The sequence below is a fragment of the Anomaloglossus baeobatrachus genome, chromosome 1 (assembly GCF_048569485.1).
Source record: "Anomaloglossus baeobatrachus isolate aAnoBae1 chromosome 1, aAnoBae1.hap1, whole genome shotgun sequence".
In the NCBI taxonomy this organism is placed as follows: domain Eukaryota; kingdom Metazoa; phylum Chordata; class Amphibia; order Anura; family Aromobatidae; genus Anomaloglossus; species Anomaloglossus baeobatrachus.
The window spans coordinates 219150717-219367172 of NC_134353.1; the positions used below are offsets into that span (position 1 = coordinate 219150717).

The window sequence follows — 216456 nt, forward strand, 5'->3', positions numbered from 1 at the left end:
GCGCTAGAGCCACCGACACACACGATCGCAGCCGAGGCCATGGGGCGGTACAGTAACATAGGTGCAGAATATTGATGAGACAACCACTCACAGCATACTATGTCATGGAGGGGTAGTTGCTAGTATTAAACATCCACACTAATGAGGTTTTACATAGGGCACCAGTAACACAGGAACATGCAGTGCACAGTGTCCAGCTTACAGCCTATTGATGACGCCCATACTATTAGATCAGGTGGGCTGCCAAGCACTATTATAAGTGCATTGATGCACAGGACAGACACTCCAATGTTTAATAACAGCAACCACCCCCTCTATGAGTTGGTAGGCTGTGAGTGGTTGTCTCATCGATATTCTGCACCTGTGTTATCTTCACTGTTATCACAGGGGGCCGGCTGCATCCTGCGAGTGCATTTGCCATTTTGACCTGTGTTGGCTAGTGACTTTTTTTCTGGTGATTTTCTTTTTTTTACTATCATAGTATGGTACGCAACTAGAGCTTATTTTTGCAGTGTGGCTTATATTATAAGCATACTGAAAAAAAGCCTAAAAATCCTAATAAGGTTTATTTTCAGGATAGGTCTTATTTTCGGAGAAACAGGGTAGATACTTATAGGTATGGGTTGTTGAATTTTTTTGTATTTGAACTATGTGGTGGTACTTTTTGATTTAACCATATACATCTATAGAAATATATTATATAGTTTAAAGGGAACCTGTCACCTAGAATATGAGTTCTAACCTATTAGCAGACGCATGTGTGCCCTAATTACACCTCCCTACCCATCCTTGTGTTGTAAAATTGTATAATATGAAAGTAATAAAAAACGTTTTATTACCTTCATATTTCCTATGTAAATTAGAGAGCCGCTGGCCACATGGGCGGCGCCTTGCCCTATGGACGTCTGAATACTTTCCGTGGTATCACGCCCCTGTGGGCGTGATACCATGGAGTCACATGAACGACGTCAATTCTATCCTGCGCAGCACACGTTTATACTTACCATTGCGGCAGGCTTCTCTTCCGGGTTCTCCTTGTCAGTTTCAGACGCGCACTGCGCATGCGCAGTGCACGCCTGAAGCCGGCAAGTGAACACCCGGAAAAGAAGCCTGCCACAATGCGCACAGGATAGAATGAGTGATGGGGACGTGCTCATGTGACTCCATGGTATCATAGAATCAGACACTTATCACTAGAGATATGCATATCAATTTGCGGAGGATCAAGTTTGAGTCGAATTTGCTGAAGTTCATGGTTTAATGTGAATTCAAACACTTTGAGATTTGATTCACTGTTCACCAAAAATAAAGAACTTGCCTGCACCATTTTCCACACTGTGAAAGCATCAGAGAGCAGGCTAGTGTCATTGTGTGGCCATGCGAGCTTTAGGATAAAGCCCTGCAGCTATGACGTCCAACTGATTATCATATCTTGTAAAGGATTAGTTTTCAGCCCCCAACTTCTGTAGAGGATGTCAAAATTACTAATACTTTCATGCACGATTGACAGATATCAAAAGGTATCACTCACTTGTCTCAAATACATGGGACAGATATGCAAATATATAGGTAAAAATTTGTACTTTTATTCAGCTATCTGATGTGATGTCACCTGCACCGCTTACTTTTCAAAGTGGGCAGAGCCGGACTAACTAACCGTTTAACAGTTTTACCTGACATTTTTAATTTTTAGTAATATCAATGTGATAAACTAGACACATGGGAGTTTGTGATAATATATGCATAACTAGACATACACTGAAGAGCAAAAAAGTAACCATGTTTTGAATTTTTGACTTTCAGACTCCAAACCTCACCATCCACTACAGATTTAAATATGAGATTACCATCATTTTATAGACAATCATCTTAGCTATCTCATACATAAAGTCAAGTGAAAGGTCCCTATTCTAGGTAGACGTGTGCAGGGGCGGACTGGCCCACCAGGAGGTCGAGAGAACCCCCGGTGGGCCCCTGCTATTGATGGCCACGCCCCCTAGGCCCCGCCCCTCTACCCCCCCTGGGCCCCTATGGATATGTCTGAGAGGCCCTCCTGGTCGGTAATTTCACTAATCATATCGGCACATTGCCGATATGATTAGTGACAATCCCATTCCCTCTGTAGCGGCAATCAGGGAGAGCGATCTCCCTGCTGTCGCTGTCAGTGCCAGCACCCCGCAAACCCGGTCAAATGCCGGGGCCCTGAGCTGCCGGGGGGGCCCATTCGCGGTGGCAGGAGTGGCGCACCGCTACTCAGGGGGGCCCGGTGCCCGCGCTGTCACCGCCCCCCCCCCCCCCCGCCGAGGATCGCGATTTCAATTATATCGGCATCCCAGTTGCCGATAAAATTGAGAGCAATGATGAGAGAGTGAGCGGCGCGCTCCCTCTCTTATCATTCTCCCCGCTGTAACTGTCGGCGCTCTGACAGCTCTGCAGCAGAGCGCGGTGACGTCATCACTGTGCGCCTGCTGAGAGGTCAGAGCGAGCAACAGCAATGGACGCGCCGAGGAGATCGGATCAGCGGGGGAACGAGGAGAAGTGAGTATTAATCACTGTATGCTGCATGAGGGTGCCTACTGCTATCCAGCTCTGCGCTATGCTGTATACAGGCTGTGCTATATTATATAGCACAGCCTGTATATAGCACAGTGCAGAGCCAGATAGCAATAGGCAGCCTCATGTAGCATACAGCTTGAATATAGCCTATATACAAGCTGTATGCTACATGAGGGTGCCTATTGTTATCTGGCTCTGCACTGTGCTATATACAGGCTGTGCTATATACAAGCTGTATACTACATGAGGATACCTAATGCTATTGGCTCTGCACAGTGCTATATACAGGCTGTGCTATATACAAGCTGTATGCTACATGAGGGTGCCTATTGCTATCTGGCTCTGCAGTGTGCTATATACAGGCTGTGCTATATACGAGCTGTATGCTACATGAGGGTGCCTATTGCTATCTGGCTCTGCACTGTGCTATATACAGGCTGTGCTATATACAAGCTGTATACTACATGAGGATACCTAATGCTATTGGCTCTGCACAGTGCTATATAGGGGCTCTGCACTACATGAGGGTGCTTAATGCTATCTAGCTCTGCACTGCGGTATATAGGGGCTATATACTACATGAGGGTGCCTAATGCTATCTGGCTCTACACTGTGATATATAGGGGCTGTATACTACATGAGGGTGCCTAATGCTATCTGGGTCTGTATTGTGCTATATGTGGGCTGTATACTACATGAAGGTGCCTAATGATATATGGGTCTGCATTGTGCTATATGGGGGCTGCTTAATGTTATATGGGGGCTGCGTAGTGCATATGGGGGCTACATAATACTATATGGAGTACAATGGGGGCTTCATAACACAATATGGGGGCTGCATACTACTATACCCCCAGAGCTGTATGTCCCCTCCACCCAGGTGCTGTATTCCCCCTTAGAGCTGTATGTCCCCCCCACCTCAGAGTCACTGCCCTCCTCTAGAGCTGTATGCCCCCCATTGCTGTATACTCCCTTCATCAGTAATATGTATGCCCCCAGTAATGTGTATGTCCCCAGCCTCTCTTGTGATGCATATATAGCAGTGTTAGTGTGCTCTATGTGCGGCCATGTCTGTTAGACAAGCCGGGAGGTGAATGAGGCTGTTGCCGGCTTTCCAATATTAGAAATATATATACAGGATAAATATATAAAAATAATGTGTGTGTGTGTGTGTGTGTGTGTGTGTGTGTGCGCATGTATGATGTGTATCTATGCATGTCAGTGTATATGACTGTGTCTAGATTTATGTCTATTTATGTGGTTTTGTGAATTTCTCTTTAATTAACTATGTGTACGTATGCCTGTATGTGTATGTATCTGTGCATGTCTATGTGTGGATGGGGCCCACTGAGACTATTTCGCCCAGGGCCCACAAAAACCTGGAGCCGGCCCTGCCTGCACCGACCGCGCCGGTATTCAGATGTATGCATGTCTTTCAGGCGCGCATACATTTGTACAGTGCGGCCGGTGACAGGAGGCAGAGCAGCGCTGCTCAGCCCCACACCGCGAAGTACCGTCATCACCGGGGCTGCAGAGGAGCGCGCCTCAGTCCTGCACCGACTTCATCATCATCGGGCCGCAGCTGCAGGGATGAAGAGGAGGACGCGCAGGCACAGGTAAGCGCTCCAGAGGAGCCGAAGATGTACTTTTATATGAGCGGCTGCAGGTGGGGGAGGAGCAGTGCTATTTTACAAGTGGCATTAAGAAGAGGTGGGGGACTTTATGGAGCATATTATGGGTCAGTGGGAGACATAATAGGGCAGTGGGGGACATTATAATGCAGTGGGGGACATTATAATGCAGTGGGGAACATAATAGGGCAGTGGGGAACATAATAGGGCAGTGGGGGACATAATAGGGTAGTGGGGGACATTATAATGCAGTGGGGAACATAATAGGGCAGTGGGGAACATAATAGGGAGGTGGGGAACATAATAGGGAGGTGGGGAACATAATAGGGCAGTGGGGTACATAATAGGGCAGTGGGGAACATAATAGGGAGGTGGGGAACATAATAGGGAGGTGGGGAACATAATAGGGCAGTGGGGTACATAATAGGGCAGTGGGGAACATAATAGGGCAGTGGGGGACACTATAGGGCAGTGGTGGACACTATAGGGCAGTGGGGGGACACTATAGGGCAGTGGGGGGACACTATAGGGCAGTGAGGGACATTATGAAGCAAATTGGGGCATTATAGGTCAGTGGGGGACGTTATGAAAGAAATTGGGACCTTATAGGGCATTGGGGGACATTATGAGGCATCAAAGATTGTGGAAGGCAGCATAGTATAATGAGGAGGGGGGGAATTTATACAGGGAAGTAGTTGGGGGAGATATTATAAAATGCAAATTTTTGGGGGACATTATGGAAAGGGGCACTTTGTGGGGCTATTTTGGAGAGGAGCAGTGTGGGGGGCTATTTTGTGCATGAAGCAATTAAGAACCCCTTCTGATTCCACTTGTTTCCCCAGACATTATTATATAAAAGGGGCCAGGATGAGCGACATAATTACTATATGGGGCCAGAATGAGGGACATACATTATTAGTTTATGGTGGCACTTGGGGCATAATTACTGTAGGGGCAAATTAGGGGACATTATTACTGATGAAATATAAATTAATTTTGAGGATACTGACTCCAATGGGGGAACAAGAGTCTGATGTGGTGTAGAAATTGGGGAAATAGTGAGGAATGTGCTCTGGGAGTGATCAGCTATAGGTGACTGTTATTTTCTGCAGAGTCGCGTCATGCAGGAAGAAGTGATGACGGTCAGCACCGGATGAAGAGAAAAAGCGAAGATGAATAAAGTCAGCTAGAGACGTCACTGGTAAGTCAGTGTGTTACATGAACACACACACTGTACTGTACACTGTATACAGAGCTCCTGTGTATAATGTCACTGGTGAGCACTGTATTACCTATACACTATATACAGAGCTCTTGTGTATTATGGCACTGATGGCAATATTAGTGTTATTAGTGTTGTAGTTTTTATTCATGATCATTATTATAGTATTATATGTCCTTGTGTGGTAGTAATATGTCGTCTGGTCATGTTGTACTGATATTTGTCTCGTGTGTGGTATTATTGGTCATTATGTGGTGTGGTAATAGTGTCACGGTATTTCTCCCTTGTATGTGGTTGTATTCGGTCACTATGTGATCTGATTATGGTGTGGCGGTATTACTTTCTTGTATGTTGTTATAGTCGGTCATTATGTGGTGTGGTTATAATGTTGCGGTATTTCTCCCTTGTATGTGGTAATATTCGGTCACTGTGTGGTCTAATTATGATGTGGTGGTATTACTCTCTGGTATGTGGTTGCTTTTGATCACTATGTGTTGGTAGTATGTTATCTGGTCATAGTGTCGCGGTATTTCTCCCTTGTATGTGGCTGTATTTGGTCACTGGTGGTAATATGTTGTCTGATCACTGTGTGGCGGTATTTATCCCTTGTATGGGTTGTACTTGGTCACTATGTGGTGGTCATATGTTGTCTGGTCACGGTGTGGCGGTATTTCCCCCTTGTATATGGTATTATTGATTTTGGTATAGTGGATTGTGTTGTGTATGGAGATCACTTTTTCTCTCTATAAGGGGGAGATTATTTCCAGTAGAAATTAAATACTTAAACATTTAACCCCTCCCTGTCCTGTGACTATTACACTGCAGTAAATATGCACTTACAGAGGTTCTCCAGTGAAAACAAGTAATCACCTTTACTAAGGCCACGTGCACACACTGAGTATTCAGTGTGTTTTTTACCTCAGTATTAGAAGCCTAAACCAGGAGCGGTAAAATCAGAGAAAAAGTGTAATAGAAACACGGGCACCCCTTCTGTATTTATCACCCACTCCTGGATTTGGCTACAAATACTGATGTAAGACACTGACCAAATACTGAACGTGGCCTAAGGATAAGTGATCATTTATTCATCAGTGGGGTCTGATTGCTGGGACCTGCACCGATCGTGCAACTTTTATCCCCCATTACACTGGACCTCGTGTCCGACTCAACCCCTGATCCATTCAATCCCTCAGTGGCTGTGAGCGCTGCGCTTGTTATTATCTGGCAGCTCCACAGAGGATGAATGGAGCTGCGGCCACACATCCCACCCCACAGAGGATGAATGGAGCTGCGGTCACACATCCCACCCCACAGAGGATGAATGGAGCTGCGGTCACACATCCCACCCCACAGAGGATAAATGGAGCTGCGGTCACACATCCCACCCCACAGAGGATGAATGGAGCTGCGGTCACACATCCCACCCCACAGAGGATGAATGGAGCTGCGGTCACACATCCCACCTGCCGCTGTAAAACGTTCCCCAATCTTCCGATCGGTGCGGTTTCCACTGGTCTGGTTCCACCGATCAATAAGTTATCACCAACCTACCCTGTGGATCGGTGATAACTTGTTTTCACCAAAGACCCCATTACTGCAAACTACTATTAATTGTACATCCCAGTTATGGTGCACAATATAGATGTGCAGGAGCCGCCTGTGTATACAGTCAAAGCAACACAATAATGGGGACAACACTAATGGGTGTTTATATTTATCTGTAGGGTGGGCCCCTGGAGTCAATTCCCCTGGTGGGCCCCAGACACCCCAGTCCGCCCCTGGACGTGTGCACAGTTTTTGAAGGAACTTGGCAAGAAAATTGTTCTAAACATTTTGGGGAACTAACCACAGATCTGTACATGATGGCTTAAACAAATCCTTCTGTCTCTTCACGTAATCTCACATAGCCTTCATGATGTTGAGATCAAGGCTCTGCGGTGGTGAGGTGGGGGGATATATCAGCATATCATCACCTCTAGGACTCCTTGTTTTTCTTTATCCTGAAGATAGTTCTCCATGACATTGACTACGTGTTTGGAGGATGTTATTATCCTGCTGCAGAATAAATTTGGAGCCAAATGGCTCCCTGTTGGTATTATATGATCTGACTGTATTACTCAGCATTGAGGATGTAGTTATGGTTTCTTTGCTTTGTCTTGCACCTGGTTCACTGATAATCATGGCCCAATTACCGACAACAAACAATCAAAACAGAGTGCTATTACATAATTCATAGCTATCGTATTTAGTCATGGCGGCCTAATTTGAACAAGAATTTTAAAAAAAAGTTTCGGATCCTTGAGCTACTCAGTCAACAGCATCAGGGCTGTGTGCAAAAGCAAACGGGATGGAACCGTGAGTAGCAAGGCTACCTGGCGGACTACCAGCTCAATCCAAGCTTTTTAACTGTAACTCCTATACTGTATGCAACAAGAGCAGAAGTAGGGAAACTTCGAAAACAGGCTCTTTAGGAGCCTTTTTTATGTTTTTTGGTCTGTGAGGGTACAATTTCAAACTTGTCTGTAATAATCAAATGTGAAAACAAGTTATGTAAGAGACTTTTGTTAAAATTGTTGCTCTGTGGGGGAATGTTTTCAATCTTAACTGTGTGGGTGAACTGGGAATACAGGCTATATATGGGCGATTTTTTAAACCTGTTGCTGTGTGGAAGAAGTCTGCCAATTTTGGCTGTGTGGGTGTACTCTGAAAACAGGGTACATAGGGGCCTTTTGTTAAACTTGTTGCTCCGTGGGGGAACTCTGTCAATCTTGGCCGTGTGAGAAAACTGGAAACACAGGCTATATAGGGGCCTTTTGTTAAACCTGTTGCTCTGTGGGAGAACTCTACCAATCTTGGTTATATGGATGAACTCGGAATAAAGGCTCTGTAAGGGAATTTGTTAAACTTGTTGTTCTATTGGAGAATTCTGAAAATATTGGCTGTGTGGGTGAGCTACGAATATATGCTATATAGGGACCTTTTGTTAAACTTGCTGCTCTGCAAGGGAACTCTGACAATCTTGACTGTGTTGATTACTGGGAATACAGGATATATAGGGGCCTTTTGTTAAACTCGTTACTCTGTGAGAGAACTCTGCCAATCTTGTCCATGTGTGTGAACTGGGAATACAGGGTCTGTAGGGGCCTTTTGTTAAACTTGTAAACTTGTTGCTATATGGGGGAACTCTGCCAATCTTGGCTGTGTGAGTGAATTGGAATACAGGCTATATAGGGGCCTTTTGTTAAACTTGTTGCTTTGTGTGGGAACTCTGCCAATCTTGACTGGGTGGGTGCAACTGGGAATACAGGCTATATAAGGACCTTTTGTTAAACTTGTTGCTGTGTAGGAGAACTCTACCAATCTTGACTGTGAATTGGCAATACATGCTCTATAGGAGATTTTTCATAAATGTGTTGCTCTGCTGGGGAAGTCTGCCAATCTTGGCTGCATGGGTGAACTTGGAACACAGGCTCTGTAGGGGATGTTTATTAAATGTATTGCTTTTTGGGTGAACTGGAACTCGGAATTCAGGCTATATTGGGGTTTTTTGTTAAATTTGTTTCTCTATGGGGGAATGCTGACAATCTTGACTGTGTGGGTGAACTCTAAAAACAAACAATGTAGAGGCCATTTGTTATACTTGTTGCTCTGTGCGGGATGTCTGCCAAACTTGGCTGTGTGTGGGTGAACTGAGAATACAGATTATATAAGGGTCTTATGTTAAACTTATTGCTCTGTAGGAGAACTCTGCCAATCTTGACTGTTTGTAAACTGGCAATACATGCTCTATAGTGTACATTTTCTAAATGTTTTGCTCTGTGAGAGAAGTCTGCCAATCTTGGCTGTGTAGGTTAATTGGGAATATATGCTATGTTGGGGCAATTTGTTATACATGTTGCTCTATGGGAAAACTCTGCCAATCTTGACTTTGTGGGGGAACTGGAAATACAGGCTCTGTAGGGGCCTTTTGTTAAAATTGTTGCTTTGTGGAGGAATTCTGGCAATCTAGGCAGTGTAGGTCAATTAAGAAAACAGGCTCTACAGGGGCCTTTTTATAAATATTTGCTCTGTGGGTGAACTCTGACAATCTTGGCTGTGTGGTTCAAATGTGTAAACAGGCTTTGTAAGGGCCTTTTTAAAATTGTTGGTCTGTGGAGAAACTCTGAAATCCGTCTCTGTGAGGTCACTGTGAAATTTTTAGTTTTTTCATTTACTTGCTATGGTGACAGAACCCCTTTAAGTTGTTTACCTATCTAAATTTGTTTGCAGTCCAATTGGCATGCTCTTACCCCCATTTTACTTACTTCTGCAGCCCCACAGCCCTTACTATGACCATTTTACAGCCATTTATCAGCACAGACGTTCGGGTCTCTATTGACATAAGTCATATAAATGGGATTCAGCATCCAGGGTCAAGTTCGAATCAAGTCCGATTGCCAAATCAAACTTTTCTAACACCTTCACCCCCGGGGCAATTTACCATTTTTCATTTTTGTCTTTTTCCCCCCTTTCTCCGAGAGCCATAACTTTTTTATTTTTCCGTCAATATTGCCAAATGAAGGCTTCTTTTTTGAGGAACAAGTTGTACTTTTGAATGACATCATTCATTTTACCATATAATTTACTGAAAAATGGGGAAAAAAATCCAAATGGGGAGAAATTGTGAAAAAAGTGAAATTCCACAATGGTTTTTGGGTTTTTTTTATTCACCATGTTAACTATATGGTAAAACTGATGTGTCAGTATGATGCCTCAGATCCATATGTGTTTGTAGATACCAAACATGTACACTTTTACTTTTATCTAAGTGGTGAAAAAAAATTCAGTAGTAAATATAAAATATACAAAAGTTGCTGTGCATCTATAATACAATCCCTTAGTGCAGAGTTGGACACTGACAGCAGAGTGTGCATGGGCCTGTGGCTCTTTAATGCCAAAGAAACTGAATCATTGACAACAGTACCAATTCTGCAAATATATTACTCATGCTTTGGATGCATGTTCCACCCACACCGCTCGCAATCTAGACACAAGTGCCAGTGAGATACCGATCTCAAAGTGCAAATGTCCCACCCACTCACTGAACTCATGAGGAAATGCACAAGTATTAGACCAATGACACTGAGAGTGCCCTCCAATCCGTTGCGATCCCTGTGTAGTTGTGCCTCCACGAAAATCAACAAGTCTGCCTCTGTTGTAGGGACTTCATGTCCCGATGTAACTGATCCTTGCTCATAGCTCCAACGTGTGCATGAATCTTTATTCTTTCAACACTTTAAATCTGAAATTAAGCATGTTACTCTCTGTGTACCCTTGACAGAAAGAATAAAGCTATAAGTCCATCTTCTAAGTAGAATTATGTAGTGAGAGCTCTGGTATGAATTTGACATTCTAAAGTCTGACTGTCATCTCATTCATCCTTTCATCCCTTTTTCTAGTAATTGCTATATATTTCATCACTTACCCACTTCCTGGTAATTTCTTTATTTTTCCCAGTGTCTCTGCTATTTTTCAGGAGTTCTCCTCTCATTTTTCTTTCACCAAACACATCACATTTGTTAATATGAGTCTCATAAGTACAGAGACATCTGAGAAAAATCTAAAGAAGAAACTGATGAGTTTTAATGACAGCTAAACGCTAAATTTGCGATAAACATTAAACTATCTAAAAATGATAACAAACCTACATTTTTACTAAAAAAAGTCTGTGCTTACATATTGAAAGTGTTTTGTATAGTTACAGCATATAAAGGTTTCCACTTCCTGTACTTTCCTCGACATGGAATTCGGCTTCTTAGAAAAGAGGTGTTGGTAATTGGCATTATGACAAAATGCATGGATAAAAAGCAACTTCATGTACCAAAATTATAACAAAGGTTTGGTTCAAATTCTAGGGAAAATAAGCCAATAATAGATAATGTAATATTAGACAAAAATGTCTAAAGTTACGCTAAATTTATCAAACAGCATGAACCACTGTACTAAATTAGCTATATTTTCAGGTGTCTAGTCTAAGGGGTACTTTGCACGCTGTGACATCGCAAGCCGATGCTGCGATGCCGAGGGCGATAGTCCCCGCCCCTGTCGCAGCTGCGATATCCTTGTGATAGCTGCCGTAGCAAACATTGTCGCTACGGTAGCTTCACATGGACTCACCTGTCCTGGGACGTCTTATTAAGGGGGCAGGTCATGCGGCGTCACAGCGACGTCACATGGCAGGCGGCCAATAGGAGCGGAGGGGCGGAGATGAGCGGGATGTAAACATCCCGCCCACCTCCTTCCTTCCGCATATCCTACGGAAGCCGCGGTGACGCCGGTAGGAGATGTTCCTCGCTCCTGCGACTTCACACACAGCGATGTGAGGAACAACATCGGACCGTCGCGTCAGCGTAATTATGGATTACGCCGACGCTGCACCGATGATACGATTACGATGCTTTTGCGCTCGTTAATCGTATCATCGAACCTTTACACACTACGATGTCGCATGCGATACCGGAAGTACGTCATTTTCAATTTGACCCCACCGACATCGCACCTGCGATGTCGTAGTGTACAAAGCCCGCCTAAGTTTACACTTTCTACACAACTTTAAAAACCCGAACCAGTGTTTAAGCCATTTGTTAGATAGAATGTGTGATGTGTGTTGATGTAGAAGATATTTAGTGTTTTATGACCTGGAGTAATATAAATGATTTCTGGTAACACCTTACTAAGGATGATGTGAAAAAGCAATTGTTTAAGAGGCTAAAATATAACTTTTAATTTATTCACAATAAAAGCTTAGATTAAGAAACAAGAGTAACCCAAAGCTCTCTGGATTATTGAAAAGACGGCCAACAGACCCAAATCCAGGGAGCCAATGATATATAACAAAATTAACAAAAAATCACAACATACATAACAAGAAATTGAGTATGATAATTATTACTCCAAGGGGGACAGTGGTCCCATATATAAGCACCTAAACAAATTATCATAAATAACTCAATATAACAAAACATATAGTGCACAGTGATCCTCAAAGAGGAAATCACTCAATTCAGGATTCTAGAATGAGTTAGAAACGATCTCACCCATTCCTTGAAGCTTGGGGTATACACGGTTTCCTCCACACGGGTCCACACAGCATCCAGCTGGCCCTACAGTGCCCCTAAGGAAACTTAATAACACCTGATGCCCCAATAGCTCCTGCCCTTACAAGGGCAGACCACATCTAACCCTCTCTTAGTGCCCCTATAATGTTCCTGGCCCTCGTCCCGACGCGTTTCATCACTTTAGAATCATCAGGGGACTCCGGTAACACATTAGAGGTCAGAGGTCCTATACCCAAGCTCACATAGATACACTAAGGACCCAAGCTCACATAGATACACTAAGGAGACTTACTAAGGATGAAAAACAATTTCAGGTCAATTTTTTTTTCTAAACCAAAATGTGCTATCTTTCTCTAGTAGAACCTGTTTGAGATGATCACCCAAAAATGTGAATAATGGTTTTCTGGAGGGAATGAATCTCAAAAAAATTGGCTGGTATTTTGGAAGACCTGTTATAAGATGAAATGCAAGATGTGTTATGGAAAAAGTCACTAATAAAGCAGTCTTCTGAAAGAGAACCCCCACTTATCTGCAGAATGTTTGGAGACATTTAGTTATATTTATTAAACTATAACTATAAAATGGAAACTGTAGGTAAAGTTTAAAGGTCATGTAAAAATATTAGGGGTGACAATCTAATGTTGTGGGACTGGATTGAATGTTTAAAGAGCATATTGCAGATGCACGCTACAACACTTAGCAAAAATTATGGACCTACCTGGCTCTGAGGATGTTCATTCAGTTGTTTATTTTTGTTTAATAAAAGCAGATCACAGACATGGCACAAAACTAAAGTAATTTCAAATGGCAACTTTCTGGCTTTAAGGAACACTAAAAAAAATCATGAAAACATAATGTGCTAGCCAGTAACGGTTACTTTCAAGACCAAACAGGGGGAAAAATTATGGAATCACTCAATTCTGAGGTAAAAATGGAATCACCCTGTAAATTTTCCTTCCCAAAACTAACACCTGCATCAAATAAGATCTGCTCGTTAATCTGCATCTAAAAAGGAGTGATCACACCCTGGAGAGCTGTTGCTCCAAGTGGACTGAAATGAATCATGGCTCCAACAGGAGAGATGTCAATTGAAACAAAGGAGAGGATTATCAAACTCTTAAAAGAGGGTAAATCATCACGCAATGTTGCAAAAGATGTTGGTTGTTCACAGTCATCTGTGTCTAAAATATGGACCAAATACAAACAACATGGGAAGGTTGTTAAAGGCAAACATACTGGTAGACCAAGGAAGACATCAGAGTGTCAAGACAGGAAACTTAAAGCAATATGTTTCCAAAATAGGAATTGCAAAACAATTGAGGAATGAATGGGAGGAAACTGAAGTCAATGTCTGTGAACAAACTGTAAGAAATGGCCTAAAGGAAATGGGATTTACATACAGAAAATCTAAACAAAAGCCATTAACACCTAAACAAAAAACAAGGTTACAATGGGCTAAGGAAAAGCAATCCTGGACTGTGGATGACTGGATGAAAGTCATATTCAATGATGAATCGCAAATCTGCATTTGTCAAGGGGATGATGCTGGAACTTTTGTTTGGTGTTGTTACTTTTGTTTGGTGTCGTTCCAATGAGATTTATAAAGATGACTGCCTGAAGAGAACTTGTAAATTTCCACAGTCATTGACGATATGGGGCTGCATGTCAGGTAAAGGCACTGTGGAGATGGCTGTCATTACATCTTCAATAAATGCCCAAGTTTACATTGAAATTTTGGACACTTTTCTTATCCCATCAATTGAAAGGATATTTGGGGATGATGAAATCATTAATCAAGATGATAGTGCATCCTGCCATAGAGCAAAAACTGTGAAAAAATTCCTTGAAAGAAGACACATTAGGTCAATGTCATGGCCTGCAAATAGTCCGGATCTCAATCCAATTGAAAATCTTTGGTGGAAGTTGAAGAAAATGGTCCATGACAAGGCTCCAACTTGCAAAGCTGATCTGGTAACAGCAATAAGAAAAAGTTGGAGCCAGATTGATGAGGAGTACTGTTTGTCACTCATTAAGTCCATGCCTCAGAGACTGCAAGATGTTATTAAAGCCAGAGGTGGTGCAACAAAATACTAGTAATGTATTGGAGTGTTATTTTGTTTGTTTGTTTTTCATGATTCCATAATTTTTACCTCATAATTGAGTGATTCCATAATTTTTCCCCTGTTTGGTTTTGGAAAGTAACCGTTACTGGCTAGCACATTATGTTTTCATGATTTATTTTTTTTAGTGTTTCTTAAAGTCAGAAAGTTGCCATTTGAAATTACTTTAGTTTTGTGCCATGTCTGTGATCTGCTTTTTTTAAACAAAAGTAAACAACTGAATGAACATCCTCAGAGCCAGGTGAGTCCATAATTTTTGCCAGGGGTTGTATAACACCTGCGTTAAAGGCCCGAGATAGCTTTGTTGACTATAGTTGGAGAGGTCCGTCAGACTGTCATGTTCAGGCAACACCGAGACCCCTTGATACTGTAGATAAACTGATCAAGATTCTAGAGAAAATGTATGGTGACATAACCAATTTAAGTAATTTGTGAATTTATCTTCTTTCCCAGGTTAAAAAAAGGGGGAGACCAATATCCAGCACATTTGAGGAGCATCTTGCAAGACTTGAACAGGTGTTAGAGCGGATTCTAGCTCTAACACAGCTGACAGATACAGCTGACAGATCAGCTGGGACTCAGGCGCGGGAGCGCCCCTGCCACAACATAATAGAGCGACATTTTGAAAAAGACATAACAGGTCGAAACGTCCTTATGTGGCTATTTCCTATGCCTTCAACTGTCCACTATCTGTCCATATAAATAAACTTACACCATTGCATGAAATGCCTGGAGAGTGCAGTGAACTTTATATTTATATACTACGAGGGATCTCACATCCCATCTACCAGCACCTACCAACATATCTGGCTGTGTGCACACTAATCATTCCTAAAAAGAGCGGATTTAGAGGCATGAATTAAAGATAAAGCCTCAAAAGTGCCCTCTATGCTAGAAGGAAATAGAATACCTTAGATATACCATCTCCAGTGAAGGTGTGTACCAGATGAAGGAGAAAGTAGCAGCTGTGCAGAGATGGCCTACACCCAAGAAACGGAAAGAGCTATGAGCATTTCTGGGCCTATTGGAGTATTATCAAAGATTCATCAGGGATTTTGCAAAGACTGCAGCACCTCTCCATGATATGTTAAGGGGGACTGCCAGAGGTCCCAATAGTTGGCCAATCCAGTGGGGCAGAGGTAGGATTAAGCCTTCCAAGCACTAACACAAGTATTGACAAATACTCCAATTCTGGACTACGCAGATTTCTCTTAACTGTTTCAGTTATACACCAATGGAGGTCTCTATGGTCTAGGAGCAATGTTAACTCAGATCCAGGGAGGAAAAGAATAGCTGTTTGCCTACACAAATCGGTCCCTATGGGACACGGAGAGGAATCCCAAAAACTACAGCTTATTCAAGCACACCTAGAAAATGTGAAACTGGAGGCAGTGAAACAACAGTGGGTCACAATGATGCCAAAGTATCGGTATAAGATAGTCTATTGGGCAAAAGCTGAAAACGCACTGTCCAGAGTAATCCATGAACAACTGATCCAGGATGTGGACAAAGACTTGGAGAGAGATGAGACTAGAGATGATTGATCCTGCCAAGGATCGGATCAGTTCAGGATCACTGATTCCGCCTGAGATCGAGATCGGATTGACGTTCCTAGCTGATGCAATCGTCGATCCTAGTCAAACCCATTAAATTCCATGGGAAGCAAAAGTGATGCGTTGTAAAATGGTGTAGGACGGTTGTAAAAGGCAGAAAATGTAAAAGGGTTAAAGCAGTACATACTTACCGAGTCCCTGCAGCTGCAGCACTACTTGCGGATCTGGCAATTATCACTAATACCTATTCACTGCTTTCCCCTTACACTAGCATCTCTGATTGGCCCCCGTTGGACCATGCCTCTACCGAGACAGCGTCTGTGATTGGTTGGAATCTACACGCTGTCTGTCCTTATACTGGTGATAAATAAATAAAACAATTGGCATAGAGTCCCCCTGTATTGATACCAACACAGATAAAGCCCACGGCTGCAGGCTGCAGCCTTCAGCTGTGCGCTTATCTTGACTGTGCATTAAAATAAGAGGAACCAAATGCGTTTTTATTATTATTATTATTATTATTTAATAAATACATAATTAACAAAAACAGAGTGCAGTTCCCCACAGTTTTGATACCCAGCCAAGATAAAGCCTGACAGCTGAGGGCTGGTATTCTAAGGCTGGAAAGACCCATGCTTATTGAGAAAACCCAGCCTAGAAATATCAGCCTGCAGCCGCCCGAAATTGCCGCATCCATTAAATGCAACAAGACCAGAGCTTTACCCGGCTCTTCCCGATTGCCCTGGTGCAGTGGCAATTGGAGTAATAAGGGGTTAATGTCAGCTCTATCTGCCACTAAGCCCTGTATTAGTAATGGGAGGCATCTATGAGACCCTCATTATTAATCTGTAAGTGAAAGTATATAAACTCAAACACTGAAAAAATCATTTATTTGAAATAAAAGACAAAAAAACACCCCTTCAGCACTTTATTAACCCCCAAAATACCCAGGTCCGACGTAATCCACACAAGGTCCCATGATGATTCCAGCTCTGCTACATAACTGAAGGAACAGTGAGTGATCATGGAACATGACTGCCTGTTGTGAGTTTCAGGCAGAGACTGAGCCAAAGCGATGAGCGGTGATATTTGCGGTCACAGCTGGAGGTTCCCACAGCCCTCCATCTGTGATTATTGTGTTTAAATGCTGCTGACTGCAATTGACATTGGCATTTCATAGGTTAACAGCAGGTATCAGTGAACTTAATGATCTCTGTTATTAATGGCAAATATCAGCTATATAATAACGTGGGCATTCACTCTCTGAAGCACGGTCAGCAGCAGAGCCTGCTCCACAAAGTCCATGACACGCTCCTTGATACGGGGGTTAATTTAAAGGTTATTTCCAGTTATCCCCAATTAGTAGGATATGTGGTAATTTGCTGATTACTGATGGGTCACTGGGGGTCTGACCATTGAGGGTTGTGATCCACAGCAATCCTGAGGACGGGATGCTGTAGCACCTTCCTTAAAGCACCACCCCAGCGTTTTTTTTTCACGCTGGGGTGGTAATTTTAATCTAAGGTCCCTGCCCCAGGTCTTATACTCACCCTCCAACATTTTCCCTTTTTATCAACACTGCTCCTGTCATTCACAGGCAGTTTGTGACCTGACAGATCCCTGTAGTGTATGCTGAATCATACCTAATTTCAAGTCTGAGAGTCTTGTTCTGGCTGTCATAGACTTGCATTGAGGGCGTGTGATGTAATTTCTGACTTATGACCAGTCAGAAGTTGCGGTCATAAGATGGTGCCGATAACAGGTGAAAACACTTCAGGGTGAGTTTGAGACTTAAGGGTGCTTTACACGCTGTGACATCGCTAACGATTGCTAGCGATGTCGAGCGCGATAACACCTGCCCCCGTCGTTCGTGCGTTATTTGGTGCTCGCTGCCGTAGCGAACATTATCACTATGGCAGCGTCACACGAACATACCTTGTCAGCGACGTCGCTGTGACCGCCAAACAATCCCTCCCTCAAGGGGGAGGTGCGTTCGACGTTATAGCGACGTCACTGCGGCATCACTAAGCGGCCTGCCAATAGAAGCGGAGGGGCGGAGATGAGCGGGTCGTAACATCCCGCCCACCTCCTTCCTTCCTCATTGCCGGTGGACGCAGGTAAGGAAATGTTCATCATTCCTGTGGTGTCACACATAGCGATGTGTGATGCCGCAGGAACAACAAACAACATCGTACCTGTGGCAGCAGCGATATTAAGGAAAGGAGTGACTTGTCAACGATCACCGTTTTTGAACGATTTTGGGATCGTTGAACGTCGCTCCTTGGTGTCACACGCTGCGATGTCGCTACCGGTGCTGGATGTGCGTTACTAATGACGTGACCTCGACGATATATCGGTAGCGATGTCGCAGCGTGTAAAGCACCCTTAAGAGCAAGAACCTTAGATTAGAAGCACCATTCCACCAATGGAAATAAAAAGCTGGAGTGGTGCTTTAATGAAGTGGAGGTGTGCATGCTCAGCCTCCACTTAAGTCTTTGTCTAGGAGACTTGCCAAGTAAAGCATGGGTAATTATACCAAAGACAATGAATGGAGCAGAGGTCGAGCTTGCATACTTTCACTGTATTAAAGACAAGGATGAGGAGGTCCATTCTTTGGGTTTTGGGGTTCAAAAGTCCTGATATGAGGATTGCCAGCTGACACTGCTATACTAAGTCTTGTCAGTCATGAATGTGTATGGGTGGTCGGGAGCGATGGTTGATGGCAAAAGTAATGTACAGTCAACAGTTTTCTGCAGTATATGGTCATCTCTACATGGCCATATAGTCATCAGTCTTGTTAGTAAGCATTAATAGCTTTGGACAATCTTTTCAAATAAACATTTATGAGAACAGCTTCTGAAGTTTGTAGATTTAGCCACATTTTTGGATAAAATATATTTAACAATAGTATAAATAAACGAATGCTAAATATTGAGCAGACTAAATATTACCACTTGGCATTCTCCAAAAGGAGAAATATTCCACCTTAGACTCTCAGCCTCTCACCTAGCCAAATGAGATCTCATGCTTTTCACAGAGGAGGGGCAAATAACCTAAAACACGTGTCTGCAAATGGAGTTTCTGATTTGGCTTCATGTAGCAAGGCTCGTTAAAGGGTCGATATTGACTTTTAAGCTTGTACATCCCTTAGGTGGAGCCAGAGTTCAAGTCCCTTTCCTCTCTGAAGAGGCTATGGCAAAGATTACTTATAGTCCTATAGTCCATAAATCTAAGACATAAACATTTATTTCTTTACGTCTAACAACTGTTACCTGGGTAATGACAACTAGTTCTTTAACTTTCATGTACATCAAAGTGCCCCAGTGGCTCCCAGTACCTAAGCTTCTTGTTAAATGGTAATTACTAAGTTGTAACTGTTTATTGTGTATAATGTCTCCTTTCTGAACTGAACATATAAACGTCATTCAAAATCTAATGAGGACAAATAAAGTAGTAATTATAAAAAATAGCAGTTGCACTCAAGAAGAAAGATGGGGAAAAACCAAAGTGATATATATCGTGAACATTGGAATGGGAATATTCATTACTGCAAAGAAAACATGAAAAAAATTTAGGGAAAAAAAGGAGTTATTTGCAAATAAAATTGGCCAAATTTACTTGAGCCCAGTTACCACGCCAAGATATAAAGGGTGCTTTACACGCTGCGACATCACTAGCGATTGCTGGCGATGTCGTGCGCAATAGCACCCGCCCCCGTCGTTCGTGCGACATTTGTTGATCGCTGCCATAGCGAACATTATCGCTACAGCAGCGTCACATGCACATACCTTTTCAGCGACGTTGCTGTGACCGCCGAACAATCCCTCCTTCAAGGGGGAGGTGTGTTTGGTGTCACAGCGACGTCACTGCGGCGTCACTAAGCGGCTGCCCAAAAGCAGAGGAGGGGCGGAGATGAGCTGCCGGAACATCCCGCCACCTCCTTCCTTCCTCATTGCCGGTGGACGCAGGTAAGGAGATGTTTGTCATTCCTGCGGCATCACACACAGTGATGTGTGGGTCCGCAGGAATGACGAACAACCTGCGTCATGCACCACCAACGATATTATGAAAAGGATCGACATGTCAACGATCAACGCTATTTGCCGTTTTTGCGATCGTTGATCGTCGCTCCTTGGTGTCACACACTGCAATGTCGCTAACGGCGCTGGATGTGCATCACTAACGACGTGACCCCGACGATATATCGTTAGCGATGTCGCAGTGTGTAAAGCACCCTTAACTCTCAACTGGGTCCCAATCTAAATTTCTGCCTCTTTTCGTGTCATTCCTGACATATATATAGATATATATATATCTATATATATATATATATATATATATATATAGATATATATATATCTATATGTATATATATATAAATATATATATATATATATATATATATACATCTCTTTGTTTTTTCCCCCCTTCCCTCTACTTGAGTGTAACTGCTATTTTTGATAATGTATGTTATGTTCAGTTTGCACCAATTCAGACTATAAGATTAGGAAGTGCCAGCGATTCTTCTATTTTGTATTACGGAGTCATGTCCTTTGTCTGCGCACTCCTGCCAGTGACCTCAGATGTTTTAATTTTTATTTTGCAGGTTCTTCTCTAGCCCTTACAGTATATAGAGGTCAGGAATGACACGAGAAGAGGCAGAAATTTAGATTAGGACCCAGTTGAGAGTTATACCTTAGCGTGTTAACTGGGCACAAGTGAATTTGGCCAATTTTATTTGCAAAACAACTCATTTTTCCCTACAAATTATTTTTCATGTTTTCTTTGCAGTAATGCATATTCACATTCCAATGTTCACCATAAACATATCTCTTTGTTTTTTCCCCTTCCCTCTACTTGAGTGCAACTGCTATTTTTGATAATGTATGTTATGCTCAGTTTGCACCAGTTCAGACTATAAGATTAGGAACTGCCGGCAATTCTACTATTTTAAATAAAGCAGTAATGTGACACAAATCAAAGTTAAAAAACAATAGATGAGATAAGACATACTTTATGCAGAGGAAAGTAACTATGAAAGGAAACTAAGCAATAACTTGGAATGGCAAGTAAAGGACAATTGTTATTAGAGCTAATGATGGACAAAGGAAAGAATGAAGGGTGTAATTACCTTTATGAAATGTATGATATTTTTTCAACCATTTCTACAAGGTTATTCTTGCCCCTTTTAATGAATCATAATGTATAAAACAGCAATTGTAAGATAGAAGACTTTACAGTTCTACAGTCCCCCCCCTTAGGCCTCTATTCCATGCTCTGTGGAGGCCATATTAACCCCTTCACCACTTCATTCGTAGCGCTCTCATTTTTTAGGGATAAAGGGCTCAATGATGGCTTATTTTTTGTGTTTCAAGCAGATGTTTTCAATGGTTCAATTTTGTGCAGGTGCTAAATTTTACACAAAATTTGTGACAACCAAAAACTTAGTTTCGGTGTTTAGAAGTTTTTTTGCTGCTAAGTTGTTTACCGATCAGATTAATTGATTTTATGTTTTCATAGATCAGGCATTTCTGAACTCAGCAATACCAAATATGTGTATATGTTTTAACTTTTAATGGGGCGAATAGGGGGTGATTTGAACTTTTAGGCTTTTTTATTTTTTTAATTTTTTTTATTTATTTTTTTAACTTTTTTTTATTTTACTAGTGCCACTAGGGGGCTATAACGATCAACAGTCTGGTCGCTGATTCATTTCTCCTGATCAGAGCAGCATGACTCTGATCAAGAGAAATGCTGCGTTCTGGTTACAGCTGCTGGTCTGTCATCTGTAACAGGAACTACATTATGATAGAGACACCAGTCATCATATGACCCTGTGCTACCATGGCAACCATCGGCTCCCTGTGATTGCATCATGGGGCCTCCAATGACGGCAGGGAAAGGTGCGTTCCCTGCTGTGGCGCTTTAAATCACTCTGTCACATTTTGATAGCACAATGTAAGGGGTTAACAGGCACAGGTGGATCGCGGATCAACCTACACCTGTGAGACAGATGTCTGCTGTTCAAATCAGCAGATGTGCGGGAATCACCACCGTCTCACCGTAGCAAATGGATGGGATCACCCCGTTACGTTCTAGGTCGTGGAAGGGTTAAAGAAGTATCCCTTTAGAAGCATTGCTTCTTAATAAGACCATGTGCACACGTTGTGTATTTGGAGTGATTTTACCTCAGTATTTGCAAGGCAAAACTAAGAGTAGAGCAAATCAAAGAAAAGTATAATAGAAACCCGAGCACCACTTCTGCATTTTTTCCCCACTCCTGGTTTTGGCTTACAAATCTGTGACCAGATTTTTGCTTCCCCATCTGAGACCAGCATAATGTAGGAAGAGAGACCATCATTACAGGAATGTGTTACTTACTAAGCTGTAATTTTGATTTAATCACTGTTTTGTCTGATTCAGGTCTAGCACATATCTGAATGTTGAGATGTGTATATTCCTGCCTATATCACTGACAGACAGTTTTCTGCTCCACATAGTCTGCCAAATTTTATGATGACCCCAACATATCCCTCCAAACAGTAATGTGGCCCCCACAAAGCCCTCCAAACAGTGTATTGGTCCCCACATAGCCCTCCAAACAGTATGGTGGCCACAACACAGCCTTCCAAATTGTATAATGGCCCCCAATTCAACCTTCCAAACAGCTTAATGATCCCTATATAGCCCTGAAAATGGTATAATGACTCCCACACAGCTCTCCAAACAGCATGATGACCCCACACAGTTCTCCAAACCGTATATTGGCCATCACATAACCTTCTAAACAGACTACTGGCCCACCCACAGGCCTCAAAAAGCATAATGGCCCTCACACAGCCATGTAAACAGCATAATCGACCCACTATAGTATAATGGCTCCCACGTTGCCCACCACACACAATATGATCAGCAAAATGTGTACAATGCACTCATTGCTTTAAGACCTTAGTGACCACCAGTATGACTTCAAACTGACCTGAGATATAAGTGGATAGTTTCCCCTGATGGGTGACCATGCAGCAGCTGTCAGCCGTACACTAGAGCTGAATCAGTCGTGATTAATATTGGCACTAACCAAGACCGTTCAACAACTTAGGCTAGGTTCACATTTCCATTGTTTATGATCAGTCACAATCCGCCGCTCTGATAACCAATGCAATCCGTTTGGCGGATTCCGTTGTTTCCCATAGACTTGTATGAGCGGCGGAATCCTTATGTTTTCACTGCGCATGCTCAAATCTTGTGTTTAATCATTCAAATGTCTCTCTCTCGGCGGCCAAACAATCAGCTGATTGCCCGGCGGCTGGCTTCTGTGAGCGATCAGCTGTTCTCCCGGCCCCCGGCTTTTGAGAGTGATCAGCTGATCGTTCTCTCTCTCTCATTTTACAACGGAATCCACTTTATCATGACAATGAATTCCAATTCTTATCATCCGTTGTACAACGCATCAGTCACAAGCATCAAATGTGGCGCCCCTGACCCGGTCAGGCACCACTGAGTACTGCACCCATACTGGGGCAGTACTTCCAAGTAATCCTAAGGCCTAGAACGAGGTGTGTACGCACAGACACATAGCAACCAGTTCTCCCACACCATTAGATGGCACCCTTGGTCAGTTTCCGGAGGGGGCTGGTTTTCAAATCTTGTCAAGGGGTGAAGCGGAGGGGATGGGAGCTAGAGAGTGCAGAGGTTGTCAGGATAGGGAGGAGAGACAGTCTGGTAGTGGTGAGTCGCGGTCGCGAGGTGATACGCGCGCGGCCACTAGTCAGACCCTACACGGGGTAGTAACCGTTAGAAGGGGAGAACAGTCACCTGGTAGTAAGAGTATGGAGCTCCTGGTGACTAGGCACGTACGGGGTACAGGTCCCTAGAGCAGACTCCAGTTTAACGACCTGCTAAACCTGCCAGTGAGGGGAACTACAGGTACTTCACCAACCTTACAGAGTCTGAGCCTCAGCAGCAACGCAGGGACCCATAAGGGGACAGAGCCTGGAGCCATCTCACTTGGTCCACGCTGCCGGCAAACGGGCTGAACACAGGGGAGAAAAGGCAATAGCGACTCCCTGGATAGACCCCCATGGTACTCCACGTCAGGGTGTTATCCGAACACAGTGTGCTAGGAAGGCGAGCTAACAGGTTACCCTCAGACTGGCCCAAAGGAACCCTGGTCTTACCTGGTTAATCACAGCAATGCCCGGGTCAGCTCACCGCAAGATCTGAGTGAGTAAAAACCAGTTAAAAGACTTTTGGACTCAACCTGTGTTATTCCAGGACCCGCTATCCAACTCACCCGAGCCCCTGGGGCCTGCCTCACTCACAGGAGGCTACATCATCTGGCTGCAGACCCATTCAGGCCCAGACACTCGTAAAACCTGCAGCGGCGGTCATTTACATCTCTGACCGCAAGCCGTGAGTGGCGTCACGACATATAAAATAAAAACTGACGTTACCTGTTTGCCATATCGAACAAGCCCTGTGGAGTCCCTGAACAGGATCATCACCCCTGGGGCGTCACAACTCTTTTTGGCATCACAAACAGGATTGTGGACTAGACCCGTTCAGATGGGTGACAGTGTGCCTCGGTGGTCCAATTGAAAAATTTGAACTGCCGCCATTTTTGCCATCATTGAAAGTGCGCCATCAAAAAGGCTGCAGCCTGCGCAGACGAAGTAACCGCCCACGGAGAGGAGTGACTGTCCCAGAATTCCCAGAGTGCTCTGACCCCGCAAGAGGAGGAGATGGGGGCTGATCTGTCCCCGGACTGCTGGGACGCCCCAGCCCTGTGGGAGGAGAAACAAAACTGAGGCCAAAGCCTGAGGAGTAGCTGATGCACGAGGGAAAGAGCAAGATGGCGTCGGCAGAGGGTGATCAGAGGGAGCAAGGCTGGTCAAGGCCCATGATGGCGGAGGAGCTAGAGGCAGAGGTTGAGAGGATTGCTGACCGCATGGAGGAGCAGCGGAAACGGGAAGTAGCCGCCTGGAGAAACAGAATGCTGGTGGCGATCCAAAGTCTGCGGTTGTCCGTGCAGCGGGGCCCGCCTGGAGGTGCCGCCCATGCTCAGCCTAAACTACCGCCAGCAACAGAGACCCCGCCACTGGTTGTCTCCAGCCAGACTCTGGGTGAGTCCAATGCTACCCCTTCCTTACCTGGTGTGCTGATCCCGCCGGTGCTACCATCGGAAGCCGGTGCGACGCCCACGCCATCCCGACCTGAAGCGGCCGCAGCACCCTCTCCTCTGGAGAAGGGTCCGGGTGCCCTGTCCTCGGCTCACCTGGTTGCAAAAGACCAAGTCATCGAGCTGCCGCTTACCAGACCTGAAGCGGTCGCAGCACCCTCTCCGCTGGAGAGGGATCCTGAAGTCCTGCCACCGCCCTGCCCGGCTGCCGAAGGCTCGACCCCAGAGCTGCCACGTACCTGAACGGAGGAGGTTACAGCACCCTCTGTGAGAGAGGGAGACCATGTTGGTTTACCTAAAGCCAAGGCCGCGCTGCTGTTCCCCCACCGACCGGAAGAGGTCGCAGCACCCTCCGCAAGGGATGGAGAACAGGTCCTGCAGCCAGTCGCAACCGCCATTCCATCACCTATCCGACTTAACCAGGTCGCAGCAAACCTCATCAGGGAGGATGAGATACGGAGCACTTCCCTCACCTGGTGGCCCGCAGATGACCACGTGATGTCGCTGTGGAGGGAGGCCCACCACAGGGCCATCTCAACGTCGCAAGCCCGCAAAGAGCGAAGACGGGTGAGAGCCGGTCGCCCTCGCCCCCTTGTGGAGCCCATCCTGGGGAGTGAGCAGCTGGAGGCCCGGGACCTGCAAGAAAAGCAGTCCATGCAGTGGGCCGGATCCCGATCTCGAGGTCCCCTCCACCTGGGAGTAGTGGAGGAGTTTAATTGCCGTAAGGGGTGGGGTTTTATTGTGGAAGCAGGAGTAAAAGAGGGGATTTTTGTGTCCCGGCAGGACGTGCAATCCCATTGCAGCGGGGTCACCCTGGCCGTGACCTGTACATGGGGGATGTGGTGGAGTTTACACGGCATATGGGGGAGAGAGGCTGTTTTGCTTTGGATGTGGTGCCATGTCCAAGGGGAACCTCAGTGAGCCGAGGCTCCACCCCCACCGCTTCAACAAAGTCCCCATTGTCACCACTGCCAGGGGACGCCCATGTCACGACCTCCAAGGGTCAGTGTACTGAAATACCAAGCACTAACCTTGAAAGGCGGAAGTCAATATAGTCACTATAGTTTAGTCAATATAAAAAGTATAGTTTAAAATGTTTTTATGAAAAAGTTAAAGTAACGTTTAAGTAAAATGTGCCCGCAAGAACTTTTGTGTGAACTCTTTAAGTATTCTTAACACCAGGTTATGTGCACTTTATATGGACCATAGGTTATGAACTGGCTATAACCACAAACTCTCGCAGTGTACGTAGTTACCCCAGTAGTACCAACCCCAGAGTGTGCCTGTTTATGGGGCATGGCTCTGCACCACCAAGGGGGTACGCCTGTTTATGGGGCCTGCTCTCCAACACAAAGAAACAAAGGAGGTAGGCCTGTTTATGGGGCCTACCCTACGCCACCAGGACAAGAAGGACTGTCGCCAGAATGGTTTACGGCGGACCAGGCCGAGACCAGGTCACCAAAAGGATTGGTGGTCACTCCGTATTTGGGTCTTGGGTTAAAGACTCGTGGGTGGTGGTGGTATGGTACCTGGTATGTTTACATGTAAATATCTCCCCTGTGTGGGAAAATTTGTATATTGTTTCTTATCTTTGCAGCCCGAGGATGTGCTGTCGATAACGAAGGGGGAATGTGGCGCCCCTGACCCGGGCAGGCACCATTGAGTACTGCACCCATGCTGGGGCAGTACTTCCAAGTAATCCTAAGGGCCAGAACGAGGTGTGTACGCACAGACATATAGCAACCAGTTCTCCCACACCATTAGATGGGACCCTTGGGCAGTCTCCGCAGGGGGCTGGCTTTAAACCTTGTCAAGGGGTGAAGCGGAGGGGATGGGAGCTAGGGAGTGCAGAGGTTGTCAGGATAGGGAAGAGAGCCAGTCTGGTAGTGGTGAGTGGCGGTCGCGAGGGGATACGCGCGCGGCCACTAGTCAGACCCTACACGGGGTAGTAACCGTTAGCGGGGGAGGACGGTCACCTGGTGGTAAGAGTACAGAGCTCCTGGTGACTAGGCTAGTACGGGGTACAGGTCCCTAGAGCAGACTCCAGTTTAACGACCTGCTAAACATGCCGGTAAGGGGAACTACAGGTACCTCACCAACCTTACAGAGTCCGAGCCTCAGCAGCAACGCAGGGACCCATAAGGGGACAGAGCCTGGAGCCATCTCACTTGGTCCACGCTGCCGGCAAACGGGCTGAACACAGGGGAGAAAAGGCAATAGCGACTCCCTGGATAGACCCCCATGGTACTCCACGTCAGGGTGTTATCCGAACACAGTGTGCTAGGAAGGCGAGCTAACAGGTTACCCTCAGACTGGCCCGAAGGAACCCTGGTCTTACCTGGTTAATCACAGCAATGCCCGGGTCAGCTCACCGCAACATCTGAGTGAGTAAAAACCAGTTAAAAGACTTTTGGACTCAACCTGTGTTATTCCAGGACCCGCTATCCAACTCACCCGAGCCCCTGGGGCCTGCCTCACTCACAGGAGGCTACATCATCTGGCTGCAGACCCATTCAGGCCCAGACACTCGTAAAACCTGCAGCGGCGGTCATTTACATCTCTGACCGCAAGCCGTGAGTGGCGTCACGACATATAAAATAAAAACTGACGTTACCTGTTTGCCATATCGAACAAGCCCTGTGGAGTCCCTGAACAGGATCATCACCCCTGGGGCGTCACAACTCTTTTTGGCATCACAAACAGGATTGCGGACTAGACCCGTTCAGATGGGTGACAGTGTGCCTCGGTGGTCCAATTGAAAAATTTGAACTGCCGCCATTTTTGCCATCATTGAAAGTGCGCCATCAAAAAGGCTGCAGCCTGCGCAGACGAAGTAACCGCCCACGGAGAGGAGTGACTGTCCCAGAATCCCCAGAGTGCTCTGACCCCGCAAGAGGAGGAGATGGGGGCTGATCTGTCCCCGGACTGCTGGGACGCCCCAGCCCTGTGGGAGGAGAAACAAAACTGAGGCCAAAGCCTGAGGAGTAGCTGATGCGCGAGGGAAAGAGCAAGATGGCGTCGGCAGAGGGTGATCAGAGGGAGCAAGGCTGGTCAAGGCCCATGATGGCGGAGGAGCTAGAGGCAGAGGTTGAGAGGATTGCTGACCGCATAAAGGAGCAGCGGAAACGGGAAGTAGCCGCCTGGAGAAACAGAATGCTGGTGGCGATCCAAAGTCTGCGGTTGTCCGTGCAGCGGGGCCCGCCTGGAGGTGCCGCCCATGCTCAGCCTAAACTACCGCCAGCAACAGAGACCCCGCCACTGGTTGTCTCCAGCCAGACTCTGGGTGAGTCCAATGCTACCCCTTCCTTACCTGGTGTGCTGATCCCGCCGGTGCTACCATCGGAAGCCGGTGCGACGCCCACGCCATCCCGACCTGAAGCGGCCGCAGCACCCTCTCTGCTGGAGAAGGGTCCGGGTGCCCTGTCTTCGGCTCACCTGGTTGCAAAAGACCAAGTCATCGAGCTGCCGCTTACCAGACCTGAAGCGGTCGCAGCACCCTCTCCGCTGGAGAGGGATCCTGAAGTCCTGCCACCGCCCTGCCCGGCTGCCGAAGGCTCGACCCCAGAGCTGCCACGTACCTGACCGGAGGAGGTTACAGCACCCTCTGTGAGAGAGGGAGACCATGTTGGTTTACCTAAAGCCAAGGCCGCGCTGCTGTTCCCCCACCGACCGGAAGAGGTCGCAGCACCCTCCGCAAGGGATGGAGAACAGGTCCTGCAGCCAGTCGCACCCGCCATTCCATCACCTATCCGACTTAACCAGGTCGCAGCAAACCTCAGCAGGGAGGATGAGATACGGAGCACTTCCCTCACCTGGGGGCCCGCAGATGACCACGTGATGTCGCTGTGGAGGGAGGCCCACCCCAGGGCCATCTCAACGTCGCAAGCCCGCAAAGAGCGACGACGGGTGAGAGCCGGTCGCCCTCGCCCCCTTGTGGAGCCCATCCTGGGGAGTGAGCAGCTGGAGGCCCGGGACCTGCAAGAAAAGCAGTCCATGCAGTGGGCCGGATCCCGATCTCGAGGTCCCCTCCACCTGGGAGTAGTGGAGGAGTTTAATTGCCGTAAGGGGTGGGGTTTTATTGTGGAAGCAGGAGTAAAAGAGGGGATTTTTGTGTCCCGGCAGGACGTGCAATCCCATTGCAGCGGGGTCACCCTGGCCGTGACCTGTACATGGGGGATGTGGTGGAGTTTACACGGCATATGGGGGAGAGAGGCTGTTTTGCTTTGGATGTGGTGCCATGTCCAAGGGGAACCTCAGTGAGCCGAGGCTCCACCCCCACCGCTTCAACAAAGTCCCCATTGTCACCACTGCCAGGGGACGCCCATGTCACGACCTCCAAGGGTCAGTGTACTGAAATACCAAGCACTAACCTTGAAAGGTGGAAGTCAATATAGTCACTATAGTTTAGTCAATATAAAAAGTATAGTTTAAAATGTTTTTATGAAAAAGTTAAAGTAACGTTTAAGTAAAATGTGCCCGCAAGAACTTTTGTGTGAACTCTTTAAGTATTCTTAACACCAGGTTATGTGCACTTTATATGGACCATAGGTTATGAACTGGCTATAACCAGAAACTCTCGCAGTGTACGTAGTTACCCCAGTAGTACCAACCCCAGAGTGTGCCTGTTTATGGGGCATGGCTCTGCACCACCAAGGGGGTACGCCTGTTTATGGGGCCTGCTCTCCAACACAAAGAAACAAAGGAGGTAGGCCTGTTTATGGGGCCTACCCTACGCCACCAGGACAAGAAGGACTGTCGCCAGAATGGTTTACGGCGGACCAGGCCGAGACCAGGTCACCAAAAGGATTGGTGGTCACTCCGTATTTGGGTCTTGGGTTAAAGACTCGTGGGTGGTGGGTGGTGGTGGTATGGTACCTGGTATGTTTACATGTAAATATCTCCCCTGTGTGGGAAAATTTGTATTTTGTTGCTTATCTTTGCAGCCCGAGGATGTGCTGTCGATAACCAAGGGGGAATGTGGCACCCCTGACCCGGGCAGGCACCATTGAGTACTGCACCCATGCTGGGGCAGTACTTCCAAGTAATCCTAAGGGCCAGAACGAGGTGTGTACGCACAGACATATAGCAACCAGTTCTCCCACACCATTAGATGGGACCCTTGGGCAGTCTCCGCAGGGGGCTGGCTTTAAATCTTGTCAAGGGGTGAAGCGGAGGGGATGGGAGCTAGGGAGTGCAGAGGTTGTCAGGATAGGGAAGAGAGCCAGTCTGGTAGTGGTGAGTGGCGGTCGCGAGGGGATACGCGCGTGGCCACTAGTCAGACCCTACATGGGGTAGTAACCGTTAGCGGGGGAGGACGGTCACCTGGTAGTAAGAGTACAGAGCTCCTGGTGACTAGGCTAGTACGGGGTACAGGTCCCTAGAGCAGACTCCAGTTTAACGACCTGCTAAACATGCCGGTAAGGGGAACTACAGGTACCTCACCAACCTTACAGAGTCCGAGCCTCAGCAGCAACGCAGGGACCCATAAGGGGACAGAGCCTGGAGCCATCTCACTTGGTCCACGCTGCCGGCAAACGGGCTGAACACAGGGGAGAAAGGCAGTAGCGACTCCCTGGATAGACCCCCCTCCATGGTACTCCACGTCAGGGTGTTATCCGAACACAGTGTGCTAGGAAGGCGAGCTAACAGGTTACCCTCAGACTGGCCCGAAGGAACCCTGGTCTTACCTGGTTAATCACAGCAACGCCCGGGTCAGCTCACCGCAACATCTGAGTGAGTAAAAACCTGTTGAAAGACTTTTGGATTCAGCCTGTGTTATTCGGGGACTCGCTATCCTACTCACCCAAGCCCCTGGGGCCTGCCTCACTCACGGGAGGCTACATCATCTGGCTGCAGACCCCATCAGCCCCAGACACTCGTAAAACCTGCAGTAGCATTCATTTACATCTCTGACCGCAAGCCGTGAGTGGCGTCACGACATATAAAATAAAAACTGACATTACCTGTTTGCCATATCGAACAAGCCCTGTGGTGTCCCTGAAGAGGATCATCACCCCTGGGGCGTCACACAAGCAATGCAGGTGACTGATGCAAAACAACAGATATGTGAACCTAGCCTTAAGGGTACTTTACACGCTGCTATATCGGTACCGATATTGCTAGCGAGCGTACCCGCCCCCGTTGGTTGTGTGTCACAGGCAAATCGCTGCCCGTGGCGCACAACATCGATAACACCCGTCACATGGACTTACCTTCCCTGCGACGTCACTCTAGCCGGCGAACCGCCTCCTTTCTAAGGGGGCGGTTTGTGCGGCATCACAGCAACTTCACACGGCAGCCGTCCAATAGGAGAGGAGGGGCGGACATGAGCGGCCGGAACATGCCGCCCACCTCCTTCCTTCTTCATTGCCGGTGGATGCTGGTAAGGAGATGTTCGTCGTTCCTGAGGTGTCACACATAGCGATGTGTGCTGCCGCAGGAATGAGAAACAACATCGTACCTGCAGCAGCAACGATATTAAGGAAATGAACGACGTGTCAACGAGCAACGATTTTTCACGTTTTTGCGTTCGTTGATAGTCGCTCATTGGTGTCACACGCTGCGATGTCGCTAACAGCGCCAGATGTGCGTCACTAACAACGTGACCCCGACGATATATTGTTAGCGATGTCGCAGTGTGTAAAGCACCCTTAAGATGTGGCTGTCAATAGTGACTATGGCATCTAGAAGGTTAGCAGAGTATGGGGGCTCCTCTTTAACCCCACTGGCATCCTAAGATCATGATTGCGGGGTCCTGATAGTTGCCACGGCAATCAAGGAAATATAATAGTCTTATAGTCTGCCGTCTATAGTGACCTGTTCAAAAGTTTGCAACATGTAGGTGGTAAAAAAAAATTCTTTCCTGTCATGCCACATTGCTTAATTCCTGAAAAGCAGCTGAAGGGTTAATAAATTACCTAACAGCAGTTTTGAATATGTTGAGTGGGGCTGTTTTTAAAAAGGTATCACTTTGGGGGGTTTCCAATACATTGGTCCCCCAAAGTCATTTCAAAACTAAATATGTCCTTAAAAAAATAAGTTTTGTAAATCTCCTTGAAAAAAAATAAAAATAAATAATGCTACAATTTTAAAGCTTCTAACAGCGTAACAAAATAAAAGAACATTTTACAGATGGTGCTGATGTAAAGCAGACAATAGGTAAATGTTATTACTTTACTATTTTGTGTGGTGTGACTATCTTGATTAAAGGAATAATTATTCAAAGTTTGAAAATCGTTAATTTTCAGAAATGTCAAATTTTATATATAATTTTATATAAATTTTATAAATAAACGCAAAACATATCAACCTAAATGTACCATTAACAAAACATATGTGTCACGAAAAAAACTTTTCAAAATCACTGGGGTATATTGAAACATTGCAAAGTTATTGCTATACTGTATAAGGTGACCCGTCAAATTTAAAAAATTTGTCCTGTCACTAAGGGGTTAAAAAAACAAACTACTCAACCCTCCCCTTCTGCTGCTCTGATCTTTGTGTGGCGCCCCTGAGGTTTTGGTCGCCATAATTAAGGTGCGATATCTAGCTCAGCTAAGGGAGGGGTTAATCCCCGGTGTTCCACATTCACACACTAAATACAGCTAAGAAGCCTTCACACAGGATGGGATGGCTCAGGGTAGGCAGGGGGGTGGCCATCACGATCATGGGACTTCCCTGGTCACTGAAGCCAGCCACCTGGGGGACGGGTTCCACTTTGGGGTAGAAATAGGCGCAACACAAATCAAAAACAAATCCGTTGGGACCGTAGTTCTGACAAGACATCTCTGGAAAACTTGGACTTTCCTAGGCCCGGGGCTTAGAATGGGAGCTCAGCCAGGGTACCTAACTGCAGAGGGGGACTACCTAGAAATACAACTCTCTCTCCTTCTCTTTTCAAACACTGGTGGCGGCCCCCTTTTTTGCCTGGGATTGACTGGAGCACACGATGGCAGAGACCAGCATCTAGGTGCAACTTTAAATCAGTGAGTATAAAGAACCTGGAACCGCAGTTGCCGACTCAGACTCTGATTAGCAACGCCGTCACCCCGCACTCCAGCCCTCCCAAGGGACTGCCATTTTCCCGTTATCTTCCCAGGACCCGCACCGCCTGTGGGGAGTGACACCATCCCGGGTGCCTTAACACCTACCCTGGCGAGGAATCCTGCAGTGGCAGCTACTCCCTTGGCCGCATACCACAGGTGGCGTCACGATAAACTTTCCCAAACACCCCGCTTCCCCCACCATTTATTATACTCACTGTCCCTCCCTCAGACAGTGTCCTCCTCTTATGCTGTCATGCCGGCAACTGACCTCAGCATGTAAGCAGGACAGCACATGACGTCACTGTCATGTGCGCCCACTTATACCGCTGTCAGCTGCCACAATATTTGCAGCTCCACACTCCTGGGATTATGGGCATGGGGAGCAGTGAATATCCATATTCTTTAATAGTGGCACAAGTGACGACCACCCAGCCGCCTCAGGAAGCTTGCTGCTGGGTGGTCATGTCTGCTGCTATTAAAGAACATGAATATTCACTGCTCCCCATGTCCATAATCCCGCCCACCTCTCAGCATCAGCTTCAGTGCAAAGAAGTAGGTGGGATTATGGGCGTGGGGAGCAGTGAATATTCATATCCTTAAATCAGTAGCTGGCACAGTGCAAGGACCCGATGGATCGCTGTGCTGCAACGCATTTCAGCTGGATACACACCCTTGGACGAACATCCAGTTGAGTCAGCAGGCCCATTGTACCTCCAGGCCCAGTCGCAATCCCTGTAATCACGATCGTTACTCCCCTGGGTATGTCCCTACCAGCTTTCCACATCAAAAGGCTGAAATTTTTGTCCATTCTTCTATGCCAAATAGCTTTAGCTCAGTGAGATTGGATGGAGAGCATCTGCGAACAGCAATTTTCAAGTCTCAGATTCTCATGGGATTTAGGTCTGGCTTTTGATAGGGTCATTCATACACATGAATATACATTTGATATAAACCAATTATTATAACTCTGTCAGTATGTGTAGGGTCATAGCCCTGCTGGAAGTTGAACCTATGCCCCACTCTTAAGTCTTTTGTAGCCTCTAAGACCCTGTGCACATATCACGTTTTTGAAATGTTTTTTTAGAGCAGTTTGGTCACAAAGCTGAATGCAGATTCTTGAGCAAGGAAAGTCAATGAAGATTCTAACGTTTTTTGCACACGTTGCTTTTTCCCCTTACAGATTTAATAAAGAAATAATTCTGCACCATGTCAATTCTTTCAGAATTTTTCCACCCTAGAATGCATGGAAAACGCACACAAAAAACGCACCAAAAACACATTAAAAAGCGCATATTTTTTCTGTCAAGAGATGCAGATTTGGTGCAAAAATGTCTGTAACCAAATACTCTGCATGTGCACATAACCTAATTCTATGTGCGCACGTTGAGAATATGGTTTCAGAAATTTCTACACCATTTCTGTATCTCTCGGCACAGAAAACGCAATGCAAACACGCTTGTTTTTGCGGCATTTTTAATTTGTTTTTTTATGTGATTTGATGTTGTTTTTTATGCGTTTTTTTCTGTGGTTTTCATTGCTTTCACGGGTGAAAAACACAGGCAAAAATGCTGAAAGAATTGACATGCTGCAAATTGTTTTCTGCACCAAATCTACAAGGAAAAAACCTCAACATGTCCACTACACTTCAGATTGCTCATTGACTTTCCTGGCATAAGGATTTTCTTGCAGTTTTGTGACAAAACTGCACTAAAAAACCCCATAAAAAAATGAGATAAAAATGCACTGTGTGCACACAGCCTAAAGCCACGTGCACACATTGAGTATTTGGTGAGTTTTTTACCTCAGTATTTGTAGCCAAAACTAGGATTGGAACAGTCAGAAGAAAAGTATAATAGAAACACGTCACCACTTCTGTATTTATTACCCACTCCTGGTTTTGGCTGATCAATACGGAGCTAAACATCTCACCAAATAGTCAACGTGTGCATTTGGCCCAAACAGTTTTCCTCCAGGAATGCCCTGTTTTTTGATCCAGACATCTTCCCATCAACTCTGACTAGCTTCTCTGTCTCTGCTGAAGAAAAGCATCTCCACAGCATGATGCTGCCACCACCATGTTTGACGGTGGGGATGGTGAAATGCAGCAAAACATGGTGGTGCAAAATATTGACTCTGGGGGCTGAATTCAAATGCACTTCACAATTTTCAGATTTAAGTTTTTAAGATATTTAGAAAACAATGTATCATTTCCTTTACATTTCACAAATACTTGCTACTCTGTGTTGGCATATCACATAAAATCCCTATGAAATTCATTTAAGTTTGTGAGTATGATGTGAAAAAATAGGGAAACGTTCATGGGGTATGAATACTTTTTCAAGGCACTGTATATACAGTACCAACTACAGTGTACGCCTCCTTAAACATTGCATCCTATCCACAGAGTTCGCCCTAGTACTACATTGGTGGCAACCACAGTGTGCCTTAAATGAATTACGGTGCCAACCACAACGTCAAAGAAAGCAACAATGCCCAGCTCTCCATTGCCAGTCAGTCATTGCCTATCCAGCAGTAATGTATAGATAGTGTTATATATTTAATTACTGTTTGGTCTTATCTGATATTTCATATAAACTACATAAAAAATGATATGTAGTAAAATAAACATCTCTTAAAAAAATATTTTCTGGAGCCAATTGTTTTCTGGTCAATACCAGATAAGATAAGTAATGCCTTATTGTGTCACTCTTATTAGAACTCACTGCATAATACCGCTCCATGCTATTTGTGTAATACGTCTCCAGTTATAAAGTAATATTAATCAATTGTAATCAGTTAACAAATGACAAGAGTGGAAAGGGAGCTCAACAGGGACCTCTGGTGGCCAATGCTTTAACTGCAGGCGAAGTGTTCAAGACAATTTGGCATTTTCTTTTAGTTACTGATATTGTATTAAAGCAAACAATAATGAAAATAATTATACTCATTATTATTATCATTGAAAATAATGAAAATCTAAAGCGGAATTCATCAAACATCATTTCAAAACGTATTAAAAACTACAAACATTAAAGAAGTGTTTCACCCATATTCATTATTGGCCACAATGATATTATGTTGAGAAATAAGGTTTCTCTAAAATACCTTGTGTTGCCAATAGTGCCTGTGAGCGACGCTATTGCAGTCCGCTCTTCCCCATCGCCTGACCCCTGGGCTCCGTGACCTCGGGAACCGGTCATATCACGTCAACTTCCTGTTCACCTGACATCATCGCGGCCGGCCCCAGTCTCCATGAGTCACTGGGCTGTGTGCATAGTTTCACCGCTCATCACAGCACAGCGTCACAGCCCAGCATCCCTCCTGCTTGTGCGCTCTGCAGTGAAGGAGGAGGGAGCAGGGAGGTGCTGCGCCGTGACGCTGGGCCGTGACGAAACACCGCATACAGCCCAGTGACTCACAGAGACTGGGTCCAGTCGCAATGATGTCAGGTGAACAGGAAGTTGACTTGACATGACCGGATCCCCAAGGTCACGGAGCCAATAAAAAAAATTAAGTAATAAAAACAATATAAAACAAATAATAAACTTAATATGTCTTTCTGAACCGCACATTAAATTCCATAAAAATCCAAACCAAAAAATGATCTCCAAAATTCTGGATAGTTTAATTACATTATTCAGTTAAAAATACCACTCATAGTGCAAAAACCAAACCCTCAATAAAAAAAAAAGGTAAAAGTTATGGAATGAAGGAGAGAATAAAAAAATAAAAATGTCACTGCCAAGAAATGGCTAAGGGACCATGACAAAAGTGACAACAGATAAGGGGTGAAATGCAGACCCCCATAAGGACTGTCACTCAGTTCGGCACTCAGGGCTTTATATTGACTAGTACTATTTGGGGGGGTAGTTGCTATTCCTAGACGGGTAAGGGATGAAATCGAGTGTCTCCAATCCCCGCGGCTCCTTAGCAGCACATCCTCTTCTGGCTGCTCTGAGCACACACAGCCCAGACTGAATACAATAAAAGCTTTCAGGAGGCAGCTTTAAAAGTCCAAAGTATATATAATGGCTATGTAGCTGTGTGAAGATGCTGTTTGATCTGGAGAGCCATTATGCTTTCATAAGCAGGCTCCTGTTCTAATCTATCAGACAATCAAAGGAGCTTTTTCATATGTCAGCTTCATTGGACATTAAGGTAGTTATTTCATATTAATTATATGTATACCATTTTCTGTGCGAACTACTTGTAATAATGTCCAGCAGAATCGTTTACGTCTGATCATCCCTATATTCAGAGAAGCAAAATAATATTATGGTGTTTCACTTATATTCAAGCATATGTACATTCTGCACTCATTTTCAGTTTGTGATACAATGTATATATGTGTACAGATAACACTGATCTTAACTTAAAGGGAATCTGTCAGCATGATTTCATACCCCAAACTATTTATATGTGCATGTAGCTCATTCAAAGACTAGTCTAGCAATAGCTTTTTATGGCCAGTCCGTTCCTCCATTACGGAGAAACCAGCATTTCAACTGATATGCAAATGAGGCTGAAGATCTATTTGTGGCGCTAAAGCCTCTGTTACTCCAGCTCTATACCCAACCAAGCACTGCCTCCTCCTGTTTGACAGATTGTTCCTTTGCCTGAAGTTACACAGCTGTCAGTAAAAAAGGAGAAGGCAGCACTGGGTCACTAATAGAGCTGGAGTGACAAAGGCTTCAGTTCTACAAAGCGTTCTTAAACCTCATTTGCATATCAATTCAAAGACTGATTTTTCAGTTACAGACTGGTCATGACTCTGGGATAGTGGGGAACTCGGGTCCCTAAGCTGTCCCTCAAGCTAGGGAGGCCCTATGCTATCCCTAACTTCAGGGATACTCCTAATAGTGGAGAGGCCTGAGTCTCCTTCCTGGTCATGCACCTGCCTGGGACACCACACCCCAACATAGAAACTATAGATGGCATGCATGGGTAGAAGATTTTATTCAGCTTAAATAGAAGGGGAGCAGATGTGATTGGCCTCTCCACCACATGTGATCAAAGAACCTAACAAGTAGATTAGCAGAGATTAACTACCGCTAGCCTGCATATGAATCAGCACACAGCAGGTCGATGCTTGAATCTGCCTGTAGAAAAAACAAAAAGCCAGCACCAAATGTGCACTCCAGCACTACAAATTCCAAACTGTACTTATTATAAAATTTTGAGATTTTTGACAAAAAATTGCAATTTCTTGAGCTACCTCGCCACATCACGGCAAATCTCATTTGAGGCAGTCCTACACTAAAATATTTTTATAAAATGTGCCATACGGCCTCACATATGAATAGTAGAACTGCTCTTAGCAGCACTCACCTTGTCTATTTCAATCCCGTACCCATGACTGAGTCATGGCTGTGGGCGGGACAGGTCCAAGCAAATGCTGCATGAAGTAAATAGCCTGTGGACAAAGCCTGATGACTGAATGTGAACAGTCACCAACCGCCAAAATCTAGACAGGTGGAATACATCCCAAATTGGGGTGCATAGCATGGTGGGGTTTCAGCCACCGACCAATTCAATGAAGAAAAAACAAAAAGCCAGCACCAAATGTGCACTCCAGCACTAAAAATTCCAAACTGTACTTATTATAAAATTTTGAGATTTTTGGCAAAAAAATTGCAATTTCTTGAGCTACCTCGCCACGTCACGGCAAATCTCATTTGAGGCAGTCCTACACTAAAATATTTTTATAAAATGTGCCATACGGCTTTTTGTTTTTTCTTCATTGAATTGGTCGGTGGCTGACCTCCACCTTACTATGCACCTCAATTTGGGATGTATTCCATATGTGTAGATTTTGGCGGTTGGTGACTGTTCACATTAAGTCATCAGGCCTTGTCCACAGGCTATTTATTTCATGCAGCATTTGCTTGGACCTGTCCCGCCCACAGCCATGACTCAGTCATGGGTACGGGATTGAAATAGACCAGGTGAGTGCTGCTAAGAGCAGTTCTACTATTCATATGTGAGGCCGTATGGCACATTTTATAAAAATATTTTAGTGTAGGACTGCCTCTAATGAGATTTGCCGTGACGTGGCGAGGCAGCTCAAGAAATTGCAATTTTTTGCCAAAAATCTCAAATTTTTTTTAATAAGTACAGATTGGAATTTTTAGTGCTGAAGTGCACATTTAGTGCTGGCTTTTTGTTTTTTCTTCATTGAATCTGCCTGTGTTGATCCCAGACACCAGAGAAACCATCAGGCGGAATGTCAAAATATATAATATAAAGAGAACCTAAAGCCGCCATGACAGTTAGCGAAGATTGTGCAAGACTTCTTGTGACAGTATTGCTGGACTTATCGTTAAAAGAGCTACATGCACTTATAAACAGTTTAGGGTGTGAAATCATTCTGACAATACATTCGTATTAGTGCTGTAAACCCAAAATGGTGAGACATCTTTGGACACAGTTGTTTTATATTTATCTAACGTCTAAAGCCTGATTTACATCGCATACGATATCATATGCGATCGTAACCGCCCCCATTGTATGTGCGGCATGTTCAATTTGTTGAATGTGCCGCACAAATGATTAACCCCCCGTCACACGTACTTAGCCGTCCATACGACCTCTATGTGGGCGGCAAACGTCCATTTCCTGGAGTGGGAGGGACGTTCGGCGTCCCATTGACGTCACGCGGCAGTCGGCCAATAGAAGCGGAGGGGCGGAGATGCCGCCCACCTCCTTCCTTCCGCATTGCTGGCCGGTAGCCGCAGGACGCAGGTAAGATCTGTTCATCGTTCCCGGGGTGTCACACACAGCAATGTGTGCTACCCTGGGTACGATGAACAATCTGACGTTCAATTTTCAGGAATTGAACGACGTGCATGCGATGAACGTTTTAACATTCAATCGCAATCGCACGTACCTGTCACACACTACAATGAATGTACCTTACGATGCCAGATGTGCGTCACTTACGACGTGACCCCGGCGACACATCGTAAGATATATTGGAGCGTGTAAAGCGGGCTTAAGGGTCTGTATACACTGAAGATCAAAATTAGAGAACAATATACACAATTACCCAAATGTTAAGGTCATTGTGTAGTCCTATGTGATTATATCCTAACATGAGTAAACTAGCAGCAATTTAAGCTTATTTCATATATTGCATTTATTGTAAACCATATGATAAAAATGTAAATGAGATATATGAAAAAGAACACTGATCAAAATTAGAGAACACTTTCAGATACCTGCAAGTTATTGGTGTTAATCTGGCACCTGGTGCTAATTCCCTTAATTATCTATCTGACAAACTTTATGTAAGTGGCAGCCTAACTTTCCAGTATGCATTGACTTTGCAAAAATGGTGTGCCGTTCCAAAGTAACTGAAACCCTCCTCCGGCAGCAGGTTGTCCAGATGAAGGCCAAAGGGAAGACTCTTTCAGCCATAATAAGAGAAGTTGCTCATTTCAAGTCTGTGATTTCGAGTATATTGCATCTTTACAACGTCACAATCTCTTTCAAGTCCCTCAAGAAGGCTGGTCACCCTCATAGACAAATGCAAGAGAGAACAGGATAATGTGGAGAATCTCCATGGGTAATCATTTTAACAATGTAGCTGGAATTGCTTGGCAGTTCAGCACTGAACAGGGTAAGGATCTGTCTCATCATACAATATTACGAAATTTAAGAGCATTTGGACTGAAAGCCCACTGTGCAGTGACCAAACCTCTCATTAGCAGAAATAATTAAAAGGCTAGACTCACCTTTGTTGAGGAGCATGTTGTGTGGACAGAGGTGAAGTGGTCCATAGTTCATTTTAGTGATGGAAGCAAGTTTAATTTATTTGGGTCTGATGGGAAAAATTATGTTCGTCAACAAACTGGGGAAAGACTGAACCCAAAGTGTGTTAGGAAGTCAGTGAAAGGTGGTGGAGGAAGTGTTTGGAGAATGTTTTCTGCAGCAGGAGTTGGACCTCTTTTACAGCTACATGGCAGAGTGAATGCAAGTGTGGATCAGAACCTTCTTCAACAAGACGTGGTTCCTTACTTGCGTTCGTCACTCAATCAGCCAGCAATTTTCATGCAGGACAATGCCCCCTGTCACACAGCAAAACGGGGAAAGCAGTTCCTTGAAACAGAAAGCATTGAAACAATGAAATGGCCAATCCAGAGTCCTTATCTAAGTCCAATAGAAAACCTCTGGAAAATCCTTGGTGACAAAGTTATGGCCAAGAAACCCACAACAGTCAAAGAACTGTGGAAGAGACTTAAAGAAGAGTGGACCAAAATTACACCAGATCAATCAATGTGAGAGACTACTGATGTCCTGTGGCCACAGATGTGCTGAAGTCATTCAAAGTAAAGGCCTGTACACTTCCTACTGATTGGTGACTGTTGTTACCTTCAGAAAATTTACTTATAATTTTTCTCTGTGCTTCAGTCATTGTTGTTCTCTAACTATGATCATCACGTCTTGGGCAAAATAAGGGTTTTACGTTGATAAATTTTGGATCTTTTGTAAAACATTCTTCTAGTGGCATACTGTACCCCTTACTAAAAACCTTCAAATGTTGATAAATATAAATTATATTATTTCTGAAAAAAACAAGTGATCATACATTGTTCACTATTTTTGATCTCTAGTGTATATGTCCATTGAACAGACAAAGGGTGGCTTTACACGCTGCGACATCGCTAGCCGATGCTAGCGATGGCGAGCGTGATAGCATCCGCCCCTATCGTTATGCCGATATGTGAAGATCGCTGCCGTAGCGAACATTATCGCTATGGCAGCATCACACGAACTTCCCTGCTCGGCGACGTCGCTGTTGTGGCGCCCTGGACAAGCCAGGTCGTCACAGGTACTACACCAACACACCCCACACCCTGGTTAGGCACATCTAGGTCAAACATAAAATCCTTGTTGCCTTCCTCCAGGGGCTGATGTCCACACCAGGGGGTGGGCCAGGCGGTTGGTCCCGCCCACCGAGGAGTTCATAGTCCTGGAGGCGGGAAAAGCAGTGCAGTTAGTTGTGGAGAGTTTGAAGTGAAAGGAAGTGAAGTGGTAGAGGAGCAGACAGAAAGGAGTCCGGGTGTGTGGCCCGGACAGTACAGCAAGGTTGGCAGACGGTGGTGACCGTCTGCAGGAGAGGCCGATTAGAGTGAGCCGTAAGGACCGTGGACGGGCGGTGGCCTGGCGGTACCGGACCGGTGAACAAAGAGAAGCCAGCACCATCCGGCAGGGCTTACGGACCCCGACAAGGCTAGGAGTCGCCGTTGAATTTGTCAAATCCGTTAGCGAAGGGAACCTCCGGGGTTTCCCAGCAGCCAAGACCCGATTGAAGGCGACAGCTCAAACCGTGAAAGGGAAACACAGCCATCGCCAAGGCTACAGTTCCCAGGGCCAGAGCCTGCGGGCAAAAAGGGGCTCCTTCAGCACCCATTCAAGCTGGGGAGCGGGTTACCGGTGGGAACCCATTGGAACCGTACACACTACACAGGTGCAGGGAAAGGCAGTCACCATCAACCTGCCGGGAGGAGAAACACCGCAGCTGTCTGTGGGACCCGTCCATCCAGCTGTTTGTTTTACCGGAGACTGGACATCCAAGCTGCTCCCTGTCATCGCTCCCGGGATCCCCGTCCAGAGCAGCGGTGGTGTCACCAATATCACCACAACCGTGGGTGGCGTCACGGACAATCAATCCCCAAAACCGATCCCCTTTTCACTCACGGGCGAGGAACGCCGCTCGAGTCCCCGGGATTCGGCCCACCGCTCGAGCCACCACCGAGCAACAGCAGCAGCAGCCGGACCTGAGCAGTGGGTGAGCGCAGCGTCCCCTCCTCCGCCCGCGACACTGTGACCGGCGAACCGCCTCCTTTCTAAGGGGGCGGTTCGCTCGGCGTCACAGCGACATCACTAAGCGGCCACCCAATCAAAGCGGAGGGGCGGAGATGAGCAGGACGAACATCCCGCCCACCTTCTTCCTTCCTCCTTGCTGGCGTGTGGCAGGTAAGGAGAGGTTCCTCGTTCCTGCGGTGTCACACGTAGCGATGTGTGCTGCCGCAGGGACGAGGATCAACTTCGCCCAAGCGACAGCAGCTATAATTGGGAGAGGACCCCCATGTCAACGAGGAGCGATTTTGGACGTTTTTGCAACAATCCAAAATTGCTCCTAGGAGACACACACAACGAGATCGCTACAGCGGCAGGATGTGCATCACAAAATACGTGACCCCAATGAGATCGCTGTAGCGATCTCGTAGCGTGTAAAGCCCGCTAAACAGAAAGAGATCTGTTGCATTAGTTATACAAAAGTGGCAGATTATTGATTATTATGAGGTATGTTTGGTATCCATTTTTTAGAGCAGAAAGAAAATACTACATGCAGAACTTTTTCTTCCGTTGCAAATAACAGAACCTAAACGAACCCTATAGAAATTAACGCAGCCCTGCTGTGTCCATCTACACAACTAATTCAACAGAGAACGTATTCAGTTTCTTTATTCCTAAAATAGAAAAGACAATCAGAATGTCTGAACAGACGGGAACACTGCCTAAATTATAAACACATAGATCTAAAATATGTATCTATCGAAAGCTATTGTCTTGCACACAATTAGAGCATATGTGATATCTGTATAATATGCAATTATGTCTATAGAGAGACATTTATTTGTGATGCATATATTGGATATATTCATAGGTCGCAGATATTAGTTCTATTCATTTGTCACATAGATATTTCAAACACTTATGTATGACAACATCATATACCTGTGGGATGCATACATGTAATAGATTTGTCTGATACTGCTATTAGTTAGACTGGGGAGCTATGTATACATATATATGTATATCAATGCAACACGGACTAATAACGGGTCCTCCTTTTCAAATTCAACTGGACTGCTGCTTATGTTTCTCATTATATCTAACTGGACCTGTCCAAAAAACATTGCACCTGCTGCATAAGATCCTGGTGCTGCTTTGTTGCTCTTACCATATATATATATATATATATATATATATATATATATATATAATACATATATACTGTGTGTGTGTGCTTATATATATATATATATATATATATATATGTATATATGTATATATATATATATAATTTTTTAATCTATTAATTTGCAACAATACTATATATATATATGTATGTATATATATATATATACCTATATATATATATGTATATATATATATACACAGTACATATATTTTTTTATCTATATATATATAATATATATATATATATATGTGTGCGTGTGTGTGTGTGTGTGTGTGTGTATATATATATATATATAATATTATATATATATAATATTATATATATATATATATATATATATATATATATATATATATATATATATATATATATATATATATATATAAATATATATGGGGTTCATCCCCTCCTTCCTGTTACCTGTGCACTTGGCATTATCATTTATGTTTATTTGTGTGGGGCAATTGTTTTAAAGTATATCTAATAAACTATTTAGGTTTAAAAGGGTTTTTTTTCATGTCAGCATATTGAATATAGATACAGATATTTGCTTCTTCCATATGTGACACTGATGTTAGACATGGTAGATATGACACTGATATTAAGGATATTTTAGCAGGTATCTCTTTGTTGAACAGTTGTAGGACATTGTTTTAGAGGTACTGCTGATGTCACTGTGGCCAGCTGTATACAGACACCATATACAGCTGTATATAGACACAGGGCTATTGCTCTCACATTACAGCAGTCCAGGGAGCAGCGTTACTTAGCCTGAACCAGAGGAGAAGGTCACAGAGAGGGCTGCACTATGCACATTGTCTGTGGGCGAGAACTAAGGAGGGGGCAGAGGGGATCCATGTGCATGGCAGCCAGCCCCTCCCAGCTGAACACTACCTGCACATCAGTGTCCCACCTCACACTTCTTGCCATCTCCCAGCAGAGCAGTGCTGACCCCACCTGCAGCTCCCTCCACACCTCTGTACTCCTGCCCTGGAATATCGTGTTCTTCACAGAGGGATCTTAAGCACAGGGCAGAACCATGGCTTGCTGGCTGCACAACCATAACCCTCAGAGAAGACCCTTACATCTCATCTACTTCTTCATGGTGACCTTCCTCTCCTGTGGACGCTCTCAGCCTGATTCCCGATCATTGCATGCAGAGCACATTGTTGTAACCAACCGAGGAGTCCGGGTCCCGTTTGGCAGATCAGCATTTGTGGATCCGGTAGAAGACCTGGTCCTAGAAGTGCAGCCTGGAGACAAGTGTGTGGTGAACGTGCTGGACAATGACCCCCAGTCTCAGACCCCTGGATCCCTGACCCCTAAGAAGTTTCCTTGTGACTTTGGACAAGGAGAAGTGCGATACACTCACCTGGGCGCTCGCAGCCCGCAGCAGGACAGGGTAAGGCTGCAGCTTAGATACGATTCTCCTACAGAGACTCTGATTGTGCCATTTGTCCTGGAGGTGGAGGTGATATTCCAGCAACTTCAAATTGTTACCCGCAATTTACCTTTGGTGGTGGAGAAGATACATGGTCTCAGTGTCCCCATAGATAAGAAAGTTTTGGCTTTCACCTATGATTCTGCTAAGGATTCCTGCAGAATTATCCCACTTCTTGGCACAGGTGGGCTACCAAGGTATGGTCACTTAGTCGATATAAGCTCCAGCCGCCACCAGGAGGGCATTGACTGTCATACTTTTACTAGTTCTGGGTACCATTACTTGCACACAGCCCCTCATAATTCCCCAAACAGAGACTATTTGCCTATGCGAGTGGATCTGACCAGTGCAAATGGGGCAACAAGGCAAGAACACTTCCATCTGACTGTCAGAATTAAGGAAGGAGCTGAGAACACACCTCCTCGTCCCAGCTTTGTATCCATGCTCATGATGGAAGTCAGCCAGTTTGTGTTGACTGCCCTAACTCCAGAGATGCTGGCAGCGGAGGATTTAGAGTCTGATCCTGGGGATCTCATCTTTAACTTGACAAGCAACCTAGATGCAGAAATGTCTGGCTACCTGATAAGCACAGATGACCAGAACTTACCCATAACTTCCTTTTATCAAAGAGACTTAACTGAATTTAGGATTGCTTACCAGCCCCCATCCAGTGAGTCCTGGTTGGAAAGGATTCTGCAGCTGGAGATGCAGGTGATAGACACAGAGGGAGCCTCCTCTGAAACATTTGCCTTCATGATTGTGGTAAAGCCTATGAACACAATAGCACCCCTTGCTACTCGAAATGCAGGACTGTGGCTTCTAGAGGGACAGTCAAGACCTCTATCTGGTCCAGGGTCTGGAATGAACAATCTGGTGCTCAGTGATGAGGATAATCTAGAGGAAGTGAAAGTGAGTGTTATAGGTGGACTCAAACATGGACATCTAGTCTTGGCACATGGGACCTCTTCAGCTAATAGTGGTGGGAATGGATTCAACTTTTCACCAAAAGAGTTGCATTCTGGACTTGTCATTTACCAGCATGATGGTAGTGATACGTACAGTGATAATCTAATTCTTCGGTTAGATGATGGTAAACACCACGTGGAGCTACTTTACCCCATCACAGTGTCTCCTACTGATGATGAACCCCCAGTTCTCAATGCCAACACTGGACTTAGCCTGGCAGAGAGACATCTGGCTCTTATCTCACCTTTTATGCTCAGTGCTACCGATATTGATTCAGAAGATTCCACCATTCTCTTTGTATTGCAAGAACCCTTTAGTCTTCTGGGGGAATTAGTGCTCAGACAAAGTGAACCACCTGTTGAAGATGAAGAATGGAAACACCTTGTTGAGGAAGAGCTTTACGAAAAGGTGGTAAGTGAGTGGTACCAAAGAGACATTGTAGATGGAAAACTGTACTATAGACATGTAGGGCTACATAATGCTGAAACGGTGTTAGACCGGGTGCTGTTCATGGTGCTGGATGATAATGATCCACCTAATCAGTCTGGACTTCAGGTTTTCAGCGTGCGAATTGAACCTGTGGATGACATTCCTCCTGAATTATTTCAAGGGACAACTTTAGATATGACTGTTAAAGAATATGAGGTAACTGCTTTCAAAAGAAAGCACCTTCGTTATACAGATATGGACACAGATGACAGAAACCTTAAGTACACCATACATAGCCATCCAAGAGACACTGACCCCAACCACCCTATTCTGACTGGGCATATAGTATTTACAGACCTACCAGATGTTGAGGTGACTTCTTTTACCCAAGCCCAAATTAACCATCACAAGATTTCCTATAGGCCTCCGGAGAAAGAACTGGGCATTGTTGCAAAAGTATTGCAGTTTAACTTCACTGTAGAAGATGCTTCAGGTAATTCTATACCAGGCACATTTACTATATTTTTGCAACCTGTGGACAACAAACCTCCTGAAATTATCAATACAGGCTTTTCTGTCCAAGAGAGGGGTACTTTCAAGTTTACAAAAACTGAACTTGATGCAACAGATCAGGACACTGACATAAAGAACATAAAATTCAGCCTTTCTCAAGCTCCCATACATGGTCAGTTGCAATATCAAGGTGAGCTAATGTCATTGGGAGATTCATTCGGACTACTAAACATAGAACTAGGTCATCTGTCTTACATCCATAATGGAGATGAATCTAACAGCGATTCTGTTTCCTTGGTAGTTAGTGATGGTATTCATGAAGTCCCTGTAACAGTAAGGGTACTTGTTAAGCCAGTCGATGATGAGGCCCCAACTTTAATGCTTCCTGGTGGACTTTTAGGATCTTCCTTAGAAGTTCTGGAAAGGGGGGAAACTGAAATTACTACGAATGTTATCCAAGGAACTGATCCTGACACTGATGACCTAATGCTTACTTTTATTGTGGAGGACCCTCCTAGTAGAGGGGAGATCTTGGTAAATGGTGTCCCTGCTGAAAGATTCACTCAGCAAGATCTTCTTAATGGAGACGTCATGTATGCACATACTTCTGAAGAGATAGGGCTTCAAAAGCAGCAGGATTTCTTTAACTTAACAATATCAGATCTTTCTGATGAATGGGTGATAGGTGGAAACATAGTACAGGGTGTGAAAGTACATGTCACCATTTTGCCTGTGGACAGTGAGACCCCTATAGTAAAACTGGGAGATCAATTCTCTGTATTGGAAGGTGGTAAAAATGTTGTAATGTCAGAAAATCTTGACACAGACGATGTCGATACACCAAAAGATGAAATACTATGCACAATTATTGTCCAGCCTAAATCTGGATACCTTGAAAATATTTCCCCTGCCCCAGGCTCTGAACGGTCCAGATCTGGGATTCCCATTAGTGCATTCACTACAAGAGATATTCGTTTAGGTCATATATATTATGTTCAGAGTATTCACCAGGCAGTAGAGCCTATAGAAGATAGATTCACTTTCCGTTGCTCAGATGGTATCAGTTCTTCTCAGCCCCTCTTTTTTCCTATTGTCATAATCCCAACCAACGATGAGAAACCAGAAATTTTCACACGTGAGTTCGTTGTTATGGAGGGAATGAGTCTTGTGATTGACACTCCAATCCTCAATGCTGCAGATGCAGATCAACCTGCAAATGAGCTGCTCTTCATTATCACCAAGCCTCCACAACATGGCCAAGTAGTTTTACAGCAAAGCACCTCTATAGTCTCTAACTTTACCTTGGAAGACATAAAAGAGAGCTCTAGCATTGTATATGAGCATGATGACTCAGAAACAAAGGAGGACAGCTTTTCTATTATTCTAACTGATGGAGAACATAGTGTAGAAAAAAAAATTCTTGTGATGGTTATTCCAGTAGATGATGAGACTCCAAGAATGACAATTAATGATGGACTAGAAATCGAAATAGGAGAAACAAAACTCATTACAAACAAAGAGCTCAAAGCCACAGATCTAGATTCGGATGATAAGTCTCTAATGTATGTAGTTCAGTTTGGCCCAAACCAAGGGCTGCTCCAACGCCTAGATCTTGATGGAACACTCCTGGGGAACATCACGGTGGGAATGAATTTTACACAAGATGAAATTGACAAACAACTTATTCAATATACTCACATAGGCCAAGAAGGTATACGTGACCTTGTAAAATTTGATATCACTGATGGAATTAATCCATTCATTGACAGGTACTTTTACATTAGCATTGGTAGCATTGATATTGCTTTCCCAGATGTAATTAACAAAGGAGTCACACTAAAAGAGGGAGGAAAAGTCACACTCACTACAGACCTTCTAAGCACAAGTGACATCAACAGTCCAGATGAGAAATTAAAGTTTAGCATCACTAGAGCCCCAAGTCGTGGACATTTAGAAAGTACAGACCAGCCTGGGATTCCTATTACAACCTTCACTCAACTCCAACTGGCTGGAAATAAAGTCTATTACATTCATACCTCTGAAGATGAGATGAAGATGGACAGTTTTGAGTTTGAAGTTACAGATGGCTACAATCCTGTGTTTCGAACATTCAGGATTTCCATAACTGACGTGGACAATAAGAAACCGGTTCTTACAATCCATGACCTGGTGGCAAATGAAGGAGAAAACAAACTGATTACTCCCTTTGAACTGACTGCAGATGACATGGACACTCCTGACCACTTGTTACGATTTTCAATTACTCAAGTACCAGTGCATGGCAGCATCCTGTTTAACAACAGCCGTCCAGTCACTTCCTTCACCAAGCAAGATCTGAATGAAAATCTGATTAGCTATAGGCATGATGGCAGTGAATCTATTGATGACAGCTTCTCTTTCACTGTATCTGATGGGACACATACTGAATTTTATATTTTCCCTGATTCTACTTTTGAGACACGAAAATCTCAAATGTTGAAAATTAGAATAAATTCACTGGATAATGGGATACCTCAAATTATCGTCAATAAAGGAGCTGCAACGTTAAAGATCCTTCCTTCTGGACACCTTGGATTTCTTATCACTAGTAAATCACTGAGAGCAGAAGACCGAGACAGTCCTAATAAGATGCTCAAATACAGAATTACAGATGGTCCAAAGCATGGAGTTATTATCAACATGGCGCATGGCAACAGTACAGCAAGAACATTTACCCAGGGTGAGTTTGAGAAATTATTGTTACAAGCAAAACTAAGTATTTTCAATTTTTTTCAATTAATTGTTCTAAAGGAATTATAAAAATAGCAAAATTATTGGTGCACAGCATTTCTGTGTACACTGGGTCTGATTCATCAAGACTGATGTTTTGCAATGAGCAATGTGCTGGAGTAAGATGTGCTAAATTCATTAAAAGGGTTGTCCACTACTCGGACAACCCCTCCTCAATCACCATAACTGCCCCCAGGAAAATAACAAAAGTTATACTCACATCTAGTGCCTGCGCTGATCCTGTGGTGTTGTCACTCATTCTCCCAGGGTTCACATGACGTTATGTCATACGAACCCTGAAACCAATCAGCATTGGCTTCCCTCTCTTCAACTTTGGATGTATCAAACATCAGGAAAAAGTGAGCGGCCAGATACAGCTCTGACTTTCTCTTGAGGGTCAATTAGTCCAAAAGTGAAGATTGGGAAGCTAATGCTGATTAGGAGCAGGGCTCGAGTGACAATGTCACGTGAGCCCTGGGAGAGTGAGTGCCCACACTGCTGGAACAGCGTTGGCACCAGATGTGATTATAACCTTTGTTATTTAAATGGGGGCAAACATGGTGATTGAGAAGGGGTTGTTTGAGTAGTCTACAACCCCTTTAAGCCAAGACCTGAAATACATTTCTGTTGTAATTCATTCCACTTTTCTAACATACGTTACTAGGAGTTTGTCATCTGTGCTTGGACACTCCTTCTACTGTGAGCAGAACTAGTCAAAATTGTTTAAAAATTCCAGAAGTTAATAAAATTTCACAGTTTTACACCAGTATTCTGGAATGAACTGATGGATCGGGGCCATTGTGTTCTCTCAATCTACATAGACAACTACGTTTAGAATATGGAAAGAAAGAAGACGCATTAGTTAAAATAATTTACAGCAATGTAATTTAAATACTGCCATGGTTTTTTTTTTGCATTTTTCATTTATTCTTCCCTTTCTAATTTTATTAGCCGACATTGATGATATAAAAGTCTGCTATGTCTTGAAGGATGGTGAGAATGCTACAAGTGACATGTTTCGTTTCTCAATAGAAGATAATGGTAAGTTTTGTGATCTTTTATTTAATCACTTGTGATGCTAGAAATTCTTGGAAATCATTCTGAACCATTCTTTATGCATCTCATGATTCTCAGCTGTATCAAAAATACAACTCCCAGCATTTACATATATTTTTTGCTGGGAGTTGCAGTTCTCCAACAGTTGGAGAGCTTATCAGGATTTATAAAGCTAGGTATCATTTTTTGTGTCCCTTTCACTAGATTAGACCAGGATTGAGCAAATGCGGCCTGTGGCTGTTCCAGTCCAGCTCATAGACAGCTGAAGTACTGAAAACAATCAACCATGGGCTGCACTGTGCCTTCCACCGCCGCCACTCGCTTTCTGGTGTCCCCGCCATCTACATCCATAGGGTGCAGCCTTCGGTGAACACATTGGTGGAGGCACAGTAGATGCGATACCGTCACATCATCGTGTGTGCTATGCATAGCGCCAGTGCACTGGATACCTGAGCAGAGTTGCAAGGGAACAGGAGCGAGGGTAGTATGTGGTTTTTTTTTTAATGTTTACGGGATGTTTGCATCAGGCTGTGCGAGGACTAATAAATATACATATAAATATATATATATATATATATATATATATGCAACTATGTGGGGGTCATACTATATATATGGCAATGTGGGGGTTCAAATATATATATATAGGAGGCTATGTGGTGCTAATAAAGTATTTAAGAGGCTATGTGGGGCTCATAGAGTATATAGGAGCTATGTGGGGGCTCATAAAGTATATAAAAAGCTTTGGGGGGTCATAAAGTATGTAAGAGACTACTTGAGGGCTCCTACTGTGTATATATAGGGCTATGTGGGGGCTCATAAAGTATGTAAGAGGCTATTTGGGAGCTCCTACTGTGTGTATATATAGGGCTAGGTGGGGGCTCAAAGTATGTAAGAGGCTATTTGGGGGATCACACTGTATATAGGAGGCTATGTGGCACTCATAATGTATATAGGAGGGTATATGTGGCTCATAATGTATATAGGAAACTATGTGGGGGTCTTATCCTGTATATAGGAAGCTGTGAGGGGGGTTCATAATGTATATAGGAGGGTGTGAGGGGTTCAAAGTATAGAGGAGGCTATGTGCTGGTTTGTACTGTATATAGGAGGCTATGTAGTATATAGGAGGCTATGTTCCTCTCATAAGGTATATAGGAGGCTATGCGGGGGCTCAAAGTATATAGGAGGCTATATAGAGGCTCATAATGTATTTAGGAGGCTATGTTAGGGTTCATACTGTATATAGGAGGCATTGTGGGGTTCATAATTTATATAGGAGGCTTTGTGCAGCTCATCATGTGTTCAGGAGACTATGTTGGGCTCATAAAGTGTATAGGACGCTATGTGGGGCTCATACTGTATATAAGAGGCTATTTAGGGCTCATACTGTATATGGGAGGATGTGTGGGGCTTATAATGTATATAGGAGGATGTCTGGAACCTCATGCTATATATAGAGGGCTATGTGGGGGCTCATGCTGTTTATAGGAGGCTATATGGGGGACCATACAGTATAGTATATAGGAGGCTATGTGGGGGGGTTCATACAGTATTTTGGAGGCTACATGGGGGCTCAAACTGTATATAGGGGGCTATATAGGGGCTCATGCTGAATATAGGATGATGTGTGTGGACTTATACTGTACATAGTCGGGTCTGTGTGGAGGCTCATACTGTGTATAGGAGATGCTGTATTTGGGCTCATACAGTATATATCAGGTGTCAGCATACTTAATTCTGCTGAATATTAAGGAATACAATTAATATTAATATAAAATAATAATTAATATGTTAATATTAAGTCAATTTAGTTTTAGCCTTTGGTTCAGCCCCCCACATCAGTCATGGTCACATGTGGTCCCTCAGGAAAATTAATCACCTACTCCTGCTCTATTATGTATAGTGCTATGATATGTAAAGCGCTGTGTATAACGGGAAAAACATTGTGTCTTTCTTATTTTATGTCTGCAGAAATGCACCTGTGTGTTAATCACGTGACCTATCACATGATCTATTTAGGAGTTCGTGTCACATGATACATTGGGCTGTGTGGGGGCCCTCGCCTTCTAAACTGCCCGCGGCCCTGGATACTCTTAATCCACCCCTGGGCACACCATATCATTGTTGGGTGACTTTTGCACTTTTTGATAAATGTTAGCTAAGTAGATTATGTTTCTAACAGTTGCACCAATAGTGAGGTTCATATATTTATTAATTGCCGTGTGGTGACACGCTGTGAGGGTTTTCCACTGTCAGAGTCGGGAATGGCGGTCACGTGGCAGTGACTTTGCGCTATGCAGACTCCCTGGCAGAATCCAAGTCTAGAGGGCATACTTGTAAGGATTCAAACTAGACAACCCCTTTAATGGATTGAAAAATTCTGAGACTGCAGTTGTCAATAAAAGTGACATTTTGTTCTGACTTTGGAGACCCCAATAGTTGTGTTGAATTATATAAATTATCCTTGTGTTTATTAAAATCAGAAATTTGTAAATTTTCCTATGAAACCTAAGGGGCACTTTGCACACTACGACATCGCAAGCCGATGCTTGCGATGCCGAGCGTGATAGTCCCCGCCCTCGTCGCAGCTGCGATATCATGGTGATAGCTGGCGTAGCGAACATTATAGCTATGCCAGCTTCACATGCACTCACCTGCCCTGCAACATCGCTCTGGCCGGCGACCCGCCTCCTTATTAAGGGGGCGGGTCGTGCGGCGTCATAGCGACGTCACACGGCAGGCGGCCAATAGAAGCGAAGGGGCGGAGATGAGCGGGACGTAAACATCCCGCCCACCTCCTTCCTTCCACATAGCTGGCATTTGCCGCAGGACGCAAGTAGGAGATGTTGCTCGCTCCTGCGGCTTCACACATAGCGATGTGTGCTGCCGCAGGAACGAGGAACAACATCGTAACATCGGTCATTTCCAAATTATGGAAATGACCGATGCTACACCGATGATACGATTACGACGATTTTGCGCTCGTTAATCGTTTCATAAAGGCTTTACACACTACGATATCGCCTGCAACGCCGGATGTGCGTCACTTTCAATTTGACCCCACCGACATCGCACCTGCGATGTCATAGTGTGCAAAGTGCCCCTAAGTCACACTTTGGGTTGAATCATTTTGATTAGAATTATACATATATAAAGGCATAACTCCCAACCGTCCTGGATTCTGCGGGAGTCCCGATTTAAGGGCTCTCTCCCGCAGTCCCACAGCTCATGTCTGTCCTGGCTCTTCCTCTCAGTGCAGGGAATAAATTAAATTAAATTTTTATCTGCTCTGGTTTTCTGGGACTCAAACTCGTGAACTCATTGTCCATAGGCAGCAGCTCTACCAGTGAGCTACTGCCTCTATTGAAAAACATGGAAAGTTTTGGTAATCTTGACCTCTGTATTGCAGTAGAGAAACCAGAAGCAGATTATTCAGCTCCAAAGATGGACGGATGGAGACATGGATGGATGGATGGATGGATGGATGGATACATACATGGATGGATGGATAGATACATGGATGGATAGATAGATACATGGATGGATAGATACATGGATAGATCGATAAATAGATAGATAGATAGATACATGGATGGATGGATACATGGATACATGGATAGATAGATAGATAGATAGATAGATAGATAGATAGATACATGGATGATATATACATGGATACATGGATAGATATAGATAAATAGATAGATAAATAGATAGATAGATAGATAGATACATGGATGATATATACATGGATAGATATAGATAGATGGATAGATAGATAGATAGATACATGGATAGATGGATACATGAATAGATAGATGCATACATGGATAGATAGATATGTCGCGGGCGGGGAGGAGGGTGTCAGCACACTACGCTCACCCCCTACTGCTCGGGTCCGGCTGCTGCTGCTCAGTGGTGGCTCGAGCGGTGGGCCGGATCCCGGGGGTTTCTCGAGCGGCACTCCTCGCCCGTGAGTGAAAGGGGGTTTGTTGGGTGTGGGGATAGTTTATTGTCCGTGACGCCACCCACGGTTGTGGTGATTTCACCACCGCTGCTCAATATGGGGATCCCGGGGATGGTGATGCGGAGCAGCCAGGTGTTGTGTTGCCCCTCCGTGGGTAGGGGTTGGTGATCCCGGGGCCCGGTGATGGTTTGGGAGGTGCAGGGCCTGGTGGGCGCAGGGACGCGGGGGCAGCGCTGTGCCTTGCGGCACTGTGGTACTCACTCAGCCTGAGACGTTGACACAGTTTTTACGGTAAACCAAACGGCTGATAAGACGGTCCCACGGACAGCTGCACTTGCTCTCCCAGTAGGTGACGGTGATGTCCCTCTTCCTTGCACCTTTGTTTACTTGTTGGTTGCGATGGGTTCCCACCGGTAACCCGCTCCCCGGCTTCAAGCTGGACCGGGGAAGCTCTACTCTTTGCCCGCAGGCGCTGGCCTTGAGAAACTGGTGCCTTGGCGGTGGCGGTGTCTCTCCTACTCTGGTTGGGCTGTTGCCTTCAATCGGGACTTGGTTGTTGGGGGATCTACGTCCCCTTCACTGACGGATTTGGCAAATTCTGGCGACTCCTAGCCTTGCCGGGGTCCGAGAGGCCCCTGCCCTGGTGCTGACTGTCCTTCGGAACACTGCTCCAGACCGCCGGGCCACTACCCGTCCGCGGTCCTTCCAGGAACTTCCAAACGGTCCCCCTCCAGACAGTCACCGCCGTTGCTGACCTTGCTGACCTGTCCTGCACACAGCTGGACTACTTCAGGCTTTCTCTCTGTCACCACTCTTGCTTTCCTCCTTTACCACTTTACTTCCTTCTACTTTCACTTCCTTAACTCATCTTAGCTGTTTACTCCTTCACTCCCCTAGCTAGACTGCCTGGTCTTCCCGCCTCCAGAGCTGTGTTCTCCTCGGTGGGCGGAGCCAACCACCTGGCCCACCCCCTGGTGTGAATCATCAGCCTCTGGAGGAAGGCAACAAGGATTTTTGGTTAGCTTTGGTGTTCCTAACTGGGATGTAGGGTGTGGTGGTGTGTGACCTGTGTCCCCTGGCTTGCCCAGGGCGACACATTCCCCCTTAGCAAAATGCAGACCGTCCGCGGGCTGCCGTCCAACACCGGTTTTATTTTTCTGTAAAAGATAACATGGTAAAATAATAACATATGTACATTTTTAATAACTCTTCCCTTAACGGGAGGCACTTTTACTTTAACGTTGCATAACGGTTTACGCGGTTACGCTCTCTCCCACCCAAGCAACCTGGCCCTGATGCTGCCCCTAAAACCCAGGCAGCACCCCTTGACCCACAGTCCAGCACACGGTACCCGAGCGGGATTTGTCCTTCCCTCCAGAGGGTAGCCACCGGTTCCTTTGGTAGCTGGGCCCCAGCCTGCTCTGCTGAGGGCCCTCCCTCCAACCTGCCTCTCCGGAGGCGGCATTGCGGAAAACGGTAACGGCAAACAACATATTTACAAGCCACTTAACGTTTGTGGGTGCCCTGCAAGTTCACGGGCTTGTCCATGGATAGTTCCCATGCAAAACTTTTAACGGTCCCCACGGTGACAACGGTGCCGGCTCCAGCCGGTTGCAAATCACAAAGCAAATCAGGTAATGTACTCGGTATCATTTTCATCATTCTTTCAAACTTTTCAAACTTTTAAACAAACAAACAACCACTCTTTACATTCCCTGACCCCTTTTACTCATAGAACGGTCTCCCTGTACCTAAGTGGAGGTCTACCTAGGTTGGAACGGGTGGACCTTCGGGGACCGGTGTCAGTGGTGCTAGACAGTGGGGTAGAGGAAACAATCGGTTCCTCCTCCCTGCTATAGTGTGGAGCAGGCGGAGGTGTAGGGGAGCTGAGTACAGGTTCATCCCTGGGCACTGGCACTGGTTCTGGCTCACGGTTAACCGCTTCCACTACTTCTTCATCCACGGGTTGTGGGAACAGTATCACTGGAAGAATCACCGCGCCGTTCTGTGTAGCCCAGTTTGCTGGGAAGTCACCCATTACAGTGTGGATTACCTCTGCTGCTTTCTCTGCTGGTGGAGGAACCGGTACTTCAGCCTCTGCCTCCAACGCTGGGGGGCACCTTTTTAGATGGTCCCGGGAAACTGTGGCCAGGGTGCCCCCTTGGTCACGACTGATCTGGTAGGCCTTCCCATCTCCCCATTCTGTGGGTTGTATGACGTAAGGGACTTGCTCCCACTGATCATCCAGCTTGTGGGCCTTCCTCTTCCGTTTCAGCACTACATCTCCTGGCTGGAAAGGACCCGCGGACGCCTTCTGATTGAACCGGTGCTCCTGCTGTTCTCGACTTCGACTGAGTTTTTTCTCCACATACTCCTGGATTTGCCGGTATTGTGCTCTCCTCCGAATTTCCCACTCCGCCGTCAAAGGGAGTGCTTCTGGGGCCTCCAACCCCATCTCCTGATCCACCGGCAGGCGGCCAGGCCGAGCCCTCATCAGATACGCTGGGGTGCACTTCGTCGAGCTAGAGGGGATATTATTGTACATGTCGACCAAGTCGGGTAACTTTTCCGGCCACAGGTTCCGTTCTTCCAGCGGTAGCGTCTTGAGAAGCCCCAGGACCAAGTGATTCATTTTCTCGCACATGCCGTTGGTTTGGGCGTGGTACGGAGTGGTCCGGATTTTCTTGCAGCCGTACAACTGGCAGAATTCGTGGAACACCTCTGCTTCAAAGGCCGGGCCTTGGTCAGTCAGCACCTTTTTGGGGTACCCATGGGGTCGGCAAAAATAAGCCTGGAACGCTCGAGCAGCAGTTCGACCAGTCAGGTCCTTACGGGGACTACCACCATAAATCTTGAACAGTGGTCTACAATGGTCAATGCGTAGGTGTACCCACTTCGGCTAGGGGTGAGCTTGACATGGTCTAGGGCGACCAACTCCAGCGGCTGATGGGTGACTATTGGATGTAAGGGTGCCCTCTGGCTAGTCTCGTCCTTTCTCCTCAGCGTACAAGGACCGCACTCTCGGCACCAGGCTTCCACCGATTCACGCATCCCACTCCAATAGAACCGCTCCCTCAACAGCATCTCCAGCTTCTTCCACCCGAAGTGGCCAGCACCATCATGGTATGCCCGCAGGACAGTAGCGACGTCAGCTTGAGGAATGACCAACTGGCAGATTTTCTCATGGGTCTTCGGGTTGATCAGCTCACGGTACAGCCTCCCTTGGTGTAGGTAAAGCCGTTTCCGTTCTTTCCACAAGCGTTGGGCTTCGGCTGGAGCGGCAGGGTCTATTCCCGTAGCACCTTGTTCCACCAGAGTCTTGACAAGGCGAACAGCCGGCGCTTGGTCCTGAGCTTCCTGCCACTCTTGACTGGGCCGTGGGTCCAGATCCACTCGTTGGTGATGTACTTGTACCCTCTCGGTAGGCGGCTGGTGAAACGCAGGCAACTCGATCTCCTCGAGGTCGTCATCCTCGCACCCCTCTTCTGACAAATGGGGCATTCGGGAGAGTGCATCAGCATTTATGTTGACGCGACCGGCTCGGTACTTTATGGTGAAATCATAGTTGGCTAGCCGGGCTACCCACCGCTGCTCCAGCGCGCCCAACTTGGCCGTGTTCAGGTGAGTCAGCGGATTGTTGTCCGTAAACGCGGTGAACGTTGCTGCCGCCAAGTAGTGGCGGAACCGCTCCGTGATAGTCCACACCAACGCCAATAGCTCGAGCTTGAAAGAGCTGTAGTTCTCAGGGTTCCTTTCGGTCGGCCGGAGTTTTCGGCTAGCATAGGCAATCACCTTCTCCCTTCCATCCTGGACCTGGGATAGGACCGCTCCTAGCTCCACGTTACTGTCGTCCGTGTGGAGGATGAACGGGCGTCCATAATCAGGGTACGCCAGGACCTCTTCTCCGGTCAAGGCCGCCTTCAACTGGCAAAAGGACTCTTCATGCTTGTCCTCCCACGACAGTGGGGCTTCAATGGGTCTACCACCTTTGGTCTGTCCCACGAGGAGGTCTTGCATGGGGGCAGCCATCTTCGTGTACCCCTTTATAAAGCGCCGATAGTACCCCACCAGACCCAGAAACTGCCTTACTTCCCTCACTGTAGTTGGTCTCGGCCAGCTCTGGATGGCAGTAATCTTCTCAGGGTCGGGGGCGACACCATCCGCACTCACCACATGCCCTAGATACTGCACCCTGGGTTTCAGCAGGTGGCATTTAGCGGGCTTCAATTTCATCCCGTACCTGGCAAGGGACGCGAACACCTCGGCCAGGTGCTCCAGATGGGCCTCATACGTCTGGGAATAAACAATCACATCATCCAAGTACAACAGGACGGTCTCGAAGTTTAAATGTCCCAGACAGCACTCCATCAGCCGTTGGAAGGTTCCGGGGGCATTGCACAGCCCAAACGGCATGCTATTGAATTCGCAGAGCCCCATCGGGGTGGTGAAGGCGGTCTTCTCCCGGTCCTCTGGGGCCACGGCCACTTGCCAGTATCCGCTGGTAAGGTCAAGGGTCGAGAAGTAGTTTGCAGTTCTCAGTGCAGCCAAAGACTCTTCAATACGAGGTAATGGATAGGCATCTTTATGGGTTATCTGGTTGATCTTCCGGTAGTCCACACACATCCGCATGGTACCATCCTTCTTCTTGACCAGTACCAACGGAGCGGCCCAGGGACTACAGCTGTCCCGAATAACCCCTGCCTCCTTCATATTCCTCAACATATCTTTGGCACACTGGTAATGTGCAGGGGGAATAGGTCTATACCTCTCTTTGATAGGGGGATGTTCACCGGTGGGGATGTGGTGTTGGACCCCCTTGATCTGCCCAAAGTCTAGGGGGTGCTTACTGAAAACCTGTTCGTACTCCTGCACCACCCTGTATACCCCTGCCCTGTGATGTGTAGGGGTATCATCAGTGCCTACATGTAGCTGTTGATGCCACTCCTTTGTCTCCCCCTGGGGTGGGGAAGTGCTGGTGGTAGGTGGGAGTGTGGATGGACTGGCTTCATGGATAGTGTGAGGGTCCAGGGTGAGCAGCTTGGCAATGGTGGCATACCGGGGAAGCCTGACTTCTTCCTCCCCACAGTTCAGCACTCTCACAGGCACTCTCCCTTTCTTCACATCCACCACCCCTCGGGCGGCCATTACAGTGGGCCAGTGCTCGGAAGGCATGGGCTCCATCATCGCAGGGTAATCATGCCCCTGAGGCCCTACTGCTGCCCTACACCAGATCATCATCTCACTCCTAGGGGGCACAGTCAATGGAGCAACATCCATCACTCTCACTCCACCAATCTCCCCTCCTGTTGAGCTTACATGCTGGCGGTACATTAGGGCTCGGATCTCACGCTGCACAGCCCGCTGTGGCGGCCAGCTGTTGTAATAGGGTTAACACATCAGCCATGCAGTGCTCCATCACATTGGTTCCCAGCACTATTTTCGGGTTATGATCACTGGGTTCATTCATGATCACAATCATACCCTGGTGTTGCAGTTCAGCTTGCCCCACTGTCATAGCCACTTGTTTATACCCCACCTGGGTCAATGGAAGTCCATTAGCGGCAATCAACGTTATACTATTGTCTGGGGGCGCCAGCTCGTCTATGGCCCAATACCGCTGGTACAACGTGTACGGTATGGTAGTTACCTGTGATCCAGTGTCCAAGAGAGCCATCACTGGTATGCCGTCCACGGCCACGGGGATGATGGGGCGGGCCCCGATATATCGGTCCCGCCAGTCCGGGGGGCCACGATGTTCTACTCCTGGGGATTGGCCCGGGGCCCCAGGGGTTGCTCGTTTAACGGGCACTGTCGGAAGTAATGACCCGGCTTACGGCACTTGTAGCAGATTGGGGGTCTGCTCCGCGGGTGGTTAGCACTTTTCCGCTGCATCCAGGGAACATCCTCGGGACTGTCAGCAAGCTGTATCTGTGCTGGAGGCTGAGATCTGGTCAGAGGTTGTAGTGCAGCAAGGATTTTGGCAAGGTCTCCGTCCATGCGACGGACCTGGGCTGCCAGTTCTTCCACTGTGCTGCTCGGGGCTGCAGGTGTTGGAGAGGTTGGTTTGGCTGAGGCCGCCACAACGGGAGCCGTCTCGACGGGCCACGGGGCGGGTTCCAGAACTTCGGCAGCTGGGGGCTGTAGTGCTTTGATGGCCCGCTCCTTTAACACAGCAAAGTCCACATCAGGGTGTTCCAGGGCCCACAGCCGGAGTTGTTTACGATCCTCAGGGGACCTCATCCCCTGCGCAAATTGCTCCACTAACATCTTGTTGCTATCCGCCTCATTAATAGGGTTCGCCCGCTTCAGCGTGCGGAGGGCGGTCTGCAGACGTAGAGCATAGTCCCGAATGCTATCCCCAGCTCGTTGCCGGCACTGGTAAAACTGCATCCTCAGCTCAGCTTCAGTCCGGGTCTCGAAGGCAGTCTGTAGCTTCTCAAAGATGGTGGCTACAGAGAGCCGGTCCCCCTCGGCCCAGGTCTCCGCTTCCTGCTCCGCCGCACCGGTTAACTGGCCTAGCACTATCGCTGCACGTTGCTTATCAGTCAGGGGGTACAGCTCTAGCAACGGGTTAAGCTTTTTCCGGAAGGCCTGTAGGGCATCCGGTTTCCCGTCATACTGCGGTAGCCAGGCAGCTCCGGGCGCATAGGGCAAGGAGAACGGCATGACCTGAGCGAGCGCGGGGGCCGCGGCACCTCCCGCCGGTACGGCCGGGACCTGGGCAGGTCCATTCCCATCCGCGGGTGCCGCTGCGGCTGCGACCACCGCTCCTCCTTTCTCGGGGCGGGGTTTTGGCCTTCGCGCCTCTACTACTCGAGAAGACGCTCGAGCGGGAACTTTTCGCGCCAAAGATGGCGGCTTCTGAAATTTTCCTGCCAGATACCTCCGGCGGTAACAAGGCGCACCTCTACCAGACGGCAGAGCGGTAAGATCCTGTTCGTGACGCCAAGTTGTCGCGGGCGGGGAGGAGGGTGTCAGCACACTACGCTCACCCCCTACTGCTCGGGTCCGGCTGCTGCTGCTCAGTGGTGGCTCGAGCAGTGGGCCGGATCCCGGGGGTTTCTCGAGCGGCACTCCTCGCCCGTGAGTGAAAGGGGGTTTGTTGGGTGTGGGGATAGTTTATTGTCCGTGACGCCACCCACGGTTGTGGTGATTTCACCACCGCTGCTCAATATGGGGATCCCGGGGATGGTGATGCGGAGCAGCCAGGTGTTGTGTTGCCCCTCCGTGGGTAGGGGTTGGTGATCCCGGGGCCCGGTGATGGTTTGGGAGGTGCAGGGCCTGGTGGGCGCAGGGACGCGGGGGCAGCGCTATGCCTTGCGGCACTGTGGTACTCACTCAGCCTGAGACGTTGACACAGTTTTTACGGTAAACCAAACGGCTGATAAGACGGTCCCACGGACGGCTGCACTTGCTCTCCCAGTAGGTGACGGTGATGTCCCTCTTCCTTGCACCTTTGTTTACTTGTTGGTTGCGATGGGTCCCCACCGGTAACCCGCTCCCCGGCTTCAAGCTGGACCGGGGAAGCTCTACTCTTTGCCCGCAGGCGCTGGCCCTGAGAAACTGGTGCCTTGGCGGTGGCGGTGTCTCTCCTACTCTGGTTGGGCTGTTGCCTTCAATCGGGACTTGGTTGTTGGGGGATCTACGTCCCCTTCACTGACGGATTTGGCAAATTCTGGCGACTCCTAGCCTTGCCGGGGTCCGAGAGGCCCCTGCCCTGGTGCTGACTGTCCTTCGGAACACTGCTCCAGACCGCCGGGCCACTACCCGTCCGCGGTCCTTCCAGGAACTTCCAAACGGTCCCCCTCCAGACAGTCACCGCCGTTGCTGACCTTGCTGACCTGTCCTGCACACAGCTGGACTACTTCAGGCTTTCTCTCTGTCACCACTCTTGCTTTCCTCCTTTACCACTTTACTTCCTTCTACTTTCACTTCCTTAACTCATCTTAGCTGTTTACTCCTTCACTCCCCTAGCTAGACTGCCTGGTCTTCCCGCCTCCAGAGCTGTGTTCTCCTCGGTGGGCGGAGCCAACCGCCTGGCCCACCCCCTGGTGTGAATCATCAGCCTCTGGAGGAAGGCAACAAGGATTTTTGGTTAGCTTTGGTGTTCCTAACTGGGATGTAGGGTGTGGTGGTGTGTGACCTGTGTCCCCTGGGTTGCCCAGGGCGACACATTCCCCCTTAGCAAAATGCAGACCGTCCGCGGGCTGCCGTCCAACACCGGTTTTATTTTTCTGTAAAAGATAACATGGTAAAATAATAACATATGTACATTTTTAATAACTCTTCCCTTAACGGGAGGCACTTTTACTTTAACGTTGCATAACGGTTTACGGTTACGGTTTCCGCTCTCTCCCACCCAAGCAACCTGGCCCTGATGCTGCCCCTAAAACCCAGGCAGCACCCCTTGACCCACAGTCCAGCACACGGTACCCGAGCGGGATTTGTCCTTCCCTCCAGAGGGTAGCCACCGGTTCCTTTGGTAGCTGGGCCCCAGCCTGCTCTGCTGAGGGCCCTCCCTCCAACCTGCCTCTCCGGAGGCGGCATTGCGGAAAACGGTAACGGCAAACAACATATTTACAAGCCACTTAACGTTTGTGGGTGCCCTGCAAGTTCACGGGCTTGTCCATGGATAGTTCCCATGCAGAACTTTTAACGGTCCCCACGGCGACAACGGTGCCGGCTCCAGCCGGTTGCAAATCACAAACCAAATCAGGTAATGTACTCGGTATCATTTTCATCATTCTTTCAAACTTTTCAAACTTTTAAACAAACAAACAACCACTCTTTACATTCCCTGACCCCTTTTACTCATAGAACGGTCTCCCTGTACCTAAGTGGAGGTCTACCTAGGTTGGAACGGGTGGACCTTCGGGGACCGGTGTCAGTGGTGCTAGACAGTGGAGTAGAGGAAACAATCGGTTCCTCCTCCCTGCTATAGTGTGGAGCAGGCGGAGGTGTAGGGGAGCTGAGTACAGGTTCATCCCTGGGCACTGGCACTGGTTCTGGCTCACGGTTAACCGCTTCCACTACTTCTTCATCCACGGGTTGTGGGAACAGTATCACTGGAAGAATCACCGCGCCGTTCTGTGTAGCCCAGTTTGCTGGGAAGTCACCCATTACAGTGTGGATTACCTCTGCTGCTTTCTCTGCTGGTGGAGGAACCGGTACTTCAGCCTCTGCCTCCAATGCTGGGGGGCACCTTTTTAGATGGTCCCGGGAAACTGTGGCCAGGGTGCCCCCTTGGTCACGACTGATCTGGTAGGCCTTCCCATCTCCCCATTCTGTGGGTTGTATGACGTAAGGGACTTGCTCCCACTGATCATCCAGCTTGTGGGCCTTCCTCTTCCGTTTCAGCACTACATCTCCTGGCTGGAAAGGACCCGCGGACGCCTTCTGATTGAACCGGTGCTCCTGCTGTTCTCGACTTCGACTGAGGTTTTTCTCCACATACTCCTGGATTTGCCGGTATTGTGCTCTCCTCCGAATTTCCCACTCCGCCGTCAAAGGGAGTGCTTCTGGGGCCTCCAACCCCATCTCCTGATCCACCGGCAGGCGGCCAGGCCGAGCCCTCATCAGATACGCTGGGGTGCACTTCGTCGAGCTAGAGGGGATATTATTGTACATGTCGACCAAGTCGGGTAACTTTTCCGGCCACAGGTTCCGTTCTTCCAGCGGTAGCGTCTTGAGAAGCCCCAGGACCAAGTGATTCATTTTCTCGCACATGCCGTTGGTTTGGGCGTGGTACGGAGTGGTCCGGATTTTCTTGCAGCCGTACAACTGGCAGAATTCGTGGAACACCTCTGCTTCAAAGGCCGGGCCTTGGTCAGTCAGCACCTTTTCGGGGTACCCATGGGGTCGGCAAAAATAAGCCTGGAACACTCGAGCAGCAGTTCGACCAGTCAGGTCCTTACGGGGACTACCACCATAAATCTTGAACAGTGGTCTACAATGGTCAATGCGTAGGTGTACCCACTTCGGCTAGGGGTTAGCTTGACATGGTCTAGGGCGACCAACTCCAGCGGCTGATGGGTGACTATTGGATGTAAGGGTGCCCTCTGGCTAGTCTCGTCCTTTCTCCTCAGCGTACAAGGACCGCACTCTCGGCACCAGGCTTCCACCGATTCACGCATCCCACTCCAATAGAACCGCTCCCTCAACAGCATCTCCAGCTTCTTCCACCCGAAGTGGCCAGCACCATCATGGTATGCCCGCAGGACAGTAGCGACGTCAGCTTGAGGAATGACCAACTGGCAGATTTTCTCATGGGTCTTCGGGTTGATCAGCTCACGGTACAGCCTCCCTTGGTGTAGGTAAAGCCGTTTCCGTTCTTTCCACAAGCGTTGGGCTTCGGCTGGAGCGGCAGGGTCTATTCCCGTAGCACCTTGTTCCACCAGAGTCTTGACAAGGCGAACAGCCGGCGCTTGGTCCTGAGCTTCCTGCCACTCTTGACTGGGCCGTGGGTCCAGATCCACTCGTTGGTGATGTACTTGTACCCTCTCGGTAGGCGGCTGGTGAAACGCAGGCAACTCGATCTCCTCGAGGTCGTCATCCTCGCACCCCTCTTCTGACAAATGGGGCATTCGGGAGAGTGCATCAGCATTTATGTTGACGCGACCGGCTCGGTACTTTATGGTGAAATCATAGTTGGCTAGCCGGGCTACCCACCGCTGCTCCAGCGCGCCCAACTTGGCCGTGTTCAGGTGAGTCAGCGGATTGTTGTCCGTAAACGCGGTGAACGTTGCTGCCGCCAAGTAGTGGCGGAACCGCTCCGTGATAGCCCACACCAACGCCAATAGCTCGAGCTTGAAAGAGCTGTAGTTCTCAGGGTTCCTTTCGGTCGGCCGGAGTTTTCGGCTAGCATAGGCAATCACCTTCTCCCTTCCATCCTGGACCTGGGATAGGACCGCTCCTAGCTCCACGTTACTGTCGTCCGTGTGGAGGATGAACGGGCGTCCATAATCAGGGTACGCCAGGACCTCTTCTCCGGTCAAGGCCGCCTTCAACTGGCAAAAGGACTCTTCATGCTTGTCCTCCCACGACAGTGGGGCTTCAATGGGTCTACCACCTTTGGTCTGTCCCACGAGGAGGTCTTGCATGGGGGCAGCCATCTTCGTGTACCCCTTTATAAAGCGCCGATAGTACCCCACCAGACCCAGAAACTGCCTTACTTCCCTCACTGTAGTTGGTCTCGGCCAGCTCTGGATGGCAGTAATCTTCTCAGGGTCGGGGGCGACACCATCCGCACTCACCACATGCCCTAGATACTGCACCCTGGGTTTCAGCAGGTGGCATTTAGAGGGCTTCAATTTCATCCCGTACCTGGCAAGGGACGCGAACACCTCGGCCAGGTGCTCCAGATGGGCCTCATACGTCTGGGAATAAACAATCACATCATCCAAGTACAACAGGACGGTCTCGAAGTTTAAATGTCCCAGACAGCACTCCATCAGCCGTTGGAAGGTTCCGGGGGCATTGCACAGCCCAAACGGCATGCTATTGAATTCGCAGAGCCCCATCGGGGTGGTGAAGGCGGTCTTCTCCCGGTCCTCTGGGGCCACGGCCACTTGCCAGTATCCGCTGGTAAGGTCAAGGGTCGAGAAGTAGTTTGCAGTTCTCAGCGCAGCCAAAGACTCTTCAATACGAGGTAATGGATAGGCATCTTTATGGGTTATCTGGTTGATCTTCCGGTAGTCCACACACATCCGCATGGTACCATCCTTCTTCTTGACCAGTACCAACGGAGCGGCCCAGGGACTACAGCTGTCCCGAATAACCAATGGCCCCTTCATATTCCTCAACATATCTTTGGCACACTGGTAATGTGCAGGGGGAATAGGTCTATACCTCTCTTTGATAGGGGGATGTTCACCGGTGGGGATGTGGTGTTGGACCCCCTTGATCTGCCCAAAGTCTAGGGGGTGCTTACTGAAAACCTGTCCGTACTCCTGCACCACCCTGTATACCCCTGCTCTGTGATGTGTAGGGGTATCATCAGTGCCTACATGTAGCTGTTGATGCCACTCCTTTGTCTCCCCCTGGGGTGGGGAAGTGCTGGTGGTAGGTGGGAGTGTGGATGGACTGGCTTCATGGATAGTGTGAGGGTCCAGGGTGAGCAGCTTGGCAATGGTGGCATACCGGGGAAGCCTGACTTCTTCCTCCCCACAGTTCAGCACTCTCACAGGCACTCTCCCTTTCTTCACATCCACCACCCCTCGGGCGGCCATTACAGTGGGCCAGTGCTTGGAAGGCATGGGCTCCATCATCGCAGGGTAATCACGCCCCTGAGGCCCTACTGCTGCCCTACACCAGATCATCATCTCACTCCTAGGGGGCACAGTCAATGGAGCAACATCCATCACTCTCACTCCACCAATCTCCCCTCCTGTTGAGCTTACATGCTGGCGGTACATTAGGGCTCGGATCTCACGCTGCACAGCCCGCTGTGGCGGCCAGCTGTTGTAATAGGGTTAACACATCAGCCATGCAGTGCTCCATCACATTGGTTCCCAGCACTATTTTCGGGTTATGATCACTGGGTTCATTCATGATCACAATCATACCCTGGTGTTGCAGTTCAGCTTGCCCCACTGTCATAGCCACTTGTTTATACCCCACCTGGGTCAATGGAAGTCCATTAGCGGCAATCAACGTTATACTATTGTCTGGGGGCGCCAGCTCGTCTATGGCCCAATACCGCTGGTACAACGTGTACGGTATGGTAGTTACCTGTGATCCAGTGTCCAAGAGAGCCATCACTGGTATGCCGTCCACGGCCACAGGGATGATGGGGCGGGCCCCGATATATCGGTCCCGCCAGTCCGGGGGGCCACGATGTTCTACTCCTGAGGATTGGCCCGGGGCCCCAGGGGTTGCTCGTTTAACGGGCACTGTCGGAAGTAATGACCCGGCTTACGGCACTTGTAGCAGATTGGGGGTCTGCTCCGCGGGTGGTTAGCACTTTTCCGCTGCATCCAGGGAACATCCTCGGGACTGTCAGCAAGCTGTATCTGTGCTGGAGGCTGAGATCTGGTCAGAGGTTGTAGTGCAGCAAGGATTTTGGCAAGGTCTCCGTCCATGCGACGGACCTGGGCTGCCAGTTCTTCCACTGTGCTGCTCGGGGCTGCAGGTGTTGGAGAGGTTGGTTTGGCTGAGGCCGCCACAACGGGAGCCGTCTCGACGGGCCACGGGGCGGGTTCCAGAACTTCGGCAGCTGGGGGCTGTAGTGCTTTGATGGCCCGCTCCTTTAACACAGCAAAGTCCACATCAGGGTGTTCCAGGGCCCACAGCCGGAGTTGTTTACGATCCTCAGGGGACCTCATCCCCTGCGCAAATTGCTCCACTAACATCTTGTTGCTATCCGCCTCATTAATAGGGTTCGCCCGCTTCAGCGTGCGGAGGGCGGTCTGCAGACGTAGAGCATAGTCCCGAATGCTATCCCCAGCTCGTTGCCGGCACTGGTAAAACTGCATCCTCAGCTGAGCTTCAGTCCGGGTCTCGAAGGCAGTCTGTAGCTTCTCAAAGATGGTGGCTACAGAGAGCCGGTCCCCCTCGGCCCAGGTCTCTGCTTCCTGCTCCGCCGCACCGGTTAACTGGCCTAGCACTATCGCTGCACGTTGCTTATCAGTCAGGGGGTACAGCTCTAGCAACGGGTTAAGCTTTTTCCGGAAGGCCTGTAGGGCATCCGGTTTCCCGTCATACTGCGGTAGCCAGGCAGCTCCGGGCGCATAGGGCAAGGAGAACGGCATGACCTGAGCGAGCGCGGGGGCCGCGGCACCTCCCGCCGGTACGGCCGGGCCCTGGGCAGGTCCATTCCCATCCGCGGGTGCCGCTGCGGCTGCGACCACCGCTCCTCCCGCGGCTCCGTCGGGCGCAGACATCTTGTTTCCGTCCCCCTTAGCTCTTTCCGGCCCCTCCTTTCTCGGGGCGGGGTTTTGGCCTTCGCGCCTCTACTACTCGAGAAGACGCTCGAGCGGGAACTTTTCGCGCCAAAGATGGCGGCTTCTGAAATTTTCCTGCCGGATACCTCCGGCGGTAACAAGGCGCACCTCTACCAGACGGCAGAGCAGTAAGATCCTGTTCGTGACGCCAAGTTGTCGCGGGCGGGGAGGAGGGTGTCAGCACACTACGCTCACCCCCTACTGCTCGGATCCGGCTGCTGCTGCTCAGTGGTGGCTCGAGCAGTGGGCCGGATCCCGGGGGTTTCTCGAGCGGCACTCCTCGCCCGTGAGTGAAAGGGGGTTTGTTGGGTGTGGGGATAGTTTATTGTCCGTGACGCCACCCACGGTTGTGGTGATTTCACCACCGCTGCTCAATATGGGGATCCCGGGGATGGTGATGCGGAGCAGCCAGGTGTTGTGTTGCCCCTCCGTGGGTAGGGGTTGGTGATCCCGGGGCCCGGTGATGGTTTGGGAGGTGCAGGGCCTGGTGGGCGCATGGACGCGGGGGCAGCGCTGTGCCTTGCGGCACTGTGGTACTCACTCAGCCTGAGACGTTGACACAGTTTTTACGGTAAACCAAACGGCTGATAAGACGGTCCCACGGACGGCTGCACTTGCTCTCCCAGTAGGTGACGGTGATGTCCCTCTTCCTTGCACCTTTGTTTACTTGTTGGTTGCGATGGGTCCCCACCGGTAACCCGCTCCCCGGCTTCAAGCTGGACCGGGGAAGCTCTACTCTTTGCCCGCAGGCGCTGGCCCTGAGAAACTGGTGCCTTGGCGGTGGCGGTGTCTCTCCTACTCTGGTTGGGCTGTTGCCTTCAATCGGGACTTGGTTGTTGGGGGATCTACGTCCCCTTCACTGACGGATTTGGCAAATTCTGGCGACTCCTAGCCTTGCCGGGGTCCGAGAGGCCCCTGCCCTGGTGCTGACTGTCCTTCGGAACACTGCTCCAGACCGCCGGGCCACTACCCGTCCGCGGTCCTTCCAGGAACTTCCAAATGGTCCCCCTCCAGACAGTCACCGCCGTTGCTGACCTTGATGACCTGTCCTGCACACAGCTGGACTACTTCAGGCTTTCTCTCTGTCACCACTCTTGCTTTCCTCCTTTACCACTTTACTTCCTTCTACTTTCACTTCCTTAACTCATCTTAGCTGTTTACTCCTTCACTCCCCTAGCTAGACTGCCTGGTCTTCCCGCCTCCAGAGCTGTGTTCTCCTCGGTGGGCGGAGCCAACTGCCTGGCCCACCCCCTGGTGTGAATCATCAGCCTCTGGAGGAAGGCAACAAGGATTTTTGGTTAGCTTTGGTGTTCCTAACTGGGATGTAGGGTGTGGTGGTGTGTGACCTGTGTCCCCTGGCTTGCTCAGGGCGACACAGATAGATAGATAGATAGATAGATAGATAGATAGATGGATGGATACATGGATAGATAGATGGATAGATAGATAGATAGCTAGAGGGATAGATAGATAGATACATGATAGATAGATGCATGATAGATAAATATATGATAGATAGATAGATAGATAGATGATAGATGGATACAAGATAGATAGATAGAGGGATAGATAGATAGATAGATAGATAGATAGATAGATAGATAGAAAGATAGATAGATACTGCATCTCTTTGTAGGTGAAGGAAAGAGTCAGATTCATTTGTTCCCATAAAACTGCTATAAAGAAATGAGGAAAAAAAAATACAAATATATATATAAAAAAAAAATTTATTTTCACCATCTTAGAGTCAAACCAGCAATTTTCAAATGTGTCCAGCAGCACTTTTAGCTTTTCTAGCTGTTGAGCCACTAGGAATGACAATGTTAGAGGGAGGATTTTATATGGATGAACCTACAATCCAGCCTCTGATTACACAGCAGATTACACTGGGACATTGAGCTCCATTGTACAGAGTAGCATCTCTATCTCCTGTATTCTAGAGGGAGAGGAAAAGAGATTTTATTTCTTCTAATAAAATTACTAAAAATAATAAACAAATAGAATAACGTCATTTTATTACACTTTTATCTATATATATAATTGCCTTATTCTGTCTGTCTGTCTGTCTGTCATGCTCCAAAATTGTGTCACCGTGACAGTGTCACCGTGACATGTCCTTACGGTGACACAAAGCTGATTGGCCGCTGGGCTCGCCATGGCCCCGCCCCCCCACACCGATTGGCCGCTCGCCCAGGCTGCGCCCCCACACGGATTGGCCAGCCGCTCGCCCAGGCTCCGCCCCCCCCACAGATTGGCCTCTCGCCCCGACACCCTGCAGGCATTGGCAATTCCGCCACGCCCCGCCCCCCTCACGCAATGCACGTTAGCTCTGGCCCCACCCCCTCCCTCCTCCCGCGCATTTCTCGAACTGACACCGCTGTCACGGAGGTGAGTACGGTACTCCCTGCCCACCCCCCCCCCCCCCGCCCCCGCTCGCACAGGACTGGTGTGGATACGTTGCTAACCATGCTCGCATGGTTACAAGCGCTGTCACGGAGGTGAGTACTGTACTCCCTCCCCCCCCCCCCCCCCCCCCCCCCCGGCCCCCGCTCGCACGGCAGTGGTGGGAGTGGTGTGGATACGTTCGTATCAAGCCCATCAAGGTCCTGCTGCGCCAGAAGATCCACACACAAACATACACACACATCAGATCACACTCACACTCACTCTTACACACACCTCACACATACCTCACACACACCTCACATCGCATCCACATACTCACAACATCCTGGGATATCGCTTGCTTCTCGGCGGCGAAAATGTGCTGTTGTGATCTTCCAGGACCTGACGGAGGATCACATGGCCAGAAGCATGTGATATCCCCGGATGTTGTGAGTATGAGCGCGTAAGTGCGATATCGTCAGTGTCTGTGTGTGTGAGTGGATGCGATCCGGTGTGTGTGTGAGTGGATGCGATCAGGTGTGTGTGTGTGAGTGGATGCGATCGGGTGTGTGTGTGAGTGGATGCGATCGGGTGTGTGTGTGAGTGGATGCGATCGGGTGTGTGTGTGAGTGGATGCGATCGGGTGTGTGTGTGAGTGGATGCGATCGGGTGTGTGTGTGAGTGGATGCCATCGGGTGTGTGTGGGTGTGTGTGAGTGGATGCGATCGGGTGTGTGAGTGTCGGCAGAGGACCAGGCCGTGCTGGAAGAGACTGGGAGCAGAGAGGCTGATCATGGGGAAGAGGGGAATGCTGATGCTGAAGGAGGCTGGGATAGGAAGGCTGGGAGGAAGGAGGCTGGGACGAGAGAGGCTGATCCTGAGGAAGGCTGGGGACCGGAGGCTGATGCTGAGGGAGGCTGGAAAGACAGACGCTGAGCAAACGTGGTCCATCCGCCATACTGCGCACTCCCAAACGTGGTCCATCCGCCATGCTGCGCACTCCCAAACGTGCTCCATCCGCCATGCTGCGCACTCCCAAACGTGCTCCATCCGCCATGCTGCGCACTCCCAAACGTGCTCCATCCGCCATACTGCGCACTCCCAAACGTGCTCCATCCGCCATACTGCGCACTCCCCATCGTGCACCATCCGGCATGCTGCGCACTCCCAAGCGGATGGAGCATGATGGGGGGTGCGCAGCATGGCGGATGGAGCACGTTTCGGAGTGCGCAGCATGGCGGATGGAGCACGTTTGGGAGTGCGCAGCATGACGGATGGAGCACGTTTGGGAGTGCGCAGCATGACGGATGGAGCACGTTTGGGAGTGCGCAGCATGCCGGATGGTGCACGATGGGGAGTGCGCAGTATGGCGGATGGAGCACGTTTAGGAGTGCGCAGTATGGCGGATGGAGCACGTTTGGGAGTGCGCAGCATGGCGGATGGAGCACGTTTGGCAGTGCGCAGCATGGCGGATGGAGCACGTTTAGGAGTGCGCAGCATGGCGGATGGAGCACGTTTGAGAGTACGCAGCATGGCGGATGGAGCACGTTTGGGACTGCGCAGCATGGCGGATGGAGCACGTTTCGGAGTGCGCAGCATGGCGGATGGAGCATGTTTCGGAGTGCGCAGCATGCCGGATGGTGCACGATGGGGAGTGCGCAGCATGGCGGATGGAGCACGTTTGGGAGTGCGCAGCATGGCGGATGGAGCACGTTTGGGAGTGCGCAGCATGGCGGATGGACCACGTTTGAGAGTGCGCAGCATGGCGGATGGAGCACGTTTGAGAGTGCGCAGCATAGCGGATGGAGCACGTTTGGGAGTGCGCAGCATAGCGGGTGGAGCACGATAGGACGTGCACACCTCCCCCCAACACACACACACACGCGCACTGCACAACACACACACACTAGGAATCACAAACAACGCCCTACACAGACACCCACACACACAGACAACGCTGCACACACAAATATACGCACATACTGCACAACACACACATTGCTCAAAACATACCTCCCCCCAAAACACACCACACCCACACAAACCGCACAACACACACACACACACAACGCTACAGACACACAGCGCTCCACAAACAACGCAACACACGCAACACACATACAACACCGCTCTCACCCCCCACGACACTCAGAACATGTACAGCGCCCTACACAAACACTTGGTAACTACACACAACAACATCTATATATATATATAACAAAAATCATACATTAACTACACAATACGTAAATTCTAGAATACCCGATGCGTAGAATCGGGCCACCTTCTAGTAAAATAATAAACATCACAAATCAGGAAATTACATGGACATATTTGGTGTCCCTGTAATCGTAACAACCCAAACACAGCGATCAGATTATTTATGGGGATCGGTAAATGGCGTAAATAAAATGGCGCAATTTATTATTTTTCTTTATTAAAACCCAAAAAAAATGTATTGTTGAGACTGTGGTCACATGTAGCGTAAATGCTGCATTTTTTCTGCGCAATAACATTCTTGTCTGATTATTGCGTGTTTGCGGTATTTTTAATGCATTGTCCCCCTTATTTGATACATGTTTGGTGCAGATGTGAATCCTGAAGCTTATAAGGAAAAAAAACACCAAAACTGCACAGTTCAGAGGTGTCTTTAGACACAAAAGGGTCAGAAATTTCATGATGTGTCATCCACTTTGCTTGGATAAATTAGTCCATGTTCACATGTAGTGTAAATGCTGCATTTTTTTCTGCTGTTTTTTTGCACATATGTTCTGATGTGGTTAATTATCCAAGCAAAGTGGATGTGATGAAAAGACGTCACTGAACGGTTTTGAAGCTTTTTTTTCTCTAGAGGTTTCTATGTGGAGCTTAAAAAAACACAGGAAAAAAGCTTCTCTGTAAAATAAAAACACTTAAAAACGCTGATTCCCATCTGAACCAAAAACACATTAAATAATGGAGAAAAGGCATAAAAAATGCAGCAAAAATGGAGTAATCAGAGAAGATTATTGTGTAGTTTGCTCCAGACAGTGGCAGAAAGTAAAGAAACAGAATTTATGCAACATGTGAACACGGCCTTATAGGCATAAATAAGCAACATGTCATATAGTGACATATAAATATAAGTAAATTCTGACTTCTATGAATGAATAGCCCGAGGGATCTGCTGAATGACCCTTACTGCCAAATGGATGTGGCTAGGGGTGTGGCTAGGGGCATGGTCAAAATTTGCTGCAGACTTTGTCCCTCTTTTTTTTCTTCAAAAGTTGGGAGGTATGATAAAGGGGTTGTCTCATGAATTATTGTTCAGTAATAGTAGTGGGTGAAATATACATGTTTGAAAATCAATAAATAATATTTTTTTATATGTGTGTTGCATTTACTATGCTGTTTGTCCTGTAGTTGGTGTGTAGGTTAACCTTCAGTGGTGGACGCACATGCTCAGTAGCTTCCTCTTTCTGACCCTGCTCATGCTGCACAATGATCTGACAGTAAAAAGGCCATTAATATGTGGTAATGAGAGGAAAATTACACTATGTGCAGTAACAGTAACAAGCTGGGAATAATACACATATATGAGGTAGATGACAAATTTGAGGTAGATAATAGGCAGGACATACACTATTTATTGGTGGGATTGTTGAGGCTTTGTGAGGGACTATATTTCCTCACTAGGGGAGTAAGACAGTCAGAGGTTATCGGTTCGGCAGCTGCACCGCACTCCTGCAAAATTCCATTCATGTAGGAAGAGCTTTTGCCCAATTTCAGGAAGAGAACAGACCTAAATCGCAAGGGAAGTAATCAATATAGAGTGGCATGGAGCAGTAGTTGTGGGCGAGGATTGATTTCGGCCCCCCCAGGACACATTACATGAAAGAGTTGGTTCTGGCTGGGTGTGTGGATTTGTGTTGTTGTGGGATGTGAACTTACGCAAGCCGCATATTGCCATCGATGTTGACTGGCCATAGCCAGATGACGACTCATTTCCGAAAGGAGACCACCAATTCATTTTAAACAACAGTATTATACTCAACGGTTCATCTTCAGGAACAACTTTACACATTGGATAGTAAGTACATGTCTTCCAACACGTTTCAATTGTACAAGGCATATTCAGACATACTCTCATTTCCTACCAGGTTGTTTTTGATCTTACTGGTCGTGTGACTCCCAGCAAAGCTCAGGTTAATGCTACAGTTCAATTTGTGATGGTCCCTTTCCCTTCTAGCTGCTCCATGTCTAGTCTGCTAGTAGAGGAGATGTTTGAGGATTCTACCACTAGGGTCAAAGTAGAGCTTTGTTCTCCCAGATATTTCTGTATCCATGTTTCTTCTTTTTCTCATAAAGGAGAGGGGTAAGGGGTATCCACAAGTGTCAGAGCAGAATCTTGTGCTCTCGGATGCTTTAGGAGAATCCGCTAAGGTAGCCGACTTTGTTTACATGCCGGTTAACATTAACCCGTTACCTTGAAGGTTAGGGAACTGGACACTAGAGTCCCATCCTCCAGTTCCTAATGTCTGGCGCCGTTCCATTTGAGGGTCAATCTCTAGTCTCAAGGTTGTTTTCGCTCCATGTCTCAGTCAACACTCAGGGATCATGCTATCTCAGCTCCAGTCTCCTTTCTTCTTTTCCTGCCACAAGTTACTCACTGCTTGCGACCTTCACGACCTACAGACTATTCGTCACAAACTATTGCACACTAGAGCTTCACTAACTTTATAGAAGGAACTGTCTCTTATCCTATCAATTAACCCCTTCCATTATGGACTAGTCCCAAAACTTAATTGTCACTTACTCTATAAGTCTAAAGGGTGCTTTACACGCTGCAACATCGCTACCGATATATCGTCGGGGTTACGTTGTTAGTGACGCACATCCGGCGCCGGTAGCGACATCGCAGCGTGTGACACCAAGGAGCGACGATCAACAATCGCAAAATCGTTCAAAAACGGTGATTGTTGACATGTCGCTCCTTTCCTTAATATCGCTGCTGCCACAGGTACGATGTTGTTCGTTGTTCCTGCGGCAGCACACATCGCTATGTGTGACACCGCAGGAACGACAAACATCTCCTTAACTGCGTCTACCGGCAATGAGGAAGGAAGGAGGTGGGCGGGATGTTACGCCCCGCTCATCTCCGCTCCTACTCTTCTATTGGCCGGCCGCTTAGTGATGCCGCAGTGACATCACTATGACGCCGAACGCACCTCCCCCTTGAGGGAGGGATTGTTTGGCGGTCACAGCGACGTCGCTGACAAAGTATGTTCATGTGACGCTGTCGTAGCGATAATGTTCGCTACGGCAGCGATCAACAAATGTCGCACGAACGACAGGGGCGGGTGCTATCGCGCTCGACATCGCTAGCAATCGCTAACGATGTCGCAGCGTGTAAAGCACCCTTTAAGCCCCCGTCACACACAGCGAGATTGCTAGCAAGATCGCTGAAACGTCACAGTTTTTGTGACGTATCAGCACCCTCGCCAGCGATATCGCTGTGTGTGACAAGCAGCAGCGAGCGGGCCCCTGCTGCGAGGTCGCTGATCGTTACAAAACGACCAGGACCATTTTTTGCTCATTGGTCTCCCGCTGTGCAGCACGCATCAGCATGTTGGACGGCGGGAGACCAATGATCTGAATGTGCAGGGAGTCGGCGTCTAGCAGCCTGTAAGCGGCGGTACGCTGGTAACTATGGTACACATCGGGTAACTATGCAAAACGCTTTGCTTAGTTACCCGATGTTTACCATGGTTACCATCGTACGCCTGTTACAGGCTGCCAGACGCCGGCTCCCTGCACACATAGCCAGGGTACACATCGGGTAACTATGCAAAGCGCTTTGCATAGTTACCCGATGTGTACCCTGGCTACCAAGTACAGCGTCGTTAAACGGGTCACTGGTAGCTGCTCTCTGATCGCTGTGGAGATCTGCTTGATTGACAGCGCACCAGCGACCATGTACGACACACCAGCGATCCCTGCCAGGTCGGATTGCTGGTGGGATCGCTACGTGTGATGGGACCCTTAGTCTGGTAACTTCCTGTACAAGTACAAGTGGTATACATTACCAGATATTACCATACTGCACATTACGCCTTAAATTGCAATACAATCCACATTATCATCACTGTTCACATAATACATTATTTACAAAAGACGCATGACACAATTCACACTACACTACACGACACGACAATACAACAACACGATTGGTGTCTTCAAGGGAATGAACGCAACAGAACCCAGTTTACTTTACATAAGGATCCTAAAATTAGTGAATATCAGGCTATGTTCACATGCAGCATTTTTGTAGCTTTTTTATGCAAATTAAAAGCTGCTTTTAACAATACTCTGAAGCGCTGAGATTTCATTAATTCTATGCACACGCCTATTTTTTTTTCCATGACAGAATTTGAGATCTGCAGCGTTTTTAAATCTGTAGCATGTAAATTTTAGAATTTTCAGCATTTTTTCACTCATAGACAGCAATGGCAAATTGGAAAAAAACCACTGCAAAAAATACAATGTTTTATTAGGTGTTTTTGCTGCCTTTTTCGTGACTTTTTTTTTACATAAATCTAATTTTATTACATAAGTAATGTAGACAAAGCACACATGTAATCTGCGCCCAAAAAAACACTGCAAAAACCATGACAAAAATACAGCAAAAACACTGCAAAACGGGGGTTTTGAACACAATGTTTTTACGGCTAAGAGAGCAGGTTTTGGCTCAAGAAAAAACAAGTTGTGCGGGAGCATAGCCCTAACTCTGGGTAATAGTAGGTTTTGTTGCATTGATATGGTTAAATTAATGATGTTTATTACTTCAGAGATGTATTTACTTTTTCCATTTTTAGGATAACCACTTTAAAGGGAACCTGTCACCAGATTTGGTGACTATAAGCTGCGGCCAGCACCAGTGGGCTCTTATATACAGCATTCTAACATGCTGTATATAAGTGCCCAGGCCACTGTGTAGAATGTAAAATTCACTTTATAATACTCACCTAAGGGGTGTTGCGGTGCAGGATGGTCAGATGGGTGTTCAGTTCTCCGGTACCGGCGCCTCCTCTTTCTGCCATCTTTGTCCGCCTTCTTCTGAAACCTTGGTGGATGACGCATCCTACATCATCCACACTAGCAGACATTGAGGTCCCGCGCAGGCGCACTACAATACTTTGATCTGCCATGCTCAAGGCAGATCAAAGTGCTCCTTCACAAGACCTCAATGCCGGCTAGTGGGGATGACGTAGGACATATCATGCACCCAGACTTCAGAAGAAGGAGGACCAAGATGGCCGAAAGAGGAGGCGCTGGTACTAGAGAACGGGGACACCCATCCTACCAGTCTGTGTACCGCCCCAGCGTCAGCAGCCGGGCTGCTGCTCGGACCTGGATTAGCGGTGGCTCAAGTGGTCTCCGGACCTGGGAGGGGCCGCGCGGACACTCGAAATAAAAGGGGGGTATTTACAGGGGATTTTGTGTTTAGAGTTCGTGACTCCACCCACGGTGTGTGGTAAGGTGGAGTACCACCGCTGCTGTTAGGAGCGCCCGGTGGCGATGGGATGGCAGCCAGGTGTTTAACCCCTCCGTGAGTAGGGGGAATGCCCCGGGGCTCAGTGATGGTGAGAAGGAGACGCCGTTGGGGAGAAAAGGGTCACTGCATACTGACTCAGTCCAATAACGCTGACACCGACAACTTGTAAACCGAAATTCTGAGCACCGCTGTAACAGGGAGGGAGCACACTGGGGTCCCGTGCCCGATGGTGTTGCTTGTTAGCCTGTGACCTTTCCCTTGGCACTTTCTTTACTGGTTGGCCCTTGTAGTATAGAACTAGTAGGGCCCCGCTCACCCGTATGTCTAACGGAGTGAGCTTGCTCTCAGGGTTCACGCTTGGGATTTTCTGGACCATGTATTGAGAAAGTCCTATCCCCCTCGTTGCGCTAGTACCCCGATTTTAGAGCGGGTGGAGGACGAATCTTGAAGTCTTCGCCCTCGTCGGGTAAATTACCAGGACGCTTGAAGCTACTTCCCGGCCTAGGGTCCATGTACCCCGACGTACCCTGGCCCCTGCCCAGAGATGGCTCAAGGCCGCCGGTTGTCCTCCTTGGCAGTTCCGTGAACCTTGACACGATCCCCTGCAACCGGGGTTCCAGCTCCTACCAGGCCCAGACCAACGTCTGCCACCTAGTAACTGAGGAGCCCAGCTCCTAACCTCCTCCAACAGACTTTTGACCTCTCCTCACGAGAGTCACCACATAACTGACAGCTACTAACACTCCTGACCCTCCGTTACCAACCCCCCAAGTGGGCAGCCCTATTCCCTTCAGGCTACCCATTGGTGTGTCTGGTGGGTGTGGTGCAGAGTGTTTCTAGGATTTTTGATTGGCTTGTTCTTAGCAACACCAAAAGCCAGGGACCCGTAACCAAGGAGGAGATGGACATCATGCAGAAGGGCAGATTGCACAATGTCTTGTGACGACCTGATAGGCCAGGACGTCACATTTGCACTGCACCGGCACCTAGGGGAGTATTATAAAGTGATTTTTACATTCTACACAGCAGCCTGGGCTCTTATATACAGCATGTTAGAATGCTGTATATAAGAGCCCACTGGTGGTGGCCGCAGCTCATAGTCGCCAAATCTGATGACAGGTTCTCTTTAAATGCTGGTAAACACTTTTAAGTGCAAAAAATCTAAATATGTGTAAACTATTTTTCCCAACTTAAAGACATGTGAAAGTAACTCAGTACTTGTGATATATTTAATGTTCTCCATATTGAGCCTTAATGGGATTAAGATTTATCTGAAGGCACCTCACTTGCCCTGAGGTGCTTCGTCCTTAGACGGGTCTGTACAACTGTGAGGTCACAGATTCACAACACTCTACATTGATTTCTGTGAGGGGATGTCAAGTTACCCGATGACAAATACAGTTGAAAATTTAGAAAACTTTAATTATTTAAGCGGTTGTAGCTGCTTGGCAGATAACTCTCTCGTGATTACTGTAATCTTTAGTATTAGCTACTGTAGGTTAGAAAGCAAACTAATGGGACAAATGATCTGCAAAATGCATCCAAATGGGCCGGACAGGATCTGGAAAATGTGTGCAAAGACTTCACTACAACCACCACTTAAAGGGAGGGGTCCGAAAACCAGAGACATTTTCCTCCTACATATCTATTTATTTAGTGCCATAATTTAAACTATTTTCTGATATACTTGAATTAAAAATGCCCTCTCCTTCCCTAACTGCACTATCTAACTGCTTTTCTTTTTTGTTTTCTCCCTACTTCTAATTTGATGACGCTTGATTTGAGAATCCAGTACATGCTGGGCTACTTAAATGAAGCATTATCAGGGGGCAGAGGCTGTGGTCACTGCCACAGCCTGTGCCACCTCCCTAAAACAAAGTGACATCGGTGATAACTCGTTTTAGGGGCTGGAAAAATCCTTGCGTACTGTACACTGTGCAATGTGCACAATGACAGCGCCCTCTGCTGTCTGCTTGAATCAGCAGTAACGAACCGACAACAGAGCAGTGTCAAATACCTGGTGGGCAGAGAGAGAGACTAATGATATCACGGAGGGCAGAGCTGGTCCATGCACACCGGTATCCTGACAACGCGCACTTCTGCTGGCTCATTACTGCTGATCTGAGCTGACAACAAAACATGAGTTGTCATTGTGCTCTCTGCACTTGGACTAGCCCAGCTCCTGAAACAAGTGTCACTGATGACTTTTTGTTTCAGGGAGAGGCAGAAGGTTGAGGTAGTAACCACACCCTCTGCCAACTGATGATGCTTTGTTTCATAGATGGGCAGAAGCTGTGGCAGTAACAGCACCCTGTTCCCCTTGATGACGCTTTGTTTCAGGTAGGGGCAGAGTCTGCAACAATGACCGCACCCTCTGCTCTCTGATGACACTTTGTTTGAGTATAATGCAGTGGAGATTCTGAATCAAAGCATCATTTGAGAGAAAGTAGTCAAAAACAAATACAACAGTTAGTGTAGTTAGGGAAGGAAAGGGAATTTTAATGCAAGTGTATTAGAAAATAGTTTAGATTATGTTAGTAAATATAGAGTGATTTAGAATGAATATTACTTTGCCTTCGGACCACCCATTTAAGGGCTGACAAGGCTTGTCCCATCCATTACAATGTTAATTACAGACTGTACTGATGTCATCTCTGTGCTCTCCGTGATTTCAACAGCCCCATAGACTATTCTTAATGGTTGTATTATGCTAAACAAATGATAAAAAATACAAGAATTTCACAATCAGAATATTTTATATCTCCTTCATTTTTCACAAATTAACAATAATTGCCTGAGTTTAAAAAAAATGTTTACCCCTACAGGCAGTTATCTTCACTTTCTAAGCAGCAAGGAATTTCATTCATCAGAGAGAAGGTAGGAAGGATCTGATATGACATGTGAACGGAGGAATGTACTACACATACCTGGACGAGGGCACTGGCTTCCCAGGTCACAGGATAACTAGGGAAAGATTGCCTTATAAAAGCCAGTCATCAATCTGCAGATGCTGTTAGAAACCATTGATTGAAAGATTTTTTGGCTGAAAATAGAAAGTAGAAAAGAAACATAAGCTAGCTGGCCTGGAAAAGACTTATGTAAAACTTTTTTTTATACTTTACTAATTACGGTACAATAAAGCCAATTAAAGGGAACCTGTCAGCAGAAATTTTGCTTTAAACCTAAACGTTTCCCCTTCTGCAGCTCGTGGGATGCATTCTAGCAAGGTTCCTATAGTTTTTGTGCCCCCTTTTAGACCAAATTAAATACTTTATAAAGTGGTACCTTTTGGTATGCAAATCTTCTAAATTATCCATGGGGGTGGACTGTCTGGTGTCCGTTACTGTCCCTCCTGCCGATTTACGCTCCATTTCATACCTCAGGACGCCGCCCAGTGCGCCCGATGTCCCGCGCATGCGCCGTGCGACTGTACCGGGACTGTGCACTGTGTGCACAGTGTGACCGCTGGTGACGTGTTGCGCAGGCATGAGATTATGGGCGGCGCTGTGCTTGTCATCAGCAAGTGCCCGCCCATAATCTCGTGCACGCCCTTTCCCCTCTGCTTCCAGCGTTCTGCGCAAGCACTGGCCAGATGACCCAACGTCACCTCTCGTAACCGGTGGTCTCCTGCTCTGCTCCTCCCATCTATTTCCTGCTCCAGGCCAAGATGGGAAAGAGGTGACATCGGGTCATCTGGCTAGCGCTTGTGCAGAACACTGGAGGCAGAGGGGAAAGCGCAGGCACGAGATTATGGGCGGGCACTTGCTGATGACAAGCACAGAGCCGCCCATAATCTCTTGCATGCGCAACACGTAACCAGCGGTCACACTGTGCACACAGTGCACAGTCCCGGTACAGTCGTACGGCGCATGCGCGGAACCTCGGGCGCACTGGGCGGCGTCCTGAGGTATGAAATGGAGCTTTGGGGGACGGCGTAAATCGGCAGCAGGGACAGTAACGGACACCAGACAGCCCGCCCCCATGGATAATTTAGAAGATTTGCATATCAAAAGGTACTACTTTATAAAGTACCGATATTTAATTTGGTCTAAAAGGGGGCACAAAAACTATGGGAACCTTGCTAGAATGCAGCCCAGGAGCTGCAGAAGGGGAAACTTTTAGGTTTAAAGCAAAATTTCTGCTGACAGGTTCCCTTTAAGTCTAATTACAAAACGTATACTCACAATGTTATATTGAACATCGCAATAGTCTGGAATTTAAAGTATCTGTGTATACATGAAATCTAACAATGAGCAAAGAGAAGAAAAAAAAAAAACAGCTCACCCTTTCAGGAGATTAGAGCATCAGCCAAGAACGGTGCACGGACTTTTGGTAGTTAGACCTTACTATCACGAATTGCAGGGAGGAGGAGATAATCCAGCATCCAGTTCCAGAAATTTAAAACATCAGATTTTATTCAAAATTTCATTAAAATTCCATGTTCCATGGTTGCATTAAAAACGCATCATAGCAGGTGTAAAAAGGGAGGACGCGTTTCGGACGTATATGTCCTTAGTCTAGATAACCAGACTAAGGACATATACGTCCGAAACGCGTCCTCCCTTTTTACACCTGCTATGATGCGTTTTTAATGCAACCATGGAACATGGAATTTTAATGAAATTTTGAATAAAATCTGATGTTTTAAATTTCTGGAACTGGATGCTGGATTATCTCCTCCTCCATGAAATCTAACAAGTATAGACACCAGGATGATGCATAATAACATTAATAATAAAAATAATCTGCATTAAGAAGGAGCCAACATATTCCACAGCACTTTACGTATACACTGATGAGCAAAAGGGTAACAATGGTTTGACCTTTTGACTTTTAGGTTCATTATCTCACTGTGCACTACAGCTTCGAACGTGAGACTACATTAATTAATAGAAAATCATCTTGGCTATCTCATAAATAAGTTTGACTTACAACTATGTAGCATATAATTAGTTATGCAGATTCTTGTTATGTCACTGCATTGTTACTGTTTTGATCCTAAAATCTCAATTTTAATTTTTATTATTTTATTAGCATTTTGTAAATCCACCTTTGACTTTAAACACTGTCTGATAACTACTGGGCATGCTCCGATCAGATTCAAGCATGGCTTGACCGAAATCTGATTCCAGGTCTTTCCTACACATTCCCAATGTTGGTGCATACTGATCTATTCATTTGGGTATGTATACAGCTTTTTTTCAACTCTACCCACAATTGTTCGATCGGGTTGAGGTCTGGAGACTGTGGAGTCCAATCCAGCTCCTCTACTTCATTGTTATTGAACCATTTATTCGCCAATCTCAACTTATGCTCCACTTGTTGTCCTCCTGGAACACTATGTCATAATTTTCATATCCATAGTGCTCAAATGTATGAAGTAACTCATCTTGTAGGGTACCACATAGCATTGAGACCCCCATCGATCCTGGTCAAATATCCAACACCTTGGGCAGTGAAAAAAAACCCATATTATCAGGAATCCTCCACCGAACTTGACAGTTCCTTCAATTTCTCAATCTGTTAACCCCTTTCCCTTGTTTCTTCCAGACCTACAGTATTTGCCCCCAATTAAGGACCCAGTTTATTGAATTTTGTCTCCTCGCTCCAAATCACCCATTTCCAATCTTCGATTGTCCACTTTTTTGGCAAACTCAAGCCAACATTTCTTATATTGAAGCTGAGGCTTCCTCCCTTTTTTTCGGGCCACCATTCCAGACTTGTATAACTTGCTTCGCATGGTGCTTACATGGATGTCTATAATCTCACTACTACGATGCATATGAGCCACCTCCAATGCCATGTTTGTTGCACCAGAACTGATAAACCTTGTGATAAGCCACTTGTTGACTCTGATATTATGCCTGGATATCCATATGACTTAGGGGTACTTCACACACAGCGAGATCGCTACTGAGATCGCTGCTGAGTCACGTTTTTTGTGACCTCATTAGCGATCTCGCTGTGTGTGACATTGAGCAGCGATCTGGCCCCTGCTGTGAGATCGCTGCTCGTTATACACAGTGCTGGTTCGTTTTTTTATTGTTGCTCTCCCGCTGATAAGCACACATCTCTGTGTGTGACAGCGAGAGAGCAACAATCCTGAATGTGAAGGGAGCAGGAGCCGGCGTCTGACAGCCTGCGGTAAGCTGTAACCAAGGTAAACATCGGGTAACCAAGGTGGTTACCCGATATTTACCTTCGTTACCAGCCTCCGCAGCTCTCATGCTGCCAGTGCCGGCTCCTGCTCCCTGCACATGCTAAGTTAAGCGGTGTGAGCTGGTAACTAAGGTAAACATTGGGTAACCATACCCGATGTTTACCTTATTTACCAGTGTCCGCAGCTTCCAGACGCCGGCTCCGTGCAAGTGCAGCGTCGCTTGCACGTCGCTGCTGGCTGGGGGCTGGTCACTGGTCGCTGGTGAGATCTGCCTGTTTGACAGCTCACCAGCGACCATGTAGCGATGCAGCAGTGATCCTGACCAGGTCAGATCGCTGGTCGGATCGCTGCTACATCACTAAAGTGTGAAGGTACCCTTAGGCAAGGCTCATTAAAATGTCGATATTGACTTTTAGGATTGCAATTTTCAATAGTGGAACTAGAGTTCAAGTGTTCTTCCTCTCTGAAGAGACTGTTCCCATATTTAATTTCTCAGAGGAGCATTGCAGGTGTATAAGTCTCCTCATACTTATATGCCAGACCTGGTGTGTCACTCTCCACAAGACAAAACTTTACTCCTTAAATCATATTACAAAGCGACACATTATTCAACTATCCAAGCACTAGAAGTGAAGGCCCTGCTAGCAAAAACATACTTTCTGGGGAAATAGGCGTGACCCAAGACTATTTGTTTGTTTCTGTGCTTATCTAGAATGGGTACAATGGTAGAGAACTCGGGTTTCTGAAAAGTATTGGGCTTCAATGATCATCATTTCTGTAAGCATGAATGTATCATTTCATTGACTGCATGAAGAGCTTTTTAGGCAGTAAAACAAATATATGTAAAAAAACTTGCCAAACATCTAATTGCATTGGGATTAAATAGGTATTCCTATACAGTAATGTTATGGCACATTATTATGGACGAGGACCTTGCCTCAGTGCCCCTCAGCAATCTTGTGAATAAAGAGGCTGAGATCTGTTTGACTTTTTCTTGCATGGTGGCACTCCATACTGCATGTCGTGTAAGGAAATGGAAATATTGCCTCAGTCCTAGAGAGAGAGAGCCGAGACGGAGATAGTGAAAATCTGACTGAGTGGAAACAGAGAGACAGAGTCATCGGGTGGAGACAGTTCAGAGGAGTGACCAAATGACTAAGGGACGGAGTGAAGTTGGGTCCAAAGAGAGGATACCCAGCAGAGTCACCTGGAAGAGTTTACAACTCTCAGAGGTAACAGGCAGGCGAGAGCAAAACGTGAGACAAAGCGAGAGCTCTGGGCAGGAGTTCCCTAAGAGACAGGAAAGTGGAAGCAGAGGTCAGTCATATTGGAAAATTATCCCTTTAAGAGGGAGAATAAAACGCAAAACTGCAGGAGGAAAATATGACTTTCATGAACTGTACTGTGGTGCTAGGCTGGGTTGTAGTGGACAAGACTTGTGAAGGCTCTAACAGGCAAAGTGGCGGAAGTGAAGAGAGTGTGTATAGATATTCTCTGTGCTAATGAGATGTACGAGAAGACAAGTAAGTGCCCGCTATCTCACGTACATAATTGATATAAAGTTACTGTTGAGTAAAATCATGTTTTTAAAGCACTGGTGGTCTCTCTCGATGAACTGGTTAACATCTGGTCCTGGCATTTCCCACCATGCCTCCTGCATATGCATAGCGCCTCCTGCACACAAGTCCACAGAGCCAGCCATGATCGATTCTCTCTTTTATGTAGCGTGCCTGACCGCAGAAGATGCAGACCTTGCTATTAACTATCGCCCCGCGTCACGTTACAGCTTTGCGGGATTTACTGTTAAAAAGCTGTAGGAATAATTAAAGAGTACCTGCCACCAGGTCAAAAGGGGCCAGTGTTTGCACTTGTTTTTTACCTGCTGTTGCCCTCAGTATGCGGGATTTTTTTTCTTGTTTTATAAATCTAACATACGATTCCAAAGATATTAGCCTTTTTGTTTTTGCTCATATTTATGATCAGTACTAAGGATTCTAAGGGGGCATATCTTTTAGGCTGTTCTGTATCATTAACCTGTGAGCAGCACCCCCTGGTAAATACCATAAAAAGTCAATAAAAAGGCCCATATATATGGAATGGTATGTCAGATTTATAAAACAAAAAAATAGTCAAACGAGCAACAGGAATCAAATAACAGTAAGAGCTGAAGCACTTTCAACCTGGTGTAGGGTCAATCTTAGGCTATTCATTCCAAGTATAGTGGGATCCCAGCAGTCATATCCCCACTGACAAATAGTTGTATTTCCTAATCAGGAAAAACTCTTCAAGCATAACTTATATATGCTAAGTGAACATTAATATTGAACCTATTTACAACTATGCACCAAACCTCCATTGATATATAGTGTCTAAGACATTTGTGTTACACAGGGTTATGGGATACTCGGTCCCGGGCGGTGTATACCTGGGGAATGTCACTTTGGTGGCCATTGCCAGGTCCCGTGCTCTGGGTGCTTTTTTAAAAGGGGGAATATTTATAGGGGATTTTGAATAACGTTCACATGTGACGCCACTTGCGGTTTGCGGCTATGTGGATGGAGCCACCGCTGCACAGTTTTCACTACTGGGGCTGGTGTTAGTGGCAGCCTGGATGTTAGGCCCTCTGCAAGCAGGGCCAGGCCCCAGAGGGTAGGTGATGTAACGGGCGTTGAAAGAAGGTAGGCCACAACGGGAGTTTCAGTGTAACTGGTTCTTTTTACTCACTGCAAGCTGGTAACTGGGCACCCGAGGCTGGCTGGTCTTAACCGCAGGTCCCCGTAGTCCCAGTGCTGGTTTAGTGACCTGGTGGCTTCTTTCCCCTGCACCTGTCTTTGGTTGGTGGGTCCCCGTAGCATAGAGCGGCTTGGAATCCCCTCCTGGTTGTCTTCTTCAGCAGTCCGTATGATGGCAGCATGAACCCTGTGGTGTTGGAGTCTCTGGTCCTGTCCCTGGTTCTCCCTTTGCTACTACGTTCCGAACTTTAAGGTCAGTGAGGTCCTTGATGGTCCCCTCACTGCGCAGATTTTATCAGGTCTGCCTGTAGCTTTTGCCTGACCTACGATTCCGTACCTCGTTGATGCAGAATTCCGGGAGTACTCCACCATACTCCACCGGCAACTAACTGCCTGTGCCCTCACGTCACTGTTCACTCCTGTCAGTCAGTCTGCTCACTTTCACTGTCACCGACTCTCCACTGTCTGCCCCTCCCACCTGGTCGTCTAGTGAACTGGATTGGCTCCATCTCTAGGCGGCCATCCATTGGTCCAACCCTAGCCTGCTACCATCTATGGGGGATGTTGGGGAAAACAGGGATTATCTGGAGTGTTTGTGCGTTATTGGCACTAGTCTTCTGGGTCCCTAGGGGGTAGGCCCTGCATCCTGGTGGGGATGCAGTACCTTGTAGCTCCCTGATGGCTTCAGGGGCGTTACACATTTAGTTTAAATGAGATAAAAATGATTGTGTGTTATGACTGAGCCCTATAATTCACACAGTAATAGACAAACCAGAAGATGTGTGAACCCTGCAATCCACAGTTCCCTATTCAGACTAGGAGTAGCTGTAAATCTGGCCCTGATTTGGCCCTGTCCGACTGCAGAGGTTGGAACCCTAAGATTTTCAATGGCGTCCTCACTCAACGTCATCTGACCTGAGTGTCCTTAACTGCACCCTCAACTATAAAAAAAAGTGTTACACAAAGCAACAATAGCCATAAAGGAAGTGCACACAAGCAAAGGGTGAGGCACAATGCTAAGAACATGTTTACACTAATGCTGTAGTTCAATTCATGATGGTCACCTTCACTTCCATCAGCTCCACGTCCAGTCTCCTTGTAGAGGACGGGGTCATGAGTTATGTCACTATGGCCAGAGTAGAGCCTTGTGCTCCCAGATGTTTCCGTATCCACGTCTCTTCTCCTCATGGGGGAAGGGGGAATGGTAAGGTGGTAGCCACTAGTGCAAGATTAGAGTCTTGGACGCTTGGGGAGGCTGCTCGGGAAAGTCAACTCTGCTCATGTCTGTGTGTTCCAACCTGATACCTTTTAGGCTTGGGGCCTAGTCACTAAAGTCCGTTCTCTGGACTCTTCTATCGGGGGGGGGGTGTCACTCTGTATGGAGGCCCGTCTCCACTCTCAGCATTCTCTAGTGTTCTATGTGACTGTGACTTCGGCCTCCTTTCTTCTTTTGCTGCCACAAGACATACTGTATATGAACTTTTGACCTACAGACTATCTTTTCATATCTATCGCACACTAGGTTTTCACTAGATTTTCTAGAAAGAACCATCTTTTATCCTATCAGATAACCCCTCCCATTGTGGGATAATCCCAATATCTAACTACTTCTAAAGGGTGCTTTACACGCTGCGACATCGCTAGCGATAGCTATTGATGTTGTGCGCGATAGCACCCGCCCTCGTCGTTCGTGCGACATTTGGTGATCGCTGCCGTAGCGAACATTATCGCTCCGGCAGCGTCACACGCACATACCTTTCCCTCCTTCAAGGGGGGGTGCATTCGTCGTCATAGCGACATCACTGCGGCGTCACAAAACGGCCGCCCAATAGCAGAGGAGGGGCGGAGATGAGCGGCCGGAACATGCCGCCCACCTTCTTCCTTCCTCATTGCCGGTGGACGCAGGTAAGGAGATGTTCGTCGTTCCTGCGGTGTCACACATCGCAATGTGTGATGCCGCAGGAACGACGAACCACCATCGGCATGCACCACCAACGATATTATGAAAAGGAGTGACGTGTCAACGATCAACGATTTTTGACGCTTTTGCGATCGTTGATCGTTGCTCCTTGGTGTCACATGCTGCGATGTCGCTAACTGCGCCGGATGTGCGTCACTAACGACATGACCCCAACGATATATCGTTATCGATGTCGCAGCGTGTAAAGCACCCTTAACCCTGCTCACTGTCTATGGCTGAGCAGAACTCAACCTCCCAAGAGAACAGTGCACAATATCATACATAAAACCTTATAACATATTACCCTATTACAAATAGTCCTATAGTACATTACACATGAACACATTACAATATTTAAACAAAGTGCAAGACACAATTCACAGAACATTATATGACAATACAATAATGCTATTGGTGTCTTCAGGGAAAGGAACGCAACAGTCCACCTTCTTACACAGACATCTCGGAATTCCAAGTGCTTTCCTTTCCTCTTTGATATGATATTGGTAAACAAGCTCTGAACACCTGGAGGCCTCACCTATTATGTAGAGTTTAGAGAACCTTTGCCCCTTGACATTTGCAGGCGCTCTGCCCTGGAGAGCTCTTCTCTCTTCATTTAAAACACTTACAAGGTCGATCTTTTTAATTATTTAGGAAATGCTTCAGGTAACAAAATCCTAACATCAGTCTTATTACCCCCTACTATAAAATCAGTGCATGCATGTCTCTTGAACTGAGTTGCTAGACATTATATCAAACATCCAGCTTCCAGTTTGGCATTCTAGCTGTTAATTTGCTGAGGTAATCTGGAGATATATCACCCCATGCTTCCAGAAGCCTCTCCCACAAGTTGGATTGGCTTGATAGGCACTTTTTGCATACCATACGATCAAGCTGCTCCCACAACAGCTCAATAGGGTTGAGATCTGGTGACTGGGCTGGCCACTCCATTACAGATAGAATATCAGCTGCCTGCTTCTTCCCTAAATAATTCATGCATAATTTGGAGGTGTGCTTTGTGTAATTGTCCTGTTGTAGGATGAAATTGGCTCCAATAAAGTGCTGTCCACAGGGTATGGCATGGCGTTGCAAAATGGAGTGATAGCCTTCCTTATTCAATATCCCTTTTACCTTGTACAAATCTCCCACTTTACCAGCATTAAAGCAACCCCAGACCATCACATTACCTCCACCATGCTTGACAGATGGCGTGAGGCACTCTTCCAGTATCTTTTCAGTTGTTCTGCGTCTCACAAATGTTCTTCTGTGTGATTCAAACACCTCAAACTTCGATTCGTCTGTCCATAACACTTTTTTCCAATCTTTCTATGTCCAATGTATGTTTTCTTTTGCCCATATTAATCTTTTTCTTTTATTAGCCAGTCTCAGATATGGCTTTTTCTTTGCCACTCTGCCCTGAAGGCCAGCATCTTGGAGTCGCCTCTTCACTGTAGACGTTGAAACTGGTGTTTTGCGGGTACTATTTAATGAAGCTGCTAGTTGAGGACCAGTGAGGTGTCGATTTCTCAAACTAGAGACTCTAATGTACTTGTCTTGTTGCTCAGTTCAGTGCAGCGGGGACTCCCACTTCTCTTTCTACTCTGGTTAGAGCTTGTTTGGGCTCTCCTCTGAAGGGAGTAGTACACACCGTTGTAGAAAATTTTCAGTTTCTTGGCAATTTCTCGCATGGATATGCTTCATTTCTAAGATCAAGAATTGATTGTCGAGTTTCACATGAAAGTTCTCTTTTTCTGGCAATATTGCGAGTTTAATAGAACCAACAAATGTAATGCTCCAGATTCTCAACTAGCTCAAAGGAAGGTCAGTTTTATAGCTTCTCTAATCAGCAAAACTGTTTTTAGCTGTGCTAACATACTTGCACAAGGGTTTTCAAGGGATTTCTAAACATCCATTAGCCTTCTAACATAGTTAGCAAACACAATGTACCATTAGAACACTGGAGTGGTGATTGTTGGAAATGAGCCTTTATACATGTATGTAGATATTGGATTAAAAAACAAAAATTAAAAGATGTTTGAAGCTAGAATAGTCATTTACCACATTAACAATGTATAGAGTGTATTTCTGTTTAATTTAATGTTAGATTCATTGAAAAAAATGTGCTGTCCTTTCAAAAATAAGCAAATATCTAAGTGACTTTAAACTGTTGAACTGTAGTGTACATAGGTTGCCATTGTTCTCAGCAGCACAGGTCCTGTTTACACAGAATGTCCACTTGAAAGAAACAGGCAGGCACTCCCAATACTGCGGTGCACGTATCGTTGGATGGCCTCCACAATTCAAATAAATAACAAGGATCGGCACTCATAGATTTGTCTTTTCATCTTCTCTTCTTTATTTTAAATCATAGCTCAGCTGAGTTTGAGAAAGGTCATGTTATCCTTTTGACCAAAATACGTCACACTAATGGTGTTTTTTGCGCTATGATTTAAAGTAAAGAAGAGAAGATCAAAAGAGAAATCTACGAGTGCCAATCTTTGTTATTTATGGATGATGATATGTAAGAAAAATAATCTCTTGAGAAAAACAGATCATTTCACCTGACGAACAAGCATTTTGCTCATTCTTCAGGTGACCAGCATGACCCGCAGCCTGTTTAAACTTCATGATCATCGTGAAAGAATATTCCTAGGAGCACTTGTTCATGATATTCGTGCAACGCAAATGCGCCTTAAGTCACCCTTATTATATCAGTGTCAGACCCACACTAATATGCCCCAAACTTTCTAGAGATCATGTAGAAAATGTTTGGGTCCAATTTTGATAAATAAACAGATTGAGATTCGCTAAAAAAAAAAAAATTCATCAATGTGCTGATTTCATTTTTCAGTTATTTTTACTCCATGTTTATTAATGATTCATGTGCCATCCTATTTTCTATCAAGAAAAAAAAAAATACAGTCTTGCTAAGCTCCTCATAGCAACAAGATATTAAAAAGCAGACAGCACATGGATCCAACACAGATAGTAGATGTGTACTTTTTTTGGGTGGACCTATTCATTTCCATGGGGAAATTTGGTCTGCAAAAAAAAACAAAATGTGAAAATTGCCATAGACTATAATGTGTCCATTTTAAAAAGTCTCTAATGGTAAAATAAGACATGTGAATGGCGCGTAACTTTAAGGCCATGCGGTGAAGAATTTAACCATTGCTAATGTAAAAAATTCCGGAAATGTATAAGTAAAAATTGATATAGTGGTCACTTTGATCTAAATAATTGTTTCTTGGGAAACATTTTCTATTTATTTTATTTAAAGGGAACCAATCATCAGGATTTTCGTATATAAGCTAAAGCCAGTGCTATACTGGCACTATCAGGCTGATTCTCTACATACCACTAGAGGTCAGCTCGGATGTAAAGGTTTTCAAATCCAAGAAAGTGAAGTTTATAAAATCAGCAGCTTCTTGAGTGACAGTTGCATCTGAGCAGATAATCTCTGGGTGGGAATTCATATGGATTCCCGCCCCCTGCTGCCTGTTCCTCCCTCTATGGTAAGTATTATACAAACAATTCACTTTTTTAAAGGACCTGTGGTGAGGTCATACCCATGTGACCAGAAGGGGCAGGGCCTCACCCAAAAAAGCTGGATACCAGATCACATGGGTATGACCTCACACAGGTCCTTTAAAAAAGTGAATAGTTTGTATAATACTTACCATAGAGAACAGAGAGAGGGAGGAACAGGCGGCAGGGGGCAGGAATCCATATGAATACCAACCCAGAGATTATCTGCTCAGATGAAACTGTCACTCAAGAAGCTGCTGAATTTATAAACTTCACTTTCTTGGATTTGAAAGCCTCAACATACGAGCTGACCACTAATAGAATGTAGAGAATCAGCTTGATAGTGCCAGTACAGCACTGGCTTTAGGTTATATACGAAAATCCTGATGATTGGTTCCCTTTAACGGCCTTCAGCGCCATCTCAAGCTTTGGCGACTTTATGGATGAACGCTCTTCAGGAAGATCGATCTTGTGCAAACCTAAATAGGTCCACCAGGGTCTTCTCTGATGGTTTCCTGATAGTATCAAGCAATCGGGTTGCTGGTCTTCCTCTTCTCCTTATTCCTTCTATTCGTCCAACCATGATGTGCTTCTCCAGAGGTTGTATAAAAGCATTATTATAAGCTCATCAAAGTAATTTCTAGATCATTGCCAAATCTATTTATATGACCAGCTTTGGACTAAGCTTCAATAATTTTTTGCTCTAGAGACATTCATTGCCTATAAAAAAAATAAATCAAAAAAAGTATGTGTCAAGGGAAACAGGGGATAACAGAGGACTGGGCCTCTTAGACTGGCCCTGATGCTAGGGGCCCTAGCTGTCCCTACTTCCAGAGTTATGTCTAACGGTGATGATGTCTGGGCTGCCTTCGTTACCCTGCTTCTGGCCAGCTCTGATCTAATACCCGCTCTCCCCCACCCCAGGGGAGGACAGGGACAGGAGTGGTGAACCTACTCATATGGACAACCAAATCTCTATCACACAGCTAGTACACACAGAGATATAAGACAATACGTGATCAGGAGCAAATAAAGAGCAGGGAGGAAATAACAAGACGACAAGGGGATTTCCACACTACACCAAGCAGCACACAGTAAATGACCAAGAACACAAACAGCACATGTACCGAGTTAGCTCAAGCTATAGTCGGCATGGGAAGACAGATTCCTCCATCTTACGGGAAGTACCTGTGATAGGTCTCTCACAACATGTGATCCAAAAGGTAATCGGCAGGCTTGCAGGAATTAACTCCTAATGAGCACACAGCTGGGTGACTCCCGATCCTGCCTTTGGAACTCAGAAGCACCAGAGAAAGCATAGTGTGGTGTGTCGGAGTCAGTAGTCTAAACAGCACCTGATGCCGCCATAACATTCGGCATGTTTAGAGCCAAACACCGTGTGACAACAGGAGGCTGTAAGCTTTTAACCCCTTCACGACCAGCCGATTTTTCGCTTTCCGTTTTTTTTTCGCCATTCTTTTTCTGAGAGACGTAACTTTTTTATTTTTGAGTCAATATGGTCATGTGAGGCTCATTTTTTGTGGAACGACCTGTACTTTTAAATGAAACCATAAGTTTTACCATATAGTGTACTGGAAAACGGCAAAAAAATTCCAAATGCAGAAAAAGTACAAAAAAAGTGCGATAGCACTATTGTTTTTGAGATATTTTATTCACTGTGTTCACTATATGGTAAAACTGATGTGGAGGTGTGATGCCTCAGGTCGGTGCGAGTTCGTAGACACCAAACAGTATAGGTTTACTTTTATATAAGGGGTTAAAAAAAAATTGGAAGTTTGATCGAAAAAAGTGGCGCACGTTTTACGCCATATTCCGTGACCCGTAGCGTTCTCATTTTTCGGGATCTATTGCTCAGTGATGACTTATTTTTTGCGTCTCGAGCTGACGTTTTTAACGGTACCATTTTTGCGCAGATGCTACGTTTTGATCGCCTCTTATAGCATTTTGCGCAAAAATTGTGGCGACAAAAAAAACGTCGTTTTGGCGTTTGGAATTTTTTTGCCGCTACGCCATATACTGATCAGATTAATTGATTTTATATTTTGATAGATCGGGCGTTTCTGAACGCGGCGATACCAAATGTGTGTATATTTTTTATTTTTTTAACCCTTTAATTTTCAATGGGGCGAATGGGGGTGATTTGAACTTTTAGGTTTTTTGTTTTTTTTAAATTTTTTAAAACTTTTTTTTAACTTTTTTTTTTTATTTTACTAGTCCCCCTAGGGGGCTATTGCGATCAGCATTCCGATCGCTCCGCACTATCTGTTGATACAGCAGATACGCTCTCTTTCTCTTTTGCTGTGCCGCTGGCACAGCGAAAGTGAAAGCAATTCATGTGTAGTACAGGAGTCATCACATGACCCTGTGCTACCATGACAACTAACGGAAGTCACGTGATCTCGTCACGTGACTTCCGGTATCGGGCAGTAAGTAAAAGTTTACCGCGATCGCGCTTATAATAGCGCTGTCACATATTGACAGCGCCATTTAAGGGGTTAAACGGCACGAGCAGATAACGATTCTGCTCGTGCCTAGCAGGCACACATCTCAGCTGTGAAAATCAGCTGAGATGTGTGCCGATCGCGGCATGCTGCCGCCAACAGACCGCGGGCAGTAACATTATGACCGCTAGGACGTAATTTTATGGCCCGCGGTCGTTAAGGGGTTTTAAGGAGGGTTCACACATTGTGGTTGTGAGTCATTTTTTCTGCGGCTTCATTGCAGTTTGTGCGAAGCTGTAATATGGCCATGGACTGTACATGAAGACACAGCCAATAAATCCAAGTGTGATATGATTAGCTGTGTAGGAGTGTGCTTGTGTCTATACAGATATGTGTATTTTATAGCATAATCTCTATACAGCCTTTATTTTATCGTCATGAATAGGCATCAGAATAGTACACTTTTCTAGTTTACTCTTTCCTTTTGTATTAGCAAGACTTAACGTGCGGAGTGAAAAAAAAAGGGCTAATCAGTGCTGTGTGTGTACTCTGTGTCTCATGTAATCTCATTGTCAATCAGGATTTGTTATTCTGTCAGGAGAAACAAAAAATGAGATTTTAGCACTATCTGTGCCCATAATCTGTGTGGATGAAATGACAGGTAAATTGTAGTGGGGCGAGTAACTATATATGCTTTATTATGTTAGCAGGAAAATAGATCTTGTTTGTAAGAATCCAGTAATTCTTTATCAGTGCAAATTAATTGGTTAATATAAATTATTTAGTATGCTCTGATGTACAATGATGCAGACAGTAAGTTTATTATTGGCTAAATGTATGTAGAAAACGTTACCGATTCCAATTTGTTTGGCTGATATGTGCGTGAATACCTTTGCCTCAACGCTATTGAAAATTGTAGTTGACTGCTGCAGTTTGTTTTTTCCAACATGAATAAACATATCAGCCTTCAAAGGCATCCAGTGCATGAATCTGATACAAACATTCCAAAAACTCCCAGGAAATCTAATGGTTTCACCTGATATTAACCTACCCTAATGTAATACAGCAAGGCTGGGGCTACAAGATGACTGGTTACCATCCATTATTTACAATTGTGGATGGTCAAAGCTCATCTCCTCCCCCTAATGCACTGGTTTCTTTTGTAAATCGAATGACACTTGTCCATTCATGTCTATGGGTGCACAAAAAAAATGAATGCCATACTGTATGTATAGTATCTGATTTTTAGGCATACGTTATGATTCTGTGACATAAGTAACTATAACTGGACCTGTAAATCATTAAAAACTGCTGCTCTAAGAAAAGGAATTGCATACAAATTGCCCACGGATGACAAGTGATAAAACATATTACGACATTTCTGGATAAATCCCTGACGATTTTTTATATTGTGTGAAATTGGCCTCAGTCATGAAAATAAAAAGTATATAATTTTTTAATAATCAAAATCATTTTTTTAAGTGTATATTTCCATTTAAATAATCAATACAATGTATTAGGACTACTGGAGGACGTAAGGAGGTTGGTCATGACACAGGTATTGAAAGGACACCATAAGAAGATCCATGTGTCATGCTCCTACCCATGCAGCGCTAAGGATACAAAGACACCATTGTATTTTTCACTTTACTTGCTATTCCCCAGTAGAGATGTTTCATTATGAAGCTGGTCAAAAAACCTAATGGTCCTGAATTTATTGATGAATTAATGTGGTTTTTCAAGAGAGTGGACCCGAAATGCTGTAAGATACTTTAAAGAGGTGGTTTCACTAGTTCGTTTTCCAAGCCATATCGATATAATGTTGAGAAACAAGGCTTCTCTGAAATACCTTGTTGGCAATAGTTCCTGTGAGCGGCGCTATTGCGGTACGCTTATCCCCATCGCTTGACACACGGGCTCCCTGACCTCTGATGTCAGGTCAACTTCCAGTTGACCTGACATCACTGAGGCCAGCCCCCATCTCTGTGAGTGACTGGGCTGTGGGCGGCGTTTCACCACTCGTCACATCCCAGTATCGCTCCTGCATACAGCGCTCTGCAGTGAAGGAGAGAGCAGGGAGATGCTGGGCTGAGATGAGTGGTGAAACGCCGCCCAGAGCCCAGTCACTCACAGAGATTGGGGCCAGCCTCGGTAGTGTCAGGTCAACTGGAAGTTGACGTGACATCACCAAACATCAGAGGTCACGGAGCCCGGGCATCACATGATGGGGATGAGCGGACCGTAATAGCGCTGCTCACAGGCCCTATTGCCAACACAAGGTATTTGAGAGAAGCCTGGTTTCTCAATGCTATATTGATGTGGCCAGTAATGCTAACTAGTGAACCAACCCTTTAAATACACTCACCAGATCTGACTCTGGCTCCTCAGTGGTGTTCAGGTCTTGGTATTTTATCTTCATTGTCATGTGATCAGTGCGCATCACTATTGTAACCACTTAGCTCGGCAGCTCGTGCCATCACCCTTGGCACAGCCGCTGAGCTCAGTGACTGCCTAAAACAGCAATGTGTGCTGTCAATGGGATGTCACCACAGCAGCTAAATCTCCACAACTCCAGCAGTGGTGGGACTCAGGGAGGGTGAATATCTGCTCTGTTAGTTAGTATTGGTATTTTACAGCATTAGGGGTTCACTTTCCTGAAAGTGAAAACCCCCTTTAATGGTTTTTGTTTTGTTTTTTTCTCTTAAATCTTCCGAACTTTTAGAAAAATACATGGATGCTAATTAATAAATTACATCAAAAGGGGTTGTCCACTACTAGGGCAACCCCTTCTGATTCCACATGTTTTCCCCAGGTAAAAAAAATAAAGCCTATAGTCACCTCCCATACCGGCACTGTTCCAGCGGTGTCGGGGCTCACATGAAGTTGTGATGTCACGCGAGCCCTGCGTCCAATCAGCAGCGGCTTCCTTCTCCCTGCCTTCAGTGAAAATGAGTAATCAACAGGATGTGAGTGCTGAGACTGCACTCACTTCCTGTTGATTGCTCCTGTCTCCCAAGGCAGGGAGAAGGAAGCTTGAGCTAATTGGATGCAGGGATCGTATGACATGACAACCTCAAGCTGGAATGGTGCCGGTATGGGTGGAGAGTATAGGCTTTATTTTTTTCCTGGGGGAAATATGTGGAATCAGAAGGAGTTATACTAGTAGTGGACAACACCTTTAAAGCAGATTAGACATAGTGTAACTAGATAACCTTTTCCTAGACAGCTCAAAATGTAACATAAAAGAAGTCCTATTATTTCCGGTACATGTATGTATTTGATGTTTATATATACTGTCAGTGTTTAATTATTCTAACAAATTATGCTTATATAAAAATAGCCATCATGGGTTTCTTAACTGTGAAACCGACCTTACGCTCTGGAAAACTGGAGACTTAAGGAACTTTTGTTTCCTGTGGGGTTGATGACATTCCTATATGTGAGATCCAGAGATCACGGCTTTGTGTCAGCAGGCAGACTGGCTGTCTGGGGGGAAATATTTCTTGGTTTTAAATTTTTGCGATCATCACTTTTCTTTTGAAAATAAAACCTCTGTGAGGATGTCTAAAATCTCTTCAATGTAACACCCAGAGTAGATCAGTCAGTGGATATATCAGATATCAAAAACCTAAAAGTAGCAATGGTTGACATTTTTTAATAAAGAATGACATTTTAATGAGGCAATGCACTTGAAATATTCATCATTATATTGAATAAGAAAATACTTCAATGGCTAAAAAAAATCAGCAATAATGACAATATTGAGAAGAATAGGAAATATTTTACACAACTTCTTATGAAAGAAAATGCATATATTTCATCCAGTAGCAGATCCAAGAGTAAAAACAAAAAGATTGAATCCAGGAGTAAATACATGAGGATGAAACTCTTTTGGTAAAAAAAAAAAAAAGAAAAAGAAAACCTTAGGCTATTTTATTCTACACTGAGTGCACATTTATTAGGCAATTAGTATTTTTGGTGATTAATTTTACTAATAAAGAGTCAATTTAAAAGGTTAATAAGCCTTAATCCTGAATATTTAAGTGAGGTTTTTTTCTTGCTTTAGAGAGTATCTGTAAGCACATAATTATTGGACAACTAAAAGTGTATAGAATTATTACACAACTAAATGAAAATATACATTTACAAAAATATATCAGTGACCCTTATAGCCCCCCCTTCTTTTCATAAGTAGTGATAGGCAGACTGTAAAAGTCTAGATCCGCGCAGGTTCAAAAGAAGCCGGGCACCGACTTTGGGCTCGGAGTTCTTAGGGAACTCCGGGTAACAATCTGGATCCGGCCATCCAGGTAAAAGAAAAACAAAAAAATCTAAGAAAAAAGAAAGAAAATAAGAATAAAGCAAGCGCTTTATTCTTCCCGGTCTCTGCGCGGCTGTACAATGTTTCCAGGGCCGCACACTCCACTTCCAGTGCCACTCATTATTTTCATGCATATGCACTGTTTCCCATGCCCATCTCTAGTTGGTTGCAGTCAGACAGTGCCCCAACCCTGTGTGACAGCGTGTCTGACTGCTGTCAATCACACAAGCTGTCTGTGTCTAGATTGGTGTAAAAATAAATATATAATAAAAAAATTGATGTAAGGTCTCCCCATATTATGATACCCAGCACAGATAAAGCATATGGCTACAGGTTGCAACCCCCAGTTGCGTGCTTATCTTGGAAGTGTATCAAAATTAGAGGAACTGCATGGAGTTGTTTTATTTTTTATATTATTTAAATAAATAATTCAAAATTCGGCCTGTGTTCCCCCAATGTTGATACCCAGCCATGATAAAGCCAACAGCTGGGAGCTAGTTTTCTCAGACTGAGGACATCCAATTGAGTAATAAGGGGTTAATGACAGCTCAGAGCTGCTACAAAGCCCTAGATTAGTAATGGGAGGCATCTGAGACCTCCCCAATTACTGATCTGTAAGTGAAAAGAAATAAACACAAACACTGAAAAAATCCTTTATTTTACATCAAATACAAAAAAAACTCCTCTTTCGCCCTTTTATTAACCCCCAAAACACCTAACCTAGACACAGACAGCTTGTATGATTGAAAGCAGTCAGACACGCTGTCATACAAGCGGAAGGCGCTGTCTTACTGCAACCAGAGACGTGGTGACTGTTGGTGGGTGAGGGAAGCAGTGTGTATGCATGAAGATAATGAGCGGCCCCGGAAGTAAAATGAGAAGCCCAGGAAGCAGTATACAGCTGCCACCATTTTTATACACCTGCCTAAAAGACCGCCCACCAGCTCTCTTCTCAGGAGCATGTTAACTACATGAAAATACATGAAGCTGACACGCTCTTGTCAGGAGAGCAGGCAGCCAGTCTGGGTGATGTGATCCTCACGGGCGTCACATGCAATTGTGTCTCCAGTCTAAAAGCCTCCAGCCCTTGGTATTATACTCACCCTCCGCCATTTTCATGCTTTTTCAGCGCTACTCTGGTTCCACAGCACCATCCGGAAGTCAGAAGTTACATCACAATCTCTCAATACATCTGTATGAGAGCCAAAACCAGTCCAGAATGAGGCTCTCATAGAGATTTATTGAAACACTGGATATGCCCGCAGGTCACAAATCACCCTCACATGTGCAGCCACCTCTCAACTGACAGTGACCATGAGATTGTAGGTGGAACACCTTAATTCTCAAGATAAGGTGCATGTCACTTCCATGAGACTTATGTGGAGTAGCCTATTGGTATGCCATTAATGTTTGAGATGTGGCTACACCTCTCCTTTCCAAATAGTCATATTGCAAGATAGCAGATCATTTGCTGCTAGCAGCAGTACAGGAAAGAAAGTAAAGCTGCAGTCATCATCCAAATAAAATAGAGAGCTTCTTTCCAACATCTTAAAATAGTGATATTCTCAAGTATATCCAAAAAGATTTAATCATTTTTCCTATGATGTTTCAGACAACACCTATGGCCTTATTCATGGATAATAGCAATGAAAATACATTCCCCATTTAAAATAAAAACAGCTTCTGTCGGACAGGTGAAGCTCATAGTTAATTTAATTGCCAACGTGTGTTTCTATGTTGGGTGAATACCCAACAATATGGTACAACTCACCATACAAATGTAGCAAGATGCCAAGATTAACTTAAGTGTAAAATTATATATAACTAGCTGTAGTACCCGGTGTTGCCCAGGATAGTAACTGTCTTTCTGTCTCTCTCCCAATCTCTGTCTGTGTCTGTCTGCTTCTGTCTGTCTGTCTCTGTCTGTCTCTGTGTCTCTGTGTCTGTCTGTGTGTGTGTGTGTGTGTGTGTGTCTGTCTGTCTGTCTGTGTGTGTGTCTGTCTCTGTCTGTACCTTTCCCTATCTGTCTCGGTGTGTCTGTCTCTCTGTCTGTCTCTTTCCCTGTCTCTGTCTGTCTGTGTGTCTGTCTCTATCCATGTGTGTCTGTCTGACTGTGTCTATTTCTGTCTGTCTGTGTCTATCTCTCTGTCTGTCTCTGTATCAGTCTATCTGTCTCTATCTCTGTGTCTAGCTTTCTCTATCTCTGTGTCTGTCTGTCTCTCTCTATCTCTGTGTCTGTCTGTCAGTCTCTTTCCCCATCTCTCTCTTTCCCGGTCTGTCTCTTTCCCCGTCTTTCTCTGTGCCTTTTTCTGTCTCTGTCTCTTTTCCTGTCTCTGTCTCTTTGCCTGTCTGTGTCTTTTTGCCTGTCTCTGTCTCTTTCCCTGTCTCTTTTCTTGCCTCTGTCTCTTTCCCTGTCTCTTTCCCTGTCTCTGTCTCTTTCCCTGTCTGTTTCCCTGTCTGTCTGTCTCTTTCCCTGTCTGTCTCTGTCTTTCTGTCTATCTCTTTCACTCTGTGTCTGTCTGCCTCTGTCTGTCTCTTTGAATGTCTGTCTCTGTCTTTCTGTCTCTGTCTGTCTATCCCTTTCCCTGTCTGCCTCTTACTTTGTCTGTGCCTATGTCTGTTTGTCTCTTTCTGTCTCTCTCTATACGTCTCTCCACAGACATCTTATTATCTCACACCATAAGCTTCTTATACTAAACAATATATCTTGTTCCTATAGCAACCAATTACAGCTCCTATTAATAACCTGTAGCTCGCACCTTCATTGACTTTAATGGAGGCCGGATTTTTTTTAGAGAGTACGGAGTTAAATTTTCCCATCAAAACATAGTCTATGACGTAGGCTTCAAACATAAAGATAAAACATTTAAAACTTATGGTGAAGAGTCAACAACAAGTGGGACACAATTGTAAAGGGGAACGATGTTTATTGCTTATTTTAAATCTTTGTAAAAAATAAAAAACTGAAAATTGGGGTGTGCAATATTATTCTGCCCTTTACTTTCAGTGCAGCAAACTCACTCCAGAAGTTTATTGAGCATCTCTGAATGATCCAATGTTGTCCTAAATGACTGATGATGAAAAATACTGTATAAGCCACCTGTGTGCAATCAAATCTCTGTATAAATGCACCTGCTCTGTGATAGTCTCAGTGTTCTGTTTAAAGTGCAGAGAATATCATGAAGACCAAGGAACACAATAGGCAGGTTCGTGATACTGTTGTGCAGTTTAAAGCCGGATTTGGTTGCAAAAAGATTTCCAAAACTTTAAACATCCCAAGAAGCCCCTTGCAAGCGATCATATTGAAATGGAAGGAGTATCATACCACTGCAAATCTACCAAGACCCAGCCGTCCATCCAAACTTTCATCTCAAGCAAGGAGAAGACTGATCAGAGATGCAGCCGAGAGGCCCATGATCACTCTGGATGAACTGCAGAGATCTACAGCTGAGGTGGGAGAGTCTGTCCATAGGACAACAATCAGTCGTACACTGCACAAATCTGGCCTTTATGGAAGAGTGGCAAGAAGAAAGCCATTTCTCAAAGATATCCATAAAAAGTGTCATTTAAAGTTTGCCACAAGCCACCTGGGAGACACACCAAACATGTGGAAGAAGGTGCTCTGGTCAGATGAAACCACAATCAAACTATTTGGGCATAATGCCAAACGATATGCTTGGCATAAAAGCAACATAGCTCATTATCCTGAATATACCATCCCCACTGTCAAACATGGTGGTGGCAACATCATGGTTTTGGCCTGCTTTTCTTCAGCAAGGACAGGGAAGATGGTTAAAATTGATGGGAAGATGGATGGAGCCAAATACAGGACCATTCTTGAAGAAAACCTGTTGGAGTCTGCAAAAGACCTGAGACTGGGACGGAGATTTGTCTTTCAACAAGACAATGATCCCAAACATAAAGAAAAATCTACAATGGAATTGTTCACAAATAAACGTATCCAGGTGTTAGAATGGCCAAGTCAAAGTCCAGATCTGAATCCAAACGAGAATCTGGGGAAAGAGCTGAAAACTGTGGTTCACAAACGCTCTCCATCCAACCTCACTCAGCTCCAGCTGTTTGCAAAGGAAGAATGGGCAAGAATTTCAGTCTCTCGATGTGCAAACCTGATAGAGACATACCCCAAGCAACTTGCAGCTGCAATCACAGCAAAAGGTGGCACTGCAAAGTATTAACTTATAGTGGCTGAATAATATTGCACGTCCCAATTTTCAGTTTTGTTTTTTTTTACAAAAATTTAAAATAAGCAATAAATATAATTCAACTTCACAATTATGTCCCACTTGTTGTTGATTCTTCACCATAATGTTTAAATTTTTTATTGTTATGTTTGAAGTCTGAAATGTGGGAAAAGGTGTAAAAGTTCAAGGGGGCCGAATACTTTCACAAGGCGCTGTGTATACTGTGTATATATATATATATATATATATATATATATATATATACTGTATGTGTGTGTGTGTGTGTGTGTGTGTGTGTGAAAATTAATTTAGATTTAGGTAATTTGTAGCTTTACATAGCCCAGTTATTTAACAGGCAGACAAGATAACAAAAGAATATATCAGAAATACATATATCCTGGCATCACTGATTCAGATAAAGTGACACTGTGAATTTTGACCAACTAATGACACTCAATATATATACTATGGGTATGTGCCCATGATCAGGGTTCACAGTGTCTTCGACTCAGCATGTTTCAGCTGCGTCCAAAACACCGAGTTGCACAGTACAAGCAAAGTGGATAGGATTTCTAGAAATCCCATGCCCACTCTGCGTGTACTCCACGCAGCGTAAACTGACGTGTGGTGTGGCTTTCCGAGCTCCAAGCATGTCAATACTTTGCTGCTGAGTCGCAAGCATTCTTTGCAGGGAGAACACAGCGAAAGACCGCCCTGATCGTGGGCATGCACAGCTGCGGTCTGCTGCGGAGACTCGCGGCCCCGCAGATCAGGACCTGCCGTGTCCAGGGTGCAGCGGGTCCTGATCGTGGGCACGTAACCTAATACAGTTATAAAAACAACAAAAAAAAATGTTGTTAGCTCATCATTCCTTGTACACTAATGATAAGCAAGCATGCTCGGCACTGCTCGGTACTCAATCAAGTATCAGATGCTCGAGACGCCTGGTACTCAATCGAGTATCAGGGTGCTCGGCACTGTTCGGTATTCAATTGAGTATCAGAGTGCTCAAGACACAATCGAGTATCAGGGTGCTCGACACTACTCGATACTCAGTCGAGTATCAGGCTGCTCGACATTGCTCGCTACTCGATCGAGTATCAAGGTGCTGTGGACGCTCAGTACTTGATCAAGTATTAGGGTGCTCAGCACGGCTCGGTACTCAATTGAGAATCAGGGTGCTAGGCAGTGCTTTGTACTCGATCAAGAATCATGGTTCTTTGCACTGCTCAGTACTCGATCGAGTATCAGAGTGCTTAAGATGCTCAATACACAATCGAGTAGCAGGGTGCTCGGCACTACTCAGTTCTCAATCGAGTATTGTGCAGGTGCTTGATATACTTGATTTCCTGGTCGGCATATTCTTTCTTTTTCATTTTTCCTGGAGACCCAAACAGGAGAGCTGGGGATGAGAGAGAGAGATCTTCTCTGCCCCTCCTGTTAGGGGCTTCCAGAACAAGGCTCAACTTTCCCATTTACTTCCATTATGCTGGTTACTCGAGTCAAGCCCTTCTGAGCGTACAACCTGCTCTATTCAAGTACCGAGCACTCGAGCATTTTAGAGTTAGTGCTCGCTCATCACTAGTGTAAACCCTATTAGTAACTAGGGAGACTATGATATAATGGAGAAAATATATATATATATATATATATATATGTTCTTAAAAAATAACAACCTGGTAATAATGGAACATATCTCTTTTGGGATTAATGCCAGTGGGGTACCTGGTTTGTAAATTTAGTATCCATAACATTTCCCTAGTAAACAGCAGCAGTTCATCCTATGCACAACTTTTTTCAGGGCACAAAAAGAAATTATTGAAAATGGACAACCTTTTATGATATTAGTAATTTAAATTTTGCTACAACTATACTGAGAATAGAGAATTATTGAGTTTGAATGTTTAATAGTAAGAGCTCTAATTGAGAGACAAATCTAAGATTATACAATTAGATTATTATGTTGGTAATAGTTATGAGCGAGCACTACCATGATTGTGTGCTCGGTACTCGTAACAACCAGTTGGACGCTCAGACGGGCACAACTCATTTACCGAGTGTAGTTGAAATTAATGGGGAACTCGAGCATTTTTATGGAAGATATTCTGGAAAAATGCTCGAGTTCCCTATATTTGGTACACGAGTTGTGCCCATACGAGCGTCTAACTGCTCATTAGGAGTACCACACACCCGAGCATGGTAGTGCCCTCTCATCACTAGTTGGTAATCATTGTGTTTCTATACAGTCTCAAGGACAGATAAACCGTTGGTGCAATCTGTGTAGTTGTAAAGGGGTCTTGAGAAGTAAGGAGCCCAATTCCTTCTCCAAAGTAACAGGACAGAAAAGAGTCCATACCCCATCCTAGTACAGGAACCCTTTTCTTTCTATGTCCGCCCCTGTACATACTGATAATTACTGCCATATAACTCACCATTGTTGCTTTCGATTTACATAGAACAAAAATGTCACGTATCAGAGTAATTATTTAGAAAGGAATTAGGTTCCCGTCACTCCAATTAATCCATTACACTTGGCTGAAAACTCATTAGTATTTCAAATATCCCCCATCAAACTGAGGTAAAGTTTAAGCAGATTATTTCACTGCCGGCCACCCAGCTAAACCCACACAGCTGTAATTAGGCACACATACAATTATCGTGGGTCTGGTGTGCCAAGGTGACGGTATAAGCTTCTGCCAGCCATTGTGATAAAAAGAAAATTATAATTCCCATGTGAATTCTCTAGCAGTTTTTCTCACAGCCTCTTTTATACGGCAGCACAATGATGGTGTCATGGCAGTGGCAGTCATTGATCCCCCACTTCAGTATCATTGCAAAAGCAAATTTTGCCATTCCGGATTTCAGATAACCATTAGCAGCTTGCCAAAAAATTACCAAAAATTATCTTCCACTAATAAGTTATTCATTTTATTTATTTATGTAGCACTAACATTTTCGGAAACGATTTACAGAAATAGTCGTCACTCACATCAGTCCCAGCCCCATTAGAACTTACAATCTAAATTCTAAAGTATGTTTTTGGTCTGTGGGAAGAAATATGAACAGGGATGATAACTTGATTTATTTTTACTGGACAACTTATCTAAAAATCACAGACATACAGACAAATTAAAAATCCATAATGATGACTATATTAAGTTATATATGTGCACAGCCCATCATACTGATATAAACACATTAGTAGTGTCACCACTTACAAGTGTGATTTATCTGAGGAAGGAGATAATAATAATAATAATAATAATAATAATAATCTTTATTTCTATAGCGCCAACATATTCTGCAGCGCTTTACATTTCAGGAGGCTCATATACATATCATACAGTGCCTACAAGTAGTATTCAACCCCCTGCAGATTTAGCAGGTTTGATAAGATGCAAATAAGTTAGAGCCTGCAAACTTCAAACAAGAGCAGGATTTATTAACAAATGCATAAATCTTACAAACCAACAAGTTATGTTGCTCAGTTAAATTTTAATAAATTTTAAACATAAAAGTGTGGGTCAATTATTATTCAACCCCTAGGTTTATTTTTTGTGGAATAACCCTTGTTTGCAATTACAGCTAATAATCGTCTTTTATAAGACCTGATCAGGCCGGCACAGGTCTCTGTAGTTATCTTGGCCCACTCCTCCATGCAGATCTTCTCCAAGTTATCTAGGTTCTTTGGGTGTCTCATGTGGACTTTAATCTTGAGCTCCTTCCACAAGTTTTCAATTGGGTTAAGGTCAGGAGACTGACTAGGCCACTGCAACACCTTGATTTTTTCCCTCTTGAACCAGGCCTTGGTTTTCTTGGCTGTGTGCTTTGGGTCGTTGTCTTGTTGGAAGATGAAATGACGACCCATCTTAAGATCCTTGATGGAGGAGCGGAGGTTCTTGGCCAAAATCTCCAGGTAGGCCGTGCTATCCATCTTCCCATGGATGCGGACCAGATGGCCAGGCCCCTTGTCTGAGAAACAGCCCCACAGCATGATGCTGCCACCACCATGCTTGACTGTAGGGATGGTATTCTTGGGGTCGTATGCAGTGCCATCCAGTCTCCAAACGTCACGTGTGTGGTTGGCACCAAAGATCTCGATCTTGGTCTCATCAGACCAGAGAATCTTGAACCAGACTGTCTCAGAGTCCTCCAAGTGATCATGAGCAAACTGTAGACGAGCCTTGACATGACGCTTTGAAAGTAAAGGTACCTTACGGGCTCGTCTGGAACGGAGACCATTGCTGTGGAGTACGTTACTTATGGTATTGACTGAAACCAATGTCCCCACTGCCATGAGATCTTCCCGGAGCTCTTTCCTTGTTGTCCTTGGGTTAGCCTTGACTCTTCGGACAAGCCTGGCCTCGGCATGGGTGGAAACTTTCAAAGGCTGTCCAGGCCGTGGAAGACTAACAGTAGTTCCATAAGCCTTACACTTCCGGATGATGCTCCCAACAGTGGAGACAGGTAGGCCCAACTCCTTGGAAAGGGTTTTGTACCCCTTGCCAGCCTTGTGACCCTCCACGATCTTGTCTCTGATGGCCTTGGAATGCTCGTTTGTCTTTCCCATGTTGACCAAGTATGAGTGCTGTTCACAAGTTTGGGGAGGGTCTTAATTAGTTAGAAAAGGCTGGAAAAAGAGATTATTAATCCAAACATGTGAAGCTCATTGTTCTTTGTGCCTGAAATACTTCTTAATACTTTAGGGGAACCAAACAGAATTCTGGTGGTTTGAGGGGTTGAATAATAAATGACCCTCTGAATAAACTTTTCACCATTTAAAAAAAAAGAAATATCATTCTTTTTTTGCTGCAGTGCATTTCACACTTCCAGGCTGATCTACAGTCCAAATGTCACAATGCCAAGTTAATTCCGAATGTGTAAACCTGCTAAATCTGCAGGGGGTTGAATACTACTTGTAGGCACTGTATACATAAACATATACAAACAAGTAACAATTATAGAAGATACAATATTTAAAGGGAAAAAAGGCAACCCTGCTCATGAGAGCTTACAACAAGGAGATGTGATCTCTGAAACGCGCAATAAAATCATGTTTACCATTACTGCTGACCACCTTCTTATGACAGTGCGAGAGTCCACTTCTATTTAACCTACATTTTTTCAATAGCAGTTGTGACTAATTTCACAATTGTATCAGGTGAGCAGTGGCACATAAACGTTTATAACGTTAGTACCTTATTAGCGCCTTTTGTCTTTCAGTCTCCTTCACACAGCCCATTATACTGATATAAACACATTAGTAGTGTCACCAGTTACCTATAAAATCGCCATAAAGAAATATCCTGTGGAAACTCCTTCAACTTAAAAAAAAAAATCATCCACACTTCAATTTTTTTATGACTTATACAGACCGGGGTAAAAAAGTTTTTTATTCTTAACAGACTGCAAACATGGGGTAAACATACAAACTCAATGCATATGTTTGTTTATTGCTGGCGTGCCTGCATTGGTCCCCCCAGCAAGTATGCCATCTAACACAACCTGCCCGTGCCACACTGCCTTCTATCCTCACGGTCCCTCACGTGTGCGTCCTCTGTTTCCTCCTTCAGGGAGACAAAACAATCACTGATCTCAGGGAGACCAGCGAGAGAAAACACTGCCGGCAGCCAACAAAGGCGCTCAACACAGTGAAATCCTAGGTGCATTGCCCTCTGGGAAGTATGCAAATAAAAAAGGTCCGTGGAGCCTCTGTTAGGAGTCTCGACACAGAAAATAGCCAGATATCCCTCCGGGAAGGACCTAGCCAAGGAGTGGCTCTTTTTAGGAGACCACCACAGCCACCATATTAAGTGGCCCTTTTAGTCAATATCCAATTCTTGACGAGTTTAAAGATATGACAAGGGAAATACCAAGGCCAGGTATCAGCTGTTTTGGAGTATTGCCCCTCATAAGTGTGGAGTAGGATACTGGCTGTGTGGGAGCAATGCCTAGTAGACCAACAAGACAAAACAATCACTGATCTCGGGAGACGAGCTAGAGAAAACACTGTCAGCAGCCAACAAAAGCGCTCAACACAGTGAAATCCTAGGTGCATTGCCCCCTGGGAAGTATGCAAATCAAAAAGGTCTGTGGAGCCTCTGTTAGGAATCTCGACATGGAAAATAGCCAGATATTCCTCCAGGAAGGACCTAGCCAAGGAGTGGCTCTTTTTAGGAGACAACCATAACCACAATATTAAGTGGCCCTTTTAGTCAATATACAGCTCTTGACAAGCCCGGAGGGATATCTGGCTATTTTCTGTGTTGAGACTCCTAACAGAGGCTTCACAGACCTTTTTGATTTGGATCCTTCTCCAGGGGGCCTGTCTCCCGGGAATGCACCTAGGGTGCATGCCTGCACATCAGCCCGAGTCTTAAATTGCCGATGCACCATTACCTGGAAGTGCCTCTCAGCCTATCACTGGGAGGCACTGGGTACATAAGGTACTCTCCTACTAGGGGAGGTGCCTGAGCAATGTAGTTAGTTAATTAGTGGTCAGTTCCCTAGCTAGACAGTTGTCAGGTCCCCTTGTCCACTTTCCAAATCCTTACCAATGTACATTTTCTTATTTCTGTTTCCCAGCCCTGTCAATAACCTCAGTGCTTCTCCGTCCTGGCCATGCTATCAGCCTCAGCTGTCCTGGTGGTTCCTGTCTACACTAGTGAATTTGCCTGTCCATCCTGGCCGTGCTATCTACCTGAGCTGTCTCGGTGGTCCCTGTCTATACTTGAGACTCTGTCTGTCCTCACCTGTGTTTTTCCCCTTCCTTTGGGGTCAGCTGCTACAGTCCCGATCACTGCACTGGGAGTGGCACTTGGCGTCTTCCTAGTGGTGGGTGTTTAGTCAAGTTCCTCACACTATATGGTAACCCCGGGCTGCCCCTGTGGTCTAGTGGGTCCACATCAGCTCATTGCCTTACTATCACCAGCGGCGAGTGTTACAGGTTCCATGAGTGAACCGAAGCACTGCAGGGCCACAGTGCTAACCAATGAGCCACAATACTGTCCGGAGCCGATCTATCTATGCTTTTGTTAACCCTGAGTCATGGCGCAAAGGACTCGTATAGCAAAATCAATATATATGCACAGTATATATATACAGTATTTTACCAATAACAATATAATAATAGCATATGATCATCTTACTTTCTGGGGACTTCAAACCTGTATCTCTATGTTTCAAACTTGCTGCTAATAATACATTGAATATTACCAAATAAATAGACTGTGAACTCTCTTTCAACAAAAGATGCAACTACTATGTCCACTTTACTGACACATTATTACTACTCTTGGGTCAAAAGTAACTACACATTCAGAGTGGGCCACACTAAAATAGAAATGTCATCCTCAGTCAAGTCTGTACTCGGAAAATGATGTCTAAGAATTAACCCAGGTCTAGAGGGTCAGGTATCCAAAGTGTAACTTGATGACTCTATATTTGGTTACATGATTGCAATGTGTCTGAGATCTTGAGGAAGAAGTCAGTGGACTTTGAAACGCGTCGATCGATTAAAGACCATTATTCATCATCTGAACGTTTGTCAGCAGTGCAAGAGAAAAAACACTTTTATTCCTTTGGCAAAATCTGTGGTTGCCATAGTACCATTCTAGTTCCAGATGTCCAAAATCAGATGTATCTGCTTTGCTTCAATCCCACTGTGACAAGCCTGGTAATTTTATATTTTACTATTGCTACTTGGTGAATTTAATTATTGCATTTGCAAGAGTCAAGAATGGCAGAAACACTCTTCTCATGAATAGCAGGTGAATCAAAAATATCATTATTTATTAAAAATGTATGTACAGATGGTAATAAAATTTAGAAACTGTCAAGATGTTAGACGTGGAAGCCAGAAAGGCAATCTGTCATGTGATTTATGCTGCCCGAACCCCGGACAGGAGAGATGGCTGCATTATTGCAACCAGGTTATTTTTTTGTGAAACACAGGAGTATTTCAATGAAAATACAGTTTAAAGATTCTCCTGAGGACTGTAGATGGAAAATATACCTGTCCAGTGCCACCCATTGACAGATGATTGACAGGTCTCTCCCACAGCAAGAGACCTGTCAATCACTTGGTGCTGAGAAAAGTCGGCCGGTGGCAGCACTGGATTAGTCTTGTCTCAGGCTATGGTCTCTTGGTTAGGTCAGAGAAAACTAAGCCTGGTTTTAATAGTGCAGTCAGGATTTGATTCTTGCTGCCCGAGGTTTGGGTAGCATGAAGTATATGACAGGTTCCCTTTAATGCCTATGACATTTGCCACTCTATTCATCTTCATCTTGATCTTAAAAGGTCATATAATGCCATATTCCTGTTTTTTTAATCCCTTTGCATCCGAGAGGTCACACGTAGCGAATCACTCAGAGACCATTCAGCACCTCTATTAACTGTAACATCCTGATGAAGTATCCCTCATTAATCTTGTGTTGTATACCTGTCATCTACCCTAACACATCCTCGAAACCAACAAGACCATGCTTGCTGATTGTTTTATTTAGCATTGTGCTGAAATCTGGTATAACCACAAGAAGTGAAAAGCACATTGGGCTGTGACATGGCCTCTCATACTAAGAACACTTCCAAAGATCCTGTTTTCAGTGCCATTAATACAATATAATGTATCACTCAAGACGAGGTAAGCCACCATCAGTCAGCTCTCACATGGGTGGCCTCTAGTGAGGTAATGTGTAGACATACTGTAGACTCAGAGAGAGTGATGGAGTCGTCTTTATGGGTTGTATGATTTATAAATAGTTCTGTTTTATTCACGAAAGAATCCCAAATATGTATGTTGGCACTCGTAATACATGGTATATATTTAGACCTACATTTTTCAGCTGGTAGACAGTGCTGTATAAGATTACTTGGAAACAGGCCACTTTTACTTACAGTGGTTGTCCTATGAAAACTTGTACATCAGACACAGAATTAAAATTAAGAATGAGCTTGTCTTAATCGTCAAAGTAGATGATTTCACTCTGTACTGATGTGTAGGGGATTTATACAACTAATGGAGAACTGTAGCCTCACAAACAGGATTCATGAATTTGATACATCCCTATTAATGTTCTATTCATCACTTTCTTTTCTTATATTTCCTCACATTTTAGGTGGCAATAAACTAAGTAGTCAGCCTTTCCGTCTTAACTGGGCCTGGATTTCACTGGAGAGACATCAATATACTATAGATGAAGATGCCAAATTCTTAGAAGTTACTCTAAGGCGTAGAGGATATCTTGGAGAAACTTCATTTGTCAGTAAGTATCCAAATTAATTTGATTTTCTACATTTTTAGCCTCAGAGTAGTTGTAGTCTGTAGTCATTTACATTGGTTGCCTTAGGGCATGCAACTCTCATTTTTATTTGATACATGGAGACCATCTTGTTTTATCGAGGCCTAGTCATTCTGCTTTATTTACACCAGGTTCTCGAGAGGAACTTTTGTGATGTTTTTCCTTCTATACTATGTACCTATGTAGCACTTAACATATGACTTTATTTTAACATTTTGTTTTACTAACCATAATTTTTAATTTGTTTTTAATTAAAGCATTTTCTATTTTTGGTATAACACTGTCTGTTTTCCTATTGGAACTAAATATCAGAGACTTAGTATACTTTTATCTTAACTAGAGATGGGCAAATCCGCAGATATTCAGGATTGGCGGATCCAACTGGATTATAAAAAAAAACTTGGTTCAGGACCAGAATTAATTTATTATTTGCCTGGATGCCGATCCCCATAGAAGTCTATGGGGACCCAAATATTGTGCTTTAAAATGGTGGAAGAAAGGTCTAGGGGGATTAGAGTAGGAGCATTACCGAGTCTCTCACGGGGCTGTAACCCTACTTCTGGGGCTGCTCATTATTCTCATACATATTCACTGATTCCACCTGCCACTGGCAGTCCCGGCACTGCTCTGATTGATAGCAGTCAGCCCTCGCCCCCACCCTGTGTAACAGGATGTGTGACTGCTTGGAATCATGCATTACATTACTAATACTGTAAGTTAAAAGAAATGAACACAAAGACCCCCAAAAAAATATTTCAAATATAATAGAAAAAACTCCCTCTTTCTTCAATTTATTAACCCTAAACACCCAGTTCCGACTTAATCCACACAAGGTCCCATGACAATCCTGGCTCTGCTACATACTGAAGTCACAGTGCATGGGCACAGAACATGACATGCTCTGGCTTCAGGTAAACACTGAATAAGCCGCAGCTGTGAGTGGTAACGACACTCAGTTTATCTGTGGTCATAGCTGGAGGTTCTCACGGTACCCCACCTGTGTAAGGAGGTAAAATGACCTCAGGTGACCTCATTGAACTCAGTGACCTCACTTCAGGTAAACTGAGTTCACAGATCTTCATCTCCTGCAGAAAACCGTGATTTTTTGCCAAGTAAAGCAGATTTGGTGCTGAAATGTATACGCCATATACCTGCACCAAATCTGCATCTTCTGGCAAAAGAACCCGCATCAAAACGTGATGCCAATGTGCAGGAACATGGTGTATAAATTTCAGCACCAAATTTGCATCTCATGGCAAAAAAATCACACAAAAACTGTTTTTTACGCCATTTCAGTGTGCTTTTTTGCCAGGAGATGCAAAAATCTGGTGCAGACCAAATTTATAGGCAGATGATCAGCTCTCAATGTATTATCCAACATATCTATTAAAAAAAAGAAAGCTGAAATATGTGAACATTCATAGTAGAATAATATTTTTTTCTCTTGAAAAAAAACTTTGTATTTGAAGTAATATATTATAGTCAATATTACTACTTCTTCTTGCACTTGAATTTTGACTTATACAGTATTTGGATGGACACCACTCCTTAAACATCCAAGTATTACATTCTATCTCATGCTACCAAATTTAAACTTTTATAAGGCCACCTGGGAGACACACCAAACATGTGGAAGAAGGTGCTCTGGTCAGATTAAACCAAAATCCAACTATTTGGGCACAATGCCAAACGATATGTTTGGCGTAAAAGCAACACAGCTCATCACCCTGAACACACCATCCGCACTGTCAAACATGGTGGTGGCAGCATCATGGTTTGGGCCTGCTTTTCTTCAGCAGGGACAGGGAAGATGGTTAAAATTGATGGGAGGATGGATGGAGCCAAATACAGGACCATTCTTGAAGAAAACCTGTAGGAGTCTGCTTGAGACTGGGACGGAGATTTGTCTTCCAACAAGACAATAATCCCAAAAATAAAGCAAAATCTAAAATGGAAAGGTTCACAAATAAACGTATCCAGGTGTTAGAATGGCCAAGTCAAAGTCCAGACCTGAATCCAATCGAGAATCTGTAGAAAGAGCTGAAAACTGCTGTTCACAAACGCTCTCCGTCCAACCTCACTGAGCTCAAGCTATTTGTAAAGGAAGAATGGGCAAGAATTTCAGTCTCTCGATGTGCAAATCTGATAGACACATACCCCAAGCGACTTGCAGTTGTAATTGCAGAAAAAGATGGCGCTACAAAGTATTAACTTAAAGGGGCCGAATAATATTGCACGACCCAATTTTCAGTTATTTTTTTTTATTTAAAATAAGCAATAAATTTCGTTCAACTTCACAATTGTGTCCCACTTGTTGTTGATTCTTCACCATAACATTACAAATTTTATCTTTATGTTTGAAGCCTGAAATATGGGAAAAGGTTGAAAAATTCAAGGGAGCCAAATACTTTCGTAATGCACTGTATGTGCTTTCCTGAGCTCCTCACTTCTTAAAGGTCTTTTGAGGGATTGGTCTGATTCTCAGGGATTTATTTAGGTAGTGAGCCCCAATGGGGACAGTGATGATGATGTCTGTAAAGAACTGTGGAATGAATGGCGTTATATAAGCAAGTAAAACAAATAACAAACCGCCATTTTTCTGCAAAGCCAATATTTTTCAACATTCACTATGGCTTCGCTCACACCTGCGTTTCCAGATTCCAATTGTCCCATTTTTTAAAAACAGATTTAATGTCCAAAATGTATCTATTGATTAGTTGATGCAAAGAAACCCCATTGATCATTACTGGGTAAGTCTGAGTTTCTTTATGTTGCAGGTTTTAGAAAAAAGAAAGTTTTGCATTCTGCTCTTTTTTTCATACTAAAATTGGACACAAGAGAATCTAGGTAGAGTCTGTAATACTCAGATGGGTCCTTGCCCTCTCCTTCCGTTTGCATCAGATCCATTTTGGACATATACTCAGATGTAAGTCAGCTTTTAAGAGAGTCTGCAGGGTGGGTCATAAGTATGGATACACCCTGATAAAAAAAAGAGTAAAGTTGAATTCAAAATGGCGGTTCTGCAGATGGCCGCCATGGGCGTCGCCCGACCTCAAATCTTTTGCCCCTCCCTTGCACTAATTATATGCCACAAACGGTAGGGTATATCCATACTTATGGCCCACCCAGGGTGTATCCATACTTATGACCCACCCTGTAGACTACTTGGAATACTCTTCCTGTAAGATATCTGAAATATGTTTATTTTTAAAAAAATATACTTTAGGCTACATTCCCACAAATGAGTTTTTGATAAGTTTTGATGTAGTAGATTATCTGCAGCTTTTCTGCACCTACTAGTTAAGTAATTTTTTTCCATTGCTTTTTATTGCATTTTTGATTTGTCTCTTTTTGGTATGTCGCGCTTGAGGCTTAAGTGCATTCCTCGACCCCCTACCCCCATCCCCCCTTTTCCACTCCTTTTAGGATCCTGAAAATCTGTATGTCCACCCCTGAGTTTGACACTTCATGCATTACAAGCTGGTCAAAAGTCAGCAACATACTCCACCTGGCAGAAGCCATTGCATCAGTCAGTGCCTAAGCCCCCTGGACAGGTCTCCTGTGCTCTGGTTTACCAGTTTGGTACTGCTTTGGACTTTGTAATCTTCTTTCTAGTGGGGTCCTTCTTTTTAATTGAACATAAATATGGTTGTATCCTTCTAAATCCTGTGTTCTTGAGATTCAGATAGAAGGCCCTGACAAAGTCAGGAACAGGGAAAGATACACAATGTGAGTCCAGCCAGAAGAAGCCCCCTCTTCCCCAGTGATCAGTCATGAGTTGTTTTTGGTAAGTGATGAAATACCAATAGAACGTGCCATCACTTACTAACTATGGTTAGCCATCAGCCAGGATCTTCACTTATCCTTAGAATAAAGGGGTTACAGCCCTAATAAGCTTCCGTAGTTCCTTCTTGCTTCACTTTATTGTTTATTGGGGCTGTAAGGAAAAACCATGCACAATGTTGGCCAAGAATGTCATTGTGTAAGATCCTTGGACCTTTTGTTCTCTTGGTTCTCTTTTTTTCTCTTGGTTTTAAATCAAAGATATCAGATGCTCCCTGATTACAATGTTATAATTTATCCTAGAGGTATATCATAACTTTTGATGTGATTGATATAATATTATAGCATGATATATACATATTAGTACTGCTTAACGTCCTGATGAGTACCGTCAAGTACATCAGAGCATACTGTAACTTCCAATGAAGTGAAATGAAAAATCACAGAAAAATCAGTGAGGCTTTTGAAATGAACACAAGCCAATATGATCTTTGACTACATAAAATCTTCATTTGTAACAATGGCTCACTGGGATACTACTACGATAATGATCCCACCCTAACATATTATGATAGCAACAACTTGTATGAATCTCCTTAAGCTTGTCTTACATGCCTAAGAGTCTTCTGCTCAGGCCACACAGAAGGCTGTGCCTTGTACTTCATTACTTGTTTCTTTGAAGGGCCATCTCTTAACCCCTTGTGTTCATTTGCCTCATTAAGGTATTAGTACAAAGGATGGAGCGGCAATTACAGACAAAGACTTTAAAGGAAAAACACAGAAGCAAGTCCAGTTCAATCCAGGTCAAACAACAGCGACATGGAAAGTCAGGATAATAGCTGACGAGGAATACGAAGAATCAGAGACTTTCCAGATAATACTATCTGAACCTGTCATGGCTGCACTAGAGTTCCCCAATGAAGCAACTGTTGAGATTGTGGATCCTGGTGATGGTATGTTTAGCAGTAATGAATTTCAAAGTCTAAAGGGGGCTTTACACGCTGCGACATCGCTAATGCGGAGTCCTTGGGGTCACGGAATTTGTGACGCACATCCGGCCGCATTAGCGATGCCGTTGCGTGTGACACCAATGAGCGATTTTGCATCGTTGCAAAAACGTGCAAAATCGCTCATCGGTGACATGGGGGTCCATTCTCGATTATCGTTACTGCAGCAGCAACGATGTAGTTCGTCGCTCCTGCGGCAGCACACATCGGTATGTGTGACGCCGCAGGAACGAGGAAGCTCTCCTTACCTGCCTCCCGGCCGCTATGCGGAAGGAAGGAGGTGGGCAGGATGTTACGTCCCGCTCAGCTCCGCCCCTCCGCTGCTATTGGGCGGCCGCTCAGTGACGTCGCTGTGACGCCGCACGGACCGCCCCCTTAGAAAGGAGGCGGTTCGCCGGTCACAGTGACGTCGCCGGGCAGGTAAGTATGTGTGACGGGTCTGGGCGATGTTGTGCGGCACGGGCAGCGATTTGCCCGTGTCGCGCAACAGATGGGGGCGGCTACCCACACTAGCGATATCGGGACTGATATCGCAGTGTGTAAAGTAGCCTTAAGTCATTCATTGGCACAATACTAGAGAATACAGAAATAAGTTATCTAAAGTGTAGCTGAACTTTCAGGTGGTTTTCAGAATAAGCTGGAGTATATGTACATGAGGAACAGTCCTATTTCTGGCCATTTAATGACTTGTGTCCCGCTTCTTTACCAGTTTTTACCTCTGTTAGAAACCTTAGCATTTTCCCTTTGTATGCTTTGACTTTTTACTCCTCCAGCTTATCCCCAAGTCCCTTTCCATAGGCTTTTATAAGAAGTGCAGACAGATTATAGATAGACAATAATACGTAAGATGTCATTTTATTTATTTTTTTTTCAGAAATCAATAGTACACAAGAAAATAAAAAACTTTCAGCTAGTTCACAAGTCCTGTAGTCATCCATTAGATCTGTTGGGAAACTGATTTCTGCTGGAACCATTTTTTAACATTGGATTCTATGGACAACTGATCCATTAATAGATTGGTATTTAGCCATCCGTTGTTTTCTTAACAGATCCGTTACAAATGGACTATAAATAGCAATCTGTTAACGCATCCATTGTCTATAGACTACACATTTTAAAAACAAATCTAGTAGACATCCGCCATTTAACTACGGACAAAAAAGTTGTATTTGCAGACGTATCTCTAACGCATGGGTGGGGAACCTTTTTTCTGCCGGGGGCCATTTGAAAATTTCTACCAACCTTCGGGGACCGCACCAAATTATCAGCTTGAAAATTACCCTAATATATTTTGTCAAACAATTAATTCACCCCTACACCCCTATTGTGGTGGCTGGATCTGCTTCTCTTTATTGTGGCTGTGATGTTCGGCAATATTGATCATGTTACTTCTCACAGCTGCTTTTCCAGGTTTGCCTCGGTCTGGAGCGCAGTCATCAGATTGATAAATCATACACATCACATAGGAGATACTGGAAGCACATACATCACAGGAGGGGCTGGGGGCATATATACATTACAGGAGGGGTTGGGGGCATATATACACCACAGGAGGGGCTGGGGCATATGTACAGCACAGGAGGGGTTGGGGACATATATAAATCACAGGAGGGGCTGAGGGCATATATATATATATATATATATATATATATATATATATATATATATATATTTATATATATATATATATATTTGTAGTGAGTTTCTTTCTGACTGAGCACTCCACCCTATAAACCAGGCTGTGTTCATGATCCTTATACCAGGAGTCCTAGCTGCCCAAACATGGAGGTTAGTCCAGATAGTGGCATTTCAAGTTACATTTTTTAGTCTAGCTGCCCAGGCATGGATGTTTTTAACCTAGATAGTGGCATTTTAGTTAGGTACCTGGAATATTGAGATTTACCTTGCCGTTGGTTTCCGGGCTTACATGCATTGGCCAATTCATAAACTAAAAATCTCATTTTTTCATATAGCAGTAATGCAGTACCAGAGTTCCCTTATACATTGATGGCATTTAGTGTGCAGTTGTATCCATTTTGTATTGGCATATATATATATATATATCACAGGAGGGGCTGGGGCATATGTTATGATTTAGGGACCGAGGAGGATCAAAACATGCTGAAACTCAAAAAGTAACCAGAGTGGCTGCAACCTTAACAGACTGCAGACCTGATCCTGACATACAACTAGAAGTAGCCGTGGGACGAGCCTACGATGAACTAGTCGTCTCGACACAGCCGGAGAACTAAATATTCTTACAGATAGAAATATAAGAAAAGCTAATCTACCTCGAAGCAATCCCCAAAGATATAGATAGCCCCCCACATGTAAAGACTACGATGATATAGGAAAACACAATACAAGCTAGAAAACAGATTCAGAAAAATGATTCCCAAACTATCCTTATAGTAAAGGATAGGAAAGAGAACTGTCTGCAGCCGTAAAAACCCTAAAAATCTCAGCACGCCTGACATGGTAAAACCCTGAGACCACACGGCCTTTTCCCCACTATATCAGTACTCTGATGTTACTGGGATCCAAAAACACCAATATAGATGAGGGACTGAATTAAATACCAAGCATGACAAAACACAGCACCGCGAGAGGTAGGAGGCTCACTTCACTGTGGGAGGCAGGAGGCTGAGAGCACCGCGGGAAGGCAAGAGTCACACAGCAGATCAGGAGGCAGAAAGCTCACGAACCGCGGGAGGTAGGAGAGCTCACTTCACTGCGGCAAGCAGGAGGCTTACAGCAGTGGGAGGCATCTACAAAATGGAGGCTGGTAAACCTCATGCTTCTTCTTCTTCTGTGGCACAGGAGCGCAGTACATCTCATGCTTACCCCGACCTCAAAGTATGTCCTCAGCAGGATGGCACAGGCTAGCAGGCTGAGGACATCATAGTATGCGCACCACACATTGTGATTTAAAGGGCCAGTAACCGACAAGGCCGCGGCTGACGCCCGAAAACTGCGATCACCAGGAATGTGCTCGGGGGCCACATAAAAAGTAATCAGGGACCGCATACGGCCCGCGGGCCGGAGGTTCCCCACCCCTGCTCTAACGGAACCGTGATAATAAATCACTACAGGACATGTGAAGCCAACTTAACATGTATTATTAGAGACATCCCCTTCTTTCTCCTCCTGGACTGATTTATTAATTCTCAAAATCCTGAATTCATAGGTAAAATCTCTCTACAGTGAATGAAGTGTTTCATTTCCTGAGATATCAGATGATAGTTGGAACCTATAAAGTTCCATGGGGAACAGTGCCTGTGGTTTCAGGAGAACTTGCAGCAGGATGTCTGCCTCTCCATCCTCCTCCTTTTCCACTCACCAAAGAATTTTAAAAGCTCAATTGGTCAGCTCGTACTGTATCTCCCTAATGTGAAAATATACAGATTTTATAGATGTTGAGAGTGAAATATCAATCAAGGAGGAGATATTTAAGATGTATTATAACATTTCTTATTTTTATATGTACTATTCAATTATGAAAAAAATAAAAAAAATGACAGATACTCTTTAAGATATTTTTGAGAGTGAATGATCATCGTAGAAGACAAAATAATTTGAGGCAAAAAAGTATATTTCAATCATAAGGTATAACAATGTATTACAAAGTTTCTTATCTTCACTAGTATTATTGATTTATGAAAAACATAGTGTAGTTACTATATCGGTATATAAAGTGACCGGGTGCTATACTAGTCTAAATACTATACTATTATATGTTGTGCACAATAGGTATTTTAAGTATTTCTTGCTTCTTTCTAGAATCTATGGTATACATTCCCCAGTCAGAGTATAAAATTGAAGAAGACATTGGAGAACTACTAATTCCTGTTAGACGGTCGGGGGATAGAAGTCAAGAACTTATGGTAGTCTGCTCAACAAACCAAGGTAAGTTACTTAAGAATTCAGAATACCAGGACATTACATAGATTTACTGTGGAAGGAAATCTGGATATTTGTGTCATCTTTGCCATTTAGTCTAAATATAAAAATAAATGATCTCTACAGTAGGATGTAAAGTGTATCTACAGTGTAGCTGTGTATATACATGGACACAACTGTGAACACCAGTGGTAATTAACTTAATCTGTTTTCATAAATCTAGAGTACTCGGCTGGTAACTGAAGATTTGCAAGGTACTCATGTTTAGTTTGGTCCCATCCCCCTTCCCATTGAGTGGCTGGACTCTAATGCCTTCTTAAATGCACTCTATTTTAAGTAAGCCAGGGTCATGCAACCTTTCTTTCCTATAATGAATAAGATGAAAGCAGGGTGGACAAGTAAAATGCCCTCCTGTTCTCATCTAACTTTTTAAGAAAAACCTCCCATTAAGGCTAGGTTCACATTTCCGTTAAATTGTATCAGTCACAATCCATGGCTCTGGTAAACAACGGAATCCGTTTGGCGCATGCCGTTGTTTCCCATAGACTTGTCTTAGTGGCGGATTGCGACTGATGACCTTGCATTGCATCCGCTGCGCCGCGGTCAGTCGTTTTTGGACTGACCGCTGGGCGGAAACAATGCAGACTGTAACGTTTTTCAGGCCGTCAAAATTAACGCACCGTGCAGGAATCCGTCGCAATCCGTCACGCTTGTAATGTTTGTCTATGGTGCTGGATTCCGTCGTAATCCGTCTTACGACGGAATCCAGCGCTGGATTCCGTCATGCTCTACTGAGCATGCCCAGCACGTTTGGCACACCCACTGGGCTGTCCCAAACACAAACGGATCATGACTGATCCGTCAAAAAACGGATGCACAGTGGATGTAACGGACGTGACGGATCAGTTTTTTCACAGGATTCCTGTGAAAGGAATCCTGTGAAAAACACATCCGTTGCGTCAGTTGACATCTAAAAAAACAACTGATCCGTTGCTGACGGACCTGACGGATTTAAAACAACAGAAATGTGAACCTAGCCTAAGTTTTCTTTACTAAATCTGTGCATATGTTTATGTAGTATAATGTGTATGTCATACTATAATCACCTACCGCCGCTTTCTCTGGGATCCAGCACTCTTCTGCTCCTTTTCTCAATGACATCATCGCTCTTCAGACTCTCCGGATCACTCTATGCTGTATTTGTGAGCCGGAAGTCTCTTTTACAATGTAAGTCTATGGTGCCTCATTCTGTCGCTCTATAGACTTACAATGTAAGAGCTATTTTCAGGTTACACATAGCGCAGTGTGACCTCGAGTGTCTGAAGTGCGGTGATTGGTGATGTCACTGTGAAGGGGAGCAGAACGGTATTGGATACTGGTGAAAGCAGTGGTAGGTGAGTATAATAACACAAAGACACTACACTACATACACATATACACAAAATTAGTTTCTGCTTCTTTAAGTGTGAACTGTAATGTTGCATGTTAAGTAGATGCTAAAAGTGTCCCTATTTTAATTGTTATAGGCACAGCTACAGGAACTGTCCCGTCATCAGTTTTGTCTTATTCTGATTACATCACTCGTCCAGAGGACCACACTAGCATTATTCGTTTTGACAAAGATGAAACAGAGAAAAACTGTCGCATCATCATAATTGATGACTCTCTATATGAAAAAGAGGAGCTCTTCAATGTTACTCTTAGCATGCCAATGGGTGGACGAGTGGGGAATGAATTCTCTAGTGCTAAGGTGGTTATCCTGGCAGATACAGACGATGGTAAGAGGACTGTAAGCATGATATAAAATGCATGTAAAATACTGAACAATAAACACTTCAAAAGAACAATGAGATGCACGGCCACAAAGATGTGATACAGGATTCAGAAGGATGGCTGTATAAGTGGATCCTGTTGTCAGTCAATGCAGCTTAATTCACATAGACGTAAAAGGCTGCACTTTTCTGCCTTGTGAAAAGCAAATAGTATCTAGGTATACACTGTTCACAGTAATAGTGAATGGCAAAAGAATCCAAGTTTACATAGCATGTGTTACATTCTGTTGAAGTAGTACATGATTTTTGCAGAATGCGTGTAAAGTGGCAGGATGTTGTGAAGCGTATATATATTGTACACATTAGAGTAAGGCCGGCTTTGCACACTACGACATCGCAGGTGCGAAGTCGGTGGGGTCAAATCGAAAGTGACGCACATCGGCGTCACTTGCGATGTCGTAGTGTGTAAAACTTTTTTGATACGATGAATGAGCACAAAAGCGTTGTTATCGTATCATCGGTGTAGTCTCCGACATTTCCATAATGCCGCTGGTGCAGCGACAGGTACAATGTTGTTCCTCGTTCCTGCGGCAGCACACATCGCTGTGTGTAAAGCCGCAGGAGCGAGGAGCATCACCTTACCTGCGTCCTGGCTGCTATGAGAAGGAAGGAGGTGGGCGGGATGTTTACATCCTGCTCATCTCCGCCCCTCCGTTGCTATTGTCCGCCTGCCGTGTGACGTCGCTGTGACGCCGCACAGCTCGCCCCCTTAGGATGGAGGCGGATCGCCGGCCAGAGCGACGTCGCAGGACAGGTGAGTGCATGTGAAGCTGCCATAGCGATAATGTTCGCTACGGCAGCTATCACAAGATATCGCACGTACGACGGGGGCAGGGACTATCGCACTCGACATCGCAGCATCGGCATGCGATGTCATAATGTGCAAAGCCGGCCTAAGTAGTAGGGTGGAAACACAATCAAACTAGTACAAGTAGCGTTTTTCCTGCCAAGACAGCAGTTTTTGGTGCAGAAAATTTGCACATAAAGCTTCAACATGGGAACATGCCCTAAGACATACAGTAGGGAAAATAAGTATTTGATACACTGACAATTTTGCAAGGTTTCCCATTAATACACAATGGACAGGTCAGTAATTTTTATTGTAGGTACACTTCAACTGTGAAAGAATAAAAAAAAAAAAATCCAGAACATCACATTGTATGATTTTAAAATTATTAATTAGCATTTTATTGCATGAAATAAGTATTTGATACAGTAGAAAACAGAACTTAATATTTGGTACAGAAACCTTTGTTTGCAAAAACAGAGGTCAGACATTTCCTGTAGTTCTTGACCAAGTTTGCACACACTGCAGCAGGGATTTTGGCCCACTCCTACTTACAGATCTTCTCCAGATCTTTCAGGTTTCAGGGCTGTAACTGGGCAATATTGAGTTTCAGCTCAATCCAAAGATTTTCTATTGGGTTCAGGTGGGGAGACTGGATAAACGACTCCAGGACCTTGAAATGATTCTCACGGAGCCACTCCTTAGTCACCCTTGTTGTGTGTTTCAGTTCAATATCATGCTGCAAGATCCAGCTGCGACCCATCTTCAATTCTTTTACTGGAGGAAGGAGGTTGTTGTTCAAAATCTGGTGATACATGACCTCATCCATCCTTCCTTATATACGGTGCATTCGTCTTGTCCCCTTTGCAGAAAAGTACCCTCAAAGTATGATGTTTCCACCCCCATGTTTCACAGTTGGGACAGTGTTTTTAGGGCTATATTCTTCCTCCAAACATGGCGAGTGAGGTTAATACCAAAAAGTTCTATTTTTGTCTCATCTGACCACATGACTTTCTCCCATGCCTCCTCTGGATCATCCAGATGGTCATTGAACTTCAAACAGGTCTGGACATGTGCTGGAGGGAGAAAGGGGAGCCAGCACGATCTGAGAGAGGCATGCATCATATAAAAGTGAAAATTTACAGATTTATTCCAAATGTACTATAATACAAAATGAGATTTTTAGCAAATAATTGATCAATTCTTTGAGCCACCCCTGCCACTTCATGGCAAATCTCAATAGGGGGGTCCTACTCTATATTATGTATTTCATGTGCCATGCAGCCTCCTAGATAAAAAAAATAATTAAAAGCAGAACCATATTGAAGCACACATACCTGTAACCTATATATAACAGCTTCCATGAGGCAAAAAGAGGCAACTGTGGATATAAGGTCAGCCCAGGTCCCAGCTTGTGTAGCAAACGCCACACACACACCAGGACAATATCAGAACTGACCTTCACAGTGCCAGACCAGTAGCCATCAATAAAGGTGGACCTTTATTTGGACCTGTGCTGGAGGGAATAAGTAGATATTGCGTGCGATGCAGGATTTTAAACCATGACAGCGTGGTGTGTCACTAACAGTAATCTTTGGGACTGTGTTCCCAATTCTCTTAAAGTCATTGACCAAGTCCCCCATGTAGTTATGGGCTGATTCCTGACCTTTCTCAGAATCATCGTTACCACATGAAGCAAGATTTTGAGATGAGCCCCAGACTGTGTAAGGCTATGTGTGCACATGTGCGTATTAATTGCAGTTACGCTGCGATCTGCAGCGCAGCGTAACTGCATACGTCCTGCGTCCCCTGCACAGTCTATGGAGATTGTGCAGGAGCCGTGCGCACGTGGCATATTAGAACGCAGCGATTCGGCTGCTGCCCGAATCGCTGAATTCTAAGAAGTGACATGTCACTTCTTCCATGCGGTTTGCATACTGTCTCTATAGGGAGAGGCAGCATGCAGAGCGCACGTTCTCTGCCGGCACCATGCGCTTCAGAATGGAGCTTTTCAGCTGCGCTCTGAAGCGCACCTTTTAGGTGTGGTGCAGAGCGCACACGTGCGTACATAGCCTAAGATTGACAGATATCTGTATTTCTTCAATTTTCTAATAATTCTGCCAACAGTTGTTGCCTTCTCACCAAGCTGCTTGCCTATTATCCTGTAGCCCATCAAAGTCTTATGCATGTCTACAGTTTTGTCCCTGTTGTCCTTAGACAGCTCTTTGGTTTTGGCCATGGTGGAGAGGTTGGAATGTGATTGACTGAATGTGTAGACAGGAGTCTTATATACAGTGCTGGCCAAAAGTATTGGCACCCCTGCAATTCTGTCAGATAATACTCAGTTTCTTCTTGAAAATGAGTGCAATCACAAATTCTTTGGTATTATTATCTTCATTTATTTTGCTTGCAATGAAAAAACACAAAAGAGAATTAAACTAAAATCAAATCATTGATCATTTCACACAAAACTCCAAAAATGGGCCAGACAAAAGTATTGGCACCCTTAGCCTAATACTTGGTTGCACAACCTTTAGCCAAAATAACTGCGAACAACCGCTTCCGGTAACCATCAATGAGTTTCTTACAATGCTCTGCTGGAATTTTAGACCATTCTTCTTTGGCAAACTTCTCCAAACTACCATTTTGAGATCTCTCCACAGGTGTTCTATGGGATTCAGGTCTGGACTCATTGCTGGCCGCTTTAGTAGTCTCCAGTGCTTTCTATCAAACCATTTTCTAGTGCCTTTTGAAGTGTGTTTTGGGTCATTGTCCTGCTGGAAGACTCATGACCTCTGAGGAAGACCCAGCTTTCTCACACTGGGCCCTACATTATGCTGCAAAATTTGTTGGTAGTCTTCAGACTTCATAATGCCATGCACACGGTCAAGCAGTCCAGTGCCAGAGGCAGCAAAGCAACCCCAAAACATCAGGGAACCTCCGCCATGTTGGACTGTAGGGACCATGTTCTTTTCTTTGAATGCCTCTTTTTTTTCCCTATAAACTCTATGTTGATGGCTTTTCCCAAAAAGCTCTACTTTGGTTTCATCTGACCAGAGAAAATTATTCCAAAACGTTTTAGGCTTTCTCAGGTAAGTTTTGGCAAACTCCAGCCTGGATTTTTTATGTCTCGGGGTAAGAAGTGGGGTCTTCCATGGTATCCTACCATACAGTCCCTTTTCATTCAGACACCGACGGATAGTACGGGTTGACACTGTTGTACCCTCGGACTGCAGGGCAGCTTGAACTTGTTTGGATGTTAGTTGAGGTTCTTTATCCACCATCCGCACAATCTTGCGTTGAAATCTCTCGTCAATTTTTCTTTTCCTTCCACATCTAGGGAGGTTAGCCACAGTGCCATGGGTTTTAAATTTCTTGATGACACTGCGCACCGTAGACACAGGAACTTTCTGGTCTTTGGAGATGGATTTGTAGCCTTGAGATTGCTCATGCTTCCTCACAATTTGGATTCTCAAGTCCCCATACAGTTCTTTGGTCTTCTTTCTTTTCTCCATGCTCAATGTGGTACACACAAGGACACAGGACAGAGGTTGAGTCAACTTTAATCCATGTCAACTGGCTGCAAGTGTTATTTAGTTATTGCCAACACCTGTTAGGTGCCACAGGTAAGTTACAGGTGCTGTTAATTACACAAATTAGAGAAGCATCACATGATGTTTCAAACAGTGCCAATACGTTTGTCCACCCCCTTTTTTATGTTTGGTGTGGAATTATATCCAATTTGGCATTATGACATTTTTTTTTTTCATTGAAGACAAATTAAATGAAGAATACCAAAGAATTTGTGATTGCAATCATTTTCAAGAAGAAATTGAGTATTATCTGACAGAATTGCAGGGGTGCCATTACAATACTTTTGGCCAGCACTGTACAGGTAACAAGTTCAGACAGGTAGGTGCAATTAATACAGATAATAAGTGCAGAGTATTAGGGGTACTTTGCACGCTGCGATATCGCTAGCCGATGATAGCGATGCCGAGCGCTATAGTACCTGCCCCCGTCGCACATGCGATATCTTGTGATAGCTGCCGTAGCGAACATTATCGCTACGGCAGCTTCACACGCACTCACCTGCCCTGCAACGTCGCTCTGGCCGGCGACCCGCCTCCTTCCTAAGGGGGCGGGTCGTGCGGCGTCACAGCGACGTCACACGGCAGGCGGCCAATAGAAGAGGAGGGGCGGAGATGAGCGGGACGTAAACATCCCACCCACCTTCTCCCTTCCGCATTGCCGGTGGATGGCGGGCGCAGGTAAGGAGATGTTTGTCGGTCCTGCGGCTTCACACACAGCGATGTGTGGAGCTGCAGGAAGGACAAACAACATCGTACCTGCGGACGCACCAACATTATGAAAATGAACGACGTGAAACAGATCAGCGATTTTTGACTGTTTCACGCTCGTTTATCTTCTCTCCTAGGCTTTACACGTTGCGACGTCATTACCGGAGCCGGATGTGCGTCACTTTCAATTTGACCCTGACGATATCGCAGTAGCGATGTCGCAACATGCAAAGTACCTCTTAGAGCTTTTTAAAGAAAAAATAACAGGCCAGAATTCTTCTGTCTGTCACAGTTGAAGTGTAACTATGATAAACATTACAGACCTCTCCATTCTTTGTAGGTGGGAAAACGTGCAAAATCGGCAGTGTATCAAATACTTATTTTCCCCAACGTATGTTACAGATTCACTAAATCTAGAATAGCAGTTTAATTATACACATTATTTCTCATTCTGTAAATATTGACTTGTACACATTACACATTAGATATTATATATCTGTCTATCCATTTTTTGATCAATGTATTCTCATCATAATTTGTTTATTTACCAATAAGATATAATACAAAAAGGTAAATAGCCAGCTTACCCCAATCACTTGTCTGTTATGGTGATTTCAGACTCTGAAGGATCCGACAAGGAGAAAGTGGGTGGAAGCAGACTCAGTGAGATCAGGGAGCAAAAGAAGATTTTCATCCAGCTATGTTTTAAATATAAAGACGGTTCCTGGAGTGATATGCTGGTTGAAAATTTTCTTTTGTTCCCATTTACCAATAAGGTTATAGCTTAAAGGCCCCGTCACACACAGAGATAAATCTTTGGCAGATCTGTGGTTGCAGTGAAATCATGGACATATTGTTCCATTTGTACACAGCCACAAACCTGGCACTGATTGTCCACAATTTCACTTCAACCACAGATCTGCCGCAGATTTATCTCTGTGTGTGACAGGGCCTTAAGCCTGCTTTACACCTTTCAATTCTGTATACGATATCGTATGCGATGTGACACGCCCCCATCGTATGTGCGGCACGTTCAATTTGTTGACCGTGTCGCACAAATGATTAATTGCTATCACACGTACTTACCCTTCCATACGACCTCAATGTGGGTGGCGAACATCCACTTCCTGGAGTGGGAGGGACGTTCAGCGTCACAGCGACGTCACACGGCAGTCGGCCAATAAAAGCGGAGGGGCGGAGATGAGCGGGACGTAAACATCCCGCCCACCTCCTTCCTTCCGCATTGCCGGCGGGAGCCGCGGGACGCAGGTAAGATCTGTTCATCGTTCCCGGGGTGTCACACACTGCGATGTGTGGTACCTCGGGAACATTGAACAACCCGACATGCAATTTTATGGAAATGAACGACGTTTATGCGATGAACGGTTTTACGTTCAATCACAATCGCACGTAGCTGTCACACGCTACAACAACACTAACGATGCTGGATGTGCGTCACTTACGACGTGACCCCGCCGACACATTGTTAGATTTGTTGTAGTGTATAAAGCCCGCTTTAATTTTCTCCTAGGTTTATTGTGATAAATCAAAAAAGAATTCAATTGTATGTTACCCTTCTTTGAGTGGCCATAAGGGTAAGTGCCACAATCAGGGTTCACAGCATTTTGGACGTAGCATGTTTCAGCTATGTCCAAAATGCTGCAATGTACAGTACAAGCACAGTGGATGGGATTTTTAGAAATTCCATGCCCACTGTGCATGTACTGCCCACAGCATAAACTTACCTCTTATAAATGTTTGTTAGTTTTCTAATGCCTTATTTTGAGTGTTTTTTTGTTTTAAAGTGAATCTGTCAGGTGCAATATGCAGCCAGAACCACGAGCAGTTCTGGGTGCATATTGCTAATCCCTGCCTAACTGTCCCTGTATACACTAGCATAGATAAAGGGATCTTTAGAAAAAGTATTTCTAAAGATCTTTTACCGTATGCTAATGAGGCCAGGGACTAGTCCCCTGGGCGTTAGTTCCTGCTCTCATTCTACCCTCTTAGCATGTTAGTACGCCCAGACGCGACAGTCGACGGGCTGCTCGGATCCGGATCCACAGTGGCTCGAGGGGTCTCCGGATCTGAGGTGGGGACGTGCGGCCGCTCGAAATGAAAAAGGGGGAAAAATATTTACAAAAGAGGTGGAAAAATTGAGTAATGTTCGTGACGTCACCCACAGGTCGTGGTAAAAGTGGGATACTACCGCTGCTGCATTTGGGAGAGAGTGCCCGGGTGCGATGGGATGGCAGCTTGTGATGTTAACCCCTCCGTGGGCAGGGGGAAGGTGTCCGGGGCTCGGTGTTGGAAGGCTGGGGACCCGTCGGGAGTAAAGGGGTACAACGTACTCACACAGTCCAGAGATGCTGACACTGACAACGGATAAACCAAAGTCCTGAATTCCCTGTAGCCTTTGTTTGAACACGCTGAGTCCGTGCCCTTTTGGCGTTGCTGGTTGGTCTGAAGCCTTGTCCCTTGGCACTGTGTTTACTCTTTGTTGATCCCTTTCGCCTGAAACTACTCGGGTCCCGCTCACCTGCGTGGCTAGCGGAGTGAGCTTGCTCTCTTGCTCTCAGGGTTCATGCTTGGGATTTTCTGGACGGTTTTTGGGAAGTCCTATCCCCCTCATTGCGCTAGTACCCCGATTTTGAACCAGGTGAAGAATGGCTCATGAAGACTCCGTCCTCGTTAGGTGAATTACTGGGCTGCATAAAACTACTTCCCAGCCTAGGGTCCGTGTGACCCGTTGTGCCCTGGCCCCTGCCCGGTTGTAACACAAGGCAGCCGAACTGCCCTCCGTGGCAGTACCGTGCCCCCTGTCACTACCCTCTGCGACTGGGGTTCCAGCTCCTTCCAGGCCAGGCCAAGCCAACGTCTGGCACCTGGGATGGGTACAGGAGCCCAGCTCCACAGCGTGACCTTTTTCTGTCATGGCTTACTGACTACTCTTTGACTACTCCTTGACACTTCTGGCCCTCCTTCTAAAATCCCTCCATCTGGGCGGCCCTATTCCCCTCAGGCTGCCCAATGGGTGTCTGGTGGGTGTGGTGCAGAGTGTTCCTCAGGATTTGTGTATACCTGTTCTTAGCAACACCAAAGGAACAGGAGCCGTAACCAAGGAGGAGTGGGTACCATGCAGAAGGGCAGATTGCACGGAACCCTTGTGACGACTTGATAGGCCAGGGCGTCACACTAACATGTTATTCAATGCCCATTGCCTATCGTCATTAGCGGAGATGTGCGTTCCTGTGTCCATTGTCACCACATTAGACGCCAGACAGTGCGCATGATAAGCATACCCTGCACTTTCAGTCATGTGCACTATGATGCCCAGTGTATGCGCCATGGCTTCAGAGAGGTCTAGTGCGCATGACCAAAAGTGACGGTACTTCTGATCATGCGCACTGCCTGGCGTCTGATGCGGAGACAATAGACACAGGTACATGACCATGCTAAGAGGGCGGAATGAATGCAGGAAATAACTCCCTTGTGACTATTCCCTGTGCTTATTAGCATATCATAAAGGATCTTTAGAAATGCTTCCTCTAAAGATCTCTATCTATGCTACTTTATATTGGGACAGTTAGGCAGGGATTAGCAATATGCACCCAGAACTGCTCAGGGTTCTCAGTGCATATTGCGCCTGACAGGTTCCCTTTAATTCTCAGTAAGGTTTTCTAATTTTATTTGGAATCATCTTAAATTTAAATGTGATTTTAAGTGGATTAGGTCAAAGTAAAATAAAATCCCCCAAATCCCACCCATATTGCATTTAGTTCATATAGATGCCATGGGTGAATAGTTCTTTTCAAACTGCCAATTACATGGCGAAGGAAGCAGACTAGTGCCATTGTTCATCTATTTTACATTTTGGCTATCCAGGACCTAGACTTTTTCGTATCCTTTAAGACAGCTCAAGAAGCACCTGGGCATGGGAACACGATCTCATGAATTGTTGCTCTAATCATAAATTTCCTGCTCATGCTGTATCCTATGCACACAATCAATGTACAAAGCCTTGAAGGATGGGGGGGGGGAGAAAAGGTTTACTTCCCTTGTAGACACACAACAAAGGTAAGCTTTCTTAGGCTGCTTTCAGGGGCTCCTTTGAGGATTAGTGTAAATGGCCCTTTTTCAGAAACAACAAGGTAAAATGAGAACATGGGTAGATGGCTGATATCACTGAGACAGACGGATTAATCTGTGGAAGAGGGGCATCAGCCTTAGAACCATATAAATAGCATTTGGAGTCATAGTATGTGATTAACAAAATATCATCTGTAAAAATTAATGAAAATGACTAATACAGCATCTATGGGTAGAAAAGAACAGGTAGATCGATAAAAATTAGAAAACAAAAACATATTGGAGAAAAGCTATAAAAACCCATGAAAACAAGTAAAATTCCAGCTGTCATTCTTCAATTGTCCATTTGGGGGAAAAAAATGTGCTTTTTTTATACACCAGTTTTGTCCAATTAAAAAAAAAATGTTTAGAGAATTTTGCTTCCTTTACTAGCTGGGATTAGGAGGGTACCAACAAGGCAGAGTAAATCAGGGTAAATCAGTACCAAATAGCTCTACTTTTTAGGGGAGTATTCCAAGAATATCAGTGAGCCCTGGGTTATATTATCCAAGATAATCTTTATTATTTTCCTATTTCTCCTGGAATAAAGAAAATAAATTACCTTACTAAAGGAAATATCACCATAAATAAATTCATTAATAGTGTTAATTACCAAATCATAATTGTTTGGTCTAGGAAGGTAATCTCTCAAGTATTAAAATGGCCACCTCCTTGTTACATTGACAAAATCATGCCCAAGAACATCAGTAGGACCCGAGCCTCGGCCTTGTCTACATTATAGGACAGGTTTCTGTGTCACAATATGATGTCCATTGTTATTCTATAGTGATTACCTTACTAGATAAAATGAATGGGATTTGCTGTTTAACAAAATTTAGGAATTATTTTTAATGATGTTTTTTTAACTATAAGATGCACCGGACCATAAAATTCACCTAGGTTTTTGAGGAGGAAAATAGTATGTTGAAGCAAAAAAGCATGGTCATGACGCATGTAATGGGTGAGGTTTGCTGCTGACCCTGTTATGTGGGTAATGTCCCCCAATTCTGTACTAATGTCCCCTATCCTGTGTTCCTCATCATTGTGCGTATGTACTCCATCCTGGTATATATGTTCCCCATCTTTGCCCCATTCTGGTATATATGATCCCCATCCTGGGCCCTTTCTGGTATATATGGCCCTTATCCTGGTACATATGTCCCCATTCAGGTATATATGATCCCACCCTGGTATATATGGCCCTCATCCTAGGATATATGTCCCCGTCCTGGTACATATAGCCCTCATTCTGGGCCCATCCTTGTATATATGATCCCCATCCTAGTATATATGTTCCCCATTCTGGTATAAATGTCCCTCATCCTGGTATATATGATCCCAATCCTGGTATATATGTCCCCCTTCATGGGTTAATCCTGGTGGATATGCCTCCCATCACACAAGACACACATAAAAAATAAACAGTTATGCTCACCATCCCTCCACTCTACTGGTGCATGGTGTCCTCTTCTGATGCCAACAAGTGACTTCAATGTATAAGTGATGCAGCACATGACATCAATACCATGTGCCCCTAGTTACACCCTAATGTCAGGTGCCAGAATATTCACTTCTCCCCACGCCTAGTATTATGTGCATGGGGAGTAGTGAATATTAATCGACTTTAATAGCAGACATATGTGATCACCTAGCTCCTGGCTTCCTGCAGCAGCTGGACGATCAGTTGTGCTAGCTATTAAAGAGAATGAATATTCACTGCTCCCCACACTCACCTCTTGGCACCAGCTTCACTGCTGAGAGGAGTGCTGGATTATGAGCATGGGGAGCAGTATGAATATTCATTTATTTGCAGGCACACTATTAGACCCAGCACAGCTCCAGCCTCTTGTGACCCTGCTTCTGCCTTCTGTGACTGGCTACTGCATTGCATCGCCCTCCCCTCACAGCCACAGCTGGGTACATCTGCACTATTAGGCTATGTGTCCACGATAGAATGTACCTGCGGATTTTTCTGCATGAAAATCCGCGACTTTCGCGGCAAATCCGCTCCTTATTTTTGCCGCGGATTTGCCGCGGATTTGTTGCGGATTTACCGCGGATTACCGCGAAATTGCCGCGGATTTTGATGCAGATTTTTTTTTTTCCCCATTCTATACCCAAAATCCGCACAAAAATCCGCAACAATAATTGACATGCTGCAGATTTTTCCGGATCAAAATCTGCGGCAAATCCGCCGCGGAAAAATCCGCAGCATGGACACAGCATTTCCAAAATGCCATTGAAATGGCTTGGAAGTGCCGCTGCTGCAGATTTTCGGAAAATCCGCGGTAAATCCGCGGCAAATCCGCGGCAAAATCCGCGTTAAATCCGCAGCGTGGACACATAGCCTAAGGCTATGTGCCCACGCTGCGGATTTTGCGCGGATTTTGCCGCGGATTTGCCGCGGATTTACCGCGGATTTTGATCCGGAAAAATCTGCAGCATGTCAATTATTGTTGCGGATTTTGGGTATAGAATGGGGAAAAGAAAAAAAAAATAAACGCATCAAAATCCGCGGCAAATTCGCGGTAATCCGTGGTAAATCCGCGGCAAATCCGCAGCAAAAATAAGGTGCGGATTTGCCGCGAAAGTCGCGGATTTTCATGCAGAAAAATCCGCAGGTACATTCTACCGTGGACACATAGCCTAATACCCACGTTCCTCCAAATTTGAGGGGGGAAGTGCGCACTTGTTTATTCTCAGGTAACTTCTTTAAAATAAAGTATTTGCATCCAGTTCTCAGTTTTTTCACTATGTAAAATGAATGAAGTTTTTTTTACTATGCCTGTAAAAAGAACTTCATAATACCCAAAAAGTCCATCTCTGAGGTTAGTGAGCTGTGTCGGCCCTCATTGGTGGCAAGTGCAACTTCACAAGAAAGCACAGAGTGCTAATTGTTTAAGAAGAATCAGTCTAATTATCTGCACAAGCTAAACCTTGTAATGTGAAGCAAAATCCTTTTATCCTATGAAGGTATTTAGATAATTACAAGATATAATGCTGAGAGAAATACCAGGCAGGAAAAAAAAAGGGAAAAAGGTAGAATTCAATCTCATTTCCTATGTGCATGAGTTTATTGGATAGTTTAGCTATTAGATTGCCGTAACATATGACTGTCTTTCCTATTCAGTCCCATAGAAGTAAATAGAGTGGTGGTTGCTTATGGACACTACTGCTCCATGCACACAGGAGATTTTATGAACCCTGTTCTAGAGATCAGTGCTGATACCAGTGAACAGACCCTCATTGACCATACATGTTGCTTCTAAGATAACTTATATAGTCCTCACATCTTACTTTAACCCCATCCTGGCTGGGCGATTTTCCGTTTTCGCGCTTTCACTTTTTCCTCCCCTTATTCCAAAAGCCATAAAGTTTTTATTTTTCCATCAACATATCCGAGTAAAGTTTTTTGGGTTTTTTTACAGGATGAGTTGTACTTTTGAATGGCATCATTCAATTTATCATGTAATTTACTGGACAGCGGGAAAAAATGGCAAATATTACAAAGCAGCTATAAAAAAGCAATTCCACATTTTACTGTAAAAATGACCTTGCAATATGATTGTCCAGGTCACTACAATTAAGCAGACATGAACATGCATAGTTTATATTTTATTTTAGTGGTGAAAGAAACTTCTGAAAAAAAATGTTTGCTTTCGACACCATTTTCCAAGAGCCGTAATGATTTAAATTTTCGAGTTTATGGAGCTTGTTTTTTGTGCCCCCAGCCAATATTTTATTGATATCATTTTGGGGTAGATAGGATGTTATCTCCAGTTATTACACTTGTTTGTGTTGTTGCGGCAACCGAAAAAACGCAGTTCTGGTGTTTTGATTTTTTTGTCGTTATACTATTTACTGATTGGATTAATTTATTTTACATATTGATAGATTGTACTGTTATGAATACAGCAATACAAAATGTGTTTGTTTGTTTTTTATTAACTTTTAATGGGGCAAAAGGGGGTGATTTTTTTTAAGATTTTTTTTTTTTAAAACATTGGGGGGTTTTTTGCTTTTCACTGTAGGTGATAGCGCCATTAGGGACCTTGAACTTGCAATCATCTGATTGCTTGTGCAATATACAGCAATGCTACAGCATTGCTGTATATAGCAAAAATCATAATCTCCAGCCATGGGCAATCTTTCACAAGAGTATAATCATGGCAGGCATGAAGGTCTTCAGAAGACCCCAGGCTTAATGCATGCCAGCAAAGGGGTGTGTCATTCTATGTGCTCATCGGCGTGCTCCTGATCTGCTTGTGAGGCACTGATGAGAGCATACAATGAAGCAGTCTGTGACCGGCGCACATTAAATGCTGCAGACATTAACAGTGGCATTTTAGAGGTTGAGGATGGAGCTCTGCTGCGACTACGGCTGTTAGCGGCAGATGATGAATAATACAGCCATCATCTGACAGGAAAAATGAGGGCTCAGCTTGCGAGCCCCCATCAAAGACAGGGAGCTGACATATGACGTACCTGCACATCATATGCCGGTAAGGGGTTAAAAGAGAACGGTACTTTTAACCAACTATGCATAAATCAATAGTACATGCAAATATATGAAACTTTGTAAACTCAGCCAGCTTCCTGAATTTGTCATCCATTCTGTGCTGAGACCAACAGCTCAACTCCCTCTGGCTCAAGACAAGTGCTAATAGAATAAGGTGTCTTGCTACAGAGCTTACTATAATCTATGAAGAGTGGAGAGTAGGGAGTGGGGAGCAAAGTGAAAAAGCAGAAAGAGACACAGAAAGATTGTGCTGAGCTTTCTAAAAAGTCATTTACCTCATCCTAAAGCTGGACTGGTATTTCCTCCATACTGCTACATCTCTCTGTGTGCTTAATAAAGCATGAAGAGAGGGAATCATTCTCAGTGTGATGTGCTGTGTATGATAGACATCATAGCAGCTAGTCTCCTTCCACCAGTTCAGAGTCAATTGTAAATTAAGAGATAGATCCTGTAGAGGGAGAAACTGGTGAAAATGCAAAATACAAGTCATATAATAGCCAGGTATATTGTCATTCCTTTTGTACTCAGATAAGACAGCTTATTATAAAATGTTATTTCAAAGTGTGATGCCCTTTAATAATGAGCAATCGAAGTTATAGACGTCAATCATGAGACTAAATTTCTAAAAGATTTTTATGGCAACATGTTCCCTTCTTTTTTCTGTCTGGTGCTGCTTTATCATGGAAACCTTATATCAGTTTAATTCACCAAATGCAAATTAATAATTTCCACTATTTAGGCCTTATTATTATGCTTATATCAGGCATGAACTTGTCTTCTTTTTTAGCAATTACACTATTGCATTGATGTTAGCATATTATAATCCTATATAAATGAATTATGTCTTGGCACTTTTAATTACAATGCATATACATATAGGGGATGACATTAAATTACAATACATTGTATATCTTTTCTTTAGAGCCAGCCTTCTACTTTGCTGACAGTGATTATCTTGTTGATGAAAGTGCTGGATATGTGGAAGTTCGGGTGTGGAGAACAGGAACAGATCTATCCAAAGCAGCAACAGTTACTGTTCGCTCCAGGAAAACAGAGCCCCTGTCTGCAGATGGTAAGAACAAAAATATAGACCCATATCTACCAAAAATGGCATAATTTAAGCCAAATCTTTAGTGTACTCACATTTACTCTGCCACTCCATATTAAAATGCAACACCTTAAAGGGAACCTGTTAGGTTCCCTTTGCCCTGTATACCCAAATTCCCTCCCTAACCAGCCCTCTATAATGCTATTCATTAATATGAATGTTTAAAAAACGACTTAGAAACCTCGCTTTTCCTATGCTAAATTAGGGTCTTGACTAGTCAGAGGGGCGTTAGTTCCACAGACTAGTTGGCCTTCTTCTATGTTATCATTAGTTGAGCGCGGTTCGTGGTTCGCGGTTCTCCAGTTCGCGGTTCGAGTGATTTTGGGGAGTGTTCTGAATCGAACTAGAACTCGAGCTTTTTGGTAAAAGTTCGGCAGTTCGAGTTACGTTTGAGAACGGTTCTATCAGCAAAAGCAGGGCTTTTTACAGCTACAGTGTGCAGAGAGCCATCGCTGGCAGCCTGCGATAAGCTGGTAACCAAGATAAACATCGGGTATCCAAGCAAAGTGCTTTGGTTAGTAACCCGATATTTATCCTAGTTACGTGTGCAGGGAGCCGACACTAAGCGACTTAGAAACCTCGCTTTTCCTATGCTAAATTAGGGTCTTGACTAGTCAGAGAGGCGTTAGTTCCACAGACTAGTTGGCCTTCTTCTATGTTATCATTAGAGTTGAGCGCGGTTCGTGGTTCGCGGTTCTCCAGTTCGCGGTTCGAGTGATTTTGGGGAGTGTTCTGAATCGAACTAGAACTCGAGCTTTTTGGTAAAAGTTCGGCAGTTCGAGTTATGTTTGAGAACGGTTCTATCAGCAAAAGCAGGGCTTTTTACAGCTACAGTGTGCAGAGAGCCATCGCTGGCAGCCTGCGATAAGCTGGTAACCAAGATAAACATCGGGTATCCAAGCAAAGTGCTTTGGTTAGTAACCCGATATTTATCCTAGTTACGTGTGCAGGGAGCCGACACTTCCCCGCTGGGCTCCGCCCCCTCCTGCACTCGGCATGTACACACACACACACACTCACACTCACATTCACCTGTCCCCAGCCATGCAGTCCCCAACACTGGCGTCCTCAGCGCACATGGCCTCGCTAGGCTCCACCCACTTTGCACTCCGCCGCCCGCACATGTGGCCCCGCTAGGCTCCACCCACTTTGCACTCCGCCGCCCGCACACGTGGCCCCGCTAGGCTCCACCCACTTTGCACTCCGCCGCCCGCACACATGTCCCCGCTTGGCTCCGCCCACCTGGCACTCTGCACATATTACCCTGCTTGGCTCCACTCACCTGGGACTCTGCACACATTACCCCACTTGGCTCCGCCCACCTGGCAATCCGCACACTTGGCCCTGCTAGGCTCCACCCACTTGCACTCCGCACACATTACCCCACTTGGCTCCACCCACCTGGGACTCTGCACACCTTACCCTGCTTGGCTCCGCCCACCTGGCACTCTGCACACATTACCCCGCTTGGCTCCGCCCACCTTGCACTCTGCACACATGGCCCGCTTGGCTCTGCTCACCTGGCACTCTGCACACATGGCCCCGCTTGGCTCCGCCCACCTGGCACTCTACACACATTACCTCGCTTGGCTCCACCCACCTGGGACTCTGCACATTGCCCCGCTTGGCTCCGCCCACCTGGCACTCCACACACATGGCCCCGCTTGGCTCCGCCCACCTGGCACTCTGCACACATTACCCCGCTTGGCTCCGCCCACCTGGGACTCTGCACACATTACCCTGCTTGGCTGCACCCACCTGGGACTCTGCACACATTACCCCGCTTGGCTCCGCCCACCTGGCACTCTGCACACATGTCCCCGCTTGGCTCCGCCCACCTGGCACTCTGCACACATTACCCCGCTTGGCTCCACCCACCTGGGACTCTGCACACATTACCCTGCTTGGCTCCGCCCACCTGGCACTCCACACACATGGCCCCGCTTGGGTCCGCCTACCTGGCACTCCACACACATGGCCCCGCTTGGCTTACCTGCGGTGATGAAGTCCCACCCTCCCGACCTCAGCTGTCAATGTCCTCCATGGCCGCCGCTTGTCACATCTCCTCCTCTCGCTGCCGACCAGAGACTGTCACTAGCGGTAACGTCACAGGCTCTTGCGATACTTGGTTGTAAAGGTCATTGAAGTCAGTGACAGGTCTGCTATCAGCAGTGCAGGAGATCATCACCGCAGGTAATGTACCTCGCTCCTGACAGCAGCACTTGTCATGCCCTGCAGTGACCTTGGCTGACCTATTGATGTTAGCTCAGGTCACTGCATTGCTCTCCCAGCCAATGGGGAACATTCTGCTCTTCATTGACTGGGAAAGGGACTATGGTATGGATCATCATGGGAACCGCTTGGATTACACCAGACCTGGATTTGTTTTTCTTTCTAATAAATTGGTGAAAGAGGGAATGTTTTGGGCAGTGTTTTTTCAAATAAAAATGTGTTTGTCGTCTATTTTTTTTTTATTACTGACTGGGTTGGTGATGTCGGGTATCTTATAGACGCCTGACCTCACGAACCCCAGACCTGAGGGAGGCGGTCAGGACTTGTTGGCTGCTGGTGTCTCACTGGGGTGGGGGTGTGTGTGGTGTTGTGTGTTGTTACCTGTGACCCGTGGGGGTCCAGGGCGTCACAAATCCTGGGTAAATGTATGTATTTTCCCTCCTTCTGTTTTTTTGCAGTACGCAAACAAACGGAAGGCACACGGATGACATACGGACCGTATATGGAACAGAAACGGATGCCACACGGATGCACCCGTAAAAAAAACTAACCGTTTTTTGCGGACCGCAAAAACGGATCGGTTGTGTGAATGAAGCGTTATTCTGGTCTGCCGTTTATAAACAGCAGGCAGAAATATGTAAATAGCACCCCCCCAGCGTCAGAAAATCTCCGGGGTTTCAGGGGGTAGCTGAGACCCTGGAGATCATAATTTAGGCCGTTTTTTCCGATCCCTCGCTCACGTGATCATCGGTTTACACCGTATACCGATGATCACGTTACAGTAAATGAGAGCGTCGGTAAAAAATTATTTATCTCCCATCTGGCATGAACAAACATGTCAGATGGGAGATAAATCTCCTCCCCGGACCCCTCAGGTCCCCCGCTGTCTTCAAAGTGCCCCCCCTGACCCTCTCCCGGAAATCCAAGATGGCACAGCAGGCGCCGGCCGCATTCACCCTACTCCTCTGATTTCTGTCGCATGTGCCATGACACATGCGAGAGAAAACTCCTCCCCAGGCCCTGCTAGGTCATCCCCTATAACCCCACCGGTGTTCCCCGGTGTCCCATGGTACCTGTGCAGCGTTGATCCCCCGCGGCCCTCTCCTTCACAATAGACGCTGCCGCATGCACAGAGCGGCTGTCAGCTCAGCTTCCTGTGTTCAGACACAGTGAGTGGTGGTTATGCATCTGTAAGCTAAATGGGCGTCACGGTTGCTCAGTGGTTAGCACTGCAGTCTTGCTAGTGCTGAGGTCCTGGGTTCAATTCCTACCAAGGACACCATCTGCAAGGAGGAGTTTGTATCTTCTCCCCGTGTTTGCATGGGTTTCCTGCGGTTCTCCGGTTTCCTCCCACACTCCAAAGACATACAGATAGGGAATTTAGATTGTGAGTCCCAATGGGGACAGTGTCCCCAATGTATGTAAAGCGCTATGGAATTATTATTGTAATTATTACTGCAATGCCCTGCTCCTGAGGTAAGGAACATATTTGATCAGGAGAGCTATACTACATTTCCAAATGGAGGTATTTGATTTTATAGTTGCCCTGCTGAATGACTACCAAACATGAGAGTCCGTTATACGCCACAAGAAAACACATCTAGCCGCTCGAATCCAGGACATGTGCTACCGGGTCACCAGGGATGGATGCTACACCTCACCGGGCTGGCATGCCCGCCGTTCTCCACCATCTGTGAGGTAGCGTGGTCGGCTGCACGGCAGAAGACACGGGATCCAGGCACCAATGGTCACAGCACACGGTTTATTGCACAAACCAAAAGTCCAAAACAGTACACATGTGTTTCTCTGGCAGAAACTCAGGGAGTTGTGTTCACTCCCTCACACTAGGGACCCACGCCCATGTTCCTGTTTCCTTTTAACCCTCCTTTCAGCCTGCAGGGAAACAGCATTAACCCTGGAGTGGAGTTGCTTTCTATACATGGAGGGAGCACAACCGGGGCGAGACGTACCGGCCGTCATAGACAACCCCGGTCACAGTCTCACAGGGGACAGTGTTCCCAATGTATGCAAAGCGCTATGGAATTAATAGCGCTAAATAAATGAATAAATTATTATTATTACTGCAATGCCCTGCTCATGAGGTAAGGAACATAGTTGATCAGGAGAGCTATATACTACATTTCCAAATGGAGGCATTTGATTTTATAGTTGCCCTGCTGAACGACTACCAAACATGAGAGTCCATTATACGCCACAAGAAAACACATCTAAATAGCGAGCTCTGTTTAGTATTCATTCAGCTGGATAACTGGACTTAAAGGGGTATTCCATCTCCAAGATCCTATCCCCAATATATAGTAGGTGGAATAGCAATAATATCAGTAAATACCAATATTTGGAAATGTAGAATAGTTCTCCTGATTAGGCATGCCCTTACCTCATGAGCAGGGCATTGCAGCTTTTGTAGCAACTGTTACGACATGGACTCTGCTGCTGTGGACCCCCGGAGAGTGTGTGCAGATTCATTGCACCCTCACTCCTCACATGGAGGGTCTGCACTCCTAGAAAATGGGGGATACGTTCCCTGAGCGTGTCCCCCCATATTCTAGAAGGTCCAGAGTCATTGTGGGACCCCCTTATTTTTTTTCTTACAATAAATTAGTGAAAGAGGGAATGTTTTGGGGAGTGTTTTTTCAAATAAATTTTTTTTGTCTATTTTTTTGTTAGTACTGACAGCTTGTGATGTCGGGTATCTGACAGATGCCATTGTGACGCCCTGGGCAAGCCAGGGGTCACAGGTAATGATACCACCACACCCTACACCCCGGATAGGTACACCAAAGCTACACCAAAAATCCTTGTTGCCTTCCTCCAGGGGCTGATGTCCACACCAGGGGGTGGGCCAGGCGGTTGGCTCCACCCACCAAGGAGTTCACAGTCCTGGAGGCGGGAAAACCAGGCAGATTAGTTGGAGCTGAAGTTGAAGTTAGAGTGAAGTGGTAGAGGAGCAAGTGAGAGGAGTTGAGGTGAAGGAGAAAGTGACAGTTTGAAAGCCTGAAGTTGGTCCGGGTGTGTGCCCCGGACTGAGACAGCAAGGTTAGCAGACGGTGGTGATCGTCTGCTGGAGAGGCTGATCGGAGGTTGCCGAAAGGACCGTGGACGGGTGGTGGCCCGGCGGTACCGGACCGGTATACAAGGAGAAGCCAGCACCATTGGCAGGGGCCTTTCGGATCCCGGCAAGGCTAGGAGTCGCCGTGAATTTGCCAAATCCGTCAGTGAAGGGGACCTCCGGGTCTCCCAACAACTAAGTCCCGATTGAAGGCAACAGTCCAATCATAGGAGAGAGACACCGCCACCGCCAAGGCACCAGTTTCTTAGGGCCAGCGCCTGCGGACAAAGAGAGGCTCCTCCGGCCCATATCCAAGTCGGGGAGCGGGTTACCGGTGGGAACCCATCGCTACCAACATTACACTAGGTGCAGGGACAGAGACCGTCACCGCCAACTACCGGGGAAAAGCAACAGCAGCCGTCCGTGGGAACCGTCTTTCCAGCCGTGTGTTTTACCGAAAACTGTGTCAACGTCTCAGGCTGAGTGAGTACCACCGTGCCGTACGGCACAGCGCTGCCCCTGCGACCCTGCACCTCACCAGGCCCCGCACCCGGCCTGCCATCCATCCCTACCCCATCACCGGGCCCTGGGACAACCAACCCCCTACCCACGGAGGGGAAGAATAACAACTCTGCTGCTCCCTGTCACCGCTCCTGGGATCCCCATACAGAGCAGCGGTGGTGTCCACACAATCACCACAACCGTGGGTGGCGTCACGGACAATAAATCCCCAAAACCATACCCCTTTTCACTCACGGGCGAGGAGCGCCGCTCGAGTCCCCGGGATCCGGCACATCACTTGAGCCACCGAGCAGCAGAGGCCGCAGCAGCAGCGGCAGCCGGACCCGAGCAGTGGGAGAGCGCAGCGTCCCCTCTTCCGCCCGCGACAACTTGGCGTCACGAACAGGATCTTACCGCTCTGCCGTCTGGTAGAAGTGCGCCTTGTTACCGCCGGAGGTGTCCGGCCGGAAAATTTCAGAAGCCGCCATCTTTGGCGCAAAGAGTTCCCGCTCGAGCGTCTCCTCGAGTAGTGGAGGCGCGAAGGCCAAAACCCCGCCCCAATAAAGGAGTGGCCGGAAAGAGGCTAAGGGGGACGTCTGCGCCCGACGGAGCCGCTGGAGGAGCGGTGGTCGCAGCCGCAGTGGCACCCGTGGATGGGAATGGGCCTGCCCAGGTCCCGGCCGCGCTGGCGGGGGGTGCCGCGGTCCCAGCTCTCGCTCAGGTGATGCCGTTCTCCTTGCCCTATGTGCCCGGAGCTACCTGGCTACTGCAGTACGACGGGAAGCCTGATGCGTTACAGGTCTTCCGGAAAAAGCTTAACCCGCTCAGGAATTGTACCCCTTGACTGATAAGCAACGTGCAGCGGTAGTGCTGGGCCAGCTAACCGGCGCGGCTGAGCAGGAGGGGAATACCTGGGCCGAGGGGGACCGGTTCTCTGTAGCCACCATCTTTGAGAAACTACAGACTGCCTTTGAGACCCGTACCGAGGCTGAGCTGAGGATGCAATTTTACCAATGTCGGCAACGGTCTGTGGATAGCATTCGGGACTACGCTTTACGTCTGCAAACCGCCCTCCGCACACTGAAGCGGGTGGACACCATCAAAGAGGAGGACAGCAACAAAATGTTGGTAGAGCAATTTGTGCAGGGGATGACGTCCTCTGAGGATCGCAAACAACTCCGGCTGTGGGCCCTAGAACACCCTGATGTGGACTTTGCTGTATTAAAGGAACGGGCCATTAAAGTTCTGCAACCCCCAGCTTCGGAAGTCTTGGAACCAGCCCCGTGGCCAGTTGAGACGGCCCCCGTCGTGGTGGCCGCTGCCCTACCAACCTCTCCAGTACCTACAGCTCCAAGCAGCACGATGGAAGAACTGGCTGCCCAGGTCCGTCGCATGGATGGAGACCTCGCCAAGATTTTCGCCGCACTCCAACCTCTAACCAGATCCCAGCCTCCAACCGGGATACAGCTCGCCTACAGCCCTGAGGATGTTCCCTGGATACAGCGGAGAAGTGCTAACAACTCGCGCAACAGACCTCCAACTTGCTACCGGTGCAGCAAGCCTGGCCATTACTTCCGACCGTGCCCGTTAAACGAGCAACCCCTGGGGCCACGGGCCAATCCTCAGGAGTAGAACCCCGTGGCCCCCCAGACTGGCGTGACCGGTATATCGGGGCCCGGCCCATCATCCCCGTGGCTGTGGATGGCATACCGGTGATGGCTCTCTTGGACACTGGATCACAGGTAACCACCATACCATACACATTGTACCAACGGTATTGGGGGACAGACGAGCTGGCTCCCCCAGATACTAGTATAACACTGATTGCTGCTGATGGACTCCCACTGACCCAAGTGGGGTATAAACAAGTGGCTATGACGGTGGGGCGAGCTGAACTGCAACACCAGGGTATGATTGTGATCATGAATGAACCCAGTGATCATAACCCCAAGATAGTGCTGGGAACCAATGTGATGGAGCACTGTATGAGTGATGTGTTGGCCCTACTACAGCAGCTGGCCACCACGGCGGCGGGAAGCCGACAGAGAGCTGTGCAGCGTGAGATCCGAGCCTTGATGTACCGTCAGCATGTAAACTCAACAGGAGGAGAGATTGGTGGAGTGAGAGTGATGGATTCTGCTCCGTTGATTGTGCCCCCTAGGAGTGAGATGATGATTTGGTGTAGGGCAGCAGTAGGGCCTCAGGGGAGTGACTACCTTGCCATGATAGAGCCCATGCCCTCCGAGCACTGGCCCACAGTAATGGCCGCCCGAGGGGTGGTAGATGTAAAAAAAGGGAGAGTGCCCGTGAGGGTGCTGAACTGTGGGGAGGAAGAAGTCAGGCTTCCCCGGTATGCTACCCTTGCCAAGTTGCTCACCCTGGACCCCCACACCATCCACGGGGCAGCTCCTCCAGTTTCCCCACCTGCTACCAGCCCTCACCCGCCCCAAGGGGAGTTAGACGAGTGGCACCAACAGTTACACATGGGCACTGACGATACCCCTACACATCCCAAAGAATGGGTATACAGGGTGGTCCGGGAGTATGAGCAAGTTTTTAGCAAACATCCACTAGACTTTGGACAGATCAAAGGGGTCCAACACCACATCCCCACCTGTGAGCACCCCCCTATCAAAGAGAGGTACAGGCCTATTCCCCCTGCACACTACCAATGTGCCAAGGATATGTTGAGGAACATGAAAGAGGCAGGGGTTATTAGGGACAGCTGTAGTCCCTGGGCCGCCCCGTTGGTACTGGTCAAGAAGAAGGATGGCACCATGCGGATGTGTGTGGATTACCGGAAGATTAACCAGATAACGCATAAAGATGCTTACCCACTGCCCCGTATTGAAGAGTCTTTGGCCGCACTGAGAACTGCGAATTACTTCTCTACCCTTGACCTCACCAGTGGGTACTGGCAAGTAGCGGTGGCACCGGAGGACCGGGAGAAAACTGCCTTCACCACCCCAATGGGGCTCTGTGAATTCAATAGTATGCCGTTCGGGCTGTGCAAGGCCCCTGGAACCTTCCAACGGCTGATGGAGTGCTGTCTGGGGCATCTAAACTTCGAGACCGTCCTGTTATACCTGGATTGTGTACTCTCAGACGTATGAAGCCCATCTGGAGCACCTGGCCGAGGTGTTCGCGTCCCTTGCCAAATACGGGATGAAGTTGAAGCCCTCTAAGTGTCACCTGCTGAAACCCAGAGTGCAGTACCTGGGGTATGTAGTGAGTGCAGAAGGTGCCGCCCCCGACACCGAGAAGATCACTGCCATCCAAGACTGGCCAAGACCAACCACAGTGAGGGAAGTAAGGCAGTTTCTGGGTCTGGTGGGGTACTACCGACGCTTCATCAAGGGGTACACGAAGATGGCTGCCCCCATGCAAGACCTCCTCGTGGGACAGACCAAAGGTGGTAGGCCCATCGGAGCCCCACTGGTGTGGGAAGAAAGGCATGAGGAATCCTTTCGCCAGCTGAAAGCGGCCTTGACCGGAGAGGAGGTCCTAGCGTACCCTGATTACAGCCACCCATTCATCCTCTACACTGATGCCAGCAATGTGGGTTTGGGGGCAGTCCTATCCCAGGTCCAGGACGGGAAGGAAAAAGTGATTGCTTATGCTAGCCGAAAGCTCCGGCCGACTGAAAGGAACCCTGAGAACTACAGCTCCTTCAAGCTTGAACTCCTGGCGTTGGTATGGGCTATCACCGAGCGGTTCTGCCATTACTTGGCCGCAGCAAAATTCACCACTTTCACGGATAACAATCCGCTGACTCACCTGGACACGGCCAAGTTGGGTGCGTTGGAGCAGCGGTGGGTGGCCAGGCTAGCCAACTATGACTTCACAATCAAATACAGGGCCGGTCGTGTCAACGTTAATGCTTATGCACTCTCTCGGATGCCCCATTTGTCAGAAGAAGGGTGTGAAGATGACGACCTTGAAGAGATCGAGTTGCCTGCATTTCACCAGCCGCCAACTGAGAAGGTACATGTCCACCAACCACGGGTGAACCTGGACCCGCTGCCAAGTCAGGAGTGGCAGGAAGCTCAAAACCAGGCGCCCGCTGTCCGCCTAGTCAAGACCCTGGTGGAGCGAGGCGCTGCTGGGATAGACCCTGCCGCCCCAGCTGAAGCCCAACGCTTGTGGAAGGAACGGACCCGGCTGTATCTACACCAAGGGAAGTTGTACCGTGAGCTGATCAACCCGAAGACTCATGAGAAAATCCGCCAGTTGGTGATTCCCCAAGCTAATGTACCCACCATTCTGCAAGCATACCATGATGGTGCCGGACACTTCGGATGGAAGAAGCTGGAGATGCTGTTGAGAGAGCGGTTCTATTGGAGTGGGATGCGGGAGTCTGTAGAGGCCTGGTGTCGAGAGTGCGGTCCTTGCTGAGGAGGAAGGACGAGGCTAACCAGAAGGCGCCCCTACACCCGATCATTACACATCAGCCGCTGGAGCTGGTTGCCTTGGACCATGTAAATCTCACCCCCAGCCGAAGTGGCTACACCTACGCTCTGACCATAGTGGATCATTACTCAAGGTTCATGGTAGTTGTCCCGGTCAAAGACCTAACCGGCCGTACCGCCGCTAGAGCGTTCCAAGCTTACTTCTGCCGACCACATGGATACCCTGAGAAGGTGCTTACTGACCAAGGCCCAGCCTTTGAAGCGAAGGTGTTCCATGAGTTCTGTCAGCTGTACGGCTGCAAGAAGATCCGGACCACGCCTTACCATGCCCAAACCAACGGTATGTGTGAGAAGATGAACCATTTGGTCCTTGGCCTCCTCAAGACGTTGCCGCTAGAAGAGCGGAACCTGTGGCCGGAGAAGCTGCCTGACTTGGTCGATATGTACAATAATATCCCGTCCAGCTCAACGAAGTGCACCCCAGCCTATCTGATGAGGGCTCGCCCCGGCCGACTGCCGGTGGACCTGGAAATGGGACTGGAAGCCCCAGAAACACTCCCCTCGACGGCTGGATGGGACACTCGGCGGAGGGTTCAGTACCGACAGATTCAGGAATATGTGGAGAAGAATTTAAGTCGGAGTCGGGAACAACAGGAGCGGCACTTCAACCAGAAGGCGTCTGCTGGCCCTTTCCAGCCTGGAGATGTGGTGCTGAAGCGGAAAAGGAAGACCCACAAGCTGGATGATCAATGGGAACAAACCCCATACGTCATACAGCCCACAGGATGGGAAGATGGGAAGGCCTACCAGATTAGTCGTGACCAAGGGGGCACTTTGGCCACGGTTTCCCGGGACCATCTGAAAAGGTGCCCACCGGCATTGAGGGCAATGGCTGAAGTTCCGGTTCCTCCACCAGCGGAGAAGGCAAAAGAGGTAATCCACACCATGATGGGTGACTTCCCAGTGGACTGGCCTACACAGAACGGCGCGGTGATTCTTCCAGTGATAATATTCCCACAACCCGTGGATGAAGAAAGGATGGAGGTGGTCAACCGTGAGCCAGAGCCAGTGCCAGCGCCCAGGTATGAACCTGTGCCCAGTTCCCCTATGCCTCCGCCTGCCCCACATGATGACAGGGAAGGGGGACTGATTGTTCTCTCTCCCCCGCAGCCTGTCACCATTGACACTGGACCCCGCAGGTCCACTCGCCCCAACCTAGGTAGACCCCCACTTAGGTACAGGGAAACTACTATTTAGAGGGGGGGTGAATATGTGTGTTTAAAAGTTTTGAAAGTTATGAGAAAATGAAAATGATCACCGAAGTCTCATCTGATTGTCAGCAACCGTGATTGAACCGGCCGTTGCCGGCACCGTTGTCCCCGTGGGGACCGCTTAAAGTTGCGTAAGGGACTCCTTACGGACAAGCCCGTGAACTTGCAGGGCAACCACAAACGTTAGTGGCATGTAAATATGTTGTGTTGTTGCAGCTTACCGTTACCGCCTCCGGAGAGGCAGGTTGGAGGGAGGGCCCGCAGTGGAGCAGGCTGGGGCCCAGCCACCACAGGAACCGGTGGCTACCCTCTGGAGGGGAAGGACAGATCCCGCTCGGGTGACTTGGTTCAGGACTGGGGTCAAGGGGTGCTGCCTGTTTCTTACGGGCAGCATCAGGGCCAGGTTACTTGGGTGGGAGAGAGCGGCAGCCGCAACCGTTACCGTAACGTTTAAGAAAAGTGCCTCCCGTTGTGGGATGATGTTCTTTTACTTGTATGTATGTTTTTATCTTTTTTCAGAAAAATAAAACCGGTGTTGGACGGGCAGCCCGCGGACGGTCTGCATTTTGCTAAGGGGGAATGTGACGCCCTGGGCAAGCCAGGGGTCACAGGTAATGACACCACCACACCATACACCCCGGATAGGTACACCAAAGCTACACCAAAAATCCTTGTTGCCTTCCTCCAGGGGCTGATGTCCACACCAGGAAGTGGGCCAGGCGGTTGGCTCCACCCACCGAGGAGTTCACAGTCCTGGAGGCGGGAAAACCAGGCAGATTAGTTGGAGCTGAAGTTGAAGTTAGAGTGAAGTGGTAGAGGAGCAAGTGAGAGGAGTTGAGGTGAAGGACAAAGTGACAGTTTGAAAGCCTGAAGTTGGTCCGGGTGTGTGCCCCAGACTGAGACAGCAAGGTTAGAGAGGCTGATCGGAGGTTGCCGAAAGGACCGTGGACGGGTGGTGGCCCGGCGGTACCGGACCGGTATACAAGGAGAAGCCAGCACCATTGGCAGGGGCCTTTCGGATCCCGGCAAGGCTAGGAGTCGCCGTGAATTTGCCAAATCCGTCAGTGAAGGGGACCTCCGGGTCTCCCAACAACTAAGTCCCGATTGAAGGCAACAGTCCAACCGTAGGAGAGAGACACCGCCACCGCCAAGGCACCAGTTTCTCAGGGCCAGCGCCTGCGGGCAAAGAGGGGCTCCTCCGGCCCATATCCAAGTCGGGGAGCGGGTTACCGGTGGGAACCCATCGCTACCAACATTACACTAGGTGCAGGGACAGAGACCGTCACCGCCAACTACCGGGGAAAAGCAACAGCAGCCGTCCGTGGGAACCGTCTTTCCAGCCGTGTGTTTTACCGAGAACTGTGTCAACGTCTCAGGCTGAGTGAGTACCACCGTGCCGTACGGCACAGCGCTGCCCCCGCGACCCTGCACCTCACCAGGCCCCGCACCCGGCCTGCCATCCATCCCTACCCCATCACCGGACCCCGGGACAACCAACCCCCTACCCACGGAGGGGAAGAATAACAACTCTGCTGCTCCCTGTCACCGCTCCCGGGATCCCCATACAGAGCAGCGGTGGTGTCCACACAATCACCACAACCGTGGGTGGCGTCACGGACAATAAATCCCCAAAACCAAACCCCTTTTCACTCACGGGCGAGGAGCGCCGCTCGAGTCCCCAGGATCCGGCACATCGCTCGAGCCACCGAGCAGCAGAGGCCGCAGCAGCAGCGGCAGCCGGACCCGAGCAGTGGGAGAGCGCAGCGTCCCCTCCTCCGCCCGCGACACCATGACATCACAAACTGCTGGGCTTGATGTCAGGTGACCTTACAGCTAGTATCACCCCCATTTATTACCCCGTTTGCCACTGCACCAGGGCACGGGATGAGCTGGGGTGAAGCGCCAGGATTGGCGCATCTAGTGGATGCACCACTTCTGGGGCGCCTGCGGCCTGCTATTTTTAGGCTGTGAAGGCCCAATAACTATGGACCTTCCCACCCTGAGAATACCAGACCACAGCTGTTCGCTTTACCTTGGCTGGTGATCCAATTTGGGGGGACCCTTCTTTTTTTTTGTAATTATTATTTATAAAATAATTATAAAAAAGAGCCTGGGGTGACCTCCACATTGGATCCCCAACCACGGTAAAGCTGCCAGCTATGGTTTTCAGGCTACAGCCGTCTGCTTTACCCTAGCTGGCTATCAAAAATGGGGGACCCCACGTCATTTTTTTTTAAACTATTTTTTTAAATAAAAAAAATTAATGGGCTTCCCTGTATTTTGATTGCCAGCCAAGGTAACGCCAGGCAGATGGGGGTGGCATCCCGTAGCTGTCTGCTTTATCTGCGCTGAGAATCAAAAATACCGCGGGGCGCTACGTCATTTTTTAATGATTTATTTTTACAGTTCTGTCATGTCAGACAATCAAAATACAGGGAAGCCCTTTTTTTTTAGTTATTTAAATAAATAATTAAAAAAATATATATATGGGCTCCTGCTGCATTTTTTGTATTGCTAGCTATGGGTAATCCAAGCAGCTACTGGCTGCCAACCCCCACTGCTTGGTGTTACCTTCACTGGCAATGGAAAATCCAGGGAAGCATTTTTTACGCAAAAAAAAAATGAAGAAAAAAAAATTACGTGAGCTTCGCCATAGTTTTGTATGCTATCCAGGTACAGCAGGCAGGTACGGGCTGCCCCCAACCCCCAGCTGCCTATTTGTACCCGGCTGGGAACTTAAAATATAGGGAAGCCCTTTTTTTAATTATTTCATGAATTTCATGAAATAATTAAAAAACAAATGACATGAGCTTCGCCCCATTTTTGTGTCCAGACAGGTACAACTAGGTAGCTGGGGATTGGAATCCGCAGCACAGGTTAGCCCAAGGTTTGTGGGCGCCTCTGCTGCGAATTGAAGTCCACAGCCGCCCCAGAAAATGGCGCTTTCATAGAAGCGCCATCATCTGGTGCTGTATCCAACTCTTCCAACAGCCCTGGTGACGGTGGCTTGCTGGGTAATAAGGGTTAATACTGGCTTTGTATTACTAGCTAGTATTAAGCCAGAGATTCTTAATGTCAGGCAAGTTTGACCCGGCCATTAAGAATCTCCAATAAAGGGTTAAAAAAAGACACCACACACAGTTAAAATACTTTAAAAGAAATAAATACACAGACACATTAGAGACTCCATGTGTATTACTCCCTCTCACCCCTCCACGATCCATGGTCTTCTGTCTCCTTTCCCCTTCAACACATTCAGCTCTGCTCTATCAGACAGCATGGGAGAAAGGACGCTGCTTCCCATGCAGCCTAAGTGATCAGAGGCTCCGTGCTGAATAGCGGTGATGTCACCACTGACAGGCGCGTTGCTATGGCAACAGTGATCTCCGTTATGGACCGGCTGTGTCAGCCGGTCACTAACGGAATGGGGAAGCAGAACGGGGAGACGACCGTGTGCTAGAGTATCTCACCAGTACACAGAGATACACAAACGATCACCGTGTACTGGGAGATGCACTGACAGGACCTAGGACAGGACATGACGTCTAGCCATGTAACCAGTCTGTAGCCAATGAGATAACAGACACGTGACTGGTCACATGCTATTTTGACGACATCACGTAGGTCCTGTCAGTGCTGCTGGTTACCGGGAGGACGCAGCGATTATCGGGAGGAATAGCGGCAGGAGACAGAGTGCAGGACACATCCTGGGGACCGGTAAGTGTTATGGCAATGTTTATTAACTGTATGTGTAAATTTATAATGTGTTTTTATGTGTTTGTGATTGCCTCCCATTGTTTCCTATGGGTTCGAGTGGTTCGCCGAACCTGTTCGCCGTACCGAACTCGAACGAGACCTCGGTTCGGCGAACCAAGCTCGAGCCGAACAGCGACTGATTCGCTCATCTCTAGTTATCATGCCCCTGTGGATGTGATAACATGATTTCCAAGAACCAGTGGTACCGCCAGCTCCTGGAAATCTCAACTCATTTTGGTTGCATCAGTGCACCTAAGAAGCAGGGAGTACGCTTCCCGGCTTCATTAGGAGCACTGCAGATGACTGGAAGTTCAGAAGACAGCTCACGTGCACATCTTCTGAACTTCTGGTCATATGCAGCGCCCCTAATGAAGCTGGGAAATGTCTACCCTGCTTCGGAGGTGCTCTAACAAGGTCGAAATGAGCCGCACACATGATCGAGATTTCCAGGGGCTGGTGATGACTCCTGATGATTAGTTAAAAAAAGCTCATCATAGGACATTAGTATATATTCATAGAAAAAACTCACCAAAAATAAAGCCAACAGCCAAAAACTGGTCAGATAGTGGCAAAAGCACATGCAAGATGCATACGGCCCCCCATGATAAAGGTTGGAAGATCACAGGTGCAGAATGCCTATAAAACAACCACCCCCAGCCTATTATAACAGGAGGGGGAGGTTGCTGGCAAAAAACTGCACACAAATAAGATCTAATATAGGGCGTCAGTCACACAGATACGTGCAATGCACAGTGTCCAGGCAAAGCCTATTGATCACGCCCTTCTATTAGGTCAGGCGGGCTGCCCAGCACCTAGGTGCATTGGCACAATGGACAGACATCCCAGGGGACCGGCTGCATCCTGCAAAATTGTGCGATAATAAAATGATAAAATTGATAATAAATGTGAGGTATTGGTCATATTTTGGCCATAATATATAAGCTCGTAACCCATACGTCAAGGGTCCCCACGCTTACAAGTCCCTAACCACATCAAAAAAAGCTCATCATAGGACATTAGTATATATTCATAGAAAAAACTCACCAAAAATAAAGCCAACAGCCAAAAACTGATCAGATAGTGGCAAAAGCACATGCAAGATGCATACGGCCCCCCATGATAAAGGTTGGAAGATCACAGGTGAAGAATGCCTATAAAACAACCACCCCCAGCCTATTATAACAGGAGGGGGAGGTTGCTGGCAAAAAAATGCACACAAATAAGATCTAATATAGGGCGTCAGTCACACAGATACGTGCAATGCACAGTGTCCAGGCAAAGCCTATTGATCACGCCCTTCTATTAGGTCAGGCGGGCTGCCCAGCACCTAGGTGCATTGGCACAATGGACAGACATCCCAGGGGACCGGCTGCATCCTGCAAAATTGTGCGATAATAAAATGATAAATATTAGACCAGTTTTTGGCTGTTGGCTTTATTTTTGGTGAGTTTTTTCTATGAATATATACTAATGTCCTATGATGAGCTTTTTTTGATGTGGGTAGGGACTCGTAAGCGTGGGGACCCTTGACGTATGGGTTACGAGCTTATATATTATGGCCAAAATATGACCAATACCTCACATTTATTATCAATTTTATCATTTTATTATCGCACAATTTTGCAGAATGCAGCCGGTCCCCTGGGATGTCTGTCCATTGTGCCAATGCACCTAGGTGCTGGGCAGCCCGCCTGACCTAATAGAAGGGCGTGATCAATAGGCTTTGCCTGGACACTGTGCATTACACATATCTGTGTGACTGACGCCCTATATTAGATCTTATTTGTGTGCAGTTTTTTGCCAGCAACCTCCCCCTCCTGTTATAATAGGCTGGGGGTGGTTGTTTTATAGGCATTCTGCACCTGTGACATTGATATTAGTTAATAGCATTTTACAGGACTGGTTAGAGAGGGAATTTGGGCATTCAGGTATCAATGCTGCTGGATTGGAGGACATAGGGGACCTCACAGGTTTCCTTTAATGATAAATTTAAACCAAGACTTTTTAAGCCGGATAGTACCATCCTCAATGTTAGGCAACAACCTGCTACTGCCACTGCCACTGAGTGCCAGGTGTCGGACCTCGAGTGATCAGACATTGATGCCTTATCCTAACGATAGGCCATCAATGTAAAAGTAGTGGATAACCATTTTAAGTAATGACTATGAAATGTTGCAATTTGCACAAAAATATTAACATAAATGGAATGATAAACTAATCTAAAATTGAAGAGCGCATAGGTTGATGTTGCTGGGAGCATTCTTGTATATAAGGGAATTGCATATCCAGCAAGTTGCTGACATAAATCTATTATTAGCACTAACTATGTCGGTCAGCAGAACACAAGCCTGTGTTGAAGGTTTCGTGTGCTCTGTAGGGTGATGATCTGCAAAGTAACTGCTGGGAATTTGTTTTCTTTACCTATTTTCAGAATCAGTTCTACCACATAAGATGTTAACATAACAAGATGGAGTGAGCAGATGAATTGGCTTTCTTACTCATCCTTGTTTCTTTTACACTGCAGCTGGAACAGATTATGTCGGCATAAGTAGAAATCTTGACTTTGCCCCTGGTGTGAACGTGCAAAGTTTTCGTGTGACCATCCTTGATGACTTGGGCCAACCGGTTTTAGAAGGTCTTGAAAAGTTTGAACTAGTTCTCCGGATGCCTGTGAATGGTGCACTCGGAGAGCCAAGCAAAACCACCGTCACTATCAATGACACCATCTCGGACTGTAAGTTGATTATCACTAAGTAGCCAGTTCTGAATATTGTTGGAAAAAATTACGATTACACGTGATGCATATTGATGTCACAAGTGCTACAATTACTATATAATATCTTATAACGGAATTAACCAAATTGATCTCTTTCATTCTAATGGCCTTTCCTGTATGAAATTGATTCTCTAGACCTTGAGTACACAGCAGATATACTTGCTCCTTAAGGCCACATCTCACTAAGCGACATCGCTAGCGACATCGCTGCTGAGTCACGTTTTTTGTGATGCAACAGCGATCTTGCTAGCGATGTCGCTGTGTGTGACATCCAGCAACGACCTGGCCCCTGCTGTGAGGTCGTCGGTCGTTGCTGAATGTCCTGGACCATTTTTGGTCGTTGCTCTCCCGCTGTAAAGCACACATCGCTGTGTTTGACAGCGAGAGAGCAACGATCTGAATGTGCAGGGAGCAGGGAGCCGGCTTCTGCGAACGCTGGTAACCAAGGTACACATCGGGTAACCAAGCAAAGCGCTTTGCTTGGTTACCCGATATTTACCTTGGTTACCAGCGTCCGCAGCTTCTAGAAGCCGGCTCCCTGCTCCCTACACATGTAGCCAAGGTACACATCGGGTAACTGTAAGCAAAGAGCTTTGCTTAGTAACCCAATGTGTACTATGGTTATCAAGCACAGCGTCGTCGTTACACGGGTCGCTGGTGGCTGGTGGCTGATCTCTGATCGCTGTGGAGATCTGCCTGATTGACAGCTCACCAGTGACCATGTAGCGACGCTCCAGCGATCCCTGCCAGGTCAGATTGCTGGTGGGATCGCTGCAGCGTCGCTAAGTGTGACAGTACCTTTAATACTTTCACATCAAAATCTTAACAATTTGTTATTTGTTACTTGCAGTGCCCAAGGTGCAGTTCAAGGAGCCAGTATATAATGTGAATGAGAAGGATAAGCAAGTATCAGCCATCATATACCGAAGTGGTGACGTCAGCCAAAAATCGTCAGTGCGATGCTACACCCGCCAGGGCTCTGCACAAGTAACACTGGACTATGAGGAAAGGCCCAACACCGAACACTCTTTGGTGGTATTTCTGTCAGGTATTCTACACATCATTTCTGTCACGGTATTTTTTTATATATAAGATATGTTTTCACTTGTGCTTTTATCACTTTACACTATAAGACTAGAGCTACACAGCGACTTGTTGCATGACAGCAATTCTCAGACAAGTCACCCAATGAAAAACATCTGTGCAACTTTTCTGCGACTTGCTGAAAAGTTACTATTTTAGAGCTCTGATTTTGCTGTAATTGCAGCCTGTATCACAGTGGCAATGTGACAACGTAGGAAATCATTAGATGCACTCTCTTGCAATGCAGCACTCTAAATTCATAGTCACGCGACACGTCACTATGTTGTACTGTCCCTAATATGTTAAAGCCGTTTTATTCCTTAAATCGACACTCCAGTGTATTTTAATTACACTGCTGGATTGGTGCTTTAAAGGGAATCTGTCAGCAGGTTTTTGCTATGGAAACAGAAGCCAGCATGTTACTAGGGTTAACACAGAAAGTTCAGCCATGCCTGTCTTGTTACAGTCTTATCTTTTGTTTGTTTGCTATGTTTGTTTAAGCACACCTATGTACAATCTCTATAGAGAGCCTGGTGTGGGTGGGGACAGCTCCCTCGACTCAGCTACATGACTAAAGTGAAAAATTCTGACTGTTTCAGAATGGCTGCAGCCAATAATCTAATGGATACATCGTTGGATTCAGGATCACTTTGCCTAAATAATGTTATTCTCAGATGAGTTAGCAAAAATATGCTGACAGATTCTCTTTAAATTGAAGTCCTCTAAACCCTGTATTAGGTTGGAGTCCCATTAGCGTATGGCATCCGATGCGAGAGCATCAGATGTGATATGATAATGACCCTCGGCTCCAGCTCTGCTGTGAGCATGAGCCAAGTGTCATGCATCTATGATCTGATCTTGTGATCGTATCACAGATGCGGAGGAGAGGCAGTGAGTGATGTCATCCAAGTGCAGTTCGATGTTTCACTCGCACCCATATACATGTATGGGTGCGAGTGATCCAAGACTCACAGAAAATCGCAGCATGTTACGATTTTTTCCTCAGTCTGATTAGGGATGAGGAAAAACTCACAGACGTGAGCTGCACCATTGTCTTAAATGGAGCCAAGTGCAATGCAAGATTTTCTTGCATTGCACTTGTGCAAGTCATACGACAGTGTGACTGCCCTTAAACTCACTTTCCAGCATCTTCATCTTCTATCGCTACCGCTTCAGTTGTTCTCCAGCGATTTGTGACCTGCCGGCTGCTTTAGTGTTTCATGGAGTGCGCCACACGTCACAATTCAATGCATCTCTATGATAGCCTTGTTCTGACTCTCATAGAGATACTTTGGGAGCTTGTGATGTAACTTCTGACATCCGTCCAGTCAGAAGTTATGGGCGCAAGGTGACGCCACGGGATCAGAATGGTGTTGGTAGAAGGCGATGCCGCCAGAAGTTGAGTATATGACAAGGGAGCAGGAGGCTTATTTTTAAAACGCCACTTCAGCATTGAAAAAAAATCAAAACTCTGGAGTGGTGCCTTAAAAGAAAGCTATCATCAAAAAATTCATAAAAAGATTGTTTAAATCATGTCAAATTCTCTATTAAAAGTAAGTTTTCATACTGTCCACTCGGATTTTTTTAGACTCTAAAATAACTCACTATTGTTTCCAAAAACACATGTACTGTACATAGCCAGAATGGAATGGAACAACCCTGCCATTTTATATTGATTATTTTGTATACTAATTTTGTTTTGTTCTGTTTTTAAATACAGATCATAATGTAAAAAAATAAAGATTGCCAATATTTTTTAAAAAATACATGTAACACAAAAACTGGAAATAGCCCTGTAAGGACCTAACAGTTTTTCACTTTAACATTTTCGCTTTTTCATCACTTTCTTCCAAGAGCCAGAACTGTTTTATATTTTCACCTAATTAGACATATAAGGGCTTATTTTTTTCAGGACAAATTATACTTTTGAATGACACCATTTATATTACCATACATACATGTATATATACTGTAAAATTGGTAAAAAATTTAAAATGAGGTGAAATTGCGAGGAGGAAAAAAAACCCACAATTCCACTTCCATTTATTGGGGTTTTATGATGTTGATTGTGTAGTAAAAATGACTTGGAAATATGATTCTCCTCTTCAGTATGATAAGTCAATACCAAACTTGCATATAACTTTTTCAAGTGGTGTAAAAAAAAAATCTGAAATTCATAAAAAAAAAATTGCTTATGTTGACTTGTTCCAAAACCTGTAATGTTTTCATTTTGCAGTTGATAGAGCTGTGTGAGGGCTTGGTTTTTTGTTTTGTTTTGGGAAGGGGGGAGGTTTGCAGGAAGATCACCTGATGGGTTTTTTTTTTTAGACTATTTTGGGGTGGATTTAATGTTTACATTGCACTCTTTTCTTTTTAGTTCTGTCATTTCAATGCCTATTTGCCTTAAGGCATTTACTAATGGGGTTAATTAATTTTATGTTTTGATAGATCAAACTTTTATGGATTCAGAGACAACACATTTGTTTATTTAAAAAATCAACAACTCTAAGATGTTGATTTTAAATTTGGGAAAAAAAGAGTGTGTGGTGTGATTCAAATTTTTATGGTTTTTTAATGTGTTTTATATATTTTTAAACTTAATTTTTCACAAATTACTGTATTTTTTGGTTCCCTTAGGAATCTTGAACCTTAGATTATCCATAAATTTGTACTATAAACAACAATACCATAGTATTGTTGTATATAGCACACATATAGGTCTCCTATAAACAGCAGCCCAAAACTGGCATTCACAGGAGGACCGCCATAACAAGCATGGGGGTCATCAGCAGACTCCTGGAAACTTATCAACCCATAATGAATGAGTGGTTAAAACAGTGCATCCCCCAAGATGCATGTTGTAACATGTTGTTTCACAGAACAGTAGCATCTAACAGGTTAAAGCAGATGATGGCAGACACAACCATCATCTGCCAGCTCCCAACCTCTCTCCATTCATCCTCTGCTGATGATTGCTATACAAGTGCAGGGCAGGTTGTTTTATGTCATTTTCTGATAGTAGCTTCCCTTTCATTAACCTGGAATCTTATTGGCATTCATCTTCAGGTGAGATTGAGAAGCCATGTATTGTAACACTAATGGATGATACAATCTATGAAGAAGAAGAAGAATTCAGACTGGTTCTTGGGACGCCAAAAAGTGACACACAATTTGGAGCTACAGTTGGGGAACAAAAAGAAACACTGATGAAGATAAAAGATGTGGAAGACAGTGAGTTACTCTTTTTCAGTGCACTGATGGATGTCTGCCTGGTTATCTTATTACAGCATAAAATGATTGATTATATATGTGTAAGAATTAGGTCACACCTTCAATATATTATGTCAGGGGAAGGAAGAATTGGTCATGTAAAATTTCTGTGTACAATATTTTTACTCCTCCCAGAAATAAGCTGCAGCCAGAGGAATCACATTGTAAACATATGCATGCCCGGCCAACATGAGTATGCATGTGCATGGGGGGTTATAAGGGATAGCTGCAGGACAAATGAGCTTTCGGTCAAAAAATTTCAGATGTGTAGGAGCTTCTTAAGAAAACTTTCATGCATATTGCTTTTATTCTGTTTTTATTGCTATTTTATTTTAATAGAGCAGTTACAAGGCAGTGAACAGATATTTAGGCCATGTAATCACTTTTCTGCAGAATTGTAGTGCGGATTTCACACTGCGAATCCATAACAATTTACAGTATAATACAAATAAATTAGGTTTTCAAAACTCCACATTGTGGATAAAACCCATAGGAAAATGAATGTTTTGGACTTTCAAATCTGCACCTCTGCACAGTGATCCATGTATATCTGGACTACAAGATGCACTCCTTTCTGACTAAATATAGGGGGAAAAAGGGTGTCTTATAGTCCAAAAAATACATGTGTTGCAGGGGCCCAAAGCGCCCTGACAGTTTAGGAACAGTAGACAGGGCAGCAGCGTCTGATGTCACTGGCCCCCTCTGGTGCAGCCATACAATGTAAGTAGCTGTGGATATGATTGGGGCCTCAGGGATTAATAAAGCAAAGTAAAGAAATTACCCCGGGCCGCAGCGTGCCACACAGTGTGCCAGGCTCTTTATACAGGGGCTCAGCTGTACAGCCACAGCACAGGCTGCGCAGTGTGTCTCCCCCAGTCCCCTTTTTGCTTCTGCTCACCAGGCCCCATACACCAGTAATGGCAATAATTCCCCGATGGCAGCCTATTAAGCATATTAAAAACAGAATTTATAAACACTATTTCAAAACATGCAATTAGGTGTCAGACAGTATAAAGCACTGGTTAGGCAGGGTGTTTAGTAATAAATATATAAATGCTGGTGGGTGGGAGGGCATGGGGGACATGACAGGTTCACTTAAAAAAACAACTTTTCAGCATTTCATGGAACTGGATACAAATGCTGATGTCTCACATACAATGTTTATACTAAAGGGTGCTTTACACGCTGCGACATCGCTACCGATATATCGTCGGGGTCACGTTGTTAGTGACGCACATCTGGCGCCGGTAGCAACATCGCAGCGTATAACACTAATGAGCGACGATCAACGATCATAAAATCGTTCCAAAACTTTGATCGTTGACACGTCGTTCATTTCCTTAATATCGCTGCAGCTACCGGTATGATGTTGTTCGTCGTTCCTGCGGCATCACACATCGCTATGTGGGACACCGCGGGAGCAACGAACATCTCCTTACCTGCGTCCACCGGCAATGAGGAAGGAAGGAGGTGGACGGGATGTTACGTCCCGCTCATCTCCGCCCCTCCGCTTCTATTGGCCGGCCGCTTAGTGATGCCTCAGTAAAGTCGCTATGACGTCGAACGCACCACCCCCTTGAGGGAGGGATTGTTCGTGGGTCACAGCGACGTCGCTGACCAGGTATGTGCGTGTGATGTTGCCGTAGCGATAATGTTTGCTACGGCAGAGAGCACCAAATGTCGCACGAGCGACGGGGGCAGGAGCTATCGCGCTCGACATCGCTAGCAATCGCTAGCGATGTCGCAGTGTGTAAAGTACCCCTAAGTATAAGCCCTTGAACTGTCTATTGCTTGGTACATTGCTTATTGTATAATAATTCCTTCTCTGTCATGTGCAAATTTTTACAGAACCGATTATTAGATTTTCAGAAGTTAAATATAGTGTTAAAGAGCCTCAGGAAGTAGGACAAATAGCTGTTGTGAAGATCCCCATCTTGCGTGTTGGAGACAGTTCCAAAGTGTCCATTGTAAGAGTTCACACAAAGGATGGATCAGCTACTTCTGGTGAAGACTACAACCCATTGTCGGAAGGTATGAGATTCATACAGTCAGTGCAGTTACCACCCATTCAGGTAAATGTAATATCAGATGTTATTATTACTATGTGCTGTGACCAGGAGGCGACTGACCAGATTAGCTACAAGTAGATATGGGAGAGTCAATTTGCCGGACTTACTTCCGGGCATTCCTGACTCTTCTTAGTGCGGTGTCGTGTGTACGTCATGCTGCAATGATGACATCGAGGCAGGCCTGCTATTCACAAGAAGCCTTGGAGATAAGGAGATCAGCAGACCTCCCATGCCAGTGGTCACAGATTACTGACCTGGCCGATGGACGGGAGATCTGTGAATCAATTCCTCCATCTCTAGCTACAAATATTTGCAAACTGAATAATCCTTTAATTCACATCTTCATTCAAGTAAAAAGATAAATCTTGAATTAATTGTGTGGCCCAGAGATCAGGGCCCAAATTCGATGTTTTATGCCCAGTTATACAGTAAGAGGTATTCTAGGTGCACCTAATAAGTGTTGTTCTATACTTGTTTTTAGGATCTCTAATTCTCTTCTGCTTTGCTCCTAAATCCTCATTCATACTTTTTTCTTTTCTACAGATATTGAGTTTAAAGAAGGGGACATTGAACATTTTGTTGAATTAGAAATAATATACGATGGGCAAAGAGAAATGCGTGAAGCTTTCACTGTTCATTTAAGACCAGATGATAACATGGTGGCTGAAACCCAGGTAGGAATCTTGCAGTGTTGTTATTGGAAAAGAGAGAAATTTGGCTGAAAAAAGTTGTAACCCTCATTGTGATTCCACAATTAGTATACACTATATACATTGCAATTATGTATTATAAATCTATGGGGCAAATGCATTACCAGTCATGTTACATATCTTTTCAGATGAACAAAGCTATTGTGTACATTGAAGAAATGGATAGTGTTGCTGATGTAACTTTTCCAGCTGTACCCCAGGTTGTTTCTCTTTTGATGTATGATGATACTGCTAAATCAAAAGAAAATCCAAGTCCTCCAACTGGTTACCCTTTAGTATGTGTAACGGTAAGTTTATCGAAACTACTAAGATAATACTTTAGTTTGCCTGAAAAAGGGGCTTTCAATCTTATAAAAATTACAGAAAAAGTGTCTGAATGCTCAGAAGTAATTTCTCATTTTCATCTTATATAGTACTGTACAGCACCTTTGTTTTGATGCTACCAGTAATCACTGTGGGTGGCATTACTAATGTTTTGCATTATATCTCCTATGAGTCATCTTCCCAGTCGCAGACGCTACCTTTATATACGGATGCCTACATGCATGCCCCTGGGTCATGTGACTGCATGGCTTGCAATTCATTTCAGTTACAGACACACCATTAATAAGTCATAAATCATACTAGGTCTATAAATATATAGTGACAAGCAAAAGGGTAACAATGTTTTGACCTTTTGAACTTGAGGCTCCATATCTTACCTTTCATTACAGGCTCGAGCATGAGATTTCATCATTTCATAGACAACCATTTTAGTTATCTCATACATAAATTTGCCTTACACCTAGTTAGCGTATGATTAGTTATGCGGATTCTTGTCATGTGACTGTATTACTACCGTTTTGCTCCTGGTAGTAGAAAAATCTTTTTCTTCATCTACTACAAACACAACTTATTCTCACGTTCCCTGATAGCTCAGTGTATTGTTAGCTTGATTCCAAAGCAAAAGTTTACTGGTTCGAATCGAGGAGAAGCCATGAAGAAGATTTCCAAAAAGAAGAGAAACAGCATAATCAAGCTAATCAATAGCAGTCTCTTGTCCAAGAAAATTGCCCAACTGCATCATCTAAGTGCCATGACAGTTGGAAAACTATTGAATGAAATCTGTCCATCCATTCAAAAGCCAAGAGCTGGACATCCAGGCAAAATATCGGACTCAACAAGTCCTATTGCAAGGTCTATCGTTTATGGTGCATCAAATACGGCAGTGGAGATGGCTCGTATGCTTCATAATAGTGAGATCACAGACATCCATGTATGCACCGTGCATCGCATGTTACACATGTCTGGAGTGGTTGCCCGGAATAAGATGAAAACGCCTCAACTTCAATATTGCCATAAAAATCATCTGCTCGAGTTTGCATAAAAGTATGACAAGTGGAAAGTAGAATAAGGGAAAAGGGTTATTTGGGTGATATGATGAAAGTCAATAGATTAGGCTCTGAAAGGTGCAAACGGGTCTCAAAAAAAACAAGGGATAAAGGGGCTAATGAATTGAGAAATTGAAGGAACTGTCAAGTTCGGTGAAAGAAGCCTGATGATATGGGGCTGTTTCACAGTCAAAGGCATTGGATGCTTGATCAGGATCGATGGTGGTCTGAATGCCGTGCTATATGTGAGTATCCTACAAGATGAGTTATTTTGTACACTCGAGTACTATGGGTATGAAAAGAGCGTCACAGTGTTCCAGCAGGACAACGACCAGAAGCATACGTCGACATTGGCGAAGAACTGGTTCAATGACAATGAAGTAGAGGTGCAGAATTGGCCCCAACGGTCCCCAGACCTCAACCCAATCAAACACGTGTGGGTAGAGTTGAAGAAAAAGCTGTAAACATACCCGAGTCGACCAGTATGCATCAATATTGGGAACGTGTAGAAGAGACCTCAGATCAGCTTTCGGTCATGACATGCATGAATCTCATCGACAGCATGCTCAGAAGGATAAAGACAGCGTTGAAAGCCAAAGGTGGATTTAACAAATACTAATAAAATAATAAAAATTAAAATTTAGATATTTAGGAGTAAAACAGCAACAATGCAGTCACATGACAAGAATCTGCATAACTAATTATATGCTAAATAGTTGCAAGTCAAATTTATGTCTGAGATAGCCAAGATGATTGTCTATAAAATGATTGTCTATAAAATGATGGTCGTTTCATGTCATGGTCGAAAGCGTTGGTACCCTTAAAATTGATCCAGAAAATGAAGCATTTCTCCCAGAAAATTATTGCAATTATACGATTTATCATTCATATATATATATATATATATATATATATATATATATATATATATATATATATATATATATATATATATATATATATGTTTATTTATTTGTGTGCATTGAAACAACACAAAAAAAATGAAAAAAAATGGTAAATTGAACATAATTTCCCACAAAATTCCACAAATGGGCTGGACAAAAATTTTGACACCTTTCCAACATTGTGGGTAAACAACTTTGTTTCAGGCATAAGTGTCATGATTAGTCCTGATCTAATCCTTCTTCCTCCCAGGGCTGGACGGGCTGGACAAATTTGTTGGCACCCCCAAATTAATATTTAGTTGCACAGCCTTTGGAATGAATAACTGCAATCAACATCTCTCTCATCTGCACCTTACATCTCTCAGCTGGACTTTTGGACCACTTTTCTTTCTCAAACAGCTCCAGGTCTCTTATATTTGAAGGGCACCTTCTCCCAACAGTAATTTTAAGATTTCTTCACAAGTGTGCAATGGGATTTACATCCGGACTTATTGCTGGACAATCCAGAACTCTCCAGTGCTATGTTTCCATCCATTTCTGTGTGCATCTTGAAATATATCTGGGGTCATTGTCCTGCTTTAAGACCCATGACCAAGGATGCAAACCCAGCTATTTGACACTGGCCACTACTTTGACTCAAAATCCTTTGTTAATCTTCAGATTTCATAATGCCTTGTGCACAGTCAAGGCACCCAGTGCCAGAGGCAGAAAAACAATCCCAAAACTTCTTTGAACCTCCACCATACTTGAGTGTAGGTATTGTGTTCTTTTCTTTGTAGGTCTAATTCCATTGTTAGCTAATAGTACAATGATGGGCTTTTCCAAAAAACTCTATCTTGGTCTCATCTGTCCACAAGACACTTTTCTAGAAGGATTTTAGTTAGCTCACATACATTTTGGCAAACAGCATTCTAGCTTTTTAAGTCTCTATGTCAGCAGTAGGGTTCTCTTGGGTCTCCTGCCATAGCGTTTCATTTCATTCAAATATTGACGGATAGTTTGCGCTGACACTGATGCACCCTAAGCCTGCAGGACAGCTTGAATTTCTTTGGAACTTGATTGCGACTGTCACCATCCGGACTATCTTGAATTGCAACCTTTCATCAAGCTTCTATGCATTCCATGTCCAAGGAGCTTAGTTCTAGTGTCATGGTTTGTAAACCTCTTGATTATGTTGCACACCATGGACAAAGGAACATCAAGATCTCTGGAGATGGACTTATAACAATGACATTGTTGATAAGTTCTCAGACAGTTCTCTTCTCCTATTTTTGTTCTCCATGCTTAGTGTGGCACACAGACACACAATGCAAAGGTTGTGTCATTTTCTCCCTTTATTTACTGGTTTCAGGTCTGATTTTCATATTGCCCACAGCTGTTACTTGCCACATGTAAGTTTGAACGAGCAACACATGCTTGAAACAAATTTGTTTATCCACAATTTTTTAAAGGTTCTATAAATTTGAGTTTTGTGTGAAATTATATACAATTTGCCTTTTTTTCTTTTTTTTGTGTGTTCTTCCAATACACACAAAGGAAATAAACATGTGTATGACAAAACATGTGTAACTGTAATATTTTTCTGCATGAAATATTTCATTTTCTGGAACAATATCAAGGGTGCTAACACTTGCAGCCATGACTGTATATACACTGCTCACAAAAAGTTAGGGATATTTGGCTTTCTGGGGAAATTTATGTAAAATGTAAAACGTTCACGCTACAGTGATATTTTATCATGACAGTGGAGTATTTAAGTACAAGCAATGGGGATTTTCTCATCTCAAACAATTTATTTAAACAAAAGCCAACAATAGTGGTGTGTATATTCCCCTCAAAAATGTCAATGTCTCAATAACTTACCATGTGGCTTTGAGCATCAATTAGAGCTTGACAATGACATCTTGTGCTGTTTACAAGTTGAGTCATGTTATTTTCTGCTGAGGCATGGCATCCCACTCTTCTTGAAGGGCAGTCCTCAGGTCATTTAGATTCTGGGGTGCAGAGTTACAAGCCTCTACATGGCGGCTCAACTGATTCCATAGGTTTTCTATGGGACTCAGGTCTGGAGAAAGTGCAGACCACTCTATTTGAGGTATCCCAGTCTACAGCAGTCATGATGCGAACTCAATGAGCTGGAGCATTGTCATCCATGAAAATGAAATTAGACCTTTGTTGTTTTGTGAACAGCATGATGAGGAGGACTGTTTAAATACGAATTCTAATTGAACCCCGATTTAGGTAATTCATAGATCAAACACCTGTTGTGAATTTTGCCCTTAATCTACTTATTAGAGAACAGCAAGTTGTGCAAAAAGTACTGAAACATTAAACAGTTGGACATGTGCATTCAAAAGTTTAGAGAAGATCACATTCAGTTCACCTGAAAGGTTAGAGGGCATTATAGGATCATCCTGAAGTTTTACCCGAAAGACAAATACAGTATCCCTAACTGTTTGTGAGTAGTGTATACCATTTACTCTTCATTGTTGAAGATTACAAATCTCATTTAAGTAGTCACTGAGTACACAAATTTCCAAGGGTACCCAAACCTTTGCATTGACCCATCTTCCATTGTGTAATTTCTCAAAGGTAACAGACGAAACTTAATTTTTTTTTTTTTGCCTAAAATCCAAAGGAAATGTGTCATCTTTAAATGTATGCCTTTTAGAGATTATTTCATCTCTAACTTACTTTACTGTTCACAATAACAATAATTTTAAGCATGGGCGCCCAAACGTTTGCATGCCACTGTAGATGCGTCTCTATATATTAAGTTTGAAAAATAGATAAACCACTATTTTAGTTTTAATATATGTACAAAATATAAACATAATAGGAAATTTCTGAAATATTTGTGTGCAATGTTACTTTAAAGTGTATGTATAATTAAATGGACTGTCCAGATCTACAATAATAATGACCTATCCTTAGGATAGGTAATCAGTATCAGATCACTAATCACCTTTTAATAATTCGCATAATACTGGAAATGCACAATGTACAGATTTGGAGCACCACATCTCTGTACACTATTCCCATGTACTGTAGCTCTGCTCCAATGCACTTTTATTTTTTCAGACCCAAAGTGATCACAGGTCATCAGTCAGCAGTCCTGTACAGCCCTTTTCTGCATCAGAATTTGAGTAACTTGGCAGTTAGTGCTTTCCTTAGGCTGCGTGCCCATGATCAGCATTTGCAGTGTTTTGGACGCAGCATGCTTCAGCTGCGTCCAAATCGCTGCGGTGTACAGTACAAGCATAGTGGACGGGATTTCTAGAAATCTTGTGCCCACTATGCTTGTTTTTTCTGCAGCAAACACTGACCGGCAGTGCGTCTTTCCAGACCGCAGCATGTCAATTGTTTGCTGGGGAATCGCATGCGTCCTCCGTAGGGAGAACACAAGCGAGAGAGTCTGCAGTCACTTACAGTTGAAAACAGAAGTTTATATACACTATCTAAAAAGACACATCTGCATGAAATGAATTCAGAAAAAACATTTCCCGTTTTAGGTCAATTAGGAACCAAAATTATTTATTTTTGCCAAATGCCAGAATAATGAGAGATTCAAACAAGAGAAGAGAAGGGGTTAACGCCACGCATCAGCCAAATGAAGCTGTAGAATTGTTGATAAATTGATATCTTTTTTTATTTCATAGGTCTACGTGTTTCGAGGTAGAAACCTCTTCCTCAGGACCAGAATATCAACAAAGCATCTGTTGCTTTGTTGATATTCTGGTCCTGAGGAAGAGGTTTCTACCTCAAAATGCGTAGACCTATGAAATAAAAAAGATATCAATTTATCAACAACTCTACATCTTCATTTGGTTGATGCGCGGTGTTAACCCCTTATCTTCTCCTGTTTGAATCCTCATCCACGTGGGGCTGCAGCAGACGCCATTATCTCATGCTTAAACAGTGGTTGTGGCGTTCACAACCACAGTAGGTGAGTGTATATATTTTTATATATTACTCGTGTCATCTGGTTATACCCTATCAGCGCTTCTTTTTTCTAGTTTTATACCAGCATAATGAGAGATAGAGAGAGAATGTTTTAAGGCGTTTTTATTATTTTCTGCAAAGTCAAAAGATTATATACAGAGTCAAAGGATAACAAAGTCAATGTTTTGGAGTGGCCATCACAAAACCCTGATCTCAATCCTACTGAAAATTTATAGGTAAAGCTGAAAAGGCAAGTGTGAGCAAGGTGACCTACAAACATGGCTAAGCTACACCAATTCTGTCAGGAGGAATGGGCCAAAATTCCTACCAACTATTGTGAGAAGCTTGTGGAAGGATATCCAAAACGTTTCACCCAAGTCATACAGTTTAAGGGCAATGGTGCTAAATAGTAATGAAATGTATGTAAACTATTGACTTTGCAGAAAGTAATAAAAATGCCTTAAAACGTTCTCCCCCTGTTATTAGTTTGGCATTTGGTAAATATAAATAATTTTGGTTTCTAATTGACCTAAAGCAGGAAAGGTTCATTCTGATTTCATGTCAGATAGGGAGAAAAACATGCAGATGTGTCTTTTTAGTGTATGTAAACACTAGTGTATGTAAACTTCTGGTTTCAACTGTAGAATGGCTGGAGACTTGTGGATTCAGACCGGAAATCCACTTAAATGATGCAAGCTGATATTTTGATAGATTTATTAACATACTTATAACATCTTTTGTTTCCTAGGCATGCAATCCTAAATTTTCAGAATATGACAAAACAGGCTCAATCTGCGTTGCAGAGAATATTAATGACACTCTTACTCAGTATCGATGGTTGGTCAGTGCTCCTAGTGGCAGTGATGGGGTAACCAGTCCTATGCGAGAAGTGGATTCTAATACATTTTTCACTGACACCAAATCAATCACTCTAGACTCCATCTACTTTCATGCTGGCTCCAGGGTTCAGTGTGCTGCAAGGGCCGTCAATGCTAATGGAGATCCAGGCCTAGAATTTATGAGCCCCATAGTCACTGTCAGCAAAGAAGAAGGTTAGTGTAAATAAACATAGTATTCTTTAATGATACAGTTACAGGTCTGGACTACAAGACAAGTAAGACATCAAAGAGTTTTTAACTTCTTCTGCCTACACTGTACTCCACTTGACTGTTCCTTTGATTGTTGGTCAAACTACACCCCAAAATGTTTTAAATAATGAAAAATTACATTAATGACACAATCTATAATACTATTATACAAAAAATAAGAAAAATGTGCAGCAGCCAAAATTGTACTTATTCTTTGTTCATGTCATATATCAAACACTTGGAAGCCATGCTTACATGGGCACTGACCCTGAACAGGAAAGTTCTGCTTGGTTTTCCATGAAGCTCTTCTATTTTTGAAGGCAAAGTTCGGTAGAATAGACTCTATCGCAAACATCTTGGTAAAATTTTTCATGAGAGTAGTGCAGCAAAGTGTTTAAGAAATTTTATGTATCTTTAAATATAACACTTCTGTCAAGGGATCTTTTGCAAGTTGTTATGTCATCCCTTCCGGAGTGAGATTTTTTTTGTAACTTTGCCATTTCAATTTTTTGGCATACACCAACTCACCAGATTACACTCAAGCACTTTCCCACATTTTGTTGAAGAGTGGCAAAAAGTTGCAAAAAGCCACACATATTCTTACAAAGGACATGGTCCAAAATTTGAGACTTTCTTTTAAGTCAATCTTATTAAATATCCCTGTACCATATATCAGGATGTGCACTCTCCTATATCTACAGATTAAATAAAACCTCATATTTTTCACATTTTTGCTAATTAATTATATTTGTTTTTTAAGGTCTTTGTCAACCACGTGTTCCAGGAACAGTTGGCGCTGAGCCTTTTTCTGCGAAAATTCGGTACACTGGCCCTGAAGATGCAGATCATCCTAATCTGATAAAGCTAACTGTGACAATGCCACATATGGATGGTAAGATTTCCATGTTTTTCCCTCGATTATTGATATACCCTCAGTTTATGCAGGAGTAACAATAAGTATTAATATTAATATATATGAATTGATTTGAAAGAAAATTGTGCAAATTCGAATTCATCCTTTAAATGATTGAATCACAGGTATGCTTCCTGTTGTGTCAACTAGACACATGTCCAACTTTGAGCTGACTCTCAGTCCTGATGGCACTCGTGTTGGCAACCACAAGTGTTCTAACCTTCTGGATTACAATGAAGTTCCCACCAAGTATGGATTCATTACAGAGAACACAAAAAATGATGAACTGATAGGAGAAACATCTCCATACCAGTACAGCACTGCTCTGAGATCAGCCAAGTCCTTGCGCTTCTACCGTAACCTCAACCTGGAAGCTTGTCTCTGGCAATTCAACAGCTACTTTGATATGTCTGAGCTTCTGACAGACTGTAGCGGCACTATAGGAACTGATGGACAGGTGAGTACGTATGTATTTATAACATTAACTCACCTGCATCCAGCATGGTGGCTCATGGTGGTAACATCTGACCAAGGCTCACAGCTGCATGTAGTTTGTACAGTACGTTCTCCATGGATTCATGAGGGTTAATTCAGGTAGTGCTGTTTCAAAACTACAAAAATGTTCTTAATGTGTTTGGCTATACAATTGTCCCTTGTGTGCCTAACACAGGAAGATCAGATAGTAAAATCCATTGGGGAGAGGAACTGATGTCAAATTTGGCCAAATACATTGGTACCTAGCAGGATTTAGTCACATTGTGTAGGAACTGTGCAGAGGTCTTTGTATGGTGCTGCAGAATTGTGTCGCTTAACATTTTCAAGCCAACTACTCACTAGTGACAACCAAGTACCCACACAGAAGTGGTCAATTCTAAATTTTAAAAGAGTAATCTATCCTTCTACACAGCCTTTTGTTTAGGATACGCCCCTCAACCAACATCATTTGATTCATAAATAGTCTGTGTGACATACACAAGACCTTCTACATAAAGATAGGTCCTAAACTAAAATCCTGTTGTTAGCCTTCAGACCTTCCTTTGACATAGAGACCAGCTATATACATACCAACCCTGTCTACAGACCCCACACAAGATCCTCCTAATAGGACAATACTTAGATCATCTCCTTTTAAAAGTACAGACTCCAGAACCCCATTGAAATGTGTTAGACATTTAAAATTATTGCACCATCCATTTTAATCCTCTACATGTATAAACCAAGCAGGACATTGTACATATAACTGTTGTCTATAATAGCCTTTCCTATTATTGGAACATTTTTGGTTATGTTGTTATTTTTACAGGTATTGAACTTGGTCCAGTCATATGTTACCCTGCGGGTGCCTCTCTACGTCTCTTATGTGTTCCATTCACCTGCAGCAGTGGGTGGCTGGCAACACTTCGACCTGCAATCTGAGTTGAGGTTGACATTTGTATATGATACAGCCATCTTATGGAATGACGGAATAGGCAGCCCTCCAGAATCGGAACTACAAGGTAAGAGTGATACAGTCATAGGCACTTGTGCTTTCAAATTTTTTTCAAGAGCAATTTTTTTCTGGTAGCTAAAACAGACTTTTCTCCAAAAATATTCTTTTAAGCCATAGATACATAGGGTGACCATTAACAGTAGACATTTTGCTGACCAAACCTGACAATATCTGCAGGATATTAAAACTAAGAGCACTAAATTTTAGTCTGCAGTCTTCATTCCTTTATTTATTTTGAGCATGTCAGTTAAGCAGTTTGAAGTCCGATCCAAATTTCAGATTTTTCGAGGCTGGAAGGGATGACAGTATGCGTTCAGGGTGGTAAGGTCTTTACTAGCCAATATATCAGCACAGCTTCAATCCTGCACTTACGCTGACAAGTAAAAGGGTAACCATGTTTTGACCTTTTGACTTTCAGGCTTCATATCTCCCCATCAACTACAGCTTCAAAAATGAGACTACAATTGTTTTATAGACACTTATCTTGGCTATCTCATAGATAAATTTGACTTGCAACTACTCAGCATATAATTAGCTATGCAGATTCTTATCATGTGACTGCTGCATTCTTACCGTTTTGCTGCGGTGGGGGAAAAATCTTTTTCTTCCTATATACTACAAATTACAATCTGTTCTCACATTCTTTAATAGCTCAGTGTGTTATTAGGTTGATTCTCATGCAAAAAGTCACTGGTTCAAATCTCGGAGCAGCCATGAAGAAGATTACCCAAGAAAAGAGAAACAATATCATTCAGCTTATCGATAGTGGTTTCTCAGAGAAGAAAATTGCCAAACTGCATCATATGAGTGCTATGACAGTTGTATGCTTCTTAATAGTGCGATCACAAATATCCATGTAAGCACCGTGTGGCGTATATTACACAAGTCTGGAATGGTGGGAAGAACAAAGGTGAAGAAGCCTGGACTTCAATGTCGTCATAAGAAGCGTCAGCTTGAGTTTGCAAAAAAGTGGACGATAGAAGATTGAAAACAGATAATTTGGAGCAATGAGATGAAAATCAATAGACAAGGTTCTGATGTGGGCAAATGGGTCTGGAACAAACAAGGGAAAAAGGGGTTAATGGATGGAGAAATTGAAGGAACTGTCAAGTTCAGTAAAGGAAGCCTGATGATATGGGGGTGTTTCATAGCCAAAGGTGTTGGACTCTTGACCAGGATCGATGGTGGTCTCAATGCTGAGCTATATATGAGTCTCCTACAAGACAAGTTACTTTATACACTCGAGTTTTATAGGTAGGAAGAGGACAACATATTGTTTCAGCAGGACTACAACCAGAAGCATACATCGAGATTGGTGAAGAAATAGTTCAATACAATGAAGTACAAGTGCTGGATTGGCCTCACAGTCTCCAGAAATCAACCCAATTTAACACTTGTGAGTAGAGTTGAAGAAAAAACTGCATACATAAGTGAGTTGACCAGTATGCACCAATATTGGAAACGTGTAGAAGAGACCTGGGAACAGATTTCGTTTGAGACAAGTTTGAATCTAATTGAGAGCATGCCTAAAAGGATTCAGGCAGTGTTGAAAGACCAAAGGTGCATTTACAAAATATTTACAAAATAATAAAAATTAAAATTTTGATTGTATGAACAAAACAGTAACAATGCAGTGACATGACAAGAATCTGCATAACTAATCATATGTTAAATAGTTACAATTTAAATTTGAGTATGAGAGCTAAGATTATATTAGGATAAAATGAAGGTGGTCTCACTCGCAAAGCTATAGTAGACAGTGAGATATGGAACCTGAAAGTCAAAAGTTCAAAACATTGTTACCCTTCTGCTTGTCAGTATATTTCCAGTATACTTCATCTGATTTCCTCTTTTGCTATAGCCTGTTTTCTCTCCCCACCTTCATATACTTTCTTCTCTCTCCTTGCTGTGAAAAATATCTATTCAAACACTTCCCTGGTGCTATCTCTAACACTGAGAGAATAGAATAAGCTTTCAGAACCAGGAGCTCTGATGGATTTCTATATTTTTTGCAGAGCACTGAGCTAGATATAGGACTTACAGAAACTGGTTAGAGAACACTTGAGAAATTTGCTTATCTTTCCATTTGCATTTCTTAACCCCTTAACGACCACGGGCAGTAAAATTACGTCCTAAATGACAATGTTACTGCCCGGCAGCATGCCGCGATCGGCGCACATCTCAGCTGATTTTCACAGCTGAGATGTGTGCCTGCTAGGCACGAGCAGAATCGTTATCTGCTCGTGCCGATTAACCCCTTAAATGGCGCTGTCAATATGTGACAGCGCCATTATAAGCGCGATCGCGGTAAAGTGTTACTTACCGCCCGATACCGGAAGTCACGTGACGCGATCACGTGACTTCCGATAGTTGTCATGGTAGCACAGGGTCATGTGATGACTCCTGTACTACACCTGACTTGCTTTCACTTTCGCTGTGCCAGCGGCACAGCTAAAGAGAAAGAGAGCGTATCTGCTGTTTACAGCCTTGTAGCTGTGATCAGCAGATACTGCAGAGCGATCGGAATGCTGATCGCAATAGCCCCCTAGGGGGGTAGTAAAATAAAAAAAAAAAGTTAAAAAAAAAGTTTTAAAAAATTAAAAAAAAACAAAAAAGTTCAAATCACCCCCCATTCGCACCATTGAAAATTAAAGGGTTAAAAAAAAATATACACACTTTTGGTATCGCCGCGTTCAGAAACGCCCGATCTATCAAAATATAAAATCAATTAATCTGGTCAGTATACGGCGTAGCGTCAAAAAAATTCCAAACGCCAAAATGACGTTTTTTTGTCGCCACAACTTTTGCGCAAAATGCAATAAGAGGCGATCAAAACGTAGCATCTGCGCAAAAATGGTTCCATTAAAAACGTCAGCTCGAGACGCAAAAAATAAGCCGTCACTGAGCCATAGATCCCGAAAAATGAGAACGCTATGGGTCACGGAATATGGCGTAAAACGTGCGCCACTTTTTTTGGACAAAATTCCGATTTTTTTTTTAACCCCTTATATAAAAGTAAACCTATACATGTTTGGTGTCTACGAACCCGCACTGACCTGAGGCATCACACCCACACATCAGTTTTATCATATAGTGAACACAGTGAATAAAATATCTCAAAAACCATAGTGCTATCGCACTTTTTTTGCAATTTTTCTGCATTTGGAATTTTTTGCCGTTTTCCAGTACACTATATGGTAAAACTGATGGTTTCATTTAAAAGTGCAGCTCGTTCCGCAAAAAATGAGCCCTCACATGACCATATTGACTGAAAAATAAAAAAGTTACGTCTCTCAATAAAAGAATGGCGAAAAAAAAACGGAAAGCGAAAAATCGGCCGGTCGTGAAGGGGTTAAGCAAATATGAACATACTGTAGACTTTTACATCTATGATGATAACTATATGAAGCATTTGACATGTAAAGTAAAAAGTACTTTTTATTTCAGGATCTCTCTATCCAACCAGCATGCGCATTAATGAGGAAGGTCGTCTAGTGGTGAACTTTAAGACTGAAATTCGCTTCCGGGGGCAGTTAGTTATGTCTCATCCAGGTAAGGTCTAAATCTTCTTGTAAGGAATGCCTGATGAAAAGAAAGAGGAACCACTTTTTCTTAACATGTCAATAACTATTTACATTCGTGTTTATACAATTCTAATTTTATTTGTCACTGTTCCTTACCCCTCTTCAGGAACATCTCTAACACCTATGGTCATGTCTACTGACCATCCTGAGCTCACCTTTACCTTGAACCTTCTTCGCAGTGAGCCCAGCTTCCGGCAGCCTGTGCAGCAGTGGAATTTTGTTTCAGACTTTGCTGTAAGTACTGTGACAAAAAATACTAAGCCTACTGATCAAACTGGGAATCCGTCGTGTTGAAAATGGTATCTGAAGTGAAGGCGGGATGATATAGAGCAAGAGGAGATGATCAGATTGATAGATATTTTTGTGGGAAAAGATAGTTAACCTTGCATTTTATTCCTTGAAATTCCTGGTTTTCATATGAATATTCCAGTGGGTTGTCCTGCTCAGTGATTATTATTATTATTTATTATGATAGGGCCATGGTAGTAGTGTGCTGTTACAGATGTTGCATTGCGGACCAGGAGTTTCAAGTTACGGAGTCTGATGGAGTTGTGAAGGCTGCATTACAGTAGTTTTTTTATTTTCTTATTAAGGCTATGTTCACATGCAGAGTTTTCTCATAGGGGGCCATAGGCAGCACAGGGAACGTGTGCGATCCATAGGGGACCATAGGCAGCACAGGTGAACGTGTGCCATCATAAGGGGGCTATATTCAATATAAGGGGGCCATATCCAGATTAAGGGGGCTAATTTTAGGATGGGGGGCTATGAGGGACATATACCCTATATGATTTGTTAGAGGGACACTGGCATTATAAGATGGACCCTATTTAACATTAAAAAAAAAATCTCTTTTCCTTCACCAAATTTGTGGGTGTGTCTTCTAATCAGGTGCGTCTTATAAAGCGAAAAATACGGTAAGCGTTTTTTGGGGGGTGAATAACTGTAAAGTGCTGGGTTCAAATTTCCCCTCAAAACATAGTCTTTCACATTCCCTGAGTCAAATGAGGTGGCTGTGCAAATTTTTTTGATTGTAAATGCAATGGTGTGGATTTCTTTATACATGAAGACCTGAGTAGTCTCGAAAGCTTGCTATTATTACCATCTTTTCAGTTAGCCATTAAAAGGTATCAACCACTGAGGACTTCAGTTCTTTTAACCAATTTTTTATACATGAACACATACACACATGCACACACATGCACACACATGCACACACACTCAGCTTTATATATTCGATGTCACCGTAGTTTACCCAGATAATAACATGAAGCTCTCTCTCTCCAACCCAACTTTTTTAAATCCCACTAAAATAAAAATTATGTTACTGTGTTCTTTTTTTTACCTCAGAAAATTGACATTATCTGCTATAACCACCTTTGGTCCACAAATTACATAAAGGATACAAAATAATGGTTTTGAAATACAAAGCATAGAGGCAAGCATTCAGGGTCAGGCTTAGGTGTGACCTGTGTAATATTATATTACACTGCAGGAGATGGAACAACGTTGATACCACTAGATCACTTTATGTATGGAGCAGTGATTAGGACACTGTGGCTCCATTTCAGCATTGTAGGATGGTATTTACTCCATTTACCCTATGGTGGTTATTTGGCACTGTATAGCCTTCTTATTTATCTAAAGGGCGCTTTACACGCTACAATAAATCTTACAATGTGTCGGCGGGGTCACGTCGTAAGTGACGCACATCCGGCATCGTAAGTATGATTGTAGCGTGTAAAACCTCCGTGCAATTGCGATTGAACGAAAATCCGTTCATCGCATGCACGTCGTTCATTTCTCAAAGATTGAACATGCGGTTGTGCAATGTTCCCGAGGCAGCACACATCACAGTGTGTGACACCCCGGGAACATTGAACGACAGCTTACCTGCGTCCGCGGCTCCCGCCGACAATGCGGAAGGAAGGAGGTGGGCGGGATGTTTACGTCCCGCTCATCTCCGCCCCTCTGCTTCTATTGGCCGGCTGCCACGTGACGTCGCTGTGACGCCGAACGTCCCTCCCACTTCAGGAAGTGGATGTTCGCCGCCCACAGCGAGGTCGTATGGACGGGTAAGTACGTGTGACAGCTTTTAATCGATTGTGCGGCACGGTCAAAAAATTTAACATGCCGCACATACGATGGGGGCGGATCACATCGCATACGATATTGTATGCAAAATTGAAAGGTGTAAAGCAGGCTTGACTGTATGGTATTTGGCCAATATGTGGCACTGTATTTGGGCAACATATATTGTAGCATGCATATCGTTAGAAGTTGTTTGGCAGGGTGATATCTATACCTTATTTTTCATGTTTTATATTTTTAAATTTTGGTCTCTAACCCATTTTTTAGGTACGTGACTACTCGGGAACATACACTGTTAAGCTTATTCCCTGTAGTGCATCTCCCAACCAAGAATATACTGTACCTGCTATTTGCAGCCCTCGGGAGCCTATCACATTTGACATCGATATCAGGTTTCAGCAGGTAAGAGTCAGTGCTCAGCCTAAATAGTATAGAAAGGCTTGCGTGCATGGGATTGTTTAGAGATGGAAACACACTTATACATCAAATACTGGTATATTGCAGGTCAGTGATCCGGTATCAACAGAGTTCAGTCTGAATACTCTAATGTTTTTACTGTCGAAGAAAGAACTGTGGCTATCAGATGGCTCAATGGGATTTGGTGAAGGAACAGATGTTGCATTTTCTGAAGGTGAGAAGACAGTACCAGTCTATACATCACTTAGGCCTGCAACACACATCCGTGCCTCCGGTACGTGTTTGTTACGTTTTTGCACGTACCGGAGACACGGAGACCAATATTACTCTATGGTAGATGGCACACACACGTAAAATCACACGGAACGTGTGTCCGTGTCGTAAGTACGTGTGTGCGGTTTTCTACACGGACATGTCCGTTTTTGGCTGGCAGCACGCAGGCACGGACCCGCTATAGTCTATGGGTCCGTGCCTGCACGGACCGCACATGGAGTATGTCCGTGTTCAGCACGTATCGTCCGTGTGCGTTTTTAAACAAGCGATCTATTTTTTTTTTTCTTTTTTATTAAAGTCAGTCTACTTACCTTTTTTTCTGCTGTTCTCAGTCATACTTACATTGGCGCTTGGTCTTTTTCTTCCCCCGGCTCATACTTACCAATCCCCGATCACCAGCGCGGCAAGGAACAGCTGTGCCGAAAATACGCGGCTTCAATTCATTTGAAAATGCCGGCCGCTCATTAATCAATCTACTATTCCCTTCTTCCCCCGCCCACAGGTGCCTATGATTGGTTGCAGTGAGACACGCCCACACGCTGAGTGACAGCTGTCTCACTTAACCCAATCACAGCAGCCGGTGGGCGGGTCTATACTGTGCAGTGAAATAAATAATTAATTAAAAAAAACGGCATGCGGTCCCCCCAATTTTTATTCCAGCCAAGATAAAGCCATACGGCTGAAGGCTGGTATTCTCGGGATGGGGAGCCCCACGTTATGGGGAGCCCCCCAGCCTAACAATATCAGCCAGCAGCCGCCCAGAATTGCCGCATACAATAGATGCGACAGTTCTGGGACTCTACTCGGCTCTTCCCGATTTGCCCTGGTGCGTTGGCAATTGGGGTAATAAGGAGTTATTGGCAGCCCATAGCTGCCAATAAGTCCAAGATTAATCATTGCAGGCATCTATGAGACACCCCCAATGATTAACCGTCAAGTTAAAGTAAATAAACACACATTGTGAAAAAATCCTTTATTTGAAATAATAAACAATAACAAATACCCTCGTTCACCAATTTATTATGCCTCAAATACCCATCCATGTCTGGCGTAATCCACGGAGGCCCCGCGTCGCTTCCAGCTCAGCTACATGAAGGTGACAGGAGCTGCAGAAGAACACCGCCGCTCCTGTCACCTCCATGCAGCAACTGAGGTGAGTAGCGCGATCAGCTGAGCTGTCACTCAGGTTACTCGCGGCCACCAGTGGATCCTCTACCTGTGACAGCAAGTCGCCCGAGTGACAGCGATGAAGTCACAGGTGAGTTGCAGTCTCGGGGGGAGGATCCAGCTAGCCGCGGGTAACATGAGTGACAGCAGCACTAATCGCGCTGCTCAATTCAGTCACTCAGGGGATTAGCGGTCACCGGTGAGTCCTTCACGGGTGACCGCTAATCAGTACGCGACACAGACAGAGCCGCGGTATGACAATGAAGTCGGGTGAAGTTCCCCCGAGTTCATTCTCATCGCGCAACTCTGTCTGCTGTCAGCCGACATGTATCAACGACATTTTACATCACACACATGGACATTCCACACGGACATTCCACGTACACATACACGGACATTTTACATGCACACACGGACATTTTACACGCACACACGGATAGCATATGCCATCACACGGATGACAAACGTACCGGAGAAACACCCATAAAAACGGAACACGGACCCGAAAAACGGACCGTGTCACATGTACGTTTTTTATGCGGAAGTGTGTTTTAGGCCTTAAAGAGGATAGGTCACCAGGTCAAAAGTCACCAGTTTTTGCTGTTATTTTATTCATGCTGCTCTCCTAAATATTACATTGTTTTATTTTCTGAAATCTTTCTACATTTTAAACCATAACTTACGAGCAGCTTCCACTTGCGGAATGAATTCCTATTAACCCCTTTATAGTTTTTGAACCCTGAAACTATTAAATAACAAAAGACTGACTGTTCACAGCAATGTTGTTTCTATAATGCTGTGCCTTATGTTCACTTTTTGCAGCAATTTTACAGTGCTTTTCTAGTCAGGTTGTAAGCAGAATCTGCCTGAAAAAGACGTTCCATGCACTTATTTTTTCCTATCATTTAAATCTGCATGGTTACTGTGTGTAATAATGGTGTTTATTGTAGATATCCTGCAATGTATGTAACTTTAATGCAATGTTCCCTTTTTACAAAACTTTCATAGGTGTCAGAAACAATGCTTCTTGATAAATATGGCGTTCATCTTGCAAGCTATTAATTTAAATACAACAGTACCAAAGCTACTGACATTGTATGCCTCACCGTGTATTATTTGATCTCTAAATGTTGATTTTAGTGATAGTAGCTCAGGGGAAAAAATATATTCTGTACATACGAGAGAATCTGACATGTCTCACATACACAAGTGCCTTTAAGGAATTAAAACAAAGAAGGTCCACTGTCGCCCTCTCTCCCTCTCCTAATATATTCAAAAGAACAGCATACGTATGAGGGTACGGTTCCACTTGTGCATAGCTTCCGATGCGAGAGCATCAGAAGCGATATCCTAATGACCCTCCACTGTGAGTGTGAGCCGAGGGTCATGCGACTGTGATCTTATCTTGCAATTGCATCACAGCTGCGGAGAAGAGGGAGGGAGCACTTTCTACCCATCTCCTCTGCTGCCTGTCCCTGTGTATATCTCACTGCACTCGGATTACATGTGAGTGCAGTGCGATGTTTGACTTGTGTGGGGGTGCGTAAGCTGAGACTAGCTGCCAAATGCAGCATGCTGAGATTCATCCTGCATGCCACTATGGCATGAGAAATCAATCGCAGATGGACACTGCCCTATAGTTTTGCACTAGAGTGAGAGCAATCTGATGTTTTATCAGATTGCATTCGCCCGTGCAAAACACAAGTGGATCCGTACCCTTAGGGCCTGTACGCACTAGAAAATGGAATTTTCTTAAGAAAATTATGCACCCTTTGAAAGATTACTGCACCTGCGGTAAAAAAAAACACAGCAAGCCGCACCCGAAAACCGCATGCGGTTTTACCACGGTTTGACGCGAATTTTCTGCAGGTTGTTTGCCATTATCTATGGCAAAAAACGCAGGTACCTGCGGAAAAGAAGTGACATGCACATTCTTTTTGCTGCAGCAATTCTGCAGCAAAACCTGTAGGAGAAAAAAAACGCAGTGTGCGCACAGTATTTTTTTTCGATAGGTTTTGCTGGGGAATGACTGCAGAAAGGTTCTGAACATTTTCTGAAGCAATTCATGCAGAAAAACCGCGGCAAAAACCACAGCGTGCGCACAAGGCCTTAATGTGGATTCAGCTTATTGTGTCTGTATTCAAGCGAAGGCCACAAACTTAAGGGTATGTGCGCACGTTGCTTTTTACCTGCTTTTTACCTGCTTTTTTGCTGCTTTTTCTTCTGCGCTGTTTAATGCCAAAATGGATGTGTTCTTCTATTCAAGCAAAGTCTATGGGAATTTGGGTTTCTTGTTCACACTATGTTGTTCAAAATGCTGCCTTTTTGAGGCAGAACTTTGGTCAAAAACTCAGCTTTTCAAAGAAGCAACATGTTAATTGTTTTTGCCATTTGGGTTTTGCACTGCAAAGCTGAGTTTTTGACCAAAGTTCTGCCACAAAAAGGCAGCATTTTGAACAACATAGTGTGAACAAGAAACCCAAATTCCCATAGACTTTGCTTGAATAGAAGAACACATCCATTTTGGCATTAAACAGCGCAGAACAAAAAGCAGCAAAAAAGCAGGTAAAAAGCAACGTGCGCACATACCCTAAGATGTAACTGATTGTTTCAAGATCCAACTGAAAATGCTGCTGACTACCTGTGAGGACAATTATGTTTCTTGTTAAACATCCATTTCTTGGTTCGGAGATCCTTTAATCATGTCTTGTATTGTGAGTACCACATGGTGTAATAGATAAGAATGGTGTTGTCTCTGGAAACAAAGTAGACCCATTTAATTATTTTATCTAATTTTTATTGGGTTTATTATTAATACATTTAAGCATTTCATCTGTTAATAGGAATTTTGGATTTTTCTTCTTTCATTGAAGGGTCCACAATATATGGACGTGTCATGGTGGATCCTGTACAAAATCTTGGAGACTCATTCTTCTGTAGCATTGAGAAAGTATTTTTGTGTACTGGAGCTGATGGTTATGTGCCTAAATACAATCCAGACAACAAGGAGTATGGATGCCTTGCGGATTCTCCTACCTTACTGTATAGGTTTAAGATACTGGTATGTTGGATGATATCTAAATTAATTCACTCACCTATTGAAGTTATTGCAATGTAATAACATGCAATCAGTCAAATTACATGTTACTATGTCAATAGGATCACTTTGTGTAACTGACTAAAGGCTCATTCACATTTGAGCTATCCATGTTTTTCAGTGATAATGCTAATACTCAATATAATCTATCAATAGAGGGTGGATTCCGGCACAAAAACATCCATTCAGGGCAATCCTAATCATCTTGAAGGTCATGCTCTCAAAAAAGTTTTTACTAACAACAGAGGTGGAGATAGAATTTGTTTACTTCATTATCAGGAAGCTTTCTTTATTTATCAAAGGAATACAACTTTCCCCTCAGGACTAAATAAAAGGACGGATTTATTGTATTTTTATTAATGTACTAGTCTCTCCTACATTTTTTCTTGAAATAATTCATGTGATTGTGTGGGTTTTTTTGGTTTTTTTTCTCGTTTGCATAATTTGTTCAAAAAGTCGTCATTTCCCTTGACTATGTGTATATAAATGCTATCAGTTGTATCCCATGATGATCATGACTAAGGACGACCGAGTCTGAAAAGCATTGATCGGAGGAATGTATTTTATGCTGTTTTTATTTTTCCAATAAATGTGAAGTTTTATATTATACTTCTGAAACGGACGTTTTTGTGCCAGGATCCACCCTCTATTGATTGCCTTCAGCCTCCTTCTTCCAGTGAGCACTGTCCGGATTCTCCTCTAAGAATTTCCCCTGTTTTGGTGAGCTGAATTACACTGTTTTCTCAATATAGTCTATAGCAGACCTAGGCAAAGTGGAGACCACTGGCTGTTCCAATCCAAACATAAAAGTTGAAGGCCTGAAAATAGTAGGCCATGCAGTGCCATTCCCCACAGCCCAGCCTGTGTCCCAATGTCATCCTCAGGATGCAGATAGCGGCGAATATATTGGTGGATGATGGAGCCGCCAGATCCTTCTTCCACCAATCAGCAAGTGCAACTGAGGCAGCAGACACGATAATGTTACTACATTACTTCAACTGTGAGGAGTCAGTGCAGCGAAGACTGAAGCAGAGCACTGTGGAATGGGAGTCGGATGATTATGTGTTTTTTTATTTTATTTAAAGCTGGTGAAATAAGTATTGAACACATCACCATTTTTTTAAGTAAATACTAAATAAAGGTGCTTTTGACATGATATTCTTACCAGACGTTGGTAACAACCCATTCAATCCACAAAGGAAAAGAAAGCAAACCAATTATGTCCATAAATTCAGTTATATGTATTAATGAGAAATCACACAGTGAAAACTTATTGAACATATGATGAAAAAGAGGTGCAAAAAGCCATGAAAAGTCATGTCACCAACTGAAATATATCTGTAATTAGAAAGCAATTCTACCACTTATTGAAAACTAATAGCTACTATATGTCAACTGATGGCATATAAAAAGGTGTCTCGTTACCAGGGTGCCACACAAGAAACATCTAATGATTGGTAAATAAGTGAGCTGTTGCAAGACCTGTTTAACCTTATTGCTGCAAAACATACTGATGGCATTGCTTACAGAATTTCTAAACTACTGAAGTTTGGATTGGGCACTGTTGGGGCCATAATCTTGAAATTGAAAGAACCATCATTTCACTATAAATCAGCCACGTCCAGGTGCTGCTTGCAAAATTTTAGACAGAAGAGAGAAAATAATTATCAGAAGAGTTGTCCAAGAGCCAAGTGTCACCAGTGGAGAGCTACAGAGACTTGGAATCAGAAGAGTATAATTGTTTCAAAGAACCAATAAGTAATGTACTCACCCTCCATAGCCTGTATGCACAGTCACCACACAAGACTCCATTGCTAAACAAAAAGCAAGGTCAAGTACATTTAAAATTTGCTCAACAACATTTAAAGAAAACTGGGAAATACTGGGAGAATAAAGCCTGGTGAGTAGAGATGAGTGAACCCGACGTTTGGTGTTCGTACGAAACACACACTTTACAAAAAAAAAACAGAGTTCAGATTCGGAGTTCGAGTGCTTTACGTATAAACTCCACTCGCACGAGCATCGCTGTGCTCGGGTACGCAGTGTGAGTCACATGCAATGTTTGAACGGCTCACATTGGGGGTAACAACAGGGTGATTGTATGTAGTCTATACCCGCAAAAAATTTTGGAAAAACCCCGCACAAACCACCCCTCAGAAGTGTTCTGTTTATGCCTGGCTGTATGTGGACAGAGACCCGAATTGCCCAATTAGTGACTACAACTGGGGTTCAGGTCAAGTCCAGGTCCCAAACCAAACTTTACCAAAAGTCCAGATGAACTCGCCAAACCGAACTTCCACAAGTCCGCTCATCTCTAAAGGTGAGATGAGACCAAAATTGAACTCTTCGAATGCCATAATACACACCATGTTTGGAGGCCTTTAACACTATAAAAACAGTGAAGTTTGGATCATCATGGTGTAGGACTATTTCTCAACATATTGCATTGGCAAACTTCATATAATTGAAAGAAGCATGAATGGACAAATGTACTGAGACATACATAAAAATCTGCTGCCATCTACGAGGATGATGAAGATGAAATGAGGCTGGACATTTCTATAAGACAATGATCCCAAACACACAGCTAAGGAAATTCTCCATAAAATAAAGCTGCCAGAATGAATAGAAAATGTATGGAAGGATCTAATGCTCAGAGTTCATAGAAGGAGCCTACAGAACCTTTAGGATTTGACGAGTATTTGTGTGGAAGGATGGTACAAAAATCACACCTGAGCAATGCATGCAACTAGTTTCTCCATACCGGAGGCGTCTTGAAGCTGTTATCACTATGACCCAAAAACATTTCAAATAAGGAGGAAAATACAGAAAAAGTGCAGAAAAAATTCAATAACCAGAGAAGATTGTTATTGCTTAGTTTCCTATGGACAGGCGTAAAAAAGCCACTTTTCATATACTGCAGCTTACATCAAGATGATAAAGTTCTGGCTGATACGACTATGAATAAATGAATGAATGAATGAATGAACAAAAAATGAATCTGTAAGTCCCAACTAGAGATGAGCATAACACACAGATGATGTTGCTCCAGTCCTTACTAAACAAAATTTTTGCTGAACCACCACAAGGTAAGAAATTCACGGCCTGTCATTCAACCACCAGGTACAACTGACCTCTGGACCAGAGTCCTATGAATTAATCTGCCCCAACTGTCCTGGATACAGGGGACAGTGACGGATTTCGGTATATGTCCTGGATACTCGGGCGCCTGCTGAATGTCCCTAACTGCCACTGCTGTTCTGAAATCTCGTCATGCCAGGGTAGAAAGAAATGGCAAATGGGGGTGGCTGGAGTGTGCCTATGGGTGTGGTAAAAATTTGCCATGGCGCTAATTTATCCCTCTTTCTGTTCTTCAAAAGTATGGTTATGTGAGGGCTCATACTGTATATAGGGGGACTGTATGGGGGGGTAATAGATAATATATTAATATTGAGGAGAATTCATTTCAGCCTATTGGTTCAGCCCTCCACACCAGTTATGGGAAAATTAATTGCTTACCCCAGGTCTATAGGACTATTCTCATGTTCGACTATTTTTTCAGATCAAGTAGTCTACACAAAACCACGGAGACATCTGCAATATTCATCTGTGTGTCAAAGCAAAATCAGCATTGCATGGGACAATGAAAATATTGAACAGCTTTCCAATGCCATGCGAGTGCTGTCCAGTTTTCATAAATTGCTAGATTGGAAAGGTAGCATAACTTTTCATTATTTCCAATCCTTTAATTAACCCCTTCACGACCAGTGACGTACTGTACATCATTGATCATGTCACAGTAAGTAGTTTGGGGTCATGTGACGATCCCTGACACGACCATGACATAGTTCCTGTAAGAGGCAACAGAGAGGGGACTCTTAAAGGAACAGTGCATTTTTGCTGATCAGAGATGTGCAGCGCTGATCAACAGAAATGCACAAGTGATCAGACAGTGGATTTATAAAGTCCCCTAGAAGAACTATTAAAATAAATTAAAAAAAATTAAAAAAGTTTTAAAACATATAAAAAAAACCCCATAAAAGTTAAAATCACCTCCAGTTCGCCCCCATTGAAAATTAAACAATAAAAAAATAAAAAATACACACGTATTTGGTATCGGTGTGTTCAGAAACACAAAATCAAAATATAAAATCAATTAATCTGATCGGTAAACAGCATAGCGGGAAAAAATTCTTGACAAAATATTTATTTTTTTTGGTCTCAGCAACATCGCATTACAATGCAATAACAGGAGATTATAACATCGCATCTGCTCAAAAATGGTTTAATTAAAAAGGTCAGTTAGCGCTCTCATGTGGCCAGATTGATGGAAAAATAAAAAAGTTCTGGATCTTGGAAGAAGGGGAGCAAAAAAACGAATAACAGAAATCCCCTGGGGTGAAGGGGTTAAAAACTGTTGAAAGTCTGACCCAGGGGTCGGGAACCTTTTTGACTGAGAGAGCCATGAACGCCACATATTTTAAAATGTAATTCCATGAGAGCCATACTCACTGGGGAAAAGCGGCGGTGGTGGACTGGCTCAGAAGGTCCCAGGAAGCAGGGTAGGCGATGCTGCAGGCACGGAGGAGGGGGTGTCGTGACTCTAGAAGCTCAGTGTGCGGAGGGTCGGTAATACTGCTATGGGCTTGTGGGGTGTCACGGCGGCAGGCGCAATTGATCTGCCGGTGGGCTGCTTTGAATCTTTCATAGTTGATGAGATCGGCGTGTGTGCAGATCAATGCGATGGACTTCAAGAAATTGGCCTCCACGGCCATTTTCTTGAAGTCGATCTCGTCAACTACGGGAGATTGAAAGCATCCTGCAGTCCGACGGCTACTGTGGGCTCTCCACCGTGACACCCCACGAACCCGCAACATTGCTGCCCCTGCACCACCACTGCCGCCCCGATAAGCCATATGCGGTTTGTAAGACGCACCCCCATTTTTCGCCCAGTTTTTGGGTAAGAAAAGTGTGTCTTACAAACTGGAAAATATGGTATTTTTATTTATTAAAGTTTTTCTCTGAGACAGATGCAGCCATCAAAAGAGCCACATCTGGCTCGCAAGCCATAGGTTCACGACCCCTGCTCTGACCAAACTCGGATGAAACTCAGATTAAAATCTGATGAAACTTTGAACAAAAACAATGATGAAACTAGAATAGTTTTTCATAGGTGAAAAAAATAACCTTCTGAATGAGCCCTAACAGTTGCATAAAATAAACGGTGTAAGTTTTAGTGAAGAAATGATCATGTACGTTAGAATTATAGTTACCGCCGAGTGATTTCACCTTGCCCAATAATAAATAAAATAAATAAATTATTTTCTGAAAAAGCAATTATTATAAAACAAGGATTATAAGTCAATGATTTAAAGATAATTTTGTAAGAATTATTTCTACTTTATTTCTTCTATAATAGGATAAGGCTCAGCCAGAAACCCAAGAGAAAATATTTGGAGATGTTCCATTTGATGCTAAATTGGCAGCTGACAGTCCAGAAGCTCTGCCCCTTGTGAAACAGCCAGGATCGGATGGATTTAGTCTCTCATCAGATGCCCTTTTCCAGGTGAATTTCAGGTTATAATTGTGTTATTATAATACAAAGTATTTCTTACTACACTAATTTGTTAGTACATAAATGCAACCCTGGCTTCCTCTTCTGGCTGCGTGGGGCGTCAGGTGACTGCTGTAGCAAATCAGTGGCCAACGAAACTGGCTGATTAGATCAACTGATGCCCTCTGCTGTTGACCATAGCAGGAGACAACAGGAGAAATATGGATAAGTGGCGAGTTAAGTAAATTAGGTCTTTTATCTGAGCATCAACATAAGCCAGGTAGTGGACTGTACCTTTAAAGAGGACCAACCACCAGGATTTTGCAATATGAACTAAATGCAGTACCATACAGGCACTAAAATGCTGAATTCAGGCATACCTGTTGTAGAAAGATCCGATATCTGTTGCAGAAATATCTTTCATCAAAGTTGCACAAATGCATTGCACTTTGATTGACAGGTGCAACAGGTGCGGGCCTTTGTGGGTTCGCTCCTCACTGTAAAGTCCTCCTCCGGCGTAATCCTGGCTTGCCGCCATTGCTGTTGTTGGCGGCATGTGCGCATTGACACAGTACTTATGTCTTCATTAAAATGGCGCCGGCGTCAGCAAATGCACGAACCTCCACTGGAGGAGGACTTTACAGCGAAGACCCGAGCGACAAAGGCCTGCCTCCGTTGCACCCATCAATGAAAGTGCGATGCATTTCCACAACTTTGATTCAAGATACTTCTGTAACCAAGCACTGAATATTTCTACAACAGGTATGCCTGGATTCAGCATCCTAGTGCCTGTATGGCACTGCCTTTAGTTCATATTGCAAAATCCTGGTGGTTGATCCTCTTTAAAGTCTATCATAGTTCATTTTTCATACAGTTCATGTTCATTTCTATGATCACTGTTTTTCTCACATATCTCCATTTTATACTCTCCAGAAACACAACCATATTTGTTCTAGCAGGATGATTAGTACTTATGTAAAATTAAAAACATCGAAAAAAAAATGTTTTCAAGAAATAAAATTTGTTTTTTATTTCTTTTACCTAGGTGGCCGCTGGACGTGAATGGTTCATTCATACAATCTATACAGTGCGATCCAGAGAAAATGCCAACAGAGGCATTGGAAAGCGTAGTGTGGATTACCAACACACGCTGAGTAGCACAGCTATTGGAAATGATCAGTCGCTTCTGAAGAGAAGCCGAAGAGCAAACAAAGAGGATATAACACTTACTCAAGACATTGGAGCGGATAAGAACAGAGGAACCAACATCCAGCACATTACTCTAAGAGCTTCAAAAAGAGAGTCTGGCAAGGATACATTACCAGGCAGTGGACTATATGACAAACCAGTATTAGAAATTACTGGACAGGATACAAAGAACAGTTTGGTGCCAGTCATCGGAGGGGTGGCTGCTCTGTTGCTCCTGGTTTGCACTACAGTTATCGTTGTTGTGCTTCTAAAACGTAGAGAACACTCTCATTCGAAGAAAGAGACTTCCTCCAATAGTCATTGCAATAGCCGTGAAACTGTAACCACTGGACACAGCAGCAGTGACAGCTCCGAGGTATAGAAGATCAGATATGACGTTTACATACCTCTGATTTTTTGTGCATTTACACTTTGGTACTATAAATCTGTCTAAAATATCTGCCGTTTCCAGCAAATGTCTCCCAGAAATCTGAAACAAACTACTCATTTGCTATTTGGTAGCATAATAACTTTACATATGCTGGAGAGCGTTCGCAAATCTTCTCAGCTCCTATTATCCATTAGTTTAACTGAAAGGAATTTGCTGGGCATCTTGAGTTTGACAAACAGATTTAATAATCTCTAATATTATCTATCACTTGTTATAGCAGCTCTTTGGACATCCCCTTTCCACTCATTAGCCAGACAAAGGAATCTCTCAAGTATTTCTACCTGTGGAAGAGTAATCATATTGTATATTATAGCTGTTCAGTGGTTTATATTGTCATAATAGCTGATTGATTAGACAATCAAAAATGTCCGTTTTCAAGTGACAACCTTTTTCCGGAGTTTTTGGAGATTTTTATTTCCCAATGAGCTTCCTGAAGTGGTTCTGAACAGCTTTTGAAGAGTTTTTTTTTTGCCTCTTGATTGGACAGATCCCAGTTTGGACATTATTCTATCAGGACTCGCTTTGAAGAGGGGGTATGCACTTTTTTCGTTCCACCAGGCATTTTTCAAAACCTGAAGAGGGAAAAAAAATTCTCAAAACACTCTACATAGGACAACAAAGTGGTTCTATAATACAATAAGATAGGAAAGATTCTACAAACCATTTTCAGGTGTTTTTTGAAGCAGATCTGATCAGGTGAAAAAGTCTCCTGAGAAAACTGCTTATGCACAAACCCTTAAAGTGTATGCTGCTGATTTTATGATAGTTTAACAATTTTAATGCTGACACAGCCATACACTTGATAGTCGATATTGCCTTTCATAGTCACTCAACCTGACCATGCATATGTTGGGACAGAGGTTGACTAATGAATGATCTTTCTATGTATATTCTTTCAACTGTAGTTTGTCTGCGAACAAATTATCTTTCTTTGAACTAAACATCTTTTGGACGACTTTTCTGTGAAAAAAAATCAAGCATGGCTGACTTGATTTCAAACTATGACATTCTGTGATCAGTTGGCCAAATCATTCATTCGCTCTTACCGGAAGAATATTTATTTTGGTTTAATATAATGTGTTTGGGGGCGTTTAGGGGTCCCAATAGTAGAACGGTTTTGCATTCAACTGTCTCCACATGGATTGTTCACACAATAGGAATTGTTTAAAGCAGTTTTTCTCAACTCCAGTCGTCAAGAAAAACTAACAGATCATGTTTCCAGGATTTCCTTAGTATTAAACAGGTGATTGAATTATGACCTGTGTAAGGGCTCGCTCACACCACCATAGTTTCGAGCTCAGTGCGATCCGACAACACATCAGATCTCACTCACACCAGAAATTTATCCTGCTATATTTGGTCAAACAACTCACCTTAAGGCTATCTGCACACGCTGCGGTTTTTTTACGCTGCGTTTTTATGCGTTTTTGGCTGCTAAAAATGCACAAAAGCGCACCCGCAGCAAAAAAACGTGGCAAAAAATGCATGCGTTTTTACCGCGATTTGGTGCGTTTTTGGCTGCAGTTTTGATCTCTGCGTTTTTTTGCGTTTTTCCAATGCATTGCATGGGGGGAAAACGCAGAAAAACGCAGGAAATAATTGACATGTCCATTTTTTTTTTTAAGCTCAAAAACGCAGCTTAAAAAAAAAGTTGTGTGCGGACAGCAAAAATGAAAACTCATAGACTTTGCTGGGGAAGCAAAGTCATGCAGTTTTGAGGCCAAAAACGAACCCGAAAAACGTGCAAAAGCGCCACAAAAAACGCACTGTGTGAACTTACCCTTAATGGGAAGGTTGAAATGTTTTCTCTTTCTTGAGATGTGTCATGTTAGGTGGTATTGATGATGTTTCTACTCACAACTGATTTTCTAGATTTGTATCAGTCTGGAGCACAGTTAACTCTTTGCAATGAATGTTGAAAAGAACGGCTCGCAGCAGTAAGCTCTGAACACAGTTGTATGTTGCATGTCTCCTCACAGTACAGAATTCATCCGTGCTGATGTAACACTTATAAAACTCATGCAGTGAGAGATCATCAGTATACACATCACACTGGAGACATCGAGACTGCTGTATATAAATCACATAGAAGACACTGAGATTGCTGCATATGCATTACATAGGAGCCATCAAGACTTTTCATATAGATGACACTAAGACTGCTATATACATCACTTAGGAGACACAGAGTACTGTATACATCACATAGGAGAAATTGAGATTGCTGTATGCATGACATTGAAAACATCGAAACTGCTGTATATACATCACAAAGGATACACTAACACTGCTGTGTATACATCACATAGGAGACACTGAGACTGCTCTATACAGTTCACATAGGAGTTGCTGAGACTGCTGTATATACATCAGATAGTAAACATTGAGGCTGCTGTACTGTATGTACAACACATAGGAAAGATTGAGGCTGCAGTATGTACATCATATAGCTGACACCCAGACTGCTGTATACATCAAATAGGAGACACAGAGTACTGTATACATATCGGAGACACTGAGACTGCTATTTACATCACATAGGAGACCTCAAAACTGCTGTATATACATCACATATGATATACTTAGACTGCTGTATATACAGTGACAAGCAAAAGGGTAATGATGTTTTGAACTTCTGCCTTTCAGGCTACATATCTCACCATCCACTACATCTTTAAGCATGACACTACTTTCATTTTATAGCCAATCATCTTGGCTAACTCATACATAAATATAACTTGTAACTATTTACTTTAGGATTAGTTATGCAGATTCTTGTTATGTTATTGCACTGTTACTGTTTGCTTCTCGTCTTTGACATATTTTCTTCCTGTATACTACAAATTACAACCTGTTCTCACATTCCCTTATAGCTCAGGGTTTTATTAGGTTGATTCCTTTGCAAAAGTCATTGGTTCGAACTGAGGAGCAGCCATGAAGATTTCCCAAGGAAAGGAAACAGCATGATGCAGTTCATTGATAGCTGTTTCTCGACAAAGAAAATTGCCAAACTGCATCATGTGAGTGCAATTACACTTGAAAGAATACAATATGAAGCCCATCCATCCATTCAAAAGCCAAGAGGTGGACATGCAGGCAAAATATTAGAGTCAACAAGATGGCTCTTCACAAGGTCTATCAGTTTTGGTGCAACAAACATGACAGTGGAGGTGGTTTGTATGCTTTGTAATAGTAAGGCGGGCTTTGCACACTACGACATCGCAGGTGCGATGTCGGTGGGGTCAAATTGAAAATGACGTACTTCCGGCATCGCATGCGACATTGTAGTGTGTAAAGGCTCGATGATACGATTAACGAGCGCAAAAGCGTCGTAATCATATCGGTGCAGTGTCGGCGAAATCCATAATTACGCTGACGCGACGGTCCGATGTTATTCCTCGCTCCTGCGGCAGCACACATCGCTGTGTGTGAAGCCGCAGGAGCGAGGAACATCTCCTACCGGCGTCACCGCGGCTTCCGTAGGATATGCGGAAGGAAGGAGGTGGGCGGGATGTTTACATCCCGCTCATCTCCGCCCTTCCGCTCCTATTGGCCGCCTGCCGTGTGACGTCGCAGTGACGCCGCACGACCCGCCCCCTTAATAAGGAAGCGGGGTGCCGGCCAGAGCGACGGTCGCAGGACAGGTGAGTCCATGTGAAGCTACCGTAGCGATAATGTTCTCTACGGCAGCTATCACAAGGATATCGCAGTTGCGATGGGGGCGGGGACTATCGCGCTCGGCATCGCAGCATCGGCTTGCGATGTCGTAGTGTGCAAAGTGCCCCTTAGATCACAGATGTCCATGCAAACACCATGCAATGCACGTTACACAAGTCTGGAATGGTGGCCCGAAAGAATGTGAAGAAGCCTCGACTTCAATATCATCATAAGAAGCGTTGGCTCGAATTTGCAAAGGAGTACAATAAGTTGACAGTAGAAAATTGGAAACAGGTGGTTTGGAGCAATGAGATGATAGTCAAAAGACTAAACTCTGATGGGTGCAAATAGGTCTCGAAGAAACAAAGGAAAAAAGTGGCTAATGGATCAAGAAATTGAAGGAATTGTGAAGTTCAGTGAAGGAAGCCTAATAATATAGGGTTGTTTCACAGCCGAAGGAGTTGGATACTTAACCAGGATCGAGGGTGTTTTTAATGCTGAGCTATATGTGAGTATCCTACAAATGGAGTTACTTTGTACAATCGAGAACTATGGGTATGAAAAGGATGACATAGTGTTCTAGCAGGACAACAACCCGAAGTATACATCGAGAATGGCGAATAAATGGTTCAATGGCAATGAAGTAGAGGTGATGGATTGGCCCCCACAGTGCCCAAACCCTAATCTAATCGAACACTTGTGGGTAGAGTTGAAGACACATCTGTATAGATACCCAAGTGAGTTGACCAGTATTCACCAACATTGGGAATGTGTAGAAGCGTGGAGAAGAGACCTGTGATCAGATTTCGGTTGAGACATGCTTGAATCTGATCGAAAGCATGCCCAGAATGATTCAAGCATTGTTGAAAGCCAAAGGAGTATTTACAAAATAGTAACAAAATTAATAAAAATTAACATTTAGATTTTTAGGGGCAAAACAGTAACAATGCAGTAAAATGACAAGAATCTGCATAACTAATGCTAAATAGATGTAAGTCAAATTTATGTATGAGATAGCCAAGATGATTGTATATAAAATGAAGGTAGTCTTATGCTCTAAGGTGTAGTAGATGGTGAGATATGGAGCTTGAAAGTCAAAAGTTGCTCTATATATATCACATAGGAGACACTGATATTGCTGTATACACAGAATATAGGAGACACCAAGACTGCTCTATATACATCATACAGGATGCACTGCAACTGCTTTATATAGATCACATAGAATACACTGCGATTGCTGTACATATATCACATAGGAAACCCCCTAGACTGCTGTATGTATACCACACAGGAGACACCGAGACTGTTGTATACATCTCATAGACTGCACTGAAACTGCTCTATACATCTCTTATGAGACGCTGGGGCATCTATACATCACAGAAGACATGCTGCTGATGTCTTTGTTGGTGTGACTGGAGTGCAAAGTGTACTACCCCACCTACAAAATGCGTCCTGATGCTGGCATTGTCCAGCGTTTTAACATAGTCCTTTACAGGATACGCCGCAGCGTTCTGTAGTGAACACTGCGTGTGTGTGCTCGCAATGTAAAAAGCAAATAAAGGGCTAACGGCCAGCAAAACGCAGCCACTTGCCTGAGCACTGTAGTCCTCGGAATCTGCACTAGGGTCGCAAAAAAGGACATCACAGGTTTAAATAAAGTAGAAAATATAACAACTTTTGATTGTCAGTTTAATTTAAAAATACAATTTTTTTATGTAGATTATATTTCTCTACACTTGTAATATAGCCCAAGGCTGTTGTACTAAGACCAGTCAACGTTCTATCAATCCTGTAAATTTTTCTGCAAACAATGCAGCAATCGGATGCTACTGTAACTCCTTGCTACAATGTATGTCACACTTCAGAATTTTTTTGCTTTCCTAAATTTAACCTGTTTTTCTCAACCTTTTATGTAGACTTTGCAGTCTAAGGCCAGCTTCACACTTGCGATTAACTCGCACGAGTGCAATGCGAGAAATTCTGCTTTCCCCGCCCACCGGTGCCTGATTGGTTGCAGTCAGACACGCCCCCACGATGAGTGACAGCTGTCTCACTGCAACCAATAACAGCTGCCGGTGGGCGGGTCTATATCATGCAGTAAAATAAATAAATAAATAATTTAAAAAAAACGGCGTGCCGTTCCCCCCAATTTTGATACCAGCCAGGGTAAAGCCATACGGCTGGAGGCTGGTATTGTCAGGATGGGGAGCGCCACTTTATGGGGAGCCCCCCACCCTAAAAATATCAGCCTGCAGCCGCCCAGAATTGCCGCATCCATTAGAAGCGACAGTCCCAGGACTGTACCCGGCTCATCTCGAATTGCCCTGGTGCGGTGGCAATCGAGGTAATAAGGAATTAATGGAAGCAGCCCATAGCTGCCACTAAGTCCTAGTTTAATCATGGCAGGCGTCTACAACCTCTTTCACCATTTTATTAAAGTCCCCAAATACCCCTCCAGGTCCGATGTAATCCACAGAGGTCCCACAACACTTTCAGCTCTGCTACATCGGAAGCTGACAGAGAGCGGTCACAGACCACGACCACTCTCTGTGAGCTCCACAGAGCCACTGAAGCGAGTCGCGCTATCGGCGATGACATCACTCAGGTTACTCGCGGCCACAGATCTCAGCTGGAGGACTTCATCTGTGGCCGCGGGTAACCTCAGTGACGGCACCGCTGATAGCGTAGATCACTTCAGTCACTCAGGGGATTTGCGGTCACCGGTGAGACCTTCACCGGTGACCGAAAATCAGGCCATGACACACAGACAGAGCCACGGGATGACAGTGAAGTCGGGTGAAGTTCATCCGACTTCATTCTGATCATGCTGCTCTCTCTGTGTCTGCTGTCAGCGGCCATGTAGCAGAGCTGAATGGCAGATGACATAGTTGCTGAGAATAAAAACGGATCCCATACGGATCACACACGGATTGCACATGGACTACAATCAATTGAAAAATCACAGAAACGCATTGCTGTTGCATTGCACACTGATCAACACTTGAACAGAACTCATGCTACTTTCTAGCATGAGACTTGGACCGATTTTACACGCACAAGTGTGATTCCAGCCTAAGGCCTCTTTCACACGTCAGTGATTCTGGGACATTTGTGCTTTTTTTTAAACGTACCAGAATCACTGACATACGCAGACCCATTATAATGAATGGGTCTGCTCACACATCAGTGATTTTTCACTGCACGTGTCTCCGTGCAGCGTACCCGCGTGTGCGTGATTGCTGCACGGAGACATGTCCATTTTTTTCTGGCATCACTGATGTTCCACGGACCACGCAGTGGTGTGGTCCGTGAAACACGTGCCAGAAAAAAACGTGCTTTTAAAATAAAAAACATTTTAACACACTCGGCGTCCAGCGATGTCCTCTACAGCCCGTTCTCCCTGCTGCTTCTAAGCCGGCTGATTATTGTCGCGCATATTCATTATGCACGACACAGCCGACCCGGAAGCAGCTCCTGCAGGGGTCATCGCCGGCCGGATGCTGCGTCGCGGGAGCGATCAGCACCATGGACAGCGGAAGCGGGCGCAGGTGAGTGAATCTCTAAGTGCAATCACGGGCCACGGAGAACGGAGCCCGGATTGCACTTAGACAACTCACGTGTGCCCTGATTTTCGGCACACGCAGGGACATGTACGTGTTTTACACGCCAGTGAAAAACGTCTGTGTTTTTCACTGACGTGTGAAACGGGCCTTAATGTCAATTCTGAAATGGTATTTAAAGGTGAATCTCCACTATAAATGGTTGCAAGTTAACATAGATATATAGTATACTTCGGGACTGAGAACACTATCCTCTTTTGCTAATGGTGCTAAAATAAAATGCACTTGTAAATGTATTTTTTCAATGTTTTCTTAGTCAATAGCACTATTTATGACGACATTCTGTCTTACAGGGCTTACTGTACAACATCTTTAATACAGTTTTGTTTCTATCCTTGTATTTGTTGTATTTACTGCTACTATGGTAACACCAATTCAGGAATATTTATGGCAATTATAGGATTTTAAGATGACAGTTTATTATTAAGTTTTGTGTTTGATGTGTATCCATTTACAAGTATCGTATGACTGTACTTTTTATGCATCTTGTTTCTTCTGTCACTTCCTTTCTCACTTCTTTTGAGCGTTGATTCATTGCAACTGTCTCCTTATAAGACACATTAAATCGATCTTTTAATATACAACCGTGCCTGCCCCTATGAATGCTAAGTATATCTATCTATTTTGAATTCACTGAAAAACCATTACATCAAACTAAATTGGGTGTTTCTGAAGGATGTGCATGGATTCCTTCCAATTCCCATTAAGATGAATAGGAAATGTCTGCAACAAATCTGCAGCATGTGAATATACCTTAAAGAATATTTAAGTGTGTCTACAAAATAAATATAAAATGATTTACTTTGACAAGTGTTAATTCCACCATACTAGCTATCTTCTTTGAGTAAATCCATTTCTTGGAAAACCTCTTACAGTATCTATGCAATTTTCGTTACTATTCATTCATAGTGTGGTACTGCAATACATTTCACTGGAAAAGCAAGAAAGAAAATTAAGATTATTTTTCTCCTGTTAAATATATGTAAAATAAATACAATGATTTGTACTGCTTTTTAGACATTTGTACAAACCAAAACTCTAACACAACTATATATGTAAATAAATGATGTATTTTAGAAAATCTGTCATTTCTGGCTTATAAACTTGGACATAAAAATATATTTGAAATCCAAATAAATTTGTCTTAACAGAGTCAATGTCTACAAATGCCTTTGTATAATAAGGTATGCAGTCATGGGACAAAGGTGTTTCTCATCCCTGTCATTGGGGGACACAGAATCCAAGGTTATACAGTCATATGAAAAAGTTTGGGCACCCCTATTAATGTTAACCTTTTTTCTTTATAACAATTTGGGTTTTTGCAACAGCTATTTCAGTTTCATATATCTAATAACTGATGGACTGAGTAATATTTCTGGATTGAAATGAGGTTTATTGTACTAACAGAAAATGTGCAATCCGCATTTAAACAAAATTTGACAGGTTCAAAAGTATGGGCACCCTTATCAATTTCTTGATTTGAACACAACTAACTACTTTTTACTGACTTACTAAAGCACCAAATTGGTTTTGTAACTTCATTGAGCTTTGAACTTCATAGGCAGGTGTATCCAATCATGAGAAAAGGTATTTAAGGTGGCCACTTGCAAGTTGTTCTCCTATTTGAATCTCCTATGAAGAGTGGCATCATGGGCTCCTCAAAACAACTCTCAAATGATCTGAAAACAAAGATTATTCAACAGAATTGTTCAGGGGAAGGATACAAAAAGTTGTCTCAAAGATTTAAACTGTCAGTTTCCACTGTGAGGAACATAGTAAGGAAATGGAAGAACACAGGTACAGTTCTTGATAAGCCCAGAAGTGGCAGGCCAAGAAAAATATCAGAAAGGCAGAGAAGAAGAATGGTGAGAACAGTCAAGGACAATCCACAGACCACCTCCAAAGACCTGCAGCTTCATCTTGCTGCAGATGGTGTCAATGTGCATCAGTCAACAATACAGCGCACGTTGCACAAGGAGAAGCTGTATGGGAGAGTGATGCGAAAGAAGCCATTTCTGCAAGCACACCACAAACAGAGTTGCCTGAGGTATGCAAAAGCACATTTGGACAAGCCAGTTACATTTTGGAAGAAGGTCCTGTGGACTGATGAAACAAAGATTGAGTTGTTTGGTCATACAAAAAGGCGTTATGCATGGATGCAAAAAAACACGGCATTCCAAGAAAAGCACTTGCTACCCACAGTAAAATTTGGTGGAGGTTCCATCATGCTTTGGGGCTGTGTGGACAATGCCGGCACCGGGAATCTTGTTAAAGTTGAGGGTCGCATGGATTCAACTCGGTATCAGCAGATTCTTGACAATAATGTCCAAGAATCAGTGACGAAGTTGAAGTTACGCAGGGGATGGATATTTCAGCAAGACAATGATTCAAAACACCGCTCCAAATCTACTCAGGCATTCATGCAGAGGAACAATTACAATGAATGGCCATCCCAGTCCCCAGACCTGAATATCATTGAAAATCTGTGGGATGATTTGAAGCGTGCTGCCCATGCTCGGCGACCATCAAACTTAACTGAACTGGAATTGTTTTGTAAGCAGGACTGGTCAAATATACCTTCATCCAGGATCCATACACTCCTTAAAAGCTACAGGAAGCGACTAGAGGCTGTTATTTTTGAAAAAATATTAATGTCACTTTTATGTTGAGGTGCCCATACTTTTGCACAAGTCAAATTATGTTTCAATGGGGATTGCACATTTTCTGTTAGTACAATAAACCTCATTTCAATCCAGAAATATTACTCAGTCCATCAGTTATTAGATACATGAAACTGAAATAGCTGTTGCAAAAACCCAAATTGTTATAAATAAAAAAGGTTAACATTAATAGGGGTGCCCAGACTTTTTCATGACTGTAGCTGCTGCAACTAGGATGCAGAGGGTAGGTATTTAAGTGCTCTTCCCTCCAGCTATTACCGTCTTGCAGACACTGAGCTGAATGATATTTTGTATAGTATCTGAAGGAGGGAGACCTTCCTGTTCTTGCAGGACTTCTCTGCTTTTACAATTTTAATTTCTTATTTTTCTTTCCTCCCCACTAGCTGGGAAGCAGAGGATTTAACCTTCTTATTTATCCCCAAATGAGGAGGGAAAACCATGTTGGGTTATCACATTGTTCCTTCTACTAGAAGGCAAAATGAAACAGTGCAGCCAAAAATCAGGGCCTTTCCCTCTGCATCCCACCCTTTGTAAAGAAGGCTTTTTGAACTTGGAAGATCCCTCACCTAATTCCTTGTCAATAGCTATGTCTGTGATAAACATCTCTCCTAGAGGACATAACGACTCCCTTCTCTGAAGGCTTTCAGCTTCTCATACCTCAAGGGGAGCTTGTGTATTATTTCACATATATAGCTTGGTCCTTTGCTTCCCATACAGAGCAAGTTTTTTTAACTGCAGGTGAGGTTACACGTAGGTTAGGGACCCCAAAAATAGAGATTACCTTGGTGTTTGGATTTGGGGCTCCTTTGCATTGCTCAATACAATGGCTAAACATCTCTAATTCCTATTATTCCTAGCAGTTATGCACATGCCATTTTTATGTTTTTCACTTTTTTCAGATAGTCTATTGTATTTTTCAGTCTAGATTTCCTATAGCAGTTCTACTTTTCATTATTCCCCTATACATTGTGACTGGTGTGCAACTCTTTATCCTATTGTTTAGTTGTATATTTTTGAGTCTTGCACCTTGTTCGCACCATGGTGTTCCGGACGTACACTCTTTAATCAGCCATAAATCAGGGCCTATCCCTCTGCATTCCACCATTTGTAAGGCCCCCTTCACACGTCCGTGAAAATCATGCACGTGTTTCACGGACGTGTCAAAGGTGCGTTTTCCCCTTCGTGTGCTGTGTTTATGGCACTCCGTGTGTTATACGTAATAACACGTGGAGAACGGAAAGCCCCGCCTTACCTGTTTCTTCCGGAGTTGTCTGTGGTGCTGAATCACAGTGTCCGGCACAGGCCACGCCCCGCTGACGCTGCTTCCTGCCCCCAGTGAAGAAAATGCGTTGTTCAAATTCACTGGGGGTCAGATGCAGGGGACAGCCACGGCAGAGACTGCAGGACTCATGTAGGTGAGTATGTGTTTTTTTAATTTTAAAATGACACGTGTGTTTCTCCGGTGCGTATCACGTGGACCCGCATCCACACTACATCCGTGTGGTACGTGTGCGGGCCACTTGACACCCGTGCTGCCGGAGAAACACGGACATGCATCCATGTGGAGCACACGGGATCACGTGTGCTCCACACGGAGGCACGGGCCAATGGTAAACACGTGCATGCACATAAGCCCATTGATTTTAATGGGTTTACGTGTGCCAGTGTCTCCGGTACATGCGGGTACGGACCTAGCACGTACCAGAGACACGTGTGTGTGAAGGGGGCTTAAAGAAGATCCCTCACCAAGTTCCTTGTCAATAGCTATATCTGTGACAAACATCTCTCCAAAGGCCATATCGACTCCCTTCTCTGAAGGCCTTCAGCTTCTCATACCTCAAGGGGAGCATTATGCACCGCCTTCCAGTATCTACAGATCCATATTTGGCATCCCCACAACTTCTAGCACATCCTACTTCTTTCTAGCACCAAAACCAGACAGTAAGTGTCGTTTCTACCTAGCCACTAAGATCAAGGTCCCGGATTTTCCATTTCTAGGTCACAACAACAGGAAGGAAGTGCTGTGTTCCAGTAGAATCCTGAGGCAATGTGTCCCTTTTTTCCTGGTCTTACAGTGGCTCTACATTTTACGACACCTGCTACTTCAAATGTTCCCTCCTCATATGAGCTGTCGGTGACTGAAGAGGAAAATTACATGGTTATAGGTGCTATATTATTCTAGGAGGTAGGCATTACATTCAGTTTTTTTTGTCCCAGCAATCTCACCCCTTCTGGTATACTTTACCCTTAGCTTAGCCCCCTACTCAACCCTAAGCACCTCTCCAGAATAAAGGTATCGTTGCCATTCTTCCTAAATTTGTGATTGCCTATTCTAAATTCAGGATCCATTTAATATCCAGAAAGCTATGTCAGTTGTGATAATAGTGCTAAATCCACACAGGTTTGCTTAAAGTCAGCACTATGCTCATACCTTACCCTCATTGATGAAGTATGGGCACCATCACTTAAATTGGCAGAGTAATTAGAAACCATGTTTATTTTTGTCCTAACAGTTATTGTCTGCAGCAATGAGCCATATTGCCTCCTTTCTGCGTGGAGCATGGTCCAGTATAAGTATGATATCCAAAATTGCTAAACAGCTACCATCTGCATAGAATCTGTATGTTCCACACACCAAGGCAACATCAGCATAGAACCTGTAGCTTCTGTGCACTAATCATCATCTGCATAAAATCTATATACAAAAACAAAAAAAAAAAAAAAGGAAAAAAAAGTCAGCTCATCTACAGCAGGCTGTTATATGTGGAGCATGGAAAACACTTTGACCAGTTATTTTAAACATTAAAATCTTCACATAACAAAAAAAAAATTTGTGAAAAAATGTTAAATGAAGTTGATTGATGATGATCATGATAAATGCCGATGACCATAAGGGCAACAAGCTATGCGTTTCAGATGCTCCAAAGTCCTTTCTCAGAGCTTAACGTTCCTCTGCTCCAATGTGCATTTATATAGGAGTGGAAGAACTTGTTGTTTTGCCCATTGCAAAGAGGAGGTTTAATTGTAGATGGCATTGCTGCTTCAATGAAATGGAGACACTGCCATTAGAAAATAAAATTCTTCTGGCCACTGTTTATGTGAATCCAAGTTATATATAGCTGGATGATCATCTTACTAAAGGAAAAGACGCTCTGACAGAGGTAGCAGTTAGGATCAGTGGGTTAGAGAACTCGCAAGAGGACTTGGATCCTTCCTAGTGCTACTGCATCTTCAGCCTCATCAGATGAGGAGTTTAATTTTGAAAAGTATTTGGACAACATGGAGCAGGCAAAGCATTGTTGTAGGGAAAAAAAATCCACTCCCATAGCAAACAGATTGACCATATTTCAGCAAAATTTTTCACTTGCTGTCAAAGTAGTAGAAAATTTCAACCTTATACCCTGCAACTGTTAGAGATGCTGCCCATGTACAGCAGTTACCATTTTCCCACCAACCCAAGTTAGGCTGGTTTCACATCAGCGTTTTCCTGCCGCACTGCCAGATCCGGCACAAGGGCAATACAGTACAATACAGTTCACTGGCAAGCTCCGGGCATATGCGGTCATGTGACAGGAGCATGTGACAGCATCTGACCGGGGCTTGCCGCACTGCCTGTGAACTGTATTGTACTGTACTGCCCTTGTGCCGGATCCGGCAGGAAAACACTGATGTGTTTGTGCCCTTAGTGTAGAGAAATACACATGGGTCCCACCTATTTTTGATAACCAGCCAAAGTAAAGCAGTCAGCAGGAGGCTGGTATTAACAGGCTGGGAAGGCCCATAGTTATTTGGCCATTTCCAGCCTAAAAATAGCATCCCACAGCCACCCCAGAAGTGACGCATCCATTAATGCGCCAATTCTGGCACTTTCCCAGGCAGCTCTTCCCAATTGCCCTAATACGGTAACAATCAGGGTAATACTTACGGGGTTGAGGTCATCTGTGAACACATACAAAACACACGCAAAAAATTTGATTTGAATAAAGACTCCCCCATTCACCAATTAAAAAGAAAGCCTCGAAATTCTGACATTACACCATTGGATTATGTCCCACAACACCCATAGAATCCTATGGAGCCTTGTTTGAGAACGAGGCTCTATAGGCCACTCCCAGCCAGCAGCAGCAACGGAATTTCTCACACTTAAGAAATTCCTTACTTTCTGCTGAGAGGGAGTGAACTATGGAGCAACGTTCTCAGAACGACACTCCAAAGGATTCTATGGGCGTCGTAGTACATTACACCATTGGATTACATCGAAACTTTAAAGATTTATTTTCAATAAATTTGTGAATGAGAGTGTGTGTGGTCTTTCAAATAAAATCACACCAGGAAAAAAGTTTTTTTTTTAACTGTATACTTACCATGCTAGTAGTGGGGGTGTCAGACACCTATCCATTACTAAACCCTGGGCTTGATGTCAGCTGTCAATTCACAGCTAGCGCAATCCTAAAAGTATTAACCTAATTGCCACCGTACCAGGGCAAATCGTGAAGAGCTGAGCAAAGTACCAGAATTGGCACATTAATGTAGGCTAGGCTACAATTTTTTGGCTGGAAAGGGCCAAATAACAATGGGCCTTCCCAGCCTGATAATTACTAGGGATAATCGAATAACTCAAATATTCGGCTTCGCGAATATCCGAGTAATAGGTCGCCGCTATGCGAATATTCGATGCACAGTGTAAGTCTATGGGAAGCCTGAATAATTGTTATTCGGATTCCCCATAGACTTACATTAGGCATTGAATATTCGCGAATAGCGGCAACCTATTCGGCAAATATTCGCGAAGCCGAATATTTGATGTATTCGATCATCCCTAATAATTTCAAGTCCCCAGCTGGGAGGGACCCCATGCCATTATTTTTTTTAAATAACAAAAAACAATCAATAAACTGTTGGGTCCCCTCTATGTTTGATAACCAAACAAGGTAAAGCAGAGGGATTTTTTTAATTCCATATCCACATTTATTTGCAGGGCAATTGTCTTACTGTTAACCACATTTTGCTTCCTTTTACAGCACCCTAGCCCTTACTACGACTATTATGTAGCAATGCTACAGCACCAACATTCGGGTCCCAATTGACTTATAGGAGGTTCAAGGTCAAGTTCAGGTCCCAAATCAAACTTAAAGCCTGACTGAATCTGGCAATCCTGAATTACGGGTCCATTCACCCCTAAAGCCCTTCCATAGGTGTTTTTGTGTAAAGCTTAACATGCATATTGTGGGATTAAACTGGGTGACCAGGAAGAAACCTTGGCACTACAATGTGTGCAGGATGTGTGTTGAAAACCTGAGACAATGGACTAAGGGTCTGAGAAAAGTTCTGTTTTGGAGTTCCAACGGCGTGGAAAGACTCTAAACTATGTCAATGACTGCAACTTTCTAACAATTAAAATTTACACCACTTATGTGCTCTTGGTTATGTGGAGGTCACCTGAGCTGTAGTATGTTTGTTTAAACGTAATAAGAATATCTGTGTATATAATCAAAATGTAGATGTAGTTGTATAATTATCTGTCTGTCTATGTAGCCATCGCACAGACCTATAGTATAATTCAAAGTTGTATAATCATGAAGGAGTTAACCAAAGATGATGAAGCCAGAATGTGAAGCTGCAAAGTATTATCAGTAATGTTCACACAAATGGAATGTACGGGAGGGCAGGAGTGTGATGTGAAAAATAGGGGAGTGAAAGCACTCCTTCGTTAGCTTCAAGGTTATTTATGCTTACTTACTGTATAATTGGATCTATCGAATTAAACTAGTTCAGTTGATGACGCTGGCTGAAAAGAGAGCATGTCTGTGTTCTTTGTCTTATATACATTGATATATATTGGCACTGATATACAGCTAATACGACACCATCTCTGGATATCCCAAATGAAGACTCCATTAGCAGTCTTCAACGCAAATTCCTCCCTTGACAGTTTGGCGCCCAACGTGGGGCTCCACGGACGCACTGCTGACCTGGAGATACTGATGGTTTGGACGTCGCGGACTGAGATCTCCCTCTCCTCCAAACAGGCCGATCACTTCCGACCCCACGGGTAAGTGTTACATACTGTGTATTCACTGCCGTTGTGGTTGGTTTTGGAGAGGAGGGAGTGACGAACTGTGTGTCCATATCGGTGTTAAAAGGTACCTGATTGTGACTCAGGGGTAGTGCCCGCTGGAGCTCAGAGCACAATCCCAGCCCTGAGGTGTGGATCGAGTGTCACACGGGATCCAGAGGATGGTTTTTAGGGCAGGAAAGACGGTGGTGGCCGGATATAGCTAGTTAGACTGACCCGGTCTGTAATTAAAGACGCGGGGGGGATTTCCGTGACCGAAGATAGGGATTAGGACTGGTACAGACCGGTGGGACAGACCATACTTGAGAACTGGTACAGACCGGTGGGACAGGCCACCTGGGAAGAGTTGGCACAGACCACTGGGACAGAGCATACTTAAGAATTGGTATAGACCACTGGGACAGACCAGTTAAGACATTTAACAATTAATACAGTTGACCAAGTCTGGAGGTCAGGATATTCTTGTATATGCATGTACATTTTTGTTCGTCCTCCTCCTTTCATGAGACAAATCCTCAGTGAAAGAAGATAGGGATTAGGACAATAAATTGGTGCAGCTGATCAAGTCCGGAGGGAATACATTTTGTACCCCTCCTCCGTGACACGGGACCCTTATTACTATATAGCTGAGGAAGCAGCTAGTGTAGAGGTGGAGCCTTAAGTTCCGGCTGGGCTTTAACGCACGCCGCATAGTCATATATTAGTGTAATCCAGACACCACCAAGATAGTAAAAATGTTTAGAATGGAGAAGACAAGGTTAAGAAAGCTGAGGATTCACAGAATGGATTTAGTAAACATTCCTTAGGGAGGGGCACGTGCTGGAGACAGTTCAGCTGTGCATCATGCCCCGGAGATTTTCAGAGTATTACTTGTTAATTGATGCTGAATTGTTTAACAGAATAACGCAGATATTGCTATCAGACGGATATATTGAGGTCAAAGAAGAGGATGAGCGAGGAGATGTTTTGTTTTCCTATAGGTCACCCAAGTCTGAGGATGGTTTTAGGGGCACTCAGGAAGGTTGTTTTGTTGCTACTTCGCAGCCTAATTCTGGACAAGCTTCGGAATTATTCACAGATGCTGCAGTCACTAGACAGCATCCATTAACTCTTTCCACACCCATACCCCTGGTCCCTCCCATACCTGCAATGCCGTCTCTCCCCTCACCGGCCAGTCTGGTGTCACGCTCCCCAGTTACCAATCCCCTCCCCTTGGATTCCTTTTTTTTCCCCTTAGGACATAGTGAGCCTTACCCCGAACCTGACGAGGAACAGCCCTCATTTAAATGTGCCCCTTTCAACCCCATCCAGTCAGCGGCATTAATCCCCTGCCAGACCCCGACATTAACCCTATGTGATTTTATAGGAAGATGCTACAGGTCCACCAATTATAGTCAGCTGCTCGGAAGGACCTTGTTAATATCACCAAAGTAAAAGCAGGAGACAGTTTTTGGCCCTTAATGAAACCCCATCTCACAATGCCCCGAGGCACTGATGACACCACTTTCCAAAGTGGACAACAGTATTCTGCTGCTTTAAAAAGATGGGCTCAAGATCAATTGGTGGAACAAGCCACTAATGTGAAGGATGTTGTGCAGGAGAAAGGGGAATCTGCTGAAAAATATTATGCCAGGCTCCGAGTCTTTTTAGATCTCGGGTTCACTACAACCAATAAGTCACAAGCCATCCTCCTAACCACCTCCTTTATTGAAGGTCTGCAAACAGATCTTAAGGTGATGACCACTCGACCTGAGATCATAAATCTTCCTGCCAAAGAAACTATCCTGGTTGTTAAGTTTCCAGAAAAGCCTGGTAAAGCATCCAGCCCCCGAATCCAAAAGGAACGCCCCAGTATTGGTGTATACAGACACGCTGGTGCAGCCCCCGCCACAGCACATGCCCCAACAGGGCCCAAACCCCGTATTTGTAGCTCCCAATCAACAAAACCAGCAGAGCCAGCAACGGAATTGTTGGCGTTGTGGTCAGCCAGGGCATTTCTGGAGAGGATGCCGTGTCCCACCATTCTAATCTCCTGTCCAAGGCCCCAAAACCAAAGCCAATCACCCATAAATGTATACTGTAATGGTCAAAATAAATAAGTATTGCAGGGGCCTCTTTCAAATTTATAGTTGACACTGTTGTAATTAATTCCATTAATAAACTGTCTGATATGACTCCCGACCATATTTTGCTATTTTTGCCCCAGTGGGAGTTGCTGGTTCATTTGTTAAATAATTTAAAGGCCGCCATAAATTATGATGGAGAAAGAGGTATTACTCTCACCCTGACTAAATTATATTTCCCAGAAGGATGTGAGGAGACTTGCCCCCTATGGGCACTCTTTACTGTGATGCTTTCTATGCCATGTGCTAATAAATCTGATGTGGACTATTATAGTCAAAGGGCCTAATGTTGTGGGTAAACTCCCAGTAGATCCAGTAATGATCTACCTGAAGCCCGATGTGCCTTTTCCCAGAGTATCACAGTATCCCTCTAAATCAGCCCCAGGAGATTTCCCAAGATACTGCCCACAGTCCAGCTGCACCCAGGAGTCTGCCACAACCTTTCCTAATGACACAGGGCGGAGCCCCGGACTGCTTGTTTTTGTAGCAGTGATTTCCAGTCCCAAGCCATCTATTTTAATGATGCTCTCGCACTCCTGCAGGGATGTTGTAAAAGAAGAAAGAAAAAAAAAAGGTAGTTTCAGCAGATTTACAAAGCTGTTTCTGTCTTATGTACTAACAAGTGCTTTTTCCGGCTGGTGGAGTGGATTTTGTTTAATCCTTAGAGTTCAAAATTTCATAGGAGATTATCAATAGTATTCTGCTGCTATTTAAATAATTAAATTAATTTTGCAGGGAAAGGTATATTTTTTAAAAAATACAAATTAGGTTTTTTGTTTTTATGGTTATGTTTTTGTTTTGTATTATTTTTGCATACAAACTGCCAATATTGATTGCTTTCCTTTTCTTTTGTAGATACAGAATATCTATGAACCCTGTTGAAAGGTTTCAAAATTTCCCAGTAGAGTATAAGTTATATTTATCGGTTGGTTAATCATATTGTTTACTGTTATAGATCTATATATTTTGCCAAAGTAGTATATAAAAAAGGGAGGAAGTAGATATCTATTACATTTTTCCAGCAGCAGACATATTGGATAGGCTTTAAAGCAGGCTTTAAAGCTGGCCTTTCTTTTGCAACAGTTATGTCATGTTTATTGGATTATTATGAATGTAGGAATATATGTCTGTTATAGGAATGATCTAATCTATATTTCTTTTAGTTTTTGTTTGTATAGATGGAACAAAATGGTGGTCGATTCTGCACTGGATATGCTACAGGTTACACAACATGAGATAGTCTAAATTTAGGCCACTCCCTCCCCTCCTATCGGTACAAATGAAAGTGACGTATGTGCCTCTCTAGATGGGTGGAGCAGAGGTAGGTAAGATAGTCAAAATGTATGTAGGATTTAGATCTTTCCTGTTGTCCAATAAGCTAGGTACGCCAGAAAGAAAGTCTAGATCTGAGCTGATGGAATCGGATGGAGATCCCCATACAGGTGCAGCTGACCAAGAAGCAGTGAACGGGCCTAGAGTTGGAGTCCTTTACCATGCATAAAGACCATGCCTCAGTGACTTGTCACTCCTTGTGTTCTTAAATCCCTACAGGATCAAGTGAACCAATAAAGGAGTGGAGTGCGAGACGCAGGGAGCCGGCTGACTGAGGAAGGTCTGTGGAAGAAGGGCGGTAAGCTTTCTCTGCCATGAGATCTCTTCTTAATGATGGCCCAAGTAACATGGACTAACATCCGTGAAAGTTGGATATCAGTGTGCACTTTGGTGACGCCAGGGTTCAGTACCCAGGTAGGCAAATTTACTCGGTTTTGTGAAGCATGTTCTTAAAACAATGAGGAAAAACTGTAAAGAGTCTGTAGAAACACCCTGCACCTGCTCTGCCCATTCTTAGAGATTGCAAACTGATTATAGAGGTTTATCATGAGCACGTTGTATGCAAGTCTGTGCATGGTGTAGATTTCTTTCCAGGTTTGGTCAGAGGCTTTCCAGTGCAGAAAACAACGTCATTGCTGAAAATCCACATAATGCAAGTGGTATGTAAAAAACCAAACTAATAAGTTTTAAACAAATGCGTGTTCTGTTTCTCTTCAGTAATAAACAGGTTCCAATGTAAAATGTGTGGGGTTTTTTTTTAGTCTAGCGCAAAGCACGTATAATTTTCATATGATTGACTAATTAGAGAAATAAACAAGTGTATTTTCTAATTCCAGATTCTAAATCAGAGTTAGTAGTATATGGTTTTCGGTCAGGAGACTGATTAATCCTAAAAGGACACGGAAATTTCGATAAGCTCAACGGCGGGACAACATGGATTCATGCCCCGTATTGCAGAAGGGTCAATCCACCGGAGCTGCACTAAGCGTCCTGCTCATACTTATCCTTTACAAAAAAGGACCTGTATAGCCCAAACCATCATTGCCGAAATAGTTAGAACAGAGGACTTAGAGAACCTTGAGACATGGGAAAGTCCAACTACAAAGGGTGAGGACTCGCTTAGGGGTCCTTGGTCTCAAACCGGTGAAGAAATCCCACTCCCCTCTCCACCCATGCCTCAACGTTCAGTCAGGCAGGATTTCCCAACAGATCTTTCTTCCACTTTTCCTAAGGGAACACAGTACCCTTAGTATTTGGAAATGGCAGAAGTGAGTCAAGGGGGGGGGGGGGGGACAACTGTTGAGGGTACGAATTGAGTAGTCAAAAATACTTAATTCAGCCATTTCATAGACCCAAAAATGTGGTTTGGTTAATGTAATTAACCATTTACAAATGTTTTTATTTCCTACTAATTTCAGTGATTTTCCTTAATACAAAATGCTAGATATGGATTTTCTCATTTCAGGAAAAGTTTTGGAGGAATCTATCCCATCAGGCTGACGTCTCTCCAGCCTAGTCTGCTGAGCACTGGCAGTGACACGCGAGTTAACGTTATATTTCAAAAACCAATGGACTCGAAATAACCGAACCATAGAGCGGCCGCTATTCTACCCATTATCCCAGAAGGTTTTTCCAAGTCTGCACCACAAACTGTTAACAACAAAACATGATGAGGCTTCATGTGTTCTTATTATCAAGAGCAGATTATCCAGGTTCACAAAGTGGCCCTAAGTGGACTAGCACTGACCAAGCATCATTCTTTTGTTTTATATCCGGAAAGAAGAACCATGGACAATTTGTAGCAAATGTGTTTTTGTTTTTTTAAAAATGTGCTAATTTTTAACCCCTTAACGACCTTTGACGTACTGAGTACGTCATGGTGACATGGTGCTAAACGACCCATGACGTACTCAGTACGTCATGGCGAAATCGCGGTCCCGGAGCACCGGGGAGTGAAATTTGTTTACTTAAACGGTAGATTCGGGAAGGAGGGGACCTCTGCCTGACCTCAGGAGGGGTGGTGCCTCCTCCCCGAACCTACAGAGGCTGTGATTGGATGAAATCCAGCCCTGATCAGTGCTGCTGTAGCACTGGCCATTGGCTGGAGCTGGGTGATCGATGCTTCACCCGCCCCCAGCTCTGATTGGAGAGACCGGTCTTGTGACCGCTCTCTCCAATCAATGTGGATCTGCGGCCTGTGACCGTCCCTGGAAGCCGAGGAGAGCGGTAAGTTGCTGTCCCCGCCGCCCGCCCCTGTCCCCGATCGCCCCGCCGCTGCTCCCGCTCCACCGCTGTCCCCGGCGCCACGCTCCTGATCCACCGCTGTCCGCGGCGCCATGCTCCCGCTCCACCGCTGTCCCCGCCGCTGTCTCCGTTCGCCCCGGCGCCATGCTCCCGCTCCACCGCTGTCCCCGCCGCTGTCTCAGATCGCCCCGGCGCCATGCTCCCGCTCCACTGCTGTCCCCGCCGCTGTCTCAGATCGCCCCGGCGCCATGCTCCCGCTCCACCGCTGTCCCCGCCGCTGTCTCAGATCGCCCCGGCGCCATGCTCCCGCTCCACCGCTGTCCCCGCCGCTGTCTTCGATCGCCCCGGCGCCATGCTCCCGCTCCACCGCTGTCCCCGCCGCTGCTCCCGCTCCACCGCTGTCCCCACCGCTGCTCCCGATGGACCGCTGTCCCCGCCGCTGTCTCCGATCGCCCCGCCGCTGCTCCCGCTCCACCGCTGTCCCCGCCGCCGCTCCCGATCCACCGCTGTCCCCGCCGCCATGCTCGCCACTGTCCCCGCCGCCGTCGCACCCACCTTTTTCAGCCGCTGCTGCCCCCGAATCGGCCCCCACTGTTCCCGATCGGCGGCCGCCGCCTCCTTCATCGGCTGCCCCTTCTCCATCGCCACACCTCCTATCCCTCCATGTGCTGCAAGCCACCCTCCCCCCACGTGGGGGGAGGGTGGCTTGCAGCACATGTGGGGGGAGGGTGGCTGGCTTGCAGCACATGTGGGGGGAGGGTGGCTGGCTTGCAGCACATGTGGGGGAGGGTGGCTGGCTTGCAGCACATGTGGGGGAGGGTGGCTGGCTTGCAGCACATGTAGGGGGAGGGTGGCTGGCTTGCAGCACATGTAGGGGGAGGGTGGCTGGCTTGCAGCACATGTGGGGGAGGGTGGCTGGCTTGCAGCACATGTAGGGGGAGGGTGGCTGGCTTGCAGCACATGTAGGGGGAGGGTGGCTGGCTTGCAGCACATGTGGGGGGAGGGTGGCTGGCTTGCAGCACATGTGCTGCAAGCCACCCTCCCCCCACATGTGCTGCAAGCCACCCTCCCCCCACATGTGCTGCAAGCCACCCTCCCCCCACATGTGCCGCAAGCCACCCTCCCCCTACATGTGCTGCAAGCCACCCTCCCCCGGGGCCCCCCCTCCTCCATGTGCCATCTCTCTCTCCCATCAGACTCTGCCCCCCTCCCCGATCTGCTGCCTGCTCACTCCCATTTTCCATCTACTGCCCCCTCTCACCCTCCTCGATCTGTTGCCTCCTTCATCTGCTGCCTCTTCTGTCTGCTGTGATCCTGCTGCCTAGATCCATCCTGTAAGGTAGGTATCCCCATCTCACCTCCCCCCCCCATCCTCTGCCGCTCCTCCATCCGCTGCGCCATTTCCCATCCATCCGCTGCGCCATTTCCCATCATCCATCCTCTGCGCCCTTTCCCATCCTCTGCCGCTCCTCCACCCGCTGCGCCCTTTCCCATCTTCCATCCGCTGCGCCCTTTCTCATCTGCCGCCCCGCCCTCTCGCATCGCATTATCCAGCGCAGTTGCTCGCTTCCAGACTGCAGTGGATGATGCGATACGAGACTCGTGCATTGCTCTCACGTTTGGCACTGGTCTTAGTGGCAGGCGCTCATTTTTTTTTTTTTTTTTTAACTGATGTCTGTATTTATTTCGCCAAACTAATTTTTTTTGTATGGGGGGGGTCTAGTTTCCAAAATGGGATCACATGTGGGGGAGCTCCATTGTTTAGGCACCTCAGGGGGTCTCCAAATGAAACATGGCGTCTGCTAATAATTCCAATCAATTTTACTGTGAAATGGCGCTCCTTCTCTTCTGAGCCCCGCCGTACGCCCAAACAATTGATTTCCACCACATATGAGGTATCGTCGTACTCAGGAGAAATTGCACAATACATTTTATGGTGCATTTTTTCCTGATACCCTTGTGGAAAAAAAAGCTACCTGTTTAAAAAAACAATTTTATGGTAAAAAAAAGAATAAAATATTTTCACGGCTGAACATTACAAACGTTTGTGAAGCCTCCAGGGGTTCAAAGTGCTCACTAAACAGCTAGATTAATTCCATGAGGGGTCTAGTTTCCAAAATGGGGTCAATTGTGGGGGGAGCTCCATTGTTTAGGCACTTCAGGGGGGTCTCCAAACGCAACATGGCGTCCGCTAATAATTCCAACCAATTTTGCTGTGAAATGGCGCTCCTCGCCTTCAGAGTCCTGCCGTGCGCCCAAACATTTGATTTCCACCACATATGGGGTATCTGCGTACTCAGGAGAAAATGCACAATACATTTTATGGTGCATTTTTTCCTGATACCCTTGTGATAAAAAAAGCTACCTGGTTGAAGCAACAGTTTTGTGGTAAAAAAATTTTTTTTTCTTTTCACGGCTCAACGTTATAAACTTCTGTGAAGCCCCCAGGGGTTCAAAGTGCACATCAAACATCTAGAAAAAATATTTGAGGGCTCTAGTTTCCAAAATGGGGTCATTTGTGGGGGAGCTCCATTGTTTAGGCACCTTAGGGGGTCTTCAAACCCGACATGGTGTCCGCTAATGAGTGCAGCTAATTTTGCACTCAAAAATTCAAATG

The 216456-nt window shown here is 44.9% G+C and overlaps 1 protein-coding gene across 1 annotated transcript; it reads left to right on the plus strand.

The window, feature by feature from the left end:
- Positions 1–45431: 45431 nt before the first annotated feature.
- On the plus strand, positions 45432–192031 carry FREM3 (FRAS1 related extracellular matrix 3). The gene is made up of 24 exons (XM_075335800.1): positions 45432–50460; positions 51462–51551; positions 113877–114023; positions 118565–118795; positions 122630–122755; positions 124276–124527; positions 139239–139388; positions 157188–157397; positions 158290–158487; positions 161589–161753; positions 163641–163823; positions 164405–164535; positions 164700–164858; positions 171537–171840; positions 172637–172768; positions 172915–173246; positions 174093–174285; positions 177726–177830; positions 177969–178096; positions 180221–180355; positions 180458–180584; positions 184684–184871; positions 190327–190473; positions 191507–192031. The coding sequence occupies exons 1-24, from the start codon at positions 45432–45434 to the stop codon at positions 192029–192031; spliced, it is 9387 nt and encodes a 3128-aa protein (XP_075191915.1).
- Positions 192032–216456: the final 24425 nt, after the last annotated feature.

Coding starts and splice junctions, on each gene's coding strand:
- FREM3 (XM_075335800.1), top strand. CDS start 45,432: ATGGCTTGCTGGCTGCACAACCATAACCCTCAGAGAAGACCCTTACAT. Junction 122,756..124,275: donor AGTCTGCTCAACAAACCAAG/GTAAGTTACTTA, acceptor TAATTGTTATAG/GCACAGCTACAGGAACTGTC. Junction 157,398..158,289: donor CAATGACACCATCTCGGACT/GTAAGTTGATTA, acceptor TGTTACTTGCAG/TGCCCAAGGTGCAGTTCAAG.